The sequence below is a fragment of the Triturus cristatus genome, chromosome 3_2 (genome assembly GCF_964204655.1).
Source record: "Triturus cristatus chromosome 3_2, aTriCri1.1, whole genome shotgun sequence".
Classification (NCBI taxonomy): domain Eukaryota; kingdom Metazoa; phylum Chordata; class Amphibia; order Caudata; family Salamandridae; genus Triturus; species Triturus cristatus.
This window is the reverse complement of record NC_140584.1, coordinates 1,156,278,991-1,156,567,348: the sequence shown is the minus strand read 5'-3', so window position 1 is coordinate 1,156,567,348 and position 288,358 is coordinate 1,156,278,991. Positions and strand designations below refer to the sequence as shown.

Genomic DNA, 288,358 nt, shown 5'->3' with positions numbered 1-288,358 from the left:
CAAAGAAGATACAACAGGTCTCGAAAGCTTGACCGAAAAAGAATACAAATTATGTCCCTTTGTCTGGGCCATCAAGCAGTAAATGGCAAAAGACCCCTCTCAATCCAACGACTTATCTTCCCCTATGCCCTATACGATCCCTATGTTCTGAGGGTCAAGACTTTCTTTTGGTACCCAGGATTAAAAAGGCAAGGAGAGGTGGAAGCTCTTACAGATTCCTAGCTCACAACATTAGATGTGAGGAATAAGAAACTTCCTTTTGAAAACTATTGAAAACCCATCTATTCTAGGGACAGAGCAAGGGTCTTACCAGCGCTCGGAGGCCTGTTCGGTAGCCATGAGCTACATATATATTTTTTTATTGAATTGAAGTGTGAACCAATGATGTAAACAAGCCGAGCCTAGGCTGGTGACTGCCGGTCCATCACATCTACAACCACCGCTCCTTGACCTTGGGCCCAGCTCTGACAGACTGCCTCGGGCATCAGGAAACTGCAGCAGACCTCATGCTGCTTATACCCACATGCTGAGCGAGCACTGCAGATAGCACCTCGAGAAATGCACAGACCAGCTATGATAATGCGTGATGTAACTTTTTAATGCAGGGATGCAGGGACAGTCATTAGATGACTTACTCCAACTCTCAATGTGTGATACTTGTCAGGGATGACAGCCTGTGCTGCAGGTGCCAGTAAATATAGGGGCGGTTCCTCCTAAAGGGTGGATGAGTGTCGCCCTGCGTGCTGCATGCACAGTAGGTAAAAACAAATAAATAAAATGGCATTGCCATGCCATTTCAATTGCCGCCGGCTCACGCTGTGTTCAACGCAAGTGTAAGGGCGGGGTTAAATCCTGCAATTGCAGGATGACTGATGAACCCTGCAATGGGCATGTCGGATTGACCAGGTGCTTTTCGACAGCCAGCCCGACATGCTCACTGCAGAGCCAGCAATCCCAGAGCTGTGAAAAAGCCAGGGGATTGCTGGCACAGACCCCCAGCCTCAAAATGAGCACTGAGTTAGCCTGCTCCAACCTCTTTTTTCAGCATGAGAGCAGCTCCAGGATTGGTTGGATTCACATCCACTAGGCAAGAAGGAAGTTCTTTCCTTTCCTGCTTGTCGTCACCAGGATCCCGCCAGAGACACACTGGATGGGACCCACCATATTTTCAAGTTGCCAGCCAACACAGAGTAAATGCCTTATGTGGGAGTCTGCACCAGAGAACTCCACCCTTGCCCCACAGGACAACATGCCCCAGGCCAGTAAACGTAGAGTGTGGGATGGCCCAGCACACGCTCTCTGTGAGGCAGAGCAGTGATGCGGGCAATGCTGGGTGGGCCAAGTCTAGGGTTGCTGCCTGACAGGTTTTCTACCAGCACCACCAGTACTTTGATGTCCCAGCAGGTATGAAAATTAGGAAAATCACCAAAACCCAGAATTTGTAGCCTTTGTCTGTGCATACTTCAAACAGCCAATATAAACAGAAAGCACTTTTGAATGTGTTCTAGAGCAACGTTAATGACTCATGACTAGTAATAAAAGTGAACAAAGGCAAAAAAAATGCCTTTCAGAATCTGTTAACAAGAACAAACAACTGGTATTTTTCCCTTGGGAAGGTGGTAACCCAAGCCCCGTCAGCAGCAGGCAGTGACCATGGAAGATGCTATCCAATAGTGACGCGGATACAGACTCTGCAGCAATTTCTCTTCTCAATGGTTCTGCTCGATCAGGACCACTCTTGAGTAGTGACTTTAACTCTGTCTGTCATCTGGTGACATCACTCCCAATAGAGTGGCGTAAGAGGATGTACTTTGGCCCTCCTGTTCTTCTCTGTGGGGAGAGTTGTGGCTGCCAATGGTTTACTTGTGCTCGATGGAGGGGAGGGTTGGTCTTGGATGCAGGATGGGCCACACTAGTTTGAGGTGCCCCCATGCGGGACAAGCCCCCTTCCAACCAATAAGAGGAAGAATGTCGGCTTCCTGAAGCAGGGCTGGGCTGCATGCCATGATGTCATTGGTGGTCCACTGATCTGAGCCAGTTTCACCAAAAACAGGGCGACAAGCTGGGGTTCAGCTACCCTGATACCACTCAAGTGTTGTGGACATCGACTACCAATGACACAGACAGAACTGGCAGTAACTGGAGTGAGGGCATGTCGCCTGACCAGCTTTGAGGGATGGGTGTGTGCAAATGTAGGGACAATCATGTAGCAGAAGGGACTGCACTGCAACGCGTCCTCAGGACACTTCAAATATGTCACCTATTTTAGAGAGCGCCATACCTACTTTTACCACTTACCACTATTCCCACCAAAGGATTATTGGGTACAAAGTATATTGTAAAGTGGTGTACGAGTGTTGTGTGATTTTTTTAATGTAAATTCATGAACCACGCCTTTCATGTGTCACAGCCAGCCCCCAGTTAATGTGTTGCAACAGATATTATTTCTTTCAAACTCTGGTGTGAACCAGCCTTGAACTTCCACTGCACCGGGCAGCAATTCAGCCTCAGTACCTTACAAGAACAGAGGAAGGAGGCGGTTCATTTAATCTTAAAATAACCCTGTCTGGTAGACATACAGACAACCACCGCTGCTCAGACAGACAACTGCACTTCAAACCACTGATTCGTCAGCAGCGGTGTGAAATGGCACTGAGAACGTTCTCTGTGGCCGTGGTTTGCACAGTGGTTGCCGGTTGCTGTAACATCGTGTCAGGCGCGGTCACTGCCACATGCGACATCTACGAGTGGGACAAGCTTGGGTTCCAACGAGTGTTAGCCCCAACCTGCTTTGGATTCCCCTTGGAGGGGTTCAGGGTCTTCAGCAAATGCAGCACAGTGAGGACCCTGGAGGTGGATCTAAGAGCATGGTGCCTGGTGTTAGACGTGCCAACCGTCCTTATAGACTCGTTCTCCCGGTAGCAGAACCTGACCCGACTCTATCTGTACGGATCATTTTATGTTTCGGCAAGAGCCTTCCTTGGTGCTGCCAACCTGAGACATCTGGGAATCAAAGGAGATTACACTAATCACACTCCAACCATATACATGAATGATCAGGTGTTTGGTGGATTAGAGAACCTAACAAGCTTGGACCTCAGAAATGTGAAAATTGATGCAGCTTTTCAAGAAAACCTTTTTAAACCCTTACATAGAATACAGATGATAGCTTTATCTGATAATGAGGTTCATAGGCTGTACAGCCTGACCACTATGCTTCAGTCACTGGCCTCTCTGAAGGTCCTAGCAATAAAGAGGAATTAAATTGTTGCAGTCTGGGAGGCGGACTGCATTGCCACAAGCAACCTGATGAAGAGCACAGTTTTCTCTCCAAAGAGTTCCACCCTCGATTTGACAAGCAATGATCTAAAAAGTGTGGAGGAAAATGCATTTTGCAACTTTCCTCATCTTACTGTCCTCAAGGTAGACGCGACTGGTCTCAAGGTCATCGAACTTCTCCGGTCAAGAATAAAGAGCATTGAAATGCTGTCCCTAAATGCCATGAAAAATCAGGACTATCTGAAAATTAAAGATGTCTGCACTGTGGTGTCTCAGCTGGGGGTCAGGAACTTGACAGTCGCCTACAACTTTATTCCAGGTCTTCCCACTGAGACTTTTGAAGGATGCTCCATGCTGTGGTCTCTCAACATGTCTGGCAACCTCCTTAGAAATTTCACAAATGACATGGCAAAGAAACTGCTGAACCTGAGATCCCTCGTTCTCTCTGTAAATAAGTTGAAAAGCCTAGACCTGTGCACATCGGGGACCCACAATTTTCTTTCCAGCCTCACACACCTGGTCTGTCTTTCAACCACATCACCAATATTGGCTCTGGGCGCCTCTTCTGTCTGGCTAATCTGGAGACACTGGCTCTCAGCAGTAATTATCTTGTGTCCCTGGAAAAGGATGCCTTTTTTAGTCTTGACAGGCTGCATTCTCTACAGCTGGACTACAATAACATCTTTCTGCTATAGAACTTCTATTTTGATCACTTGAGTAGTGTCAGGGTGCTGGGCCTTAGGGGTAACATAATCAAGAACGAACATAGCTCCCTGATCGCGATGAGTGAGCTTCAGGAGCTATCCATCACATTTGAGATAAATGCTCAAATTGCAATCAAATCGGGAGAACTCAATTCTCTCACTTTGAAAGCAAACTCTAGAATAACTCTGGTATGTAGAAATAACTGCAGCTCACTTGAAGTCCTTCACATTAGTGCTCCAATGGTTTTTATTTACTCGTGCGATCCCTCACCCTTCAGATTTGTGAAAGAACTTTACCTTCGGGAAAACCACATGGTGGAATGTCAACCACTTGAGCTCACAAAGACTGAATGCTTGGGGCTCCCATCTTTTACTAACGTTGAATATTTGTACTACAGTTCTTCTGCAGATATGCCTATCTATAAATCCGTTAGTCCCTTGAAAAACAGCCTGTATTATCTTCATAATTTACGTCATCTCCATCTAAGAAACCTAAAGTTGGACATAAAGAGGAGTTTCCTGATTCCTCAGCAGCTGTTCTGGAACTTGACACACCTTAGAACCCTGATCCTGGAGGATTCTGGGATAGAGCACTTCACGGCCACCATGTTTAGAGACCTTGTCTCTATAGAGCTCCTAATCTTGAAGTTCCAGCCTGTGAAAACCCTGCAGGAAGGTCTGCTCGACCATGTGGAAAGTATGCGCTACATCTACCTGGAGAATGTATCTCTGGATTGTTTGTGGGAACAAGCCTGGATCCGAATATGGGTGACCACTCACCCCCAAGTGAGCGTCCCACAGCTGGAGATTCAGACATGCTCTTTTGGGCAACAGGAGAGGAATTATCTTAATTTCTTGGAGAAAGACTGCAGCATGCTGAAAGGCTACCCACTCTTCATTGGGACTTTCTCTTTCAACATGCTGTTCCTGATCACTGTCCTGCTGTATCACAAGGTGCGCTGGTACCTCCCATATCTCTTCTACATGCTCAAGACCTGGTGGAACTATCGTGGGAGACACGGCAAAAAGAGACAATATGACTTTGACGCCTTTGTCTCTTACAGCAGCTGCGATGAGGCTTGGGTTGTCCGCGAGTTCCTCCCTAACTTGGAAGAGAGGGGACTGCCATTCTTCAAAGTGTGTCTGCATGGCAGGGACTTTGAGGTCGGCAAAGACATCTTGGATAACATCATGGACAGCATTTATAGGAGCCGCTGGGTGGTGTGTCTGATCAGCCGCCATTACCTGTGCAGCCACTTGTGCTCCTTGGAAGTGCGGATGGCCACATACCGCCTTCTAGCAGAAAGAAAGGATTCCTTGATGATGGTGTTCCTGGAGAAAGTGTCCATGAGGAGCCTCTCCCGCTACCACCAACTGGCCAAGCTGGTGAAGAAGAAAACCTACTTGGAGTGGGAAGGGACTTGGGCCAGCGGCCTCTTTTCTGGGCCCGATTGCGCAAAGCCATTGGAGGGGATGGAGCTGAGCAATATCCTTGGGAAATGAATGTAATGTCTTGAAATTTCATGGTGTTTCGCATTATCTTCTGTGGTTAAGGGTGGGGTGTCATGGAATGCAGTATTTTATTAAGGTAGGTTCTGCTTTGGATGTAGATGTGTTTTGGGATGTTGGCAGGATGTGGCAATATCTCCTTGGAATAGTGATGTCGTGCCTTTGAATATCGTCATTGTGTTTCACATTATCTTATGTGGTTAAGGATGCAGTGACATGTGATGAAGTATTGTGTTATGGAATTATCACCTTGGGGTTTAGATGGGATGTTTTGCTTTGTTAGCAGGATGTAGTAGTATTATGTTCTTGGGATGAGGATGTGGTATCTTGATATGTCTGCATGGTATTTCACATTATCTTTTATGTTTAAGGGTGCTGTGCCATGCGACGGTGCCTTGTATTAATCAGGGTCTGTTTTGGATATAGATCTGGTGTTTTGGGATGTCAGCAGAGCGTGTTGGCATTATCTCCTTGGGATATGGATGTGGTGCCTTTGAAAGTCGTCAGTGTTTCTGTGGTTAGCAGTGCAGTGTCATAAGTTGGAATGTTGCATTATGTTTTTTTCTGCTTTGGTTGTAGATGTGCTGTTTTAGGATGTGGTTAGTGTGGTGGTGGCAATATCTCCTAGTGATATTGACGTGATGCCTTGGCATGTGGGTGAAATGTTTTTCCGTTTTGGGATCTGTATGTGATCTCTTGAGAAGTAGGGAGGGCATTTTGATGTTATTTTCCTGGGCCATGTGTTCAGTGTCTTTGTGTGATGTTATGGCATCATCATCTTAGGATGTGTATGTGGAGTTTTGGGTGTGGAGTTATGTTGCATCATTATTGGTGGAGTAATGTTCTGATGTGGGTGGGGTGTTGTAGAATTATTTATTAATGCATATTGTGGTGTCACAGGATGCAGGCACATTATGGCATTATCTTCTCTGTTATTGGATGGGCAAATCTTGGGATGTGGTATTCTTGCAGCATTAATTCCTCTCAGTATGTACATTGAAGCTTGGATGGTTGGTGTGTAGCTGTGGAATCACTTTCATGTGTTACAGATGTTTTGTCTTAGGATGTGGGCATAGTGTTTTGCGATTGGCTTCTTGGGATATGAACTGGTGTCTTGAAACATAGGTGGGGTTGTGCGATAATCTTTTTGGAGTGTGACGCAGTTCTGGGGATGTGGACCACTGTTTAACATCACAAGACGCCATAGCTTCACAATGGTATGTTATGGTATGTTATGTTATGAGTATTTGTGTAGCGCACAACTCACACCAGGGGTATCCAGGGGTATGCTGGTGCTGAAGCAGAAGCTGTGTGGACCAAGGCTGGGCAAGGCTTGGTGAAGAGCCAGGTCTTCACAGGCCTACAAAGGCTTCCTGGCGCTAAAAGGAGAAACTGCACATTGAGTATGTCAAATAAAGATGGGCACAATGTAAAATAAATACTATAGAGTATATAACAAGTTTTTACAGCTTTCATAAAAAACAGAAGATGATCCATTGCAAAGAAAGTGGGACCCATTCCAGAGGGGAGCCGCCTGAGCACAGAACGCGCGGCCACTGACTCGAGTCTTTGATTTCAGTTACAGTGAGTATGTTGGCATTAGGAGAGCGCAAGCAGCGCACAGGGCAGTAACGCGCAGGCGTCTGCTGTGGGGAGCGCAGGCCTTTCTGATGGATAGCCTGTGAACAATACACAAGGATGTAACTGTCTTTTCATGGCAAGGCAATCAACGAAAAGAATACAGCGCTTCAGAAGCAGGTGACTAGGTCACTCGATCACGTGGTCCATGCTTCACGTATTCTATTGCTGATCCAGCATGTGAATGGAAATCAACCAATAGATAAAGAGGGCTGACCCAAAGCAACCAATGACTGCTCTCTGTAGGTGTTTTACTGTTCATAACATGAGCTCGAGCAGACACCTGCCTCTAGACAGACCTAAAAATGACTGCATTGAAAAGAGCCATTCATGGCTCTCCCTGTTAACAGTGAAATGTAGAGAAGAGGAATACTGTCCACAGAGAAGAGCTGGGACGGCTGGACAAATAACAAAGCAAGATCACTGCCAGGCAGCTTTCCTAGCTGAAGCAATGGCAGCGGGGCAAGTCTCCTTTCAAGACATTGTCTCTTTTTTAGCTGAAAATGTCACCCACTTCTAATAATGAAAGTTGAAGTTGTTCTGGGAGGCAATTCTAGAAGGTCAGGAGAAAGAGTCCTTATGTAAGCCTAAAACAGCAAGTGTGTCTGGGATCTTAGAAAAGTATTGGGCTTGCAAAGAGAAGTGAGTGCTACAGAGTGACACGAAGCAAGCCGATTCGGTCTAGCGCTGTCCGAGCAGCACCCCTCCAAGCGCTACTTCTCTCACCCACATGTGCAGAGTGCCAGTCTGGCTGGGATCTGAGCCATGACCCAACTAGGGCTTGTTTGCCTTTGAGAGCCAGTGGTTGCTTGAGAGTGGTTAGGGACGTGAATCCTGCTCCAATCATTTTGCCTCCTTCAGCCTAGAAGTAGAGGAAATCTGCTCCTTTTAAAGATTCTGCAGTTTATGCTCAGGTTGCAGCCACTTTACGCCATAGCCAAAGTAAAGAGCTTGAGGCCCAGAATGCCTTGAATTCGAAGATAAGCAGCAGCCGCAGGTCTTCGTTAGGAAGGAAGGAAGAGAAAGAGAAGCTGAGACTCAGTGGTGAGAAATCAGAGAGCACAAGAGAACCAGGATCCAGGCCACACTGAAGAGCAGGACACGTGTGCTGCGCATGCGCGGTACTGGCCGCACGTGGCGTTGGTTGAACCACGATAAGAAGCGTCTCCACTAGGTGGCAGTGTAACCCCATGTTGGGAATAGAAGAGAACCATAAGTCTGACCTATTTGCATTTGTTAAACGTGAGTGCCAAGGGAGTAGCCGAGGACAGGCAGTGGAAAGGACAGCACACACCCAGAACCTTCCTGTTATCCACAAACATTAGAGAGGTGCAGTGCCACAACCGTACTAATATCGTCAGAAACTGCATCAATTGTGAGCAAGCCATAGTAAACGTGTTAAAGACACAACAGTGGTTTGGATAGATCTGAAGGCAGTGCCGTCTTAAGTATTTTTAGGGCCCTTGTTTATTTCATTCTCTTTGCCTAAGAACCCCACGTTTTACACTTCAGGTAAATTCACAAATGGACACAAGCACTGGCAAAGCCTATAGGTGTGGCTTTGGCAAGGCGGTGCGATGGTTAATTTGACTAACTTGTTTGTTTTGCAAGCATACATCACAAAAACGAAAAGAAGGAAAAAATAACATGCCTTCACCTAAACATGGTGGCCAAATGCATGCTATACAACTTCTACTTAAAAATCACCAATGTGTAGCAGGGATTTCCTGACAGGCAGGTATTCTTAGAACAGGTATAGAGGCCTTTGTAATGGCCATGACAGAATAATATGGCTGTTTTTTGGTGCAGAAAATAGGTTTTGAATTACTGTAACCCGAAGATAAAGTTTAAACACAAGGATGAGAAAAAAAGGTAAATAATGAATAAAGAATAGCATTGGCAAAGTAATGTAGTGGTCTACCAGCCGTGGCAAGGAAGTGCACTTATTTTTCGGTGGATGTGCATTCGTGATTGTCACACCTGGCCGCTTCTGGTTGGCTAGGGCAATCACCTCAGCCAGGCAGACCTGACCACCTGTGCCACGGTAAGGAAGTCACACATGAAACATAACCTATGCTCACCTTTTGGTAGCTTGGCACAGAACAGAGAAGCTTATCATCGAGGTGACTTTTGAACATTAGTATGTCACCCGCACACACGCAGCGCCACACTGAGGGGCATATTACCAACGAGTTGCGATAATTATCGCAAAGCGCGCTTCGCGCTGTTTCTCTTATCGCCGGCTATCGCTGTATTTCATCGCCGTGATAGCGCGGTATTATCAACGTTCATCTCAAAGGCGATAAGAAATCCAGCGATAGCGGCGAAAACACCCATTATCGCGAGGAATCTAGAGATAACTGAGCAGCGATAATAGAAAAGCTCGCTGATACGACAGTGTTTTCTTAACCATACAATCCACCTCCCATAGGCAATAAGGCTAAGTCAGGTTTTTTGCAAGCCTTGGAATCATGCGATAATGGGGGCTCAGCACGCCTTTTGTTATCGCTTCGCTGTTCAGGGGCCGCGTTGTTAATACCGCGATGTTGGTTTGTGATCATTTCTCATATTTGTCTTAGGAGGGAACGCCTACTTTGCATCTCATTAGCGATATCTATCGCTGTCATGAGATGCGTTACAAAATCGGCTGCTAACATGCGCTAATGCATGTTAGCGATGCCTTGATAATATTGAGATAAAAAAAAATCGCCGTTTTTTCGGCGCTATGTGCCGAAAAGGCAGCGATATATCTCTTGATAATATGCCCCTGAATGCGCTGCAAGAAAAGTCGAAATTATAAACGTTATATTAAATACACATTAGGATAAGAACGTCATGAGTATGACGCATGCATTGTCAGATATCACCATTTGAATATCCTGGTATGGTGAGCAAAACAAATCACACCCGCATGAAGATTGCATGTACTTTGGCATGTATCACGCATGTGAATGAACCCATCAGCATTAGGGATGCGTCCACATAACCCACAGCTGATCCATCACTGTAATGCTAAGTAACACTGATCGGGCAAACCTCCGCATGCGTCACACGAGGTTTCACACAGTTCTATGGAGCATCACTGATCAAAGACGGCATCAATATTGTGTCTACTTTAGCGTGTAACCCCCTCTGATTAGCAGAGTTGTACAGACCAACATTGATCAAACACGGCATTGACACTATGCCCACTTTGGCATCGATCACACTGGGATTATCACAGTAATACAGAGCATCATTGATCAAAACAACGTTACGATTACATATGCCTTGGCATCACCACAGCTGGAGTCTGCAGAGCACCGGCAAGACCCGGCTCACTTAAAGCCTTGGTGTCGCCACACCTGGAGTACTACAGTGTGCGGAGCAAAACCAGAGCTGCTGGGAGAGTACAGTGATGCCACAGTGCTCGGGGCACCCTCCTGCCAAATGGGGGACAATGGCCTTTGCCCCCACACGAACACTATGAAAAAATTTCTTTAGGTTCCGTTCCAAGAAGCCTGTGTGCTTCCCGGTACGGCGGAGGGGGCCCATGGAGGCGGTACTATATCCGCTGTAAAGAGCACCGAGATGTGCTGCTGAGACCGCTAACTCCGGATGCGGCCCGCGGAGACAGCACTATATCCGCTGTAAAGAGCGCCGAGCTGTGCTGTTGAGACCGCTAACTCTGGATGTGGCCCGCGGAGACAGCTCTATATCCGCTGTAAAGAGTGTTGCGTTGTGCTGTTGGGACTGTTTGGCCAAGATATGGCCTGCAGAGGCGTTGCTATATCTGCTGTAAGGAACGCAGAGCTGTGCTGTTGGTAACGCTCGCTCCAGATGCTGCGCTATATCCGCTGTAAGGAGCGCCAAGCTGTGCTGCTGGGACCGCTCGGCCCGGAGGCGGCATTATATCCACTGTAAGAATCTCCGAGCTGTGCTGTTGAGACCGCTCAGCCCAGATGCGGTCCGCTGAGGCGGCACTATATCTTCTCTGGCAATGTGCAGCGCTTGGTTCAGCTGATGATAATTCTAGCCCAAAACTATCTCTGCCCTTCTAAGGGGCAGCTCCAGTACTTATAACCTGAAATGCCTTTGAAGGGAGGATAGATCAAAGAGTCCTCTTTGGAATGCATATGTCCCCTCCAATCCAGTCCTGTCTGCCTGATGACCCCAGGAGTTCGGTTAGTATCTTTAGTGGGAGCGGGACCATGGCTATTCAAGCCCAGGGGTCAGCTCCACACCCCCTCCTCTGCCTAGGAAGACCCACCAGACTGCAGAGGCCTGCAACTGTAATTGAGTGCCCCGTGTTTTATGGCTGTCTATGGGGAATGCACAGATGTGTATTGGAGACAGGCTGTCAGTCACAACAAAAGTGAAGAGCAGCAGAGTGCCCACTTTTAGAAGTACCACTTCTGTATTAGTAATGCCAAATCCAACCACTAGCAGGGAAGAGGATTTATCATTACTAATCCAAAGATGTGAAACATCATGTGTCTACCCCTCTGCAATCAGAAACTGCAGCTGGAAAGTATTTCAATGAATCCCCCATGTTACTCTATGAGAGGGGCAGGCCACTGTAGTGCAAATGAAAGGCAGTGTTAGTCACTACCAGGGCATGTACACACGTGGATTCCCCTTCTATCTTTTACCTACTTAGCACCCCACCCTCAGGAACCCTTAGGGCCTACCTTGGGGGGACTTAGCTGTAGTAATTAGAGAACAATAGACCTTGGCAAGCATATTTAAATGCCAAGTGAAATGGCAGTGAGCTGCGTGCACAGGTCCTGCATTTGCAAGCCTGAGACACGTTTGAAAGGCTACTTTTGTGGGTGGCACAATCTGTGCTGCATGCAGCTAATAGCATTTGAAATACAGGCCCTGGGTATATTAGACCACTGTACAAGGGACGTACAGGTATTTCAAAATAAGCCAATCAGGGATACACCAACTATTAACATGTTTGGAAAACGCACACACGCTTTAGCAATGAATGACAGTGGGAAAGCACCCAGAGTCCTAAGGTCAACAAATAGAGAGTCAGAAAACTAGGAGGTAAAAGCAGAAATTTGGGGGAAAACCCAAAGCAGGGATATTTTCCAACAGTAATCACAAAAACCTTGCTAGTCACAGTGCACAAGAACCAGAGGCTGAAGTGACTGACTCACTCTCCCAGGCTTTGGCACCACATTTATTCTAAACAAGGCGGTCTTCTTAAACTGATACAGCAATGGTGCAGTCTGCACAATACCGCTTGAGTGGGACCTTCCAGTTTAGAAGCAGCGGCCATGCAGGCTGGGGCGCACTGCAATGAGTGGCCTGAGCACTCACTGGGAGGCTGCTGGGAGCTCTAAAAGTGAAACAAGGGACCTGGTAAGAGGAACCGCCTTGTGCTCTCTAAACAAAAGGAATGGCCTGAGGAGTGGCTGGTGGTGAGAACAGTAAAGTGGTGCCCACCAGCCCTGCTAGAACAGCACACTCATTGAATATGAACATGGTTAGGCAAAACAGCTCAAACTAAAGAAAATAGCACCTAGGGCTGAAGTGGAATGTCCAAGTGGCCCGCACTGAATGCTCTCCTTTGGGTGGATTTAAAACTGAATGAAACTCGACCAGACCAGAGGCTGAAGAGTGTTGACCCAAAGTCCCAGTATACTTAGATTACTTTTAATATTTCTTTGATTTTATTATGAACCTGGCAGACACCTAAAGCTAGACCGACGAGGACACATTGGAGTGCAAGAGGGCATGACGTGGCCTGCAGAGCTGTGTCTTAGGACTTTAGCTCCACAATATAGAGTAGAGTGATGCTCCTCACAGCAGCATAGTCGCCAACCTGGAGCATCCACAGCAGAGGCACAACGAGGTGTGAGCTTTCAAAAGTCACACTGAGCAGTGATCAGAGAAGAGACAAAAAGCTGGACTCAGTGAAAGCGGTCCCTTTCACCTAAACAACAGAGACCACAACCCACCACCAAAGGGCAGGCTACAGGTAGACAAATCAGCAGCTCCTCACAGCAAAAGGCCTAAATTAATTTACAAAGGGGTCTTGTCCCCTCTGTTCCACTTCAGTGTCTAGGTCTCCTCCTCTAGCTTCAGGAATGTCAGCAAAACACTTCCACTGTCTGGGAAAACAACTGCCCCTCTGTCTTATGCACAGGGACAGGCGAGAGGCTTCCACATGGGACCCAGAGGCCTCCAATAATCTGTCTTGTGCACAGGGACAGGCGAGAGGCTTCCACATGGGACCCAGAGGCCTCCATTAATCTGTCTTGTGCACAGAGACCAGAGAGAGGCCTCCATTACTCTGGCTCACTCATACAATGCATGTACTACCCAGGCCACATTCACAAACATGCACAACATACACTTGGGATGTTAGCACTAGGATCTGGGTTAGCGCATAGAAATTGAACTTTACACGATTGGGCCAATAGGCGTCCACTTTAGTGACACAGTGAACTTCAAAAGTAGCTGGAGTAACAAACAACTGCATGGCCTGTTTGATTAGACCTGGAACCATGGGAAGCATAGATCTAGCAGCATTTTGCTCATGCAAAACATCAAACATGATGGACGTAGTCACAACTTCACCTCTGCTCAATGCCAATCAGGAGTGTCAAGATTCGCCTTCAGGTTCTTCCTCATCAGGGACAGTCCTCAGGGGCCGCTGGCGCAGCTAAGATACAGAGAGTCCCTCCTCCTCGCGGGCGGTCCTCAGAGGCCATTGCACAGCTAAGGTGCAGAGAGTCCTTACTCCTCACCTCCTTGACATCTCTGATGCCATTTCCAGTTGTGTTTTGTTCTCCATGCCATAGAGTCTGATCTTTGCATGATGGACGTAGTCACATCTTCACCTCTTCTCAATGTCGATCAGGAGCGTCGAGATCCATCTCTAGTTTCATCCTCCTCAGGGGCAGTTCTCAGGGGCCACTGGTGCAGCTAAGATACTGTGTGTCCCTCCTCCCCAGGGGTCTCTGGCACAGCTAAATTACAGTGAGTCCCTTCCTCCTCAGGGGCCGCTGGCGCAGTTAAGGTACAGTGAGGCTTTCCTCCTCCGGGGTAGTCCTCACGGGCTGCTGGCACAGTTAAGGTACAGTGATTCCCTTCCTCCTTAGGGGCAGTCCTCAGGGGCCGCTGGTGCAGTTAAGGTACAGTGAGTCTTTCCTCCTCAGGGGTAGTACTCAAGGGCAGCTTGCGGCAGTTAAAGTACTGAGAGTCCCTCCTCAGGGGATGTCCTCAGGGGCTGCTGGTGCAGTTAAGGTACAGTGAGTCTTTCCTCCTCAGGTGTAGTCCTCATGTCGAGGCCTCAGGCGGCAGGAACAGAGTGTTGCCAAAATCCACAGGAGCGAAGAACAGGCCTTTCCTCTCCTCCGAGATAGCACCCTCCTTGATATTTTGAACACCAAAAAGGGGGCAGTATCTCTAGGGAGGGGAGAGACAGGAAGTCGGCACCAAGGGGAGTTAACCAGGAGCTCTCAGCAGGACAGTGAATGGCAGAGAATGAAAGAACCTGCAGCGATACAAAACAAAGGCAGAAAAGGACAGGTCACTTAACAATGCCAAAGGTATATTTAACAGGTAATCTTTGTATAATCTTATGCCTTTGTGTGCCCACACAAACTTACTCAGGGACCAGCAACACCTTTCCTTAAGTCAGGAATATAAATCAGACAGGGGTAACAGCCCCTCTTGAGGGGATAACAAGTGTAGAGTTTCAGACTGTTAGGTGCCGATTCGATGGAAAGCAGATGCTAGCTGGCAGTGTCAGGATTATCAGAACACGAAACAAAAAGGCTCCTCAAAGTCGTTAGTTCCCAAAATAGCGTTTCCCAATCCACTTACTTCTGTGGGTGTAGGCAATAACGGTAAAAGAAAACCCAGTACTTAGCTTTCCCTTCACTCACGTTCTGCAGGAAGGAGGGAACAATCCACAAGGTTAGGTACGTCCCGTATCCTTGATTAACAGCTGGTCGCTGCTCGAGAAGTGTGCTCTCTGAAATTGTTCTCCGTTGGAAGCACGAATAAAAAAATATAAAAAATAAAGAATGCTCTGAAGTCTCTTACGCGCTCTCTGCGCGTCTTAAAGGTACAGTGTACCTTTCAAACATTAACGTCTCTCAGGATTCCCGAAGGTTAGTAAAGCAGTGGCTGGAAGTTCTGGATATGCAAATGGAGACAGGGAAGAACTTTAAAGAAATCAATGCGGTATTGCGCGGCTTCTCTGGGGTAAATCCATGACAATGGAAAACGCGATCTCTCTCGCGTCCGATATCCGTGATTCTTGATAGCGGGAAAACACACAGTCTTACACTAGCACCTAGCATGTCCTTGCGTGGATTCCCTGGGGGAGTCTCAGAGGCCCGTAATAGTATCAGAGTTCGAGAGTCTATTGCCAGAGTTCGAGAGTCAATTCTCAAAGGAAAATAACACACACAACGGTGCGCGACAAGCAGGAGCTTCAAAACGTAGGTATTGCAATTAGGACCAGGCATCAGGTATTGCAATCAGGAGCAGGGCGGGGCTTCAACAGGAAACAAAGCCAAGCTCAGAGAGGCGGGTGTCCCTTGCTTATAACCCATCCTCCACAGCTGTGTTCGCCAGGAAGTCTGGGAAGGCACACAAGAGACCGCTACTCTGATGCATTGTGGGATACGTAGTTGAGTTAGGGCCTGCAGTGAATGTCTACCTGTAACAGTTCTCCCCCCTAAGGGTCCCTCTTAGGTCGTGGCTTGGAGGGATGTCTAGCATGAAACCTTCGTATCAATGTGGGGGCATGTATGTTTTCGACGGGTTCCCATGTTCAGTCCTCTGGGGGATAACCCACCCAATCAATGAGGTAGTGTACCTTGCCTCTCATCTTTCTTGAATCTAGGATCTCTTTGACTTCATATTCTGGTTCTCCTTCCACCACTATGGGAGGGGGTGGAGGTTCAGGGAATGAGGGAGGGCTATATGGTTTAAGAAGGGAAACATGAAAGACAGGATGAATCTGCATGTCGTGAGGGAGTTCCAACCTATAAGTGACAGGGTTGATAACTCGTGAAATTGAGAACGGCCCCATGAATCTAGGTTGTAATTTACGGGGACCTGGTAGTTGGATGTTTCTGGTGGAAAGCCAAACTTGTTCTCCTTCTTTATACTCCGGGGAAGGGCGTCTGTGTTTGTCAGCCTGTTTTTTCATGGACTGTTTAGCACGGAGTAGGTGGAGTTTAGCCTGTTCCCATAAGGACTTGAGGTGAGCAAAGCGATCTGTTACTGCAGGCACTTTACTGTGTGATAGAGCTAGGGGCAGGAATTTGGGATGATATCCGGTAGTAAAATAGAAGGGAGAAACTTTGGTAGCAGAGTTGGTGGCATTATTATACGCAGATTCCGCCAAAGGGAGAGCTTGGAGCCAATCAGACGAAGTAGTGCTGGTTAAACTGAGGTATTGTTCTAAAGTCTGATTGGTTCTCTCCGTTTGCCCGTCCGTTTGAGGATGGTATGCTGAAGAGAGACGGTGGTCTATTTGTAAAGCCTTACATAGCCCTTGCCAAAATTTAGATACAAATTGAGGGCCTCTGTCAGAAACGATAATAGAAGGCACCCCGTGTAATTTGACAATGTGATCAATAAACACATCAGAGAGCACTAGGGCCGTAGGGACTTTTTTAAGAGGGATGAAATGGGCCATTTTCGATAACATGTTCACTATGACTAAAATAGTGGTGAAACCTTGTACCGGTGGGAGGTCGGTGATAAAGTCCATGCTAATGGACGACCATGGTGTGTCGGGGATAGGCAAAGGATGTAACAGACCTGTCGGAACTTGGTGTGAGGATTTTTGACGTGCACACGTGGGACATGCTTTGATAAATGCATCAATATCTTGTGCCATGCCCAGCCACCAAAACCAACATTGGCATGTCAATAAGGTTTTATCACCTCCGGGATGACCCGCCATGGGCAGCGTATGGCACCATTTAATGATCACATCTTGGGTTTCTTTAGTGGGGAGAAAAAGACGGTTGTCATGATAGTACATATCACCCACTATGGTATTTGTCTTGTCTGTGAGCCATGCTTTTTTATCAAGAATGTGGTAAGCTGACATCAATTGACTAGTAAACGTATTGGTCTCAGAGTTAGCTGCAACTATCCTGTTGGAGGGGATTATGGGCACTGGAATGTCATCGGAAGACTTCTGTTCTTTACCAAGTCGTGATAGAGCATCTGCTTTGCCTTGTTTTGCGCCTAGACGAAAGGTGATTATGAAATCATATTCCGAGAAAAAAGATACCCATCGCATTTGTCTAGGAGTAAGCGCTCGGGCCGATCTATAAAACTGCAGGTTTCTATGGTCCGAGTATATGGTGATGGTGTGTGGGGATCCCAACAGGTAATGACGCCATTCTTGAAAGGCCATTTTGATGGCCAAGAGTTCGCGTTCACCTACAGTATAGTTTTGTTCGGCCTGAGAAAGGGTTTTAGAAAAATAGGCAACAGGATGAAGATTTCCAGTTTGAGCGTCTCTTTGTGACAGTACCCCTCCCACGGCATACTGCGAAGCATCAGCCTCGATGTAATAGGGCTGTGTTTCATCTGCATGTCGAATGATGGGAGCAGATGTAAAACTGTTCTTTAACCCCTTCGGTGCTCATGACGGAACGGTTCCGTCATGAGCCACGGTTGAGCTGTGCTCATGACGGAACCGTTCCGTCATGACCACGCCCGCGCAGGAAAAGATCAGCACAGCAGGGGAATCCGTCCAGCATGGAAGGGGTTAACTGTCTAAAAGCTTTTTCTGCTGCATCATCCCATTCAAATGCAACCCCCTTTTTTAACAATCTAGTGATGGGCGCTACTATGTCTGAGAAGTGATTTATGAATCGCCGATAGAAATTGGCAAACCCTAAAAAGGACTGTATTTCTTTGACTGTTGTAGGACTGTTCCAACTGGTAATAGCAGCGACCTTAGCAGGGTCCATATGTATCCCAGCAGCAGAGATTACAAACCCCAAAAAGTCCACTTTTTGGACATGGAAGAAGCATTTGTCTAGTTTGGCGAAGAGGTGATTATCCTGAAGGAGTTGCAGAATCAACTGAACATGCTTCACATGTTCTTGGGTAGTCTGAGAGTAGATTAGGATATCATCGATATAGACGATGACAAAGACATCCAGATGCTCTCTTAATATGTCATTCACAAAGAATTGAAACGCCGCCGGGGCGTTGCACAGGCCAAAGGGCATCACACAATATTCAAATAACCCGAATTTCGTGCGAAAAGCTGTCTTCCACTCATCTCCCTCTCTAACTCTGATTAAATGATAGGCTCCTCTCAGGTCCAATTTGGTGAAGATTTTAGCTTTTCGCACCTGATCTAAGAGAGAGGAGATGAGAGGAAGAGGGTATTTATTCGTTATGGTTACTTTGTTCAATGATCTATAATCTAGGCATGCTCGTAGGCCACCTTCATGTTTCGGGATGAAAAAGATTGGTGAAAACACAGGGGAAGTGGAGTGACGTATGAATCCTTTTTTTAGCATGTCTTGTAGATATTCAGACAGATATTGGGTTTCCGGTTCCGTTAGCGCATACACTCTACTGACTGGGAGTTGAGCACCTGGCACCAAATCTATCCTACAATCATAGGAGCGATGCGGAGGTAAGGCTACGGCTTTTACCTCATCGAAGGCACCTGCGAATTGCGCGTATTCTTCGGGCAGTACAGGGTCGGTAGACCTAGAGACTGCACAACACAACGGGGTATGCCAATGCGCGATATCTCGATAGCAATGCGTCAAACAGTATGAGGAACGCAGCGTGATTTTCCTAGCTGCCCAATCTATGAGAGGGTTATGTAACTGTAGCCCGGGAACACCCAAAATAGCACCAAAGGAGGGAGCGTCTATTAAATCAAAACTGATGGATTCTGTGTGCCTGTTATCACACGTCAATAGGAGGTCAGGAGTCTGATATGCAATCAACCCAGAAGATAATTCGGTCCCATCCACTGCTCTAACATTTTCGGGTTGATCCTTGAGAACAAACTCTATCCCTAATGACTTGGGCAAAGAAATGTCCAGAAAATTACCGGTTGCCCCTGAATCTATCAATATAGAGATAGGTTTCCTGATCTGGGAGGGCAACATCAGAATAACAGAAATGGTAAAATGTTTGGGTATTAATGCAACAGTGTTAGCCAAAAAGTGAGAGACCTGTATCTGGTGGAGACTTGGACGAGCGATCTCCAAACTGCCCAAGTCTTTTAGTTTTCCGACTGGACCACTGCTCCAGTTCTGGGGGCAGAAGTTTTTATGGCTGACTTGGGTTTAGCCGTACATTCTCTTGCGAAATGACCCCCTTTTCCGCAATACAAACAGAGATTTAATCTCTTCCTCTTTTCACGTTCTTCTGGAGAGTGGACCCCGTATTCCCCCAATCTGCATGGGTTCTCCCATATCCTTACTTTCTTTCTTCTCACTTTTAGCCAGGAAGAGACGGCTATAGTCTCCCTTAGATTTTTCTCCTTTTCTCTCGGATAATCTGAGGTCCAATTTAACCACCAAATCAATGAATGAAGGACAATCCTCGGATGGGTCAACTATTTGGGACAAAATGTCCTTTAGTTCATCCTTCAAACCCCTATAAAAGAGGGAAGTTCTTTTCTCTTCAGGCCATCTAGTTTCGGTCACTAATCTATTAAAGGTTGTGATATAAGTCAATAAGTCTTTTGACCCCTGTTTAAGATTCAACAGTTCATTATTGCTTGCTTGCATGTATGAATGTCGAGCGAAAAGATTGCTCAATTTTTCCTTGAATCTAGTGAGATCATACAATATGGGGTCATCGTTCTCTACTAGCGGTACCATCCACAGGGCGGCATTCCCACTAAGATATGAAATGATAAATGCGATTTTAGCTGCATCGTCAGGAAAGGACGCTGCTCTGCATAAAAACTGGAGGTGACATTGATTAATAAATACCCCATATTTGCTGCTGTCTCCACTAAATCTTTCGGGCATAGCTAAAGGGATATGGGGAGGAGTTACCACTGTCACATTAACTGGGGCAGGAGAAGATCCTACATCAATAGCAGTAGCGTCAGAAGCGGGAACATGGAAGCGAGCGGGCTGAATATAACTCCTCTTAGTTTTAGTGCTAGTGTCATGTACACGCACCTGAGCCGGTCTTTGAGTGTTGTGTCTGTCTAATTCTTGGACTAGCCTTTGATTTTCCCCTCTCACTGAGGCGAGTTCCGCTTGTAGAGCAGTCACAACAGCGACTAGCTCGCTCATGGAAGTTTGGGTTGAAACAAGGGAATCGGTACTATCCATCTTCGCTCGGGGGATAATATGTTCGTGGGCTTGGCTTTCTGTCGAGGCCTCAGGCGGCAGGAACAGAGTGTTGCCAAAATCCACAGGAGCGAAGAACAGGCCTTTCCTCTCCTCCGAGATAGCACCCTCCTTGATATTTTGAACACCAAAAAGGGGGCAGTATCTCTAGGGAGGGGAGAGACAGGAAGTCGGCACCAAGGGGAGTTAACCAGGACCTCTCAGCAGGACAGTGAATGGCAGAGAATGAAAGAACCTGCAGCGATACAAAACAAAGGCAGAAAAGGACAGGTCACTTAACAATGCCAAAGGTATATTAAACAGGTAATCTTTGTATAATCTTATGCCTTTGTGTGCCCACACAAACTTACTCAGGGACCAGCAACACCTTTCCTTAAGTCAGGAATATAAATCAGACAGGGGTAGCAGCCCATCTCGAGGGGATAACAAGTGTAGAGTTTCAAACTGTTAGGTGCTGATTCGATGGAAAGCAGATGCTAGCTGGCAGTGTCAGGATTATCAGAACACCAAACAAAAAGGCTCCTCAAAGTCGTTAGTTCCCAAAATAGCGTTTCCCAATCCACTTACTTCTGTGGGTGTAGGCAATAACGGTAAAAGAAAACCCAGTACTTAGCTTTCCCTTCACTCACGTTCTGCAGGTAGGAGGGAACAATCCACAAGGTTAGGTACGTCCCGTATCCTTGATTAACAGCTGGTCGCTGCTCGAGAAGTGTGCTCTCTGAAATTGTTCTCCGTTGGAAGCACGAATAAAAAAATATAAAAAATAAAGAATGCTCGGAAGTCTCTTACGCGCTCTCTGCGCGTCTTAAAGGTACAGCGTACCTTTCAAACATTAACGTCTCTCAGGATTCCCGAAGGTTAGTAAAGCAGTGGCTGGAAGTTCTGGATATGCAAATGGAGATAGGGAAGAACTTTAAAGAAACCAATGCGGTATTGCACGGCTTCTCTGGAGTAAATCAGGGGCGTAACAAACGCCCCCGCAGCCCCTGCGGTGCGGGGGGGCCCCCAGTCTTCGGTAGGTGAAGGGGGCCCCCTCAGCTCTGTGAGTGAAAATGCTTGCTCTAAAAAGCAGGTGCAGTCTGCAGCCTGCTCAGAGCTCCTCGCGCTGACCCAGGGCAGGACTGAAGAGAAACAAAGTAACAAGTTACATTGTTTCTCTTCAGTCAGAGCCCGGCAGGAAAAAGGATGGGGCCCTGCACTCTTCAGAAACACCGGGGCTTTCGGGGAGAGAGGTTAGACTTGTAAAGAGCAGGACAGATCACATTCTGCAGCGTTGTCGGTAAGTCTAGCAGTTTTAATTGTGAAGTTTTAATTGTGTGCTCCTTCAAAAACATGCTATGTTGTAGGTTGAGAACAAATGCCTAATATGTTTTAAAATGCAGCATTTACATTTCTACAGATAGGTTATCTGGGACTTTAATTAGTCCCAGCTGTAAATATCCTCCTGTCGCTGACCCTTTTCTTTGTCTCACACCACTAACAAGTGCAGGATATGTTACCTCCTGCCAGGCCCGGTTCTAGAGGGTGGGGTGGGCCGGGTGGGCCAGGCCCACCCAAACATGAGCCATGGCCCTCCCAGTGAATCTGCCACCGATGTACAACTACATAAAAACTGTGCAGATAACTGGTGATTTACGATCCTGCTGCAGAGTAACCATTTGTCTGTTGGTAGTTTTTAAATGCTGATAAACTGAATTTTATGGGAATAGCTCAGTGGGTTACTACCTCTGTCACAGATATCCTTGTGTTACTTGCAGTTCAGAAGTTACTATCCTAACATAGGACAGTGACCTATGAACTGTCTTTAAAGAGCTGCATACAAACTTCGCTTTTTTGTATTGTGATATAGTTAGAACTTCTCCATTCCTTCATTATTCTAATGTTGCCAAAAAGAGTTTGTTTGGGAAGTTATTACATTTTTATCAGTAAAGCCAACCCCCAACCACTGGAGTACTCTTTAAATCCTGAGTTTGTGCTTCTCCAGTCCAAACCCCCGTAAAATATATTGCCCACGAGTATGGATGACGTGATTTCTACACCTTGTAATCCTCATTGGCTTATGTGACATTCCCCATAGACTGATTTATTGTCTCTGTATAATGCGTGCTGTTATGTAAAGTACTGTGACACCCTAAACTCATATGAGTAGCGCTGTACAACAAATGGAATGGATATGAGGGGCAACGGAGAGATGAGGGGCACAAGTGGAGGGTGGCAGTGAGGGAATCCGAGGAAGAGGTCATGGGGTGGGGAGCTACGGAGAAATGAGGGGCGCTGGTGGAGGGTGGCAGTGAGGGAGTCAGAGGAGGTGGTCACGGGGTGGGGGGAACTACAGAGAGATGAGGGGCACTAGTGGAGAGTGGCAGTGAGGGAAGCCGAGGGGGAGGTCCTGGAGTGGGGGTGGAGCTGCGGAAAGATGAGGGGCACTAGTGGAGGGTGGCAGTGAGGGAAAACGAGGAAGAGGTAATGGGGTGGGGAGCTACAGTGAGATGAGGAGCACTGGTGGAGGGTGGCAGTGAGGGAGTCAGAGGAGGTGGTCACGGGGTGGGGGGAACAGCAGAGAGATGAGGGGCACTAGTGCAGGGTGGCAGTGAGGGAATCCGAGGAGGAGGTCACAGGGTGGAGGGGAACTACAGAGAGATGAGGGGTACTGGTGGAGGGCGGCAGTGAAGAAATCTGAGGAGGAGGTCATGGGGTGGGGGGGAACTACAGAGAGATGAGGGGCGCTGGTGGAGGGAGCAGTGAGGGAATCTGAGGAGGAGGTCATGGGGTGGGGGGCTATGTAGAAATGAGGGGCACTAGTGGAGGTTGGCAGTGAGGGAAGCGGAGGAGGAGGTCATGAGGTGGGGGAACTACAGAGACCTGAGGGGCACTAGTGGGGGGTGGCAGTGAGGGAATCCAAAGAGGAGGTCACGGGTGGGGGGATCTACGGAGAGATGAGGGGTGCTGGTGGAGGGTGGCAGTGAAGGAATCTGAGGAGGAGGTTATGGGGGTGGGGGGAATTATGGAGAAATGAGGGGCACTGGTGGAGGGTGGCAGTGAGGGAATCTGAGGAGGAGGTCAGGGGTGGGGGGGAACTACAGAGAGATGAGGGGCGCTGGTTGAGGGAGCAGTGAGGGAATCTGAGGAGCAGGTCATGGGGTGGGGGGGCTACAGAGAAATGAGAGGCACTAGTGAAGGATGGCAGCGAGGGAAGCCGAGGAGGAGGTCATGGGGTGGGGGGAACTATAGAGAGATGAGGGGCACTAGTGGAGGGTGGCAGTGAAGGAATCTGATGAGGGGGTCATGGGGGGGGAACTACAGAGAGATGAGGGGCACTGGTGGAGGGTGGCAGGGAATCTGAGGAGGAGGTCATGGGGTGGGGGGAAATACGAAGCTATGAGGGGCGCTGGTGGAGGGTGGCAGTGAGGGAATCTGAGGAGGAGGTCATGGGGTGTGGGGGAGCTACAGAAAGATGGGGGACACTGGTGGAGGGTGGTAGTTAGGGAGTCTGAGGTGGAGGCCATGAGGGGGAGTGGCTATGGCGAGATGAAGGGTACTGTTGGAGGGTGGTAGTTAAGCTATCTACAGAGAAAGAGGTCAAAAAAGAGGTCAAAAAGACGTTTGCACCAGCAATAAAGCCGGCCCTGTCATGGCCTTTCTGTTTTCATTTATTTAATTAACAGTCAGGTGATTAGGACAACTGTGGAGCATACTTTATCATGCATGCTAATTATTTTTACTGCTATATTCAATGTTTCAAGTTTGAAGGTGATTTTACTATTGTTTTTTACTGGGAATAGTGAAAGTGGAACTGAATGGTGGCTGATATGGGGCTAGGGCCCAAGGTCAGGTGTGAGATAAGGTGTGATGGAGAAGGGTGGTAGAAAAGTGGATAATCAAGCCTGTAAGAGAGTGCGCTGCAGAGTCAGAGGTCAGGTGGAGGTAGTAATGAAGAGGGGTTCTCCCTGAAGGCTCGCACAGAGGAAGCCCGGGTAGTGTCACTTGCTAGATACTCCCACCTTAGAAACTTCCTCTTCCCATCAAAGGGACATTGCATGGAAGAAAAGCACTTTTTGAGAGTGATAACATTTAGAAAGAGACTTTGAAAAGAGTGCGTTTTACTGTGCCTTGTAAGAGTAAGGAGAGATAAAGGAGGGCCCAGAAGCAGGCCTGGCTAGATATATAAGCGATAAATGGGGCCAGCAGTGGCCCACCCGAATGTACCCTTGGCCCACCCAAATAAAAATTCCCGGAGCCGGGCCTGCCTCCTGCCCCCAATTTTACCATTCCCCGTCCCACCCTTCGTGTTAGTTGGCACTAGCTTGGTTTTATTTTACCTTTGCCAATGCTTGATTACTTGCTTCACAAGCATTGGCTGCCGCTGCATGGCTCCCACGTGCTGGCCTCATACTTCGTAGCTGAGGAGACCCGTCCCCTGTTGCTGTAGACGCCTCGGTGCTGTTGCTCCACCCTGGTGTAGGCTGCCAGCTCCTCACCCTGCTCCTAAACCTCTTACTCATCAGCTCACAGCCTCACATCTACCGGGGCACATGAGCTGAGCTACCGGGAGCCGTTTGTGTTGGTCTTGGTGCTGTTCTGTGGTATTGCTTGCTGTGCTGGAAGGAGAGAGGGCTCCTTCCTGTCCACCTCTAAACAGGTGCCGGGGACTACAGAGAAAGGGGGCCGGGATTGACTACCCTTATTGCATGTGACAATAAATGACCTAGTATTACATTCTCTCTATAATGGTGAGTTCAAATCAGAACATGCCAAATGTGGCCCTCGGGGTAAACGCACTGCTACTGGGCGCCAGAGACACACAAAAATCACTATTCGGCTCCCGGGCATCGGCTAAGCTTTATCCAAACAGTTCTGAAGTGCTGCTCACGTGGTATTAAGAAGTCTTTTCTTGCACTTTTTCGTCGAACAGCACGTCACAGAGACCGGTCTGTGTGCAACCCATTAATAAAACAAATTGCACCTCTGCCAGTGGCATAGTGTTCACTTTTGTTGAAATAGTGCCAAGAAACACGCTTATGCTGTTTGTGAGCGCTATAAAACACATAAATTGTACCTATTCCAGCTGCACGCAAGTTACCAACTGAAGCGTGTTACAATAGCGCTTAATGGAAGGTCCTTGCTCTTCATCTGATGTGTGCATAAATTGAAAAGCATGTCACGCTTTGTTAGTACAGGAGTCGTAGAAGAATATGGAAGGATTTGCTGTCTTCGTCTTTCTTTTCTCATCTTGGTCTCTTTCAATCTTACTTTCATTAATCTTGCACTTAATTTACTAACTTTTCCTACTTATGCCTACTGCTGATTTTTGTTTCTACTCATAGGTTTCATACTTCCTCTTACTATGCTACGTAACCTCTTAATTTTACCTTTCTCTTACACCTCATATTTGTTCCCACTCTTACGTTTTATTATTCCAACATACTCTTGCTTCCACTTACAATTTATTACGCCTATTTCCTCCTGCTCTTACTCATTTCTCCTCTTACTCCTATTACGTCTTCTAACTGCTATTCTTACTTTTGCTACCGTATTTACCAATGCCCTTATTACCATTAACTTAGTCCTACCTACTCCTACTTGCACTCTTACTCCTGCATACTCCTACTTGAACCTACCTTCCGCTACTTTTACATCTACATACTTCAGCTCTTCTGCTTAGCCCTTCGAATGCCTATTCTTACTCATACTTGGGAGAGGAGTTGGCCTAACGGCTAGGGCGGTTGACCTCGAATCTGGGGAACTGGGTTCAAGTCTCAGCAATGACGCTGAACATCCTGTGATTCTGGGCAAATCTCTTAATCTCCCTGTGCCTAACAAATATGAATGTGTCCTCATGTAACGCAACTGGTGCTCATGTAAAGCGCTATGATACCCGATACGGGTCAAGTTCGAGCTATATAAAACTCCATAAAATAAATAAAAATAAAAAAAATGAACAGGATCTGCTCGGTCGCATTGGAAGGTAAACAAGCATTTGCAATGCAATTGGTCTCGCATTTGTGAGAGTTAGAGCTATTGACATTGTAAAGGACAGTGTATTTTACCTATGTGTTTTCTGCTTGGAGTGGAGTGAATGTGTGTGGTGTCAAGTGGACATATGTGGTTTGGATTGGAATTGTTAGTTGTGGAATTGTGTTGTGTGGATTGGATCTGTGTAGCGAAATAATGTAATTATGTGTATAGTAATTGTGTGGTATTGAGTGTACTGGAATTATGTGGAGTGGGATTGTGTGTCATGGAGTGGGATTGTGTGTCTTGGAGTGAGATTATCTGGAATGGTATTTTGCGTTGTGGAGTGGTATGTAGTGGAGTTTACTTATGTGGTGTGCTGTTAAATATTATAGCATGATGTGGAATTTTGTGGTGTAGATTGGATGTATGTGGTGTGTTATGTAATTCTGTTGTTGGTTTGAATTATGTAGTTTGTTGTTGAATTATGTGGTGTGGAATGGAAATGTGTAGAGTTGAAATGTGTGACGTGGAAGTGTTCGCTGCTGGGTGAAAATTATGTTGAGTGGTATTATGAGGCATGGTGTGAAGTGTAGTTATGTGGAATGTTGCTACGTGACAGACTGGATTTATGTGGAGTGTATTTATGCAATATGGATGAGAGCATAATTATGTGGAGGTTAATTATGTGGTGCTGAGTGGTATTATGTGGAGTAATTATTTGTGATGAATTGTGGAATTGTGATGTGTGGAATTATGTGGCATGGTGTGGTGTATAATTGTGCGGAGTGGAATTATGTAGCATTTTGCAGAGTTGTATTTTGTGGAGGGTAATTCTGTGTTTTGGAGTTGCGTGTAAATATGTTGTGTGACGTATAATTATATAGGTTGAAGAGGAATTATGTGTACTTGAATTGTGTAGTGTGGAGTGTAATTATGTGGTTTGGAGTGCTATTAAGTTGTGTGGAATGTTATTATGTGATGTGGAATTATGAGGTATGGAGTGAAGTAGAAATATATGTTTTTTTTCATATTTAGGATTGTAATTATGTGATATGGAATGTAGGGTTAAATTATTTATAGTTGAATAGTGTGGCATGGAATTATGAGAGGTTCAAATGTGCTGAGTTTGGTAGAATTAGGTAGCGTGGATTTGAGCAAGCTGTGCACGCTAAGGCTTTTATGTCATGGGGTATAAAGATGACGATTGTCTATTTTTCTTTGTAAAAATAATTTGGGCTGTTTCTTTACCTTGCGGTACATTTCTGAACAATTTGTTTAGCTAAATTGTAATGTTGCTTTGTGTGCGCATGCAGGGAAGAACAAGTGTATGCAAAAAATCATCCTATGTCTCAGTACTAACTTCCACACCTCTAAACAACAATCCCAATCCTAGAATGAGTTATCCGTTTGCTTTACAACAGTTAGTAAAACAAGGAAGTGCTTTGCGAGTCTGTAAGTAGCAAAGGTTTTAAAGGGACTTGTTTTTGTGCAAAGTATTGTTTTTCCCAGTTCAAGGAAGGGATAAAAAAATATCTTCAGATAATAATAGGGGTGACAGGATGGTGCGATAGCAGAATATTGATTTGTGTGGATCTGGCGAGGACTGCGGGCAGCAAGTGCTTGATACACTATTTGCATAAGAAAATACTATATATTTTTTTCGTTATCCTCCATTAGTTATTAGTAAGGAAGGGGGAAGAGAAGCGTTCACCGACAGCATTCGGTTAGTCTTAGGGAGACAAAGAATGCTGTGGTCTGTGGTAGATGGCGCCCAGAAGGCATACGTATATGTATCAGGAGCTGCCAAAGAAAGGAAGTGGAAATGCGCTTTAGACGTTGCTGGTATTGATGGCTACTGTGCGGTTGCAGACTTCGCTGGGCTGACAGTTGGTGGGGAAATGCTACGTTGTCATTGTAGGTTTAATTCATGAATCGCTCATTCTCTCTGGTGTTTGTCCTTGGGGTACTTGTTGACTGGTGCTACATATGGGATCTGGTTTGCCTTTGACAGCAGGTATGGTTTAGTGGGGTACATAGTGTAAATTAATGTTGGCGTGAGGAAACAAAAATCGGACACTTTGTACATTTGATATTATTGTGTGCATCATGCAGAGGATGAAAAGTAGCAGGAACGGCTTTGATGCCGTATAGGCTAGCAGGAAGAAATGTTTTGAGGTGGTCAGTTGCAGAGATTGTTCAACATTTTTAAAACTTCCATAGTGGCATTGGGGAGGCCAGCAGCTGAAAGGCTCTGTCTTTACAAGTAGGCAGTGGTTAGATGGTGACCGGTCATCAGTCTTTCTGTGGGTGATGGACAGGGGAGCAGTAGGCGGCGGTCACAGGTTTGCAGTGACATCCGAGGGGTGGTTTTAAAGGCGGGCAGAAAAGCATAATTGCGGGTTTCATAGGGGTGAGGGTAGAGTGTAATGGATGCGTTAGTAGCAGGCACGACGGAAGTGACCTGCGTTTGGAGGTGGTTAACTGAGCGGTCTTCACTTGAAGGTGGGTCAACAAGTTGGAGGATGTGTTTGGTGGGCCGGCTGGAGGCAGTGTTATGTAACTTTGCTGGAGGGCGCAGCAGCATTTACTGATGTATGTAAATCGCTCGATGAGAGGGCGGATGTGACCAATAGAGGAACCAGAATCCTTTTTTTATGGCTGGGGTGAGCCCCTGCAGTATGGCGGGTCGCTGGCCTGAGGGCTCTTGACTGGGGAGGAGAATGGGGGGCCCCCTCCATGTACTTTGCAGGGGGGCCCCCTCAAGTTTCGTTACGCCACTGGGGTAAATCCATGACAATGGAAAACGCGATCTCTCTCGCGTCCGATATCCGTGATTCTTGATGGCGGGAAAACACACAGTCTTACACTAGCACAGCATGTCCTTGCGTGGATTCCCTGGGGGAGTCTCAGAGGCCCGTAATAGTATCAGGGATATTGCCAGAGTTCGAGAGTCTATTGCCAGAGTTCGAGAGTCAATTCTCAAAGGAAAATAACACACACAACGGTGCGCGACAAGCAGGAGCTTCAAAACGTAGGTATTGCAATTAGGACCAGGCATCAGGTATTGCAATCAGGAACAGGGCGGGGCTTCAACAGGAAACAAAGCCAAGCTCAGAGAGGCGGGTGTCCCTTGCTTATAACCCATACTCCACAGCTGTGTTCGCCAGGAAGTCTGGGAAGGCACACAAGAGACCGCTACTCTGATGCATTGTGGGATACGTAGTTGAGTTAGGGCCTGCAGTGAATGTCTACCTGTAACAACTCAGGGGCAGCTGGCGGAAGTTAAGGTACAGAGAGTCCATACTCAGGGGATGTCCTCAGGGGCTGCTGGGGCAGCAAAGTACAGAAAGTCCCTTCTACTCAGGGGCCTCTGGCGAAGTTAAGGTACAGTGAGTCCCTCCCAGTCAGGGGGCGCTGGTGCAGTTAAGGTACAGTGAGTCCCTTCTCCTCACCTGCTTGGCATCTCTGACACCATATCCAAATGCGTTCTGTTCTCCTGGCCGTAGAGTCTGATCTTTGCTCGGCTGTTCAGGGTCCTTATGAAGAAGGTTAGCCAATGCTTTAGCTTGTCATTGATATGTGAACCCATCAAGTACAGGATGAAGGTTGTGTGGACCTGTGGAAGTCTTTTTTTTCCATAGGATGGATATCTCACAATTAGTGAAGAAATTTTGGAGAACAGATTCTGACATTTCTGTCAGAAATTGCATTGCTCCTTTGACTGCCCTATTGCAATATCCATATGTCATAAAAGGTTGTCTCCAGAATGCCTGTATGATGTGTATATATATTGCAATGGGCCCCACATAGAGAGTTTAAAAACAAGTATACCCCTAATGGGGGACAATATGCTAGTGGTGTTGGGGTGCTGCCATTCTGTGTTCCCACTCTTCTCCCTAGGGGTATGGAAGAGGTATTTTTCTTTATATAGGTGGAGCGTTGTGAGGAACTGTGGAAAAGCAAATCTTTTCTGTATTTGACACCTCGCCTTTTATTCTCTTTTATTCAGAATGTACTCTTTGTTCTATAGTGCAGAGAGGCCTACTACAAAGGTTTACTATTGTCATTAAATAGTTTCCCTTATGATAGATGAGTAGGCGTGGTGTCTTGGAAAGTGAGATTGGCTTTGCAACGTTCCCTACTTGGGTTATTGGTGCGGTATTCAGACAAAACTACAAAGTTAAAATATCTTCATACCAAAATATTGTGCTATAGAAATATCGTTGTCAAGAATATCGTTGCCAACAATATCGAGTTTAAGGTAAGTAATATCGCTTTTTTAAAATATCGAAGTCATTAATATTGTTGTTTATAATACAGTGTTTTAATTATTATGTATTTTAGTATATACTTTACATCTAGATGATGTGAATTTATTGTTTAATTATTGTTTATGTTTTTTAAGATAGTTGTTACATTTTTTGCAATTATGAAATGGATTTAAAGTATTTCTTCTGATTTTTAGGCCTGTAGTGGGTTGCGGGTTTGTAGGGGTACTGGGTGGGAAGTAATTTAATTATATTAAATTATAAATTTGTTTTTATTTAATATAAATATATATTATTTAATTGGGAATTAATTATGTTAATCGTGCAATTTTTGTTTTAATTTAAATTTTGGGTGCAAGTTGTGGGGTTTATAGGGATACAGGGTGGGAAATAATTTAAATTATATTCATTAATAATTAGTTGGTAATTCATATTATTTATTTAATTGACAATTAATTATATTGATTTTGTAAAACAAAAATCATTTTAAATGCGGGCTGTAGGGTTTATAAGGGTACAGGTTGGGAAGTAAATAATTCTAAATAATTAAAAACTAGTTAATTAATATTAATTGTTTAATTGATAATAATTTATGTTAATTGTGCAATTTAAATGTGTGATGTAACAGTTTTCCTACTGTTGTGTTGTGTGAAGTGGGAGTAGTAATGTTTATACATTTTTATGTTATGTTATGTTACTGCCATTTGTATAGCGCAACAGCTGCCCCAGCAAAGGGGCGTCCCGGCGCTGTCAGCAGAGCGACTAACACGGAAGAAGACAGGAGCTACACACTGGGAAATAGGTATGTTTTTATGGCCTTCCTAAACATCAGGTAGTTAGTGTGGCTACATATGTGAATGGGCAGTGAGTTCCAGAGGAGGGCTGCCCTATTACGGAAGGAACGACCTCCTGTCTGTACTCTCTGGAACCTAGGGACCCTCACCAGGTGTTGTCCAAGTGACCGTAACTGGCGTGTAGGAACATAGGAGGTGACCAGGTTGCCCAGAATACCCAGAGAGTTGCACTTCAGGGCCGTAAAAGTAATGCACAGGTCCTTAAATTCAATTCTCCTGGCCACCGGCAACCAGTGAAGCCTGTGGATTGTGGATGACAACCGGGCAGGACCTGCGCAAGCCAATCAGTAATCTGGCTGCTGCATTCTGAACCCGTTGAAGCCGAGCAATCTCGGCCTTATTAGCCTCTAAGTACAGGGAACAGGCATAGTCCAGTCTGGACATTATCGCTGCCTGGATAATAGTCTGGCGAGTCAGGGGTCAAAAAACCCCAATAGGGGTCTAAGCCCCCGCAGGAGCCCAAAACCCCAGGTTTCTGACAACTTGCTTAGGGGGAGGGGGACTCCCCAAGTTTTCTGGCAGCCAAAGCTCACTCCACAACCCATGGTCCTTTCCCACCAACAACACCTCAGATTTACTGGCTTCCAACTGGAGGCAGTTAGCCGTCATCCATTCCGCGACCACCGCCAGGTCTCCCCGAAACTTCAGGGCGTCCCTCTTGGTGTCGCTCGAGAGTGCTACCACCAGCTGAGTGTCGTTGGCGTAGGAGACCATGGTCAGTCCCCTATTTCTAGCTACCGCTGCCAGCGGTTGGACATAGAGATCGAATAACAGGGGACTGAGGGAGGAGCCCTGTGGGACACCTTGTTTGATGGGGTGAATGCCTGAGGCAAAAGGGGAGACAGAAACCCTAAAAGACCTCTCACTAAGGAACGAGGTGAACCACTGAAGGGTCGAGCCAATGCTCCAGCACCTACACAATGGCAAGGACTTCACGCTCGATAGTACTGTAGTTGCACACAGTAGCAGTTAGGGCACGTGAGGCGAAGGCAATAGTGTTTTCTTTACCATCAACCCATTGTCCAAACACTGCCCCAAATCCTCTTTGACTGGCATCTACCGATACAAAAGATTTAGCATTGGAAACAAAAAGGTGTATTGCAGGGGCATCGATGACCAGCAATTTAATTTTCTCAAATTTGTCGTTTAGATTGTCAGCCCACTCAAATTTAATGCCATTCTTGAGAAGACACCTTAATGGTTGAACCAGTTGAGCATAGCCTGGAACGTGGAGAGCGGGCAGGTAAGCGACTTTTAAAAGTGGCTCTCTCGCGTCTCGTGCTTGCGCATCAACGTATTGTAGAAATAATAGAGTTTGAAGCTTTATCCCACCAGCCCAACCTGAAGCGATGAGGAGGTGGGCACGTCCGCTTGAAGGTCCCAAAACTTCAACGGTATTAGTCCGGTGGGCTCCAACAAGGAAACAACCAAGTTATGCAGAAAATCGCCGAATACCCCACTCCTGGTAACAATTGTAGTATGGTGGTGGGAGACGCCAATAAATCAAAGAGGCTGTCCACATGAAATCCACTATTTTATTTAGTACAGAGATAGTGGTAGAGAAAGAGAAGGAGCCCACGGCAACAGCAGACGATGGGACAGGAACGCAACAGCAACTGATTGCTGGATAGAATATCATGACATAGGAAGAATCCTAAGTAAAGATTCTAAATGTTTAAAGAAACAGTGAAATGATAACAACACAGTATACCACACCTGCCCTCTGGGGGTGGGAGCTTTCTGATGAAGATAATGGACCTTTCACCCGAAGCTCCGGGACTCACACGAGGCTAGTACTAGTTTGGTTATCCTGCCTTTTGCATTTTTTTTTTTTAGGTATTCCTATTGCCATTTGCATATGTGCCACTGGACTATGGCTCAGTTACATTCTTGTGCATTTATCTGAAATGGAGCTCTTTTTATGTCTCGGCTGGCGCTGCTCTCGGCATTCAAGAGCTTCTTGAAATCAATACAGTTGAGGAAGGGGACTTGAAGCCCCGCCCCCTCTTCCCATTGGTGCGCGTCATAACTTAGGCTAAACGCTGGCATTCTATTGTAAAGGAGGCTTCTTAGTCCCTCCTAGTTACCACCCTGTCCACGTTTGGCCCCGCCCACCGGGATTGGATTGTTTACTGGCGGCTGACACTCTCTCCTTCATTAGTCGGTACGTACTTTTTTCTTCTCATTTGGCTTTGGCAAAGTCAGCCGTGTGTATATTTTCGCATCGCGCTTTTTGCGAAAATAAACACCAGGCTGCCTTTGCGGTACCGAGCTTGTTTTAATTGTTTTTGCTGTCTCTCTTGTCTGTTGCTAAATATTGCGGGTAAGTTTTTTTCATGTAACACACCCTACTGTTGTAAAGTTACTCTACTCCAGATTATGTCATTGATTGTTGCCTGTGCTAATTAGATACCCATTTACTTTTTATTACGACGTGTGCCATTGTATGGTTACTTCACTGTCCTCACGCAGTTTTAGTTTATTCTAAATAAATGAAATAAAAATCGACTTCTATGAACTAGTACACAGGAGCACTAAATGGGTATAAGTAGAGGTCACAATGAGAGAACACTGCGTGCTTTAGGGACAAGTGGCGGCAGTTAACAGTGACATTTTAGACCCCTCTGCTGCGATGTTCATGCCCACGCGCCCCTCCTTCTAATATAGCCGCCTGCTGCCATCGCTCTTGTGCCTGTAAGAGGGAGCTGGTCTGGAAGTCAGACACCCAAGGACGTGAGTAAAGGGTGCACATTTGTCGCTGAAGGGAGACGTCAGGCAGTTCCATCCGGGCGCTGACCCGCCTACGAACTTTAAAGCCACGTCATCTGTCTGTTTCATCTGAGGTGGTGTAGTGTATGCCTTTAAGGCATTGGTTATTGTTCAATGTTGTATGTGTTGAGCGTGCATGGAATCCCTGTGGGGTTCTAGACGGTTTCCAATCTAGAACATCAGATGTTGGCTGATGTCCTGGAGAAGAGATCGTGTAGCCTGGCGCTCGCCTGTTTTTCCTTTTTTCAATAAATACTTGGAATCGATACTGCTCATCTTGCATCATTTCAATTGGCGACGAGATGGATTTAACCCAAAAAGAGACCTCGTAATTGTCAGGAAAAAAAAAAAAGGAAGGCAGAAATAGATAAACGAAGGGAAGAACCTCCGTCGAGGGACAGTTCAATATTCAAGTTTTTTTTTATCTCGAGTTTGCTTGCCGCGATCGGACCAACGCTGGAACGTAGTGCTGACCAGGTAAAGTAAGGATTATAACTTACTTAGTCAGCAAGCAGTTGTGAGTTGCGAGTGCATCGTTTGACTGGCACCGACGTTCTACCCTGCGCGGACTCTACTGACTGCTCGCGCTGTCATTATCGGATGAGTGCGGGCGGGGCATATGCAGAAGGTTTAACTCAACGTAGGGTCACGCAACGTGACCTCGTAGCGGCCATTTTGAAACAGGCACAAATGAAAGGAGGAAGAAGATCGTATCCTTGACAGCGCTGAGCAAGATACGAGGTAACGAGTAAACAAGTCATGGGCAGTAAACGGATCTGAATTTAAATTGGATACGTGGAGATTGTAGGAAGACAACAGAAGTAAGGAAGAACAGGTGAGAGAGTTGGGGGAGTTTTTTTTGTTTTTATATACATTGTGGAAATAAAAATGGAACTTAAGTGAACAATAAGGGGAAAGAACCTTGGTATCTGACAAGAAAACAAAGTCAATCTCTACAAGGTCTACAAATTTAGTTTGCGTATGGATCAGGGGGACCAGGCGTCCCAAACTGAAGTACAAGCTATGGCTCAACAAAATTTCACCATTAGCGCCCCACATGCATTTTGGGTAAGCGAACTACAACCTATCATTAAGTGGATAGAATGGAAAGAGTACTTCGTGAACTATATTGAGGCCATTGATAAGGAAGGCAAGATGAAACCAGAGCAAAAAAAGAGACTACTACTTCACTCCTTAGGTCCTGTGGGATTAAAGACTTATTTGCGGATGCAAAAAAATGCTGTTAACGATGGGAATGTGTTTGCAGCTGCGCTTAAAGACCTTGACAGATATTTCGCTCCAAAGGTGTGCATTGGGGTAGTAAGGCATAGATTCTTTCAAAGGAAGCAGAATAAAGAGGAACCCGTGAATGAAAGGCTAGATGACTTAAAAAGACTAGCAATAGATTGCAATTTTGGTAATTTACATGACGACCTCATCAGGGACCAACTAGTCATGCATAATAATAATTCTTCGTTGCAAGACAGATTATGGGTCAATGGGGATGCACCTTTAGAAGATGTACTGGCAATAGTAAGGAAATCGGAGATGTCTGGAAGATGTGCCAATGTAGTTAAAGAATTGGGGAAACATCCGGGGGGTGTTTTTAAATTACAGAACACAAACAAAAACCCAGGAGTACGCTGGCCTATCCAGGTTCAACGGTCTGCGCAGAAGGAATGGAGACAAGAAGAGAGGAGATGTTACCGCTGCGATAGCAAGGAACATTTAGCTTTCAGCAAATATTGCCCAGCGTTGAAGAAGAAATGTGGTATCTGTGGTTTAATGGGCCATTTCAGCAAAATGTGCCGTAGAAGAGGGAATGTGAAATATGTGTGGGATGGTGAGGAGGATCAAGGAGTGACAGGGGACAATAATGACAATTGTGTCAAAAGCTTACAGGGGAACTACGTCATAAATGTATCGGATGAATCAGTCAAGGGAAAACCTATTTGCGAAGTGTCCCTGGGGGGTATCAAGATTAATGTATATGTGGATTCTGGTTCACCTTATACTATTGTAAGTCAGTTGGTTTGGAAAGAGAAGTTCATAGACAAAATGGGGCAGGAATTATATCCTACTGATGTGAACCCAATAAGTTTTACTGGGGAAAGAATTAACATGCTAGGGTTCAGATGGCTCACGGTTTGTTTCAAGGGAAGATCGGCAAGAGGGAAATTATATGTGGCAGAACAGGGACCATCTGTTTTAGGTTGGTTCGATCAGAAAAACTTGCACATCGTTTTAGACCCCAACAGTGAAGAGAAAGTTTTGATTATGGATGAAACTTACAAAATGGGGGATTCATTGGCTGGAAAATATCCAGGTGTCTTTGGGAAGAGATTAGGAGCTCTTAAAGGGTTTGAACATAAAATAGTGCTTAAAGAAGCAGCTGAACCCAGAGTTCATAAGGTGAGACCAGTTCCTATTATGATAAGAGATGAGGTAAATAAAGAGCTACAGGAGCTGTTAGCTAAAGATGTAAATGAGGAAGTAGAAAGCTCGGAATGGATTTCTCCGGTTGTCGTCGCGAGGGAAGGCAACGGAAATATCCGTCTGTGCATTGACCTACGCCATTTAAATAATAACATCGTGATAGATAAGTTTCCGCTGCCAAAAATAAATGAGATGGTTTCCTCACTCAGAGGGGCAAGTTGGTTCTCAACTATTGACCTATCGGCAGCCTACCATCAAATTATTTTAGCACCTGAATCTCGGAAGCTCACTGCTTTTATCACGCCCTTCGGGTGTTATCAGTTTAAGAGAATGCCTTTTGGACTCGCCTCAGCTGCGGCGGTGTTCCAGCGACTGATGCACAAGCTCATGGGGGGTGAAAAAGGTGTGAGTTTCTTTCAGGATGACATTCTGATAGCTGCCACTAGTAAGGGAGAACATGATGGTTTGCTTAACAAGATTTTGGGAATTTTACAGAATGCTGGATTAAGTGTAGAGCTAAGCAAATGCAAATTTGGCGAGAGGGAAGTATCGTATTTGGGACACATTATTAGTGGCGAGGGCGTGAAACCAAAACCCTCACTCATTAATGCAATCATGAGATCGCCAGCTCCATGCACCAAGGAAGAGGTTAGATAATTTTTGGGAATGAGTGAATATTGTGCGAAGTTCATACCCAATTTTGCTAGTGTGTTATACAACATACGTTCACTTTTAAAGAAAAATGTGAAGTTTGAATGGAGAAAGGAATGTGAGAAAGAGTTCTCAACGATTAAGACATATTTGGATAATGTGAATGTGTTAAGTAGTTTCGATCTAAACTTAGAGTGTTTTTTGACCACGGATGCAAGCGACAAAGGATTAGGTGCAGTTTTGTCACAAAAGGGTAAGGATGGTCGTGAAAGTATCATTTTATTTGCCTCAATGGCTTAATCTCCTGCTGAGACCAGGTACCCCATTATCGAAAGGGAAGCTTTAGCCTGTGCTTGGTCGTTAGAACATTTTAGAGCTTTTGTTTGGGGCAAACCGATTGTCATCCGCACTGACCACCGACCTCTGGTTAAAATTTTGACTAGCGAAGGTAGTGTAGGGGCTTCTGCTAGGCTGGCAAGGATTTCTATGAGGATGAAAGAGTACATTTATAGTATCACTTATGGACCTGGGAAAGACAACGTAATCGCAGATTGTCTTTCTAGATTGCCTGCACTTTTAGAGAAGTGTGAGGATGACCCGTGGGGAAATTTCAGTATTGCCCTTATTCAGGACTCAGGCACCCTAGTCATTACTAAGATGGAATGGGTAGAGGAACAATCCAAAGATGAGGTTTTGGTGGCAGTCCTAATTATGTTTGCAGAGGGTGGCCAAAGAAACTAAATATTACTTCAGAGGAAAAAGCCTATTGGGATGTCAGAAAAGAACTGTCTTTGGATAAAGATTTATTACTTAGAGGTGATAGAGTTATTCATCCTAGAAGTCTGAGGGGTAGGATTTTGAAGTTGTGTCATGAGGGACATTTTGGAGTAGTCAGGACCAAGATAGTTGTTAAAGGTGTATTTTGGTGGCCGGGAGTTGACATGGAGGTGGAGAAGTTTGTTAGAGTATGCACGGTCTGTTCCTCTGCAGATAAATCTTTAAAAACCTTGAGACCCCCTATGAGTGAAGGGCTGATTCCTAGCCTTCCTTGGGAAGTGATTGCAGTTGATATTTTTGGGCCAGTGGGGGACTTGAGAGAGTATGGCATCGTAGTGGTTGATTTATTCTCTAAGTGGCCGATGGTCAGGATTGTAAACAAGGTGGACACACACACAGTTTTGGAATTTTTGGATGAAATATTCACCTTGGAAGGTCTACCAGTGTGTGTTTTAAGTGACAATGGGGTACAATTTACTTCCAATTCTGCGAAGGAATATTTTCAGAAATGTGGCATCCAACATAAAACAACTTCGCTTTAAAATCCTAGTGGGAATGGTACTGTGGAACGATTTAATCGTGTTCTCAAAGGTGTAATCCAATTTGCAATGAGTAAAAAGTTGGAGTGGAAGTTGGAATTGCAAAAAGCGGTTTGGGCATATAGGGTGACTAAACATCCTACAACAGGGTTAGCACCTTTCATTATGATGAGAGGTAGGAGGCCTAGATCTAAGTTCTGTCCCAACTGGATGATGGAAGGTGGGATTGAACAATGGTCACCAGATGAAGTAAAGAATAGTTTAGAGTTAGCTCATGGCAAGAGCAAGGAGTACTATGACGTACAACATGGTTCAAAGGAGGCAACAGTAAGAGCGGACGACTGGGTAAAAATTAAAAGGCCGGTTAAAGTTCCTAAATGTGAGAGTAGGTTTGAAGCAGCACAGCAAGTAGTGGAGGTTCTCCGAAATGCTGTTAGGCTTGAGGATGGAAGGGTGTAGAACCTGAAAAGTGTAGCATTAGATTCTGATCAAGTGCATTCTGAGGATACACCTCATTCTGGGCAGACACCTGATTTTGAATGGGTGGAAGATTATTTTAATTGCAGTGAAGTTCAGGCTGACTTGGGTAGTAAAGAGGGTAGTGATGAGGGTGTGGCAAAACAAGATGGGACATCCACGGAGCCCCACCACAGGGCGTGTTTACACACATATCACCTCAGGCCCCGCCCCCTACCTTCACTACTGTGCAAATGCGCCCCGTGGCGCATTTTAAGTTGGGGAATTAATTCCCCTTCAATCTTGAGGGTCCCTGGGGGCCAACTAGCCCACCAGGTACCTCCATTAAGTGCCACAGAGCTGCGTTGCAGAGAGGTGTAAAAAGGGGCGTGGCCTCAGAACACCTCTCTGCAACGCAGCCCCCTGGCACATACTGGAGATTCCTGGTGGGCTAGTTGGCCCCCAGGGACCCCCAGTATTGAAGGGGAATGCGTTCCCCCTCTGCAAACGCGCCAGTGGGCGCGTTTGCAGAGTGATGAAAGGAGGGGGCATGGCCTCCTCCTTGATCCCGTTGTTTTTAAAAAAAAATCTTTTTAAGAAGGGGGGCTATGTAGCCCCCCTTCTTTTTCTTATTTTCTGGCCCCGGGGGACCCCATCCCCCAGGGCCTGCTCCCTAATTTTTTTTTTATGTTAAAACTGTGGAGTGGGGCCCCCCTCCCGAGGCCTTAATCTGCCCCGGGGACCCCATCCCCCTTTTTTTAAAATAATTTGTATTTGGAGGGGGCTGCCTTGCCCCCCTCCTATGGCCATTGATGGCCCCGGGGACCCCATCCCCGGGGCCAGCCCTTTTTTTAATTTCTTTTTTTTTTTTTTTAAACATTTTGGGGAAGGGTGCCGCGTGGCCCCCCTCCCGGGCCACTTATGGCCTTGGGGACCCCATCCCCGGGGCCTGGCCTCTCAGGGACCGTGGGGGGGGTACCAATCCCCCCATGGTCCCAGCCGGCTCCCGCTTCCTGCGCGGGCCGGCATTGCTTTTCCACATGGGGAGCAGCTAACATGCTGCTCCCCATGTGGAAAAGCAATCTGCTTTGCTTCATTGAAGCGAGAGCAGGTTTCCCGCGAGGCTCCCGCCCTGTCATTGCAAACAGCAGTGTCCCAGGGGTGGCGACCCCGGGATACTCCAGGAGCCGGCCCTGGGGCTGGCGGTCCCCAGGGCCATCATTGGCTCCCACTTAATTTAAAGCCCCGGGGGGTGGTGGTCCCCGGGGCTTGGGGGTCTGTAACGGACCCCCTATTTTAAATATTTAGTGCCCCGGGGAGGTGGCGGTCCCCGGGGCGTGTGGGGGGCTCGAGCCCCCCCACACAGGTATTTTATTTATCAAATAAGCCGCGGGGTTGGCGGTCCCCGGGGCTGGGGTGGGGCTGTGAGCCCCCCGCAAATATGTAAATAAAGCCCTGGGGGGTGGCGGTCCCCAGGGCTTGGGGGGCCTTTGAGCCCTCCCACCCATTTCTTGCAAAGCCCCTTTGGATGGCAGTCCCCGGGGCTGGGGGGGCTAAGAGCACCCCCCACATATTTCACAAAAGCCCCGGGGGGTGGCGGTCCCCGGGGCTGGGGGCCCCTTTGGGCCCCCCATTACTATAAAATATTGCCCCCGGTACTTGGCCACCCGGGGGCTAATCTTCATTTTTCTTTTCGTGAGCGGGATGCGCGGATCCTAAGCGCATCCCGTGATTTAAAAAAAAAAAAACTATATTTTTTTCCTTGGGGGTCCTTGTGAGGCCCCCTGAGCAGGCCTAGGGGGTCAGGGTGTTTCTACCCTGCCCCCTTTTTGCGTTTTTTGTGTGCTTTCTTGTGCCTCGGTTCTACTGAGGCACAAGATAGCTGCCAACACTTCCTGATTCGTAGTGTTGGCAGCCAATTAGCATAAAGCTCGTGCTCGGGAGGATCCGCGGCCCTAGATATATCTATTTTTTTACTTTTGAATATCTCAGGAACTACTGAACGGATTTACATCATTTAAACAAAAGGCACGAGTCTGAACTGAGGACTACCACTTTTCCAAATTTGGTGTAATTCCGTTCAGCAGTTCGGGCTGAAGCTGCGTCAACCGGTCCTATGGAAAATTGCATGGGGAAAACGTGTTTTGGTACCCCCCTTTTTTCTCAGCCCCCGCTTGACGAATCACCACGAAACTTTCAGGATTGGAGCGGACAGAGCTGGCCAAAAGTTTGGAAAATTTCGCAAAGATTCGTCAACCGGCGCCAGACTTATTGGGAATAGAATGTTGCGGATTTCCTGTGGAAAATAGGTCCTAACTATAACTGTCTACAAGCAACCGCCAGTAGATAATATAAATATAAATATATATATATAAATATATATTTTTCCAAAACGATGCTGTCGTCGGGGACCCCCAACCCTGCAGGGCAGCTCTGACTGAGACGGGAGACAGCGCTTCCCGCCAAGACACATGCCAACAAAGAAATGCGCCAGAGCCCGGATCCGGATATACCAGCTTTATTTAAATCAGCGCAGGCAGCCGCAGGTACGATGCACCTGACGCGTTTCAGCAAATAGCTTTTTTCAAAGGTTTAGGCATCGTGAAGTGCAGTGTCCCAGGTATGAATAAAGTTCGTGGAATCATATACTTATGTAAAGGAAATGGAATTCGGAAGGTTAATGTTTTACGAAGTGTCCAAGGAGTTTAGGACTACTTTTCTTTGTGTTAATTACCTTCTACCATTTTTTCTTTCTAGATTACATTATGGCATGAATGAGTAAACAATCAATTAAGCCCTGGATATATAAAGAAAAAGACAATTTATTTCAGATAAAACATTTTTGATAATACTTTCAAATTATAGTCTGCAAAGTAGAGGGCAAGTAACACAATAAGAGAGAGAGTGGTTGAAATATAACAGTACACAAAGGTACAACTGGCAGCAAGACGTTTAGATTTGTATATTCCCTGATAAATGCAACTTTTTGGTTTGATAAAAATGCAGTTGAATGCCCACTATCGGGATATTATCTTTGGTGTGATTATTTCAGCCATCTTCTCACCCTGCCACTTAGCATAACACTGATACTGTATGGCTGTGCACCCATAAAGCATTAATTCTTTATATTAGGATGCGGCAGTGCCCAACATCTTATTTTCATGAGAGAAATTGTTATTATGTAGGCGGGGTCTAGCTGAATGTTCACAGAATAGCGAAATCCAAACAGAAATACATAATTTATTCTAAAAATGGGTGGCAGTTAATTAACTCATCAAAAAAAGTATTCTTAAACTCTAAAACTCCCCCAAAAGTCCTACAAAATGAATCATTTGGATCCCGTTTCTGAACACTGAAGGACTTTGAAATGGCCACGATTACATGTGCCGCAGCTGCCCACTGACGAGGAACTCAGGAGGTTTACTGTTCGATTTAGAGGTGTTCTCCGGCGAAAGCTTCTCATGGATGCGAAGGAAGGAAGCGCAGCTGCACATTTGCTTCCACACTTAGGGGCAGATTTACAAGCCCCTTGCGCCACTTTTGCGTCACTTTTCCCATGTTACAAATGACGCAAAAGTGGCGCAAGGGCCTTGTAAATCTGCCCCTTAGGGTTCAATGGGATGGAGGGAATGCGCCTCATGCACTTCATGCGGACGTTCACCTTGAGAATTCTTTCTGGTTGCTTCCAGAGCTCCGCTTCGTCCGGCAATGATTCCTGGCCTAACCACCCCAGCTGCATTGGGCCCTGGCCTGTGGCTTCTGTGCTCAGGTATCTGGACGTCTGCATTGAACGCGTCCAAGTGCTGTAGAGGCAACAAGAGTTAGAGAGGGACCTACCCTGCCTTCCTTAGGCCAGAACTTCCCATGAGGAAAAAGAACAAAGGAAGCAGAGGGCTGGGGAGAGTGCACACCACAAGAAGCAGCATGCCCATGAGATGAGACTCAGAAATGAGAGTTCCATCCTCAGAATGCACCTTCCACAGTGCTAGCTAGTAAGAACCTAGGTCCAGCATAACTTTGGCCTCACCTGCCCAGAGATCCTGGGTAGCGACTGTGAGAAGTTGGCCTGATATGTAGTGCTCACTATTCTAGTGATCACTGTGTATCATTCCAAACGACCCTTATTGATGATTGGCTGTAAGTCAACCTTATAGACCAGCTATCCTAGTAGCGTGGATACGAGCAGTCTTAGGCTAAACTCTAGAGGGCGTGTTAAGCCAGCTGTTTACCATCACATATACCCCTTGAACACCAAGCGAAAGGACACCACACAAGTTGTTATGAAAATAAAAGGATATTTATTTATAACAAGACTAACCTGGCTCTTTATGAGTCAGGGAGCTAAGCACACTACAAAACTCTTAGGAGAATACTTCAGTTGCACAATTTACACAAACGCCCGAGGGGCACGAGAAGCCATCTACACTAACAGTGAAATGCGAATGGTTAGAGTCTGGAGGTACTGATTCCGGAGTATTCCGATCAGTGGGACTAAACGAAAAAGGAACTGGACACTTGTAGAGCGAACCTGCGATGGAGCACCGAAATGCTCGAGTTACCTAGCCCAGAGGCTGCGGCTGCGTGAAGTTCGGCAAGATGTCGGGAGTCCTCGTTGTAGTCTCAGGAGCCTGAAAGAAGAAGTTGCTGGCAGGCGACCAGTGACGATGTTCAGCAAGATCCAAGCCTGGATCGGTGATGAAGGAAACCTGAAAGCAGAGGGGACTCAGTTCTCAACCGCTAGCCAGCGATCGTGTGGGTACCAGGAGGGTACCGGCTGAAGTCACCTCGACCAGGTGAGTGGATGACGTCGGACTCGGCTGTTCCTCGGACCAGGAGGCGCGGCGGCGACCAGGATGGAGGGCGAGCTGTCCCACGAAGGTGTCTGCTGTCGATGATGCTGGGCCCAGGGGTGGGGCAGCGGATCTTGGCAGTGGCAACCCAAGCGGGGGAGCCACGATGGCGTCTGGAGTGGACCAGGAGGGTCCGTGGTACTCCTCTGTTGAAGGGGAGCAAGAGCCAGTCTGGAGCAACCAGACCGGTGATGAAAATCTTGGTGCGTCGTGAAGAGGGCCACAAGCCGGTCGGCAAGTGGTCGGACAACGCGGTGAACAGCAAGGAGCGGAAGGGCCCCCACGCAGATCTCGTGGATGCTGGGGAGGCAGACTTCGATGCTGGAGCTGCTCAGGGTTAGGGCTTCTCAAACCCTAGGTGCACTCACTCGAGGGTCCCTCGGTGGGCGTGCTAGATAAGCGTCGTGCAGGTTCTGAAGATAGCCGGTCCCGCAGGTCTCGTCACACCTACGACTCTCAGCTGGGCTGATGAGGTAGGTAAAAGGTCAGAGATGGCAGGGAACTCGGGTCTCGTCGAGCTGGGCAGTCTTGATCCGTAGGAGAGACTTACAGCAAACCGCAAGCGCTTAGGTGGTGCCTGTTGGTGCAGGGTGGCTACTCCTTAGCCACAAGGGAGAGTCTTCAGAAATAGTCAAGAGTTCCTTTCGTGGAAAGTAGTTCAAGATTCAGAATTATCCAATTTGGGAAGGGGACTCGCTCCTACCATTATTCTAAGAAAAGGGGCTGGCCCGTGACTAGGTTCTACCATGGGTGGAGCCAGGAGGGGGGTGGTTACACCCCTCTCCTTTGTCCGGCTTCGCCCCAGCTCAGGGGCTGGTGTGCCCCCGAAACTGGTTTGAGCCGGGCTATGCACAGTGAGCACCGGGGTGCCACTGGCAATCACCTTCCTTTCAGCCCTGCCTACCTGGGATACACAAACCCTGTCTGGGATGGTGCCAACGCCGCCCTCGACAGGAAACCCTTTGTCCAGGCTCCCCTCGCTGGAAGGTCTCCCAGCAGCAGGAGGTCACACTTGTGTCTGGTGGCAGCATCCATTTTGTGATGCTGAGGCTTGAGTCAACTTTAACCGGGGTTCAAGGTTACTTCCATGTCGTGCCCCTCTAAAAGGGGGGAATGCTAACCCCGTCGCCAGAACTGGCGAGGGGTTCGTATTCCAATTCGTATGACACCTTACTCGACATGTGTAGGTGATGCGATGCCAAAGTTAGCAAATAACCGGGAGGATTATAATGCATTTAAAAGTAGTTGGCCCGCGTCCCCATGGAACGGCTATTAGGACTTGGTTCCGCAAGCCGTCGACGGGCTCAGCTCGCGCCAGAGCACCGTCCCACATGATTCCCTGCACTCTGCCTTCAGGATTGATAAGGCCTGCCATAGGAGTGACTGATAGGAATCCATGTGTCCATGTTAGGGTTAGGTGTAGGAATACTACACCTACAGCAACGGGTGACTACACCACGTTGCCCCAGCTGTCGTGCAGCCAGTTGTGTCAGATTTGGGCGGCCATTCCAGGGGTGGCATAATACATGCTGCAGCCCCTGGTAGGCCCTGGGTACACCGATGCCCTGGATACCTGTGGTATGCTGAGACAGGGACTGACAAGGCGGCCCAGTTCCAATTGGTGGATGCACCTAATGTACATGTGTTTAATTTCGAGAGAGAACAGCTAGGCTGTGGGTCTGATTGGCAGGCCCACAGCCGGGGAAAGTCATAAACCAATGAAGCAAAAGCAAAAAATCTGGGTGATCATAGGATTGCAGACCCTACTCTCCTACATGACCCCCCCCCCCCCCAAACTTTGGGACAATAAGCTAACCTTGACCAGGTGAGTCTTCTTGCTCTAAGTGGAAATACCTGGAGAGCCCATCTGCATTGCCATGATCAGTGCCAGGTCTATGCTCCACTGTGAAGTCCATCCCCTGTAGGGAAATGGACCACCTAAGTAGTTTGGGGTTTTCACCCTTCATTTTATTTAGCCACAAGAGGGGCTTATGGTCGGTCTGAATCTTGAAGTGAGTGCCAAACAAGTATGGCCTCAACTTCTTCAGGGCCCAAACCACAGCAAAGGCCTCCCTCTCAATGGCTGACCAATTCTTCTCTCTAGGGGTCAGCCTCCTGCTAATAAAAGCTATGGGCTGGTCATGACCATCAAAATTCAGTTGAGATAGAACAGCTCCCACACCCAGTTCCGAAGCGTCTGTTTGGACAATGAATGGTTTGGAGTAGTCTGTACTCTTTAGGATAGGTGCTGTGCACATGGCCTGCTTTAGGTCATCGAATGCCTTCTGACAGCTTGCTGTCCACTGAACTTTTTTTGGCATCTTTTTACTTGTCAGGTCGTTTAGCGGGGTCACAATGGATCCATAATTTCTGACAAATTTCCGGTAATAACCAGTCAGGCCCAAGAAAGCTCGAACCTGAGTCTGGGTGGTTGGAGGAGCCCAGTCCTGGATGGCCTGTATTTTGCTCTCCAATGGTTGAACCTGGCCTCCACCTACAAGGTGGCCCAGGTATACAACCTGTGTCTGCCCTATCTGGCACTTGGTGGCCTTGATAGTGAGGCCTGCCTTTTGCAGGGCCTCTAACACTTTCCTCAGGTGGACCAGGTGATCCTCCCAGGTGGAGCTAAAGACAGCGATATCGTCCAGATACGCCGCACAGAAGTCGTCCAGCCCAGTGAGAACTCGATTCACCAGCCTTTGGAAGGTGGCAGGTGCATTTTTCAAACCAAAGGGCATTACCACGAACTGATAATGCCCACCCGGGGTAGAAAATGCTGTTTTGGGCTTGGCCTCCTCAGCTAACCTGATTTGCCAATACCCAGCTGTCAGGTCAAACGTACTTAAGTAGTTGGCCGAGGCCAACCGGTCGATAAGTTCGTCTGCTCTTGGTATCGGGTGGGCGTCAGTCTTAGTGACTGCATTGAGACCTCTGTAGTCCACGCAAAACCTCATCTCTTTCTTACCGCCCTGGGTGTGAGGTTTCGGCACGAGCACTACGGGACTAGCCCAGGGGCTGTCCGAGGGTTCAATGACTCCCAGCTCCAACATTTTCTGCACCTCTGTCTTGATGCAGTCTCTGACATGATCAGGTTGCCGATAGATTTTACTCTTTACGGGCAGACTGTCCCCAGTGTCGACCTCATGGGTACACCACTTGGTCTGACTGGGTGTCAGAGAGAACATATGTCGAAAGGATTGAAGAACCTGTTTACAATCCTTTTGTTGATGTCCAGAGAGGCTGCCACAAAAGACAACACCATCTACTGACCCATCGTCAGGGTTCTGAGAGAGCAGGTCCGGGAGAGGGTCACTCTCCTCCTCCTGTCCCTCATCTGTGGCCATGAGCAAGCCCATGCCCTCCCTGTCGACATATGCCTTGAGCCTGTTTACATGGAGCACCCGGTGGGGGCTCCGGGGAGTTCCCAGGTCGACCAGGTAGGTGACCTCTCCCTTTTGCTCAATGATCGTGTGGGGCCCAGACCATTTGTCTTTGAGTGCTGCCGGGGCCACTGGCTCCAGCACCCACACCTTCTGTCCAGGCTGGTACACAGTCAGGACAGCCTTTTGGTCGTGCCAAGCTTTCTGTAATTCTTGGCTCGCCTCAAGATTTTTAGATGCCTTTTCCATGTACTCTGCCGTCCGCGAGCGGAGACCGAGTACATAGTCCACAATGTTCGATGCCGGCTTTCTGAGAGGTCTCTCCCATCCTTCCTTTACCAAACAAAGGGGTCCCCTTACAGGATGTCCGAACAGAAGCTCAAAAGGGCTGTAGCCAACCCCCTTCTGCGGGACCTCTCTGTAGGCGAACAAGAGGCAGGGTATCAGGACATCCCATCTCCGCCGAAGCTTTTCAGGTAGTCCGTGAATCATCCCTTTTAGGGTCCTGTTGAATCTCTCAACAAGCCCATTGCATTGTGGGTGATAGGGTGTGGTGAACTTGTAGTTGACACCACACTCCTTCCACATTGCAGTCAGATATCCCGACATGAAGTTTGCACCTCTGTCTGAGACGACCTCCTTAGGGAAGCCCACTCTGGAGAACACTCCAAGTAGGGCCCGTGCCACCACAGGTGCTGTAGTGGTCCTAAGTGGAATAGCTTCAGGATACCTGGTGGCGTGGTCCACCACCACCAGTATAAACTTGTGCCCTGATGCTGTCTGGGGTTCCATTGGTCCGACAATGTCGATCCCCACTCGTTCAAAGGGTACCCCCACCACCGGTAGTGGTATGAGGGGTGCCTTTGTCGTGCCACCTGACTTACCACTGGCTTGGCAAGTGACACAGGAGCGGCAAAACTCCTTCGTATCTTCGGACATGCGGGGCCAGTGAAAGTGTGGAACAATTCTGTCCCAAGTCTTATTCTGGCCTAAGTGACCTGCAAGGGGAATCTCGTGGGCCAAGGTAAGAAGGAAACCTCTCAGAGACAAGGGGATGACCAGCCTCCTGGTCGCGCCAGGTTTGGGGTCTCTTGCCTCGGAGTACAGGAGTCCATCGTCCCAGTACACTTTGTGGGTACCTGTGGCGTTCCCTGCAGCCTCAGCAGCAGCCTGCTGTCTGAGGGGTTCAAGTGAGGGGCAGTCTAACTGTGCCTTCCCCAGGTCTTCCCTGGAGGGTCCCCCTGAGCCCAGAAACTCAACCTGACCAGGTTCAAGCTCTTGCGGCTCAGTTTCCCTCAGTTCTTTAAGGTCAGCCTCCTCGGAGACTTGATGCACGACCTGGGGCAAGGGGGAAGGCGAAGCCTTACCCTTACTGCTCCTTTTCTTGGAAGGTGTCTGGTCCGTTCTTCCAGGATCCAGCACCTGTTCAGTGGGGCATCTTTTGGCCTGTGACCTGGTCACAGCAAGGACATGTGCTGGCAAGCCTAACATCTCCATGTGAGTCCTCTGCTCCACTTCTGACCATTGTGACGTTTCCAAATCATTGCCCAACAGACATTCTACGGGGAGGTCTGAACTAACCACAACCTTTTTCGGGCCACTTACCCCTCCCCAGGAGAAATCAACAACTGCCATACTGTGATTGGTAGTGACGTTGCTGGCATTGGTCACTAGGTAACTGGTACCTAGCATGATCTGTCCAGGGTCCACAAAGTTAGGCGTCACCATGGTGACACTGGCACAAGTGTCCCTGTAGGCCTGAGCCACTTTTCCATTGATCAAAGGTGTCTGTCTGTATTTGCCCAAAGTATTGGGACTGGCATCAGGGGACATATCCATATCCCCTGTACAGACAAGGACGGCCTGAGTGAGCGTGCCGACTAAGACGTCACTCTCCTCGGTTCCCAAGGTTAACCCAACTAATGCCTTGGGAGGCGCACTACCACTGCTGACTGTACTAGGGGGTGCAGGTGCCATAGGGGCTGCAGTGGTAGGAGTTTGCCCTCCTTTCTTGGTGCACTCACTAAACCAGTGAGTCTTACTTTTACAGTATTGGCACCACCTTTTTGACTGGCCTTCTTGAGTCTTCTTCTTCTGTGAAGCCTGACCCCCACCCTCTTTGGTTTGTTGGGGACCTGTCGAAGACTTCTGGTCATTTTGTTCATTCTTGTTACTACCCTTCTGGTCTGCTTTCTTCTGACCACCCTGGTTCTGGTTCTGGTTCTGCTTGACCCTTGTTCTGACCCATCTGTCTGCCTTCTTTCCCAATTCTTGGGGAGAGGTCAGATCCGAGTCGACAAGGTGCTGATGCAACAATTGGTTCTGACAGTTGTTTAAAATCTGTTCTCGCATGATAAGATTGTACAATCCTGTGTAATCAGTAACCTTGCTACCCAGCAACCAGCCTTCCAAAGCCTTAGTGGCACAATCGACAAAGTCAGCCCAATCCTGAGACTGAATTTTCTGGGTGTCCCGGAACAGCACCCGGTACTGTTCCGTGGTTAAGCCGAACCCATCAATCAGTCTGTTCTTCAGGACTTGGTAGTTGTTAGCATCCTCAGCTCTTGTAGTGAGGAGCTTGTCCCTTCCTTTACCTTCAAAGGAAAGCCACAGTATAGCTGCCCACTGACTTGGGGGGACGCACTGGACAGTGCAGGCCCTCTCCAAGGCAGTTATCCACTTGTGGATGTCGTCCCCTTGTTTAAAGGGGGGCACTATTTTACTCAGGTGTCTAGTGTCTATACCCCTGTCTTTCTCTCTATTGAGAATGCTGCCACAAGTGGGATCTAACCCACTTAATTTCTGCTCTCGGGCCAGGGCAAGTCTTTCTTTGGCGAGGGCAAGTTCTTCCCGCTCGATCCTCAGATTGACTTCCCGCATCTTCGCTTCATGCTCCCTTCTCTGAGGGGACGTCATTCCTCTCTGAGAAGATGCCTGAGAGACATGTGTATGAACCGATCTGCCAGAGCCTCTGGAGAGAGACCTAGCTCGTCCGTTCCCAAGGTTAGGCCTGCTTGAGCGTGGGCCCGGGGCTCCCCCAGTTCCATTCTCATGCCTGCTTAAGTTGGTCCTTGTAAGCCTGCCGACTACCACTGGACCTTTGTCTGCCTCGTCTCCTGATAACTCGTCCTCGTCCTCCTCCTCTGTGTGGAGGTCGAGGTCTGGGTCACCGAGGGTTCCCTCTAAGGGAGGCATGTTCCCATCAGCACTGGGGGGACCTGTGTTAGAGGACCTCCTAGCATCGTACGCCTCTAAGAGACCTATCAGTATTGCGATGGTAGGGTTAGAACCCTGGTTTAGCTTCCTGGAGGCACACAGTTGTCTCATCTCCTTGAAGCTAAGAGTTGCATATCGTGACACGACCTGTGGAGGGTCACTGACCACTAAGGGAGTCCCTGCAGACTCTCCGTGGACCGACATGCTTTTCTAGTGAGGTGTAAGTGTTGCACCTACCTACACTATGGGTTTACCTACTGATCCCTTGCTAAGAGTTGTAGTCAGGGTGTGCTAAGCCCTGTTACACTACAACAGCCGGTTCAGTAGAACTCGGAGTATTTTAAGTTAAGTTATATGTACCTGGGTACTTATGTGATCTTTCACTTCGATATTCTTAGGATACGTGTGTGGTAAAACAACAGCAAGCTCAAATCCGCACCGCTGCTCACCAATGTGAGAAGTTGGCCTGATATGTAGTGCTCACTATTCTAGTGATCACTGTGTATCATTCCAAACGACCCTTATTGATGATTGGTTGTAAGTCAACCTTATAGACCAGCTATCCTAGTAGCGTGGATACGAGCAGTCTTAGGCTAAACTCTAGAGGGCGTGTTAAGCCAGCTGTTTACCATCACAAATACCCCTTGAACACCAAGCGAAAGGACACCACACAAGTTGTTATGAAAATAAAAGGATATTTATTTATAACAAGACTACCCTGGCTCTTTATGAGTCAGGGAGCTAAGCACACTACAAAACTCTTAGGAGAATACTTCAGTTGCACAATTTACACAAACGCCCGAGGGGCACGAGAAGCCATCTACACTAACAGTGAAATGCGAATGGTTAGAGTCTGGAGGTACTGATTCCGGAGTATTCCGATCAGTGGGACTAAACGAAAAAGGAACTGGACACTTGTAGAGCGAACCTGCGATGGAGCACCGAAATGCTCGAGTTACCTAGCCCAGAGGCTGCGGCTGCGTGAAGTTCGGCAAGATGTCGGGAGTCCTCGTTGTAGTCTCAGGAGCCTGAAAGAAGAAGTTGCTGGCAGGCGACCAGTGACGATGTTCAGCAAGATCCAAGCCTGGATCGGTGATGAAGGAAACCTGAAAGCAGAGGGGACTCAGTTCTCAACCGCTAGCCAGCGATCGTGTGGGTACCAGGAGGGTACCGGCTGAAGTCACCTCGACCAGGTGAGTGGATGACGTCGGACTCGGCTGTTCCTCGGACCAGGAGGCGCGGCGGCGACCAGGATGGAGGGCGAGCTGTCCCACGAAGGTGTCTGCTGTCGATGATGCTGGGCCCAGGGGTGGGGCAGCGGATCTTGGCAGTGGCAACCCAAGCGGGGGAGTCACGATGGCGTCTGGAGTGGACCAGGAGGGTCCGTGGTACTCCTCTGTTGAAGGGGAGCAAGAGCCAGTCTGGAGCAACCAGACCGGTGATGAAAATCTTGGTGCGTCGTGAAGAGGGCCACAAGCCGGTCGGCAAGTGGTCGGACAACGCGGTGAACAGCAAGGAGCGGAAGGGCCCCCACGCAGATCTCGTGGATGCTGGGGAGGCAGACTTCGATGCTGGAGCTGCTCCGGGTTAGGGCTTCTCAAACCCTAGGTGCACTCACTCGAGGGTCCCTCGGTGGGCGTGCTAGATAAGCGTCGTGCAGGTTCTGAAGATAGCCGGTCCCGCAGGTCTCGTCACACCTACGACTCTCAGCTGGGCTGATGAGGTAGGTAAAAGGTCAGAGATGGCAGGGAACTCGGGTCTCGTCGAGCTGGGCAGTCTTGATCCGTAGGAGAGACTTACAGCAAACCGCAAGCGCTTAGGTGGTGCCTGCTGGTGCAGGGTGGCTACTCCTTAGCCACAAGGGAGAGTCTTCAGAAATAGTCAAGAGTTCCTTTCGTGGAAAGTAGTTCAAGATTCAGAATTATCCAATTTGGGAAGGGGACTCGCTCCTACCTTTATTCTAAGAAAAGGGGCTGGCCCGTGACTAGGTTCTACCTATGGGTGGAGCCAGGAGGGGGGTGGTTACACCCCTCTCCTTTGTCCGGCTTCGCCCCAGCTCAGGGGCTGGTGTGCCCCCGAAACTGGTTTGAGCCGGGCTATGCACAGTGAGCACCGGGGTGCCACTGGCAATCACCTTCCTTTCAGCCCTGCCTACCTGGGATACACAAACCCTGTCTGGGATGGTGCCAACGCCGCCCTGACAGGAAACCCTTTGACCAGGCTCCCCTCGCTGGAAGGTCTCCCAGCAGCAGGAGGTCAGACTTGTGTCTGGTGGCAGCATCCATTTTGTGATGCTGAGGCTTGAGTCAACTTTAACCGGGGTTCAAGGTTACTTCCATGTCGTGCCCCTCTAAAAGGGGGGAATGCTAACCCCGTCGCCAGAACTGGCGAGGGGTTCGTATTCCAATTCGTATGACACCTTACTCGACATGTGTAGGTGATGCGATGCCAAAGTTAGCAAATAACCGCGTGGATTATAATGCATTTAAAAGTAGTTGGCCCGCGTCACCATGGAACGGCTATTAGGACTTGGTTCCGCAAGCCGTCGACGGGCTCAGCTCGCGCCAGAGCACCGTCCCACATGATTCCCTGCACTCTGCCTTCAGGATTGATAAGGCCTGCCATAGGAGTGACTGATAGGAATCCATGTGTCCATGTTAGGGTTAGGTGTAGGAATACTACACCTACAGCAACGGGTGACTACACCACGTTGCCCCAGCTGTCGTGCAGCCAGTTGTGTCAGATTTGGGCGGCCATTCCAGGGGTGGCATAATCAGTGGCGGCTCCCCCATTAGGGCGTTGGGGCGTTGCCCCACTGCTTTCTCGCGGTGCGAGAAAGGCAGAAACATAAATGGTAAAAAAACGACCATTTATGTTTCTGCCTTCTCGCATTGCGAGAAAGCAGAAGTGCCTCTGTGCTTGGTTGGGGGCGGGAGCGTGGGCGGGTCCTGCTCGAGGGCAGGGGGGAGTGGCTTACCCACTGTTGTAGATACTGACTGTTTGGCCGTCGGCCCTGAGCCTACCAAACAGTCAATACCCACAACAGTGGGTAAGCCACTCCCCCCCTGCCCTCTAGCACGACCGCCCACTCTCCCGTTTTCCCTATGCGGGAGAAAATGGCGCGGCTGGGGCGCTCTCCCCAGCGCCTCACCAGCATTGAGATTGGTGGAGGGAGGCGGCCTTTCCGGTTGACGAGGAGCGAGGCGGCCTTTCCAGTTGACGAGGAGCTGCAGGAATTAGCGCAGGACCGGACGGCGGGAGTCTGAAGTCGTCGGACCCATCCAGAAGCTCAGTAAGTTAAAAGTTTTATTTATATTTTGAACTGAAGTAAGTTAATAATTATTAAACCCCTCCCGCCTCCCCCCATACCCCACCTGACGACCCCATTTCCACCCCCCCGCCCGTAATGCTGGCCGCGACTGCTAATCTGTAATTAAAAGTCAGTATGTGAATTCATCAATTTATGCAAATAAATACCACTTCGTTACTCGCAGTGCTGGAGAAATGTCCTCTCTGTTGTAAGTCTGGGTCACATTATATCTTTTCAAGATAACATGTGCTCTCCAAAGATGCGCCACAGCCCCCGGCAGGGTGAGAGCGATGATTTTCTCAAGATGGGTTTAGAAAGTGATCATGTGTGTTGGATAAAACCCCTCTCGTGATTTCCTGACCTTCTCACATCTAGTCCAGTTCAGCCTGAACGAAGCAGGGAGTTACATGAAGCACAGAGATTAAGATGAAGGCTGCATAATTGCTTAAATTCCTCACGAGCAAGAATTCTCTGCCAAGCAAGCTTCGGATTGTTTGGAATTGTGCACTGACCCCCATCCTCGGCATCTGAAAGTGCAGCAGTCATGTCTCCGAGTTTAGGCGTAATGCATGCTGGCTGCAATCGACAGTGCCCAGAAAAACATTATGTACGAGAATCGTGTTTCAAGCCTCTGTCACTGCGCATGGTATGTTATCCTGACGATTGGTTTTGAAGCTTGGGGGTCTGGTTAGGCTGCAAAAATGAAGCACTTTACAGGTTCGCAGCATCACAGTGAAACGTTGCCGTTTTTCAAAGAGAAACAGGCACATTTTCATTTTTTCCACGTGCCTTGCCCTTTTCTGTTCACACTTTCTTAACTTTCTACCAATTCCATGGTATTCCTAAATAAAGCCTCCCGCCTCCCCCGTGACTCAATATGCTGTGGCCATTTGTCGCGGGTAGATATTTCACACAAACGCTACAAGTTTGACATGGAAACCCTGGTAACAGAAATGTACAGTCTGGGGAAGTGGGCCTGTGCTGAACCATGTATTCATGTGTGAGTTGGCCTTCTGTTTTAGTGGTTGGCATGCGGCGGTTACGCTGCGAAACATGAAAGACTCAGCTCTGTTGAGAAAAATACTGTCACCCTGTGACCCTAAACAGAAGTGATTAAAACGTGATTTTCCCATGTGCCTCTCTTCTCTGGGTATAAGGGTGTTTGCAGGGGGTGGAGGAGGGAGGAAGCTGACGGATAATCATTCCCTTGTAGTGGGATCAGCAAATTAGTGAGGGGGGTGGGGTTGTATGGATTCCTTTCGCCACAAAGGGAATCCCTGAGATGAAAGCCTAGCCAAACACAAAAAACACAAAGAGATCGCATACGGCAAACTTGTACTCCCCTGGCAACGAGTGGGTTAATTAGTTGTGCTTGTGGGAGGAAAAGAAAAGAAAAGTGACTGTAAAAGATTTGTTTTTATTATTATTCAAGCGTCTTGAAAAGTGGTTGTTAATGAAGACTTGCTGGGTTCTACGCTGCATTTGTAATAACGCATAGGCCTACACGTCTGTGCACACACACAATGGCGCCTTTCTGCACTCGCCACTGTGCACTACGAGACCTGACTTACGAAGTGCAGACTTATGGCTGATGTCAAAACTTTACTGCTTTTTAAAAGGTCACCACAGTTTTTAAAACCCATTCTTACCTGGCCCCCCAAAAGAAACTGCTGTGTAGGTGTTAAATTGTACCTGAACTTGATACCCAGTCTGGCATGTTGTGCATTTTGGTCAGTCGCTGTGTTGTGTCCTAGCGGATCTCTTGTTCAAAATATTTATTTTACATAGTTCACAGCATAACTAGGCAGGTTCAAGGGTCTGGAGCAGAGATCTGGGAGAAAAGGAGAGATGGAAGGAAGGACGGGAGAGATGAAAAGATGGATGGGTGATGGAGAGAGATGGACGGATGGCAAGAAAGGTGAATAGATGGAGACAAAAGATAGTGATGGTACTGGGAATGTATGAGACTATATGTGGGCAAGTTAACAAATAAAAGGAAGAACTCTACCACAGCTGAGCCATTCACTGTCTTTGTTAGAACAGATTCACAATTGCTTTATTAACCTTCCTGCTATCTCAAATTGGCTTTACAATGCACCATTTTCCCACTCTTTTTTCAAATTTTTCACGGGGAGAACCCCCAGAACCCCCGTAGGTGGTTTGCGCTCGGTTTACAGTAGGCCCATTGTTTTACGCCTCACCACTTTCAAATGTCACCAGCCGCCACTGGGCATAATACATGCTGCAGCCCCTGGTAGGCCCTGGGTACACCGATGCCCTGGATACCTGTGGTATGCTGAGACAGGGACTGACAAGGCGGCCCAGTTCCAATTGGTGGATGCACCTAATGTACATGTGTTTAATTTCGAGAGAGAACAGCTAAGCTGTGGGTCTGATTGGCAGGCCCACAGCCGGGGAAAGTCATAAACCAATGAAGCAAAAGCAAAAAATCTGGGTGATCATAGGATTGCAGACCCTACTCGCCTACAGCGACTTAGTAGGGGCTGATGTAACGGGCTGGGTGACAGCCTTTGAGTCGCCCACAGATTGCACGAGACTGAAGCGAAGGATACGGCTGCTGGGATGGTCCATTGGACGCCTGTGGCTGGCAGCAAAGTCATAATGAAGTTAGGTGAGACTGCGCCCAGGGGTTACAGAGGCTGACAGTCTATACTTATCAATGTTGAGTGGACATCTGCACGATATCTTGCAAGCTTTAAAGAGGCTACTAAAAAGCAACATGTATTTGGGGAAGTTAGGCTGGAGAATACAAATTAGAACAAGCATTGGCATAGCCAATAGGTCTCGCTTTTGGGACCTTATGAGTATTTAGTTATGCAGCACAATATCCTTGGTGCAACAACATCAACTGTTGCATCGCTAAACACTTATAAGGTCCCAAAGGCGAGACCTATTGGCTATGCCAATGCTTGTTTGCCATCTAATTCACTACTGGAGGCCACTTTTTTTTGGTGCACTGGTCTATTTTCTATCCTAGACCGGCCTGAAAAGCAAATCTTAGGGTATTATTTAAATATCACTCTTTCTGGGACAAGTAAGCACTTATTCAGTAACTGCTGAAATTATGGTATTATAAGATCACAGACTTTAAGAACCTTTCCCAAAACTATCTCTTGCTAACATGCCCTAAATTCCTTAAAACAATGTTCATCCCATCTGAATTCTGTTCTTTTAAGCAATAAATCTGTTATTACCAGATTTACACATTGTTCCCTTTAAAGGTCCTTGAGCAAAGCACTGGCCCGCTTGTTTCCGAGCTTCTAAAGGATAGCTGGCATTGCTATTTAAAAGCCTCCAGGAGGCCGAAGCTTTTTATGAGTTATGCAGAGAGTACTAAAGATGCCTTAGGAAGTGCTGCCACTGTCCTGTTCAGGGCTGGCAATGAAGTATTAGTGTTACCTTGGACAATGTTTGCAGTGAGGTCGATGAAGGGCAGGCACTGCTCTTTAAAGTTCCTACAAGTGCAGCCTCTGCACTTTACTTTTCGTGCAATTATGTCACTAAACTGCCCTTCAAACGTCACATCTGGCACTGCCTTTATAACATTCCTTCAATGGAGGAACTGCCCTTTAAAGAGTTTACGTTGAAGTGCTGGCACTTTCTAAAAGAGACTCTGGAGAGGATTTCTAGTGATACTCTTTAAAAGCCCCCCAGAACTATACCGACATTGGCTCTTCAAGAATGGGGTAGGAGTGGGGAGGGAGGCACACCTCTCCTCATGACGTCAATTATCTAGCGAAAGAGGCAAATGTGTTTATTTAAACTAATCGCGCAAGACCAATTATTTCAAACCAGCCATACAAGGAGGCAAAAAAGAAGAGGAAAAAAATGTAAGTTAGAATCACAGAAAATAAACACATGAAATTAAAAATTGAATCGGATATGGTGCAGTATCGAGTATGAAAATAAGAAATAGCATAATTAAAACACATTTCAAAACCTTTTGCGTAAACAGAGTGCCAGAGAAAATGTTGCATGTTTTGTGTGTGTTTTGGGGGAAACCCATAATTTTCTTTATGGTGCACTTTCACCGGTGGCTTCAATGGAGAAAACCAACAGCCCTATTTAGAGGCATAAAAATGCAAAAGGGCTTGTAAATTTCTAAAATGAGTTCCTCGCGCAAGTATGTGAAGTGCTGTTTGACGGCGGCGGTGACCGCGGAGATGTCAGCATAATCCCAGGCATCGGAGGTGTGCTGGACTGAACCACCGAAGACGGAGGGAGGGTGGCAACGCGTCATATATGGCTTCAAAGGGCGTGCGAGTGGCTGATGGTGGGAAGGGAAGCAAAGCTTTGACGTGCCCCCGCAATCGCTTAGAAAGTAGAAAGGGACCTGTGAAGAGAAGCAGGAGAGGGACACTAACGAAAGGAGCTATTTATTCACTACGTACATCAATGAGGCGAGCTGAGGGGCTCAACTTTACTAACATTTGACATTTCAGCGAGCGACCACTGCTTATGTTCTGGGAAGCTGTAAAATGGGACGATCACTCAGGGGCCTAGGCGAGACCTAAAAATGAGTATGGGTGGATTCGAGAGACAAGTCTGAAATCTACTAAATATATCCTTGTGACAGACTTCAGACAATTTAGAATTCATTGAATTTAAACAGAATGCCTTTCCTGTTGAAAGGTTGCCAGCTAACAGAGCTAACCAAAAAGGACGGGAAAGTCAGCCTAAAAGAAAACAAATACCCAAATATCTGTAAACATAAAACCGGCCTAAATCTGGCAGCAGAATCCACAAACGCGACCTGCAGAATGGACTAGGTGTAGGCCGTCAGACCTTGGGATTGTCGATAAAGCTACAAGTAAGAGAGGAAGGAAAAAAGAGAGGTACTAGCAGGTAGGTGGAGAGCTTCCAGTAGCTCACGAGCTACTCGTCGTAGAAGCTTGGCATAAATAAACCTGGCTATAACGGCTATATAGGAGGCATACCCTGAAGCAGAGATCAGACCCGGGACCTGGGTTCGATTCCCGACGCGGCAGGGTCCAGAGCCCAATTGTCCACGGGCTCGATAATTCTCGCTTCGGTGCCCACTCTAAGCACGAGTTCACACTATGCAGCTCTGGGCAACAAGCCTGCTTAATCTCCACAACGGCCCCCCGCGGCGGGATGCCTGGCTTTCACCTTGGGGATGCCCAGTACGGGTTATCTTACAGGGAAAAACCAGGACGGGTTCCCAATGCAAGCGCCAAGATGCCCGTAGGGTGATAGCTGCGCTCTATAAGTACATCAATCAATCAATCAATAACGCAATGCAGCACTTACGGAGCGGAGCGTGCACATTTCATCCTTGGGGTACAGGTGACAGTGGGGGGAGCGGCGGTGGGTCTTTCTTGGCATTGTGTCTGGTGCTTCAAATGCATGCGATGTTCTTTCCTGCGACCAAGGGATTCATTTAAGGCATGGCTCTTCATTTCCTTCTTGAAACCAAAATGTTATGTTGAAATGCTGTTCCACCCTCTTAGGGCACGACAACAGAATGCTCACCTTCTGATGTTCTCCATGTTACATTTAATGGTCTCTAGTCTAATTGACCGTCAAGACTACATGTCTTGCAACAGGCACCTGAGATCTTACTTGTCTGGTTGGCCGATGTGTTCATGAGCACCTTTGAATGCTGAAGCGCGTCTGGGGTTGCTTGTGCTCCCTTCCAGAGGGAATGTGGCTATGAGGTGGTCGCCCAGGTGATTACAGACACGGTCTCCAGTTCTGAACTTCTCACCTACAAATCATTCATTTAAGGGCTAAGTCCAATTAGTTCAATGGAAGCAACAAAGGACTACAGCACCCAGCATACCTTATGCTGCCAAAATACCAACACTGGAAACACTGGGGCAGATTTGTGAGGCCCTTGCACCTCATTTACGCCGCCGTTGCGTCACTTTTGTGACGCAGCAGCGGCACAAATCCTGCGCCATAGTGCGGGGTATTTACAACGCGACGCATCTGGGAGATGCGTCACGTTGAAAAGCCCTGCGCCACATGTAGGCGTTCCAGGGCAGGTGGGGGCGTTCCGGCGCAGGAACGCCTCCTAAAAGTGGCTGAGTGAAATCTACAAGATTTCACTCAGTCACTTTTAGGCCCATGCTGCGTCAAAACCCTGCGCCTGCTTGAAGCAGGCGTAAGGATTGACGCAGCATTGTACAGATAGGGCCCCCCAGAACATTGCTGGAGCTGCATCGCGCTTGCAACGCAACTCCAGCAATGCGCCACTTTTACGGCACAGATGCGTCACGCATCTGTGACGTTTTTGCCCCATGGTGCGCTGCATTATAAATGCGGTACAAAAGGGGGTGGTGATGGACGGAGCATCAGAACCAATCAAACACTCACACCCAGTCAAGAGATCTGGGTTTGATCCATCACCGTTCTTTAGCCCACTCTGCCACCCCAGTTCAGACATGGCCATATGCAAATCAGTCTGACCCTGTGCCTCATGGGAACAGTCCAGCCCGAACTGCCAAGCCATGCCTTCCCTGGACCGGAAACAAGCTTCCTAGGACCGGTTTCTGGCATTTCAGCCGTCTTCAGCCAGGCTTGCTTGAATCCAGTGGCAAAGTGAGCAAGGGACTCACGTCTGAGCATACCCTGCCAACTTATGGCGAACAAAGCGGTACAAAAGGGGGGTGGTGATGGACGGAGCATCAGAACCAATCAAACACTCACACCCAGTCAACAGATCTGGGTTTGATCCATCACCGTTCTTTAGCCCACTCTGCCACCCCAGTTCAGACATGGCCATATGCAAATCAGTCTGACCCTGTGCCTCATGGGAACAGTCCAGCCCGAACTGCCAAGCCATGCCTTCCCTGGACCGGAAACAAGCTTCCTAGGACCGGTTTCTGGCATTTCAGCCGTCTTCAGCCAGGCTTGCTTGAATCCAGTGGCAAAGTGAGCAAGGGACTCACGTCTGAGCATACCCTGCCAACTTATGGCGAACAAAGCGGTACAAAAGGGGGTGGTGATGGACGGAGCATCAGAACCAATCAAACACTCACACCCAGTCAACAGATCTGGGTTTGATCCATCACCGTTCTTTAGCCCACTCTGCCACCCCAGTTCAGACATGGCCATATGCAAATCAGTCTGACCCTGTGCCTCATGGGAACAGTCCAGCCCGAACTGCCAAGCCATGCCTTCCCTGGACCGGAAACAAGCTTCCTAGGACCGGTTTCTGGCATTTCAGCCGTCTTCAGCCAGGCTTGCTTGAATCCAGTGGCAAAGTGAGCAAGGGACTCACGTCTGAGCATACCCTGCCAACTTATGGCGAACAAAGCGGTACAAAAGGGGGTGGTGATGGACGGAGCATCAGAACCAATCCAACACTCACACCCAGTCAACAGATCTGGGTTTGATCCATCACCGTTCTTTAGCCCACTCTGCCACCCCAGTTCAGACATGGCCATATGCAAATCAGTCTGACCCTGTGCCTCATGGGAACAGTCCAGCCCGACTGGCTGATGACGGCTGATAGCCAGAAACCGGTCCTAGGATGCTTGATTCCGGTCCAGGGAAGACATGGCTTGGCAGTTCGGGCTGGACTGTTCCCATGAGGCACAGGGTCAAGACTGATTTGCATATGGCCATGTCTGAACTGGGGTGGCGTAGTGGGCAAAAGAACGATGGATTTAACCCAGATCTCTTGACTGGGGGAGAATGTCTGCATTGTCAGCATTCCGTCCATCATTTGTTTGTTGTAACGCTTTTCGCCCTAAGTGGGATGGGTATTCCCAGACGTGGGGCCCTTGCTCACTACGCCACTGGAGTCATGCTATCCTGGCTGATGACGGCTGATAGCCAGAAACCGGTCCTAGGATGCTTGATTCCGGTCCAGGGAAGACATGGCTTGGCAGTTCGGGCTGGACTGTTCCCATGAGGCACAGGGTCAAGACTGATTTGCATATGGACATGTCTGAACTGGGGTGGCGTAGTGGGCAAAAGAACGATGGATTTAACCCAGATCTCTTGACTGGGGGAGAATGTCTGCATTGTCAGCATTCCGTCCATCATTTTTTGTTGTAACGCTTTTCGCCCTAAGTGGGATGGGTATTCCCAGACGTGGGACCCTTGCTCACTACGCCACTGGAGTCAAGCTATCCTGGCTGATGACGGCTGATAGCCAGAAACCGGTCCTAGGATGCTTGATTCCGGTCCAGGGAAGACATGGCTTGGCAGTTCGGGCTGGACTGTTCCCATGAGGCACAGGGTCAAGACTGATTTGCATATGGCCATGTCTGAACTGGGGTGGCGTAGTGGGCAAAAGAACGATGGATTTAACCCAGATCTCTTGACTGGGGGAGAATGTCTGCATTGTCAGCATTCCGTCCATCATTTGTTTGTTGTAACGCTTTTCGCCCTAAGTGGGATGGGTATTCCCAGACGTGGGACCCTTGCTCACTACGCCACTGGAGTCAAGCTATCCTGGCTGATGACGGCTGATAGCCAGAAACCGGTCCTAGGATGCTTGATTCCGGTCCAGGGAAGACATGGCTTGGCAGTTCGGGCTGGACTGTTCCCATGAGGCACAGGGTCAAGACTGATTTGCATATGGCCATGTCTGAACTGGGGTGGCGTAGTGGTCAAAAGAACGATGGATTTAACCCAGATCTCTTGACTGGGGGAGAATGTCTGCATTGTCAGCATTCCGTCCATCATTTGTTTGTTGTAACGCTTTTCGCCCTAAGTGGGATGGGTATTCCCAGACGTGGGACCCTTGCTCACTACGCCACTGGAGTCAAGCTATCCTGGCTGATGACGGCTGATAGCCAGAAACCGGTCCTAGGATGCTTGATTCCGGTCCAGGGAAGACATGGCTTGGCAGTTCGGGCTGGACTGTTCCCATGAGGCACAGGGTCAAGACTGATTTGCATATGGCCATGTCTGAACTGGGGTGGCGTAGTGGGCAAAAGAACGATGGATTTAACCCAGATCTCTTGACTGGGGGAGAATGTCTGCATTGTCAGCATTCCGTCCATCATTTGTTTGTTGTAACGCTTTTTGCCCTAAGTGGGATGGGTATTCCCAGACGTGGGACCCTTGCTCACTACGCCACTGGAGTCAAGCTATCCTGGCTGATGACGGCTGATAGCCAGAAACCGGTCCTAGGATGCTTGATTCCGGTCCAGGGAAGACATGGCTTGGCAGTTCGGGCTGGACTGTTCCGATGAGGCACAGGGTCAAGACTGATTTGCATATGGCCATGTCTGAACTGGGGTGGCGTAGTGGGCAAAAGAACGATGGATTTAACCCAGATCTCTTGACTGGGGGAGAATGTCTGCATTGTCAGCATTCCGTCCATCATTTGTTTGTTGTAACGCTTTTCGCCCTAAGTGGGATGGGTATTCCCAGACGTGGGACCCTTGCTCACTACGCCACTGGAGTCAAGCTATCCTGGCTGATGACGGCTGATAGCCAGAAACCGGTCCTAGGATGCTTGATTCCGGTCCAGGGAAGACATGGCTTGGCAGTTCGGGCTGGACTGTTCCCATGAGGCACAGGGTCAAGACTGATTTGCATATGGCCATGTCTGAACTGGGGTGGCGTAGTGGGCAAAAGAACGATGGATTTAACCCAGATCTCTTGACTGGGGGAGAATGTCTGCATTGTCAGCATTCCGTCCATCATTTGTTTGTTGTAACGCATTATAAATGCGGCGCATCCATGGTGGCGCAGCTGTGGTGCATAGTAACTGGCGCATCCCTGCTGATATGCAGGGATGCGCCAGTTATCATAAATCTGCCCCACTGTCTTTAAAGACATAATAGAAGGTGATTGCTGAATATCTCCTGACAGTTTGGGCTGGAGTGTACTTACTGGAGCCTGATCAAGACCCATTAGCACCACCATGCTTCCATCTGGAGTGGCACAGTGGTCAATACAATGATGAACTGCATTGTGGCTCACAGTGGCTCAGCCTTTGCAAGCATCTCACCCATCACCTTTCGTTAATTTGAAAATGACTCTGGAAGTGCTGATATCTCAGAGGATAAGATTAGCCCATATTTTCATGTGAGAGGTATTCGTGTCGAAAGTGAACTGTTGAACAGTGCACTGAAGTGGTCCACAAATAGTGTAAAACGGACGCAGCCTAAAAGTTATAACTTGAAGTGTGTTATGAAATGTTAGGAACTGAAACTAGAAGAGAAAGAGCTTGGGGGAAATGTATCAGATGGAAGATACAGTGAGAGAAAAGTGAAATAGAGGAACAAGCAAAGGTAGTGAAATAGAGAGAGAGAGCGCGAGAGATAGAGAGCGAGAGAGATAGAGAAGGGATAGACGAGAAAGAGGAAAAGCTTTAAAGAGGAAAATTATAAATGGATAAAAAGAAGCTAATTAAATAGCAGGAGCTCCAAAAAGAGACAGTGAGAGAAGAGAGAGACAAAAGGTGCGAGGTGGCAAAGAGACAAAATAAAATGAGGAGAGAAAGGGAAGAAAGAGATGAGAGACAGTCTTTGACAAGAGGCAGTGGAGAGAAAAGATGGGGAGAGGGATATTGAGAATGAGAGGAAAGAGTAAACTGAAACAAGCAGGGAGTTAAAAAGTCACAGCGTTTAACTTCAGAAGCAAAGAGACATAAAGAAAACCATTCGGGTTGGAGAGCATTTTAACGGTATAGAGACTTTTAGGCACGATAGAAAGGAAAAAGGCAGACAATGACGGAGAGGCACAAAAGAGAGGCACTGAAAGAGGGAAGATAAAGAGTCAAAATAAGATACCTTGAGAATTAGAAAAAATAAACTAAGCAGAGAAAAAGAAAATGAGAGACACAACAGAAATAGGAAGAGGTAAGAAATACTGAAGGAGAGTAAATGAATGAAAGACGTAGTAGAGAGGAAAGACCGTGTGAGGGAAAAAATGTGTTTCAGCGGCAAGGCATTGTGAAACAAAAGAAAGCGGAAACGTGTTGGTGGGAAGAGACAAGGGCGAAAATTCTTCTCACTTGCAGGTAAAGCCAGAAGGACGCACCGTGCCGCTGCATATCCTGTCCAGCCATACCTCAGTGAAAACAGCGCCCATGCCCGCCAGCCAATTGTTTGTTAATCTTACTTGTTAAGAAAACAGAAGCCAATTAAGTCCCAGAATGCACTGGGCCGTTGGTCGGGCCTCTTGTCACAGAGTTGGCAGGGCGGAGGCAACAATAGGCGTCTCTCCCGCCAAATTACGAGTCTTAAAAAGAGGTTATCCTTGAGTGGGCACCAAGGGCCTCCCGCCGGCCTCGCCCCGCTACTGTGCCCCGGCATCTGACCCAGCTGTCAGCGTGCCCACTGGGATCCTAAATCCATCTCCTTATGTCACCGGTGCAGCTGTCCCCTACCCCCGGACTGTGATGGACCCTTGAACGGGCCCTGAACAGGGCCCAGATGCAACCTTAGACACCGGCTCTCCTTACCCGGCGGCTGTCCCACTGCCAAGAGCCGCTGGTGACCAGGGCTGTTCACGCAATAACCACTCCACGCTGAATGTTAGCGTAAAAGGCCATGTTATTAGGACAAGGTTGACAACAATATTTAACCAAACATCAATAAACTTATTAACCTCAGGTCTTTCATTCATCATCCATTCCCACACTCCTGTTACTCTCTCCCGATTCACTCAGCGACCTCCTCCCTTATTCCATCCACTTCCTCACTTATCTTTCAACCTCCTCCGGCATCTTCAGCCATCACACTCTTGCAGCCCGCACCCCCATCATGCACCTGTATCCCATGCCTGTCATAGACTCCCCACCCCTCCAAAGTACTGCCAACCAGAGAACCCCCATTACCAGTGCACCTTTCGCCCTCAAACCCGTCGACACAAAATGGACTCGTTTCACAGTTTACTAATGACATCTCTCATTTCAATCATGTAGTGCGCATTACCCATGTGCGAAAGGTGCACCCCGTCATCGCGAAAAAGCAATGGCTCTTCCAGCCGCAAACCCACATGAGCAATCACCTTGATACCGTTGTTCCCACAAAAAACTCTCATTGCGCGGTTCAATTTCCTTCGCGCTTTCTCAGCTGCAGCTGGCTTCAGAGCCCCCCTCCAAATTCTCCTCGGTACAAACTCAGTCCAAACAATACATGTGCCTGCAAGATTGCTCTTCATGGCCTCCAAATCACGTTGCATCAAATGTAATTGGGACACGCCAGACTGCTTTATTAAGTCATTTTCTACCAGATGTATAGCCAACATGTTCAGGCAGCCTCTTTGAGACACCTTTTTCGTCAGCCAGGGCAACAACGCTCCCCAGCACTTCCCACTCTTCCCCCACCAATGCACCTCATGGTGGCTGCTGCGCAGGCTCAGGCTACGGCCGTAAACCTGCCTGTCTGCATACTTTGATGCCCAATGCACAAACGAGTGTCCGACAATCCAGGTAACCGTCTTGGCTCCCGGGCCCCCAATGCAACCTACGAAGAGAAACAAATGTTAATACAACTGAACAAAAACACCACAACTGTCCCTCCTGCACCCCTGCTGCCCCCCCATCCTTCTCCTGACTCGTTTATGCTCATAGTGTGTGCAGCAGCGGGACCTCCACCGCCCAATCCGTCGGATCTTGTCCCAGGACCAGCCCAAGCGCGCCGCAGCCGCCACGCTAATGCGAAAGGAATGCATCCCATACCTAGAGGGGTCCCTGTCCAAACACCTCAACGTCATTCATAATACCACCAGTAACTGAAAAGCCGTCACTCGCTTCTGGGAAACATGACAAAAAATTTCACCTGACACCCTCTGCGTCTGCTGACAAAAACCGCACCAGGCATGCCCCCACACAGCCGCTTTCACCAAGCCACACCCACTTGCCCCTGCCAGCCTGGTCCGTCTTAGAACGACCCAACCAAATACCCAAACGCGTCCCATCCAGGCGCATGTCCTCATACACTCTACCTGCCCTGCCCCTCGAACCCACCAATTCTGAAACCCGGAAAGCCGCAAAGAGCATCCATATCATACACAAACAAAACAGAACAGGAACATAAGGGCAATAACAGTGCAGTCTTCCCTCACATGCAGAACAGGTACATCAGGGCATCAGCGGTTCAAGCACCCTCACATGCAGAACAGTATCAGCACATGCACAGATGTGCAAGCATCCCTCACTCACAGAACAGGTACCTCAAGCCATCAGCAGTGCAAGCTTACCTCATAGAATAGGTACATCAGGGCATCAGCAATGCAAGCTTCGCTCACATGCACAACAGTATCATCACATGCAACAGCTGTGCAAGCTTCCCTTCCACAGAAAATGTATATCAGGGCATTAGCAGTGCAAGCTTCTCTCACTTGCAGAACAGTTACCTCGGGACATCAGAAGTAAGGTTCCCTCGCTCTCAGAATAGATACATCAACACATCAGCACTCCCAGCTTCTCTCACACAGAACAAGGACATCGGGGAATCAATGATGCAGGCTTCCCTTATTCACAGAATAGGTACATCAGGGCATCAGCAGTGCAACCTTCCCTCTTACAGAACAGGTACATCAGTGCATCAACAGTGGAAGCTTCTCAAGCAAAACAGTTATATAATGGTAGCAGTACTACAAGCTTACTGCACTCACAGACCAGGTACCTCAGGGCATTAACAGTGCAAGCTTCCCTCACTTACAAAACAGGTACATTATGATATCAGCGGTGCAAGATTCTCTCTCACAGAACAGGTACATCAGGGCATCAACAATGCAGGCTTCACTCACTCACAGAATAGTTACATCAGGTTTTCAGCAATGCAAGCTTCCCTCATACGCACAACAAGTGCTTTCCTCACTCAAAGAACAGGTACATTAGGACATCACTAGTCTAAGCTTACCACTTACAGAGCAGGTACAACAGGGCATCTGCAGTGCAGGCTTCCCTTACTCACAGAAAAGGTACATCAGGGAATCAGTGTCTCAGCTTGTCTCACAGAACTGGTGAATCAGGGCATCAACAGTGCAGGCTTTCCACACTCATCACCAGTGCAAGCTTCCCTCACCCACAGACCAGGTACATAATGGCATCATCAGTCACTCAAAGAACAGGTGCACCAGGGCACCAACAGTGCAGGCTTCCATCTCACAGAACAGGTAAAACAAGGAGGCAGCAGTACAAACTTCTTTCAAACACAGAACAGGTGCATCAGGGCATCAGCAGTGCCAGCTTTCCTCTCACAGAATACGTACATCATGGTAGCAGCAGTACATGCTTCCTTCTATGGGAACAGGTACAGCAGAGCAAGATTCCCTTGCTCACCAAATTGGTACATCAGGGCGTCAGCAGTCTGAGCTTGCCTCTCATGGAACAGGTACGTCAGAACATCAGCAGTGAAGGCTTCCCTCACTCACAGAATTAGTACATCTGGGCATCAGCAATCTAAGCTTGCCTCTCATGGAACAGGTACGTCAGGGCATCAACAGTGCAGGCTTCCCTTCCTCATAGAATAGGTAGATCAGGGTATCAGCACTGCAAGCTTTCCTCATATGCAGAACAGGTACATCAGGGCATCAACAATGCAAGCTTCCCTCACTCACAGGACAGGTACATCAGGGCAGCATCAGTGCAAGCGTCCCTCACTCACAGAACAGGTACATCAGGGCAAATTCAGTGCAAGCTTCAGTCACTCACAGAAGCGGTACATCAGGTCATCAGCAGTGCAAGCGTTTCCTCTCTCAGACCAGGTACATCAGAACATCATCAGTGCAGGCTTCCCTCACTCACAGAATTAGTACATCTGGGCATCAGCAGTCTAAGCTTGCCTCTCATGGAACAGGTACATCAGGGCATCAGCAGTGCAAGCTTCAGTCACTCACAGAAGTGGTACATCAGGTCATCAGCAGTGCAGGCTTTCTTCTCTCAGAATAGGTACATCAGGGAATCAGTGTCTAAGCTTGTCTTTCACAGAACTGGTTAATCAGGGCATCAACAGTGCAGGCATCCCTCACCCACAGACCAGGTACATAATGGCATAATCAGTACAAGCTTCCCTCACTCAAAGAACAGGTGCACCAGGGCACCAACAGTGCAGGCTTTCCTCTCACATAACAGGTAAAACAAGAAGCCAGCAGTACAAGCGTCTTTCATACACAGAACAGGTACATCAGGGCATCAGCAGTGCCAGCTTTCCTCTCACAGAATAGGTACATCATGGTAGCAGCAGTACATGCTTCCTTCTATGGGAACAGGTACAGCAGAGCAAGATTCCCTTACTCACAAAATTGGTACATCAGGGCGTCAGCAGTCTGAGCTTGCCTCTCATGGAACAGGTACGTCAGAACTTCAGCAGTGCAGGCTTCCCTCACTCACAGAATTAGTACATCTGGGCATCAGCAGTCTAAGCTTGCCTCTCATGGAACAGGTGCATCAGGGCATCAACAGTGCAGGCTTCCCTTCTTCATAGAATAGGTAGATCAGGGTATCAGCACTGCAAGCTTTCCTCATATGCAGAACAGGTACATCAGGGCATCAACAGTGCAAGCTTCCCTCACTCACAGGACAGGTACATCAGGGCAAATTCAGTGCAAGCTTCAGTCACTCACAGAAGCGGTACATCAGGTCATCAGCAGTGCAAGCTTTCCTCTCTCAGACCAGGTACATCAGAACATCATCAGTGCAGGCATCCCTCACTCACAGAATTAGTACATCTGGGCATCAGCAGTCTGAGCTTGCCTCTCATGGAACAGGTACGTCAGAACTTCAGCAGTGCAGGCTTCCCTCACTCACAGAATTAGTACATCTGGGCATCAGCAGTCTAAGCTTGCCTCTCATGGAACAGGTACATCAGGGCATCAGCAGTGCAGGTTTCCCTTCCTCATAGAAGAGGTTGATCGGGGTATCAGCACTGCAAGCTTTCCTCATATGCTGAACAGGTACATCAGGGCAACATCAGTGCAAGCTTCAGTCACTCACAGAAGTGGTACATCAGGTCATCAGCAGTGCAAGCTTTCTTCTCTCAGAATAGGTACATCAGGGAATCAGTGTCTAAGCTTGTCTCTCACAGAACTGGTAAATCAGGGCATCAACAGTGCAGGCTTCCCTCACTCATCACCAGTGCAAGCTTCCCTCATCCACAGACCAGGTACATAATGGCGACATCAGTACAAGCTTCCCTCACTCAAAGAACTGGTGCACCAGGGCACCAACAGTGCAGGCTTTCCTCTCACAGAACAGGTAAAACAAGAAGGCAGCAGTACAAGCTTCTTTCAAACACAGAACAGGTACATCAGGGCATCAGCAGGGCAAGCTTCCCTCTCACAGAATAGGTACATCATGGTAGCAGCAGTACATGCTTCCTTCTATGGGAACAGGTGCAGCATTGCAAGACAGTGGCGTAACGAAAGTTGAAGGGGCCCCCCTGCAAGGTACACAGAGGGGCCCTGCTCCGGATTTAATCCGGAGCTCTCCGGCGTGTGTACAGTGCTGAGGGGGCCCCTGCAGCTCGGGGCCCCCCGCACAGCGGGGAATGTGGGGGCCTGTGTTACACCCCTGGTGCAAGATTCCCTTACTCACAAAACAAAATTGAATAGAATAGGTAGATCAGGGTATCAGCACTGCAAGCTTTCTTCATATACAGAACAGGTACATCAGGGCATCAGCAGTGCAAGCTTCCCTCACTCACAGGACAGGTACATCAGGGCAACATCAGTGCAAGCGTTCCTCACTCACAGGTACCTCAGGGCAACATCAATGCAAGCTTCAGTCACTCACAGACGCGGTACATCAGGTCATCAGCAGTGCAAGCTTTCCTCTCTCAGAATAGGTACATCAGAACATCAGCAGTACAAGCCTACCTCACAGGACAGGTTCATCAGGGTATCCGCAGTGCAAGCTTTCCTCACACAAAGAACAGGTACATCAGGACATCATCAATGCAAGCTTCCCTCGTTCACGGAACAGGTACATTTGGGCAATCAGCAGTGCAAGCTTCCCTCACACACAAAACAGGGACATCAGCAGTTCAATGTTCCCTCACTCACAGAACAGATACATCAGGGCATCAACAGTGCAGGCTTCCCTCACTCACAGAAGAGGTACATCACGGCATCATTAGTAGAAGCTTCCCTCAGTCAAGGAACATGTACATCAGGGCGCCAGCAGTGAAAGCTTCCCTCTCACAGAACAGGTAAATCATGGTAACAACAGAGCAAACTTCCAATCTCTCAGAACAGCTGCATCAGGGCATCAGCAGTGCAAGCTTCCCTCAAACACAGAACAGGGACATCAGGACATAAGCAGTGCAAGCTTACCTCACTCACAGAACAGGTACATCAGCGGATCAGCAGTGCAAGCCTCCCTCTTACAGAAAAGCTACATCATGGTATCAGCAGTAAAAGCTCTCTCAGACCAGGTACAGAAGGGCATCAACAGTACAAGGTTCCCTTACTCACAAAATAGGTACATCAGGCCATCAGCAGTCTAAGCTTGCCTCTCACGAAAAAGCAGTCTCAGCTTGCCTCTCACAGAGGGCATGAACAGTGCAGGCTTCCCTTACTAAAAGAATAGGTACATTAGGGTATCAGCACTGGTAGCTTTCCTCATTCGCAGAACAGGTACATCAGGGCACCAGCAGTGCATCTTTCCCTCACTCACAGAATAGGTACACCAGGGAATCAGCAGTTCAAACTTGCCCTCCCCATAGAGCAGGTACACCAGGGCATCACCACTGCAGGCTTCCCTCACTCACAGGTTAGGTACATCAGGGCATCAGCAGTCTAAGCTTGCCTCTCAAAGAACAGGTACCTCAATGCATCTATAGTGAAGGCTTTCCTCACTCATAGTATAAAAGCTAAGGAACTCCAAAACCACAGCAGACCTCGGCAACTTCAAAGCAGCCACCACCGCCCACCACAAACTCATCCGATACGCAAGGTAGAAAGCACTCCAGGACAGAATCTCCACCCACGCACACAACAGCAAGGAACTCTTCGGCATGAATGAATGAGGGATTTGTAGAGCGCTGGACTCACACCGGCAGGGGTATCTCCACGCTAACAGCAGATAGAAGCGAGGAGATAGTAAGGGCAATCATTCTTTAAAAAGTTCTGTTTTTAATAGTTTCCTGAACTTAAGCAAGTTAGATCACATACGTAAGGCACTGGGGAGCGTGTTCCAGAGACGCAGGGCTACATAGGCAAAAGATTTGCCCCCTATTCGGAGTTTGTTGACCCAAGGCACTACTAAAAGAGCCTTCCCACTTGAATGCCACCCGCAAACACCACCAGCTGATCCGCACCACCAAAAGGACATAATTCAGAGACCGACTGGACAACAACACCCACAACAGCAAAGAACTCTTCAGCATTGTCAAAGAGCTCTCCAACCCCAGCGCCAGCAACAACGACATCACACCATCGCAAGAACTCTGCGACTCACTCACCACGTTCTTCCACCGCAAGATCACCGACATACACAACAGCTTTGGCGCTCAGACTGCATACCCAGCCACCGAACCAACGCCCCCCACCACCACCCTGTGCACCTGGAACCCCGTCAGCATGGAAGACACCACCCTCATGATGAACACCATCCACTCCGGCTCCCCAGCCGACCCCTGCCCACACCACATCTTCAACAAAGCCGACTCCATCATCACACCCCATCTCCGGGACATCATCAACAACTCCTTCACATCCGCCACATTCCCGGAGAGCTGGAAGCATGCAGAGATCAGCGCCCTCCTGAAGAAACCCACCGCGGACCCCACAGACCTCAAGATTCCGTCCCATCTCGCTCCTCCCCTTCCCCGCTAAAGTCATCGAGAAAACCGTCAACAAACAGCTGATCACCTTCCTTGAGACGCACGGCTCCCTCGACCCATCTCAGTCCGGATTCCGAGTGAACCACAGCACCGAGACCGCCCTCATCGCAGCCACCGACGACATCAGGACCCTGCTCAACAACGGTGAGACTGCCGCCCTCATCCTCCTCGACTTGTCGGCCGCATTCGACACTGTCTGCCATTGCACCCTGACCACCTGCCTCTACCATGCCAGGATCCAAGGGAAGGCCCTGGGTTGGATCACCTCCTTCCTCTCCGACAGAACTCAGAGAGTTCGTCTCCCGCCCTTCCGCGCAGCGGCCACCAAGATCATCTGCGGCGTACCCCAAGGTTCCTCGCTCAGCCCCACCCTCTTCAATGTCTACATGAGCCCCCTCGTAGCCATCGCACGCAAACACAACCTCAACATCATCTCCTACGCCGACGACACCCAACTGATCCTCTCCCTCACCAACGACCCCACCACCGCCAGATCCAGCTTCCAGGAAGGTATGAAAGACGTCGCGGAATGGATGAAGCTCAGCTGTCTGAAACTGAACTCAGACAAAACGGAAGTCCTGATCCTCGGACCATCTCCCTCTGCCTGAGACGACTCCTGGTGGCCCCCTGCTCTGGGCACCGCTCCCAAGCCCACGGACCACGCACGCAACCTGGGTTTCATCCTTGACTCCTCCCTCACGATGACCAAGCAAGTCAACGCCGTAACATCTTCCTGCTTCAACACCCTCCGCATGCTCCGAAAGATCTTCCGGTGGATCTCCACTGGAACCAGGAAGACAGTCACCCAGGCCCTCGTCACCAGCCGACTGGACTACGGGAACGCCCTCTATGCTGGGACCACCGCCAAGCTACTGCAAATACTCCAGCGCATTCAGAACGCAGCTGCTCAACTCATCCTGGACCTTCCCCGACACAGCCACATCTCTGCTCACCTGAGAGACCTGCACTGGCTCCCCATCAGCAAGAGGATCACCTTCAGACTCCTCACCCATGCACACAAGACTCTCCACGATGCGGGCCCCGAATACCTCAATACCCGCCTCACGTTCTACGCCCCTACCCGCCAGCTCCGCTCCGCCAGCCTCGCCCTCGCCACCGTCCCACGGATTCGCAGAACCACCACCGGAGGAAGATCTTTCTCCTACCTGGCGGCCAAGACGTGGAACTCCCTCCCCACCCCCCTTCGACTGACCCAGGGCAATCTCTCCTTCAGGAAGCACCTCAAGACCTGGTTCTTCGAGCAGTAGCAGCACCCTCCTCCCAGCGCCTTGAGACCCTAGCGGGTGAGTAGCGCGCTCTACAAATGTCCTGATTGATTGATTGAACGCAGGGATCTAGGAGGTCGATAGGGGACAAGACTTTCAGTCATAAGCTTGGGCCCACTATAGTTGATGGTTTTGTGAATCAGACGGCATATTTTAAACTTGATTCGGTCACAGATGGGAAGCCAGTGAAGGCCTTTTAGTAATGGCTGGGAGGGAGCCCTGAATGGTTGATTCAGAGCCAACCGAGCTGCAGTATTCTGAACCACTTGCAACCTGTTTAGCATTGTCTCATTTGCCGCTCCCAGTAGTGCCTTACAGTAGTGCAGACAACTGACTACCAGAGCTTGGAGCAGGGTCTTGTGCACCGATAGGTGGAGAAGATAAAACACTCCCTGGAGAAGCTACTAGCCTCAATGTCCGCTCATCATCAAAGAGTTCGCCCAACCCAACAGTGAGACCACCAACATCCCACCCTCCCAGGACCTCTGCAACAGACTCAGCGCCTTCTTCCATCACAAAATCAAGACCATCTATGACAACTTTGACGACGACAACCTACATGCGGATCCCACACCCACCATTCCCCACACCACGCAGCCGACAATTGACAGCTGGGGCGCCCTCAGCATTGAAGACACCATGAAGACTATGAAGTCGACCCACTCCTGGGCCCCCATGGACTCCTGCCCCACCTCATCTACCACAGAGCCGCAAACGTTATCGCCCGAGCTTCGACGAATCATCAACCGCTCCTTTGAGACCGCCTCCTTCCCAGAGAACTGAAAATACGCCGAGATCAACCCTCTCCTGAAAAAACCCTTGGCGGACCCCAACGACCTCAAGAACTTCAGACCGATCTTCTTACTCCCGTATCCGGCGAAAGTCATTGAAAAAGCTGTCAAAAGTCAACTCGCCTCCTTCATAGAAGAAAACAACATACTCGATCAGACTTCAGGAGGAATCACAGCACCGAAACCTCCCCTCTCGCTGAGACAGACGAAAAACCGCTTCCTCCTCAACAGAGGAGAGGTGCTGTGGCCCTCATTCTCCTGGACCTCTCCGCTGCCTTCGACACAGTCTCACACTGCACCCTAGTCCTCAGACTCCACGATGCAGAAATCCGGAACAAGGCCCTCGACTGGATCCGCTCGTTCCTCTCCGGCAGAACGCAGTGGGTCAGACTCCCTTCTTTCCTCTCGGAACCCACACCGACCACCTGTGGAGTCCCCCAAGGATCCTCTATCAAGCCCACCCTGTTCAACGTCTACATGGCCCCGCTCACATCCATCGTCCGATCGCACGGACTCAACTTCGTATCGTACGCAGACGACACCTAATTCATCCTCTCCCTATCCAACGAACCCAACATCTCCAAACACAACTTTCAAGAAGAAATGGAAGCAGTCGCCAGGTGGATGAAGAACAGCTGCCTACAACTCAAAATTGACAAAACCGAAGTACTCATCATGGGCCCACACCTCAATGCTGGAACGACATCTGGTGGCCCCTGCCTCTGGGAACCCTCCCTCCCCCATGGACCACGCATGCAACCTCAGGATCATCCTGAACTCCGAACTCAAAATGGACCGCCAGATCAACGCTGTCACCTCTTCCTGCCTCCGCCTCCTCCGAAAGACCTTCAACTGGATTTCTCTTGAACACACAAAAACCGTCAGCCATACCCTGATCAGCAGCAGACTGGACTAAGGCAACGCCGGGATCAACAAGAACCTCACCCGCAAACTCCAGAATGTTAAGAGCGTCACCGCCCGACTAGTCCTCAACCTACTGCGCCACTGCCAACATCAGCCAACACCTGCAGACAGTACACTGGCTCCCCGTCAAGAAGAGAATCACCTTCAAGTATCTCACCCACCCCTACAAAGCTCCCCACAACACTGGACCCGCCTACCTGAACCACTGCCTCCCGTTCCACGCACCCCAAAGATCCCTCCGCTCAGCCCAGCTCTCCCTCGCGACAGTACATCGCATCAAGAAGACCAGAACAGGAGGTCACTCCTTCTCCTTCCTCACGGCCAAGGCATGGAACACCCTCCCTCTCCACTTCCGACAGACATCCACACTCTCCAAGTTCCTGAAGGACCTCAAGACCTGGCCCTTTGACGAATCACCGTGAACTTCCGGAAGCTCAACCCCCCCGCCCCCAGCACCTTGAAACCCTTTCAGGTGAGTAGTTGTACTTTACAAACCCCTGTTTGATTAATTGATTGATAGTATAGGTACATCGCGGTATCAGTAGTGTAAGCTTTCCTCACTGACAGAACAGGTATATCACGTCATCAGCAATGCAAGCTTCCCTCACTCACGGAACAGGTACATCAGGGCATCAACAGTGCACGCTTCCCTATGACAGAACAGGTATATCACAGTAGCAGCTGTAAAAGCTTCCCTCTCACAGAACAGGTAAATCAGGGGATCAGCAGTGCAAGCTTCCCTCAATGACAGAACAAGTACATCACATCATCAGTAATGCAAGCTTCCCTCATTCACAGAACAGGTTCATCAGGGTATAAGCAGTGTAATCTTCCCTCAGTGACAGAACAGGTACATCCGATCATTAGCAGTGAAAGCTTCACTCACTCTCAGAGCAGGTACATCAAGGTATAAGCACTGCAAGCTTCCCTTACACACACAACTGGTACATCAGGGCATCAGCAGATTCCTCACTCACAGAGCAGGGACATCAGGGCTTCAGCATTGCAGGCTTCTCTCACACACAGAACAGGTACATCAGGGTATCAGCAGTGCAAGCGCCACTCCATCACAGAACAGGTACATCAAGACATCAGCAGTCTACACTTGCCCCTTACTTAGCAGGTACATTAGTGCATGAGCAGTGCAGGCTTCTCTCACTCACAGAATAGGTACCAGGGATCAGCATCTTAGCTTGTCTCTTACAGAACAGGTAACTTAGGGCATTAACGGTGCAGGCTTCCCTTACTCATGGATAGGTGCATCAGGTTATCAGCAGTAGATGGTTCCATCACAAGCAGAACAGGTTCATCAGGGCATCAGCAGTGCAAGCTTTCCTCACACACAGAACTGGTGCATCCAGTCATCATCAGACCAAGCTTCTCTCACTTACGGAAGAGGTACATATCACCATCATCAGTGCAAGCTTTCCTCACTCAAAGACCAGGTACATCAGGGCACCAGCAGAGTAAGCTTCCCGCTCACAGAACAGGCAAATCATAGTAGCAGCAGTTGAAGCTTCCCTCTCTTAGAACAGGTACATCAGTGCATCAGCAGTACAAGCTTCCCTCAAACATAGAACAGGGACATCAGGGCATCAGCAGTGCAAGCTTCCCCTCAAACACAGGACAGGGACTTCAGGGCATCAGCAGTGCAAGCTTCCCTCACTTACAGAGCAGGTATATCAGGGCATCAGCAGTGCAAGCTTCCCTCTCACAGAACAGGTCCATCATGGTAGCAGCACTACATGCTTCCCTCTTTTGGAACAGGTACAGCAGGGCATCAGAAGGGCACGCTTCCCTTACTCACAAAATAGGTACATCAGGGTATCAGCAGTGCAAGCTGCACTCATACGCACAACTGGGAAATCAGGGCATTAAACACCGCAAGCTTTCCTCATACGCAGAACAGGCGCATTAGGGCATCAGCCGCATTAGGGCATCAGCAGTGCAAGCTTCCTTCACTAAGATTAGGTACATCAGGGCATCAGCAGTGCAGGCTACCCTCATATACAGAACAGGTACAGCAGGGCATCAGCAGTGCAAGCTTTCCTCTCAGAATAGTTACATCAGGGCATCAGCAGTACAAGTTTCCCTCACTCACAGAATAGGTACATCAGAGCATCAGCAGTGTTAGCTTTCTTCACACACAGAACAGGTACATCAGAATATCATCAGTGCAAGCATACCTCATAGAATAGGAACATCAGGACATCAGCAGTGCAAGCTTCCCTCACTCATGGAACAGGTACATTGGGGCATCAGCAGTGCGATCTTTCCATACACATACAACAGGTATATCAGCAGTGAAAGCTTCCCTCAATCACAAAACAGGTGCATCAGGGCATCAGCAGTGCTAGCTTACATTTCGGAGAACAGGTACATCATGATAGAAGCTGTACAAGCTTCCCTCTCACAGAGCAGGTACATCAGGGCATCAGCAGTGCAGGCTTCCCTTACTCATAGGATAGGTACATCAGGGGACCAGCACTCTAAGCTTGCCTCTCACAGAACAGGTACTTCATGGTAGTAGCTGTACAAGCTTCCCTCTCTCAGAACAGGTACAGCAGGGCATCACCAGTGTAAGCTTCCCTCACTCACAGAACAGGTATATCAGGGTATCAGCAATGCAAGCTTCCCTCATCTCAGAACAGGTACACAAGGCCATCAGTAGCGCAAGCTCCTCTCTCACAGAACAAGTACATCAGGGCATCAGCGGTGCAAGATTTCCTCACACACATAGTAGGTAGAACAGGGCATCAGCATTGCAAGCTTCTCTAACTCACAAAAAAGGTTCATCAGGGCATGAGCAGAGCACGCTTCCCTCTCACAGAACAGGTACATCATGATAAGAGCAGTTCAAGCTTTCCTTTCTCATAACAGGTACATAAGGGCATCATCAGTGCATCTTCCCTCACTCACTGAATAGGTACATCAGGGACTCCGTCTTCCAAGCTTGTCCCCAACCCCCTCAGAGCATGTACACCAAGACATCATTGCAGGTTTCCCTCACTAACACAATGTATAGGGCATCAGCAGTCTAAGCTTGCCTCTCCAAGAACAGGTACCTCACAGCATGAATAGTGCAGGCTTCCCTCGCTCATAGTATAGGTGCACCAGGTCAGCAGCAGTGCAAGTTTTCCTCATACACAGAACAGGTGCATCAAGGCAACATCAGTGCAAGCTTTGGTTACTCAGAAAACAGGTACATCAGGGCATTAGCAGAAGAAGCTTTCTTCTCTAAGAATAGGTACATCAGGGCATCAGAAGTACAGGCTTCCCTCATATACAGAGCAGGTACAGCAGGGCACCAGCAGTGCAAGCTTTCCTCACTCACGGAACAGGTACATTGAGGCATCAGCAGTGCAAGTTTCCCTCACACAGAGAACAGGTGCATCAGCAGTGCAAGCTTCCCTCACTCGCAGTACAGGGGCGTCAGGGCATCAGCAGTGCAAGCTTCCCTGTCACAGAACAGGTACATCATGGTAGTAGCTGTACACACTTCCCTCTCTCAGAACAGGTACAGCAGGGCATCAGCAGTGCAAGCTTATCTCACTCACAGAACAAGTATATCAGGGTATCACCAGTGCAAGCTTCCCTCTCCCAGAATAGGTATGCAAGGGCATCAGCAGTGCAAGCTCCCCTTTCACAGAACAAGTACATCAGGGCATCAGCATTGAAAGCTTCCCTCACTCATAGAACATGTACATCAGGGCATCAGCAGTGCACGCATCCCTCTCACAGAACAGGTAGATCATGATAACAGCAGTACAAGCTTCCCTCTCATAACAGGGACATAAGGGCATCAGCAGTGCAACTTCCCTAACTCACTGTAGAGGTACATCTGGGCATCAGTGGTCCAAGGTTGCCCACCCCATAGAGCAGGTACATCAGGACATCAGCAGTGCAGGCTTCCCTCACTAACAAAATATATACATCAGGTCATCAGCAGTCTAAGCTTGCCTCTCAAAGACCGGGTACCTCACAGCATCAATAGTGCAGGCTTCTACTCTCCCTCATAGTAGAGGTACATCGGGGTATCAGCAGTGCAAGCTTTCCTCATTTGCAGAACAGGCACATTAGGGCATCAGCAGTTCAAGCGTCCCTTAGTGACAGAACAGGTGCATCTGTTCAGCAGCAGTGCAAGCTTCCCTCACTCACAGAACAGGTCCATCAGGGCATCAGCAATGCAAGATTCACTCACTCACAGAACAGGTACATCAGATCATCAGCAGTCTAAGCCTGCCCCTCTCAGGGCAGGCATATTAGAGCATCAGCAGTGCAGGCTTCCCTCCCTCACAGAATAGTTACATCAGGGTATCAGCAATAAAAGCTTTTCCTCAAAACTAGAACATGTACTCAGGGCACCAACAGTGCAAGCTTCCCTCACACACAGAACAGGTACATCAGGATATTAGCAGTGCACGATTCCCTCTCGCAGAACAGGTACTTCACGGTAGCAGCAGTAGAAGCTTCCCTCTCTCAGTACAGGTACAGCAGGTCATCAGCAGTGCACGCTTCCCTCACTCACAAAATAGTTACATCAGCAGTCTAAGCTTGACTCTTACGGAGCAGGTACATTTGGGCATCACAATTGCAGGCTTCCCTCACTCATAGAGTAGGTACATCAGGGTATCAGCAGTAAAAGCTTTTCTCATACCTAGAACGTGTACATCAGGGCATCAACAGTGCAAGCGTCCCTCACAAGCAGAACAGGTACATTTGGTCATCAGCAGTGCAAGCTTCCCTCTCACAGAAAAGTTGCATCAAGGTAGCAGTAATACAAGCTTTCCTCTCACAGAACAGCTACAGCAGGGCATCAGCATTGCAAGCTTCCCTCACTCACAGAATAGGTACATCGGGGTGTCAGCAGTGCAAGCTTCCCTTAGTCACTGAACAGGTACAGCGGGTAGGAGCAGTGCAAGATTCCTTCTCACAGAACAGGTATATCATGAGAACAGCAGTGCAAGCATCCCTCTAACAGGACAGGTATATCATGAGAACAGCAGTGCAAGCATCCCTCTAACAGGACAGGTATATCATGGTAGCAGCGAACAGGTATATCATGGTAGCAGCAGTGCAAACGTCCCTCACTCATAGAATAGGTAGATCAGGGAATCTGCGCTGCAAGCTTACCTGGCTCTCAGAACAAATACAGCGCAGGCAATAGTATTGTAAGCGTCCTTTACATACAGAACAGACAATATAGGTAGCAATATATTATTTACTTACACAAAAAACTACTAGTTTACCGGCCTGACCAGCAATTTCATGGTAAGGGCAGTAAAAACATTGAGAAACGAGCCAAAGTTGGTATTTTTCAGCCTTTGAGACAAACATTGAAATACAAATACAGGAAGAAAACACAGTAGAAAGTATTTTAGAAATGTTTATGAGATTCCTAAAAGATTTAAAAAAGCGAACTTGCAGAATTGGAATGTAAAAAACATAACACAGAGGATTTTCCAGAAACCCATATACAAGCTCCAGCTCTTCACTTACAGATTCTCGAAATATAACCACATGGTGCGTAAATGGTATCACCCCAGAGGTAAATCACATGCAGCAGAGGAGTCAGTTCTCTGCTCTGTGACTGTAACATGAACCCGGAAGTCCCAGTGCAGCCAGAGAGGGGCAGACGCACAGACACACCCACTTCACACACAGAGAGAAATGAAACTTAAGTTTACTTCCTGCATCTCTGAATCATGGCGGCAGCAGCTCAGCTCGGGAACCTAAAGGAAGAGGCCACTTGTTCCATCTGTTTGGAATATTTTACTGATCCGGTGACTATTGATTGTGGACACAACTTCTGCCGCTCCTGCATCACTCAGAGCTGGGAGGGAAGAGATGGAAACTTCCCCTGTCCACAGTGCAGGGAAATATCTTCTGGGAAAAGCCTCCGACCCAACAGGCAACTGGGGAACATGGTGGAAATGTTAAAACAGTTTCAACTGCCCCCCGTGAGGGCCCCGGAGGAGAATCTGTGTGAGAAGCATGAAGAGAAACTGAGGCTGTTCTGTGCAGAGGATCAGAGGATGATATGTTTGGTGTGCCGGGAGTCCAAGGAACATAAAACTCACTCAGCAAGTCCTGTAGAGGAGGCTGCAGAGGAGTACAAGGTATGTCTGTGGACATTCAAGGATTGCAAAGTCCCAGTGTGAGCCCCATTGAGGAACCTGCTAAGGAGCACAAGGTGTGTGTGTGGCTGTTCTGGAACGACAAGTGAAGGTCACAGGGTTTGTCTGGAAATTCAGGGATCACAAAGTCCCTTTGTGAGCCCCATCAGGAAGGCATCCTGAGAGCGGGAGCTATGTGTGCATGTGTTCAGAGGTGACAAGTCATTCAGTGCACCCCATATAGGAAGCTGCAGAAGAGCACAAGGTATGTGTGTGGTTGTTCAAGATTCACAAGTGAATACATTACTGGAGTCTCTAAAAAGATGCAATATCTGGGTGTGCAGGGATAAAGGACACCCTGCGGGTCCCACATAAATGGTTGTCCAAGAGCACAAGGTATGTGAGTGGGAGTTCAGGATTCACAAGTGAATACACTTATGGAGGCTCATAGAAGATGCAGTGTGTCTGGGTGTTCAGGGATCAAAGGCACACTGTGGGTCCGATATAGATGGTTGTACAAGATCACAAGGTATGTGAGTGGGAGTTCAGAGTTCACCAAACAAAGACACACAATGATTCCAACAAACAAATACACGGCATTTAAATCAGATTTTAGGGCTCACAGGTTAGTCGCACCTCCTAGAAGAGGACAAGGGACATCGGTGATCATTCAGGGATCACAGTTCACTATGTGGGTCTCCGCGGGTCCCTGGAGAAGGGACCTCTGTGGTCATTCAGGGATCACAGTTCACCCTATGGGTCTCTGCAGGTCCCTGGAGAAGGGACCTCTGTGGTCATTCAGGGATCACCGTTCACCCTGTGGGTCTCTGCAGTTCCCTGGAGAAGGGACCTTTGTGGTCATTCAGGGATCACCGTTTACTCTGTGGGTCTCTGCAGGTCCCTGGAGAAGGGACCTCTGTGGTCATTCAGGGATCACCGTTCACCCTGTGGGTCTCTGCAGGTCCCTGGAGAAGGGACATCTGTGATCATTCAGGGATCACCGTTCACTCTGTGGGTCTCCATGGGTCCCTGGAGAAGGGACCTCTGTGGTCATTCAGGGATCACAGTTCACTCTGTGGGTCTCCATGGGTCCCTGGAGAAGGGACCTCTGTGATCATTCAGGGATCACAGTTCACTCTGTGGGTCTCCGCGGGTCCCTGGAGAAGGTTGCCTATATGCATTAGGTAAGTTTGTTAGTTGTAAGTGAGTTTCAAAGTGAGACCCATGTAAGAAACTGCAGACGATCGCACTCGGTGTCTGTCAGAGCCCCGAGGTTTTTACCTCGCACCACATAAGCAGCTGCAGATAATCAGAAGTCCTATGTATGTGGGTGTTTTGGGATACGAAGACATACTGAAATGGTTTAATGTGTAGAGAAGTGTGTAGCGCCTGGACTCTCACTTGGGGGCATATTTACAAGGGCATTGCACCACAGAAATGTCACTTTTAATGACGTTCCTGTGGCGCAATGCCCTGCTCCATATTTACGAGGTGGCCCTAAGCCACTTAACGTGGCTTAACGTCACCTTGTAAATATGACCCTTACCGCGGCAGTCCGCTGCAGCGAAGGGGGCGGACAATGGGTGTTGCTGTGGGTGTTGCACCACAAAACCAGTTTGTTTTTTTACGCTGACCCTTATTTACAAGGGGATGTAAATATGGGACAGAACCAAAAATAAGACCAGGGAAAACCTGGTCTTAAACAGGTGCAATGAGGAGAAATGATTAATTTCTCTTAGTTTTTACTGTTTCTATATGTGCTGCATTCTGAAGCAGACACAGACACAGCAATTCACCATTAGTGATTGTTCATGTGCAGAAGGGGTCCCTTCCTGCACATAAACAATCATAAAAAAATGACGTATTCCAACTTCTATATGTGCTGCATTCGTAAGCACACATAGAAATTAGAAATCGCCATTAGTGATTGTTTATGTGCAAATGAACAATCATTCCCTGCAACGCAGGCACCCTTGCGGCGCTAGGCAGCTAAATTTAGTGCCATCACTAGGGAAAATGCAGGAGTGCGCCACATTCTTGCAAATAAGGCGCATCACTGCGTTTTGAAACCGTTGAAGCGTGGCGTTAGCAATTTTGGCTTAACACTGCTCTCCGAATGTTTCTTGTAAATATGCCCCATGATGTGGCAATGCAGGGTTATCTTAGGAGCTCCTGTGGTCATGGTGCACAGCAGAAGCGGTGCAGTAATGCAGGGTTATCTTAGGAGCTCCTGTGGTTATGGTGCACAGCAGAAGAGGTGCAGCAACGCAGGGTTATCTTAGGAGCTCCTGTGGTTATGGTGCACAGCAGAAGCGGTGCAGTAATGCAGGGTCATCTTCGGAGCTCCTGTGGTTATGGTGCGCAGCAGAAGCGGTGCAGTAATGCAGGGTTATCTTAGGAGCTCATGAGGTTATGGTGCACAGCAGAAGCGGTGCAGTAATGCAGGGTTATCTTCGGAGCTCCTGTGGTTATGGTGCACAGCAGAAGCAGTGCAGCAATGCAGGGTTATCTTAGGAGCTCATGTGGTTATGGAGCGGTGCAGTAATGCAGGGTTATCTTAGGAGCTCCTGTGGTTATGGTGCACAGCAGACGCAGTGCAGTAATGCAGGGTTATCTTAGGAGCTCCTATGGTTATGGTGCACAGCAGAAGCGGTGCAGTAACGCAGGGTTATCTTAGGAGCTCCTGTGGTTATGGAACACAGCAGAAGCAGTGCAGTAATTCAGGGTTATTTTAGGAGCTCATGTGGTTATGGTGCACAGCAGAAGCGGTGCAGCAATGCAGGGTTATCTGAGGAGCTCCTGTGGTTATGGTGCACAGCAGAAGCTGTGCAGTAATGCAGGGTTATCTTAGGAGCTCCTGTGGTTATGGTGCACACCAGAAGCAGTGCAGTAATGCAGGGTTATCTTAGGAGCTCCTGTGGTTATGGTGCACAGCAGAAGCGGTGCAGTAATGCAGGGTTATCTTAGGAGCTCCTGTGGTTATGTTGCACAGCAGAAGCGGTGCAGTAATGCAGGGCTATCTTAGGAGCTCATGTGGTTATGGTGCAAAGCAGAAGCCGTGCAGTAATGCAGGGTTATCTTAGGAGCTCCTGTGGTTATGGTGCGCAGCAGAAGCGGTGCAGTAACGCAGGGTTATCTTAGGAGCTCCTGTGGTTATGGTACACAGCAGAAGCGGTGCAGCAATGCAGGGTTATTTTAGGAGCTCATGTGGTTATGGTGCACAGCAGAAGCGGTACAGTAGCGCAGGGTTATCTTCGGAGCTTCTGTGGTTATGGTGCACAGCAGAAGCGGTGCAGCAATGCAGGGTTATCTTAGGAGCTCATGTGGTTATGGTGCGCAGCAGAAGCGGTGCAGTAACGCAGGGTTATCTTAAGAGCTACTGTGGTTATGGAGCGCAGCAGAAGCGGTGCAGTAACGCAGGGTTATCTAAGGAGCTCCTGTGGTTATGGTGCACAGCAGAAGCGGTGCAGCAATGCAGGGTGTGGCAGACGCTGGCACATGGTCATGGTATACAGCAGAAGATGTTTAGTAATGCAGGGTGTGGCACACACGGTCTCATGGTCATGGTACATAGCAGAAGAAGTGCAGTAATGCAGGGCATACCATAGTGGCTCACATGGTCATAAGACACAGCAGATGAGGTGCAGCACACACGGTCTCATGGTCCTGGTTGACGGCAGAAGAGGTGCAGATACAGTGGTGCAGTCATGCAGGGTGCAGCACACACGGTCTTATAGTCATGATAGACAGCAGAAGAGGTGCAGATACTAGTATTATTGGCTTTAGTCCAAATGTCCAATCAGATTCCTTGTTCACCCCAAACCTTTGAAGGGGGCCTGAGAAGTTGTGAGTGAACCACAAGCTATCTCCCCTCCATTCAGGATGGATATTCAACAAGACAGACAGTGGTGGTACGCGGCCTTGAAACCTTCTAATGGAGAACAGGAGTTTGAGGAGCTGTGAGGGGGCTGGGGTGAGACAAAGAGAAGGGGGACTGTAGACACTGACTACAACCAAGACTTTGATACTCCTTACTCCTAAACAGAAAGCCTTTTACACACACGCTGAGGCCCCCACTGCAGCACATAGGAACCTCACCTCACATGTCCACAAGCACTGCAACCTATGGCCCTGAATGTATCTGAGCCTGACAGCACCGGGAGGCCCTGCTCATGGTAATACAGCGCTATACACATCTGTGTATAACATGCTTCCTGCACATACATACAGATGGAGCCCAGATATGACATACTACACAGAGTCAGAAGGTAGTGCCAGTAGGCGCTCTCTTCTCTGAGTTTGAGTCGACATCCACCCCACTACTCTACTCGTCCACCACAAGCCTTTAGTAGTGTCATGGGCAGGCCATGGGAGGGGGTTACACTTAGGTTAAAAGCAGGACCTCTCTGGGTGGACCTCAACCTCGTACTCTGCTGGAGAGCAACACGCCAGATGTAAATCACTGATCAGGGGACTCGTGGTCCGGGTCTCCTGCACAAGAAGATATTCCGGGCCAGGATAGTAAAACGGAAATAGTTTGTCACATGGACTCTGCGCCAAAACCTTTGACCCTACTGTTCACGCTCTCCATCTGTCTGCTGCCATCCTGCCGTACACCCTGCTTGGATTCAGTGCCTGCTCTCCTGACTGCCTCTGCTGTTTGCAGACTCTGCATCAGAATGTTGCCTGCTCTCTCACTAATCCTGCCTGTTATCAGCTGCGGTCCTTTATGAGGTCAGTGCCTGCTCCGTCTTGCAGACCCTGTAAGAGGCTGATGTCTGCGCTCTTTTTCTGGCAGGTTGCTTGTCACAGACCCCTTTATGAGTGTGTTGCCTGTTTTCTGTTGCAGACCCTGTAAGAGGCTGGAGTCTGATTCCTGCTTCAGACCCTGTAAGAGGCCGGTGTCTGAATCCTGCATCAGACCCTGTAAGAGGCCGGTGTCTGATTCCTGCTTCAGACCCTGTAAGAGGATAGTGTCTGATTCTTGCTTCAGACCTTGTAAAGGGCTGGGACCTGCTCCATTGCAGACTCTCTCTGCGGGCAACTGCCTGACTCCTGTCCTAGACCATGAAAGCATGTGACGTCTACGTTCACTCTCTCTCTGTCTGCCTGTTTCTTGTCTTCTATTCTGCCTGGTGCCTGCTGCCTGTTCTCAGTCACAGACCCTGTATGAGGCTGGCACCTGCCGTCTTCCTGTGACTGTCTGTTCTCTGTGGAAGATCCTGTAGGAGTCTGATACATGCTCTCAGTATGTCTATTCTCAGTCACAGACCCTGTATGAGACCGTTACTTGCTCCCCTCCTGTGACTATTCACTGTTACAGACCATGTACACGTTTAATGCACGCTCTCTCATTTTGGTTGTCTGTTTTCTGTTGCAGAACCTGCCTGGGGTTTCTGACTGCACTCTTCCCGTGTCTGTACTCTGCCACAGACCCTGCCTGGGGTTGTTACCTGCACTCTTCTTGTGTCTGTCTCTTCTCTGTCACAGACCCTGCCTGGGGTTGGTCCGGCACCCTTCCTGTGTCTGTTCTCTGTCACAGACCCTGCCTGGGGTTGGTACCTGCACTCTTCTTGTGTTTGTCTCTTCTATGTCACAGACCCTGCCTGGGGTTGGTGCCTGCAGTCTTCCTGTGTCTCTTCTCTGTCACAGACTGTTAGAACTCGGTGTCTCTAGTTGGCAATGGTATACACCTTTGTCCAAATAGGGACCCTTGCGTCTAAGTCAGGGAAAGGGGATTACACTACTGGATAACCCCTGCTCATTCCCTTGGTAGCTTGGCACGAGCAGGCAGGCTTATCTCAGAGGCAGTGTGTTAAGCATTTGTGAACACATACAATAATACAGTGAAAAGACTACAGATGGACACCACACCGGGTTGTATAAAAATAAGTATACTTTATATCTTTATATAGACTTATCACAAGACTACAAACGACAAAATTCCACAATACTGTAATAACAATTAATACTTCACGATGGTAGAAGCATTTCAAAATAGGTTCTTCACTTAAAGCAGTCTTTAGCAACAGATAAATCCAACGGGAGTTATCACGACTGTTGGACTTGGCCCTTTTTACAGGGTCATCCCTGCACTTTTTGCCTTTCTCCTGTATCTTTTTTGACCTGTTGTTGGCTGTTTTATGACTTTGGGCACTTTACCACTACTGATCAGTGCTAAAGTGCAAGTGCTCCATATTGTAAATTGTTGTAATGGATTAGTTACTCCATGATTGGCTGGTTCGGTTAACTTGTCAGACCCTAGTACAGTGCACTGATTGTGCCCAGGGCTTGTAAACCAAATGCTGCTTGTGGGCATGCAGCATTGGTTGTGCCACCCACAGAAGCAACCTGTAAAAGTGTGTCTCAGGTCTGCCATTGCAGAGCCTATGTGCAGTCTGGTACTGCAATGTTGACTGGCCAAGTGCATCCACTTGCCAGTCCCTAAACCTTCCCTTTTCTGCATATTAGTCACCCCTATGGTAGGCCCAAGGGCAGGGTGCATTGTAGGTAAAAAGTAGGACAATCCTGGTGTGTGTGACATGTCCTAATAGTGAATTACAGCCATTTTCGTTTTTCACTATTGCAAGACTACCTGTTCCCCATAGGCCAGAATGGGCAGTTTGATTATTACATCTTATAATCCTAACTGACTCAGGGAACTAGGTAGAAATTCGAGTTTAGGATGCCTGAATTCAGAATGATAAAATACATCTTTTAGTGAAGTTGGTTTTAACATTCTGTTTTTGAAAATACCACTTTTAGAAAGTAGGTATTTTCTTGTCTAACCATGCAAGCCTGCCTCTGCTAGATTGTGTATTCCTTGTCTGGAGTTTTAGTGACAGGGGCTGGGGGATTCCAGGAGACAGGGTGAGTCAGCACAGGGCTCAATAGAGAGATCTCCATGTAGATGGGTGGGAGGAGTTGCACCTGGGACCTGAATAGGGCTGTGCCTTCCCTCCACAATGCTGGCTCCACCTTCTGTGGTGCGTCTGATGTCCCTGCCCTGCACTGTGAAAGAAAATGAGTCATGTAAACAGAGTGCTCTAGGTCTGACCAGAACTGGTTTGGACTAGGCAAAGGCCTCTCTGCCTTCAGAGAAGAAAGAGAAACTGTGTATAAAAAGGGGGACCCAGACCCCAGAACTTTAGATCACTTTTGGGAAACAAGAGTAAACCTTTGCTGAGGAGAGGAACCAGAGAAACTGAGGAAGAGACTATCCCTAAGCTGAGTGCTGTTTGGGGGATTGGCCTGCAGTGGTTGCCTGACTGCCAAAGAAAGGAGAGAGGAACTTTGTGTGTACTTTCATAAACTTGTGAAGGATCTCCAAGGGCTTTAGAGAGAGCTTGCCTGCTGCTGAAGTCTCAGGGACAACAGACTTCACCAACCAGCTCCCCAAGAGTCTTTTGTAAGTGCCTGCTGCTGTGCTGGGCTTTCTGAGGGACTGCGTGTCGCAAGGAGCTGGAAGCGCGACTCACGAAGAAGAAGCGTGTCGCCGCCGCAGGCGCTGTCGTCGCATTGCCGGAGAAGAGGATCGACGTCGCATCAGACGCCGCTGCATCAACGGAGAAGCGTGTCGCCGCCACTGCAGCTGTCGCATCATCGCTAAAGCGCCTCGCATTGCAGAGGAAGAGTGTCGCCATCGCATCAGATGCTGTCGCATCACCGGAAAGCGTGTCGCAGGGCCTGTCGCAGCTCAGAAGAATTATTGAGTTGCCGCACGGCCGTCAGGCGTGCCCGCCACATGTCGCATCAAGAAGAAGACGCCATCTTTGTCGCATTGCACCGGATCTTTACCGCATCATGGCGTTGCAGGTCGCATCACCACGAAAGCGCAGTAAGAAACTGTCGCATCACCTCCTCTCGCAGAGAAGAACCAACGCATTCCCTATGCATCAGTAGGGACCCGACGCATCACCGTTCTTGCGTGTAAGGAACCGATGCATCACCTTCCCTGCAACACTTTCGTTGTATGCGTTACGCATCCTAAGGTACATTGAACTCAAAGTGTCGCATTTGCCATCTTGATAGAATTAAGCTATTTCTACCAGTACAGTATTGTGGATTTTTGTCGTTAGTGGTCTTGTGTTAAGTCTATATAAAAATACCTATTTTTATACTACAGCTTGTGTGGTGTCCCTCTGTAGTGTTGTCACAGGGTTACTGTATGTGTTCACAAATGCTTTACACACTGCCTCTGGGATAAGCCTGTCTGCTCGTGCCAAGCTACCAAGGGGGTGAGCAGGGATTATTTTTGGAGTGTACCCCCTTACCTTGACTAGAAACTAGGGTCCCTATTTGGTCAAAGTTACATACCTCTGCCAACTGGAGACCCCCAGTTCTAACAACGACTTTGGGGTTAAAGTGTTCCCAAAGTACAGCGCCGACCGCGAGGTGCGCAGCGTCGGGCCTGGAGTCATAACAGACCCCCACAGAACAGTACCTTGGAAAGCGAAAACAAAGACAGCTCACGGCGTCGGGGAGATGCGATGTCGTTGGTGCGTTGCAGCGTCGGTTCCTTGCTTCGTGGGAGATGATGTGTCGGTGTCCTGGATGCTTGCGCAGGCTTTAGTCTTTAGGCTTTAGTCCAAATGTCCAATCAGATTCCTTGTTCACCCCAAACCTTTGAAGGGGGCCTGAGAAGTTGTGAGTGAACCACAAGCTATCTCCCCTCCATTCAGGATGGATATTCAACAAGACAGACAGTGGTGGTACGCGGCCTTGAAACCTTCTAATGGAGAACAGGAGTTTGAGGAGCTGTGAGGGGGCTGGGGTGAGACAAAGAGAAGGGGGACTGTAGACACTGACTACAACCAAGACTTTGATACTCCTTACTCCTAAACAGAAAGCCTTTTACACACACGCTGAGGCCCCCACTGCAGCACATAGGAACCTCACCTCAAATGTCCACAAGCACTGCAACCTATGGCCCTGAATGTATCTGAGCCTGACAGCACCGGGAGGCCCTGCTCATGGTAATACAGCGCTATACACATCTGTGCCAAACATGCTTCCTGCACATACATACAGATGGAGCCCAGATATGACATACTACACAGAGTCAGAAGGTAGTGTCAGTAGGCGCTCTCTTCTCTGAGTTTGAGTCGACATCCACCCCACTACTCTACTTGTCCACCACAAGCCTTTAGTAGTGTCATGGGCAGGCCATGGGAGGGGGTTACACTTAGGTTAAAAGCAGGACCTCTCTGGGTGGACCTCAACCTCGTACTCTGCTGGAGAGCAACACGCCAGATGTAAAGCACTGGTCAGGGGACTCGTGGTCCGGGTCTCCTGCACAAGAAGATATTCCGGGCCAGGATAGTAAAACGGAAATAGTTTGTCACATGGACTCTGCGCCAAAACCTTTGACCCTACTGTTCACGCTCTCCATCTGTCTGCTGCCATCCTGCCGTACACCCTGCTTGGATTCAGTGCCTGCTCTCCTGACTGCCTCTGCTGTTTGCAGACTCTGCATCAGAATGTTGCCTGCTCTCTCACTAATCCTGCCTGTTATCAGCTGCGGTCCTTTATGAGGTCAGTGCCTGCTCCGTCTTGCAGACCCTGTAAGAGGCTGATGTCTGCGCTCTTTTTCTGGCAGGTTGCTTGTCACAGACCCCTTTATGAGTGTGTTGCCTGTTTTCTGTTGCAGACCCTGTAAGAGGCTGGAGTCTGATTCCTGCTTCAGACCCTGTAAGAGGCCGGTGTCTGATTCCTGCATCAGACCCTGTAAGAGGCCGGTGTCTGATTCCTGCTTCAGACCCTGTAAGAGGATAGTGTCTGATTCTTGCTTCAGACCTTGTAAAGGGCTGGGACCTGCTCCATTGCAGACTCTCTCTGCGGGCAACTGCCTGACTCCTGTCCTAGACCATGAAAGCACGTGACGTCTACGTTCACTCTCTCTCTGTCTGCCTGTTTCTTGTCTTCTATTCTGCCTGGTGCCTGCTGCCTGTTCTCAGTCACAGACCCTGTATGAGGCTGGCACCTGCCGTCTTCCTGTGACTGTCTGTTCTCTGTGGAAGATCCTGTAGGAGTCTGATACATGCTCTCAGTATGTCTATTCTCAGTCACAGACCCTGTATGAGACCGTTACCTGCTCCCCTCCTGTGACTATTCACTGTTACAGACCATGTACACGTTTAATGCACGCTCTCTCATTTTGGTTGTCTGTTTTCTGTTGCAGAACCTGCCTGGGGTTTCTGACTGCACTCTTCCCGTGTCTGTACTCTGCCACAGACCCTGCCTGGGGTTGTTACCTGCACTCTTCTTGTGTCTGTCTCTTCTCTGTCACAGACCCTGCCTGGGGTTGGTCCGGCACCCTTCCTGTGTCTGTTCTCTGTCACAGACCCTGCCTGGGGTTGGTACCTGCACTCTTCTTGTGTTTGTCTCTTCTATGTCACAGACCCTGCCTGGGGTTGGTGCCTGCAGTCTTCCTGTGTCTCTTCTCTGTCACAGACTGTTAGAACTCGGTGTCTCTAGTTGGCAATGGTATACACCTTTGTCCAAATAGGGACCCTTGCGTCTAAGTCAGGGAAAGGGGATTACACTACTGGATAACCCCTGCTCATTCCCTTGGTAGCTTGGCACGAGCAGGCAGGCTTATCTCAGAGGCAGTGTGTTAAGCATTTGTGAACACATACAATAATACAGTGAAAACACTACAGATGGACACCACACCGGGTTGTATAAAAATAAGTATACTTTATATCTTTATATAGACTTATCACAAGACTACAAACGACAAAATTCCACAATACTGTAATAACAAATAATACTTCACGATGGTAGAAGCATTTCAAAATAGGTTCTTCACTTAAAGCAGTCTTTAGCAACAGATAAATCCAACGGGAGTTATCACGACTGGTGGACTTGGCCCTTTTTACAGGGTCATCCCTGAACTTTTTGCCTTTCTCCTGTATCTTTTTTGACCTGTTGTTGGCTGTTTTATGACTTTGGGCACTTTACCACTACTGATCAGTGCTAAAGTGCAAGTGCTCCATATTGTAAATTGTTGTAATGGATTAGTTACTCCATGATTGGCTGGTTTGGTTAACTTGTCAGACCCTAGTACAGTGCACTGATTGTGCCCAGGGCTTGTAAACCAAATGCTGCTTGTGGGCATGCAGCATTGGTTGTGCCACCCACAGAAGCAGCCTGTAAAAGTGTGTCTCAGGTCTGCCATTGCAGAGCCTATGTGCAGTCTGGCACTGCAATGTTGACTGGCCAAGTGCATCCACTTGCCAGTCCCTAAACCTTCCCTTTTCTGCATATTAGTCACCCCTATGGTAGGCCCAAGGGCAGGGTGCATTGTAGGTAAAAAGTAGGACAATCCTGGTGTGTGTGACATGTCCTAATAGTGAATTACAGCCATTTTCGTTTTTCACTATTGCAAGACTACCTGTTCCCCATAGGCCAGAATGGGCAGTTTGATTATTACATCTTATAATCCTAACTGACTCAGGGAACTAGGTAGAAATTCGAGTTTAGGATGCCTGAATTCAGAATGATAAAATACATCTTTTAGTGAAGTTGGTTTTAACATTCTGTTTTTGAAAATACCACTTTTAGAAAGTAGGTATTTTCTTGTCTAACCATGCAAGCCTGCCTCTGCTAGATTGTGTATTCCTTGTCTGGAGTTTTAGTGACAGGGGCTGGGGGATTCCAGGAGACAGGGTGAGTCAGCACAGGGCTCAATAGAGAGATCTCCATGTAGATGGGTGGGAGGAGTTGCACCTGGGACCTGAATAGGGCTGTGCCTTCCCTCCACAATGCTGGCTCCACCTTCTGTGGTGCGTCTGATGTCCCTGCCCTGCACTGTGAAAGAAAATGAGTCATGTAAACAGAGTGCTCTAGGTCTGACCAGAACTGGTTTGGACTAGGCAAAGGCCTCTCTGCCTTCAGAGAAGAAAGAGAAACTGTGTATAAAAAGGGGGACCCAGACCCCAGAACTTTAGATCACTTTTGGGAAACAAGATTAAACCTTTGCTGAGGAGAGGAACCAGAGAAACTGAGGAAGAGACTATCCCTAAGCTGAGTGCTGTTTGGGGGATTGGCCTGCAGTGGTTGCCTGACTGCCAAAGAAAGGAGAGAGGAACTTTGTGTGTACTTTCATAAACTTGTGAAGGATCTCCAAGGGCTTTAGAGAGAGCTTGCCTGCTGCTGAAGTCTCAGGGACAACAGACTTCACCAACCAGCTCCCCAAGAGTCTTTTGTAAGTGCCTGCTGCTGTGCTGGGCTTTCTGAGGGACTGCGTGTCGCAAGGAGCTGGAAGCGCGACTCACGAAGAAGAAGCGTGTCGCCGCCGCAGGCGCTGTCGTCGCATTGCCGGAGAAGAGGATCAGACGCCGCTGCATCAACGGAGAAGCGTGTCGCCGCCACTGCAGCTGTCGCATCATCGCTAAAGCACCTCGCATTGCAGAGGAAGAGTGTCGCCATCGCATCAGATGCTGTCGCATCACCGGAAAGCGTGTCGCAGGGCCTGTCGCAGCTCAGAAGAATTATTGAGTTGCCGCACGGCCGTCAGGCGTGCCCGCCACATGTCGCATCAAGAAGAAGACGCCATCTTTGTCGCATTGCACCGGATCTTCACCGCATCATGGCGTTGCAGGTCGCATCACCACGAAAGCGCAGTAAGAAACTGTCGCATCACCTCCTCTCGCAGAGAAGAACCAACACATTCCCTATGCATCAGTAGGGACCCGACGCATCACCGTTCTTGCGTGTAAGGAACCGATGCATCACCTTCCCTGCAACACTTTCGTTGTATGCGTTACGCATCCTAAGGTACATTGAACTCAAAGTGTCGCATTTGCCATCTTAATAGAATTAAGCTATTTCTACCAGTACAGTATTGTGGATTTTTGTCGTTAGTGGTCTTGTGTTAAGTCTATATAAAAATACTTATTTTTATACTACAGCTTGTGTGGTGTCCCTCTGTAGTGTTGTCACAGGGTTACTGTATGTGTTCACAAATGCTTTACACACTGCCTCTGGGATAAGCCTGTCTGCTCGTGCCAAGCTACCAAGGGGGTGAGCAGGGATTATTTTAGGAGTGTACCCCCTTACCTTGACTAGAAACTAGGGTCCCTATTTGGTCAAAGGTACATACCTCTGCCAACTGGAGACCCCCAGTTCTAACAACGACTTTGGGGTTAAAGTGTTCCCAAAGTACAGCGCCGACCGCGAGGTGCGCAGCGTCGGGCCCGGAGTCATAACAGACCCCCACAGAACAGTACCTTGGAAAGCGAAAACAAAGACAGCTCACGGCGTCGGGGAGATGCGATGTCGTTGGTGCGTTGCAGCGTCGGTTCCTTGCTTCGTGGGAGATGATGTGTCGGTGTCCTGGATGCTTGCGCAGGCAGGGGAGGCATCGGTTCCTGACCGGAGAGGAGGTGACGTTACGATGGCGCCAACACCACGGTTCTTTACGATGTCACGATGTCGATCAGTTCTTGGCCACCTTCGTTGAGGGTCGTCTCCGCGATGATGTCAGTTTCGAAGTCGATACGGCACAGCAGCAGGTGTCGGTCTACATGTACCAGTCAGGGCAGCGCTCACGACTTCGATGCAGATTGCGGCGACGTTCGTTGGCGTTCGTGTTGTAGATTCCTTCTGTAGCAACTGAAACAGCAAGTTCCAGAAGCAAGCAAACAGAAAGGGTGAAGTCTTTTGTATCCCTGAGACTTCGGACAGGAGGCAAGCTCAGTTCAAGCCCTTGGAGAAATATTCTGCAAGATGATGAAGTTCGTAAAAGTTCCTTCTCCTTTCCTTGGCAATGAAAACACCACTGCAGACTAACCCACAACAGCACACTGGCAGAGGGGTAGTACAACTCCTGCATCTTCCTTTGGTTCTTCTCCTCGGCAAAGGTTTGTCTTGTGTACCCAGAAGTGATCTAACTTCTTGGGGTCTGGGACCCAATATTTATACTAGCAACTCCTTTGTCCTCTGAAGGCAGAGGGTCCTGTACCCAGTCCAAACCAGTTTGGGGTGCATTCTGCCAGTGCACAACTACTTTCTTTGTCTGAGTAGGCCAGGGTCTTCAGACGCACCTCAGGAGGTGGAGCCAGCATTGTGGAAGGCAGGCACAGTCCTATTCAGCCCCAGGTGCTACTCCTCCCTCCACTTCTCAGGTAGATCGGCCTATTTAGCCTAGTGCTGACTCACCCTTTCTCCGGAAGCACCCAGACCCTGTCACTCACAAAACCAGACACACAATACACATGCTAGCAGAGGCAGGCTGGATGGTCAGGTAAGAAAATACCGAAGTGGTATTTTCAAACACAGAATGTTAAAACCAACTTCACTAAAAGATGCATTTTATCATTCTGAGTTCAGGCATATTAGACTTGATTCTCTACCTCGTCCCCCGGGTCAGTTAGGATTATAAGATGTTATAATCAAACCGCCCGTTCTGGCCTATGGGGACAGGTAGCCTTTCAAAAGTGAAAAACGAAATAGGTTGTAATTCACTATCAGGACATGCCACACACCCCAGGGCATGTCCTACCTTTTACATACAACAAACCCTGCCCAAAGGCCTGCTATAGGGGTGACTGATATGTAGAAAAGGGAAGGTTCAAGGACTGGTGAGTGGGTGCACTCGCCGAGTCGACACAGCAGTCCCAGACTGCGTACAGGCTCTGCAATGGCAGGCCCGAGTTACACTTTACGGGCTGTTTCGGTGGGTGGCACAATCGGTGCTGCAATCCTACCAGCAGCATTTGATGTACAAGCCCCGGGCACATGCGGGGCACGATACTAGGGTCCGACAGTAACTCAAATAAGTCAATAATATGAAATAATATATGAAATACCAGCATTTGTAAAGCGCACAGCTACCTCCGGAGAGGTGTCCCGGCACTGGGGTCCCTCGGGAAGATTAAGCGAGCTATTTACCAGAGTCACATGGTGCTGGGTTAACCTGCCGCCGGCAACGGGGATCGAACCATGAACCCCGTGGTCCAGACTCCGGCACCCTGGTCGCTGCGCCACACCTCTTCCACTCATCATCATCACTTCCAATCATGGAGTCACTAATCAAAACATCAATTTAACGCAGGGAGCACTTGCACTGTGTCTCTGAATACCAGTGGCACAGTGCCCAAAGCATCTAAACCAGCAAAACATATCAAAAACAGAGGAGGCAATCAGTACAAAATGGAAGGGAGACTCACGTCAATGGTACCAGGTCTAACACAGACCCTGCCTGGAGTTGGTGCCTGCACTCTTCGTGTCTCTGTCTGTTCTGTGTCACAGACCCTGCCTGCGGTTGGTGCCTGCACTCTTCCTGTGTCTGTCTGTTCTTTGTCACAGACCCTACCTGGGGTTGGTGCCTGCATCTTCCTGTGTCTCTCTTTTCTCTGTCACAGCCCCTGCCTGGGGTTGGTGCCGACACTCTTCCTGTGTCTGTTCTCAGTCACAGACCCTGCCTGGGGTTGGTGCCTGCACTCTCCCTGTGTCTGTCTGTTCTCTCTCACAGACAGTGCCTGGGGTTGGTGCCTGCACTCTTCCTGTGCCTGTCTGTTCACTGTCACAGACCCTGCCTGGGGTTGGTGCCTGTACTCTTCCTGTGTCTGTCTGTTCTCTGTCACAGACCCTGCCTAGGGTTGGTGCCTGCACTATTCCTGTGTCTGTATGTTCTCTGTCACAGACCCTGCCTAGGGTTGGTGCCTGCACTCTTCCTGTGTCTGTCTGTTCTCTGTCACAGACCCTGTCTGGGGTTGGTACCTGCTCTCTTCCTGTGTCTGTTCTCTGTCACAGACCCTGCCTGGGGTTAGTGCCTGCACTCTTCCAGTGTCTATCTGTTCTCCGTTACATACCCTTCATGGGGTTGGTGCCTGCACTTTTCCTGTATCTGTCTGTTCTCTGTCACAGACCCTGCCTGGGGTTGGTGCCTGCACTCTTCCTGTTTCTGTCTGTTCTCTGTCCCAGACCCTGCCTGGAGTTGGTACCTGCTCTCTTCCTGTGTCTGTCTGTTCTCAGTCACAGACCCTGCCTGGGGTTGGTACCTGCACTCCTCCTATGTCTGTTCTCTGTCACAGACCCTGCCTGGGGTTGGTGTCTGCACTCTTCCTGTGTCTGCCTGTTCTCTGTCACAGACCCTGCCTAGGGTTGATGCCTGCACGCTTACTGTGTCTGTCTGTTCTCTGTCACAGACCCTCCCTGGGGTTGGTACCTGCTCTCTTCCTGTGTCTGTTCTCTGTCACATACCCTGCCTGGGGTTAGTGCCTGCACTCTTCCAGTGTCTATCTGTTCTCCGTTACATACCCTGCCTGGGGTTGGTGCCTGCACTCTTCCTGTATCTGTCTGTTCTCTGTCACAGACCCTGCCTTGGGTTGGTACCTGCTCTCTTCCTGTGTCTGTTCTCTGTCACAGACCCTGCATGTGGCTGACACCTGTATAAAACAAGGTCCTGATATGGTTATTCAGTCAATGAGATATAGATGTAATCCGTTCCAGAACGGGGCCAAAACAGTGTCTGTGTCCTTCTCTGTGATACTTAGGGCTGGTGCTCACAATCCTGATATGTGGGACTGATACTTACAATCTGGAAATGTGTGGCTGATACTTACATTATTAATGTATGACTGGTACGTACAGTCTGGGCACGTGTCGCAGGTACTCTTGAGCTGGAGGCTATCCTGGTCGCCCCGCCCTCCCGTTAGCAGGCACACTGGAGACAATATGGGTAGGGTTTGGTCTCTTTTATTAAGACTCCCTTTTTCGTTTATCCCAATAGTTCTTGGGTACTTATGTTTTTTCACAGACTTGAACAATGTTGGTGTAAAACAAAACAAATAAGTCCACATCCAGAGGAAGCTATTTTCTTCTTGCTAGGGTACCATCCCAGCCTAGTTTTCTCTCCTCAGGTGGAAATACCGGAAAAGGAACATTAAAAAAACAAAAGAAAGAAGGACACAGTCAGATCACTTTGGTCTGGTGCCGTTTTTGGGAAAAAGTGCTCCCGTCACCCATGCTTCCTAATGTGTCGTGCCTAGGTGCCAGGGGGATTTCAGTGTTTTAGGGTAGAGTGACCCATAACCCCCGCCCACCAGCCCTTAAGAGAAATAAGTCGTGCTCAGGGAACTTACCTGGACCCACGACCCTCCTTGGCCGCGGGGTTGGGAGTCCCAGCCTCCTCTTCTCCGGTTGGAGAGCTGGTCCTAAGCGCGTTACTCCTGGAGCGGTCTCTTCTCAGCTGCTACTCCTCCTGGGTCGAGGTTGATTCTTCGGTCCTCTCTTCCAGGTCTCCTTTCTCCTCTGCGTCCCTCCTCTGGTCGATTCCGGGTGTCTCCTTGACCTCGCTGGCTCTGCCCCCCTGCTCTTTAGTTGGTGGTCCGTCGATTCCCTGCTGGGTAACTAGACTGCTCACCCTGCTTCCAGTCCGGAACACGGCAGCCGCCATGTTGGAAATATCGCGAAGATCCGCTGTCGTGGGAGCGAAACCCTCACAGTACTGTAATGACAATTTGTTTTGTAAGTAAGACTGCACTCCATTGGGGCGTGGCTTAGACAGCCATCATGCTGGACGCAGCCTAGTGAAGCTCCGACCGCCCAAGCCATAATCCGCAATAATCCGCCGATGTCCCTCTCCTGAGGGAGCCAAATCCACTGCTCCTGCACTTGGAGCCAAGAGGCGTCCTTGATCCTGACGTCGTGGCTGATCTGACGCCGAGGGCAGACACTTCAGGCGACGGAGGAGTCGCCCGGGCCGGTTCCATAGGACAAGTTTGTGTTGTCGTGGGCGCCCGGCGCGGTGAGTGTGGCCCAAGAAGAAGCGGGAGTGCTGCCCATGCGGGACTCGCTGACGACATGGGTGCCGGGGCCGCGGTGTGCCAGGGCCAGTGCAGCCGGGGCCAGATCTGGGGCCTGGTTGTGGGTGCCCGGGAGATCCTGAAGGCCCTGCCGGGCTCGTGGAGGTCCTTGTGTGTGTTGCGCAGTGGCGCTCTGAGCATTCGGGCCCCCTGGCAGCTGGGGCATAGCCATCGGCCCGCACACAGAAGACTCACCCACATCTGAGAGCCTGAGATGGTAGAGGTAGCGAGGCGTCCTCGAGGTCGACCCTGTCCAGCTCAAAGGGGTCCGGTGGGCTCCTTGAGGCGTGGGTGTGCCCTGCGGGGCCAGGTGCCACCCAGGGGATTCCCGTCAGCCCAGGAGCGCCAGAGAAGACGGTGACAATGACTGTGCCTGGGCCGACCCCGTTGACCCACCTTGGTGGCAGGCTGGGCCTCAGGGCCCGGAGAGGAGACCTGCTTGTGGCCAGGGCTGCGCCTGCAGAGTTGCTCGGGCCAGCCCGCGCCTCCCATCCTGCTAGGGGCACTCGTGTGGCCCAAGACGGCCAAGACACAGCAGTGGAGGCAGGCATTGGGGCCCGCTGGCTGGGACCCGCACCACCCGGAAGACAACTCTGCAGCTGATCGACAACCTTGGGACCCGTGCTGAGGGTCTCGCGGCCCGGCTGGTGGTACAGCAGAGGTGGCCCTTAACATAAAGGGTCTGCTAAGGAGACGTGTCACTATTCCCCATGGCTGCTGGACGGGGCCAACTGCGCCCGCTGAACACGTGGAATGCAGCAAGTAGGCCCGCAGTGCGGAGCTTATACTTTTATCCTTCCCTCCGAGGAACCGGGCCTACTGGGGATCTCCCCTGATGTAGCGTGGCGGCCCGCCCCGGAGTGGATACTGAAGCCGCCCCATCGAGGGCTGGTGGAGTGGGCCACCCACACTTGAAGGTTGTGGGCCCAGCTCCAGCCGTTTTGCAACATCCTGGAGGGACTGCGGCCTAGGGCCCTGTGGGACAGAGCTGGCCGAGAAGACTGTGGGCTAGGGGTCCGGTGAATCTGATCCTGGTAGGGGGTCTACTTGGCTGGCTGACCCTGGGCTGCGGAGGCAGCTGAGCTAGGCTTAGTGCGGCTTGTGGCCCAGGGGGGCCAGATTTCATGAGGCCCGGCCCGCTGTAGTATACACGAGTGTCCCCAACACGGCACCTAGGTGGCGGGTCGCCTAGCAGAGATACCTGCCAGAATCCTCAACGGAAGGAAATACAATGAGGAGCGGGGTAGACACTGCACTATGGGTCCCCCTCCCCACCTCCCTTTTCCATCATGGCCAAGGATAAACCAGCAGGCCCCACCTCCAAGCAAAGCACACTGGACCAGTTTGCCACAGCCCCTGGTGGCGCGAGCAACACCGAGAGTGCTGTCCTCGACTCTGGTCCGCGATACCCTAGACACAACGATCGGTGCTGTGGGTTTGGAGTTCTCCTTTCTGCGTCAAGATCTTAGAAAGTCTGTGGATCGCATCACGTAGGCTTAGACCTGTGTTTTCGACGGTGGAGGACACAGTGGCAACGATGCAAAAAAAGATGAACAAACTCACCGTCATAACTCAATAGCTGGAGTCCCGCATTGAAGATGCAGAGGTCTGCTCCCGTCGCAATAACCTGAGCTTCATTGGCTTTCCGGTGGGGTGCGAGGGCTCCTCCATGGAATGCTTTCTCAGTGGTTGAGATCCCTCCTGCCTAAAGACTCCTTATCCTCCTGTTTCGTGGTGGATGAGAGCCCACAGGGCATTGACTAGGAAGCCCCCTTCAGGGAAACACCCCAGGCCAGTAATTGCCAAGCTGCTGAATTATGTAGACCCGGACACCATCCTTCAATATGCAAGAACCCACAGGGATAAACTGCTCTACGTTTCGCAGAACATAATGATCTTCTCAGACTACACCCGCTTGGTGCAGCAACAGCGCTAGTCATTTACAGCCGCTAAACGCAGACTTGGTGAACTCAATGTGCAGTATATGCTGTTGTACCCAGCCTGAATGAGAATAACATATAATTCTAAATCTCTCCTCTTTGATACGCCGGAAGCAATCTTTTCTTGGACCGGCGAGACAGTACATCAAGAACCACACACCCAGCCGCCTCTGGAGTCTGACTCCTCACAGGGTACTCATAGGAATCGTCCGAAGAGGTCAACTCCAAGAGGCGACACAGGTCGAGGTCCAACTGGCGCTCCCAGACACAGGGCAACGAGTCGTGAATGTAGTGGGGCCGCCCCTGCCTCTTCTGCCCATAGCTTCAACTGGGGATATTGATCACCCCGAAGACTATGGCTCACCTACAGAGCAAATATGGCTTGGGGGCCTAGGCCTGTAGCCACTAACAACCCCTGAACAATTATGTTTACGTTTTGTGGTAAGTTTGGATACTATTGGCAGAGGTACCCTGAGAACCCCTGTTGGGGCCTCAGGCTCTCTCTACCCGTGACAGATACTCCTTGTTGGTGGAGGTATTGGGGTTGGGGGTGGGTGGTGGGGGATGTTTAGATTTCCTGGACTAATGTTATTTCAATTCACACATAGGCACAGGGAACCCACTACATTTTCACGTGCTCACCCTAGCTGGCAACCTCCCTAGATGACAGATGACCTTGCACACAAGTAATTCCCAGCCTGGGGGTCTGAACTTTATAACGTGGAATGTAAGAGGGATACTCAATAAAATAAAGAGAAGTGTTGTCCTTCAGCAAGCCAATCGCTGGGAAGCAGATATACTCCTACTGCAAGAGACCCATCTACTGGGCAATAAAGCCCCATGTCTTGCCCGGTTTGGTTATGACACAGTATACCACCCAGGGTTCACATGCGGCTCTCGCGGAACAGCCATACTTGGGCACCGCCGGATCCCCTTCACTCAGTCCAAACTCTGGTCAGATGCAGGGAAACAATACACCATAGCGACAGGTACATTATACAGCGAAACAATAACCATTGGCAATGTTTACGCCCCTCCGTCCTTTGGACACACTTTATTGACAAAATCAGACAAGTCTGGGGAGAACTCCCGGATGGTCTAATAATACTGGACGGCGACTGGAATGACGCTGTGTCACCCTTTTACCACCGGCGTGAGTCAGGTCATGGGCCCCAATCGGGAGATTCCAATCTCCACAAGCTAGCCGCCACGCTGCAGTGGTCAGATGCATGGCAGGCATATCACCCCACGGAACTGGGCTTCACGTTCCTTTAAGCTGTACACGGCTCCCTATCCAGAATAGACTACTTCTTCTTACCACGCAGCCACAAACATAGGGCCTCACATGTCTCTATCCTGTCCAGACGCCTCTCCGACCACCCCCGGTTCTACTTAGACTACACACTGGGCAAACAAACCCCCCTTCGGATGGCGCATGTCACCCTGGCACCTCCGCGACCCGGGTTACCAAGACGTTTTCCGACAGGCAGTTACAGACTATCTAACGTCCAATGTGGCACTGCCCCCTCCAGTGTTATACTGTGGGAAGCTTTTAAACCCACTATCCGCGGGGTGGACATCAGCTTTCACGCTGGGGAAAAACGCAAGCTCCTCGCTCAAATAGTAGACCTAGAAAATTGCCAGAGGACTCTTGAAGCTGAACCTGCAGAGACCTCAAGCCCAATACTCGGTGCGGCTTTATCCAACATGCACGCCAGCGCGCGCCTGGCCCCAACGGTTTCCTTAGTGACTTCCTACGACCAGAAATGGCGCAGCTCAGCCACATCTGTTGGATGCACTACATGAGGCTCTGGAGCAGCACATCTTACTTCCTGATTGGTGCCATGCCTAGATAGTGGTGTTCCTTAAACCAGACCATGCCCCAGAAGAACCATCTTCTTACCGCCCCATCTTCCTTCTAAATTTTCAACCCAAACTGTTGAGTAAGGTCCTTGCTAACCGTCTCCGCACGTGTGTCCACAAACTGATCCACCCAGACCAGGCCAGCTTCATGCCGTACCGGTCTGCCCAGCACAATATTAGTTGGGTTCACAATGCCATTGCGAAGGCCACGGATCTGGGCTGCCCTGCGGCCATTCTTTTGGCCGACATAGATAAGGCGTTCGATTCCCTAAGTTGGAATTATTTATTTCAGCTCCTTCGATCTCTCAAGTTTTGTCCACGCTTTTTGTCTTACATACAATTATTACACACAGAGCTCTCGGCCCCTGTGCGGGTAGCAGGTTTCCGGTCAGCACACTTCCCAATACGTCGGGGTACAAGGCAGGGTTGCCTCCTGTATCCATTGCTATTTGCGCTCGCCACAGAGCCCTTAGGTACATGGGTGCGGTGGGACCCATTAATTTGTGGGTATGAATGGTCACAGGATCGGTCTGACAGAATTGCACTATATGCAGACAACGTATTATTCTTTGTAACCAATCTTGATTTTCCGGCCCCCGGATTTTCCAGATTCTTCGGGTGTTTGGGGAGACCTCCGGCCTTGGAGCCAATCCAGCGAAGTCAGTGTTATTTCCAGTATGTGGATACCATGGGCGCAGCTCCTGGGCTTCACAGTTATCCCACACAACCGAGGGCTTCAAACATCTGGGGGTCTTCATCTCGCCTTGTCCCACGATATCTTGGGAACATGATATTAATCCACGCACGTGGTTCGCCCAGGTTAATGCTCTCCTTAACATTTTCCTATGGGGAGGGGGCGTCATCAATGTTGCGCTACAAACCTGCACACAGTCGACGTACTGTGGTGGGATTGCGGTGGCCAATATATATGCCTACTATGCGGCATCTCATATGTTGAATATCAACGAGTGGTGGTACAGCCCATACACCGATCCAGCGTTTGCTGTGGAGTGACTTACTGTTAGATGTGGGGGTCTATAGTTGGCAATGGTTTGCACCTTTGTCCAAATAGGGACCCTTGCGTCTAGTCAGGATAAGAGGTTACACTCCTAAAATAACGCCTTCTCACCACCTTGGTAGCTTGGCACGAGCAGGCAGGCTTATCTCAGAGGCAGTGTGTAAAGCATTTGTGAACACATACAGTAATACAGTGAAAACACTACAAATGTTTAGAAAAATAAGTAATCTTTACTAGACTTATCACAAGGCCAAATGACAAAAATCCACAATACCGTGATCAAAAATAGACTTTAAAATGGTAGGAAATAGCTCAGTTCACTTAAGATTGCAAATGCAACACTTTACTCTCAAAGTACCGCAACGCAAAACAAACAAAAGGGTCTCAGGGAAGGTGATGTGTTGGTTCCTTACACTCAGGGGAGTGGATGTGTCGGTTCCTTACTGCTGCGCAGGGGAGTTGAGGCTTGCTTCCTTACTTTGTGGGGAGTTGATGTGCAGATTTCTTACTGCAATCTGATGCGATGACGCTACGGTGCGATGCAACAAAATGGCATCTTGGTTGCAATGCAACAATGTAGATGCCATGCGTGCACGCCCAATGGCCGTGCGGCGACTCGGTGATCTTCTGAGCCGCGACAAGCCCTGCGACACGCTTCTCCGGTGATGCGACGGCGATCTCTGCGGCGGCGGCACGCTTCTCTGATGAGGCGACGCGCTTCGGTGATGCGATGGTGACAGCGGCGCCACGCTTCCTTGGTGATACGACGGCACCTGCTGCTGCAGCGACACGCTTCTTCTTCGTTGAGTCACGCTTCCAGCTCCCAGTGACACGCAGTCTTTCAGAAGGCCCAGCACAACAGCAGGCACTTCAGTTCCCTCAAGGGAGCTGGTGCTGAAGTCTTGTATCCCTGAGACTTTAGGCAGGAGGCAAGCTCAAAGTTCAAGCCCTTGGAGATCTTCTTCAAGATGATGAAAGCACACTCAGTCCTCTTCTCCTTTCTTTGGCAATGCAGCAACCACTGAAGGCCAACCCCCAAGCAGCACTCAGTACAGGGACAGTCTCCTCCTTCAGTTATTGGGTTCTTCTCCTCATCAGAGGTTCGTCTTGATTCCCAGATGTGATCTAAAGTTCTGGGGTCTGGGTCCCCCTTTTCATACACACAAATCCTTTGTCTCTGAAGGCAGAGAGAGTCTGTACCTAGTCCAAACCAGTTCTGGGTGCATTCTGCCAGTGCACAACTTCTTCCTTTGTCAGTGTGGGCCAGGGTCATCAGACGCACCACAGGAGGATGAGACAGCATTGTGGAAGGCAGGCACAGCCCTATTCAGGCCCAGGTGCTACTCCTCCCACCACTCCCAATGCAGATAGGTCTATTCAGCCTAGTGCTGACTCACTCTGTCTCCTGGAGCCCCCCAGCCCCTGACACTCACAAACCAGACATGCAATACATAACCTAGCAGAGGCAGTCTGGATGGTTAGGCAAGAAAATACCTACTTACTAAAAATTGTAATTTCAAACCCAGAATGTTAAAACTAACTTCACTAAAAGATGTATTTTATAATTCTGAGTTCAGGCATACTAAATTTGTTTTTCTACCTTGTTCCCTGGGTCAGTTTTGATTATAAGATGTTATAATCAAAACTGCCCATTCTGACCCATGGGGACAGGTAGCCTTGCAATAGTGAATAACGAAATTGGCTGTAATTCACTATCAGGACATGCCACACACATCAGGGCATGCCCTACCTGTGACATACTATGCACCCTGCCCTTGGGCCTACCTTAGGGGTGTCTGATATGTAGAAAAGGAAAGGTTTAGGGATTGACTTGTGGGTGCACTTACCAAGTCAACATGGCAGCACTAGGCTGCACACAGGCTCTGCAATGGCAGGCCTGAGCCACAGTTTACAAGCTGCTCCGGTGGGTGGCACAATCAGTGTTGCAAGTCCACCAGCAGAATTTGATTTACAAGCCCTGGGCATACAAGGTGCACTGTACTAGGGTCTGATAACTAAACCAAATAAGCCAATCATGGAGTCACTAATCCATTACAACAATTTACAATAGGGAGCACTTGCACTGAATAGCAGTGGCAAAGTGCCCTGAGCATCTAGACCAGAAAACCAGAGCAAAAACACAGGAGGCAACAGCAAAAAAATGGAAAGGAGACCCATGCCAATGGTGCCAGGTCTAACATGTGTCCCCTCCAGCTGAAATGTGGTGAGAACTACCCTACCTCTTGGGAGTTCTCATAACTAAGGCGGAAAAAGCTGGACAGACCATCGGCATTGGCATGTTCTGTACCAGGGCGGTGTTCCACTGTGAAATTCATCCCCTGTAGGAAAATGGACCACCTCAACAGCTTTGGATTCTCACCCCTCATCTGCATAAACCATCTGAGGGGCCTGTGGTCTGTCTGAACCTGGAAGTGAGTCCCAAACAAGTATGGTCTCAACTTCTTCAGTGCCCAGACCACAGCAAATGCCTCACGTTCAATTGCACTCCACCTCTGTTCCCGTGGAAGTAACCTCCTACTAATGAAGGCTACAGGTTGGTCTAGGCCCTCCTCATTTATCTGTGAAAAAACAGTCCCTCACCATGCTCTGAAGCGTCTGTTTGGACAATAAACTCTTTTGAAAAGTTGGATACCAGGAGCACGAGCGCCGTGCACATGGCAGTCTTCAGGGCATCAAAAGCTTTCTGACAGGTGTCAGTCCAGTTCACTTTCTTGGAATGCTTCCTGGAAGTCAGCTCTGTCAAGGGTGCAACGATGCTGCCATACCCCTTAACAAACCTCCTGTAATACCCAGTGAGTCCTAACAAAACTCTCACCTCTGTCTGGTTCTTGGGGGTTTCTCAAGCCAGGATGGTCTCAATCTTGGGCTGTAGTGCCACCTGGCCGCTCCCTACCTGGTGTCCCAAGTACACCACAGAACCCTGCCTGATCTGGCACTTACTCGCCTTGATCGTGAGGCCTGCCCTCTGCAGCACCATCAACACTTCCCAGAGGTGGCGCAGCTGTTCTTCCCAACTGGCGCTGAACATTGCAATGTCACCCAGGTAGGCGACACTGAACTCTTCTAGTCCAGCCAACACCTGGTTAATCAACCTCTGAAAGGTAGCAGGGGCATTCTTCATCCTAAATGGCATACCCCAGAACTGGTAGTGCCCATCTGGTGTGGAGAATGCTGACCTTTCTCTTGGCCCATCAGTCAAGGCATTCTGCCAGTACCCAGACGTTAAGTCAAACGTGCTGAGGTACCGGGCAGCCCCTAACCGATCAATGAGCTCATCTGCTCCGGGGATGGGGTGTGCGTCAGTCCTGGTGACTGAATTGAGCCCTCGGTAGTCCACACAGAACCTGAGTTCTGGCGTGGCACCCGGTGTGGCAGCCATTGGGACCAAGGCCACTGGGCTGGCCCAAGGACTGTTAGAGGACTCAATCACCCCCAACGCAAGCATCTTGGAGACCTCCTCCTTGATGCAAGCTCTCACCCTGTCAGTCACTCTGTAAGTTTTGTGCTTAACAGGAGGACTGTCCCCAGTGTTTTCATCATGGACACACCAATCAGTGACACTGGGAGTCAGGGAGAAAGATCAGAAAAATGTCCCAGCAACTGGTGACAGTCATTCTGCTGCTCGGGGGTCAGAGTGGATGAGAAGTTTACACAATCCACTGACCCATCTTGGTTTGTTTCAGACTTGAGGTCCATTCCATCTTCTGTCGCTAGGAGCATGCCCACTTTGGACCTCTCTAAGTGGGGCTTCAGGCAGTTGACATGCAGGACCCGCAAAGTAGGTGACATCACTCTTGCGCTCCACCACCTCAAATGGCCCGGTCCACTTATCCTACAGCACACAGGGCTCCACTGGGGCCATGACCCACACTTTCTGACCAGACTCAAGCTCAACCAGAGTGGCATTGTTGTCGTACCACCGCTTCATCTCCTCCTGGCTGGCTTCCAGATTCGCCTGAGCGAGTTGTCTGAATCACCTAGTCTGGTTCCTGAAGGCCAGCATGTAGCTATATACATCCTGGGGAGGTTTCCTGGGAGCTTGCTCCCAGCCTTCCTTGACCAAACTCAGAGGTCCTCTTACTGGGTGTCCATAGAGAATTTCAAAGGGGCTGAAACCTAGAGACTTCTGTGGCACCTCACGGTAAGCAAAGAGAAGGCATGGTAAGAGGACGTCCCATTTATGCCTCATATGTTCCTCAAGACCCATAATCATGCCTATGAGGGTCCAGTTGAATCTCTCAACCAGCCCATTACCTTAGGGGTGATTAGGAGTGGTGAACTTATAGGTTACACCACACTCCTGCCACAGGGACTTCCTATACTTGGAAATTAAGTTTGTATCACGGTCTGACACCACCTCTCTGGGGAACCCCACGTGAGAGAAAATCCCCATCAGTGCACGTCCCACCATGAGGGCCGTCACAGTCCGGAAAGGGGTGGCTTCCGGGTACCAGGTGGCATGGTCCACCAAGACCAGGATGAACCTAGCAGAGGCAGTCTGGATGGTTAGGCAAGAAAATACCTACTTACTAAAAATTGTAATTTCAAACCCAGAATGTTAAAACTAACTTCACTAAAAGATGTATTTTATAATTCTGAGTTCAGGCATACTAAATTTGTTTTTCTACCTTGTTCCCTGGGTCAGTTATGATTATAAGATGTTATAATCAAAACTGCCCATTCTGGCCTATGGGGACAGGTAGCCTTGCTATAGTGAAAAACGAAATTGGCTGTAATTCACTATCAGTACATGCCACACACATCAGGGCATGTCCTACCTCTTACATACAATGCACCCTGCCCTTGGGCATACCTTAGGGGTTTCTGATATGTAGAAAAGGGAAGGTTTAGGGACTGGCAAGTGGGTGCACTTACCAAGTCAACATGGCAGCACTAGGCTGCACACAGGCTCTGCAATGACAGTCCTGAGGCACAGTTTACAAGCTGCTCCAGTGGGTGGCACAATCAGTTCTGCAAGTCCACCAGCAGCATTTGATTTACAAGCCAAGGGCATACAAGGTACACTGTACAAGGGTCTGATAAGTAAACCAAATAAGCCAATCATGGAGTCACTACTACATTACAACCATTTACAATAGGGAGCACTTGCACTTCGGCAATGAATAGCAGTGGCAAAGTGCCCAAACATCTAGACCAGCAAAAACATGTCAAAAACACAGGAGGCAACAGCCAAAAAATGGAAGGGAGACCCACGCCAATGGTGCCAGGTCTAACACTTGCGATAAAGGGTACCCCCCTCGTGAGCCTCCTCCAGTCGCAAAAACCTTGACCACTCAACCCCAGCTGCAGAACCGTCATCCAGCTCTGGCGTTATATTGTGAAGAAAATGGGCTGGGACGGGCGCCTGACACAGACAACCTCTCTGTGGCAGGGTACCTACCTGCGACCTGTCGCAGAGCTTCCAGGCTTCCGAGCATGGAACCTCATTGGAATCTCTACCCTGAGTGGCATTCTGCTGGGACCCACTCTCAAATCTTTTCAGCAACTGCAAATAGAATACCACTTGCACCGGACACAGTTTTACTAATATCAGCAGCTGAGACACGCCCTGACTCCCCTCATCTGCTCGCTTGGAGGTCTACCAGAATTTCACCCCCTAGAGGGACGTTTACTAATAGGGGATCTTGTCACGCATAAGATCCGGCAAATCTACAAGACACTGACTACCGATACCCAAACCACACTACACAAACCCCGGGAAGTGTGGGAAGTCGACATCCCCGACCCTACAGACGATGACTGGACTGAGACTCTAGCTAGTTCTGAGATGTCACTATAGCCACACGAAACCGCCTAATTCAGTTAAAACACCTCCACCGAGCATACTAAACCCTCTCCCGCCTCTGGAGGATCGGCGTTATCCCCCATATGTCTGAGATGCGGAGAATCGGAGGGGACTTTCCTACACATGGTCTGGAGCTGTGGGGCACTGCAACCATGTTGGCATAAAATATCTTCTTGTCTGGGTTGGGTCCTGTCCTGGCATCTTCCATTCGATCCCAAGCTTTTCTTACTTCACAGCACCGATGGGATAGGAAGAAATCGCTATTAACCACATCTATTACTTTTGGGCCTCACACTTGCCAAGCGGGGCATTGCCCAAATGTGGCAGGGTACCTCCCTGCCATCAATGGAGGGGTGGAGAAAGGCCATGGACTGATGCATGGAGGCTGAAATCGCGGTGTACCAGGCACGTGGTTGTCCACAAAAACATAGAAAAATATGGTCTCACTGGGCAACATACCGTGGCACAGACCTGCCTCCTCTGCCGCCATCAGACCCTCACTATACCAGGCAATCAAATCAAACTTGACCATATTTAGGTAAGATGAGTCGCTCTGTCATCCAAACATGTACACCTGGACATTGTACTTATAGTGAAAGATGCAGTAACCTGTGCCAAGTTTAGTTATTGGGCCTGTATGTTCACAGGCAATGTTGTTGTTTGAATATAATTGGTACCATCTCATATAAACTATATCCGAAATATATGCTTCGAGCACCGCCCGCTATGTACCATTAAAGTCAATAAAATGTGTTAATAATAAAAAAAGACTGCACTCCATATATCTACACTTATTTCTTGCACTCTCATCTCTGCAGGTAAAACTTCAAGAATGGCTGCGTCTTCTGAAGAAAGAGGAAATAAATATTCAGGAATCTACAGTCAAGGAAGAGGAACAATATAAAACCATGAGGGTGAGTGGCTGCAGTGAGTGCTGTGTCTCTGTGTGTCCATGCCCATGTCTTTTTGTGGCCTCTTGGAGTTCAAGAACACAGAGGCTGATGAGTCACCCTACCAACTGGGTCATGGTACCCACCAAATAAATATACGGATGGGAGTCACTGCACTTGGTTATTGGGGATGAAATCGGCCAAGGACTCATACTAAAAAAATCATAAAATCAAGAATTACTCTTCTGATCCTAAGGTAGTACTTACATACTCACACGGTGTGTGTTAGAGTATGTTTACACAGGAGTGGCATTATCTGGCTGTGAGTACATACCAGTGTGTGTGTGTCTGTGTGTGTGTGTGTGCGCGTGCATATGTGTGTGCGTGTATGTTCACACTTAGGTGTACATGTCTAAGTATTTGTTCAAATATGGATGGCCCTGGAGTTATCTGTGGGAGTGCATGCATGCTGAGCATCCCTATATCTGTCTGTTTTTTGGGCTTTGATTAGGGCTTGTGTGTGTCTGCATATGCATATATAGTTTTTGAGACACAGAGTATGCAAATATATGTGCGTGTCTATGTGCATGTGTGGTTGAGGGTTGTGTATGCTTTAGTCTGTATTTATTGGCTGTGGGTTTGTACTTGCGTATGTGGATTCCTCTCTATGGGTTTGTGTATTGCAAGGTCTGATATATGGATAAGTCTTGAGTTACACATTTTATATGCATCTGTGTGTGAGTATATATGTATGCATGGATGTGTGAGTCTGTGCATGCATGGACTGAAGATATCCATCTGTGAGTTTGTACAAGATTTGTGTGTGTGTGCACATTAATGTGTGCATCTGCATGAGTGTGTTCCTCTGGGTGTATGTAAACAGGGGTAGGAGAGTAGGATCTGCTCTTATGTTGCCCCCACTTTTTTTCTGATGTATACACTGGTTTCTGGCTATAGTCTGGCTGGGACCCTGCCAATCAGGGCCCCAGCCTCTCTGTTCTCTCTAAATGACTTGGAGTGCATATTAGATGCACTAGTGATTGGATACTGTGGTACCTTATGAGCCCATAGTATATGGTACCTTAGATACGTAGGGCATAGGTACTTCACAGGCCTACCAGGGGCTGAAGCATGTATTATGCCACCCCTGGGAAGCAGACTAAATACGACACCACAAGCCTGCTACTGCAGCCTGGGTGAGATAGTGTTAGCACTCCTCACTGAGGTATAGGTGCCCTATATCTCACGATACACACACATATAACCCTATCAGTCACCCCTAAGGCAGGCCCTATCAATCCTGAGGGAAGGGTGCTTGGTTTACATGTGAGGGGGTGCCTCTTCCTGAGCAGGGCCCCTCTGCAGCTCTCAGAGTCTATTCTCTGTGGCTGTTTGTGGATGTGGTTAAACCATATACTCTTAAGTGCATTATAAATGCTAACTTTGGAATGACTGCATCAAAACATGTCGTGTTTGGTGTCAAACATCTTGGAATCTTACCCCCACATCAGTCCATGATGTGGGAGCATGATCCCACCCTTCTAGAGGGGACGACATGTACCTACTGTGGTAACACGGTAGAAATCTGAAAGAGCCCTGGCATCACAAAATGGATGCCACCAGCACAGACACTGGGCTGCCCTCCTGCTGCTGACTGAAACTCGCAGTGGAGGAGGCCCAACAATAGGCATCCTGTCACAGGGAGGTGTCACCACCTCCCAGACAGGATTTAGTGTATTGGGGCTGGGTGGGTGCACTTCTAGAGTACTTTGAAGTCCTGCACTGGGGGAGCAGTAGGCTCCTCTGTGCATATGCCAGCTCAAACCGGTTCAGGGGCTACCTGTCCCTGCTCTGGCATGAAACTGGACAAAGGGAAGTGGTTGTAACCACCCCCTACCCTGACCCTCCCAGAGGAGTGGTCTTAGAGCTAGTCCAACCCCAATCTTCAGTATAAGATAGCAAACCTTGCCATTGCAAAACATATAACCCTGGACGATGCTCTACAAAGAAGAATCCTGGCCCTTCAACGTTCCACTACCTTTGGAAGACTGGAGAATCTCCCTTGGAGTCAAGGAGTGACTCCCCTGCTTGGCAGGCACCAAAAACTCTAATCAACGGTCGCAAACTTTCCCGCTCCCGCCGGAGTCTGAAGTCCCTGCAGCCCTAGAAGTGGATTTCCTGACTTCTCGACGGCCATTGTGAGTCAATCAATCAATCAATGACATAAGTTGTAAAGCGCACTACATACCCGTGAGGGTTTCAAGGCGCTGGGGGGAGGGCGGTTGGGGGGAAGCTGCGGCTATTGGTCAAAGAGCCAGGTCTTGAGTTGTCTCCTGAAGGTCAGCAGGTCTTCGGTTTGTTGCAGGTAGAGGGGGAGGGTGTTCCAGTCCCCAGCAAAGCTGAGGCGAGTGGACCCCACGAGTGACGAGGAACAGCAATACCCGGGTACAGTGCACTATTGCCGAGTGCAACCCCTTCACGACGTTCTATGAACTTGTGCATTGGACCATTTGTGCCCCAAGCCTCCAGCAGGTTTTGCAGCGAAAATCAGAGACCTACCTCGTCCCGAGTGACCGTGGGCTCCTGTGAAGCATTTCCTCAAGAGGCGTCTTTGCGATCCCTTTCCCGTTGGCTTGTGGGTCCCCCGAAGACTTTCTTATCAACTCAAAGTGTTCCCCTGGTTGCTCCAGGCCTGCCCTCAGTCACCCTCACTGGGTGAGTCCCTCAGACCTCGCTGGTCTGCAGCGCTGACCTTCTTAGACTTCCACGAGACTTGCTGTTGCCAAGGCTTGTTGGCTCCAATCCGGCTGCCGACACCTGAGTCAGCTGCAGACGTCATGGGACACAAAGAATCCAGCTGCTGGTCATCGTCAATCTCTCCTGGACCTCGCGAGCGAAGACTCAAAACTACATCGACGACCTGAAATCACCCGACATCCGTGGTCAGCCATTTTCCTGGCCACCGGTCACTGGCAAGTGACTTTGAACACTGTCTCTTCAATTTTCAGGTCATCTGCATCTTGAATCCACCCTTGGATTCCACCGGACACTTCTCCAGTCGACGCAAGCAGCAAATCTTCATTGGTCTCCATTGAAAACGACGACGCGACCCAACACCAAAAGACACCTATGCACCTGGCTTCCCTGGGTGAGGTAACTCGTGCACTCCAGTGCCCTAGTGTGTTTTGGCCCTCGAAATACTTACCTTGCAAGTGGCTTGCTTGTAGACTTCCTCGAAGTACCCTAAAACTTTAAAAATCAAACCGTGACTTGCTCCATTATAATCAATAGGGAACCCGCGGTTGTGTTCACTCACTGCATGCGTCTCCCGTGGGTCATTTACTTACCTGCTTTCACTGCAGTAGTGAAGCCCCAGCGATTCTACAGGCGCTAGGCCTTGTCATTTTGCAAGTCGACTTTCTTATACCATTTTTTTAGTATGTGGTCTATTACGCCCCTAGGGCCCCAGCCATATTTGTGCTTAACTTATTGTGAAACGTTGATATTTGAATGTGTTCCTGGCTTCTAATCTCATAAAGAGATTAGTAGAGTGTGTCTAGAAATAAATACATATATATTTGATATATATACCTGTGTGGTGTCCTTTCATTTGGTAATTCAAGATATTATAAGGTAAAACAAGCTGCTTTACATTCCTCAAGGACTTAGCCTGAAGGCTGCTCTCCACAGCTACCACTAGGATAGCTTTCTTTAACCTCTTCAGTGCCCATGACGAGATAGTCTCGTCATGGAGCACGGTTGCGCTGTGCCCATGACGAGACTATCTCGTCATGAACCCCACCCACTAGTGCAACGCCCGGCACAGGAGGGGGAAAGGGCGTGGCACTGAAGGGGTTAAAAGGTTGTCTTAAACCTATCTACCATGAGTCGAATTGGACTGGTGCAAGTTGGCCACTATGACTAGTGACCAGCATATGCCAGGCCAACTTCTCAGAACAATAATCTGGAGTTATACATCTGTGAGAATATATATGCATCTGTGTGTGAGTATATGTATGCATGAATGTGTGCCTCTGTGAGTCTGTGCATGCATGGCCTGAAGATATCCATATGTGAGTCTTTACAAGGTTTGTGTGTGAGTGTGCACATTCATGTGTGCATCTGTATGAGTGTGTACCTGTGTAAGCGTGGATTGGTAGTGATCTATACATCCATCAGGCTAAGCAATCCTGGTTTAAGCCCCTTCCTAAACAAAGGTTTTATCAATGTAATCATGCTATGGTATCGTAAATACATCAACAAATCAGAGAGCATCCCACACAGTTCACCAAAGTAATAAAGCGAACATGGAAGCTCCATCATTGTGTGCATGAGTTTTAACCCTAAAATAGTTCATCTACCCAAATGCCCTCTAAACTTAGCACGTTTCGGGACATTTACCTTCCCTTCTTCAGGACAAATGCATTTCTAATTTTAGAAATTAAATGGGCTCAGCTCAGCTTCAGCCTCTGACCTTGGGCATTCTCTGTTCCACTAAATCCCCATTGCAAGATTTTCCTGCAACAGTCTTATTAATCGGTCTTAGTTTGACGTGTCAGTTTTTATGCCTTCATTAGACCTTTCTTACAGGGATAGGCCACAGCTGACTGGAATGTCCCAGGATAACTGGTGCACCTAGCCCTGCATCAGGATGGGAGAAGGGGCAGGCCTGTAACGTGGAAGCCCCTTCAGCAGTGGTGCACATTTATTACCACTCTGACACTACCATTGGTTGTGATATTTAATTACTCAACAGGGGGTGTCTGTAGTGATAAAGTTAACAAGGGTGTCATTGCCATAAACCTTTCATGGTTTTCATGAAGTGTTTCTCCTAATGTACACTCTTCATTCTGTAGTGGTTGTTACCTCACTTGCCGCTATAACCCCTGATAGTATTGACAGCTGAGTGCCCGTTCATCACTGTAAAACACTGTGCACCAGATCCTAGCCCTGCGCACGAGGCTAAGGGTTTGAGCACGGCCAGACCACGTTCAGGAACAGGAGGGACGAAGGATCAGAGAGGGGCTGATGATCTTGTTGGTTGAGGTTGTTTGCCTCTGGTGTCCTGAGGTCTGTCCTACAGTGGCTATGAAACAGACCACGGACATCCCTTTCTGCACTGGACTCCCTGAATAGCGGGGTCGACTAGTCAAAGGCTTCTGATGGAGGTAAAGGGTGCGGCAGGCACTCAGAACCCAACAGTCAATCAACAGACACAATAATGTTATGTCTAGCCCAGTACTTCTTTTTAGTAAGCAAAAAATATTTTAAGGTCACAACAAAAAAATCCCACCCAGTTCAATAAAGGTGCAATTACACGTTTGCACTGTACGATCCCCAGAATAGCGCAGCAGACCTCTGGTAGCCTCTACCCTCTGTAAGAGTTCTAGATACTATAGTCCCCTGTATGTCATATGAGCATAGGTATTAATCAAGCACAGACTCTGGGTTACCGCACTGACTACTGTGTACTTCAGTTCAGCGACTTTTGCCTCAAAGAGTTCACCAAGGCAAAAACGATATTCTTCAGACTGCACATTTCTCTGCCCTACTATACCTACTTGGTGGTGATGTGCTCGGAGTACCCGTTCCTATAGCACAGGATTTAATTGTACGGAGCTGTAGGGCAGCCTCATTTGAGCCAAGGAATGATAGCGTAAATCAGTTTGTCAGGTCTCTATCGCGCCACTTGTCTTTGACAGTGTGGGCTTCAAGGACAGTTGCACACAGATGCTCTAAATAAAAGTTGCAACCGCAGGGTCGAGTCTTCAGCAAATGATCGTCATTGGCAGTTGCGACTAAAGCACTAAAGCTTTGAAACTGATTGCGTTAGATTTTGTGGCATGACCCGCACGCTTACTTTATGCAAATCTCCTTTATTGCCAGCTCACAGCAGCAACAATTGAAGAATATAGAACTTCAAAAACATTTTAATCATCTATAAAGTCCCGCCGCATGCAGTGTTCTAACCTTTCGTTGTTGCTTCTGCTCACACGATAAGTACAGCCTTTAGAATACAAATACTTACGGCTGATTTCGATGTCGGAGGTCCCGACTGCCTCATTAGGAAGCGACCGAACACTGTTCTGTCTCATGCCTATATTCCACTATGGGAGCATGCATTCCAGCTGTAAACCGACCGTAATGCATGCTCCCATAGTGAAATTGGAGGTGCGGTTCATCCCTGCACACCATGCAGGTGCAGGGATCAACAGGGCTCGGCCTTCAACCAGAGGCCGTGCATCAAAGGGGGCCCTGCTGGGGGCCTCCAAACATGTTTGGACATGGTTTCCATGTCGGACAGACCGGCCCTTGAGATTACAGGCCGGCTGATGACTGGCGGATGGGCTCTCCGAGGTCGTCGGATGCCAGCCGTAATGACAGGCCGGTTTACTTTCCGACCGCCTATATCTTATATCTCATCTTAATTAGGTGGTCGGAAAGTAAACTGACCGGCCCATTACGATGTGGCCCTAGGTCGGAGCTTTTACAGGCCGCATCATAATCGGCATCTTACTGTGTTATTTTACCTTACCAAGATAACAGATTACATGTGTAATAATTTTCTTAATAAAATAAGAGCTAATTCAACATTACTGTCAAGGTAATTCATTTTTTATATTTTGTGTATATTCTTTCTTCTCTTCTATCATTTTCATCGCAAAGTTTAATAAATAACACCAAAGTTATTCTGGGGCACAACAATAAAGAAAGGACCACACAATTCGAGGAAAGACCCTTAACAGATGGTCAGCCACACCCTGTACGTGCCAGAGCCATTTTAGAAGATTGGGACACCTTAGTAAAGACACTACAGTGGCCATTTTAACTGATTGAATTCTGGCAGTTGCAGTCCAATGAACTGCCAGAGCAGCTGTTTCCTTACACTGAGCCCAGTAATCTTAAATAATATTTACCTTCTGCCATGTCCCTTGCACCTTCAGAGAATACTATGGAGGATAGACTGGAAGAACTTATGAATAAGGCACTGGATAAGGTAAGGGGACACTGGATGACACAATTAATAAAAAAGTGGAGGTTCTCTCCAAGAAGGGTTGGCCAGTTGCTGTCCCAGGACACCCTGAAGGGGGAGATGGGGCGATTAAGGCCCAGAGGAAAGGGGCTGCAGGGGAAATACCTGCCTACGGGTGTAAAAAAGCCCAAACGTTCAAAACAAATTACTTTACGCTTTGGCGGTGACAAGGATGATGCCTCGGGCACTGCAGATTGGCCAGAAAATGGGCCAGAAGTACCTATTCCCGTAGATTGCGATGAAACATTGGAGGAAGAAATTAACCTATCCTGTTCCTCCAACTTTGATATGGATATTGAGGAGATGGACATGAGGAATATGAGTACAACTGACGAGTCATCAAAGGCCTCCGGGTCAACAATGGCCATTGTTGACCCATTCGGAGAGAGTATATTTGACCCGCTCCTCATCAAACACCCCTTGTCTCCAGAGTTGGTTCCATCGCTGCATTTTGCCGAGTACCTCACCTTTTGGCTTAGGAAAGAAATCCCAAAAGAGGTCAGGTCCCGTCTTATATCCGAATGCCCACGCCCCTCCCTCCCGGATAAAGTTTGGTCTACCTCAGAGTTAGGCGCAAAGGTGGTGGCTCTTAGCGCCAAGGGAGGAAAAGGCCCTAGGAAAGGTATTGATAAAGGCCTCAAGTCCTGCCTAGACTGTCTACTTGATAAATGGCCCACTCACTAAGACGTTTGAGATGGGTGAAGTGACTTATCTTGAAGACACCCTCATTGACCCCAAGGATTTGCGCCAATGGGCACAAAGAGCCATCTGCCTCCTGGGGAACGTAAATACTGCACTCTCAAATGAGTGAAGAAGAAGCATATTGCTAAAAATAGATCCCAAATTGGTCAAACTGGCTACTAGAGGAGTAGCTGCCTCCCACGGTCTACTTTTTGGGGACAATTTTATCAGGGACATGGCTAAGTACATGGGAGCATTTAGCTCGATTCAGAAGTCCTAGAAAGACATCAAGAAAGTGTTCCAGGATAGGGTTTTTGGCAGGGCCGGGAGAACGAGGGGATGGTTCCTTGGCCGTGGCCAAAACTCTTCAAGACCCTATCTGGGACATGGCGCAAGATGTGCGCAACCATACTTTGCTCCACATTCGTCATTTATACCCACAGAAACAAATACCTCACGGGAGAGGCTTCAGAAGTGAGCGGAGACAAAGAGGCTTTTCAGCGGGTAAGAGCTATGAAAGACCTTTCAGATACCCCCATAAAGGTGGGAGGCAGACTAGCCCAACTTTGTTGAAACAGGAATTTGGTGAAACAGGACTCTTTGGTCCTAGATACAGTGAAGGGTTACAAGATCGAATTAACAGATACACCTTTACAAAGGAAAATTCCCCCAGAATCTAAATTCTTACTAGAAGATTCTATCTTAGTAACACAAGAGGTAGAGGATTTATTGACCAAAGGGGCAATACAAGAGGGAACAGAGTCAGGTTTTATCAGCAATATCTTTCTAGTGGAGAAGAAGGACAAGGTGATGAGACCAGTGATAAATCTAAAAGAGTTGAACGAATGGGTGGTCTACCACAATTTCAAAATGGAAGGGGTGCATCACCGTAGAGATGTGCTAAAGAAAGGGAATTGGATAACTCGGTTAGATCTAAAGGATGCATACCTGACCATCCCAATTCGGACTCCACACCAAATTCTCCAAAGGTTTCTCCAATTCACCTGAATGGGCAGACTATGGCAATTGTGCAGTCTCCCTTTCGGACTTTCCTCATACCCTGGTTCAAAGAAGGAACTATTTTGGTGGCTGAGGAATGAAGGAGCATGGAATGGCAGACCCGGAGATAGTGATAGAATCAGACGCGAGTTTAGCGGGATGGGGTGCAAGATGTGGCGACTCATCAGCAGGGGGACGCTGGACAGATCAGGTGAAGGAGTTGCACATCAACTGCTTGGAATTACTGGCAGGTTCATTTGCAATTCGCTGCTTCACCAAAGACTCACTGTCTTGCTCTGCCTGGTATCTTTTAGATGGACTTCAGACGTAAAAGCCTTAGACAGCACTATCAGGGCCTACCAATCAGAAAGGGTTAGCTTTTATTTAAAAGGTGAACAGAGACCATGTCAACTTCTGTTTTCTACCCCTTCTTGTCACAGAATGAAAGACTTTGTGTAGTGAAATGCTTGACAGAATATGAGAGAAGGACTTTGAGTATGAGAGGAAATAAAGAACAATTGCTTATATTCTATAAATTACCTCATGGAGCAGTTTCCTCCCCAACCATAGCAAGATGGGTGAAGGAAGTAATGAAAGAAGCGGGTGTAGACATTACTATGCTTGGTGTACACTCCCTTAAGCCTCCAAACCTCTCTTCCGTGAGATTTCCTTGGGGCTGCGGATTGGTCCAATAAAAGTATGTTTAGAAGTTGCTATTTTAGACCTGTTACAAGCGCTATTGACAATGTATTAAATGCACTTTAAACTTGCATAATATTAGCCTCTGTGGCATCCCATAAAATTTAGATTTTTCACAGCCTGGTGGGCAGAAAATCTGGATTTTATTAAAGACACGGAGGCTAAGATCATCCCTCCACATTGGAACCCTCCCTATTGGAGAAAAGTTATTGATTTTATATTTGGTTTTTCTTTTCCAGAGTAAGAAGTTTTCACTGATGACGTTTTTCGTTTGAAAGTTATGGATCTTAGAAACTATCTTGTTCACAACGCCAAAAAAGGGAGAACACTGCGTGCGGGGGAACTTTATAGCCTATTAGAATGTTATTGAAGTTCTATATTCTTCGATTGTTGCTGCTGTGAGCTGGCGATAAAGGAGATTTGCATAATCTTAGCCGTCTGGTCTTTAATAAAATACAGATTTTCTGACCACCAGGCTGTGAAAAATCTAATTTCTCTTTAAAATGTCATTTTTTGAATGTCTCTCAGACAAACCCTTTGTGCAAGGTGATGACAATCACAATAGGCAGCCCCTCCACCCTCCTCCTGGACCCCCACTCTCAGGACGGCCTATAGGAAGCTTTATAATATCTAACCAGCTTTTCTTTGCTTCTGACAGAACAAGCTAAGAACTGAGAAGAAAAAACTTGAATCTGAAATTGCAAAACTGCGGCAACTCCTGAAGGAAAATGAGCAAACACTGCTGGGGAGACTGAAGGAGATGGAGAAGAAAATTACCATGGTAGAAAATGCAAATATCACCAAACTGTCCAATCAAATCACCTCTCTCAATGCCGTGATATCAGAGCTAGAAAAGAAGTGTGAGGCACCAGCGTGGGAACTCCTGAAGGTGAGATGCTGTTTGGGAAATAAAACAAAAGAAGGAAGTGAAATATTCATAATTAGTGTACATTATGAAATGTATGACTGAGGGTGACAGAGATCATCCCTCTCAGGGGAACAGAGAGCATCCTTCCAAGGGTGACAGAGGGCATCCCTTTTAGGGTGACACAGAGCATCTGAGGGCAAAAAAGAGCATCCCTCCGAGGGTGCCAGAGAGCATCCCTCTGAGGGTAACAGGGAGCATCCCTCCAAGGGTAACTGGGAGCATCCCTCCCTGGGTGACAGAGAGCATCCCTCCGAGGGTAACAGGGAGCATCCCTCCCTGGGTGACAGAGAGCATTCCTCAGAGGGAGACAGAGAGTATCCCTCTGAGGGAGACAGAGAGCATCCCTTGCAGGGTGCCGCAGACCTTCAAGGGTGACAGTGAGCATCCTTCTGAGGGTGACAGAGAGCATCCCTTTGAGGGTGACAGGGAGCATCCCTCTGAGGGTGACAGAGAGCATCTCTCTGAGATCAAAAGAGAGCATCCCTCCGATGGTGGCAGAGAGCATCCCTCGTAGCTTGTCAGGGACCATCCCTCGTGGGGCGACAGAGAGCATCCCTCCGAGGGTGATGGACAGCATCCCTCCGAGGGTGACATAGAGCATCCCTCGTAGGGCGACAGAGAGCATCCCTCCGAGGGTGACATAGAGCATCCCTATAAGAGTGATGCAGAGCATCCTTCCAAGAGTGACGGAGAGCCCATGACCTGTTAATGAACCTCAAAGGGTCCTATGCGTTTGGTTTATCTGATAATAGTGGTGCCCTGCTTGCTACCACCCCTTACTTCAGTAACTCTACTGGCTTATAATTTAAATAGACCAGGCTTCTCCAACGAGTAGCTTGTGAGATACTGGTATCTCTCCAGATACCTGCAAGTAGCTCTCTGTGTAGCCAGCCTACTAAATTAGACGTTTTTGCTTGGTTGAATTAATATGTGTACTAACATTCTGAAGTGTGTATTTGAGATGAATATGTATTTAGTTTCAGAACTCATAAACTGATGTTTAGAGGAAAAATGGATTTCCAAAATATATTTAAAGCTGTTATTTGAGTGATAAATCCTGCAGCTTTGGAGAGACATATTATTAATATTATTACCATGGGCCGGGGGCATCGAACCTATGGCCGTCATGTATTACTCATGCAGCTTTGGAGAGACGTATTATTAATATTATTACCATGGGGGGCATTGCACCTGTGGCCGTCATGTATTACTCATGCAGCTTTGGAGAGACGTATTATTAATATTATTACCATGGCCAGGGGCATTGCACATATGGCCGTCATGTATTACTCATGCTGCTTTGGAGAGACGTATTATTAAAATTATTACCATGGCCAGGGGCATTGCACCTGTGGCCGTCATGTGTTACTCATGCAGCTGTGGAGAGACTTATTATTAATATTATTACCATGGCCAGGGGCATTGCAGCTGTGGCCGTCATGTATTACTCATGCAGCTGTGGAGAGACGTATTATTAATATTATTTCCATGGCCAGGGGCATTGCAGCTGTGGCCGTCATGTATTACTCATGCTGCTGTGGAGAGACGTATTATTAATATTATTACCATGGCCCGGAGGCATTGCAGCTGTGGCCGTCATGTATTACTCATGCAGCTGTGGAGAGACGTATTATTAATATTATTACCATGGGCCGGGGGCATTGCACCTGTGGCTGTCATGTATTACTCATGCAGCTTTGGAGAGACGTATTATTAATATTATTACCATGGCCAGGGGCATTGTACCTGTGGCCGTCATGTGTTACTCATGCTCCTTTGGAGAGACGTATTATTAATATTATTACCATGGGCCGGGGGCATTGCACCTGTGGCCATCATGTATTACTCATGCAGCTTTGGAGAGACGTATAATTAATATTCTTACCATGGGCCGGGAGCATTGCACATATGGCCGTCATGTATTACTCATGCAGATTGGAGAGACTTATAATTAATATTACCATGGGCCTGGAACATCGCACCTATGGCTGTCATGTATTACTCATGTAGCTTTGGAGATACGTATTATAGATATTATTACCATGGGCCAGGGACATTGCACCTGTGACCGTTATGTATTCCTCATGCAGCTTTGAAGAGATGTATTATTAGGCTGTACAGAAATTGGTTAAAACTGACTGTGCCCGACAGTACCTTACCGGATGAAAATCAGCTGACCTGGTTGAAACCGACTGTCACTGATTTTTCATAGTTGCTGCACCATTTGGCGACCTGATGGAGCCAAAGCACTACAAACCAAACTGCAATTTATTAATTTAGGCCCGAGAAGGAAGCAGCTCTGAACGTGAGTCACCCCCATTAAGTTTTGGGGAGACACATTGGTTGGCAGGCATGTCAATAGATAGTAGAGAGACTTACGCTCGTTCCCGCAAGTAACACCAGCAACGGCAGTTAGGTCTTTGATGTGCGCGCGGTAGACATTTCACTTGTTTTACTTCTGTGATACTTCTGTTTAAGCAAAACAAAGAAGCACGAGTATAAATAAAAATGCAAAGTGTGTACAGTAACTACAAAAAGACGACAGAAGGTGCAAAGATAGGAAATGAAAAGACGTTTAAACAAAAACAAAATTGATCCAGTAGGAACGTGGGACCTGACTTCATGGTTGCCCCCATTTTTTTCCTGGTGTTTTACTGGTTTTCGACTTAGTTTGGCTGGGATCCTACTATTCAGGACCCCAGCCTATCTGCTTCCCCCTTTAAATTGATTACACGTACTTTAGGTACACTCCAGATTGGATTCTGGGGTACCCTTGTGAGTCTCTAGTATATGGTATACTATGTACCCAGGGCAAAGGTACCCCAGAGGCCTCCCAGGGGCTGCAGCATGTATTATGCCACCCCTGGGAAGCCTTTTAAAATGACACAACAGGTCTACCACAGCAGCCTGTGTAAGGTGGTGGATGCACCCCTTACTGAGATATAGGTTACCTGTATCTCCCCATATCACTGCACATGTAAACCTATCAGTCACCCCTATGGCAGGCCTTAACAATCCTGAAGGTAGGGTGCTTGGTTTCATGTGAGAGGGTGCCCGTGCATGAGCAGAGCCCCTCAGCAGCTTTTGGAATCTTTATTACAGGGTTGTTTGTGATGCAGCCAAACCATATATTCTTAAGTGCATTGTAACATCACGGTAAATGCTACCTTTGGAATGGCTGCATGGAAACATGTCATGTTTGGTGTCAAACACCTTGGAATCATACCTCCACACCAGTAAATGGGGCCCATTGTATATTGTGCTGTTTACTATCGTTTTAGAATTGTAATATTGTGTGCCTTGCTCTCTAATCTCATATAGAGGTTAGTAGAGAGTGTTTAGTAATAAATACAATTAATTTTACATATATACATTGTGTGGTTCTCCTTTCATTTGGTCATTCAAGAGGTTATCATCTGGTAAACCAAGCTGCTTTACACTGCTTCAAGACTTAGCCTGAAGGCTGCTCTCCATAGCTACCACTAGGATAGCTTTCAATAAAGGTTGTCTTTAAACCTATCATCAATAAGGGTTGTTTGGACTGGTGCAAGGTGCCCACTATAACTAGTGGACAGCATATACCAGGCCAACTTCTCACATTGGTGTGCAGCGGTTGGATTCAAGCGTGCTATTGCTTTACCAGATAATCTATTTGAGTGACTAACTGAAGTATCGTTGCTAACCCTGCCAGCTACCACAATCCTTTAATTGTGAACTTTTGCTCCCCCATTCGGAAATCTCAGCCCGCAGACCATGTGATAAAATATAATAAAAACCGGGGGGTCACGATCAGGTGGGATAAGGTAAATGCGGGGCAATTGGAGGCAGATATTTTTAAGGTAAATAAGAAAGGGATTGAAATATGTTTAACGTCCATGTCTGATCCTTTCCTCATTATTGATAATTTTAAGGCCCTTTTGGGTAATATAGCTTCTCACCTGATAAAAACAATAGGTGGGGGCCAAAAAAGGGGCCTCAAATGGTTTGATGCAGAATGTTCTGCTGCCCAAACAAGCTTAACGAAGGCCTTACAACAAGTGCCGCTTGATAGAGTCTTGGTTAGAGCGGCCAGGACGAAATATAAAGTTGTAATCAAGAAGCGGAAAAACGAATTAAAGACCAAGGCTTGGGAGGACCTTATTAAAGCTGTGGAGCTGAGGGATACTAGCCTTTTCTGGAAGGTAATAAATCGACCTTTTTAAAATCTGATGATGAGATAATACAAGTGCAAATAATTGAAGACTCCTGGGTAGCACATTATAGCAAAATTTTTAATCCAAAGGAGGTAAAATGATCTAATATGGTGGATGTTGGTAATTTTAATAAGGAGACAGCCAAAGAGCTTAGTGCCTCATTGACCCTTGATGAGGTAAGGAGTGCTCTATGCAAGGGTTCCGCTTTAAAGGCCCCAGGGCCAGATGCAGTGCCCTTAGACTTCTTTAAATATAATTTGGATGTATGGGTGCCACTCCTACTAAACGTATTTACAGCAATAGTGGTTGGATTCATTCCAGCCTCTTGGAAAGATGCTGTAGTAGTTCCGATTTTTAAAAAGGACAATAAATCAGACACGTGCTGCTACAGGCCGATTTCACTACTAGATACGACTTGTAAATTAATGGGCAGGGTGATATTGACACGTCTTGAAACCTGGGCGGATACAGCTGGTCTCATTGTAGACTCCCAATATGGGTTTAGAAGGGGCAAGGGAACCACCGAACAGTGCCTAAACTTGGCACTAATTATGGGCAAGTACATGGGTGCCAAGCATAGTTCCATCCACTTGGCATTCATGGACTTGTCTAGCGCCTTCGATACGGTATGTAGGGCCAAGTTGTGGCAGATGATGGAGACTATGGGGTTTGAAGAGGCATTGGTGTCTCTGCTCCGTAGACTACACGCTGCGACTACAGTTAGTATTCGTTATGGCCCGGGTGGGGAAAAAACTAAACCCATTCCATCGACCGAGGGTGTGCACCAGGGATGCATCTTGCCTCCCTTTTTATTTCTGGTCTATACTAACGGGCTGGAAAGTTTTATGCTGGAGTCTGGTGCTGATTTCCCACAGGCCAATGGTAAAAGGTTACCAATGCTGTCATATGCAGATGACATGGTTTTAATGACACTTACTGCTAATGGCATGCAGCTCTGCTTGGATGCCTTTGAGAAGTTTATGGGGAGTTTAGACCTTAAAGTCAACTTTACTAAATCCTTCGCCATGACCTGCGGTCCGAAAAGTGTTAAAACACGTAGATATAGGTTGAGGGACTCTATTATACTGAAGGTTGACAATTTCAATTATTTGGGCAATATATTTAATAAGAAATTGAATTGGGACACTCTGATAATAGCTCGGGCCCAAAAACTTTCACAATCTGCTGAAGCTCTTTTTCGATTTGCCAGTAAATTAGGACAAAAACCAGTACCTACCCTAATATCCTTATATAAAGCCAAGTGTGTCTCGGTTGCAACCTACGGTGCTGGAGTGTCTCATAATACTGGAAAGTTAGAGGTTATGGAGAATACTTTTATTAAGCGTCTCCTAGCTGTTCCATTGGGAACCTCGAATAATTTTTGTCATGGGGAGGTAGGCATTGAGTATCTCAGCGACATCATACATGTGTCTCCCCTATTGTTATGGGGTAAAGTTTGGCAGTCTGAAGATTTAAAATTATCACAGGAAATTTTGCAGGACTGTCTTAAACTTGACCATTGTATGAAGATTCCTTGGCTTTCGTATGTCAGGGATACTTTTTATAAGATTGGGCTAAATGATATATTTGATAGTCCAGACCAGATTGGTAAGGACTTTAAGCCCCTGATAAAAGATGCCAACCGTCATAACCTTGGCACCTTACATTCTAGCAAGCATCAACTGTACTTGAGGGGTAAGCTGTCTTGTCCATTTATTTATCTTACATTACTCACTCGCAATGGCGTTTCTATCTGACAAGGTTTCGTATTAGCACTTTTCATTTTCTACTTGCATTTCCAAAGCAAGGGGGGTGGTTCAAGAGTTTGCCTTTCTGCCCTTGTAATAACAGAGTTTCGCAAAGCACCATTCATTGTATTTTATTCTGTCCATTGTATAATGCCCCAAGAAATAGATTTCTTAAACCAGTCCTGGTATCTTTTGGTTCCAGTTTTTACAGAGAGGCCTATGAACATTTATTATCCTTGTCCACCCCAAGTATTTGTAATGCTGTATTGAGTTTTATTAGATCGGCCCTTGCCATTAGAAACCGTTACTGAAGTTAGCGAGTGATAATATTTTATAATGGATTTACCTGTTAAATGTTATTTCTAACACACTGTTTTAAATTTTTTTATTGTATTTTGGATCTTTGGGTATCTCTTTTAATATGTGTGTACTGTTTTTATTATATGTGTATACTTTTATGATTCCTTTCTGGATTCGAAATAAAGTTATTTGATGATGATGATGATGATGACTAACTGAAAACCACTATAGGTACTATAGGTACAAATGAATCAAGTCTAGAATATAGGAAGTTCTACTGAACTTAGAGTTGTGTGTCAAATGCTTAGCACACCCTTTCTACAACTCAAGAGAGTTTAGTAGGCCCCATTAGAGTAGGTAGGTGCACACACCACACCACACTAGTTCTGTCTTCAAGGGCAGAAGCCAGTAGGCCCCTACCAACTAGATATGACCATCTCCCATTCCAAAAATTTAGAGCTATTGAAGACAGGGGAAAGTGCAAACACCCAACGCCTCATAGAGGCTTTGCTTTTAGATCCCTTAGAAAGTGCCCAGGGTCTGATGAGGCAGGCAAGATGGGTGGGGCAGCAGGAGAGGAAAGGCCAGGTAGTGAACACCAGTATGAGCCAGACTCTGATTCTGGCCAGGAGGATCAAAATGATTCTAACCTGGACAATCCAACTGTTCCTGAAGGTGAGGGAGAAGGCCTCAGTGGCCTTCATTTTACCCCGCCCCCGGAAGAGTTAAACGTTTACCCAGAAGATCAAGGGTCTCCTTCCCTGTAATCTAATCATTCTGGCACTTCTGTAGGGTCCTCTGCTTCTCATAAAAGGGACACCTCTTATGAGAAGAAATTCCAACTGCTTGAGTTTGAGAGAGCTAAGCTGAGGATAAAAAAAAGAGCAATTGGCCTTAGATAGGGAATCCCTAGAGCTCCAGAGAGCTTCCAGAAGGTGGGGGCTAGAGCCTCGTGGTGGCAGCAACAATATCGCGGAGGTGTCAGCGGAAAACACTGCTTCTGGGCTGGTCCGGCACATGGGGAGCCAAGGTGTGAATGGACCAAGGGCCAGAGCAACACCAGGCCCCCTGCCTGGCTCTCGTTTCTTGCTTATTTTTTATTGTGCCGTATATTTGCTATTATCTCCTAATTATGAGCCTGACACATTGAACGTGAATTTAGAGGTGACCCATTCCCCGAATGCACACATATCTTGGGAATTAAAATAACGTACGTAGCCGAATACCCATTAAATTTAACTTAAGTTAGGATTTTCTCTTAAGACCAACTCTTAAAACAAACTTAAGACAAAATCCTAACTTTACTACTCCTAAATGCCATTTGTGAATACCGAAAGTCGTAAAGTTAGGATTTTGTCTCAGATTACTTTTGTGAATCGGGCCCTTTATTTATTAGCACATACTGGTCAGGTTAAAGTCTTTGTCACTCAATCTTGGCAGGAAGAGAGAGTGGAACTGTGTGTGCCGTGACTGAGGAATCTGACACAACGGCTCAGAAGAGAGGCCTTCCCACTTGACTGCTACACAGAACTGTATTAACTCTTCTGGGGTTGAAGGATGCAGGAAGTGGGCTGCAAATTCCCTCCAAGCATCATTTGTCTCCCGCATTCCTTTCCTTTCACAGAAGTCTGGTCCACTTCAAAGACCTGAAGAAGGTTTCCACAATCTACCTCCCTATCTGGCGGGCTCCCTCCATCCTCCGTCATATGTACTAATCAGACATACGGGATCCAAAATGGACTCCTGTCCCCATACATTAAATAACAATAGACACACTCCGTGCTCACCCAAAACTCCATATGTAGCACAAATGTAACATCCACTCTCTCCGTTACAGTCTAGGCGCTATAGATTACAGCATGTAGCTAAACTGTAACAAAGATCATAGTGTATGAGACCCCATTAGGATGACTCGCATTTCTGCAGAGGTCCAAATACCTATTTTCAAAGCGTGACAAACAGAGTGTTCATGGGTAGAAACCAACTCTCGCTGTGCTCTCAGTGTTTGTGATTTCATTTGTAGGTCTTGTAAAATGTCTGCTCTACGGGTGGAAATCATTCATGATGTATAATATTATGTGAAGTTCTCCATGTGCTCGGTCATGTGACACAGATTAGAATATAACAGACAATGCAGTGTCATGTGACCCCATTCAAAATATCACAGACTGTGTCATGTGGCCTTATTCAGTAAATCCTACACTGCACTGCTTCATGTGATAACATTCAGAATATCACAGATTGTGTCATGTGACTTGTTTTAGACTAGCAGACTGTGTCATGTAAACTCATTCATATCACCCACTGCTGTATCATGTGACCAGGGGTGTTGATTCTAGGAGTGGGCGGAAAACTCTGCTTCTTTGGCACAGTTTTGCCACATTCTGTGCTCTGCTTGGAGCATGGAGTTTGGCAAAAACTCTGCCTGCTGCCAGCAGAGCAGAGTTTGGCGCCCACACTACCAACACTGCTCAGAAATCAATTTGCTCCCAAGAATTTGTGTGGGAAAACTAGCTGCTTACATGGGCATTGTGGGCTTTGTGCATCTCTGAAAAGCCCGAAAGCTGCAAAATGCCTGCACACATCCGTGCCCACACTTTCCAGTTAGAGTCTGAAAACTAAGCCCTTCATCGCCCTTTAATGTCTCTTTAATGACCCGTTTCATTCTGGTGACACAGCTGAATTCAAAATATAAAACTTCTGCTTCCACCAGTAACACTGAAGACGGTGCGGAAGTACGGCAGGATTTGCTGTTGCTGTTGTTACAGTGTTGCAGAGTTGTTACAGAGTGCCATAGCTGTTGGCCTGAGACTGGTTCACCTTCTCTTAATGAATAGGTAAGTGGTCTCCGCTTCCTCCTGATACAATGCCCCCATAGGCCAATACTTGCTCACATTGGATACTTCGTATTTGTTGTTATGATCTGCTGGTAAATAATATGCGTAGTTCACACAGCATGTCACAACTTGGACCATAACATCAGAACATTGGAATTCTCTATAGGAGGGTGACACAGGCAGCGGACGTGTGCGGAATAGGTGCACGACTGTCCCTCTTGCAAATCCTGCTCGTTCTACAGTTGTAACTTTTTACTGCATGAAACCGTTGGTGCTACCAGTAATCCGTGTATACCAGGGGTCTCCAACCTTTTCTGTAGAGAGAGCTACTTCTGATCAGTAAAATCATTGTGAGCTACTAAAGGCCGAGCAACTGGTGCATTGTTCCCAGAGTCCCCCCTATTGCCCCCTAAGAAAGTACAGCTTGCAAGTGGTCCCTAGGCACAAACCGGAGCCAGGAACCTATTTTACATCTCTCTCATTATTTTATTACAATTTATAATGTGCCGAGACTCGAACCTGGATCCCTAGCTTCGAAGTCAGCAGCTCTGGTCCTTACACCACACCCTCTAAGTCATTCAAATTCAATGAAAAGAAATGTAAAATAATGTTCCTGGCTCCAGTTTGTGGCCAGGAATGACTCCAATCACTTTATGTATTTAAAAATGAAACATCCCTGTGAAAAGCTGCTTTAATTTACATGATCAGGCCTCGAAAAATTTAAAAAATGCAGGTCTAGTGACTTGAATACTCTACTGAGAGTCTAGAGTGCAGCTAATAATTCAACAACACACACACACCGCAGCTGGCGCGTTGGGGTTTCCGAGATGGGATCTTGCGAGAGGGGTGGGATACGAACACCCAAAACAACACTCTAAGCTCACGTTTCCAGTTATCTCCGGACACGTGAACATGCACCACCCGCTTCCCACCAGTCAGCCTGCACTGCCAAAAGAACAAGGGCCTCATTTATGAAAAGTGACGCATTGCTGTGTGAAAGCAGCGATGCGTCACTTCTCAGTGCGCCCTCCTTGCGACACCAATGATGCGTCATATTTATAATATGACGCATCATGTCGCAAGGAAGGACAGATACGTCAGTATAACTGACGTATCGGTCGGTGCAAAAAGTGGCGCATTGCTGGAGTTCTGTCGGAAGCCTGACGCAACTCCAGCAATGTTCCTTTCACATGGGGTAACCCCCATGTGAAAGGGCCTGCGTCACCCTTACGCCTGCCATGAGGCAGGCGTAAGGTTTTGACGCATTGGCGTCCTAGTAGTGGCGCAGCGAAATCTCATAGATTTCACTGTGCCACTCCTACGACACTTTCTTGCGGGGGTACGCCCACCCTGCATACATTATACCTGGCGCAGGTATAATGTAGCGCAGGGGTTTACGAAGTGACGCATCTACCTAGATGCGTCACTTCGTAAACATGGCGCGACATGGCACATGTTTTACGCCACTGGTGCGTCACAAAAAGTGACGCATCGGTGGCGCAAAAGTGACGCAGGGGCTCATAAATGAGCCCCCAAGTATTTAAGTGACCTTTCCTGAGATAACAGTATAATTTTTCTTTTAGTTTTATATAGCGCAAACTTGACCCGAAGGTCTCAGAGCTCTTTTCATGAGCACCAGTTGCGTTACAGAAAAACACATTCATTTTGTTAGGCATTGAGAGATTAACTGAGTTGCCCAGAAACCCAGGATGTTGAGCATCCCTGTTGAGACACAAACCCGGTTCCCCAGCTTCGAAGTTGACCGCTCTAGCTGTTAGGCCACATCCTGTCCCCTAATTATATCACACACTGGAATTGTGAACCTGCCTCTATTGTTTAAGATGTGGGAGCTGGAGCGGATTCCAGGGTTGTGCAAGTGCCATCTCATATAAAAGCTATTAGTTAACGGGTGCTGTTGTTGGTTCTTCATTTTGGATAGCACCCAGATGGTCATGCTGCAGGGTGCTGGAAAGGAGCCCCCCATCATGTCACTTGACTCTGAAGAGAAGGGCACACTGCACTGACGGAAACTCACCAGCACAAACATGCACACAAAAGGGCTTTTTTAAGTGTAATAATGTTTACATTAGACTTTTAGTTACCTGAATTCAACAATGAGCAACACGCTGTGGTAAATAAAATATTACGCTCTATGTATTTCAGAATATCAATAGGATCATGCATAAAGCAAGAGGCTGAGTCTGTGGTATCAGGTTCTAAAAGGGCTTTATTCCAATAACTCGAGTCAAAGGGAGAATATTACCATCACCAAAAAAGGATCTGGAAAGGGACTCAAAAGTATTCTCAATATTCTCTAAACATTATTCACAGAGTACAGTATATATACATTTCTCAATTGTACGTAAGCAAAAGAGCAAGAGAGAATGAGATAAGAGCATGTGGGCGTGTAAGTAGGCGTGAAGGTGGGCGTCCATGTGGGCGTCCACTTGATGATAATGGGTAATTTGTCATGTGTGGGTGGATACCTGGAGGGGGTTGCGTGATCTGCTGGAATTGTACTGGAACTTTGCCTTACTTGTGCTCAACTCGAGCATGACGTGTAACTGACGTGGGGAGGGTTGCTATGCAACCGGACAAGTCTGGAAGTGAGGCCTTCAGTGAGCGAGGCCTTCAGTGTCAAGACGACCAGCACATCTTGTATTATCTGATATCCGATGTCTGGAGCAGGGACTGATTTGTGACATAGGTTGCTCATCACCAAGAGCCGATGTGGCATCTATTTCTTCATTTACTTCATTTACTGCAGAAGCCTTACATGGGGGCTATGGGCTTTTTACTGACGTGAGCTTTGCAATCTCACAAAGAGAGACAGTAGGGCTGGGCTCCCTCCTTGCAGATGGGTCGCGTTCATTCCTCCTTCACCAGGCAAGAATGTGGTTTCAGTAAGAGTAAGCAGATAACCGTGCTCAATACTGTCTCGACACCTCGGTCGGGGCCCCTTTGGCTGAGGCCCAAGTGTGCAAGGCCAAGGATACGTAGTTGTAGCTTTCAGAGCGTTCTGAGGCATGAAACCTCTTTTTGGCTCTGGCTGAGCCATAAACATGGGCTTCATGAAAATGCAGGAAAACATGATGAAAAACGTGTAGGCCTCAATACAGATTTGTCGTTTCTCTCATGGGAGACTGGATGATGGCAGGCCACGTTATAGCATAAGCATCATGATAGAAAGGCCATGGAGGGGAAATACATAGGTTACATGTATGTGCACATAAGCGTTCGGGGGGGGCACATGGGGACACATAGGCCTCATAGATTTTTATTTTCCTCATTCCCTCCTTGTACCTTAGTGAACCCCCTATGTAACGTCTATTTTCATGAGACAGTCGATCTGTTCTTGCAGCATTATTTTTCCATTTTCAATGCTTTGTAAATAGGGATGTGGAACACATGCAGTAGCACACAGGCCACAAATGGCCGGGCCACACTGCAGAAATAGGCAACAACTGAATATCATTAATAGTATCAACCCACAGACGGTCAACACTTTCCATCCCCAAGCCGATATTAATCCCCAGAGCCAACCGGACCATGTCCACGTGCCTGGGTCTTGATGTATGTTTTGGGCAATCTTGTGGAGCCTTGTTATTGCTTTGTATTCTTTGGCATCACCGTTGATGGATGTCATTAAGGCAAACCATGCTCCGCAAGAACCATTATGGGAGAACGGAAAAGGAAAAAGAGGCAACACTCCCTTTACTTTCTGATACGGGGGAAATCGGCCACAGACCCAGCAGTCTGTAGCATTGCTAGTCTGATGTGAATGGTGCAGCATCTGAATAAAGGTATTGTTGCGTAAGGCAAGTCGATATGATAGCTCATAGGATGGCAGATCACTAAATGTGTGCTTGATGGTATCATTAGTGGAGGAGTATAAGAGTGAGGCAATAGGAGGAAAAATAGCATGTAGTATTAAGCTGATACATATTATCGTGATGCACATCTTGCTCTTTTTATCAATGTTATTGTCCAAGATCTTATGCAAGCCAGAATACATGTTCAACCGCTTCACCACCTAGTGGACTTAATTGATCAAACGGGTTCTGACTTTTTAGATCTAAGTTTAGCTTTGTGGAAACTGCTGGGGAGTCTCCTCTAGAAAATGGTGTTCAAAGTCTTTCCTTTGTAAAAGAGTGGTGAAGGTGCAACCATCCTTTCCGCCCTTTGACTTTAACGGCCGTCCCCGTGGTCCAGAGCACTGACTTTGGCGCCTTCCATCCAGGAGCGATGGAGTATTCTTTGACCTGGGTGTTGTCAGGGAAGGCGGCAGCAACCTGCGAACAACAAGAGAGTAGTGCAGACATCAAGGAAGCCAGGTAATCTGTCAGCATCAGTAATCTTTTAGGCATTGGAGTGCCCCACATATTTGGTGGTCTACCAAAGACCACTTCATAGGGAGATAAGCCTGTTCTAGAATGAGCTACCATTCGCATGTAAAAGAGAACCATATATTCTGTAAGCTGTCTAGCATTGCTTTCTCTCCTAAGTGTGCAGGACTATGTGCGGTATTTATGATTATTTGTACCATTGAATCAGGAAGAAACCATGTGGATTTGCCCTTTGTCATCCAACCCTGATCAGTCAGTACCCCTCCTTGTTCCGATCATTTCTTTAATTCGTCTACAGTAGCATGTGTCTGTATGTCTTGTACATCCTTGGAAGGATCCCTAACTGTCATGGCTTTGGACAGTGATAGTATCTGTGATTTTGTCATGTCTAGTGGGGTCTGAGCTGTCTGTTTAGCTGTTCGGTCTGCCAGATCATTGCCTTGGGAAATGGTATCTGTGGCTCTAGTATGTGCTTTACATTTTAGGATAGCTATGGCTGTTGGTAAATGTATTGCTTCCAGTAGGGCTTGAATAAGGGGGCCATGCTGTATCTTGACCCCATGAGAGGTCAAGAAACCTCTTTCTCGCCACAGAATCGGTGTAAATGTTTACTCTCAGGTGCTTAGCTCTTATGCACGCTTGTGTCAGGGCGATGAGCTCTGCTGCTTGTGCTGACAATATGTCTATTCTTTTAGTCTCTATTATTACAGTATCAGTAGTCACTGCATATGCTGCCACTAATTCTCCCGCCCCTGTCCTCATGCATGAGCCGTCAACTTATAGTGTTAGGTCGGGGTCTGGGAGTGCAACGTCTGTCAAGTCTTGTCTTGGTTTAGTCACGGTATGTATTACTTCAACACAGTCGTGTGGTGAAACGCTTTCTGTACTGGAGGGCAAAAGGGTAGCAGGATTCAGTATGTTGCATCGTCTGATCTCTATGTGTGGTTGAAATAACGTTGGCTCATAGCCTGTCAGTCTAGCTACAGTCAGGTGTTGTGTTTGTGTCCGGTTCAAGAGAACCTCTACTGCGTGTGGTACTTGTACTGTCAGAGGGTGGCCCAGCACTATCGAGTCACTTTGTCTTATGGCTAAGGCCGTTGCTGCAACTAATTTTAGGCACGCAGGCAAAGCCTGTGCTACTGGGTCTAATGTACTAGAAAAATAAGCACAGGGCTCGTGTTTTCCTGCATGATCTTGTGTTAGGACAGATAGTGCTGTTCCATCCCGCTCTGTCACAAAAAGCATAAACGATTTGTTGTAATCAGGGTTTGCTAAAACTGGTGCTTGACATAAAGCTCTCTTTAATTCTTCAAATGCCACAGTGTGTTCTTGTGTCCAAGGGAGGACTTTAGTAGAAGCTGTATTAGGGGCTTGGACTAATTCCCCTGAAAGATCACAATAAAACATGAGAAAAAGGGGAAAGCACCATACCTATTTCCTCGGCTTAATTTCTAAGGGGGCTAATTTCTAAGGGGCTTAATTTCTTAAGGGGCTAGCGGGAAGCGAACCTCCTCAGGGGCCAGCAGAAAGCCAATATTCTCCTCCTTCCCCCCCTTTTTGACAGGAGGAAATCTGAAACAGATTTCACTGCTGTCAAACACTATCAAACCCTGTGTCTTGTCAACACTATTAATCCCTGTGTGTAGCTACTGGGCGTAAGCAAAATTATAGGAGATACACAGCCTAATAGGAATGCTAAATTACCTAAATATTCGGAAAACCAAGTTTGAGAACAGTTGTTAATGTTGATAATTAATAATTCATCTGCTAAAGAAATCCGTCATTTTGCAATAATTTCCACCTACACAATAAACAGCCTAATTTAAAAACAAGTCAACTTTTGGGGCCACCACTTACAAGAATGAGCTAACTAAAGCAAACTTTAAAAAGGAAATCCTGTCAGATATTTTCTCATTACCCTAAATACCGAGCCTCATTTGTCACTCTGGGGTGGCAGTCCTTATTTAAAACAGGCCTTTCAAGAGGTAAGATGCGAGTGCACAGATCATAATGGTTCCTTAATGTCCAATCTGGAAACATATGACCGAGGCTGCCTGTCTATAAGAGAAAGGCAGTCATGTGATACATATTTAAGTCTTGCATAACTATTTTCTTCTTTTATTCATCACCAATACCAATTAGACATACACTGATAACGTGTTGTCCGCTATTTTGACAGCATGATAAAGGTAATATCATGTCTGTGAAATTTAGTAATTGTGAACAAGTTCCAGCCAAGCGCTGCGCAAAGATTTACGTCGTCACGTCCATCTCCGTAACGCCCAGGAGAACTTGTATTAATGCCAAACATACTGGTCAATACAACACAAAAACAAAACATATATAAAATACATATGCCAAGCCATCAGTATACCAAGCACAGAAAGCATAGACAATTACACTAACATATATAAATGAGCAGCGATGCGCAATTATAGTACCTATAGCTCAGAGGCGAACATTCTGGCCTGCTTAATTTGTCAGGCTTATAATCAATAACTGATTTACCTGCCCTATACACCCCCATCTGAAATCACTGTGTTAAGTCTGACACACAGAATCAGCAAGAATAATCAAAAACGAAGAACACACGAACCTGTTTGTTTTTTTTTTTTCATAAAAATGAGCTATGCATCTTCGTCAACACAATGTACCCTAATGTCCCAGACGAAGACGCACCTCTCATCTCTCTTCACAGACTTTTAACCACTGGATCATTTATCCAATGCAACTGGTGGCAGCTTGTGGCCACAATTAAAAAATGTCTGAATTTGAAAATCGTTTTTATATAGGCATATAGCCCTTAAAATTCCAAGCAAGAGCAACATTTTACTTTCTGGCCAGAAGCAATATAACATTTGCTAAAAAATAAAACAAATCTTCTCCATAGACATTTCCCCGGGGCACTGGTTTAGCACAGAATAGACCAAGGGAATCTTTCTCGACTTACATTTCTCAGCTGCCCTGTCTTATCAGAGAAGCTAAAAATAGCCCCTCAGCGCGGCCTGAGCCTGGGCTGCCAGCCAACTTTTTTGTTGTTCCGGCTGCAGGCATTACACAGATGCGATGTCAGAGAAGCTTTCTAAGCAGTGCCTCTGTTCTGCTCCTCTCACCGGCCCCCACCTACACTGGCTACAAGGTCAGAATCTGTCTCCGATTTCTGTATCACATACTGCTCTACACAGCCCCCACCTTCTCCTCACTCTGAAGCTGTCAAAGACAAAAAGACTACTCAATTCCATAAAAACTGCAATAATTCGCCCAATTGAAAAATTATTTTTATATACAATTTGCTCTCAGGGGGTCATAATCTTACCGTCTTGACCCAGCACATTGGCTCACTGGACCACCAAGAACACAAACCTGGATTCTGGAACAATTTTGCAAATTCGAAATACCCACAATTTTTCTCAAGCTAAACTTTTCACTAATTATTTTTCATTAACACTTTGTACATTAGGGGTGTCATCAAATCACAGGTGTTGCTCCTTCTCTAGCTACACCCCTCTCAATTTCCTATTGACAACGTAGTCAAATGTTGGACCATGTAAACACCGGCTATGCGCTGTTCGTTTGGTGGGAGGCTCAAGAACCTTTGGGCTACTATATCATTATTATATGTATCGTGGTACTTGCGGTGGCACTCTAACTGGTCTTTCTACTGGGGCCACTCTTGCTAGGTCCTCTGAAAGGACGGGATAAATACCAGCAACGTCAGTATTTCTTCCTCTGTCAGCCTGCACTCATTTCACCTGCTCCACTTCCTCCTGTAACATCTCTTCCTTGGCTTTTCCAGACTCCAGTCTACTTCTCTCTGCTTCGTGAAACACTTACTCTGTCCTCCTATGTGACTCCTTGCGCCAAAACTCAATGGCATCTTTCTGTTACTGTCTGGCTTTCTTTTTCCATAATTCTTCTTCTACTCTCATGATGCAATCTGTATCCCATGTCCCAACTGCGGGCCACCTCTGACTTTCGGCTAGATCCTTGGTGTAGTCCACCCATAAATCAAGAAATAATACGGCATCTAGGCCATGCTTATGATACATAAAGTACCCTGGAGTGTCCCTAGGTGGAATGGGAACAGCTTCCTCGAGTACCCCTTTTCTAGTTTTGATCTGTCTTAATTTTGAAAAGAACGGCATCTTTAAACTTTGCTACTTGATTTTGAACACAATAAATTACAATAAACACAATAATGAACACTCATTCATACCACAATTTTTAAAACATATTAAAACATTTAACATTTAACATTTAACGAACGATGATAACTAATAGGAAACTAGTTACTGACATAATACTAACACTAGAGAATACTGAATTATATGCAAGACATACTAGATATACTGCTAAACAGTACAGATACACTGCTGAAACAGTGCAGACCGGATTTGTGTACCCAAACCCGTCTTGACCGGCACAACCTAATGTGCACGTCTAACTGCCTCCCCAGCAACGGTACTCACCGGGTAGCACGGAACGGAAGGCCTCGGAACTGAACTGGACTAGACCAAACTGGACTGGACTGGACTCGACTCGTGACTTGGATACTTCGGAACTTCGGAATCTGGTGGGCCTCTGTATACCTCGGACACAGCTCTCTCGCAGGTGGGCTCTGGGTAGGACAATCTGCGTTCCTCACTGCCTCGTCTGGATGCCTGGTCGCAGTCCGTCCCCTTCGTTGGCCTGAGGGAGTTGGCGGGAATACCCGCGACGTGCGCGCTTGAAGTCCGTCACGGCTATGGAAGGGGGCAAAACTGGACCTTCATCTCCGGCGTGTGGGGAAAGAGATGTCCCTGTTCGGGCGCCATTATGTGGTAAATAAAATATTACGCTCTATGTATTTCAGAATATCAATAGGATCATGCATAAAGCAAGAGGCTGAGTCTGTGGTATCAGGTTCTAAAAGGGCTTTATTCCAATAACTCGAGTCAAAGGGAGAATATTACCATCACCAAAAAAGGATCTGGAAAGGGACTCAAAAGTATTCTCAATATTCTCTAAACATTATTCACAGAGTACAGTATATATACATTTCTCAATTGTACGTAAGCAAAAGAGCAAGAGAGAATGAGATAAGAGCATGTGGGCGTGTAAGTAGGCGTGAAGGTGGGCGTCCATGTGGGCGTCCACTTGATGATAATGGGTAATTTGTCATGTGTGGGTGGATACCTGGAGGGGGTTGCGTGATCTGCTGGAATTGTACTGGAACTTTGCCTTACTTGTGCTCAACTCGAGCATGACGTGTAACTGACGTGGGGAGGGTTGCTATGCAACCGGACAAGTCTGGAAGTGAGGCCTTCAGTGAGTGAGGCCTTCAGTGTCAAGACGACCAGCACATCTTGTATTATCTGATATCCGATGTCTGGAGCAGGGACTGATTTGTGACATAGGTTGCTCATCACCAAGAGCCGATGTGGCATCTATTTCTTCATTTACTTCATTTACTGCAGAAGCCTTACATGGGGGCTATGGGCTTTTTACTGACGTGAGCTTTGCAATCTCACAAAGAGAGACAGTAGGGCTGGGCTCCCTCCTTGCAGATGGGTCGCGTTCATTCCTCCTTCACCAGGCAAGAATGTGGTTTCAGTAAGAGTAAGCAGATAACCGTGCTCAATACTGTCTCGACACCTCGGTCGGGGCCCCTTTGGCTGAGGCCCAAGTGTGCAAGGCCAAGGATACGTAGCTGTAGCTTTCAGAGCGTTCTGAGGCATGAAACCTCTTTTTGGCTCTGGCTGAGCCATAAACATGGGCTTCATGAAAATGCAGGAAAACATGATGAAAAACGTGTAGGCCTCAATACAGATTTGTCGTTTCTCTCATGGGAGACTGGATGATGGCAGGCCACGTTATAGCATAAGCATCATGATAGAAAGGCCATGGAGGGGAAATACATAGGTTACATGTATGTGCACATAAGCGTTCGGGGGGGGCACATGGGGACACATAGGCCTCATAGATTTTTATTTTCCTCAACGCGGAGGGGCTGCATGCATGTCAAGCTATACCATTCCATAGAATGGCTTGGTGGAGCGGGGGCTCAGCCAGGTTCTGAAGCAGCTGATGAACTTCTGTTTCTAGAGAAAGCTTCACATCCACAGGTGCCGCACTAGCAAAGCAGCTGATGCACTTCTGTTTCTAGAGAAAGTTTCAAATCCACTGGCGCCGTACTAGCAAAGCAGCTGCTGCACTTCTGTTTCTAGAGCAAGCTTCCCATCTACAGACACCGCACTAGCAAAGCAGCTGATGCACTTCTGTTTCTAGAGAAAGCTTCACATCCACAGGCGCCGCACTAGCAAAGCAGCTGATGCACTTCTGTTTCTAGAGAAAGTTTCAAATCCAGAGGCGCCGTGCTAGCAAAGCAGCTGATGCACTTCTATTTCTAGAGAAAGCTTCACATCCACAGGTGCCGCACTAGCAAAGCAGCTGATGCACTTCTGTTTCCAGAGAAAGTTTCACATCCAGAGGCGCCACACTAGCAAAGCAGCAGATGTACTTCTGTTTCTAGAGAAAGCTTCACATCCACAGGTGCCGCACTAGCAAAGCAGCTGATGCACTTCTGTTTCCAGAGAAAGTTTCACATCCAGAGGCGCCACACTAGCAAAGCAGCAGATGTACTTCTGTTTCTAGAGAAAGCTTCACATCCACAGGCGCCGCACTAGCAAAGCAGCTGATGCACTTCTGTTTCTAGAGAAAGCTTCAAATCCGCAGGTGCCGCACTAGCAATGCAGCTGATGCACTTCTGTTTCTAGAGAAAGCTTCACATCCACAGGCGCCGCACTAGCAAAGCAGCTGATGCACTTCTGTTTCTAGAGAAAGCTTCACACCCACAGGCGCCGGACTAGCAAAGCAGCTGATGCACTTCTGTTTCTAGAGAAAGTTTCGAATCCACAGGCGCCGTACTAGCAAAGCAGCTGATGCACTTCTGTTTCTAGAGAAAGCTTCACACCCACAGGCGCCCCACTAGCAAAGCAGCTGATGCACTTCTGTTTCTAGAGAAAGTTTCACATCCACAGGCGCCGCACTAGCAAAGCAGCAGATGTACTTCTGTTTCTAGAGAAAGCTTCACATCCACAGGCGCCGCACTAGCAAAGCAGCTGATGCACTTCTGTTTCTAGAGAAAGCTTCAAATCCGCAGGTGCCGCACTAGCAATGCAGCTGATGCACTTCTATTTCTAGAGAAAGCTTCACACCCACAGGCGCCGCACTAGCAAAGCAGCTGATGCACTTCTGTTTCTAGAGAAAGCTTCACACCCACAGGCGCCGGACTAGCAAAGCAGCTGATGCACTTCTGTTTCTAGAGAAAGTTTCGAATCCACAGGCGCCGTACTAGCAAAACAGCTGATGCACTTCTGTTTCTAGAGAAAGCTTCACAACCACAGGCGCCAAACTAGCTAAGCAGCTGATGCACTTCTGTTTCTAGAGAAAGCTTCTCATCCACAGGCGCTGCTCTAGTAAAGCAGCTGATGCACCTCTGTTTCTAGAGAAAGCTTCACAGGCGCCGCTCTAGCAAACCTACATTTTTCAAGTGCTGCAGACAGAGTCACTGAAGGCGGGGATGGCAGAGGCAGTGTACGCACATCCCGCCTTGTATATCAGCCAATGGGAACCAGCCAACATGGACTGGAAGCGCACCAGTTACTGACGGTGGGCAGTCTAACACTGTTCTTGCAGGACTGACGACATTCGCTTTGCCCCACCCCTCTCCAGTGAAGCTTAGTAGCCAATGGGAGCAGTTGGTGTGTGCGAACGCGGGCCGGAATGGATAAGAGGCCAAAAAGGCCTGAAAATAAACAAAATTGCTATGACAGGATACAAAAGTGGGGGTCAGGCTGCAAGGTTCTCACAAGTTGTCGGCGAGCTATCAGTAGCTCGTAACCTACTGGTTGCAGACTCCTGCTTCAAATGTTTCTGGATTTTCTCCCCATAATTCTAGACAGTAATTTCATTGAAAATTAGCCAATGTATGACCACAGGACGCTTGCTTATTATTAAACATATATCATCCTGAAGTCCTACTGTAATGACACACTGGAATTGTGAACCTGCCTCTATTGTTTAAGATGTGGGAGCTGGAGCGGATTCCAGGGTTGTGCAAGTGCCATCTCATATAAAAGCTATTAGTTAACGGGTGCTGTTGTTGGTTCTTCATTTTGGATAGCACCCAGAAGGTCATGCTGCAGGGTGCTGGAAAGGAGCCCCCCATCATGTCACTTGACTCTGAAGAGAAGGGCACACTGCACTGACGGAAACTCACCAGCACAAACAGGCACACAAAAGGGCTTTTTTAAGTGTAATAATGTTTACATTAGACTTTTAGTTACCTGAATTCAACAATGAGCAACACGCGGAGGGGCTGCATGCATGTCAAGCTATACCATTTCCATAGAATGGCTTGGTGGAGCGGGGGCTCAGCCAGGTTCTGAAGCAGCTGATGAACTTCTGTTTCTAGAGAAAGCTTCACATCCACAGGTGCCGCACTAGCAAAGCAGCTGATGCACTTCTGTTTCTAGAGAAAGTTTCAAATCCACTGGCGCCGTACTAGCAAAGCAGCTGCTGCACTTCTGTTTCTAGAGAAAGCTTCCCATCTACAGACACCGCACTAGCAAAGCAGCTGATGCACTTCTGTTTCCAGAGAAAGTTTCACATCCAGAGGCGCCACACTAGCAAAGCAGCTGATGCACTTCTGTTTCTAGAGAAAGCTTCACATCCACAGGTGCCGCACTAGCAAAGCAGCTGATGCACTTCTGTTTCCAGAGAAAGTTTCACATCCAGAGGCGCCACACTAGCAAAGCAGCAGATATACTTCTGTTTCTAGAGAAAGCTTCACATCCACAGGCGCCGCACTAGCAAAGCAGCTGATGCACTTCTGTTTCTAGAGAAAGCTTCAAATCCGCAGGTGCCGCACTAGCAATGCAGCTGATGCACTTCTGTTTCTAGAGAAAGCTTCACATCCACAGGCGCCGCACTAGCAAAGCAGCTGATGCACTTCTGTTTCTAGAGAAAGCTTCACACCCACAGGCGCCGGACTAGCAAAGCAGCTGATGCACTTCTGTTTCTAGAGAAAGTTTCGAATCCACAGGCGCCGTACTAGCAAAGCAGCTGCTGCACTTCTGTTTCTAGAGAAAGCTTCCCATCTACAGACACCGCACTAGCAAAGCAGCTGATGCACTTCTGTTTCCAGAGAAAGTTTCACATCCAGAGGCGCCACACTAGCAAAGCAGCTGATGCACTTCTGTTTCTAGAGAAAGCTTCACATCCACAGGTGCCGCACTAGCAAAGCAGCTGATGCACTTCTGTTTCCAGAGAAAGTTTCACATCCAGAGGCGCCACACTAGCAAAGCAGCAGATATACTTCTGTTTCTAGAGAAAGCTTCACATCCACAGGCGCCGCACTAGCAAAGCAGCTGATGCACTTCTGTTTCTAGAGAAAGCTTCAAATCCGCAGGTGCCGCACTAGCAATGCAGCTGATGCACTTCTGTTTCTAGAGAAAGCTTCACATCCACAGGCGCCGCACTAGCAAAGCAGCTGATGCACTTCTGTTTCTAGAGAAAGCTTCACACCCACAGGCGCCGGACTAGCAAAGCAGCTGATGCACTTCTGTTTCTAGAGAAAGTTTCGAATCCACAGGCGCCGTACTAGCAAAGCAGCTGATGCACTTCTGTTTCTAGAGAAAGCTTCACACCCACAGGCGCCGCACTAGCAAAGCAGCTGATGCACTTCTGTTTCTAGAGAAAGTTTCACATCCACAGGCGCCGCACTAGCAAAGCAGCAGATGTACTTCTGTTTCTAGAGAAAGCTTCACATCCACAGGCGCCGCACTAGCAAAGCAGCTGATGCACTTCTGTTTCTAGAGAAAGCTTCAAATCCGCAGGTGCCGCACTAGCAATGCAGCTGATGCACTTCTATTTCTAGAGAAAGCTTCACACCCACAGGCGCCGCACTAGCAAAGCAGCTGATGCACTTCTGTTTCTAGAGAAAGCTTCACACCCACAGGCGCCGGACTAGCAAAGCAGCTGATGCACTTCTGTTTCTAGAGAAATTTTCGAATCCACAGGCGCCGTACTAGCAAAACAGCTGATGCACTTCTGTTTCTAGAGAAAGCTTCACAACCACAGGCGCCAAACTAGCTAAACAGCTGATGCACTTCTGTTTCTAGAGAAAGCTTCTCACCCACAGGCGCTGCTCTAGTAAAGCAGCTGATGCACCTCTGTTTCTAGAGAAAGCTTCACAGGCGCCGCTCTAGCAAACCTACATTTTTCAAGTGCTGCAGACAGAGTCACTGAAGGCGGGGATGGCAGAGGCAGTGTACGCACATCCCGCCTTGTATATCAGCCAATGGGAACCAGCCAACATGGACTGGAAGCGCACCAGTTACTGACGGTGGGCAGTCTAACACTGTTCTTGCAGGACTGACGACACTCGCTTTGCCCCCCCCTGTCCAGTGAAGCTTAGTAGCCAATGGGAGCAGTTGGTGTGTGCGAACGCGGGCAGGAATGGATAAGAGGCCAAAAAGGCCTGAAAATAAACAAAATTGCTATGACAGGATACAAAAGTGGGGGTCAGGCTGCAAGGTTCTCACAAGTTGTCGGCGAGCTATCAGTAGCTCGTAACCTACTGGTTGCAGACTCCTGCTTCAAATGTTTCTGGATTTTCTCCCCATAATTCTAGACAGTAATTTCATTGAAAATTAGCCAATGTATGACCACAGGACGCTTTCTTATTATTAAACATATATCATCCTGAAGTCCTACTGTAATGAACCAACATACGGCTATGGGACGCTTGCTTATTATTCTGAAATGTTATCATCCTGAAGTCATACTGTATTTCCGTTTTAGTGCCGCTTGGCCTTCTAAGATCGTCTCCGAGGTAGCATGGTAACACTTAAGTGATGAAGTCTACATTTTACCAATCAGAAAATGTATATTTTTGTGCCTCACTCATCTGGCTTCCCCTTGTGATTTTATTTCTCACTCCTCTGTTGTTTAGCTCTCTACACCTCTAAATTTCATGGCCCATTTTCATGTTATTTTTTCTATAGTCTGATAATTTTCTCAGGCATCTCTTATGTCTGTTTACCAGGTTAATTTTCTGTCTTGTAAAACATCTTGAGAAAACATTAATCCTGTAAAATAGTTTATTACCATATCTGTTACTTACTCGAATCGCTTCTCGCCCTCGTCTTTGCTACTTCCTGGGCTAGGCATGAAGATGAGGTGGTAACAGTAGAGCGACTGAAGGAAAGGCAGCAAGGGATAGAAAATGACCCATCACTGCGTGACTTCGTAATAAAGGCATACTGTGATAGGCCATGTCCTTCTGTAAAGCCAAACCTGCTGCCTCCGAGACTAGGCCTACTCTTCGCCTCTTTAGCCAATCCAGAAGCTGCTTCACAGCATAAGAGCAGCGTCGGGATTAGTTGGAGCAGGCAAAGTCAGCTCTCCTTTGGAGACCGGGGTCGCTGCGGATATGATCCCTGATTTACTAACGTTGTGCGGGTAGGAGAGGCCTTATGTGCGCATGCCGGGTTGGTCATATAAAGACATCCATCAATCCTGACATGCGCACTTACACATCTTTAGACCCAGATACTCTTCTAGTGCTGTCTATAATGATGCCACGCCCCCGCCCACTCATAAATTGAAAATCTACTGCTTGCAATATGCAGCCAGCCCACCGCTGTAATATAAGCACCGCGACCGGGAATATAAACTGTCTAAATGCATATTAGGGTCCAGGGGGGCAGCAAATACAGGGGGGCAATGCCCCCATGGAGAATTCGCACCTGGGTGGAATTACATCTAGTACATCAGGACTAGAATTTTGTGATTGTTGCCCACTGTTGGACTTGGCCCTTTTCCCTGAGTTTTTTTCGTTTTTTTACTTATCCCAAGATGGCTGCCACAGGCCCCTGCTACTGCAGAGTGGCCTGTTCTAGTAGCACCCTAGCTGCCAGGAGCTGGCTGGGACCCCACAACAATGTTGCGACACCAGCCCGCCTTTTTGTCCCATAGGTAGAATGGGGAAGCTCCTGGAATGTGCTCGAACCTTCTAGAAGGGAGGTGTGGTTTTTACTTTTGCCGCCTTGGCTAGAGGTCACCTGACCTAGGGCTACTTAAGTAAGGGAGGGAACTTTTTGTAGTTAGTTGGCCAGTGGGGTAAAGCAGAGCTGGAGAATCCATGCAGGAGTGTAGGCGGTAGGGCCTAGCCAGGGACTTATGCCTCTGAGAGTGACAGGATTTAGGTGCTGCCTCTTAAGTGAGTGAGGGATCCTGTGAAACCCATTGATCTTGCCCAGCAGTAGGAGGACCCAGGGAACCTCTGCCCAGCCTGACTAGGAAGGACCTAGTCGCCAACTCACTCCCTACCCCCCTGTAACAGAACCCCTTAAGGGTGCCAGAGACATCTGCGCCATCAAGACTTCCTATAGCAACTGAGTACAGAAACTGAGCGCTGAGACTGCGTGTCCAGACTGAACGCTGAAACCATATGCCAAGCACTGAGACTGCGTGTCCAGACTGAACACTGAAACCCTATGCCAAGCAGATTGTGAAATCGCTGGGGATCGACCAGGTATTAGCGCTGTGACCCCTGCGCTTCCTGACCTGACTTGGGACCCCGGCAGCGTGCTCCGTTGAGCGCGGAGCTCCCCTGCTTAACTTGAGCCCCCCCCCCCCGTAGCGCGAAGACCAGTGCGCTCACCGCGGCGGCCCGGAAGCCGGGAGAGTGCCCCCTCATTGTGGCGAGGCCCGCGGAGAAGCCCGGGGCCCCGGCGCTGGAGAAGGTGCGCCACGCCGTGGACGACTTCCCCCGTCGCAGCCGGAGCAACCGCGAAGTCCGGAGCCGGAGCGGACGCCTTCCGACGTCGAGAGCAAGGTAAGCCCGGAGGCTGGGACTGAGCCCGGTGCGCCCCCTGCAGGCTGGGAGCCACACTGCACCCTGGGCCCAGGTTCCCTCTCCGTGGGAGTCCCCCGTTCACCACTACGTGGACACCCCTCCGAGGGATTTGCCCCCTTTTCCCCCCAGACTGTTCGGAAGCTTGGTGCCCCACGAACTGCACCGACGGAACACTTGAAGCTTGCTCGCTCCGAGTAGCGTGGTCACCTCGAACAGCACTGAAACAGTCCCTGCTCCGTGATTACGAGTAATGCTATATTTGCAGGTTCTGCACCGAAGGTTATACCTTTTGCTGATTACGAGTAACGCTATGTTCGCAGGTTCTGCTTTTGAATTGCTACATGCTTCATTATTACGAGTACCTCTATGGTGATAGGCTCCGCTAAGAGGAGTTCCCTATGCCCTTACCACGAGTAGCGCTTTATTCCAAATGCTCCGTTGTGAAGTGTTCAGTGCTATTGGTTACGAGTAGCGCTTTATTCCAAATGCTCCGTTGTGAAGTGTTCAGTGCTATTGATTACAAGTAGCGCTTTATTCCAAATGCTCCGTTGTGAAGTGTTCAGTGCTATTGATTACGAGTAGCGCTTTATTCTAGATGCTCCGTTCTGAGGAATTCACCGCTTAGCGCGTATAACGCGGTAATCGCCACTGAGGCGCTACAGGTAAAGCGGCAGGCCCGCGAGTTCTGCCCTGGGTCCCTGCACGCCCCCAGGAGTGGCGCTACTTCCCCGAGCCCTACCAAGGGGAGTCAGACACACGAGGGTGGTCTAGAGCCTTCAGGAAACATCCTGGTAAATAACGTGTTGGTGAATAGGGTGCTGGCTAATCCAACGCCAGAATAAGTGAAGCTTGCATGTACCTCTCATTGAATTGCAGTTATATCTCCTGTAGTGCATTGATATCTCATGAATTGCATTGATAGTCCATGAATTGCATGTATATCTCATGACTTGCAGGTACATCTCAATGAATTGCATTTATAGCTCATGAATTGCACCTATGTCTCATGAACTGCATCTATCTTGAACTGCTTGGATAAACTTGAATTATTTGCCTAAAATATACAGTGTGGTGTCCCTTATTGTGTGTGTTCCCCGTTCCATGAGAGGTGCGTGTTGTATGGTTGCTTTACACACAGGCCTTTGGGTGCCCAGCCGCTCGTGTCACGTTACCGCCATAGGGACTGGTGACCCCGGTTTCCTACATTGGTGGCAGCGGTGGGATTTTAGGACCTGTGACCATCCAGCACCGCCCCGTGAAGCGGAGGGCGCCACAATTAAACGCCTATTGATTGTTCTAAAGCTCTGAAACCAGTAATTGCTGCATTTATTAATTCCACTGTCCAGGCAGAGAGTGCAAGAATCCTGGTTAGCTGGTACCTGTCACCCATATCCTAGGAATTTCTCCTTAGTATCTGGGTCCCCACCTGCCAGAATGGAATTCCGGTTAGCTGACCTCGAGGGGTACACTGTAAAGCAACTGAGAGAGTTCGGGCAGGGGATGGGGGTGCCTGGGGTGCGGAAGGCCAAAGGACCGGAACTCCGCACCGCCATTAGGGCATGGGTAGAGGCCCACCCAGAAGGGAGAGAGGATGAGGGACAGGAGGCGCCAGATGCACCTCAGGAGGAGAGCGCCCAGGAAGTACTAGACATACCAAATGTGGATGGGTCTGAAAATGTGCCCCCAGGGAGACGTTCTGGGGCCAGTAGTAGGACAGGGTCTAGGAGGAGCGCGTCTCCAGAGGAGTACGAGGACAGGAGGGAGGAGAGGCAGTTAAAGTGGGAGCTAGCGAAATTGGAACATGAAAGAGAAAGGGAAAGAGAAAATAAGAGATGGGCAATGGAGGAAAAGAAGATGGCGCACAAGCTGCAGCTGAAAGAGTTGGAGCTACGCGCCCTCCAATTAAGTGCGTCCAATAGGGACGATGGTGGCAGCATACCGAGAGATCCCCAAGACCCAACATTCTATTTACCCAGGGTGTTTGAGGAGGCATTGGGGTGTGACCCTGAAGGGGGTGGTGCAGGGATCTTCCAACCCAGCGAGGTGGGAGAGGTTGCAGATAACCCAGCTAGGTCCCAGGAAAGTGAGAGGGTTGTAGGGCCTCACGACCTATCCATAGGAAGGAGTGAGACGGGGAGGTGTCCCGAGGTGCCCCAACCGCAGTCTCAGGGCCTGGAGAGTTCCGTAAGTGAGCCCCAGGTTGGGAGCCTAGGCTGTCCGGATGTGCCGTCCAGGGAAGGGGAGCCCCTAGTGTCAGGAGGACCCGGAGCATCTGTCATCAGAGCTCCTGAGGTTCTGGGGACGTCCCAGTCGCAGGGTTTAGATCCTGGGCTGGGGTGCCAGGGTCAGGGGTTGCCTGACCTGGTGGGTGGGACGTCTGCTAACAGTGTCCCCCCAGGATTGACTTCCAGGGGTACTTTTCCCGTTGGGAGGGTGCGGAACTCTGGAAGGGGGTGCAGAGGGAGGAAGGTCTCGCCTCGGGCACCGGCTCAGCCTAAGGGTTTAGACCCTAGGTTGGGGAACCAGTTGAAGGATCAAGGCCCTGGACTGGGGAGGTTGTGGTGGTCTGAGGGTGCCTCGCATGGTAGGGTGAGGAACCCCAGAAGGAGAGTTAGGGGGAGGAGAGCCTCGCCCCTGAAGGCTGGTCAGCCTAAGGGTGTGAACCCCAGGAGGAAGGACCAGAGGCAGTTTAGGACTGCAAGGAGGAGGACCGGAGTGGTCAACAGGCACTACAGGCCTGGGGCTACTGCCCCCCACTCCGCGAGATCACCCGGGCCAGAGACATCTGGACGGCCCAGGGGCTGGTCCTGGCCACAACTAGCTAGGGAGCCCCAGTGGGGTGGTTTCGTTGGTCCAGGAAGGATTGAGAGGGAACCATTGGGTTCCAGCGTGGAAGAGAATCTGCAGTTGCGGGCCTGCTTCCACCTTTTCTCGCCCCAAGCAGGGAAGACCATCAAGGCATTGATCGGTCTACCCTGGCTTTTGGCTGGAAGGGGGTTGTGATGGACTTGGCCCTTTTCCCTGAGTTTTTTTCGTTTTTTATTTCTCCCAAGATGGCTGCCACAGGCCCCTGCTACTGCAGAGTGGCCTGTTCTAGTAGCACCCTAGCTGCCAGGAGCTGGCTGGGACCCCACAACAATGTTGCGACACCAGCCCGCCTTTTTGTCCCATAGGTAGAATGGGGAAGCTCCTGGAATGTGCTGGAACCTTCTAGAAGGGAGGTGTGGTTTTTACTTTTGCCGCCTTGGCTAGAGGTCACCTGACCTAGGGCTACTTAAGTGAGGGAGGGATCTTTTTGTAGTTAGTTGGCCAGTGGGGTAAAGCAGAGCTGGAGAATCCACGCAGGAGTGTAGGCGGTAGGGCCTAGCCAGGGACTTATGCCTCTGAGAGTGACAGGATTTAGGTGCTGCCTCTTAAGTGAGTGAGGGATCCTGTGAAACCCACTGATCTTGCCCAGCAGTAGGAGGACCCAGGGAACCTCTGCCCAGCCTGACTAGGAAGGACCTAGTCGCCAACTCACTCCCTACCCCCCTGTAACAGAACCCCTTAAGGGCGCCAGAGACATCTGCGCCATCAAGACTTCCTATAGCAACTGAGTACAGAAACTGAGCGCTGAGACTGCGTGTCCAGACTGAACGCTGAAACCATATGCCAAGCACTGAGACTGCGTGTCCAGACTGAACACTGAAACCCTATGCCAAGCAGATTGTGAAATCGCTGGGGATCGACCAGGTATTAGCGCTGTGACCCCTGCGCTCCTTGACCTGGCCTGGGACCCCCGGCAGCGTGCTCCGTTGAGAGCGGAGCTCCCCTGCTTAACTTGAGCCCCCCCCCGTGGCGCGAAGACCAGTGCGCGCTCACCGCGGCGGCCCGGAAGCCGGGAGAGTGCCCCCTCATCGTGGCGAGGCCCGCGGAGAAGCCCGGGGTCCCGGCGCTGCCGTCGCAGCTGTTGGAGAAGGTGCGCGAGGCCGTGGACGACTTCCCCCGTCGCAGCCGGAGCAACCGCGAAGTCCGGAGCCGGAGCGGACGCCTTCCGACGTCGAGAGCAAGGTACACTATATAATGCTATATTTGCAGGTTCTGCACCGAAGGTTATACGCTTTGCTGATTACGAGTAACGCTAAGTTCGCAGGTTCTGCTTTTGAATTGTTACATGCTTCATTATTACGAGTACCGCTATGGTGATAGGCTCCGCTCACAGGAGTTCCCTACGCCCTTACCACGAGTAGTGCTTTATTCCAAATGCTCCGTCGTGAAGTGTTCAGTGCTATTGGTTACGAGTAGCGCTTTATTCCAAATGCTCCGTTGTGAAGTGTTCAGTGCTATTGGTTACGAGTAGCGCTTTATTCCAAATGCTCCGTTGTGAAGTGTTCAGTGCTATTGATTACGAGTAGCGCTTTATTCTAGATGCTCCGTTCTGAGGTATTCACCGCTTAGCGCGTATAACGCGGTAATCGCCACTGAGGCGCTACAGGTAAAGCGGCAGGCCCGCGAGGTCTGCCCTGGGTTCCTGCACGCCCCCAGGAGTGGCGCTACGTTCCCCCGAGCCCTACCAAGGGGAGTCAGACACATGAGGGTGGCCTAGAGCCTTCAGGAAACATCCTGGTAAATAACGTGTTGGTGAATAGGGTGCTGGCTAATCCAACGCCAGAATATGTGAAGCTTGCATGTACCTCTCATTGAATTGCAGTTATATCTCCTGTAGTGCATTGATATCTCATGATTTGCATTGATAGTCCATGAATTGCATGTAAATCTCATGACTTGCAGGTACATCTCAATGAATTGCATTTATAGCTCATGAATTGCACCTATGTCTCATGAACTGCATCTATCTTGAACTGCTTGGATAAACTTGAATTATTTGCCTAAAATATACAGTATGGTGTCCCTTTTTGTGTGTGTTCCACGTTCCATGAGAGGTGCGTGTTGTATGGTTGCTTTACACACAGGCCTTTGGGTGCCCAGCTGCTCGTGTCACGTTACCGCCATAGGGACTGGTGACCCCGGTTTCCTACACCCACCATATGTCATGGTTTTCCTCCCTTATGCCAAGAAGCATCTCCAATGAGCTAGTGCCAGTATCTTGCCACAGTTACCCCCTATGCCAAACATTGCCTCCAGTCTGCCAGTAGCAGTGGTTTTCACAGGTGCCTGTCCATGCCAGCAATTGCCTCCAGTATTCCAGCAGTAGAATTTTTCCATAGGTCCCTTTATAAGCCACAAATTACCTTCAGTATGTAAGGGCCAATGGCAGACTAGCAAGCATTACATCATATTCTCACTCACATTTACTCAACCACACTCAATCATTCATTCTCACACAGTTTACCTCACTCTCACTCATTCTTACTCTGACTCCAACATACTTACTTGCTCTAACTCTGTCATTCTCACACGCTCTGTATCACTCATTCTCTCTCCTTCATTCACACTCACACTCACTCCAACAAACTACTTTTCACTCGAGCACTCTGACTCACTCATACTCACTGACACTCATCTTCACTTATTCACACTCCCTTTTAGTGGCTCTCACACACTACCTGTCACTGACACTCGCTGTTACTTACACACACTCATGCTCACACGTACAAACATATTCACAAACACACAACCACACTCCGATCCCCAAGTTGTACCCCACGTACATTTAAAAGCATTTTTTATTTGTCATCTGCCACACAAGTACTCATTCTAGATCCTCGTGCCCCATTTTTTATTACACTAACAGTGAATAATAATCTATTATTCACTATTAGTTTAATATAAAATTGTTTGAAATACAAAGGTGGAGTACGGCTCCCATAAGGGCGAGCTTCCGCTGTGTTCTCGGTACTCATTTTGCTACCTCTGAATCCAGAAGTCACACAAGCAGTGCCAGGGGTCACAAGGGGCAAGACAGGAGTCACAGCTGCAACCCCTGGCAATCCCTAAATGATGCCCATGCATGTGACCCTGTTACGAACATCATACAATGTGCCAAGTGACTCATTCAGAATATCAGAATGTGCTGTGTTTTGTGACTCCATTCAGAATGACACTGTGCTGTGTCATTACCATTCAGAATATCACATTTTATTCTTAGTCATGCAATACCCCAGAATGTACTCTGTCATGTGACCCCACTCACTATTTTCTAACCATAGGTAGTTAAGTGTTTCACTCCCAAAAATACTGCCATAACTTTAACATCTACTGTGGAAACTGATTTCACTGTGTTTGTTTCTCTGTTTTGCAGGATGTCAGAAGCACCCTAAGCAGGTAAGACCGGTTTATTATCCTCCTGTCAGTGTGTAAGGAGCAGATCTCAATGCTGCGGTGTGTAAACACCACTACTGAGCTCACACAAAGTGTTAGGGAACTTTTCAGACCCTCATAAAATCACTTTACATTCTCAAAACAAATCTTAAGTCCTCAGAAACCTTCCCTGAGTCATCAGGAAACTCTCTTAAATTTTCAGAAATCCCTGCAAGTTTTCAGCAAACTCTTTTGAGTCTTGATATAATTACCACAGAAATGAGCTTCTGTCCTCACAAAACATATTTGTATCTATAAAGCTTATCTGAAGTCGTACGAAAAGTACCCTCAACATACAGAAAAAGCAAGCCCATTCTGGAAAAGTCCCCCCAGGATTTCCTAAATTCAGAGTTGTGCAAAAACTAAGTCATAATTTCCTAACTATACAGACACATATGGTGGCTATGCTCACAACAATTGCAGATCCAATTTTCAGCTCTATTGTTAAGGATTTTAAAACATAAATATATTTCTTCATGTGGGGTAGAGGTGCTACCATGGTACTACAGACACCCTGCCACCTAGGGTGTTCACCTGCTTAGGACAATGTCCTTGGCACCAAATATACACAATAATAAGTACTAGAGCACACATAGAAATTCCATTTAACCCCTTCTGTGCCCATGACGAGCTGGACTCGTCATGGAGCGCGGTTGCGCTGTGCCCATGACGAGTCCAGCTCGTCATGAACCCCGCCCGCTAATGCAACGCCCGGCACAGGGCGGGGAAAGGGCGTGGCACACAAGGGGTTAATAAATAAAGTAGTCCTAATATGAAGTCCATCAAATATTTTGTTCTTTTTCGTGAAGTTATTTCATTCCATTTGTAGTTTCCACAATGTTCGGTTTATATATAAGCAGGAATGGCCAATATCTGGTCTATACGAGCAAAAGCAGCTGACACGTGTTTCGTCCATTGGGCTTTGTCAAGGCTGCAGACAAAATACATACATTGGAATGGAACATCATCTCTCATGCGATCTTTTACGTAAAATTCATATGTGTCAACCTCATATAGCAGTGATGAGGCGAAGGAAAATAGTGTCATGAAATGATATATGCCGGTCACAACGCAATGAGGATATTGTGTAAAAATGCATTGTAGCATCAGCTCCCTCAAAGCCATAAAAAGTGTTACCCATGATAGGCGATGTTGACCGAAACATAAGAACCCAAGGAAGGGGGCCATAGAGAATGCCTGTATATATTATAATACAAGCGAAAAACTAGATTTTGCATGCATTGTGCTCTCTAAGATACGAAGAAATATGCATGTTTAGTGTTCCATTATGCATGCAAGGAAAGAATAAACATTAGTAGTGAGATTTAATAAGAATATAGAATACCTGAGCGCCCTGTAGTAAGGACAATGTCCAAAAGTAGTCCGAGAGATACAGAGAAGATCTTGTCAGAATCTATTTAAAATATATATAAAATTGTATGTATATGCGACCATCCTGAGGAAAAAATAATAGTGTGCGGAAAAGTAAACATTAGTACACCACAAGGAGAGCGAAGTCTCCTTAGTAGTAGAAAGGGAAGTGAAAATAACAACATATAAAAGTAGACCATTTCAGAATGGAAACTGATCACCCAGGTGAAACAAGGGGAAGTGATTCCATGTGTAGTGCAATACAATTAAAAGGGCCAATTTATGAATAGTTGTCTTGTGAATTTCCTAGTGGAGTGGGAAATAAGCAAGAAGCATTTTATGACTGACTGGTGGTGATCGGTCAGTATAATACCAAAAGAGGCCATCTGGGGTAACCTACCAAACCCACACATTTCTGAAAACTAGAGACCCGGGAGAGTCCAGGGAGGTATGGCTTGCGTGGATCCCCCAACGTTTCCCTAGCCAGAATCCCCTACAAACCTCACATTTTGCTGAAAATATCATAATTTTCTCAAATGTCTGTGTGAGAAATTTGTAGGATCACCGGACTGACAAAAAAGTCCAGACACTCAGCGCTCCCCCAGGTCTCCCAATAAAAATGATACCTCACTCATGTGGGTGGGTTAAGTACCCATGACAGGCAAGGGCCCAAAACATATTGTGGAGACTTCAAAATCACCCATCATAAAACTACCTGGTTTTGTAGGAAGGGGGCACTGGCGTTTTTTGCCCCCAGGATCGCGGCCATCTAGGGGAACCTACCAATCCCACTCATTTCTGAAGACTAGACAACTCGGGGAGTCCAGTGAGACCCCTCAACGTTTTCTTACCCAGAATCGCCTGCAAACCTCAAATGTAAGTAAAAAAATCACTTTCTCCATATTTTTTGGCGTGGGATCACCGTGCCGGCACAAATGTACTACCCCCCAATGTTCTCTTTGTTCTCCCGAGCAAAATGATACCTCACCTAGGTGCCGGCAGAGCTAGCGTTCAAAATCTACAGGTAAGCACTTTGCATTAAAAGGGGTCCGTTTTCACTGTAAAAATGTGGTATGTCCATATTGCGTTTTGCACCGTTTCCTGTCGCGTGGCCTATGCCTACCCACACAAGTGAGGTAACATTTTTATCGGAAGACATTGGGGAATGCAGGGTGGTTGGAATTTTGTGGATCCACACAGATTCCACAACTTTCCATCACAGAAATATGAGGAAAATGGTTTAGTTTTTTTACAAAGTTTGAGGTTTGCAAGGGATTCTGGGAAGAGAACCTGGTGAAAGCCACACAAGTCACCCCATCCTGGATTCCCCTGGATGTCTTGTTTTCAAACTTTTATAGGTTTGCTAGGTTTACATCGGTGCCAGCAGAGCTAGAGTTCAAAGTCTACAGCTAGGCACTTTGCAAAACAAGGGTTGGTTTTCACTGTAAAAATGTGGTGTATCCATGTTGTGTTTTGCACCGTTTCCTGTCACGGGCACCAGGCCTACCAACACAAGTGAGGTATCTTTTTTATCGGAAGACTTTGGGAATGCAGGGTGGGTGGAATTTTGTGGATCCACGCAGATTCCAGAACTTTCCATTACAGAAATGTGAAGAAAATGTGTTTTTAAAAAAATAAAGTTTGAGGTCGGCAAGGAATTCTGGGTAAGAGAACCTGGTAAAAGCCACACTAGTCACCCCATCCTGGATTCCACTGGGTGTCTAGTTTTCAAAAATGTATAGGTTTGCTAGGTTTCCCTAGGTGCCGGCAGAGCTAGGGTTCAGAATCTACAGCTAGGCACTTCACAAAGAAAGGGTCAGTTTTCACTGTAAAAATATGGTGTGTTCACGTTGCGTTTTGGGCTGTTTCCTGTCGCTGGCACTAGGCCTACCCACACAAGTGAGGTACCATTTTTTCTGGGAGACTTTGGGAAACATAGAATAGTAGAAGAAGTGTTTTTGCCAATTGACTTTATATGCATTTATCCCTTCCAAATGTAGGACTGTGTGTAAAAAAGTATAATTTTCAAAAAAGCCCTCTAATTCACTTGCTGGTATAGGTACCAACATATATGGAGTTGTGCAAATAACCACTGCTTCAAAATACCCTTTTGTTGTTCCCATTTCAGAAATACATAGTTTTCCACGATACCTATTTTTCACTCTTTATATTTTACCAAGTGAATTGCTGTACACCCGGTACACAATGAAAAACCATAGCAAGGTGCAGCTCAGTTATTGGCTCTGGGCACATCGGATTCTTAGTGAACCTACAAGTCCTATTTATCCCCACAACCAGAAGGGTCCTGTGGATGTTACTGAATATTGCTTTAAAAAATCTGTCATACTTAAAAGAAGTTACCGGTGACAACGTTGGCACAAATGGCTGAATTTTCAACTAATTTTCAATTTTTCCTGTTTGGTTCTATAAGAAAACCTCGAAGAATCTACACAAATGACCCCTTACTGAACTCAGAGTTTTGTCTAATTTTCAGAAATGTATATCTTTCCAGGATCATTATTGCTTTCATACCCATTTTTACCATTAACTGAAAGGAGGTTGAAAGCACAACAAATAGCAACAAACATTTGCAATGCAATCGGTCTCGCCTTTATTTAGCTATGCAGCACATTAGCCTGAGTGCTGAAACAACTACTGTTCTTTAACATGGACGGGAAGTAGGCACCAAACTGCGTGACATGCCAGATATGGGAACACATGGAGAGAAATATTGCCTTTCAGCAGAAAATGGTATAGTCCAAAGGTCTGTTTTTAATATAAAAGCAGGGGCTTCAGTGGTCATATCACTGAAAATACAAGATTTGAAAAAAATATTATTGTCTACAGATGCTCGTGGAAGACTATTTCTATAAACTGGAATCTAGAGAATGCTAAAGTGATTCTGGTATTTTACTAACATCTGCTGGTCGTTTTCTATCAAGAAAGTTAAATAGAAGTAGTTGCCATAAAAATTAAAAAAAGAAAGTCCCTCAGCAGAAAGCAAATCTGGTCTTTTACTGACCTCTGCTGGTATTAAAAAATATTATATCCGCACTGACATTGCGCCCGGGCTTCAATAACTGCAGGGCCGAGGCCAGCTTATACAGGACTGACCATTCATGTAGCACACGCCACCGACTGAGCGGCTTCCAAGCACTTTAACAACAGATGTTTCTGTTAGCCAAATCAAAGATGCTCATGTTATCAACCATTCAAGAATAAAAGGATGAGGTGGCCCTTCTGTTACTCCAAACCAGGTGACACAGAGATCTATGCAGGGGGCGCATTACCTACCTAGGCTATCTCTCCATCTTGTCCAGGAGCAGATGGTCATGGAAATGCAAATGTCAGCGATTGCTGAAAATATGCAGCAGAATCAAGACAAGCAACTTATCCTCAGTTTCGATTAAAAATAGGTTAATTTCCAAAACAAACCTGGTAGTCGTCTGCTGTATGATTCCTTCAAAGCTAAGGGGAGGGGGTGGGGGGATCTGTAGGTCGGTGGTTCCTGAAGCGCTCGGTAAATAAACTTGGAAAAAGTAAGGCACGATGCTTGGGGACAAAGCTGCTTCAGTGCTCCGGGGCGGGTTGACTTTCTGTCTGTTTCCTGCGGATGTATGACGTTACAATGCATGCTTTTACAACGCATGCTGTTACAACGAAACATTTACAACGCAAATGCATTTACAACGCATGCTTTTACAACGCAAGTCTTTACATCGACTTGCACTAGATGGCGTGCTAACATTAGAAAAGTGTAATTCCAACTCCAGTCCACGTAACAGTAGGGAAGGTGTTGGGATAGTAAACTACACTATTTGTAATGTTAGCACGCTATCTAGTGCAAGTCGATGTAAAGACTTGCGTTGTAATGGCATGCGTTGTAAATGCATTTGCGTTGTAAAAGTTTCGTTGTAATGGTAGTGCGTTGTAAAAGTTGCGTTGTAAAGGTTGTTCCCCGTTTCCTGCTTGTCTTAGCCCCGCCTCCGCGATCACATGACCTAAACTGTGGCTAAGGCGAACTGAGAGTGCAAAAAAGTGAAGAACTAGCAGGGGGCTTCGGGGAAACATCGTTGCCTCTTGTGACAGTGCTCAGTCATTCGGAAATCCTGCCTCTGCCATCGGGCGTGCTTTCTGTCTCGATTAGCGGCGTGCTTCTCTTCCGGCTCTCCTGATAAACACCTTCCTCTTCATGAGCAGGAGCGTGTGTTTAGCGGCTGCTGGACGACGCATGCACAACATAGCCGTCTGGACAGGTCAGGCAAAAGAAAGTGCGAATGTTGGCAACAAGTGATATGAAAAACAAGCATTGGCATAGCCAATAGGTCTCGCTTTTGGGACCTCATAAGTATTTAGTTATGCAGCATAATATCCTTGGTGCAACAACATCAACTGTTGCCTGGCTAAACACTTACAAGGTCCAGAAGGCGAGACCTATTGGCTATGCCAATGCTTGTTCTTCCAGCTTACATTAAGGGGTATTGTATCAGCCCACTTCAGCCATTGGCTGACTTCACTATGAGTTATGCCATGCAGCCCTTTCACAAGGAACACATGCAAAGTAGTTCCCTTCAGTGTAGATTCACTGGTGCAGCCCCGCATATTTTAAGACCAAAAAATCTTTCAGCACAAAAGCATACATGAAAATAAAACTGCCTAAGAGAGAGGGTGAGAAGGGAGGGGGGAGTGAATTGAATTTAAATTATTTTTAAAGCGCACATACACCAGCGGTTTCTTGGCGCTACAACTAACAGAGGACCGGTAGAGCAAGCTACAGGAAGGTTAATTAAAGGACTTTATAAACAAATGAGCCTTAAGATGTTTCCGAAATTCCGAGTACAAAGTGAGGGTTCGGAGTTCAAAAGGAAGAGAATTCCAGAGGAGCGGGGCAAGGGTCGCAAATTTCGAGCCTCACCATTTCTTTCTCCGATAATGTGGGATAGTGAGAAGGGACTGGGTGGATGAGCGAAGTTCCCTGGCGGGAACGTAAGGGGTAATCTCAGAAGAGATAAAAGCCGGTGCCGAGCTCAGTCGAGCCTGAAAGATGATGGAAGCGAGCTTAAACTGGACCCGGGCACGAACAGGAAGCCAGTGTAGGGATTTCAGGAGGGGGGTAGTGTGGTGAAATTTCGGGAGATTAAAGACCAGGCGGGCCGTCTGGTTTTGAATCTGTTGCAAACGCCGTAGACTATATGCAGGAATACCTGCATATAGGGCGTTGCCATAATCCAGGCGGGAAACCACCATGGCCAAGATGATCAGTTTGAGGGCAGTAAAGGAAAAAAAACGGGACACCTTGAGTATAGTGCGCAGTGATAGAAAAGAGGAAGAAACCACAGAGCTGACCTGAGAGTGAAGAGTGAGTTGAGAGTTGAGTTTTATGCCTAGTGTTTTGACTGAGGTAGAGGGGATAGGTGAGAGGCCAAGAAAAGGGGGCCAGTATAGGGAGGACCAGGGGCTGGATGAACCACCTGTCAACACCAGCTCAGTCTTGTCTGGGTTGAGCTTCAAGTGGTTGTGGTTCATCCAGTCCCGGATATGGAGCAAAATAGATTGGAAATTTAGAACAGAAGAGGAGGAAGAAGACAGATTGAAGACTAGCTGGAGGTCATCCGCATAATTAAATACGGCAACCTCCATTTGTTGCAGAGAAAAGATAAGAGGGGCAATATAAAGATTAAACAAAAGAGGGGAAAGGGAGGAACCTTGTGGAACCCCGCATTGAACTCTCCGGGCGTCCGCAGTGAAGTCGCCCAGGCGGACAGCCTGGGTGCGGTCACTCAGGAAGGAGGATAGCCAGACCAGAGCGGTGCCCCCGATCCCCGCCGCCTTGACACGGGAAAGCAAGATGGTATGATCCACCGTGTCAAAAGCGGCTGAGAGGTCAAGGAGCACCAAGGCCTGGGGCTGGTTAGTATCCATGCCCTCCCTGAGGTTGTCCAGGACCGAAAGGACTACGGACTCCGTAGAGTGTGCCGGGCGGAACCCGGCCTGGCGAGGGGCGAGGGCTCCGTGCTTTTCCACAAAAGAGCTCAGAGCACTGGTGACATGGCGCTCGAGCACCTTTGCCAGAAATGGCAGGAGGGAGATGGGGCGGAAGTTGGCAGGAATTGAAGGGTCCGCGCCTGGCTTTTTAAGGATGGGTACAATGACCGCAGATTTTAGTGGGTTCGGTACTACGCCTTGCGAGAGGGAGCTATTGAGGAGTTGCAGGGGAGGGTCTGGGCATGTGATAAAGATGTGACGGAGAATATGGGCCGGACAGGGGTCTAGTGGGGAGCTGGATTTGACAAGGGGAATTATGGATGTCAAGGTTTCCTTAGTAAGAGGGGGAAGGGTAGTGAGTTCTCCCTTGGGAGGGGGACACTGGGGGTCCACAAAGGTGGGGGAAGGGGGAGGGATGTTGGCTTTGATGGTAGCTATTTTCTGAATGAAATAGTTATTGAGGGAGTGACAGAGTACTTTGGAAGGGGCGGGCTTTAGAGTTGTTCTGTCTGAAAACGCCAAATTGTGCACGATCGAAAAAATTTCCTTCGACTGGTTTTCTGCTGCAAGGATTTTGGCGGAGAAATAGGTGGTTTTAGCCCTCAAGATGTCTTTTTTATATTGGGTCAAGATGTTAATGAACTCTAATCGTAAAAGGGGACAATAATGTCTCCTCCAAGCCCGCTCCGCGCGACGTACCGCTTGTTTGGTGGTCTTGAGCTCTGCGGTGAACCATCGATTGGCATCCTTCTCTCGCTTAGAGGTGATTTGTTTTAGCGGGGCAACTGAATCGCAGCCTGAGGAGAGCCACTGTTCAATGGCCTTGACCTGGGAGAGGGTGGGTAGGCCATGCAGAGAAGGGAGGGAAGAGGTGAGTAGGGACGATAAGTTTTCCAGATCAACTCTACCCCAAGCACGAACCCAAATGTTTTTGGGACGAGGGGGCTTGGTCGGAGGGAGAATAGGGAGGGCAAATGAGATCAAGTAGTGGTCAGACCATGTACAGGGCGAGATAGAGAGGGACTCCACAGGACAGTTCAGGGACCAGATCTGGTCTAATGTGTGACCTTTGATATGAGTAGGGGAGTGAATATGAGGTGTAAAGTTGAGGGATTGGAGAGTTTCTGAAAATGCTTTCGACGATAAGCATTCCGCTGGATCAGAGGGCCAGAAATTAAAGTCACCAAGAAGTAGAATAGAGGAGTTATTAACGGTGATTGTGGCTAGGACTTCCAGGAAGTCAGGGAGAAACGATGAAGTAGATCGGGGAGGACGGTAAGTGAGAAAACAGGTAAGAGGGGGCGAAGTGGATGTGGTGCGGATTGCCAGGTACTCGGTATTTGCGATGTCTGGCAGGGACAGGGTTTGGAAAGGAAGGTCGGTACGTGCGATGACCGCCACGCCGCCCCCGGCTCTGCCAATAGGGCGATCTGCTCGAAGGGCGGAATATGAAGCTGGAAGGGTGGCCAATAGGGCAGGGAGGGAGTCATCGCAGAACCAAGTTTCCGTAAGAAAAAGAAGATCTGGGGCATGAAGGTCAAGCAGTACCGAGAGTTCGTGTGCATGGGCTACAGCAGAACGGGTGTTGAGGTAAAAAGCCGCAAGGGTTTTGGAAGTAGCAGGGAGAGCATTGTCACTAGGAGAGTGGGGGGGGATAGCTAGAGGAGGGGGGATGTCGGGAGGAGCAACGGGCGACAGGCCGAGGGACGAAATGCGGGAGCAGGTGGAGGACGGTAGGGGCCATGATCCCTGGAGGCTGCGTAAATGGTCGGGGGCATAGGTGGTAGGTGAGGCAGAGTGGGGTGCCCCTAGCCCCGGACAGTCGCGGACGGGCGCAGACGGGCTTGCCTTAGGCGCGCCTTCGGCGCGCCATCGTCGCGCCCGCTGCGCCCGTCCGCTGCGCCTCCGACCCATACACATCCTTTTATGAGGGAATTGAAAGGAAAGAGGGAATGGGAGGGGGCGTGGCCGGTAGAGCGGCAGCGCGGGAGGATTCCCCAAGGCAGCACCCAAATCGGCTGTCTGGGACCTCTGAGGGCAGGCGAAAAGATCGTGGCAAGGTGCAGGTAAGAAACAACCACAATAATACAGTACAAATTTAAAAGCAAGTAAAAAGAGCAGCGCTCCCGGCTTTCCGCCTCAGGAGTTAGTTAGAAGGACGCGCTAGTAATCAGCGCGCCCTTTATACCAGATGGAAGGGGGCGTGGCCGGTAGAGTGGGCGGAGCTTACTCGCTCGCGGTCGATGGCGGCAGCGAGGGAGGATTCCCCAAGGCAGCACCCAAATCGGCTGTCTGGGACCTCTGAGGGCAGGCGAAAAGATCGTGGCAAGGTGCAAGTAAGAAACAACCACAATAATACAGTACAAATTTAAAAGCAAGTAAAAAGAGCAGCACTCCCGGCTTTCCGCCTCAGGAGTTAGTTAGAAGGGGGAGTGAAAGCAGAGAGAGAGGGGGTGATTGCAAAATGCGCACACTCTATTTATTTAACAAGAACAAAACGGAACACTTTCAGCTTAAAAAAAAAGAAAGAAAATGGAGCTGACTAGTAGGGAGGAGGAGAAGGGAGGGGGTAGTTGAAGCAGAGAGAGAGGGTGTAATTGCAAAATGCGCACACTTTATTGATTTAACAATAACAAAACGTAAGCAAAATGAGCGCACTCTATTTATTTTCCAAGAACAAAACGGAGCACTTTCAGCAAAAAAAAAAAAGATGGCAAATGAAACTGACTAAGAGGGAACAAAACGGAACACTTTCAGCTAAAAAAAAAAAGGAAAATGGAGCTGAAGGGGAGAAGGGAGGGGGGAGTGGAAGCGCACTCTATTTAACAATAACAAAACGTAAGCACAATGCGCGCACTCTCAGCAAATAAAAAAAAAAGATGCAAATGAAACTGACTAAGAGCGACGGGGAGAAGGGAGGGGGGAGTGAGAGCATAGAGGGAGAGGGGGGGTGGAGAAGCATTGTAAGACTTAATGAGCCATTACAAAAGCCAGATGACTCATGTGCACGTTCACGCGCGCGTTCCCTCACGCTGAAGGCCGAGAAAAGCCTTTGGTTGCACTTTTAAAAGCCAGTTACTAAATTCTCTCCGCACGACGTATGCGCTGGCTCAAGCGAGACCTAAAAAGCATTTACAAATGCAATAGGACTTGTATTTACGGGAGTCCTATTGCATTGTAAACAAAAATGCGGGCACCGAAGAAGGCAGGAATGGGAGTGGGTGGGTGGGTGGTGGTGGCCAGAGAAGTCTCAAACTGCGGGAGGGAACAGGGGGAGGCAGGGGAACAAAAGAGTTGCTGAAGTAAAGGGGCTGATAGCCATGGAAGGATAAACATGACGTCATGGCAGTAAGGAGGCGAGACTAATACGCCGGCAACCAATCAGAATGCAGCATTTCAGTTTTGAGCCAATCAAAAGCATGGGCAGAAAGTGGGCGGAGCTTCCCCCACAATACTGTATACAGCACCTCTCAACGAGACAGCGCATGCGCTACCTAGCCGAGACCTAAAAATTGGCTATGGCCCAGTAAAATGCCAGAACTGTGTAAAACATTTTGGTTTTCCAACAAAAGTCTGTCAGTCCCTGAAAGTCGGGAAGATGGTGATATCAGCACCACAAACCCTTTGTTGATATTATTTGCAGGGAAAAAAACAGACGCTTTCATCGGCAGCACTTTTTCCCCATTTTTCCCCCAAAATTCAAAATGTTGCTGTATTTTGGCTAATTTCTGGATCCCCTCCAGGGGAATCCACAAACCCTGGATACCTTTAGAATCCTCAAGATGTTGGAATAGAAGGACGCAAATTTGACATGGATACCTTATATGGCTAAAAAGTTACAGGGGCCTAAGCACGAACTACCCCAAATATCCAAAAAAGGGCTCAGCACTGGGGGAGGAGGGGGGTTGGAGGGTAGGCCCAGCAGTTAAGGGGTTAAAAGTGAAAAAACATATCAACAAACATACGTTCTTCATGTCTTGTGTTGTTAACATCCACAGCCATGCTAAGATCATCTAGCACTGCGAGGAGAACAGTTCTAGTATTTCTGTTTGGGTGAAATCTGTCCTTTGATCTAAAGCCCTGTCTTGGTTATACTCCCCTGTAGTCTGGCCAGGCTTGTCTCAGGTGCACCCGACTCTGGTCTTACAAGGTATGGCCCTGTGTTACCTTCCTGTGGTCTCATGAGTCCTGTCTCTGGTGTACCCCCTTTTGTAGTCTCATGCCCTTGTCTCTGTTGTACCCTCCTCTGGCCTTGTGGCCGGGCTACGCTCTCGTATCCTGTGGTGTTGTAAGGCCTGGTTGTGGATTTACTGGTCTGCCTCCATCGTATTCTTCCTGGTGTCTCTTGAGTCCTGGCTCTGCTGTCCTTTCCTGTGATCTCAAGTCCTCTCTTGGTTATACTCCCCTGTAGTCTGACCAGGCTTGTCTCAGGTGCGCCCGACTCTGGTCTTACAAGGTATGGCCCTGTTTACCCTCCTGTGGTCTCATGACTCCTGTCTCTGTTGTACCCCTCTTGTAGTCGCATGCCCTTGTCTCTGTTGTACCCTCCTCTATGCTCTCCCCTCCTGTGGTGTTGTAAGCCCTGGTTATGGATTTACTGGTCTCCCTCCAACGTATTCCTCCTGGTGTCGTTTGAGACCTGGCTCTGCTGTCCTTTCCTGTGATCTCCCAAGTCCTGTCTTGGTTATTCTCTACAGGTTTGTCTCAGGTGCACTCTTCTCTGGTCTTACAGGGTATGGCCCTGTTTTACCCTCCTGTGGTCTTACAAGGCCTAGCTCTATTTTCCACTCATGTCCTCTCGCAAGGACTGGATCTGTTGTACTCCTCCTAAAATTCCTATCAGCCCTGACTCTGTTGTTCCCTCCTGTGCTCTCATCAGGCCTGGCTCTGCTGTCCCCCTCCTGTGGCCTCACAATGATTGGCTCTGTTATACCTCCTCCAGTGGTCTCACTAGGTCTCACTCAGTCATACCCCCTCTTGTGGCCTCACAAGGCCTGGCTCTGTTGTACCTCCTCCAGTGGTCTCAGTAGGTCTCGCTCAGTTAAATCCCCCTCCTGTGGCCTCACAAGGCCTGTTTCTGTTGTACCTTCTCCAGTCATCTCACTAGGCCTCGCTGAGTTATGCTGCCTGTGGTCTCTCAAGGTCTCTCTCTGTTATACCGCCTCCTGTGGTTTTACCAAGTCTTGTGCTTTTACACCTCCTCCTGTGGTCTCACTAGGTCTCACTCTGAAAGATATTGGGATATTAGTTGATGGGGTGAGAACCCCACTCAAGCAACAACCACAATCTATATGAGGGTGAACTATAAAAGTCCCAAAGCACTTTAGAAACATAGAGTTTATTTTAATAAGTAAAATGATACCAAAACAATATGAATCCAATAAATAGTACCAAATTTATACATTTTTAAAGTTTTTAGTAGAAATAGCGCCAAGAAACACAAAGCGCCAATTTCAGGTATCTGGTCACGAGGAAGTGAGATAAAGTTTTAAGGTCCGGACAATAGCAATGGAGTGAGGATTGGACACAAGGACTATGGTAGTCCCACTAGGAAGTTAGGGCCAGATGTAAGACCATTTGCTTTTGCGACTCGCAAATTGCGAAAACTTGTGAGCCGCAATTTGCAAGTCGCAAGAGAAAATGTATAACAGTGTCAGAGACACTGTTAGCGATTCCCAATGGGGTCGCATAATGCGAGGCTCATGAATATTAATGAGCCACTCTCAATTTGCGACCCCATTGGGAATGGCTGGCCAACCAAAAGAGGGTGGTAAACTGCAAATGTTTTGCGACCACAATTGCAGTTGCAAAACAGTCATACATGGCATTTGGGGTCGCTATTAGGAAGGGAACGCCCCTTCCTAATAGCGACTCGCAATTCCTAATTAGAGAGTTGCAAATAAATTGCATCTCGCTATTTAGGAATTGTACATGGCCCTGTAGGTTTTTGCATGTGCAAATGGGTCGCAAACCCGTTTGCGCATGCAAAAACGGGTCGTACATCTGGCCCTTACTTTCTCAAGTCCTCGCAATGAGCACTATTCTAGGTGGCAGAGGCCTCCCATTGGCAGTCATCGTGAACGGTTGTTGTCGTAGCGAAGATCAAGTCCCACTGGAGCTTTGCATTGCTGGTCCATATTTGGCACAAATAAATGACTTTGCAGCCAAGAGGAGCCCAAAACATCTGTTTCTTCACCTTTTCTGCAGGAGGAGCTTCCACTGAGGCCAACCAACTATCCAGGACCTGAGGTCACCTGTTGTGAATCAGGACTCACTTCAGACAGAGGTCAACAGCAGGCTCAGGCAGGTCCAGGCTGGTCTCGTTGGTACTGGTCAGCAGGGCAATTGCAGGGGGTCTCTGGACGTTTGTGGTGTCACTGTAGCTCACACAGGGCATCGGCTGACTAACCCTTGTGATCCAGGCCAGCGGGATCCAGTCCTTTTTTTCCAGGCAGCAATGGTGTCCTTCCCGCAGCAGGGCAGTCCTTCTGAATCAGGCCTGGCTCTGCTGTCCCCCTCCTGTGGCCTCACAATGATTGGCTCTGTTATACCTCCTCCAGTGGTCTCACTAGGTCTCACTCAGTCATACCCCCTCTTGTGGCCTCACAAGGCCTGGCTCTGTTGTACCTCCTCCAGTGGTCTCAGTAGGTCTCGCTCAGTTAAATCCCCCTCCTGTGGCCTCACAAGGCCTGTTTCTGTTGTACCTTCTCCAGTCATCTCACTAGGCCTCGCTGAGTTATGCTGCCTGTGGTCTCTCAAGGTCTCTCTCTGTTATACCGCCTCCTGTGGTTTTACCAAGTCTTGTGCTTTTACACCTCCTCCTGTGGTCTCACTAGGTCTCACTCTGAAAGATATTGGGATATTAGTTGATGGGGTGAGAACCCCACTCAAGCAACAACCACAATCTATATGAGGGTGAACTATAAAAGTCCCAAAGCACTTTAGAAACATAGAGTTTATTTTAATAAGTAAAATGATACCAAAACAATATGAATCCAATAAATAGTACCAAATTTATACATTTTTAAAGTTTTTAGTAGAAATAGCGCCAAGAAACACAAAGCGCCAATTTCAGGTATCTGGTCACGAGGAAGTGAGATAAAGTTTTAAGGTCCGGACAATAGCAATGGAGTGAGGATTGGACACAAGGACTATGGTAGTCCCACTAGGAAGTTAGGGCCAGATGTAAGACCATTTGCTTTTGCGACTCGCAAATTGCGAAAACTTGTGAGCCGCAATTTGCAAGTCGCAAGAGAAAATGTATAACAGTGTCAGAGACACTGTTAGCGATTCCCAATGGGGTCGCATAATGCGAGGCTCATGAATATTAATGAGCCACTCTCAATTTGCGACCCCATTGGGAATGGCTGGCCAACCAAAAGAGGGTGGTAAACTGCAAATGTTTTGCGACCACAATTGCAGTTGCAAAACAGTCATACATGGCATTTGGGGTCGCTATTAGGAAGGGAACGCCCCTTCCTAATAGCGACTCGCAATTCCTAATTAGAGAGTTGCAAATAAATTGCATCTCGCTATTTAGGAATTGTACATGGCCCTGTAGGTTTTTGCATGTGCAAATGGGTCGCAAACCCGTTTGCGCATGCAAAAACGGGTCGTACATCTGGCCCTTACTTTCTCAAGTCCTCGCAATGAGCACTATTCTAGGTGGCAGAGGCCTCCCATTGGCAGTCATCGTGAACGGTTGTTGTCGTAGCGAAGATCAAGTCCCACTGGAGCTTTGCATTGCTGGTCCATATTTGGCACAAATAAATGACTTTGCAGCCAAGAGGAGCCCAAAACATCTGTTTCTTCACCTTTTCTGCAGGAGGAGCTTCCACTGAGGCCAACCAACTATCCAGGACCTGAGGTCACCTGTTGTGAATCAGGACTCACTTCAGACAGAGGTCAACAGCAGGCTCAGGCAGGTCCAGGCTGGTCTCGTTGGTACTGGTCAGCAGGGCAATTGCAGGGGGTCTCTGGACGTTTGTGGTGTCACTGTAGCTCACACAGGGCATCGGCTGACTAACCCTTGTGATCCAGGCCAGCGGGATCCAGTCCTTTTTTTCCAGGCAGCAATGGTGTCCTTCCCGCAGCAGGGCAGTCCTTCTGAATCTTCCAAACGACTAGGAGTGTTCTGATGGTATGCTATGAAGGTCCCATTTTCATACTAGTGTCAGCTTTGTGTGGGGAAATTCCCCGACTAACACTAAAACTGGTTCTGGTCAGTTCTTCCCCATCCCCTGGTCTTGTCTCAGAACTGTCCAGTGCGACAAAGGCAAGGACAGGCCTGATGTTAGGTTCCCTTGTGTGTGCTGCAAGCAGAGTCTTTAGAAATGTAGTTAAGGTAGGGTCCAGCTTCTCCCCAGCCATTCTATCAGGAAGGTCCTTTCCCCTCACATGCTTTGCTCAGTGTCCGGTAGGAATACACAACCCACAATAGGTGGGCCAATCACAGTCATGTAACTGAGGACACTGGCAAAAAGGCACAAATAATTTGAGCAGAAAAATGCCAATTTTCTATAAACCTGAACAATAACTTTCTAAAGATGGCGTTTTCAAAATTGTCATTTTAAATTCAACTTCACCACTACAGAGGATTTTCAATTAAACTGTATTTGAGTGTAAACACTATTTCCCTATTTGTTCCCAAACTGAAGTTATCACGTATTAAGTTTAATAGGTTTAGCCTATGGGAAAGATAGGCCAGCTCAGTGAAAAATGAGTTTTTCACTACTAGAACATGTACAACGGAAACACATGTCCTATGTTTTCAATTCAATGCACCCTGTCCTTGTAAGTATTAACAAGCATTTGCAATGCAATAGGTCTCGCATTTGCGAGAGTACAAGCTATTGGCGGTGTAAATGACAACATAATTTACCCATGTGCTTTGCCTCACAGGGCTGTGGCCTTTGGTACCTTATAAGTGTCTAGCAATGCAGTTTATTATCCTTGGTGCTGTGCCGCCAGGGACTAAATAACTATACAATTACTATACACTGGGTCATGCAGTCTGATTCAAGAATATAAGCGTGCCCCTGGAAATATTTATGGATGCATCCCAAGGCTTGAGGACCTGTGATGTCTAACTGAACTGTGACTCCTGTGACTGACCCCCAACTGCAGAGGCCATAAAACAATAAAATATACATTTGCCTTTTCCTGTCCTGTCTGGCAAACGCCATGAAAGGAGGCCATCTTCTGATTGCTGGTAGCTGTAAAAACCTGTCTCTTCATCTGTTTGAAGAATAAACAAAAGGCGTGTAATACAGGGTTTTATCTCTGTCTCAGGTTATATTTATTTATTTGAATAGTTTTATAAACATGACCCAAACGGGTAGCAGTGCGCTGTACAAAGTGGCGTAAGTATGAGTACAACAACAAAATGGATCAGAAGAGATAACTTAACAATCAAAAGGTCAAGGGGGCAAAACACAAGGTCAAAGAGGGGCATGGGGAGTCAGCCAGAGTAGTGGGACCAGAATGGTTTCATCAGAGAAAAAACATAAACCCAATTGAAACAGCACGTTACAAGAGAGTATCCAGACCGGAGTAAGAAGTAGATTGAGATAATATCCGTGTTAATGCTTTTGGAGGTCATTCAGGAGTAGCCAGTTGGCATGTTTTTTGAAAGAGGCAGTAGATAAGTTGGTTATGATCTCTGGGGAAAGAGCGTTCTATATTCTTGGAGCAAGAACAGAGAAAGCATGATTGTAAATTCCTTTCTTATTGAATTTGTGAGGATTCAATAATAGGGTTTTAGAGCTTCTGAAGTTCTGACTCGAGCCTGATAGCTCAGGTTTTTATGCCAGGTAAGCAGGGGTGTTGTAATGAATCGCTTTGTGCGTCAAGGAAAGCTATCTTGAGCCTGATCCTCGCTCCAATGGTCAGCCAGTTTAGTTGAATTAGGTCTGGCGTGATGTGGTCAAGTTTTCTAGAGCCAGTGATGAGTCTGGCCGAAGCGTTCCGTGTGGCTCTAAGCAGAGCCAAACTAGTTTTAGGTAGCCCAGCAAGGGTCACCAAACCATATTCCAAGCGTGAGATAACTAGGGATTGTACACCTGGCTTGATTTTCCTACGGGTGTTGAGCTGAATATTGGCTCCCCTAATAGTAGCACTGATGTGATCTTGCATATTCAGGTATTTGTCCAAGGCTATACCTAAAGATTTAGCCGAGTCAACAACATGTGGTGTGCAGTTAAGAGCAGTAAGTTGTTTGAGCCAGTCATGGGTAAGTGCAGAGTGGTTGTGGGGGGGGGGGCAATCAGAAGGAATTCAGTTCTGACAGTATTTAACAATAGATGGTTATGAGTTAACCATTGTTGAGTTTTTAGGAGTGCCTCATTTAGAGTGTTTTTGTCATATGGAGAGGCGATCTTCAAATATAGTTGAGTGTCATCTGCATACGTATGGTAATGGATGTTAGAGCGGTCCAGAATATCGGAGAGAGGTTCCATAAAAAGGTTGAAAAGAGTGGGCGAACATGCGGAGCCTTGAGGTACTCCAATGGTGACCGGGGTACTGATTGCAAGGGATTGGTTAACATTGATTCTTTGGATGCAGTTCTGTAAGAAAGAGGCAAACCAGTTTAAGAGGGGGACCAAAAATCCCATCCTATATTGAAGAAGAGGTTTTCATGTTTAATAGTGTCAAATGCTGAGGACAGGTCAAGAAGGATCAGAAGACAAGGGACATTTTGATCAAGGGATCTCAAGGTGTCCCCAACAATGTGAGTTGATGCTGTTTCAATACTGTGCCCCGCTCTGAAACCCTACTGGTAGAGGTCAAGGAGCTGAAATTTCTCAATATGGTTGCAGAGCTGTGTGTGTCCGATTTCTCGAGCAGTTTAGCTAGAGTCCTGATACTGGTGATTGGATGGAAGTTGTTAGGATGAGCTAAATCGGCATTGGGCTTCTTTGGGATGGGAGTGACTTGACCCGACTTGAGGCAATCTGGAATCATCCTGTGTAAGAGTGATTCTTGGATGATCCGGGACCACAGTGGGAGGATGGCGGAATTGAATAAGGGTACCCAAGCACACGCAGAAATAAAGTTTACAAAAATTATTATGTAAAGTGAGCATGTAACACAATAAGTGAATCTCCGTTTCTTTCTTGTGAATTCCTTCAATTTAATATTCTTGTTTCCATAGTAATTTCACAGTCATCACAGTGGTTCCCAAGCCAACACGTGTTTCGTCGCCTCTAGTAATATTGTACATGCGACTTGTTCACGGCTGAACACTGTCTTGTTAACATTATTTTAGGTATGACGATAATTCCGGGTCATCCAGTCTAGCGACGGGGGGGGGGTGGGCAGGTCCCTGAAAGGTATTCGCTTTCGATTGGTGTCTGTGCTCTGTATTTAAAGATCAAATCCCATCTCCGAGTCGTGGAGATTATATCCGTGATACGTAGCTGCCCCCATCCGCGTCTGGCTCAAAATCCGGATGGAGGAATTGAGATCTTTAAAAAACTTGGCTGGTAGTGGATCACTGAAGTGATTAGAAGGTTTTAAGGACGCCATAGATTGGAGCAGCTCTGTGTCATCTGGAAGAAGAAAAGTATTCCATTATGCGTTGTTTTTGGGAGCTCAGATTTTGTGGAAGGAAGGTGCACTCGCTGCAGTAGGTTCCGTAGGTTCCTCTGAGGATGCGAGGGTGTTCACAGGGAGCAAATTTGGAGTGGTAGGTTGCAGCTCAAGTTAAATTTTCCTCGCCTTTTCAGAGAGGTATGCTGAGAAGTCCTCTCCACTAGGAAAGGAGATTACATGTGTCGAGCTATGGTTGGTAGAGTGGTTAGCTCGCTGTTTGATGATTTCGAACTGAGCCCTGAAGTGATCGGTTTTAGCACTGCGAATACGTTTGTTGTATGCGCGTCTCATCTTCCTTAACTGATTGAGGCTGGAAGTGGAGGGAGAGTTTCTCCAAAGTCTCTCTGAAAGCCCACGTTTGCGGCGTTCATCATTTAGAGAGCTATTAAACCAGGGTCTGGATTGTTTGATCGGACTCCTTTTGAGTTGCTTAGGTGCAATAGAGTCGAAAATACTCGTCATAGAGTTAATGTAATGATCAGTAAGGTCGCCCAGATTGGTCATGTTAGCGGGTGGCTTACGACTATTCTTGCTAATGGATGTTAGATCACTAATGTTGATGTCTCTCAGGTTACGAGACAGTTGATTGATTTTATGTGGTTGGCCCTGTCTGCACATGACCTTTTCCAGGATGCAGAAGGATATTTGATGATGACCAGTCACAGGGTAAAATGTGATCAAGTTGAATGATGTTGTCTTTAGCTGTGATAAGGTCGATATATAGAGGTAGAAATAAAGGGCCCGATTCACAAAGATAAACTGAGGTGAAAGCCTAACTTTACACGTTTTGGTATTCACAAAGGGCATTTACACACAGTAAAGTTAGACTTTTCTCTCAGTTAAACTTAAGTTTTGGTCTTAAGTTTAACTGAGACTAAAACTGAGACAGAAGTCTAACTTTACTATTCGTAAATGCTCTTTGTAAATACCGAAAGTCGTAAGTTTAACTGAGACTAAAACTGAGACAGAAGTATAACTTTACCATTCGTAAAGGCTCTTTGTGAATACCGAAAGTCCTAAAGTTAGACTTTTGTCTCAGTTAAACTTAGGTTTTGGTCTTAAATTTAACGGAGACTAAAACTGAGACAAAAGTCTAACTTTACCATTCGTCAATGCTCTTTGTGAATACCGAAAGTCCTAAAGTTAGACTTTTGTCTCCGTTAAACTTAGGTTTTGGTCTCAAGTTTAACTGAGACTAAAACTGAGACAAAAGTCTAACTTTACTACTCGTAAATGCCCATTGTAAATACCGAAAGTCGTAAAGTAAGACATTTGTCTCAGTTTACCTTTGTGAATCGGGCCCAAAGTGTCCAGCAAATCCCAATGAATGTATAAGTCAACGCTGATATGTTTGAGTCAACCCTAATTCAAAAAGGCTCAAGATCAGTAATTTGGAAACCATGAAGGTTTATTAAAATATTAAAGTGCAATACTGAAGGTAAAACAATAGATGGTCTCAATTGCGTAAAATATGAGTCATTGGGAATAAACAGTATGAACAAAATAAAAAGAAAGGTCCACGTCCAGAATATGCAGCAAATCAATAGAATATCAGGCAGCATCCCTAGCGGCTCGCGAAAGAGTCTAAAATATCTATCTGGCTCACCCGCAAACACGCATCCTTATATAACAAAATGAACCATAATGGCAACTTAAATCGTGCAGTTAGCATAGGGTGTGCCAATGTACTGCATATTGTCATATCAGAATACAAATGTGATGTGTCATTCAATGCCACCATCCTAGCACTATCTCTCTAAGACGATAATAATTAGCTCTACTTTGCCCTGAAGTCATCGGACGGTTTAGCACAAACCTGGCTATGTAACCAATATCAGCTATAGAAATGGATAGGAAGACAGCGAGTGAGCAGGAAGAGGCAGTGAAAAGCAACATTTCAACTACAAAGCAGCGTATCCACACAAAGCATCAGGGTACATTTTGCTTTGAGCAGTGTCATTGAGATATAAAAACATGGCTATTTCCCAATCCAAGATGGAGTCAGAGCCTATTTGAGGCCTAATTCGCCTATGTCAAGAAAACACAGTTCTGTACTTCACTGCATTGTCATTTCAAATGAATAATGCTAATTTTACTAAGCGACCATTATTTAAACTGAAAATAACACCAACAAGGTAATACATCTGCCAAGCGACACCTCAACAATTTTAAGTATAAACAAGCTGCCTGAAGTGTGCCCTATCATGCTTCTCACATACCCTTTAAACATGAGCGTGCAGACTAGCAGTGTCAGATTTGCTGTGATGTGATTATACCTGGAGTCAGCACCACTCCAAACTCTGCCTATAAAAGGTATAGAAACATTAATACTCTTCTCCAAACCATAATATGGCTCCTTCTATAATCCATACAGAGAGTAACAAGGGCCACACTAATGGCAGATAACATAACATGTCAATTTTGAAGACTTCTATATTGCGTTGCCTTTCTCTTCCTGCTTATATTCTGAATCAACAAGGAGAGGCGATCCCTTCGACAGACTGAACGTAACTGGAAACAACACCCTTCAGCAGCACATATAAAACTTCTCTGCCAGGCCAAAAATGCCTACAATAAGAAAGTCCTCAACTCAAAAAAAGAATTCTTCAGAACTGAACTGGAGAACGCCAAAAATTGACCTCGCAAGCTGTTCGACTTGGTCAAACACCAATCCAACAAACTAGCGAAAACCTCCAAAGAAACACCAAAACCCCTAATAACAAGCGAGGAATTCTCTTCCTTCTTCTGCGACAAAATCTCTGCCCTAGGAAATTAACTTAAATCCGCAACTCACCACCAAAATCAAAACCTGCCAGCTCTACCTCTTCTCTCCGCGTTGTCCTCCCAAACATCACCCAAAAACCTAGCGCACTGGTCCAATTTTAAAATCTACGACGAACACTGTATCTCGAAAATTCTTTCCTCCTTAAACCCGAACAATCACTTCAATGATCCTCTCCTGTCTAACTGCCTAACTGCCGCCTCTCAGGCTATCATCCCTTCCTGGACCTCAATAATCAACGCCTCCCTCCTACAGGGCTCAATTCCTGATTCGCTCAAGGCTGGCTAAGTTGTCCCCATCCTAAAAAAAAGCACGCTGGACCCTGCTTCCGCTGAGAACTATAGACCAATATCTTACATCCCACTCCTAGCCAAAGTTCTGGGAAAATGTGTGCAACAGCAGCTGAGCCTACACATCAACACATTTCACCTGTTAGATGACTTCCAATCCGGGTTCAGATCGGGACACAGCATGGAAACCACCCTCCTCCACAATGTAGATGACGCTCTCCAAGCCCTCGACCATGGCAAAACCTGTCTCCTAATCCTCCTAGACCTTTCCTCTGCCTTTGACACGGTTAACCACCAATTTCTCCTTGAACGCCTCAAACTCAGGATGGGGTTGGATGGCAGTGTCCTTAAATGGTTTAGATAGGTCTACATAAAAATCTCTTCCCCTGAGGACATTTTCTCCCTGAACGAGGCCCTGAAGCTGACAGTCCACTGGCTCACCGCCAACCAGCTTAAACTCAACGCAAATAAAACTGAATTTCTTCTGATCTCCCCACCCAAACCCAATCCAGACATCCAGGAATGGATCAAGACCATCACAGCACTAAACTGCCCTCCTACCATTGTTGACTCGGCGAAATCCCTTGGAATAACCCTTGACGGCATCCTGAGCATGCGTGGGCATATAAACTCGATGGCCAAAATTGCTAGATTCCACCTGAGTTACCTAAGAAACCTAAAACCCTTCCTCGATGTGTCCGACCTTAAAACAGCAATCCAGCCGCTAGTCATTTCCAGACTAGAATATGGATGCTCTACTCTTGTAGGGCTACCCAAGAAATCTCTGGCCCCATTGACAGCCTGCCTCAACACCGCCGCCAGAATCCTAACTGGCTCAAAGAAATTCGACCACACCTCTCCCCACCTCAAAGCTCTGAACTGGCTTCCCCTGGAGGCCAGAATACAATTTAAACTTGCCTGCATTACTCACAAAGCTTTTTATAACAACTCCCCTACATTTCTCGAACACAAACTCGTGATATCAGGAGGAGCCAGAAACTCCCGATCCGCCAAAGACCAGCACACTTCTGGAAGAAAAAAATCTACAATCGGGCCTTCTCTGGGGCAGCGGCAAGGATTTGGAACTCTCTCCCACCCGCCATCAGAAGACTTCCGTCCTTGGCACACTTTAAGAAGGAGACCAAAACCTTCCTAATGGGTAAATACCTCGTCTAATAAACACGTTACTTTATTATCATTCTATGGATGATACCTATTCCTGCACTCCTGGGCATCCCCCCAAGAGTTGAGACTACGTGCCTTCTTGTATAATGTATTTACCTGTTTTAATTTCTTTCCCACATGTAGCCGGGACTTTAGACTGCGTGTTTTTCTTGCATTATGTAGCCCCTATTTTACCCAATTGATCCCTCCCTTCCCAACGCTTTGTATACCACCCTTAATCCTGTAAAGCGCTCTGATACCCTCACGGGTCTGGTTTGTGCTCTATAAAACAATAAAATTAATAAATTAATGTCTTCAAGACAAGCGTAACATCACCCAGTTATGATTTTTACTAAGCAGCACTTTGCACTCGTCCACTTTTTATTTATTTTTTCCTTTTAATATTTAAGTAGTAAGTTTAGGTATGTACTGTGAAATAAAGTCGCCATGTAAAATGATGTTGGTTAGTATTCAATGCGCGACTTAAGGTGTATCACTCAAACCAGGATACTTCTTAGCTATCACTTTACAACGTGTTTTGTATATTTTCAATTACTTCAATACCATACATATATTCTTCCTACCTGCTCTCATCATAAATTTACAGGTTCTCTGATCACAATTATGAAAAGGTACCAAAAGTGATCATTTATTTGTTTTGTGGATATTTACAGTGTTGTGTTGTAGCAAAGGTGCTTTGGGTCTTAATGCGTGAAGTCCCCTGCATGGCTATTGCGGGACGTCCGGGACTGGGGTAGACATATTGGTAGTAGGCAGGTCAACGGGCTAGGCTTTCATGCCCCTGACGATACTTGAATGTCCGCTGGCGTGAACGCGCGCTGTGAAGTCCTCCTGAGGCTTGAGCCAGGAGAAACCAACGCTGCACTCCCAATTATTGCTTTTTGCACATAGTCCTGGCATTTGCTCCATATTTTTAAATCTGGACCCATAGGTGCTGGCGGGAAGCGTCAGGCCCCCTCCCCACCCCGATTAGGAAGGTGAAGAACTTAGAGGAGTGTGGATAGACAACAAACAGCTTCAGGGATCAGGTGAACACAGTGGTTTCATCAACATCATACATTCTCAGATCATGCAAAAAAGAGGCACAACAAACAGTGGTCACCGCGCTAATAATGTCGGGATTAGATTATTGCAATAGTCTTTATCTCCAGATCCACAAAGGGTCGCTGAACAAATAACAAATCCTTCAAAATGCTGCAGCCAGGCTTCTCACAGGCACACCAAAGTTTGAATCGATCTCAGCCAAAATAAAAAAACTTCTCGCGGGGGTGCCGCTGGTGAAAAAGGCTAACTGGGGAGGCAGAAGCTTTGTTGCCAATGCGGCCAAAGCATGGAATGCCCTCCCACCTCACCTGAGAAACATGAACAATCTCCTAGCCTTTCGGAAGGCACTAAAAATATGGCTTTTCTCAAAGTAAACCTGTTAAGAACTACACCGATGTTGTCTTCAGTCAGGACTTCACACAGCGCCAGGACACCTTCGGGTAACAGTTAGCGCTATATAAGTTCCAATAACATTAACATTAACATCAAATTGGGACCCTTTCCCCTGGATTTTAATAAAAAAATATATAACGTATGTGGCATCTGACTTTATGGTGTTTTTGGAGCGCGCGTACCCCCTCCAACCATGCGCACTTTATTGGGGCCAAACTCCCTTAACCACTGTACTCTCTCTTCACCAATCTGTGGGATTGATCTTGGATTTCCCGTCCATGCATTTGTCTGCCGGCTATGTGCCACCGCACCTGTGGCCTTGTAGTGGGTTCGGGGCACAGAGACGTCACACAAGGCGGTTTAAGTCTGATAGACGTATGTTTATTTGTCAGATGGTACACAGTCTTTATCACACCAGGAACTGTAGTGGTCTGAGGTAGCCAGGAAGGTTGTCACGCCGTAAGTCGTCTGCGGGCTTGGGACTCGTCGTCCCGGTCAGGGCTCTCGGTTCGGTCTGGTCTCTCGTCACCGTTGTTCCGAAAAGAATGAAAGGAAAGCAAGTATTAGGCATGCTGCCTCGCTTCCGCGAATGAAGGGGCCAGGAGTGAGGGACACCGTGAAACAAGGGGGCTGATAAGTGCTTTAGTGCTCGAGGGATGAGGTGCTACGACAGGAGTGATGCCGGTTGAATTTAGCTGTGACGGTTTACAGGGATTTTCCCTTCCCCACCCAGCCTGCGACTTTCCCCCGTACCTGCTCCAGCCACGCTCCTCCCCCGGGAACGTGGCAGGGCGCTTCGCCGGACCGTTGGCCTCCTGGCTTGTCGGGTGCAACTCCTGCAGCTTCTTCGATGTCCGCTCTTGGTCCTTCCGTCTGCTCCGGTCGCCACTCCTTCCGCCAGTCCGGTACGCTCTCCTCCGCTTTCCCGCAATCCTCCTCTCTCACCGCCGCTCTTCTCCTCCACTCCAACTCGTACTCCAACTCCGAGGAAACGCCGTCCGTCAACTTCCTGATGCGGCTCACCTTTGAAGTCCCGCCGCAGGAAACGTCATGTAGGGGAGGAGTCTCGTCCCACGGGATTCCCCTCTTAAAGGCACCGTGTCCCTCTTCAGGCATCCAGTCTCGTGAAGGGTAGGCAGTCCAGTCCTTGGGGTTATCGGTTACCTCGTCAGCCTGTGTGAGGACACAAAGGGGTACAGTGGGGTCTTTTGACCAACAGGGCCAAACAGGTGAGTCCCTCTCCGCCACCACCCCTGCCCCGTCACAGGCCTGTCAATCAGTAACCTTGGGCCTTGGTCTCAGTGCTTGCCAGGCTACGTATTTGCGAGTCGGGTTGATGTGGCGTTCATAACGGGTGAATTTGTTAATAAGGACGAGATCTTGTTCACATGAATGAATGTATTATTTGTCATATCAGCATCGATTTTTTCCTAATTAACAGTGGGATAACTTAGTTAAGTTTACATCCGGTATTTCCTTCAAACTCTGAGTTACGATGATCTCAGGATTCCTAATCTGGTTTCTGGTTTGAAATCCAACCTCCTCTTTAGCCCAAGTCATAATCGCTGTCTTCCCCTTATTGATTAGATATCCTGACAGACTCCCAAAATCTCTGGCATGCGTCTCAAGCTGTGGAACAGAGAGCTCTGGGTTCGGTGTATATAGAACTATGTCATCAACATGCAGTGCTATTCTGGTTGGTAACCCTGCAGCTTCAAAGGGAAGAATGGTCTAATCCTGCCGAATCATCTGGGAAAAGGGATCAATATATACACGGAACAGAATTGGTAACAAAGGACACCGCTGCCTGAAATGAAGCTGGAAGTTTGCCATCCAAAATCTTAGCTTCTGGCACCTTATATAGCATTTGCACAACTTCAGTAACATTGCTGCTGAAACCATAATCCTGCAATACCTCCCAAAGATAGACGCAATTAACCCTAGCAAATGCTTTAGCAGCATCAATTCTTGTGATTGTCAACAGGAGATTAGAGGCCTTGGCCATATCATTCGCACCGATAAGTCAATGGGTTAATTCATACAACTTCCATCCAGGCACAAACCCCTTATGATCGAAATGGATCAACTTTTGAAGGACATCTGATAACCTCTTAGCCAAGATTCCTGGAATAATTTTGTAATCACAGTTCAACTGAGATATAGGTCTGTAGGAATCCACTAACCTAGCATCTTTACCCGGCCTAAGGATCATAACTACAGGTGCCTCATATTAGGAAAGTGGAATTTAACAGCCTTCCAGAGAGATCTCATTAAAATAAGATACCCAGAAAGAGAACAAAGAGTTACATTTTTTTATAGAATTCAGTTGGGATCCCGTCTGAGCCTGCTGCTTTCCCTGTACTGACCTCCTAACCTGTTCCCTTATCTCTCCCTGTGTGAACCTGCCTGGGCCTGCTGCTTCCCCTTCACTGAGCCTCCTAACCTGTTCCCTTATCTCTCCCTGTGTGAACCTGCCTGGGACTGCTGCTTTCCCTTTACTGAGCCTCCTAACCTGTTCCCTTATCTCTCCCTCTGAGATCCCGTCTGGCTCTGCTGCTTTCCCTTTACTGAGCCTCTTAACCTGTCCCCATATCTCTCCCTCTGTGATCCTTCCGATACGGCCTAAAATCTGCTGTTCCATACGACGTGGGCATTTTTGTTTTGCAACCAGTTTTTCATTACTATGCGGTCTGGGTTCATATCTTCCTTATATATCCCACTAAGGCTCTTCAATATCTTAGTTGTAGAGAATGGTGACAAGGTTTACACTGGCAGGGATTGGATGTGACAATGTTGTGTTGTGGGCGCTGTCGGGAATTCACGTGGACCTCAGATAGGAAGGTATTTATTAACTATATACACAAGACTCCGCCAGGAGCAGATGTAACCTGTTACTCAACCCCCCTCTCACTGAGCAACTGCCACTCCTAGAAGACCCACGCTGAAGCACTTCATAGCATCACATAAAACACGCTGGTCTCACTGAGCTATCTGCCTTAGAACACCCACATCCTGTCATAAGATGTTAAAGGTACTTTTGGATATCGTTAGAGGTTTGACTCTAGTGTATGAACAGTAACTCACACTGAGCTCTAGTCCGCAGGCGCTGCTCTTAATACTGAATCTTATTTCAAATACAGGTCTTGTGTGATGTTCATCCTTTGTTCCTGTAGCTGTCATTGTTCTTTAATACAAAGATGATGTTTATTATTACAGATGTAATAATGTGAAGATTCAGAGCCCAGAGGTGGTGGTGAAGAGTTATAAAGGTAAATATCATTGCGATGATTAGCTCTGAATATTACTGTTCATGAAAATGATATGGTGTGGTGTTGTATGCTATGGTAAGGTGTGGTATGGTATGGTGTGGTGTGGTAAGAAATGCTATGGTAAGGTGTGGTGTGCTATGGTATGGTGTGGTATGGTGTGCTATGGTATGGTATGCTATGGTAAGGTGTGGTGGGCTATGGTATGGTATGGTGTGGTGTGCTATGGTATGGTATGGTGTGGTGGGCTATGGTATGGTGTGGTAGAATGTATGACGTTACAATGCTTACATTTACAACGCATGCCTTTACAACGCATTCTTTTACATTACATGCCATTACATCGCATTTTCGGAAATTACCTTTACAACACATAACATTACATCACATTATACCTTTACAACGCATACCATTACAATGCATAACATTACATCGCATTTAAGGTAAGTGTTGGATAAAATAGGGGTAATAATTACTATTCTAACTCCAGTGAGTGCAACAGTTGGGTAAGTGTTGGATAGTGTAAGGGTACTATTCGTTTTAACGGTATGCATTGTAATGACTTGTGATGTAATGCCTGCGTTGTAGCGACATGCGTTGTAATGCCTGCGTTGTAGTGACATGCGATGTAATAGCTGCGTTGTAATGACATGCGATGTAAAGGATGTTGCGATGTAATGACTGCCATGTAAAGGTAGTGCGATGTAATGACTGCGTTGTAAAGGAGGTTTCCCAGTGTGGTATGGTATACTATGGTATGGTGGGCCTTGGTATGGTGTGGTGTGGTATGCTATGGTATGGTGTGGTATGCTACAAAAGGGTATGGTGTGTATCTTGAAGATACTTTATTTGATTTAAAAAAATATAATCATAAAAGCAGAACATACACACCACACATGTACAAATAAGATAATTAAACTTGCAAGAATTAAAAAAATGTATAGCGGCAGAGTGTTAATAATGTGACAAAGAAATGAGTGTTATTGTTAGAGACTAGGAAGGGTGCCCGAAGTTATGAGAGAACCCAGAGGATGTAAGCGTTTCATTAAATCAAGTAACAGTGTCGAGAAAATTCATCGGGGTCACATACCCTGGTATTGCAGGTGTTGAGAGCACAGGGTAGACCAGAATGAAGTCTTATGGGTCTACAGTTTTTGTTTTAGACACCTGTGACTCTTTTTAAAGTTGATGCCGGGCCAGCAATTTGCTGATTAAATTTACGATATGCATGATGAATAAAAATAGTAAAACTTATGTTTAAAACTGTATTCTCTGGGTTCAAAGCCACAATGATTGCCTGCCTGCAGGTCCGAGCTCCCAGTCTGTTCCATTCTGGCCTCAATTTTAGTCTACGCTGAGTCAGGAGAGCGGGACAGTAGCATGTAACATGCTTCATAGATTCCACCGCCCCACAACCCCTGCACTGTTGGTAAATTGACAAGCAACGCCAGGTAGGTAGATGTTTCAGCAGGTGCCATTCCCCCAGTCTAAGTGTCATAAATCGCAATTTTAAATATAAAGAGTATGTGCAGGGCAGATATAATGACGGTGAAGCCAACTGATAAGAATTAATGACTGCCCATGCATGCTTGCGTTTGGCAAAAGAAGCTTTGTCGATGGTGTTGGACAGAATGCGAATACGCTTCTTAATGCTCGTTTTAAAAGCTGTTTGACTGGGGTTTAGGTTCCAGAGGTCGACTGCTGAAAGTTGCTGAAGACATTCATTAAAGAGTTTACTATAGGACTCACTTGGATTATTAGTGCCAATATCAAACCACAGCAAAGACTAAAGAGAACCAGCTTCAGCCCTCCTTAGCTTATGACACAGATTTAAATAGGCACCTGCGCTGGAAATTTCATAATTTTGGAGGCCCAGTTCTAATCTAATCTGTGCAGCGGAGGCAGATTTCGGCATGTGAAAAACGCTTTTATAGATCTTAGTCACATGTTGATTTAATGTTGTGCTGATTTTACCCCTGATGGTTTCAAGACCATATGACAAGGTGGGGAAGACTTTAGCTTTCATAACTTCCATCATTGGGGCCAAACTCGGACCCATCAGTTTTTTTGAAAGTTTTGAAAAATTCAATCGGAGGGCTGTGGCTTTCAATGAAATGTCACTACGATGCTTGGCAAAGGTACCCCTAGAGTCAAAATTAACCCCCAGGTATTTATAGGTTTTTCCTACGACCAGGCTGGAGTTGTTGTATGACCAGCCACCACCTCCATAGCGTTTTCTACCGAATATAACCACTTGGGTTTTCTTTAGATTAACCTCTAAGTTATTCTTAATGGTGTAACTGTATAGTTTGTTTAACAAACGTTGCAGCCCTACTCGGGTAAGGCTGAAGAGGACAAGATCATCGGCATACAGAAGGTAACTTAACTGCACCCCGCCGATCTTGGGGGGATGACTATTTGTCTCGTCCAGGTCAGCTGAGAGGTCGGCAATAAACAGGTTGAAAAGCAATGGGGCTAGCACACACCCCTGTTTCACTCCTCGTGTTGTTGGAATTTTTCGAGACAGATGTGTGCCAGTGCCAAGGTTAACTTGAATCCAGGTGCTGGAATATAGTTGAACGTTGACCGCCAGTAGTTTGACCGGGATGCCCCATTTCATTAGTTTTGACCAAAGTGCCTCCCTAGGGACCAGGTCAAAGGCAGCTTTAAAATCAACGAAACAACCGAAGATCAGCTTTGATGAAATAAGCGATTTGTCGATAAGTACTGATAACGCCAATAAATTAGACGAAGTGCCAGAGTTTGCAGTAAAGCCCGTTTGGTTTTTTGGAATCAGTCCTTTTTGGTTCGCCCAGGCACTCAGTTCTTCAAGCAAAACGCTTGCGAAGAACTTTGCCTCATTGTCCAGTAAGGCTATCAACCTATAGTTGTTAGGGGACGAATGGGCGCCGGACTTATATACTGGGTGAATTACTGCCCCTCGCCATGAGTCTGGTATGATTGAACAACTCAACACAGATCTAAAGTGGGTTGCTAATAGTTGTGCCCAATAGGGAACATTTGCTTTGAACAGGGCCTGTGGCAGGCCATTTGGGCCTGGTGCTCCATCTGCTCTCGCTTTTGATAATATTTTGACCAGCCTTGCCTGGGTAACGGGAATCAACTCACATTGGGGCTGCGTCAGCTCTTGGGTGTTATCCTGGTTCTCCAAAGACCCGTCTTTAGACGTGAAGGAGGTGTTTGTTACTGAAAAGTCTGCACCTTCATTGGCCTTAAAGTGGTCGGTCAGAAAGTTAACCCATTCTGCCTCAGCAATGTTTGCACTCCCCTGTCTGATAGTTCCGTTGAGTTGTTTGTTCAATAAAGCCCAAAATTTTCTTGAATTACGGTTTTTACTTTCCCAAAGAAGTTTGCCCCAAAATTGATCAAGATGAAGTCGTTTATCTTGTTTAGATGCCTGTCTATAGTTTTTCTGAGCGATTTTATAGTTAATCAGACAGTCATTGGATTCTGGATGCCTCCTAATTGCCCTCAGGGCAGTATTTCTGGTCTTTTTTAATTTCATGGTCTGACTTGATATAAAAAACTGAGAGCTGCGAGTAGTTATATGAGAATGCGAATGTGATGGAAAGAGGTTTAACAGATGATAGCAAAAATAGGACCAATCAGTGATATGAGAAGCTATGGGATGGAGGCCTCCTAATGTAAAAGACAAGCATTCCTTCTTGATGTTAATACTAATTTCATCGTTCCATCGTAAGCGTTTCACATTTTCTGAGTGTACTCCTTTATGAGTTATTGAGGCAGTATTGTGGTAAACTGGGTTAATATTAATGGTGACAACTTGTGGTCGATGGTCGCTCTCTGATCGTGCTTTAATACTGTAGTTGTCCAAGTGAGAAAACATGGCTACGTTGCAAATAGTGTAGTCTAAAAATGAAAACTTACGTCCATTTGTCCATGACCAAATTGGGGGGGTATCCTGAGTGAACCTGCCGTTCATTGCAATGAAACCTGCACTAAGGAGTTGCAACACACAGAATTCCCCCAAAGCACAGTATGACTGATTTGAAGGTTTGGACTGGAATTTCAATGCCGACAAAGACAAGGAGGGGAGATCTTCCAGGTCCGATGGGTCTCCCTGAAACAAGTTGGTATTGAAATCCCCGGTCAGCAGACAGTCAGCGTCGGGAGAACTCACAGCCAAGTCGGTCAAAATGTTAAGGAGGCGATTTAGATGAGGTCTTTTTGTCTGGGCGCTTGGATTGATGTAAACGTTAAGCAACAATAGAGGTCGCTGTTGTCTCCACGAGCTAACTTTAACTCCAAGCAGCCAATCCTCGTCGATGTTTAATAGCTCTGTTGGGCCCTTTAGGCTGCATGAGATGTAAGTAGACAGACCTCCCTTGGGGCGACCATAGTTGCTGACTCTGACAGCTGGTTTCCAAAATTCGATGAATCCATCAATAGGACAACTACAAGTGGCCCATGTTTCCTGAACCGCAATTAGATCATGGCTAAGAATGAAGTTTCGGGTCTCTAGTGAGGACATTTTAATGTGAAGGCCACTAATGTTCCATGAGCACAGGGAGAGGCACGGCTCCGATTGATGTTTTATACAATTTATGGAGTGAGGCTGGGGGATGTTAGCTTTTACAGCCTCCAAAGGATTAAATTCTAACAAGTTTTTTCCAAATGGTCAGGCTAAGTTTTTACACGATAAAGCTGCTGATAACCATCCCCAATCTTGAGTTTCATTGCAATTCGGGAGCGTGGACCAATTAGTTTCCTATTGGGGATGTGACTCCTACAGCATTTTGTAGAATTGAATATGGTTTACTTCTGTCACTAATCAGGGTCCGACACAGGCTTATCTGAGTGGGCGACTGCTTAGCTAATGCCGTAGGGTAGCCTGGATTGAGGTGGGGGTAGATTTTAATTCCCCAGGACCGGAAAATATCTTTACAGGCTAGAAGTGCTCGAGTCCAAGTAGGAGATTTAAAAGTCACCGAGGTAGCTTCGGAGGGTTGCGACCCTCTTGGCGGAAGGAATTCTATATATTCAATGTCTTCTGAAGCCAATTTGTCAAGGCCCTGAACTCCTTTTGATAGTTTGATAATATTTGCTCTATTGAGGACATCATGGGGACCTTTTGATTTGTATTCAGGGACAAGGAGAATTTTAGAACACTGTGGGGCGCTGGCAGTAGTTGATTGACAGTGACCCTTGTCATATAGAATATTTTTCTCAATAAAAGGATCGGGTGCTATTCCAGAATGAAACAAAGAGTCAACCCGAGGCCCTTCCGATATTGTCAAGGAGTCCTTAGGTAACATTGAAGTGCTTTTGAAGGTTACTTTTGGTTGGCTACCTCCAGTGCTAGATGGAACAGTTTGAGTACGAAAGTAGAGAGTGGGTTGGTCGATCGTTTCAGATTGCGAGTTTATGTTTTCTGCTTGTGTTTGGGCAATTGCTTGATCCGTACCAGATGAAAGCTCTTTTGGTTTATCAGCGGCCGCTAGTTCATAAAGATTTGGCACAGAGCTTCTTCGGCCAGAAGGAGAGTTAGTTTGAGCCTGGATCTGTGGCAGAGTGAATTGCTGAACATTTGGCATTGAAAGAGCTATTGTAGGCAACTGGACCTGCTTTATTGGAGAAGGATTCAAAACTTGTTTGTTATCCAAGTTCTTGAACAGTGGAAACAGTTTAGGAGGTACCTCCACAGGTTTAGTTGTCAGTTTATTTCTTTGTTTGCGTTGACGTTTTGTCTCTCTCTTACTAAGAGGATTGAGCGATTGAGAGAGAACCTTAGGAAGGGGCGAGGCCGAGGTGATTAGTTTAGGGTCCAAGACTGGCTTGGGGGCGTCGACCACTTTAGTTGAGCAACTCGCAGTTAGAGGGCTCAGCGACAATGATGGTGACTGCTTGACCGGCGTTGTCAACCCTTGGACTATGTGGTGCAAATTAAGTGCTTCAGGGGGTTTTACCTCTTTGTCCTCTAAGGTCCTGTCATCCCTTGATGTCAATGACTTGTCATTAGTTTTGATGGGGTCTGTACCCTGTTCTTGTGCCCGAGCTTGGCTCTTGCTGGCACTGCCTCCTGATAGTTGTTTAACTTCATCTAGGACGCAGGTTAAAAAGGCTGGAAGTGCTGAAAGGCTGTCAATGATGGGTGAACAACAACAGACTGACTGGGCCAAATTTGAAGATGACTGAGCCCTTATTATTAAATTGTTTAAGTTCTCTAACTTATTATCAATGCCTGCTGTAAACAAGGCTAAGGTGTTCAACCTGCAAGTCCAATTTGTCAGAATGGTAATTTAATACTGTAACTGTAGATTGAAAGGTTTGCAGCAATTGTGGCCAGATGGTTGACATGGATGTCGGGGGGGGCGGCCTGAAAATCAGAATCTATTTTCGGATCAGATGGATTATGTGAGTCTTTAAGAAAGAAGGATAGGTCCAATAACGACTGATCGTTTGGGTCTATTTTAGCAGATCCTTGTTCGGGCTTTGTAGAAGCTGAGATTGTGGCTGCAACTGTAGCTGTAAGTGCTGCTGGGGATGCTGCTACGTTTAAAAGCGTTTGTGGTTGTAGCAGTGCAGCATTCTCGTTTGGTGACCTTTCACGTTGGATTGCGGGACTAGATAGCCTGAAGCTTGAAAGTTGATTGTTTTGAGCAAGCAAAGGGCTTGAACACAATTGTTGTAAAGGCTTGGACGTCAGAATGTCTGACTGATGTAAAACAACATTAGATTTTAATTTAGTTGTATCAGGCCATGTATGGTTTTTTAAAACAAGGGACATACGGCTTTCCTGTGGAGAAAGTGGATGACAAAATAAGGGCTGCTGGGTGACCGAAAGGATTGCCGTTGGGGTCATTTTCAAATCCTCCTCTGGTGACCTGGCACTAGGATTGGTGCTGGAGGTTGTCAATAACGGTAAGGTTTTCCTGAATAAGGGTGTGTGGACGGTTACCTCTGTTATTTGTTGAAAGTTGCCAGCCTTGGGCTCCTCCGTTGTTTGCGAGGAGATTGGGGGCTTAAGTGGTCGAGGTGATTTTTTGAAAAATTCCAAGATCGAAGTAGGTTGAATGGTCTTGTGGCGTGACGAAGAATTAAGGACTCTGTTACTGACCTATGTATGGTATGTTATGGGATGTTATGGTGGGATGGGGTTGGATCGGATGGGATGGTATGGACTGGTATGGTATGGAATGTTATGATGGTATGTATGGTGTGTTATGATGGTATGTATGATGTGGTGTACTATAGGGTGAAATTATGGTATAATATGGGATGGTTTGGTATGGTGGTAATGGATGGAATGGGATGGCGGTATGGTATGGTATGGTATTGTATGACATTTAGTGGTAACGTGCACTCACATCAGGGTACAGTTACTTGATTTGTCTCTAAACTGTCTATTCTAGATTTTTCTAGATTTCTACTTATCTCTATTCTGTATACATGCTGCTGCATTTCCTTTCTTTAAATCATTCTTCCCCTTGGACATTCATGCTAAGTGTATCGGAAATTCAGATGCAGTAATTTCACACCTCACATTTATTTATTTATTTATGGGTTTTATATAGTGCCTGAATCACCCCCAAAGGGGTATCTCTGCGCTTCGGACCTTGCTGTTGGACAGGCTGACGAGCATTATCAGAACAGAGCAGTCTTAAGAAGCTTTCTAAATCGGAGATAGTCAGGACATTGTCTCAGGTAAATGGGAAGGTGGTTCCAATAAAGGGGAACAAGGTAGGAAAAGGATTTCCCACCTAACCTTGATTTCCTGATCCGTGGGACCAAGAGAAGCGATTTGGTTCCTGACCGGAGGGTACTAGAAGGGACATAATGATTAAGTTTCTCGCCGATGTAGAGGGGCCATTGTTATACAAGGCCTTGTGGACGGTGCAGCAGTATTGAATTTAACCCGCTTGCGCACTGGATGCCAATGAAGCTGTTGAAGGAGAGTAAGGGAGGCAGTTTTCGGGGGGGGCATTCGAGACAAGGCGCACTGCGGTGTACTAAACCACCTGCAATCTGCTCAGTGAGGACTCATTGGCCGAGACCAGGAAAGCGTTGCAGTAGTCTAAGCGGCTTACTACCATTGTCTGAATGAGGGATTTGCAAGTGGAATCTGGGAGGAAAAGAAAACCTTTCCGTAACAAACCCAGCACGTAGAAGCAGGAGCCAGCAGTATAAGCGGCATGCTCCTTCATGGTCAAGGCCGGTCTAGGCGAATGCCCAGGTTTTTAACAAGGGACTGAGGGGCGGGGGGGTGCCAAGGACTACTGGCCACCAGTCTGGTGTCCACAGCAAAGATGCCTCTCTGCAAAGCATAATCTCCGTCTTCCCTGAACAAAGGGGGTGGATTTATTAAATGAGAAGAGGAGCTGAGTGTCGTCAGCAATGCATATGAAATCGGCATTCAGCCACAGGTCCTGAGGAGGTTGGCCAAGGGAGCAACATAGATGTTGAATAAGGTAGGGTTTAAACTTGAGCCCTGGGGAACTTCCTTGGTCAGTTCCATCGTCTTTGACTGAAAAGGGCCTAAATTAATGGTCTGAGAACGGGAGGACAGGAAGCTTGTCATCCACTAAAGAGCAGGTCCTGAGTCCAATCTCCTGAGCAAGACCTGGTGGGAGACAGTGTCGAACGATGATACTGTTATGATACTGCTAGGCTTGACAACTGCGAGTAACTCAGTTACTGCAGTATTCTGGGACTATTGAATGGAAAATTACCTCAGAATTTGGGTGCCGATTCCGATCCGTGAAAAATATTCCCCATACGAATCGTATCCGGATTTTTTTCCGTACGAATCGTACAAGTCCCGTACAAACTGGCAAGTACGATTCGTATGTGAAAAAGTCCATACGAATCGCATTGGGAAAATTCCCCCACAGGTCCTCGGGTCGGGAAAAGTGTCAAACACGTCCCCGGACAGTTTTACGTACGAAACGGAAAACTGAAGTCCGAGCGCGCAAGTACGATCCGTCCCGTCCGTCCGAATGTCCATCCGTATGGAAAAAACACCGTACGGAGCGAACATCAATAGCAACCATGGAGACGTCCAAACATGTGCCCGCATACGCGCCGAACACCCACCCAGCACCCCACCGTATGTACGCGCCGTACCCCCAGCACATACCCCCACCCCCATATGTACGGAGCGTACCCCCACCACCGTGTATGTACGGAGCGTTACCCCACCCCGTGTATGTACGGAGCATACCCCCACCCCCGTGTATGTACAGAGCGTACCCACACCCCCGTATGGACGGTGCAGACCCCCTGCACTACGCGCTGGGGGTCCGCACCGTCCATACGGGGTGGGGGTACGCACCGTCCATATGGGGGTGGGGGTATGCTTCGTACATACACGGGGGTGGGGGTACGCACCGTACATACGGGGGTGGGGGTACGCTCCGTACATACACGGGGGTGGGGGTACGCTCCGTACATACACAGGGTGGGGGTACGCTTCCTACATACGGGGGTGGGGGTATGTGGTGGGGGTATGGTGCGTACATATGGGGAGGGCTGGGGGTACCACACGTACATACGGGGGGCTGGGGGTATGTGCTGGCGGACGGCACATACATACGGGAGCTGGGGGTACGGTGTGGACATACGGGGGCTGGGGGTACGCACCGTCCATACGGAGGTGGTGGTACGCACCGTCCATATGGGGGTGGGGGTACACACCGTACCCCCAGCACCCCGTATATACGCGCCGTACCCCCGCTTCCTGTGTGTACGGCATGTACCCCCAGGCCCCTACACCCTGCCCGTGCCTGTACGCACCCTACCCCAGGCCCCTACACCAGCACCCTCTCCCAGCATCGCGCATGTACGAGTCGTACCAATCCATAGCAAATGTGAGCACAGTACAACAACATGGCCGATGTACGCACCTTACAGACGCGAAAAACACTCGTACTGAACCAGGACACTGCAAAACACCACAAGGAGAGTCAATTTGAATCGCACAACACCACAAAACACGTCCAACAAGCCCAAATACATCCAATACACTGACCTGCAACAGCCAAACAGGTAAACAGAGGCCCAAAACACAACCACTACTTATAACACACCCACCCAAAGTTCAAACACAGCCACACCCACAAATGAACCAATAAAAAGGGCCCACACACACAAACCATGAGCCTTTGCAACAGACCCACTGCTGCCAGACCCCACAGACAAACCACTGCACCATACTTGAACCTTAACTACACCTTACACTTGCACACCTTCACACAACCACCTTCACAAACACCCCCTCATCACATTAACACACACACCTTCACAACCACACCCACACACCCACACCTATCCACACCCACACCCCACACCCTGCCCACAGACAAGAATCCAAAGTTCACAAGGGAGGAGCTGGAGATCCTTGTCGACGAAATCATCAGAGTCGAGCCACAGCTCTTTGGAACATTGGTCAGACAGACCAGCGTAGCAGCAAAATCAGCCATGTGTCAGAGGATTGTCGAGAGGGTGAATGCTGTTGCGCCCATCAGAAGGACCAGGCATGAATGCCAAGCCAGGTGGTACGATCTGCGGAGGACGGTCCGCTGCAAAATGACTGACGAATATAACCAAGGGAACATCACTGGAGGTGGGCCGCCCCGCAGACCGGTACACTACCATCCCTGGGAGGAGAAGGTGATGCGCACGCTGCCGCCGGTGGGAGTACACGGAGTAGAAGGAGTTGCCGAGCCTGGTGAGTACACAAACAACTCACCTCACATGGGGGGAACCGCATCTACAACCCAACTACCAATAATGCATGCAACTACCCCAAAGCCATCACCGGACACAACCACACTCAAAAAACACGCACATGCCACTAGCGGCTCCATGCCCCATGCACCAAGCAAGGCCATGCCAAGTCACAGGCCACACAAAACACCAACACAAGACAGGATGTCCGTGACGCTGGGAGGGTGGGCCTCCAAAAAAACATTGTGCAACTCAGAAGACACCAATGCCCTCAGCCCATATGGCCTAGGGCAGAGATATACAAACAGTGTGTCCCGACACTGTACTGTGTCGCTTGCAAATGGTGTCCGCGTCGCAGGATGACATGGGTATGAAGGCCCAATTTTCACATAACAGCAGCTAATGAAGAGGCATCACTGTGAAAGAGTGTCAGCACACACCGCCGCAGCAGCGTAGACTCAGAGACACTCCGCCCAATGGTGGCCGGGAGAATCTAAACAAAGCCACATGAACAAGACAATGGCCTTTGAAAGACCTGCAAAGTGTGTGTGCCCAGGAAGCTGGGCTGAGGTGAGAGAGGGTGACAGACAGACGGAGGGAGAGGGAGAGAGAGGGAGGGAGACAGAGGGCGACAGAGGGAGACAGACAGAGGGAGGGAGAGAGGGAGACAGAGAGAGACAAAATCACCCTTGGGTGGTGTGGGCATGTCCGCTCGTCAGCAGGTGGACTGTGTGCATGTTGACAAGGTTTGGCAGTGCGTGAACCACCCCTTTTTCGCTTGGAAATCACTGGGCCATGTGTCAAACTGTGCACGAGTAGATCCTTGCTGCAGGCACAAACCTAACCTTACACCCGGTATACCCACTCACTGTGTTTGTTAGAACCCAGTCCAAATGCATAAGTTACCTACCTGCATTCTCCAATAGATATGAAAATGCACCATTTGCCCACGTACAGTGCAACACGTAAGCCGGTTCTGCATCGCTCGCTACGCACGCTCGCTACACTGATTACTGCGTTCCAAAATGATGCAACAACAAAGAGTGTGTCACACATAGGAAAAGTGTTGAAAGCTGTGGCCAAGGGACATACCCATGCACCATACACAATGCACAGGGACTTGCCAAGTACAGACAAGGTAGATGACACTTGGCCCTGCTGCAGACAGCACAAGGCAATCCTGTGACCACTGTACACTCAAACACCAACTCCACATGCCACCTACCTCGCACAGGAACTCACATTCACTCTCATGCCAGCATGCACCATGAGGGGATAGACACATCACCTGGTAGACACAATGACAAATCACACCACACCCAACAGAATGCCCGGTCACAACCCCCCCTTACACAAGCACACACCCCTGGGGCAGCCAACGCAAATTGCCACTCCCACAATGGACATGTGACACAACAAGACCAATCCATAGCCAAATAAGCATCCCAACACTCATTAGACAGGCCAAATAACCAGGAGTACATATCAATCTGTCCCCCGCAACATACCCATCCAAAAGTGCACTGTGAGAGGAATGCTAGACATATCCAACTACCCAGAGGAACTGTGCCAACTTGAATATGTATGAAACATGGATGTCGCATGAAACACCATTAACATTGTCTCTCTCTCACACACAGGGCAACGTCGTCGATCTCCCCCCAACACTGGGGGGTAAGAATCAGAGGACCAGGCTCGGCGTCACGATGATCCCACCGGCAGCGACGACTCTCACCACTCCGTGGATGACCCCGACCAACCTGGCCCCTCTGGTGCCCAAGCACCTGCAGCACCTGCGTCAGGTACAACTGTGCCAACCACCACCCCCATTCCTGCCACATCCCAGGATACACCCAGGAGCCCTGCTCGCACACAACAACGCAGCCAGTCTGACCAGGAGGGACAAGGTACTCCGGGCACCCAGGAGGAGGCAGGCGATCCCGCAAATGCCATCCCTCAGGGGTCCCGGAGACCCGATGTGCCCACAACGGCAGGCCAGGCTCAAGTGGGCAGGGGTGGTGGGAGTGGAGGATGGCGGAGGCGCGAACCTGAACAGACAGCTGAGGAACCCGTTATGTCACACGTCTGCAACATCCTGGACACATACCGGCTTGACACCAGGGGCATCAGCCAGGTAGTGGAGACCCTCAACGAGATTAAGAACCTGCAGGCCGAGCAATATGCCAGTCAACAGCAACACCAAGGATGGATGGAGGACAGACTGGCTGAGATCGTGGCGGTGCAAACGGACATTAGCCGTTCACTCTGTCGGATTGCCGAAAACATGGGCAACCCTCCCTGTGCCACCAGGCGAAGACCACCACCATCCACAGGGAGGGAGGAGGAGGAGGATTCGTCCGACGGAGTATCTCAGACATCGTCACGGCCTGCATCTGAGGGTCCCCCCAGGAAGGTGGGTCGTCCACGCAAAAGACCGTGAGAGTCAGCGGACCATCACCATCTCCCAGGTCACCTGGCCTGGCACCTGGCCCTCTGGCGCAACAGCAGCACCTCATCCAATGACATTCTCTGCCACATGGACTTGCTGGTCACTGTCTGACCAATGTTGACAAAGACTGTGGCATGGACTCTGATGACTTACAATGGCAAGGATACCAACTCCCCCTGTGAACTTTGGATTCTAGACTCCGCAGAGCACCTCTTTTCATCCCCCAAACACGTACCCCACCACTAATTAAGATCATCAAAATCACCAGATGATGCCGTCATTTTGCATTATTCCATAACATGTGTGTGTTGTGATGTCAAACCATGCCTGAGTTTTGAAGTAACTCCAACCATCCATACCCTGGGGTCTGAGTCTGGCACAGGACACACATGGGTCACAATGTATCATCCAATACAGACATGGAGCACCATACTCACCTGTGATGGGCCCAACCAGCTGAGGGGGTGCCTGCACAACTGTGCGGACAGACCTATTTCGAACAGCAACAGTCATGCGCAGAGGTCAGGGATTGTTTGGAGTGTCCTGGGGTGGGAGTCCCAGGTATGTGTAGCCAGGTGGGAGAACTATGTCCTGCATGCTGGAGTCAGGTGGATGTGGAGAATGGTGGCCAGGCCAAGGTTGGACGCATGGAGATGGCACAATGGGGTCTTGGATGACAGTGCCACAAGGTTGTGTTGGGGTCGTGGTCGTGGGCTGCATCATGAGTGTGGGCGTGGATTGTGAAGGTCAACCTGCAGCTGACAGTGATCCATTGCAGCTATCTCTGTTGGACAGTGATGTGGCTGGGTCGCCGGATGTTGAAGCACAGCTGTGCAGATGCACCCTGGATGTGGACAAGTATCATGGGAGTTGTAACGTACTTGTCCGTAGAGTGCAGGGTATGATTAGACACGGATGTTGTAGTTGACCTGGGGGATGGTCTGTCTTGCCTTGAGGTGGATCGATCTGTGGATCTTGTGCATAATGCTGAGTGTGCTGAAGCCTGAGGTACAGATGCTGGTGATCAGCATAGCACATGTGAGAAAGCAATCCATGATGCACACCAGCTCGTGTGCGTGGACACTGGGTGCCTGTGCAGGGCCCTTGCGGGTGGGACACAAGCAGTTGAGCCACCTGTAAGGGGACAATCCGCAGATGAACACCTCAGTCGTGTACAAGTCCAGCATCAGGTGGCCGATGTTCAGCCATCTGCCAATGGATACCATGCATTATTCAATATGAGAACTGGCAAGGACTGCGTCTTTGGGGAGGGTGAGGAGCACCTGGCTGTCAATGGGACACCAGATGATGGTGAGACGCAGTGCGCATGTCATGGTGTAGAGGGGGATCCTGGACACATTGTAGACTGACACGCTGAGACATGATACCTGTGCCATGTGTCCCACAACAACACCATACTACATGCAGAGGCCTGGAGTACCACTCCCATGGCCTTGTTGGGGTGCAGAGCCAGTGGGGAGTAGGAGGGACATGACCTGGTTGGTGTGACAGGGCCTGGAAGGCGTGCCAGCGCTGTGTAGGCAGTCGGAGTTGCACACTCATTATGCAAAGGTGTTGTGTGGGCAATGAGTGCATGCCTGAGTGCATGCAACAGATGTATTGGATGGACATTGCTTGGTGGGTGGCCTCAACATCATGTTGTAGCGTGATGTGGCACATACAAGGACATGAGGCACGTGCAATGTGCACGTAGCATGTGCAGACGGTCCAGCCTTTGCCACCGCAACTGTGTCACACACAAGCAGATTACACCCAAATGAATGGGTGGAAGGAGGAAGGGGGGTGCGTCTTAGAGGCATGTGTGTGAGGCAAAATATAGAAACTCTGTGTGCCCTTGCTGCAGGGCCCGCAGCAGCAGGCGCCATGTCCTGAAAACCATGCCACAAGTTACACACAAAGCCAAGGATGTCAGAAAGGACTACTGCCAAAGGTGTATGTTAAGGAAGGAGTGTCTGGTTCAACATGGCACACACACAGACAATGGATGCACAGGCAGCAAAGTGGCCATTGTGGGGACTGAGATGCCAAAATACCTACACAGCCATGTACAGCATGCACAATACATATTATAATCCCTGACAAACTGCTTGCATCTTGCTACTCTACACATAGACTCATATGCACCATCTGTGACAACTATGCCAGACATACCGCATGCACAGTGGCAAGAGACCTGCATTGACAGAGATGAGGCACCTTGGAGGCTGAGGGACACCTTTATTAGTCATGTTCGCCGGAAGGCAAATGCATCTCTATTAACAGATGCACAGGTCATGTGGATGAACATGTGGGACCTACACTGGCCCCCTCCTTTGCACCACAGATGCTGGAAATCCATAGAACTGGCACGCAAGTGATGTGTTTGAGCTAAACACCCCCTGCTGCTCACGGAGCGGCTGCTATTCACCATTGAGCCTCTAATGGGGATGTCCCACACTATGTCAACCCGGTGCATCCCGTATGTTTCCAAGGGCAGTGTTACACACATTCATGCCTTCATCACAATCCACAATCCCATTACAGATGACTGTCACCAAGTGTGACTATCAATTCATGTGAATCCAGCTCCATGTCATGTGCCCCATGGTGATTCTACATGTATGCAAAGTAACCAAACATGCACAGGAGCAGTGCACACACATTCAAAACAAATACCACACCCAAAAAGCCGTGCTGCATCCCTTACCCTAAGGAGATTTTTCAACATGTCCGTGCATGTAACGCTGATTCAGCACACGTTGCTGTATTCATGAGGAATAGCAGGAGCACAACGATGCCACGAGCAGACAGCATGCGCAAATACCTGGGGATGAGAGGCACACAAGAAGTCAGCCAAAAGAAACTCGTCGGCATGCATGGGTATGTACTCGACACGTATAAGGTTGTCAAAATGCTAGGTGAAAATAGTGTCACAGCTACAATTTTTTTAAATGACATCATCACTCGAGTGACACATCCAAACACACCTCTGACTCACTTGGCATACATGCAGATGGACCCACACATTGCAACACATGCCACACAAGGCTCAATGCGTGCACACTCAGACACTGGAACTCACCACTAAGCAAAGAAGTTGTGTATGAGCCGACTCCGGATGTCCTCTTCCTCCTCCTCCTCCACATCACTTGCCTCGTCACCAAGCCACTCATCCTCCACGGGTGGATGTTCCTGCTCATCCGGATCCAGGATGAGTGGCACAGCTTTCTCCACTGCCATGTTGTGCAGCATGCAGCACACGAGGAAGATTTTGCAGACCTTCACCGGTGCATATGGGAGTGCGCCGCCGGTCTTGTGGAGGCACCGGAATCGGCTCTTCAGGAGGCCAAAAGTCCTCTCAATCACTTACCTGGTCTGCCCATGGGCGTTGTTGTACCGGTGATCGGCAGCCGTTCTGGGGTTGTGGAGAGGCGTGATCAGCCATGGCATGTTGAGATAGCCAGAGTCCCCTACATGGAAACATCATGGACAGAAGTGAGTCAGGAGAAGCAGTAAGACATAAAGATGACGCTAAATACAGGACTAACAGAGTCTACCCACCAACAAGACATGCTCGTTCATTGAGCAGCTGCAGCATCATTTCAGGCACCCTGCTACGCCTCATGATGTAGGCATCGTGTGCTGATCCTGGAAAACGAGCACAGACATGGGAAATCACCATGTTAGCAAGAAACACCACAAGGGCATTAATGGAGTGGTAATGTTTACGGTTGCGAAAGGCTACCTGCTGTGCCTGTGGTGGTACCAAAGCCACATGTGTCCCATCAATAGACCCAATGACATGGGGCATCCCTCCCAGGGCATAGAACTCACCCTTGACACCTGTCAACTGCTCACGAGTTGGGAACGGAATAAACTCATCCAGGTGAACCAACATGGCCTCTAAAAAATCATGCAGGACACGGCTGAACATGGTCTGGGACATGCCACCAACATCAGCTATGGTATATTGAAACGTACCCGTGTCAAAGAAATGTAGGGCTGCCATCACCTTCATCTTGGGTATCAGTGCAGTAGGATACCTGTGTAGCGGTTGGAGGTGTGGTGCCAGCCTTGCGGTCAAGTTCTCAATCAACCGTTGGGTGAAGCGGTAGTGGCGTATACAGTCACGTTCCCTTAGGGCAGCCAAGTCTGGCATTGGTCGGGGGAGAGGCGGAGCCCTGCAGTAATTTGGAAGGGACAACGAAGAGTGAGTACAGTACAACAACAATGTCAATGTACTGAGCACATGTTCTACAGCCAATACACATATGCTACATACAGAGTCAGGTCTGTGCAATATATCCTGGACACGTATACCAGGCAGGTGACACTCCTACCAAGATCCAGCTACAAACGTGGATTCTCAAGCTCAACATGACATGGCATGAAAGTAGCTGTGGGCCAGTGTAAGTGAACAAGCAGATGCATTACAGGAGTGACAGACATCCACATATGTGCAGAAGAAGGATGTTTATCATACAGACAGGTTGCGGAACACTAGAGGCACAGGTCACATGTCCTTTCAAAAAAGGACACACCACACACCTTGCCATGAAGAGGTACATGTCAAGACTGATCACACGTACATTGAGACTACGCAGATATGTCCTTGCTCGCAAGTCCATGTTTGATGCATACATACACACGTTACGTCTGATTCCACATGTGGCCTGGTGTGCATAATAGTGTACCATGGCCATCTACACACAGACACATGTTGGATGCAGCAACTGCAGATGCATTCGACGGAACACCAACAGCAAGCTAATGGGAACACATGACACACACATGACATAGTCACATCGTGCAATGCCGGTAGTCACATGTCAGGTGTAATTATCCGTGTACCTGGCATCAGGGGACAGTTGCGGGTGTTGGTGACTGTGCCATGCCAGTGACGCATTGCTCAACAAGTCTGTACTACATGCACACATGTCAAAGATGTGAAGGGGATGTGTGGCACATAGTGCACCATCACACATGACATGTGTACACAGCTCATCACACATCTATTTGGTTGAAACATGAGGAGATATGTGCCACATCACAGCCTGACACACCTAGGCCCGAGACATGTAGGACTGCACTGACAATGACTTGATGCCCAGCCTTGGCCAAGTATGACAGCTCCATTCCTTTCTGTGTGCCGCCTGTCACCAGTGTAAGGTGTGAAACGCACCGTACACACGCTCTGAGGGCGTGTGTAGGGTCCGTATCACTATGGGAGTGTTGCCGTAGGCGTACACCATAGGGATACGGTCCGTACACACGTGTGTAGGGTCCGTATCACCATGGCCTACGCCTACGGCCACACTAGCATAGGGATACGGTCCGTACACGCATGTGTAGGGTCCGTATCACTATGGGAGTGTTGCCGTAGGCATACGCCATAGGGATACGGTCCGTACACGCGTGTGTAGGGTCCGTATCACTATGGTTGTGTTGCTGTAGGCATACGCCATAGGGATACAGTCCGTACACGCGTGTGTAGGGTCCGTATCACCATGGCGTACGCCTACGGCCACACTAGCATTGTGATACGGTCTGTACACGCGTGTGTAGGGTCCGTATCACTATGGGAGTGTTGCCGTAGGCGTACGCCATAGGGATACAGTCCGTACACACGTGTGTAGGGTCCGTATCACCATGACGTACGCCTACGGCCACACTAGCATAGTGATACGGTCCATACACGCGTGTGTAGGGACTGTATCACCATGGTGTACGCCTACGGCCACACTAGCATTGTGATACGGTCTGTACACGCGTGTGTAGGGTCCGTATCACTATGGGAGTGTTGCCGTAGGCGTACGCCATAGGGATACGGTTCGTACACACGTGTGTAGGGTCCGTATCACCATGGTGTACGCCTACGGCCACACTAGCATTGTGATACGGTCCGTACACGCATGTGTAGGGTCCGTATCACTGTGGGAGTGTTGCTGTAGGCATACGCCATATGGATACGGTCCGTACACGCGTGTGTAGGGTCCGTATCACCATGGCGTACGCCTACGGCCACACTAGCATAGAGATACGGTCCGTACACGCGTGTGTAGGGTCCGTATCACCATGGCGTACGCCTACGGCCACACTAGCATTGTGATACGGTCCGTACACGCGTGTGTAGGGTCCATATCACTATGGGAGTGTTGCCGTAGGCGTACGCCATCGGGATACGGTTCGTACACGCGTGTGTAGGGTCCGTATCACCATGGCGTACGCCTACGGCAACACTAGCATAGTAATACAGACCCTACACACGCGTGTACGGACCGTATCCCTATGCTAATGTGGCCGTAGATGTACGCCATGGTGATACGGACCCTACACACACGTGTACGGACCGTATCACTGGAGTAGTGGTGCCCTAGGGGCGTAGAACGCACCGTACCTGTGTGTGTATAGTGAAATTACATAGGGGACACATGTGGGACAAGTATAAGGGCCTAAATGCATGCTGGTTGTCATGGAGACCGAGTTTCAAGTTCAAATTTCTTCATCAGGTGGCCAGCAAAAGTCGGTTGGAGACAATATACTTTGTTGCAAAGTGGTTGTTGACTTGACAACATGCTCAATTTTTCAACCATGCAAAGGCACACACTGGGGTATGTTTAAAGGGATTGGAGGAAACGTAGGATGCAAATGAGATTGACCAATCACTCTGTACTCCTGTAAATGAAACAGGCCAGCAAGGCAGATATAAGGCAGCCAGGCCCCATGAGAGAGCACTTGCCTGCACAACCTTTCATTCCACACCACTGCTGCTGCTCCTGATTCCTCTGGCACCATGTCCAGGTCTGTGGAGAGTGCCCAGCCATTCACGATGGAGGAGAATGTGGCGTTGCTGGACGTCATCCTCCCACAGTACCCCAGCCTGTATGGGAGACCAGGGGAGCAGGTGAGTGCTGACTCCACTAGCTTAGACTGTGCCTCTTTTTTGTGACTGTCACTTCTGGCATTGTGTCCAGGTGTGACAGACATGCAATGTTCTTTAGAGTGGGTCCCAGGGGGGGAATGCCTCATGTTTCCCATGCATAGCATGCTGTAGTGCATGTCTGCACTCCTCACTTGCATAGTGCTTACTGTGACAATCACTGCATGGTGCATGCCACATTCAGCCTGGCTAATCCTCTTGGGAATGTTGTTTCTACAGTCCTGATGTGATTCTGTGGTCCGCCCAGTGTGACAGGTGACTGTACACACAGATGTGTCTGAGTTGAGTGTACCTGTGGTGAGAGTGTCCACATGATGTGTTCGTCCCCTGGACATTGGTGTGTGTGTAAGTCCCCTGTCATGTGGGTGAGTGTCTATGTGGAGTGTTGCAGGCCAGATGCATGAGGGATGCATATACCCTACCCATCTGATGTGAGCAGGTAGCAGTGCTGTGTGTCTGACGTGCTGGGCTAGCCCAACACCTGTGACACCCCCCAGTCAAGTGGCACATGTGCAGAGTGAGGTTTGTACCCGCTGTTGCCAATGGCAGGTGATTGTCCTGTGCGTGTGTGTGTCTGTGTACTCTGCTGAGGTTGTGTCAGTGGCCTGGGGCATGTGACTGCTTTGAGGTGCTGCACATAATCCAGGTGTAGCTTGTGATGCACAGTGTGAGCCTGGATAATTGATTTTGTCGCACCCCTCATTCCACCTGTGTACTTTCAATGCCACGTAGTGCATTTGGCCTTCCCCAGAGGATAATGTCCCTATGACAAAGGTGCAATGAGTTTGCTGCATACTATGCCCTGTTCACACCAGCCAAATTGTTCTAATGTGTGTCTCTGTGACATGTAGCAGGTGTATTTAAGTATTCTCACTTTCTGATCCTCACAGGTAGGCGCCTATGCCAAGCGGGAGATTTGGAGGCAAGCCGTCAGTGCCGTGAGGTCGGTGGGGGGTCGGAAGCGGCACCTGGCCCAGGTGAGGAAACGCTGGCAGGATATCCGGTGCTGGACCAGGAGGATCGCCTGGGTCCTGCTGGGGGACTCACCTGAAGGACATAAGAACCGTGGGCGCCGGCGCCTGACCCACATCATGAAGCGTGTACTGGCGGTGGTCTTCCCAGAGATGGATAGGCGCTTACAGGAGAAGCAACAGCAGGAAGGGGGTAGGTACATGTGTGTTTGTTGTGTGTCACCAGCTTTTGGAAGTGCGCAGTCGCATGGATACACTGCCAGGGTTTATATGTGCAGTGCATATCCTGTTCCCCAAAGTTAACCGGTGCAGTTCTTCCTCCCTTCCCCTCCTTGACATGTGTTCCCTGGTCTGTATGTAGTCACTCTTGCACAAGGTTATCTAGGCTGGCAGTTAATCCAAGTGCCCAATGCTTGCAGCATCATGTTTGGGGGTGGTGTGTGACATGTGCTGGGACCGTGCCTGTGCCCTGGCCAGTTCAGTCATTGTGGGGTCCATGTTAGTTGGCACTGATGCTGAGTCCCGACATAGGAGTGTGTCTTAAAAGTGTACTGCCTTACTGCATGCATGACCAATGTAGTGCCCTCAGACATGATGTGCATGAGTGTGAGAAATGCATAGTGCAGGGATGGTCGCTTCAGTTACAGTCATATCCATCCAGGACCATGGAGTAGTGTGGCCACTACAGTCCCCTGGGGCACCTTTTCCTAGGTATCATGTGTGTCATCCAACAATGTGGACATTCTCTGTGTCTGCAGCATAGGTTGGGCTCTGTGGCATTGTACCCTGGCCTAATTTGTGTTTACGTAAAGTGTGCTACATGTGTCCACTGTACAGGGTGACCCAATTTGGCTTGTGCATACTCACAGTGGCCAGTGCCTGTGTGTCTCGGTACAACTATCTGATGATGGTTGTTTGTCAATAATATGTGTGGTCATGCGCACAAGGGGTAGTACGTGTACAATCAGGATTTCTTGAAGGGCATTTTTGTAATCCCTGAGTGAGAGGTGTAAGTACTTACTCTATCTCATTCACATTGTCTCAGGTAGGGAGGGGTTTGTGCGGGCAAGGCCTACATGTCCAAACCGTATGTCTCCTTGCCAGGTCTGGCCTGTGTGTGATGATTGTCTGGACATACACCCAACATGCAGTGACCCAGTCATGTTGGGCATGGTTTAATGTATTTGCTAAGCAGCATGTGCCAAAAGTTAAAAGACATGGTTCCTGCTCATCCCAATTTTGGCAAGGGTGTGTGTTCCAGATGCTGTGCTCGACTGTCCCCTGAGACTGGCTCCTCTGTCTACTTTGATATCAACTTATTTTCTGTTGTGTCATGCTCTCCATTGTTTCTCAGTGGCATGGTGAGTCAACCAACTGTGTGGTGCAGGGCCTACATATGTGCCTAGTATTGTAGATGTTACTCATGTTGCTTTTCATGCTATGCACTGTGACCTATGTAGTTTTGAATCATGTGTCATATGTATACAGGTGTCTGATTATTTCCTGTCTCTTCAACTTGCCCACAGCATCGTCGGGGGAAACCGAGGGAGACACTGGCATGGAGCTTGAGGAGGGATGCAGCAGCGGTGCCACCAGTGCTGGCGAGTCTGGCCAAGCGAGTGGCACGGAGGCCGAGGGGAGTGAGGCGGAGGACCTGTCCAGTCCCACCACCGACTATGACGCTGACGGGTCCGAGGCTGAGCTCCCAGAGGGGGCAGAGGCTGCTCCCAGAGCTGAAAGCAGCACTCCATCTCTCCCCGCCCCCTCCATTCCCATCACCGGCCTCCCACTTGCTTGGGTCCCTTCCGTCCGTGCTAGGCGACAACATGTCTCCTTCGTGCCAGGCACCGCACCCCCTGCCCCTGTCTCCCCTGCTGCCGTCAATGCCGAGTCTTTGGACATCCTGCGGCAGTGGCAGGTTGGTCAGACATCACAGCTTAATGTCCTCCATGGCCACACCAGACTGCTGACACAGATGGTGTCGTACATGGAGGGCATGTCAGCAGCGATGTCTGACCAACGGATGTTGCTGAGGTCCATAGACTCGTCAATGACTGCAGCAGTGGGTCTCCTGCAGCGCTCCGTCCCCCCCTACCCCTGCACCATCCACACTTCCCACTCCCATGCCTGTCCCAAGCACACCCAGACGTACCCATGCATGCACCCCACCAGACACAGGCAGCACACCACCAGGGAAGCGCAGACCTCCTGTCACGCACACACAGGGGGAAGTAGGCACAGCCACTGGGTCGGGGGGCAAACAGCAGCCACGCAGCCACAGTGGGAGTCCGCAGTCCTCATGACCCACATCCTCCAAAACCACTCCCCTTAGCTCTCCTGCCCAACTGTCGGGTGAGGAGTCCCCCATGGCCAGTGTGTCCCTCAGCCCCAGTGTGGCACCACCCCGCAAGCGGTGGAGGCAGTACCCGTCCAGGGGAGTTGAGTCCCCTCCCTGTCCACACCCTCCCCCAGTAGCACTGCAACCCATCCCTCCGACCCCCCCCCCCTCCTTGGGGCCTGTGGTTCCTTCGGGTGCAGGGGAGACGCTTGAACACCTTGCGACCATGTGCAGCACCATCCTAACCACCACCTTTGGCGCTGTCCCACCCCCTGTGGTGAAGTCGTCCGTCCCTGCAACCACAACATCTACCCTTGCCCCTCCTGTCCCTGCGGTGCCTGGTCCTTCCCCCCACATGATGCCTACCCTTCTGTGGATGAAATGGACATGTGAACTGTGCAGGCAAGTTAGGGGACACACGTCCCAATGTGTACCCACCCAGAACTTCACACATGGCCTGGCCTATAAGCCTTGTAAATAGTGGACATTTAAAAACTTTGTTTTGAATGCTGAATAAAGCATTTTGTTTTTCTTTTGCACACTAATGCTTTTCTGGTATTGCTGTTGGTGGTGCTGCTCCATGATTTGGGGTGGTGATAATGTGTTAGGTGTCTGGGAAATGTTGTAGTGTGCCGCTCATGGGGTGGACCCTGGTATCTGCGTGCCATCACAGGATTTCTGCAAATCATCTTTAGTCATGTAAGCTCTTACTGTATGGTGACATTGTCCCAAGGAGTGATCCTTCCTCTGTGGCACCTGACATCTTCCCTGCAGGGTGTTTCCCAATTGTTTTGCTGAGCTGTGTCTACATTTCCTTGGTGTGTGACGGATCCCTTCAACTTTGGCCATGCATGCTCAGCAATGTCTCCGCCGACATCTTTTGTGGCATTCTTGGTGGTCACTGTACTTGTGTATGGAGTATATTGACATGACTTCATGTGGACATGTTCCCTTTTATGCACTATGCATGTGTGTACTCCCAGCCTCGCACACATGTGTTACGTGTTCTGCAGGGTCTTTGGGCACCTGACTGACAATTGTGGGCATTGTATCTGTGTGTACTCCACCCTTTTCCTTCCATGGGAGTCAACAACTTGTTGGCTGCCCCAGCACCTGTCCATTCCTATCAGTCCTGGAATGTGCGTGACAGTGTGTGTTCCCTTTGGCTCTCTTAGTTTAGTAGGGTGGAACATGAGTATACAGTCTTGTTGCATGATCTCAGTGTGTGTATTGTGCTGCCAGCGCCAGGGGTGGGTATGCATGTGTAATTTGTCATCACACCCACATGTGGTGTGTCATGCAGTGGGGGAAGGACATCCACCCTCATGGGAGTGGGACACTGCTGTCAGTGATGTGTTGTCATGCCACTCTCAATGTAGTTGCACATTGTGGATGCCTTCATGTACCCATGGAGTTTTGCTCATTGCAGGATGGAGTACACACCCCTCGTGTCTCTGTCCACTGCTGGGAGGCCTCTGCACCCACCCCTCCTATGTCTGGGCACTGCTGGGAGTGATAGGCACCCACCCCTCCTATGTCTGGGCACTGCTGGGAGTAATAGGCACCCACACCTCCTATGTCTGGGCACTGCTGTGAGGACTCTGCACCCACCCCTCCTACGTCTGGGCACTGCTGGGAGGACTCTGCACCCACCCCTCCTATGTTTGGGCACTGCTGTGAGGACTCTGCACCCACCCCTCCTATGTCTGGGCACTGCTGGGAGGACTCTGCACCCACCCCTCCTATGTCTGGGCACTGCTGGGAGTGATAGGCACCCACCCCTCCTATGTCTGGGCACTGCTGGGAGGACTCTGCACCCACCCCTCCTATGTCTGGGCACTGCTGTGAGGACTCTGCACCCACCCCTCCTATGTCTGGGCACTGCTGGGAGGACTCTGCGCCCACCCATCCTATGTCTGGGCACTGCTGGGAGGACTCTGCACCCACCCCTCCTATGTCTGGGCACTGCTGGGAGTGATAGGCACCCACCCCTCCTATGTCTGGGCACTGCTGGGAGTGATAGGCACCCACACCTCCTATGTCTGGGCACTGCTGTGAGGACTCTGCACCCACCCCTCCTAGGTCTGGGCACTGCTGGGAGGACTCTGCACCCACCCCTCCTATGTCTGGGCACTGCTGTGAGGACTCTGCACCCACCCCTCCTATGTCTGGGCACTGCTGGGAGGACTCTGCACCCACCCCTCCTATGTCTGGGCACTGCTGGGAGTGATAGGCACCCACCCCTCCTATGTCTGGGCACTGCTGGGAGGACTCTGCACCCACCCCTCCTATGTCTGGGCACTGCTGTGAGGACTCTGCACCCACCCCTCCTATGTCTGGGCACTGCTGGGAGGACTCTGCACCCACCCCTCCTATGTCTGGGCACTGCTGGGAGTGATAGGCACCTACCCCTCCTATGTCTGGGCACTGCTGGGAGGACTCTGCACCCACCCCTCCTATGTCTGGGCACTGCTGTGAGGACTCTGCACTCACCCCTCCTATGTCTGGGCACTGCTGGGAGGACTCTGCACCCACCCCTCCTATGTCTGGGCACTGCTGGGAGGACTATGCACCCACCCCTCCTATGTCTGGGCACTGCTGGGAGTGATAGGCACCCACCCCTCCTATGTCTGGGCACTGCTGTGAGGACTCTGCATCCACCCCTCCCATGTCTGGGCACTGCTGTGAGGACTCTGCACCCACCCCTCCTATGTCTGGGCACTGCTGGGAGGACTCTGCACCCACCCCTCCTATGTCTGGGCACTGCTGTGAGGACTCTGCACCCACCCCTCCTATGTCTGGGCACTGCTGGGAGGACTCTGCACCCACCCCTCCTATGTCTGGGCACTGCTGGGAGTGATAGGCACCCACCCCTCCTATGTCTGGCCACTGCTGGGAGTGATAGGCACCCACCCCTCCTATGTCTGGGCACTGCTGGGAGTGATAGGCACCCACCCCTCCTATGTCTGGACACTTCTGGGAGGACTCTGCACCCACCCCTCCTATGTCTGGGCACTGCTGGGAGGACTCTGCACCCACCCCTCCTATGTCTGGGCACTGCTGGGAGTGATAGGCACCCACCCCTCCTATGTCTGGGCACTGCTGTGAGGACTCTGCACTCACCCCTCCTATGTCTGGGCACTGCTGTGAGGACTCTGCACCCACCCCTCCTATGTCTGGGCACTGCTGGGAGGACTCTGTACCCACCCCTCCTATGTCTTTGCACTGCTGGGAGGACTCTGCACCCACCCCTCCTATGTCTCGGCACTGCTGGGAGTGATAGGCACCCACCCCTCCTATATCTGGGCACTGCTGGGAGTGATAGGCACCCACACCTCCTATGTCTGGGCACTGCTGTGAGGACTCTGCACCCACCCCTTCTATGTCTGGACACTGCTGGGAGGACTCTGCACCCACCCCTCCTATGTCTGGGCACTGCTGGGAGGACTCTGCACCCACCCCTCCTATGTATGGGCACTGCTGGGAGGACTCTGCACCCACCCCTCCTATGTCTGGTCACTGCTGGGAGGACTCTGCACCCACTCCTCCTATGTCTAGGCACTGCTGGGAGTGATAGGCACCCACCCCTCCTATGTCTGGCCACTGCTGGGAGTGATAGGCACCCACCCCTCCTATGTCTGGGCACTGCTGGGAGGACTCTGCACCCACCCCTCCTATGTCTGGGCACTGCTGGGAGGACTCTGCACCCACCCCTCCTATGTCTGGGCACTGCTGGGGCTGATGTCCACACACCCCTATGTGTCTGTCCACTTTCGTGGTACGGGCCGTACCCACGTCCCAAAGGCATGGGTACGGGCCGTACCGCTATTGTTTTTGTGACGTAGGGGTACGGACCGTACCCATGCCTTTGGGATGTGGGTACGGGCCGTACCGTCATTGTTGGGGTGCCGTAGGGGTACTGCCCGTACCCATGCCTTTGGGACGTGGGTATGGGCCGTACCGTCATTGTTGGGGTGCCGTAGGGGTAGGCGTGGTACGACCCGTACCCATGTCCTAGAGGCATGGGTACGGTCCGTACCCCCTACGTCACCCCAACAATAGCGGTACGGCCCGTACCCATGCCTTTGGGATGTGGATACGGGCCGTACCGTCATTGTTGGGGTGCCGTAGGGGTACTGCCCGTACCCATGCCTTTGGGACGTGGATACGGGCTGTACCGTCATTGTTGGGGTACCGTAGGGGTAGGCGTAGTACGACCCGTACCCACGTCCTAGAGGCATGGGTACGGTCCGTACCCCTACGTCACCCCAACAATGGCGGTACGGCCCATACCCACGTCCCAAAGGCATGGGTACGGGCCGTACTGCTATTGTTGGGGTGCCGTGGTGGTACGGACCGTACCCATGCCACTTGGACGTGGGTACGGGTCGTACCACGCCTACCCCTACGGCACCCCAACAATTGCGGTATGACCCGTACCCATGCCTTTGGGACGTGGGTATGGGCCGTACCGCCATTGTTGGGGTGACGTAGGGGTGGGCGTGGTACGACCCGTACCCACGCTCTTAAGGCGTGGGTACGGTGCATACCACGTTTGTTGTGTTGACTGTTCACGTCAACGTCCACTTCCGTTGTGGCGGATGCAGGCCTTGGTGGACACGCCCCCACCCCCGAAGTGACCAGGCCCTGGGTGTCAGGTATGTACAGGGCATGTATGATTTGTAACATGGGTGGGGGTTATGTTTCCTGCCCCTGCCTCCCCCCTTTGCCCCTGGGTGTTGTTCTGACCTTCTGCGGCGTCTGCGTCGGTTCCTGTACACCAGGTGGACTGCTATGAGGGCCGGGATGACACGTAGGTTGGGGTCCATGGCTGTCCGTCGCGTACAGGTGCTCCTTCTGCGCGTCGTCCTGATTTCCCGGCAGTTTTTGGCTGCCATAAAAAAAAATCTGTGCGGAGTGACGTGGGCACGGATCGTACTTGCTGGTTGGTGAAACGCTGCCTGACTCCATCCGGACGTCACGTCCGCGGTGTCCCGGATCAGAATTGTGGGTAATGATTGTGCCGGTCGGTGATTTTTGCGAATCGTACGGAAATGGTGTTTTCTCTGTCCGACTCGTACCCGGGGAAAAACCTTCCAAACATGCAAGTACGATTCGTACGGAGAAAACACTCCGTCCGACGATTCGTACCCGGTTTCTCCAGGATCGGAATCTACACCCAAGGTGTTTACCACATAACACATTGGGGTATATTCTCAAGAACGTGTAATAACCATCACAAATTTAGCTTAACGCAACTTTGCATATCGCAGTCCATCGCGAGAAAACACCGTCTTAGCGTCCAATGAATGAATGAATGAAAATGAATGAAAAGAGTTTTTATAGAGTGCGATGGCTACCCTGAGGCGTCCCAGCGCTAAAAAGACCTGCGTATGCGTGAGTGGATAGAGGGACCTAGTCTGTGGTGGTAAACAGCAGTGTTTTTAGCCCCTTTCGAAAAGAAAGATGATTAGATTCTGAGCGTAGATGGAGAGGGAGAGAGTTCCAGAGTTTTGATGAATTATAAGAGAACAGTCGTCCGCCAGCTCTGGTTCTCTTAATTTTTGGCACTGTGGTCAGGAAGGGTTCAGTGACTTAATATCGAGAGACAAAATATCGACTACACAAAATTTCGACGCCAAAATATAGAAGGACAGAATATCGACTCCCTATCTACAAACAGGTAAGTACTAAAATATCGGTAAAATATAGTTAGCTAAAATATCAAATTTTTTAAATGTATTAAAAATAATATAAAAGTAATTAAATATTAAAACATTTAAATAAAACATACATAATATAATATGAAAAAGCTTAAAATGTAAACATAATAAAAGTAATGTAAAAAAGTAGAGATTTTGTTGGATAGTGAGAGCGTAAAAATTACTATTCCCACTCCAGTGAGTGAAACAGTAGGGAAAACGTTGGATAGCGTAGGGGTAAAAATTACTATTCCCACTCCAAAGAGTGCAACAGTAGGGAAAGCGTTGGATAGCGGGAAGGTAAAAATTACTATTCCCACTCCAGAGACTGCAACCGTAGGGAAAGCGTTGGATAGCGTAGGAGTAAAAATGACTATTCCCACTCCAGTGAGTGCAACAGTAGGGAAAGCGTTGGATAGCGTAGGGGTAAAAATTACTATGCCCACTCCAGTGAGTGCAACAGTAGGGAAAACGTTGGATAGCGTAGGGGTAAAAAGTACTATTCCCACTCCAAAGAGTGCAACAGTAGGGAAAGCGCTGGATAGCGTAGGGGTAAAAATTACTATTCCCACTCCAATGAGTGCAACAGTAGGGAAAACGTTGGATAGCGTAGGGGTCAAAATTATTATTCCCACTCCAAAGAGTGTAACAGTAGGGAAAGCATTGGATAGCAGGAGGGTAAAAATTACTATTCCCACTCCAGTGAGTGCAACAGTAGGGAAAGAGTTGGATAGCGGGAGGGTAAAAAATACTATTCCCACTCCTGAGAGTGCAAAAGTTGGGAAAGTAAGGATTTATTTTTAAAATAAGATTACATTAATTATCAATACCAATAAAACGTTAATTAAAAATAATTACCAATGAATAACAATTAATTAACATTGAAAAAATTAATTAGCAATTAATAAAAATTAATTACCAATTAATACAAATTATTTACCAATTAATAATTAATTATCAATTATCAATACACATAAATAAAAAAAATAATTATTTACTTTATTACAATTAAATTACTTCCCACCCAATTCCCCTATAAACCCACAACCCGCTCCTAATAATAAAAAATACAATTAACATAATTAACAATTAGTCAATTAATATAAATTAATTACCAATTAATATAAATTAATTAATAATTAATTATCAATCAATTAATTATCAAAACATATAAATATAATTAATATTTAATTAACCATAATTAAATTACTTCCCACCCTATTCCCCTATAAACCCACAACCCGCTACGGAATAAAATTATGCAATAATTAAATTACATTCATTAGTTTAAATAAATTAAACATACATTACAAAAATAATACATAATTTTAACACATATACTACCATACATAACACTAAAAAAAAATCGATATTATAGATATCTATATTTTTTAATTCGATATTATGGAATTCTATATTTTAAAATTCTATATTATGGAAATTGATATTTTGTACCCCAATTTCGATATTCTGACCTATCTATATTTTGATAATTCGATATTCTGTCCACTCTATATTTTAACTTCGATATTCTGGGCAGTCGATATTTTGGAATCGATATTTAGGGTGTTCACCGTCAGGAACAAGGACGCTGACATGAGATGTCTGGTGGGAAGGTAGGGGGAAATCAGGGAGTGATTTATGGTGGCGCCAGTTTTCCAAAATGCGCGATGAGCAATGCATAAACTCTTAAAGGAGATTCTTTCCCTGATTGGAAGCCAGTGCAGTTTCTTTAGGACAGATTTTATTGAAGCGTGGCGGGGAGCTTGCAGGAGCATTCGTGCTGCACAGTTCTGAATGACCTGAAGCTTGTTGATAGTGGACTGGGGGGCCCCCAGATAGAGGGCGTTTCCATAGTCCAAACAAGAGAGTATTAGGCCTTGGGTCATAATTTGTCTGGCTTTAAAGGGGAGTCGGGAAAGGATTTTTCTGATGAGCCTAAGCATACCAACTCAGGTGGCTGAGAGCTTAGCTGCCTGGTAGGAGAAGTTAAGAGACTTGTCCAGCCAGATACCCAAACTCTTAATTGAGTCCTTGGGAATAGGAGTAGGACCAAGGCCGGATGGCCAGAGGAAGTTATTGATGGTGTTGGAGGAGTTGCCCAAGAGCATCATCTCTGTCTTATCTCCATTTAATTTAAGGCAGGAGGAGGTCATCCAAGAAGCAACTGCTTTTAGGCAGTCCCTCAGGTTATCATTAGTCTGTGTCTGGGTTTGATTTAGAGCGACTACTAACTGTGTATCGTCCGCGTAGGCTACAATTTTTATCCCAAAAGGGCGGACGATCGCAGCCAGCGGGGTCATATAAATATTGAAAAGCGCGGGACTTAATGAAGAGCCCTGCGGTACTCCACATCCTAGAGGTTTACGAGGAGAGGTGGCATCACTCTCGAAAACCTGGAAGGAGCGATTAGACTGGAAAGAATTGAACCAACTGAGAACATGCGTGGAAACTCCCAGATTGGAGAGTCTCTGGAGAAGGATGCTGTGGTTTACAGTGTCAAAAGCAGCGCTAAGATCAAGGAGGAGGATAGCGACGGTGCCTCCTTGATCGATAATCCTCCTAGCCTCTTCCGTCACTGCAACCAGAGCAGTCTCAGTCCCATGCAGGGGCCGAAACCCAGTCTGGGAAGGATCCAGCAGATGGTGGGTCTCGAGAAACTCCATCAATGACTTATTGACATGTTTCTCTAGAATCTTGCTGAGCCAGGGTAAGAGAGAGATTGGTTGATAGTTTGTCGGATTATTACTATCTAGGTTAGGTTTTTTAAGCAGGGCTTTTACCATAGCCTGTTTCCAAGGGAGCGGGACTATGCCGGTGGTTAGGGAGGCATTAAGCAAATCCATGATAATCGGCAATAAGTGGGCTGACCGAAATCAGAGATCGCGGGGGCGCGGGGTCGTTGGGGGAGCCGGACTTGATCTGGAGCATCAAGGACTGTAAGATGAACTGATTCAGAGGGGGGAGTTTTTTCAGTGTTGCTCGGGGCGACACCTCTGTCTCAGCATCTTTAACAGTCGTTAGGAGAGTCTGGGTAGTAGGGAAGGCGGTGTAAATAGCTTGGATTTTTCCATGGAAAGCTCTGCCAGATCGTTGCAACGAAGTTGAGCATCAGCAGAGTTGGGAGTTTTTTCTGGGAGTTTAAGAAGGGTTTTTGCAATGTTGTAAATTTCTTTAGGCTTAGAGGCAGCTGCATTGATTTTAGTTTCGAAAAAAGCAGCTTGTGCAGTTATAATTTTTTTCTTGTAGGATTTTATAGCAGCTCTATAAGCAATTTTTCTGGAGAGTGAAAAATCTAGACGCCATTTCCTCTCTAGTTTTTTACAATAGCGCTTGCTTTCTCGCAGGTCTTGGGAATACCAAGGGGCAGTTTTAGTGCCACGCTTGGGTTTGATGCATTCTAAAGGGAGTGTAGCATCTAAAGAATTCAGGATCCAATTATTAAAATTTCGATTGGCCAGGGTGGGGTCAGGATTGAAAGATGGTCTTGATGACTCGAGGGCCAGAGCCCAGTCCGCTCGGGAAAGTTTAGACCAATTCCGTTCTTTCCGAATGACTTTAGGTGGAGGAGGAGGACTGTGTACAATAGACAGATTGAAAGGGATCAGAAGATGATCTGTCCAGGGTAGAAGGGCGGGATTTTCCACCAGAAGATCAGTGCAATTACTAAAGATAGGATCCAACAGACGAACCTTACAATGGGTGGGTTTCGTTACTAGTTGATGAAGTTGTAATGCAGCAAGGTTCTCGGACAGATCTAGGGCATTATGGTCAATAGTGTTATCAAGGCGAATGTTGAAATCTCCTAATAGAGTGTAATTTGCTGAATTACATACCGAATCGGCTAATGAGGGGGAGAGGGCATGGAGAAATTGCCCTCTAGGCCCCGGTGGGCGGTATATAAGTGTCCCTGAAAAGGTGTTGGTGGCTGAGAGATCAAGAGCGAAGGTTAAGCTTTCGCAATCAGGTAGAGAGTTGGGCAGGCTCCGACAATTATAGCAATCCCTAAAAATAATGGCCAGTCCGCCTCCTCCCCTGGTGGGGCGATCTGCCCGTAAGATCAAATAACCCTTGGGAAGTGCATTGATAATGTCAGGGTCAGACTCAGAATGGAGCCAGGTTTCCGTTAAAAATAAGGCATCTGGTTTGTTTTCCTCTAGGAACAGTGAAACCTCAGTGCAATGTTTAGGGAGTGACCTACAGTTCAATAGGTACATGCGAACTAAGGTATTTTTAACCGTGGGATCACTAAGGAGTGGAAAGCCGCAGTGTGGACAGGCTGCTCCTTGATCTAAAGGATTGCAGGAAGGGACACAAAGAGGAGAGACCCTCATTCTAAGTAAGTTGAAAGAGGGCCTGAGAACTGTACCTCCATATGGTGGAGGTCAGCGGAGCAGGGATCCTGGCCCCGTGCCTCGGTCGGCCGCGGACGGGCGCAGATGGTCTTGCCTTTGGCGCGCCGCCGGGGCGCGCCACCGGCGCGCCCGCTGCGCGCTTGCACCATGCCCCTCTTTGTAGCGTGTGGGAAGCAGACGCTAGACTGCTCCCCGCGCTACTTCCAAGATGGCGGCCAGGCGTGAAATGGAGTAATTCGATTTTACTAAGGAGCGAGGTATTGACGTGTCACAAAGGGTAAGTACAAGTTAAAATAACAATGTATTTTAAAACTCCTTTAAAATCACCAAGATCGTCAATGAATAGAATAAAATTCAGGATTAAAAGACTACCTTAAACACAGTGCTGGTATCGCTCCAGCCCCTCACGCAAAACGGTACACGCTACAGCCACTGTCTCCCGGCTCAAGCCTCAGGAGATTTCGCCGCTGCGCGCTTGCACCATGCCCCTCTTTGTAGCGTGTGGGAAGCAGACGCTAGACTGCTCCCCGCGCTACTTCCAAGATGGCGATAGCAGCATGATAACATGCCAAATGACAGCGTAAAAACCAATGCTTCAAACAAAGCGCGATACCAAAATCAGCGAAAACCAGCGACAGGCCTGTAATTCCCATGCGTCATGTGGGAAAATGCACTATAAAAGCAAAAAATAAACCACCAAAACCTATTCAAACTGCGTAGCACCATGGATGCACCCGGACCGAGTGCAGAGGACAAGATGAATCCCACAAGTCCTGTAGGAAGGTGGAATGTGACTATATGGTTGCCCCCACTTTTTTCCTGGTGTTTTGCTGGTTTTTGACTTAGTTGGACTGGGATCCTGCTATTCAGGGCCCCAGTCTATCTGCTTTCTCTGTAAAATGGTTTCCATGTACATTAGGTACATATCTAATTGGATTCTGGAGTGCCTTATAAGCCCCTAGTATATGGTATACTATGTACCTAGGGCATAGGTACCTCAGAGGCCTACCAGGGGCTGCAGCATGTATTATGAAACCCCTGGGAAGCACTCCAATATGACACCACAGGTCTGCTACTGCAGCCTGGGTAAGGGTGTGATTGCACCCCTTACTGTGGTATAGGCTACCTAAATCACTACCTTATACACCTATAAGCCACTCCTATGGCAGGCCCATGGGCGTCCGCAGGGGGGGGGGGGGCAAGGAGGGGCACTTGCCCCCCCTGGAGTGCCCCTCCTTGCCCCCCCCTGTAGACGCCCTTGCTTTTACTGACGCTGTTTGTCTGTAATTCCGGGCCCTGCAGGGAGCAGAGCTGTTCCCTGCCAGAGGCCTCAACTCCCTGATGGGGGGGCGCCTCGCACTCCTCCTCGCAGCCCCTCCCGCCCATTGTCATTCTGTCTGTGGCTCATTATCACATACAGAATGACAATGGCCAGTTTGGGCTGCTAAGGCCTACTTCCCACCCTGGAACCTCTATAGCCCTTAGCTTAAAACAGAGGTATTCAAACGGTGGGGCGCGCCCCCCTGGGAGTCCATGGCTGCATTCCCAGGGGGGCGCAAATGCATCTTCAACTAGTTGTTATTTTTCACAAAGTGTGTGGAGCGCTTTGCTTGGCAGAACCTGATTTCAAGTTAGCACGACAGCGTCAGCGTATCCCCCCCTATAAACGGAATGGCAGTGTGTGTGTCCTTCAGTGCGCCCCCCAGGCAGTCCTAGAGTATGCAAAATTGCCATCAGCCACTAAAGAATCCCCCCTTGCAAGGCCGCTCCTAAACGAAGCTGCCTTGCTAACAACCTGCTCTATGTCAAAGTGTGTGGCCGATCCAGCCGATCGGGACGAGGCTTGAAAGCTCGCACTCCTGCATGCACGATACTGGTGTTTGAGCGCCGAAACTCGGGGCACGAAGGACATCAACTAGGTTAACCTTGAAGGTAGTGCCAAGGAGGAGCAGCGCAATCTCTACTGCCGTCCTGCAACCTCGTAAGGCTGCATTACAATACCGCAGTCGAGCACCAGAGTCCCTGAGAAACACTGCCAATCTCATCTCCAAGGTCCCGGGTGTGCTATGGGCCCAGAGGGTGATTGTGGCACGTTCAATACAGCTGAAGCCCTTAATTTTATGAGACGCAACACGAGCGGTCTTCACTGTATTGTGCAGCGCCTCATGTTTTGTGCTCTGTTCACCTGGATTGGGATTGGAAAGGTGAGCAGTAGGGGATGTGAAAGAACAGTAGTGTGCACGTGTGCGCTGTCCGCGGGGTTTCCCACCCTTCACACCACCAATTATGAAAGATAGATCAGTAAAAGGATGGATTGATGAGTGAAAGGGTGGATGATGGGCGAGTGAATGGGTGGATAGATGAGAGAAATGATGGATGGATTGATAAATTAATAAGTGAAAGGGTCAATGAATGGATGGATGGATGACTGGATGGATGGGTGAAAGAGTGGATGGATGAGTGAAAGGGTGGCTTGGGTGAAAAGGTAAATGGCTGGATGGATGAGTGGGTGGATGAGTGAGAGGATGGATTGGGTGAAAGGGTGGATGGGTGATGGATGAGTGAAAGGATGGATTGGGTGAAAGGGTGGATGGTTGATGGATGGATAAGTGAAATGGTGGCCGGAGGGGTGAAAGGGTAAGTGGTTGGATGGAGGAGTGGATGGATGGGTGGAACAGTGGATGGATGAGTGAAAGGATGGCTTGGGTGAAAGGGTAAATGGTTGGATGGATGAGTGAGTGAATGGATGGATTGGTGGAAGAGTGGATAGATGAGTGAAAGGATGGATTCGGTGAAAGGGTGGATGGATGATGGATGGATTGGGTGAAAGGGTGGATGGATGAGTGAAATGATGGATGGAAAAATAGACGTTGGATAGGTTTGCAAATGGTTGAAAAGGTTTGGATATGGATGGGAACACAGTTGGAAGGACAGAATGTATGGTGAAAGACTGAATGGTAGATGAAAACACTAATAGATAACAGAAAGTACATTTGAAATGGTAGCTGTCAGGGGATGGAAGGATGAATGACTAGATTCCTGGACAATATACCTCTTCTGGGGAGGGTTGTGATGACTTACTTTGCTTTCTTGGTGCCATAAGAGCTTTAGTTCAAAGTGGGAGGTATTTCAATTTTATGGCTACTCCCTTGCCTATGTATTACTATTCTGTATTTGCTGTGTGCTTCTGTGTGGGATCCATACATACGACATTTTGAGTGACACCCAACTATTACTTGAATGTTACACTAGTAATTGTAAATGTTTGCTTGCTTTGTTTTAGGTGTAAGGTTTTAGGGAGAGCCTCATAGTGCCATAAGCTGTGCTTGAGATGTATATTGTGTTTGTAACAATAGGCAAGGTGATAGTGTATCGAGAGTGCCTTCTTTAAGAAAGCTGCAGGGAAAAGCACCTTTGTGACTTCCGTCAGCTAGTGCAACTCTCTGCGAAGCCCCCATTGGCAAAGTCAGATTCCATATTTTAAGTTTCACTTGCTGAAACACCCATAATGCATTCCCTATAGTGGGTTCATCACAGTAATCCTCCCTTTAGTTCACCTATGCGTGCCGCTTTACATCTCACAATGGCACTCAGATATGAGATGCTGGTAACAAAGTCTATCCGAGCAGATCTTCCCGACCACTTCTCTAACCAAACATGCCTGCTCAGGACCTTGACTGCTCAACCCAGTGCAGTAACCATATAAATAGATTATTATCATATGAAATACCTCAAAAAGACCTGCACGGTTGCTCAATGCTGTGCGCATACCAAAAAACCGTGAAGTGCACGATTGCCTCAACTTGATATAAACTTATTTTGACTTGTACTTAAGTGGTTGTCTATTTACTTACTTTTATACTATCGCGCAATTTCCTCTGATGTTTCTGTAAAACGTACCTTTTGTCCTGAATTTTGACCCTTTGTCCTGAATTTTTACACTTACCATCCTGAATTTGCAGCCACGTCAGTTGGTCACCCTACATTAACTGGTGAGTTCACTTCGGGGCGCAGCGTTCACACATGACGTCACCAAAAGTACAGAGTTCACCCAAACGTGTCTGCAAAGCATTCACCAACGCATCCATGGTACTTACAGTGTGAAACGCTGGGATGCGCAGATCTGGACAGGACTGAAGCCCAGAAGCTTGACTGAAGCACGCACCTCCACTAGCAGGGAAAAGACACGCTACAAGCCGCACAGGAACCATGAGCCTCCTTCCCCGCCACAAACGTCCTGCTCAGCCCCATTCCAGAACAGGGATTTCTCAAGAAAAATTCTGCATGTGGGGGCCCTTTTGTTGCCGATCTTCATCTCACATTGAAGTGACCGCTCAGCCAGGGCTTTAAATGGGCCGGGTCCCCCGGGGTGCAGAGGACGTTGTAACGGGTCCTTATCGGGCTCTAACGTCATGCCCTTTATTCTGAATTAAACACTGATCGATTTCTAAATAATGAATGTAAAAAGGCAATGCATGTAAGCTATTTAGTTCCTGTTTGTGTTTGACGTTTTACTTAATATTTAATTCCCTTAGAGCGTTAAGGATTTCACGGAGGTTGTGTTTCTGTATTTTTTCCATGTAGCATATTACGCTTGTAAAGCGTCTACTTTGATCTGAGCAACCACCAGGTGCAAAGAACAAGCCATGGTTGAATGCTAAGCATCCGAGAATGTGATTTTTATGACCCCATCTGAGAGGCCCAGACCCAGCCCGAGCCGGCCCGTCTCTGAACGGTTTCAGCGACCCTCCCTGCCCCACCCTTTGTTTTCTTTTAGACTGCTGCCACCGAGGTGATATTCTTGCCTGAAGGCAGGGATTTCACCTAAGCACTTGATGTGTTGTGAATGTGAGCATGGGGTGGGAGTGGGAAGATGTGCACAGCAGGGGGAAAGGGATGGCCAGTGCAGTTGACGCTTTTCTTTTGTATAGGAATTTCTGCTGGCGTCATAGACCAGGGCTTGCTGTCTGTGTACTTGTATTGATGTGTATTCCATACAAGTGCACAGACAGCAAACCCTGGGCTATGACGCCAGCAGGAATTACTTTACAAAGGAAAAGCGTCACCTACACTGGCCATCCCTTTCCCCCTGCTGTCTGTGCACTTGTATGGAATACACCTCCACGGCGCTGCTCACCAGATGAATGATGAACAGGGCCATGGATCTGTCTCTTTTGGCATCCAAGGGCACCGACGAAGAAGTAGAGGAGGCCCAGGCAAGAAGAAACCAGGAGACATTTGACCTACATCTATCTACACAGTGAGACCTTCTGGAGGGGCTGGATGCTAGGACGACAGTGCTGCTGATCAGCCCGACTCCACTGAATAGTATCAGAAGAGTAGGCAGCAGTTTTTAAGTAAGTTCCAGTAACTTTAATGCATTCTACAGCATCAGCATTACCTACTGGCTGCATATCTAGGTTACTCTAAGTGAACGGCGTTCTAGACTTACATGCATGGAAACGTCAAGGACAGTCCCCTCCGAATATGCAAATGTAGTGTAAGCTCGTAGTGTTCAGCTTTTGGGGTGCCAGGGGGTAACTTAAGGGTTTAGGTTGGGTGTGTGTTTTAGGGTGCCAGGAAGTAATTTTAGGGTTCAGGGTGGGTTAGGGATTGGGGTGCCAGGGGGTAATTTTAGGGTTCCGGGTGGGTATGGGTTTTGGGGTGCCAGGGGGTAATTTTAGGGTTCCAGGCAGGTATGGGTGTTGGTGTGCCAGGGGGTAATTTTAGGGTGCAGTGTGGGTATGGGTTTTGGGGTGCCAGGGGATAATTTTAGGGTTCAGGGTGGGTATGGGTTTTAGGGTACCAGGGGGGTAATTTTAGGGTTCAGGGCGGGTATGGGTTTTAAGGGGTAAGGGGGGTAATTTTAGGGTTCAGGGCGGGTATGGGTTTTGAGGGGCAGGGGTAATTTTAGGGTTCAGGGTGGGTATGGGTTTTGGGGTGCCAGGGGGATAATTTTAGGGTTCATGGGGGGTATGGGTTTTGGGGTACCAGGGGGTAATTTTAGGGTCCTGGTGGATATGGGTTTTGGGGTGCCAGGGGGTAATTGTAGGGTTCCTGGGGGTTATGGGTGTTGGTGTGCCGGGGGTAATTTTAGGGTTAGTGTGGGTATGTGTTTTGGGGTACCAGGGATGTAATTTTAGGGTTCAGGGTGGGTATGGGTTTTGGGATGCAAGGGGGGGACATTTTAGGGTTCAGGGCAGGTATGGGTTTTGGAGTGCCAGGGGGGTAATTTTAGGGTTCAGGGTGGGTATGGGTTTTGGGGTGCAAGGGGGGGACATTTTAGGGTTCAGGGCGGGTATTGGTTTTGGGGTGCCAGGGGGACAATTTTAGGGGTGAGGGCGGGTATGGGTTATGGGTTTTGGGGTGCCAGGGGACAATTTTAGGGATCAGGGAATGTATGAGTTTTAAGTGGCCAGGGGGTAATTTTAGGGTTCATGTGTGCTCTAATTGTTGTCCAGTTTCAAATGCAGAATTCACTACTTTTTTTTCTCAGCTTGGCCTGAGCATTACCCGAACCTGATTGTTTGCCATTTTAGCCCCGCCCCTATTGATTAACATTAGCCACACCCCTTCAATTGCCAGGTTAGCCCCCCCTGGAAAAATTTCTGCGGACGCCCATGGGCAGGCCTTGACAATCCTGAAGGCAGAGTGGAGTGCTTGGTTTTATGTGAGAGGGTACCCAAGCATGAGCTGAGCCCCTCTGCAACATTCGGAAATACTTCCTTATGGCTGATCTGTGATACAGCCATACCATGTACTCTTAAGTGCATTATACCCTTGCGGTAAATGCTAACTTTGGAATGGCTGCATCAAAACATGTTGTGTTTGGTGTCAAACGCTTTGGAATACTACCCCCCCTGGCGGCGGGGGTAGCATTCCACCCTTCTAGAGGGAGAGACATGTTCACACTGGCTTAACCCGGTTAAATCCTTTCAAAGCCCTGGCATCACAAAATGGATGCCTCTGCCACAGACACGGGTCTGGCCTCCTGCTGCTGACCGAAACTCCGGCAGGGGAGTATTGACAAAAGGTTTCCTGTCACAGGGAGGTGTGACCACCTCCCCAGACAGGCAGATGTGTATTGGGGCAGGGTGGGTGCATTCAGAGAATGCTTTTGAGACACTGCCTGGGGGCACACAAGGTGTCTCTGTGCATAGCCCGGTTCAAACCGGTTGCAGGGGCACTCAGCCCCTGCTCTGGCGCGAAACTGGACAAAGGGGAAGGGGTGTAACCACCCCCACCCCAGGCCCACCCATAGGTGGAGCCTTAGAGTTAGTCCATCCCCTAAACTTACTATAAATATAGGAATCCAGTCCCTAGGACTTTAGATTACCCTTGACGAACCTCTGAAACATATATCCTGGACCTTCGACTTTCTATCACGACTAGAAGATGGAAGAAATCTCCCTTGGGGTCAAGGAGGCACCAAAGAAGCAACTGACCGGTCTGCATTACTGAAGCTCCCGCCGGACGCCGAAGTCTCTGCATCCCCAGAGGTGGATTTCCAGACATCTCCGAGGCTCCCCTGAGTCCACATCAAAGCTGAGGCCCGTGGCTATTGTGAGTAACGTGGAACCATGACCCCTGGACACCGTGAACTTTTGCAACAACAACACCTTCCTGGTCATCCTCAAAGTTGTGCTTTGGGCTCCGAGTAGCCCCAGCCTTGAGCACCTCCTGCACCGAACATTGTTGGCCTCCACTCCACGAGTGACCCGTGGGCCAGCTTCCAGTGCGACCGCTTGAGGCTCCTTCGCGACCACCAGCCTGTTGGCTAGCAGGTCCCCACGAAGGCAACTCCATTTCTGCTGAGGCTTTTCTGGTTGCTCCAGACTTGCTCTTAATCACCCTTGCTGGGTGAGTCCATCAGACCTTGCTGGTCTGTACCGCAGTCCTTTCTCTGATTTCCTGTGACTTGCCGTTGCCAAGGCTTGTTGGGTCCTTTCTGGTTGCCGATACCGCAGCACTCGACAGACTTTGTGGGACAGCTCGAATCTGGCTCGTGGACTTCGTCGACACCTCCTGGACCTCGTGGCTGAAGAGTCAAGACACCCATCAACTCACCTGAAGCACCCGACATCTGTGGGCATTGGTCCATCCTGCCCTAGGTCACTGGCAAGTGACCCTGACTCTGTCCCCTCTGCTTTCAGGTTCCTTACATCCTAGATCCAGGCTTCGATCTCTCCGGACACTTCTCCTCTTCACGGCAGCAGCAGTTCTTTTCAGGCTTCCATTGAAATCGACGACGTGACCCGACACCAAAAGACACCTATGCACCCGGCTTCCCTGGGTGAGGTAACGCGAGTACTCCGGTACTCTCGTGGGTGCTAGCCCTTGAATTTCTTAAGTCCAAGAGGGTTTGGTCCTGACTCGATTAGAAGTGTCCCTAATCTTTAAATTTCCAACCCCGACATTCCCCATAGAAAGTAATAGGAACCCGCGGTTGTGTTTCCACACTGCATACAGTTCCCGTGGGTCCTCTGTGTTCCTACCTTGGGTGGTTCCTTGGGGTCCCAGCGATTCTAGAGGCAATAGGCCTAGTGCCTATTCCAGTCGTGGTTCTTATACCACTTTTTTAGAATATGGTTTGGTACACCCCTAGGGCTCAAATGTGTATTTGTGCTTTTACTGATGCTTAATCACTTGTAACTTTAGTACTTCGAACTCCAGTCTCATAAAGAGACTAGAGGTGTGTGTTTAACCTTAAATACATATATTTTGAATATATACCTGGTGTGGTTGTCTTTTCATTTGATCATTCAAGAGATTATAGACTGGTAAAACAAGCTGCTTTACATTCCTTCAAGACTTAGCCTGAAGGCTGTTCTCCATAGCTACCACTAGGATAGCTTTCATATAAGGTTGTCTTTAACCATTCACCATAAGGGGTTGTTTGGACTGATACAAGGTGCCCACTAGAACTAGTGGCCAGCATATATCAGGCCACCTTCTCACAAGTCCCACGGACGAACAGCCATCAACCCCGTGTTCGGGGAAGGGCAAGGAGAAGGAGAAGAGGAAGAGGTTGGTTCAGTGCTCAGGACGACTGGATCATCCTCAAAGAGGTGATAGAACACCATCAACAACTGTTCGTCACCTCCACTGCAGCACTGGCAACCCAAACGGAAATAAGGCAGTCCATCGTCACCAACGTCAATGCAGTCGGAGTGTCGAGGAGGTCAATGGAGGAGGTCAAGAGGCGCTGGCATGAAGTGCACAGCCAAACCAAGGAGAAGCTCACCACCAACAGGAAGGCAGCAACGGCGACTGGAGGTGGGCCTCCTGCACCACAGGAGGAGCTGGGTGAGCTGGAGCACATGGTGGCCACAGTCATCAGTGTGGAGACGGTTGCAGGAGTTGGGGGCCTGGACACAGCTCAAAATGACCTGACCCAACAGCAACAGGGTGAGTAACCACCAGGGATGGGGACGGGAGGAGATGGGCGCAATGGCACACATGCACAATTATGTGTAGCACACTGCACACCCACAATGACTGTGGAACATGTCCCTAATACCCTTGGCACACTGCAGCACACATAGGAACACCAAGTAGGCCCCCGTCCACTATGTGCACATATTGGCCTCCTCCAAATAACCAACGACACAACCCAGCCATGCACATGTGATGAATACAGAAAAGCAGTGGCTGTGTGAGCCACACTGACTATGCAAGTGACACCGCATGACCAATAGCATGGCTGCAGCCAATATACATGACATGGTGCACAATTCGACATGGAGGTGGCCCAGTGCGGATCACATCCGTAAAGGAGCAGGTCACACTCTGGCATATCCACGTTCACCCACAACCCATGCCTTCCAATACACGCAGCAGACGAACAATGCACAAGACCAAAAAATCTGTCCAAGAGCACATATGACCCAAGTCGCAAACATTTCCGTCCCCGAAAAGCATACAATTCAAAGGCACACCGCCTCAAAGGGATAAGGGTACACGAAATACGAGCTGCAGGGGAAATTCCCCCACAATGCATCACACACACATAGCAATCACAGAACATCAGCAATGACGGCAATGTGGTTTAAAGTGCAACACCTACACCACAGGACAGAGCACACAACAGGTTCCGCTTGTGCGTAGAAACTGGCCACTCACATCTGACATTGACTGACATTGTGAGATGATAATGTACGGGTACTACCATACATCCGTCATGTTGTCGAAAATCCCACTATCTGCCATCAAATAGCCAGCTCCACCAAAACAGTCACAATGTGCATTGTCATGCAGTCTGTATGTAAACATCTGCAAAGCGTCAACATACAGGGGAAACTCAGTTAACCTGCATCTCCCCTTAACATTGCAGAGAGACAATCAACACTTACTGCAGAGCAGACCACAAACCCCATCATTGATGATGTAGAGGACAACCTGCACATATGTCAAGAAACACTCCAACGGATAATGGACAGCCTCCGCCGCCCACCCCCAGGAGCAGGGCAGGCCAGCTGCCTTGAGGTGACCCCCCCACCTGCGCACACCACACAGCAGGAAAAACACACAACCACGGCTGTCTCCCAGGACCCCCACGAACAATACATGAAATTTCCACGCTGTGTGTTGGGTTGCCAGGTGGAGTTGGCAGATCAGCTGCGGGTGGGTTTCGAGCTTGTGGGAGCCAAACTCAAGGCCATATATGGGTGTCTGAGTCCCATCAGGGACCACGTACAGTCCCTTACGGACACCCCCTGTCCGCACCATGCTCACCGACAATCCTTGGCTGACCTCGCTGGGGCCATTACTCGGATACAGGAACTGTCCAGTCAGACAGGCACCAGCGATGACAGCACAGAGTTGGCACAGATGCAGAGGACAATGGAGACCATGGAGCAGAAGCAGGCTGGAAGTATGGCTGTCACGTCTGAACACCAGCGAGATGTAGCTGGGATCTTCCATGCCCTGCAGTTCATCATCTTGCCATTGCTGTCACTGAGCCAGTCCCAGATAACTGCAGCGGGAACTTTGACACACACATCTCCGACCCCTGATGTGTCAGTGGCACACAGTGATGCAGCCCCATCACCTTTGCACCCTATTGTGTCAGTGGCACCCAGTGATGCAGCCCCTTCACCTTCGCACCCTGATGTGTCAGTAGCACCCAGTTATGCAGCCATTACACCGCCATGAAGTACTGGGTTTTCCAGAACCCAGCGGTGCCAGGGAACACACCCTAAGACTTCGAGTTCTTCCTGTTTCAGACCACAGAAACACAGAGTCTTCTTGGTGAATTCAAAGATCGTATTTATTGGCTGCAGCCAGTAACCGGTATCCTAGAAGTACAACACGGTGTATATTCTCAGGAGACTGCTCAACCTTACAAAGCCAGCCTTCTCTTTTTATACAAAATATTCTGCTTTAGGCAAACATTCCTTAGTGTACAGTTAACCATTCACATATGTTCACTACAAAGAAAAAGCAAAGTCATGATGACAAGCCCATTGTCCAGCCCTTAATCAATTACCCGGCAAGGCCCAGTACTTTCATCAGATATCGACAGACCCCCAATAAAAACGGGCACCTCCTCCTCGTAAAGCAAGTCATAAAGAAGGAAACAGGGACAGGTGTGTAGAAGATTAACAATGGTTTGTGTGTGATCAAAGGGTTTTACGATATGTTGGGCCTTGATAGTAATCTCTTTCGGCCACTGGGAAAGGAACTGGCCGAACAGGTTTGGCTTCAGGCGGTGGAGTCAGCTTGCCCAGGTCACCGAAGAGTCAACGAAGGTGTGCGTGTCCTTCAGACCCATGCTTGGCTTTAGTTCTGGGCCTATGTGAGGGCAATCACAAAATGGCTGTCGTTTGTAAAATGGAACCCGAGTTTCGGGACAGAAACCCTGATTTCAGGAGATCTCGTCACTCGAATATGACGCAAATGCTTGTGCATAGTATCCTAACCATTCTTGGTTCGCTGATACCAAATTCGACATGGTAGAACCATGTTAAATACGTGGTTCCGAAATTTACAGTACCACAGACCCTCCTTTTGCCCTTACTTAGGCAAATAACCTATACTCACGCTAATCTGAGTCCAGGTCTATATCCCTAAAGTCGTTGAGATGTTGCTGTAGCATCATCCTATTACTTAGCTCGTCTCTTGATACAGGTTTCCTTACACACGATGTAGCACAGAGGCCACATATTGCAGGAGCACACTGTACACATAAACAGAACAGGAAAAGAATGGCTAAGATCATCCCAATGACTATTAGAATCTTCCAACCCCAGGCGGATATCAGTTCCCAGAACCACCCCATCAATGACCAATCTCCTTTATCCACGTGAATAGATTCAGAGATCTTATGCAGTTTGGAAATGGCCTGGTAGACTGTCGGAGCGTTATCTGGAATGAAAACACAGCAGCTTGATTGGATCACTTTACATACCCCACCTCGGTCTGCAAGTATGACGTCTAACGCAACCCTGTTCTGAAGAGTCATAAGGCGATCCGACTGGAGCTCAGCTGTCAAATTACTAAGGGCACCGGCGGTTTCAACTACTGTGGATTCAACCACCCTTGTCAATTGCCTTATGTTCCTGCTGTTAACCATAGGACCCCAAAACGGCAGAGAACCCTTCACGAAATCTCCAAATTCTTGTCCTGCAGTGTCATCTTGACTGATGACACCTCTAACTATCCTTGTCTTATGGTAATCTGCCGTGGTCGTGTAGGTGGGAGGCAACAGGAACGAAACGAAACATGTGCCCGAGAAATCAGGGGGCAACCATGTATACGCTCTGTCATGGCAAATGAAGTAGCTACCCTTAGCTGCCAGGAACGAAGGGGAAGTATGAGATGCAAAAACATATGTTTCAGTGCAGATACTTCTCCCTAACTGAGCTCTGGGATTCTTGCCATTACCTTGTAGACATAGGTGACCCTGATGGGGTACAATCCAAATCGGGGAGGATCTCTTTGCTCGCTGGTTCCCACTCAGAGTAGCTCCATATCCTGTTATGTTCCATCCAATATATGCTAGTGTCTCATCTCTCGGGATAGTCTCATAGGAAATATCTTCCTTAATCATATCTACTATACCCTTAACTAGAGCACTATGTTTAGGATTATCCTTCACAGAATGTAGGGGATTGGCTTCATGAGCATGTATGAACATCGCTCTATATGCCCACACAGAACCATTATGGCTGAAGGGCAGGACCAGATAAGGGATACCTTTTTCAGTAGTATGAGGCATAAGACCACACACCCAACAGTTAGTTGTGTTTACTACTAGTTGGTGTTGGTGTAGAAGCTGAATGAATGAATTATTAACAAATTCTAATCTTCTAGCGGATTCGTGTTCAGGCAGAGGGTGAAAAGAATGCGAGGAAACAGTAGAAGGAGGTGTGGGCTGCGCAGTGGGTGCAAATGTCACTTGAAAAGAGAATAACACATATCCTATTAAAAACGTTATTACGCTAAGCAACATGAAAGTACATAATATTAAAAATCGTTTCCTTGTCATCATTATACACATTCTGGCTTTAAAGTTCATCTGTTTGGCAGGTCTCTCATTCTCGAAAAACTCCATCCTCTCTAATTGCTGCTCGTGGTGGTAGGGTGTTCTATGCTAAGGAATGCTTCTGTCAGTCCAGGGCAACTCCCTTAGACCGACCAGAACTGTCGACCTAACGTCTTCAGCTGCACTCCGAAGACTTGGGCAACCACGACCCTGCAGCTGAACCCGGATGGCGGTTCGAAAAACAAAAATTAGCAAGTTTCTCAGAAGAGAGAGCTGCACTAATCAAAAATAGCAAAAGGAAAAAAACATTTTTTTATTTGTCCATAGTTCTCGGCCTCAAATTATAACGGTTTTTTCCAGGTACTGTCTGGTCCTGGAACAAGAGTTCAGGCTCTGTAGTGTCTAATCGAATTGATGGTGGCACAGCTTCTTGCAGAACGTTGTCGCTTTCTTTCTCAGAAATTGTTCCTTTTACACGTGCATCGCTAAAAGGCAGAAAACGAGGCACAGTCTCAGTCTCACAGTCGGCTATCCCCTCCTGGACCCACTGGTCGTACGGTAGAGGCAAAGGGACCCTCTTGCAATGAACGCTGTGGATCCAGTTCTTTTTCCCTTTCACTCGAACAGCTGATCTCGTTGAGAGAAGGACGAGGTGGGGGCCGGTCCAACGGGGCTCATCATCCTTGGTCCTCTTGAAGTTTTTGACCAGCACCCATGATCCAGGATCGATAGGATGTCCTGGAGCTTCAGAGACCTGAGGCAGAGTATCATGCACCTGTTGGTGTAAAACACGCAATTTAGCCGTCAATTCATACAAATAATCAAGTAGTACGGGGTGTTCGATTTCACTGAATTTTGTCGGCCTTGGCACTCCCCATATGTTGGCCGGGCGGCCGAACACAATCTCATAGGGACTAAGTCCCACTCGTGAATGCGCAGTCATTCTTGTTGATAGGAGTGCTAAAGGCAGAGCATCAGGCCATTTAAGACCAGAACTTGCTTGTATCTTTGCTAATTTTAGTTTTAAGGTGCCATTATAGCACTCTACTAGTCCAGCTGATTGGGGGTGATTTGCAGCGTGAAATTTTTGCTGGATACCTAGCCCTTCACATACAGTTTTCATCACTCGGCCCACAAATTCACTCCCATTATCACTCCAGACCATTCTCGGCATTCCAAACCTAGGGAAGAATTATTTTACAAGGGCTTTAGCTGTGGACAAGGCAGTGTTGTCTTTTAAGGGATATGCTTCTACCCACCTTGAAAAGGCACAAACAACAACGAGTACATATTTCAACTTGTTGCACCTTTCCATGTGGATGAAATCTAGCTGCAAAACCTCGAACAGATACGTTGGAGGCGCAAAATGACCAGCTGGAGTTGGGGTTCCCCTACCAGGATTGTATTTCAGACACACCATGCAATTCTTAACTACATTCTCTGCACATTTAGGAATTCCAGCATTTTGCCATACCGGGGCCAACAACTTACAAATCCCTTTCACACTGATATGGGCCATCCCATGGGCCATTGTCACCACTGCAAGCACATATGCATCGGGTAACAACCATCGCTGGTGTTCTGATCCAGGTGGCGGAAGCTGGAATCCAACAACCATTTTCATCCAATTTACCCGTACTTTCTCTCCACATACTCAATTCTTTCTCTGAAGCTTCGGCTTGAAGGGACTTCACACTCTCTATCGTGTCTTCACACATTCCAACATCACCAACCCATCTTGCAGGGCCTGCACCATACATTCGATTCATCACATCCTTCGCTGTTTCTTTTGCGGTTTCGTCAGCAAATGCATTACCACGACCAACATCATCAGTGACCTTCTTATGTGCACTGCATTTCACAATCGCAACTTGTAACGGCAAGGTCAGCAACTCAAGAAGCTCATTCACCAGCTGACCATGCTGAATCTTAGCTCCATGCGAAGTCAGGAACCCACGTTCTTTCCACAGTCGTCCAAAACTATGGGCCACACCAAAAGCATACTGACTGTCGGTATATATGGTCACTTTCATTCCTTTCGATAACACACACGCTCTCGTAAGTGCAATCAACTCTGCTGCTTGAGCTGAATTATGTGGTATACGTGCAGCTTCAACAATCGTATGCAAAGTCGTGACAGCATATGCTGCAGTCGTATCACCATTCGGAAGCTTAAAACATGAACCATCCACCCATAAGGTACCATCACACTCTACAAGAGGAGTATCTTTAAGATCCACTCTCCCTTTCGTTTCTTCTTCTGTCCTGAGAAGACAATCATGCTGTTCAACATCCTCTGTCTCTACTGGAATCGGCAATAACGTGGCTGGATTCAACGCACTGCACCTCTTTATGTGCACATGACTCGCTAATAGTGTCAACTCGTAACCTGACAATCAAGCACTAGTTAAGTGCTGTGTCTTGGTCCTGTTTAACAACGTGTCCACTGCTTGTGGAACCATCACAATCAACGTGTTATTCATTACTAACCCAGCAGACTGTCGAATAGAAACAGCTGCTGCCGCTGTGGCTCTCAAGCAACTCGGCAATGCTTTAGCTACCGGATCCAAAGTCGAAGAAAAATACGCGCATGGACGCTGTTTGTCTCCAAAAGACTGTGTCAACACTGACAATGCACAACCTTCTTTCTCATGAACATACAGTGTAAAAGGCTTATTGTAGTCGGGGGTACCCAACACAGGAGCCGAACACAATGCATTACGCAATTCGGAAAAACTTTTCTGACAATCTTCAGACCATGGAACGGGATTCGGTGTGTCTTTACAGGTTAATGCTACCAAAGGTTTGGCCAGCAATGAGAAATTCGGTATCCACTGCCTACAGTATGATGTAATGCCCAAGAAAGCACGTACTTCTCTCTGTGTCCTTGGCACACTCAACTTTGCAATTGCCTGAATTCTTTCTGGGGTCAGTTTCCTTCCCTCCTTCGATAAGAGATGACCTAAGTAGGTCACTTCTTGTCGAAAATATTGTAGTTTTGAAAGAGACACTTTGTGATGCAAATCAGACAAATGACGTAACAACGACAATGTAGCTTCTTTACAAATTTCTTCAGTATCTGCGGCGATTAGTAAATCATCGACGCACTGAATAAGCGTTGCGCCATCAGGTAAAACAATCGCATCAAGCTGTGTTTTTAAAGCCAGACTATATATTGATGGACTTTCACAGTAGCCTTGAGGAGCGCGTTTAAAGCAGAAGCTTCGACCTCCTAAACTGAAACCAAAAATATCCCTACTCTCCTCGGCAATTGGGATGCTGAAGAAAGCATTCTTCAAGTCAATCACCGAGAACCAGGTGGCGGAAGCTGGAATCATAGTCAATAGGGCAGTGATATCAGGAACAACTGGAAACTGTGGCACAACTATTTTATTGACCTCTCTAAGATCAATCACAAACCTGTGAACAGGTGGCTGAGAAGGGTCGGTACGTTTCAAAACAGGCAGAACAGGACTATTACAAACATTGCCTCTTGTCTCTTCAATCACATCTTTTTCAATCAAATCATAAATGATCGCTAGCAACGCTTTTTCACCTTCACTAGAGATCTTGTATTGGGGAATGCGTGGCAATTTAACATTGGCTTTCAATGTCACAACATATGGCGGTATTTCCAAAAGGCCCACATCATTAGGACCAGTAGCCCAAAGAACATCAGGAAGAGACGACAATTCGGTCGGAAGTTTATCCTTCGACAAATACATTGGAGAGATCACTTTCCTACCCAGTGTAAGTTGTACTCCCGAGGGAGAACAATATAGTGTTGCATACAATCTTTTCAACAAATTTAATACCAACAGGTTTTCACCACAACCTGTCGTTATGATAAGGGGTGCTTCCAATTCACAAGGTCCAACAGAAAGGGAAATAGGGCTAGAAATCAGGTTCCTAACCGGGGCGCCAGAAAAACCTACTGAAACATTCATCTTGCCAGACAAAGGCGCGCCAGGGAGTTTTGAGTGCATGATAGAACTCTTTGCAGCACCAGTATCCAACAGAAAAGGCTCTGACACACCTGATGTAGTCACCTTAACATACGGTCCACTTTGATCTACTGGAACTGAAACAACTCCCTCTCTTTGTCTATGGCTGTCCTAGCAATCATTAACTTCCATATTCTCATCTTCCGCATAATAATCGTCATTATAGTACTGAGCCGTCCTACCAGACCCGTTATTTTGCTGGTCAAAGCTGTTCATTGAATTCTGAGGTGGAAGGGGACGCGAGTTCTGGTGGAAACTTCCTCGTCCTCTACCTCTAGGAGCTTGTTGAGCACCTCGACCTCTTGCGCCAGAAACACCATTCGTACGCTGTGACAAAATAGGACAACTATACTTGAAATGACCCTCTTCTTTACAATATGAACACTGATTGGGACCTACAGGAACTCGGGGTCGAGTAAACTCGAGCCTTTGCGAGTTTCTTTGAAACTGTTGAGGTTGCTGATAGTTACTCTGACCACCACGTGGCGGGTAAGCCTGTTGTAAAAGAACCTTCGTTTTTAATTCTTTCGTTTTCTTTTCTGCTTTATCCTTCTCATCTTTATCCCTATTTTCATAGTACTGTGCAGTAGCCAGTATTTGCGCTGAAGAGGAAACAGTCCAAGAACTTTCTGAATCTTTCAATTTCTTACACAACTCGGGAAGTAAATTATGCACAAATTTGTCAACAAACAACCGTTGACCACCTTCAGTACTCATATCTTGACCACTGTGGTCGATAAACGTTTCCTCAAACCTGGTGAAGAAATCAGACACTGTTTCATCTTTCTTCTGCTTACACGCAGACAATTTATCCCAATTAACACGCATCGCAGGCATTAAAGTCTTCATGTAAGTGATAATTCTAGCAGGGAGTTCTGCTTCCAAGGGCTCAGGCGTGGCACCACTAACTTGTCTATCATTAGCAGCACTAATATTAGCCCATGTGTCGCCTAGCTCTTGCGCGTGATCTGTATTGCGAATCAATCCCCACAAAGGCTGTGGAACAACATTCCCAAATAACATGTCTATGCCAGCCAAATTCATAACACATGATTCTGCAGTCTGTGCTAATTCCTTATAATATCCTGCAGGGTTTTTACGGGGGTCAGGCAAAGTCTGCTTAAGGGCTAAAACTTCAGATCGCTTCCAAGGAACATGTACCCAAACACGCTGGAAATGAGCTGGCATAGCAGCAATACCTTGAGCGGCATCAGCCACAACGGCGTCTTTCCATACCGAAGGGACTTCTCTCATAGGGTATTGTCTCACCTTTTTATCAGAGGAGTCATGTTCAAACAGTGACTGAGAAGGACCCTCAATCCTAAAAGACAACAATGTCGCAACTGCTTTCTCAACTTCGGGACCCACAATCGTACCCTTTTCAAATTCAAATCGTACACGGCACAATTCCTGCGGATTCGCTTCCAAATCATTATCCTCCAATTCCTCACAAAGGAAAATACACATTTTTCAAAAACGTATCTCTGTTTCGGTGCTTCCCATTGACGGAAGACATCCATAACTGACTCTACATTATACCTTGATGGGTAGATAACCCATTTACGCGCCATACGATCAAACATTTCTTTCTCTCGAGAATCAGGCAGTTGACTACGCGTCTGCTTACGCTTTGAAGCAGGGGTCACACCAGATGACCCGGAGATAGGAAGCATAAGGCTAGCAACGGCATCATTCATTCTCTATCTGGCAGAAGGAGAAGTTGACAAAAGAACAGGGGAAAACACAGAGGGAAGCAAGGCAGGCGCAGATGCAGATGCAGGGAGAGTATCTGGAAAAACGCCAAGAGAGGCAGCCGATGTAGTAGGCAAAGTCGCAGGAAGTACAGAGGGAGCAGGTAGCGAAGTCGGCGGCCCTTGAGGGGGCTGCACCATAGGAGTAGGAGCCAACTGACGAGGAGCTGGCGGTTGTGGAGGAACTTGAGGCACAATAACCGGAGGTTGCACCACTAAAGGTTGCGGAGGTGCTGTAGCACTCTGCGCATAAGGGGGTGGCGAACTCAACAAGTGTGACATTAAAGGGTCTTTCTCAAGTTCTTTTGGTGCATCTTGCTGTAGAAGCGGCAAAACTGGATAACATTTATCGATCACCATTTTGGGTTGCCTGTGCAACTGCTCACTCATCTGCTCTTCTTCATTATCTTTAAACTGCATAGCAGCTTGCATTATCGAGATACCCTTTTCTCTCTTATTTCTTTTCGCTAATTTAATTTCCTTCTGTTTGGCTTCCTTACGCCATAGGCGAAAAGAGTCAAGCATCGCCGGCCGGGCTTTCTTCTTAAAGAGTTTAACCTCTAGATTATCTAGAATCTCTGTGTCGAAACTACCATATTGGGGCCACTTTAAGTCACCATCTTTCCTGGTGTATCGGATCCATATTTCATTATATGTAAGGGGGCCTATGCCATGTTTCACATATAGTTCATAGGTTGGAGCTCCAATCGGAGGAACCGGACACGAGTCCTCTAATCTGGAATCCTTATTACAACCAAGACAAATTTCCAAGTATACTAGAACCAGGCATCTTCGCTCTCTAGTCTAGTTCCAAACTTCAAAGGATTATCGAATACGATAGTCTCGTGAATACACGAGTCCCTCGGCTTTGGTACTTGCAAGTTCCAAATCAAAGCGATCCCAAAGGGATACCAAACCAAAAACCAAACTAAGAACTGGGAGACGCTCCACTTATACTTAACTGAGGTATCGATGACATCACCAGAAGACTCGTCTATCGTTTCGCTCTACCAAATCATCAAGGGTCCAAAACAGGGCGATAGTCAGGGCAGCAGTCCTTCGTAGCCGTCGGGAAGCGGGGAACCTCGCAGCAAAGACTTTCGGACCACGTCGACATGCAGGGGTCGATGAAGTGGTGGCCTTCCTCCAGAATTTTCACACGAAGCTCCTCACGAACCTCTGGTTTGGACCGGTACCGCTGAAATCGCCCCACGTTGGGCTCCAACTGAAGTACTGGGTTTTTCAGAACCCAGCGGTGCCAGGGAACACACCCTAAGACTTCGAGTTCTTCCTGTTTTAGACCACAGAAACACAGAGTCTTCTTGGTGAAGTCAAAGATCGTATTTATTGGCTGCAGCCAGTAACAGGTATGCTAGAAGTACAACACGGTGTATATTCTCAGGAGACTGCTCAACCTTACAAAGCCAGCCTTCTCTTTTTATACAAAATATTCTGCTTTAGGCAAACATTCCTTAGTGTACAGTTAACCATTCACATATGTTCACTACAAAGAAAAAGCAAAGTCATGATGACAAGCCCATTGTCCAGCCCTTAATCAATTACCCGGCAAGGCCCAGTACTTTCATTAGATATCGACAGACCCCCAATAAAAACGGGCACCTCCTCCTCGTAAAGCAAGTCATAAAGAAGGAAACAGGGACAGGTGTGTAGAAGATTAACAATGGTTTGTGTGTGATCAAAGGGTTTTACGATATGTTGGGCCTTGATAGTAATCTCTTTCGGCCACTGGGAAAGGAACTGGCCGAACAGGTTTGGCTTCAGGCGGTGGAGTCAGCTTGCCCAGGTCACCGAAGAGTCAACGAAGGTGTGCGTGTCCTTCAGACCCATGCTTGGCTTTAGTTCTGGGCCTATGTGAGGGCAATCACAAAATGGCTGTCGTTTGTAAAATGGAACCCGAGTTTCGGGACAGAAACCCTGATTTCAGGAGATCTCGTCACTCGAATATGACGCAAATGCTTGTGCATAGTATCCTAACCATTCTTGGTTCGCTGATACCAAATTCGACATGGTAGAACCATGTTAAATACGTGGTTCCGAAATTTACAGTACCACAGACACACACACCGGACACAGAAGAAGTATCAGAGGAGTAAGATGTGGATGGTAATTACTGTGTGAGGAAGGAGGTAGTAGCATCCATCACCGCCAGATGGCCTGTCCCTGCCTGGTTCAGCCCTATGCATCATGCCCTGGGACAACACCTCCCACTGTCCCCCGGAATACTCTGCGACATCCACCCGGACCCGGACATGGACTGCCACATCTTCACTGCTTGACAATTACACAGCAATCCTGCTGCGGACTGCACTCTCCCTCTTTCCAATCACTGTGCAATCCCCAAAGGACTCTGGTTGGCCCACCACTGGGCTTCCATGTTATGAGGGCTTGGATGGCCATGTACAGCCCCAGCTCCATCAATCACCAGCATGTGAATAAAACATTCTAAGTCACACAGATGTGTCTTCACTATGTACAATCACGCATGGAAGTATGGCTGGATGTAGGGACAATGTTTGCATGAAGGTACACCCTGGTAACTGACATCTATGCACATGTCTATCCCTGAGACACATGGCCAATTGGATGGCTGTGAGGTGAGAACTAACTGTGTCCCCATTGCACATTAACAGCAATCTCACAACCCCCCAACGTAGGCACGCGTCCATGTATTGAATATGGCTGTGTGTAGGAATGACTAAATCGGTAGCAGGCCAGGAGTGGTGTCCTACATCACGTGACAACAGAACTTCATGTCGCATACCTCCTCACACACATCTGTGTGGACACATTCTGTTATGATTTATGACATTGCTCCACATGGTCAGAGGTTGGACACCATACTCACATTGCTGAAGACACGTAAGTGCAGAGGTCTGCCAGCAACTATCCCGAGACAATATCTGGCTCACAGAGGTGGAGCTGTCAAAAGGGACCCACCCCCATTGTACATGCGTCAGTCAGACCCTCCCTGCGTAGGGACAATGCTCATTGTGGCACGCGAGTGGTCATTCTAATAAACACTCATCACAGTTAGACACTAGTGAAATTGCGTAGACTTTATTGGTATGTGCGTGTCAGTATAGACAAAGCAACGGCCACAATAGGCAGGAACATGCTTAAGACACTTGCACGCAGCATGGGAACCATTCGAGCTGCAGGAAATGGAGAGGCAGAGCTTAACACCAATCATTACGGATGGCAGTGGTCTCAGCCCACCTTGCCTTGCTGGACGAGTGATGTGTTGTTTGGCGTCTGCCCATTGCCCCGTGTGAGGGGCACGACATACAGCCCATGGTGTCTGCATAGTGCTCTGCCACCGGACTGCGCCGACTGTCTGCTCTGCTGACAGTGATCAGGTGAAAGGGTCTGACAAGGTCACATGTCGTGCTACATTGCCATGTGTGTACTCTTCCCCCAGCAGTGTGTTCAAATTGGTAACGTTGTCAAACGACGCTGTGCTGCTCTGACCATGGAACTGCATCACCTTGCACAAGGTAGTTCCACACACATGCATTCAGAGTCCAGACAAAGGCAGACATGTCCTCTGTTGTGGTGGGATATGTGAGCATTGTCCACGATGCAACAAGGTTTTGGGATCTGTGCTCTGGGTGACAATCCGATGTGGCTGCAGGAACGTAGTTACGCGTCCATGAATGCCAGCGCAGCCTCATTTGCAATGTGTTCCAATAGTACGTCGTTGTCTGGTTCAAGGAACACCAGGGTGAGCCAATCCATTAACTGGTCCTGGCAGATGTGCTTAGTCCACGCCGTTTCCCCAATCCGCAACACAGCCCAATAGGGGAACGCCTCGATGTGGTCACTGCACACGAGCAGTTGTGCAATCTCCCATGCACAACTGCCAGCACATACGCCAAAGATCAGTGCATCCCATGCATGGCTATCCCGGTGACACTCCTGTTTGTGGGCCAACAGGGGGCGCACTGTCAGGTCACAATTCAATTCAGCTACCGTTGCGTTGGATAGGCGGACCTCCATGGGCCACTCGAATGTGCATGATCGACAGTGGAACCAGGGCTGGAGGCAGGTGACGTAGGCAAGACGGAAACTCAGACGGAAACTGATTCGCAACACTGCCATTGGCAGGGATCCCAACAGATGCAGCATTCGTGCATGGTACAGTTCCACGTGATAGGCGTTGTGCATGTGCCCGGGAATGCCTGCCATTGCATTTTTTGGGCTCGTGGCACCGGCACTCCTCAGACCGGTGGAAGTTCGGTAGACGATATGCCACAGCTCTGGGCAATGAGTCATATGTGTGTGCGACGTTTGGACATATGGGTAGTTTTTAACTTATGTGTTAAGGGCATCCCTTGCAGGTATGGGTTGCGCAAGGACAAGTGTGTGTGGGGTGTGGGCACGTTGGTGTTTCATTAGCGCACTTCGTGGTGTGGGAGTCGTCGGAGGCTGGCATGGTATCTCACGCAGGGTGTGCCAGCCGCATTCAGGACCAAGGTTGGGGGTTCGGTTGGCCTTCAGCCTTGTGTGTTGAGACAAAGGGGCTTTCATTCCTGATATGAATCTGACTACTGCTTGTATTTCTTGAATGTGATGTGGACTTCGTGCTGACTTTGATGCCAGGCCTGTGATTTGGGGTGCACAGATTTTGAGACACACGCAGCTGTTGGCTTGTTTGCATGAGCCAAGGGCCCGATTGGCCTAGCGCTCCTTGTTCTGTCTTTCTCTTTCTCTCTCTTTCTCTCTCTCCCTGTCCTTTGATGAGTGCCTGACACACCTTCTTATCTTGGATATTGTCTTGCAGGCTGTGAGTCACAGATTGTCCAGGGATACCCCGCCATGACTCTTCAAAATAGTTGTTCGGTGACAATTTTGGATGTGACATTTAGTTTGGTCTTTTAATGGTGGATGTATGAATCAGGATTTCAGTGCTCACATGTATGTTGATTGTTGCAAATGTGTGACATCAGGCGGGTGCTTTTGTTCATGTTTTCGTGCCGTCGATGTGCAGTGTATTGGTCAGGGGGAGCTGGGGGGTATCCAGGGAGAGTCCCGGGGGAGAGGGGGGGAGGTGGTCCTGGTGGTGGTCCTGGGGGTGGTGGCGGTGGGTGTTGTGGCCCTCTTGGGTGTCCGGCACGCATGTTCTGTGGCTCCATGGCATCTTTGTTCTTCAGGTGTGGCTCTGGCCTGGGCTCTCTTTTCTGGTGCAGGTTGTAGTCTGACTTTGCAACAGGTCGTAGCAGGTGTTAGTCTCCTGGTGCTAACACGTCTTATCGCATGTTTTGTGATCTTATCGCAGATCTGGCTGGTCGTTGAGAATGTTGCGGTGTGGTGTTGTTGCGGCTTTGTGCACGGGAACGCCTACTCTTCATCTCATTAGCGATAGTTGCCAGGGTCATCTGTGGCGATGTTTTTTGAGGATGCTATCGCCGGAAAACTGGTGATATCGGCTGTTTGCACCAGCTTGTGAATGGGGCGGTAAATTTATCGCGACTTTCGCTGCGATAAAGTGCTGATAACTCGGCGATAGCTCCTTGAGAATATGCACCTCTGTTTTCCAGATTTTTAGCACCAACAGGGACCAAGCACATGCATCTACACGGACCCAACGCATGCATCTACACTGAGCTAGTGCATCCACCTGCACTTACCTAATGCATGCCTCTACACTGACCTAGCGCATGCACCTACTCTGGCCTAGTGCATAAACCTACACTGACCTAGTGCATACATCTACACTAACCTAGTGCATGCACCTGCAGTTACCTAGCACATGCACCTACACTGACCTAGCACATGGACGTACACAGACCTAGCGCATGCACCTACCCTCACCTAGCATATGCACCTACACTGACCTACCGCATGCACCTACACTGACCTAGCACATGCACCTAAACTGACCTAGCATATGCACCTACACTAACCTAGCGCACTCACCTACACTGACCCACCGCATGCACCTACACTGACCTAATACATGTACCTACACTGATGTAACTGATTTGGTAATACTGCAAATGACAACCCTGTATGTGGTAATACTGCACGTGGTTATGCTACACATGGCAATACTGCATGTGGTAATACTGCATGTGTTAATCCTGTACATGGTAATACTGCATGTGGTAATCCTGCATGTGGCTAAACTGCATGTGGTAATACTGCATGTGGTTATGCTGCATGTGGTTATACTGCATGTGGTTATGCTGTACTGTATGTGGTAATACTGCACGTGGTAATACTGCATGTGGCTGAACTGCATGTGGTAATACTGCATGTGGTAATACTGCATATGGTTATGCTGCATGTGGCTAAACTGCATGTGGTAATACTGCATGTGGCTAAACTGCATGTGGTTATACTGCATGTGGTAATACTGCATGTGGTTATGTTGGATGTGGCTAAACTGCATGTGGCAATCCTGCATGTGGTAATCCTGCATGTGGTAATACTGCATGTGGTAATACTACATGTGGTAATCCTGCATGTGGTAATACTGCATGTGGTAATACTGCATGTGGTAATCCTGCATGTGGCTATACTGTATGTGGTAATACTATATGTGGTAATACTGCATGTGGTAATACTGCATGTGGTAATACTGCATGTGGCAATACTACATGTGGTTATGTTGCATGTGGTAATACTGCATGTGGCAATCCTGCAAGTGGCTAAACCGCATGTGGTTATGCTGCATGTGGTAATACTGCATGTGGTAATACTGCATGTGGTAATACTGCATGTGGTAATACTGCATGTGGTAATCCTGCATGTGGCTATACTGTATGTGGCAATACTGCATGTGGTTATGCTGCATGTTGGATGTGGCTAAACTGCATGTGGTAATACCATATGTGGTTATGTTGGATGTGGCTAAACTGCGTGTGGTAATCCTGCATGTGGTAATCCTGCATGTGGTAATCCTGCATGTGGAAATACTGCATGTGGAAATACTGCATGTGGTTATGCTGCATGTGGTAATATTGCATGTGATGATCCTGCATGTGGCTATACTGTATGTGGTAATACTACATGTGGTAATACTGCATGTGGCTAAACTGCATTTGGTAATACTGTATGTGGTAATACAGTATGTGGTAATACTGCATGTGTTAATACTGCATGTGGTAATCCTACAGGGCGGTGGAGTTCAGTGAGATATTCTGGCTCAGCCCCTGTAGTGCTTCTGACAGGGCGGTGGAGTTCAGTGAGATATTCTGGCTCAGCCCCTGTAGTGCTTCTGACAGGGCGGTGGAGTTCAGTGAGATATTCTTGCTCAGCCGCAGTAGTGTTTCTGACAGGGCGGTGGAGTTTAGTGAGATATTCTGGCTCAGCCCCTGTAGTGTTTCTGACAGGGCGGTGGAGTTCAGTGAGATGTTCTGGCTCAGCCCCAATAGTGTTCCTACAGGGTGGTGGAGTCCAGTGAGATATTCTGGCTCAGCCCCTGTAGTATTACTTCAGGGCGGTGGAGTTCAGTGAGATATTCTGGCTCAGCCCCTGTAGTGTTTCTGACAGGGCGGTGGAGTTCAGTGAGATGTTCTGGCTCACCCCCAATAGTGTTCCTACAGGGCGGTGGAGTTCAGTGAGATATTCTGGCTCAGCCCCTGTAGTGTTTCTACAGGACGGTGGAGTTCAGGAATATATTCTGGCTCAGCCCCTGTAGTGTTTCTACAGGACGGTGGAGTTCAGGAATATATTCTGGCTCAGCCCCTGTAGTGTTTCTACAGGGCGGTGGAGTCCAGTGAGATATTCTGGCTCAGCCCCTGTAGTGTTTCTACAGGGCGGTGGAGTTCAGTGAGATATTCAGGCTCAGCCCCTGTAGTGTTGCTACAAGATACCTGGGTCTCGAATATGTCTGTAAAAAATCAGACACCCAAACTGTAATCTTGCTTTGTTCCCACTGTAACCTTCTGACCCACAAATGATGTGCGGTGGTTTATTTCCCTAAATACTTGGAGATTTATATAAATGTATTGGGGAAAAGTTAAAACCCTCCCACACAACCCTGTAGTCACTGACCTGAGGTAGAAATGTTTATTCCCTCTCAGACATTCCTAATGCTAGACAGGGGCCTTGCGAACATGGACCTGAGATTGGACATCTCAAGAGATGGACCTCGGCTTTCCGGCCTTTACGTCACAACCAAATGTCTTTCGTCTACAGCACTTCTGATCAGAACCTTAACTCTGACCCCCAAAATCTGGCTGAGGTCTAGTAGGAATAGGGAGGCGGCTTCTGTGGACAGCTAAAGCCAAAGGCAGTGTCTGCAAAGTCTGTGGGAGTCTAAAAGACACGGGAACTCCAGCAAGATGTGCAGAGTGGTATCTGTGCATGAGTTTACCTGCTGTGGCCTTACACCTGGAATAACATCTGTATCTACACTCATTAATTCTACTAATGCCAACCAATCGAAGCATCTCTAAAGGGTGGTGTCTACCTGGGTCACTAAACTAGTACAGTATACCTTCTAGTAGCTCTGTCACTCTGTAATCTCTGATACCGTGTGCTCACTAGTACAGTATACATTGAAGTAGCTAATTTACTCTGTACCATCTAATGCAGTGTACTGACTAGTACAGTATACCTTGGGGTAGCTCTACCACTCTGTACCATCTAATATAGTGTACTGACTAGTAATGTATACCTTCTAGAAGCTCTTTCATTCTGTACCATCTGATACTGTGTGCTCTCTAGTGCAGTAGACCTTGGGGTAGCTCTGACACTCTGTACCATCCAATGCTCTGTGCCGTCTGATGCAGTGCACTGACTAGTGCAGCATACCACGGAGTAGCTAGTACAGTGCCCTACCTGCTGTCCTCTCTATGTAGTGCGGTTTGGTGTAGTGTGTGCTGTAGATGAATGCGCGCTTTAGTGTAGTGATCAGTCTACTGCCGCGCGCTTTAGTGTAGTGAGCAGTCTAGTGCCGCACGCTCTCTAGCGCCGCGTACTCCTTCCAGGTGTGGTGTACATTAATCATATGTAAATGTAAATGTAAATGTAAATGTATGTGTCTTGTAAAGCGCACTGCTGCCCTGAGGCGTCCTGGCGCTGTAGACCGCTGGGGAACCCATCCTGGCTATCCCTGTGAGATGGTCCCTCCAGGGTATCTCCAAGGTGAAACCAGGCATCCCCGGCGAATGTGGGGGGCCGTTGTGGAGATGAGGCAAGCTAATGCCCAGAGTTGCCGAGTGTGTTCCTGGTTAGAGTAGGTACCGAGGCGAGAATTATCGAGTCCGTTTTGACCCTGGTCCACGACCCTGCCGCGTCGGGAATTGAACCCTGGTCCCTGGCCGATTCTCTGCTTACGGATCTGCCGCCTCTAACCAGTGAGCCACACCTCTCCACGTATGTAAAACAGAAGCAGTAATTACAGCCTTGTCGTTAAATCTCTAATTGTGATTCTCTTCTCTGCAGTGATGGTGACTCTGGATCCTGACACGGCTCATCCTGAGCTCCTCCTGTCTGAGGGGGGGAGACGTGTGAAAGACACGGGCAAAGCGCAGCCCCTGCCGGACACCCCCAAGAGATTCACCCTCTGGCTCTGTGTGCTGGGGAGCGAGGGGTTCACCTCCGGCAGACATTACTGGGAGGTGCAGCTGCTGCGGGAGGGGGACGGGTGGGATTTGGGGGTCGCAGCAGAGTCTGTGGACAGGAAGGGAGGGATCACATGGTCACCTGAGGGGGGAGTCTGGGCTGTGCAGGGGTGGAGGGGTCAGTACTCGGCTCTCACCTCCCCTCCGACCCCTCTGTCCCTTCGTGAGAAGCCCCTGAAGCTGGGGGTGTATCTGGACTACGAGGGGGGGCGGCTGTCCCTGTACAATGCTGACTCCATGGAGCTTCTCTACTCCTTCCCGCGGGCGCCCTTCACACAGAGGCTCTTCCCATGCTTCGAACTCAGCCGAGGAGCAGAGCTGAGGATGGTGTGAGCCCCCCCTCCACCATCCCAACTGCCATCCACGGTTTAAACACCAACATTCCAAGGGACCTTCAAACACCAACATTCCAAAGAACCTTCTTCACAATGACCCTCTCACCTGTTTCCATGACAACCAGAAGCCTCACGTGAAACTATGTATCTCTTTTCCTTGTACATTTTTAAAACAAGGGCAGACAATGTTTGCCGTGTGAATCATGCACCAAACTGCATGTAACATATGATAAAGTCTCAGCAGAATTAAACAAGCATTGGCATAGCCAATAGGTCTCGCTTTTGAGACTTTTGCCAGAGCTATTGGCTTTGGCAATGTTTCTAAAGTATGTGGTAGAGCAGTGTGGCTGCTGTGCTCCATGCTGCAAACTTGGTGTCTAGTGCAGTGACATGGGGCAGTGGCATGGTGTGTTGTTATAAGGTGTGTGTTGGTGGGATGCATGTGGGTAGTGTGCTGGGGTGTATGTGGGTGGCATATCCAACTTTACAACAAAAGTCCCCAATTGTAATTAGATTAATAATGCTTGTCTACAAACTATTGAAGGGCAATAAGGGTAAATGTAATATGCATGGCGCCATGGACCAATCTAACATGTTTATAATAGTAAAATATCGATTGAAAACAACGAAACTACCGGCCTGTCGTTAACTCTTACTTTACTGTTTGTGTTTCCAAATTGTTAAATCCCTATCCACATCGATTGGCGGCAATTTCCCAAAACACACAGTCACTCATTGCAATGATCTAGCAATATTTTTTTTTAAATCTCCGAAATTTACTGTTCCCTATAAAGTACAATAAATACACCAAATTCTACCCCAAAGAGAAAGAATCTGGACTCACCCACCGTTTGCCTCACAAACGCACCATTACCAGATAAACTCTTTCAACACTTTTTATTAAAGTGAAATCTAGTTCCGCTGTAGACCCCACACCTCCCCACATACTCCTTCAAAGATACAGCCACTAGATACAACTTCCTTCTCTCTCCCGCAGGAACCATAATCGCCAAAGTTACATTTACATTTTTATTGTCGCCTGAACACCTCTGAACACACAAGGAAATGCTCTTTGCAGCAGGCATCTTAATCCTCTGCGAAACTTTAGCATAACTGGAAACAGCCATTGGATTAAACTCCGATCTGTCTCCTGCAGGAACATTAATTTCCAAAGTGAACTTTACATTTTTATTGTTGCCTGAAAACCTCAGAACAGACAAGGACATGTTCTTTGCAGCAGGCATTTTAATCCTCTGTGCTACTTTAGCATGAGTGGAAACAGCCACAAGATAAAACTTCCTATTTCTCTCCCACAGAAACATTAATAGCAAAGGTTACTTTAAAATTTTTATTGTTGCCTGAAAACCTCTGGACACACAAAGACATGTTCTTTGCAGTAGGGCTCTTAATCCTCTGTGTCACTTTAACATTAGTCGGAATAGCCACTAGATAAAACTCTAATGTCTCTCTCCAGCAGGGACCTTAATTGCCAAAGTTACCTTTACATTTGTATTGTTGCCTGGAAACCTCTGAAAACACGGAGACTTGTTCTTTGCAGCAGGGATCTTAATCCTCTGCGCTACTTTATCATGAGTGGAAACAGCCGCTACATAAAACTTCCCTTTCCGTCCTGCAGGAACCTTAATCGCCAAAGTTACCTTTACATTTTTATTGTTGCCTGAAACCTCTGAACACACAAGGACATGTTCTTTGCAGCAGGCATCTTAATCCTCTACGCTACTTTAGCATCACTGGAAACAGCCACTAAAATAAACTCCCATCTCTCTCCAGCAGGAACATTAATCGCCAAAGTTACCTTTACATTTTTATTGTTGCCTGAAACCTCTGAACACACAAGGACATGTTCTTTGCAGCAGGCATCTTAATCCTCTGCACTACTTTAGCATGAGTGGAAACAGCTACTAGATAAAACTCCGATCTCTCTACCATAGACACATTATTTGCCAAGGTTAACTTTACATTTTTAATGTTGCCTCAAAATCTCAGGACACACAAGAACATGTTCTTTGCAGCAGGCATCTTAATCCTCTGCACTACTTTACCATGAGTGGAAACAGCCACTAGATAAAACTCTGATATCTCTTCAGCAGGAATATTAATCGCCAAAGTTACCTTTACATTTTTATTGCTGCCTGAAACCTCTGAACACACAAGGACATGTTCTTTGCAGCAGACATGCATCTTAATCCTCTGCGCTACTTTAGCATCATTGGAAACAGCCACTAAATTAAACTGGCATTTCAGCCGTCTTCAGCCAGGCTTGCTTGAATCCAGTGGCAAAGTGAGCAAGGGACTCACGTCTGAGCATACCCTGCCAACTTATGGCGAACAAAGCGGTACAAAAGGGGGTGGTGATGGACGGAGCATCAGAACCAATCAAACACTCACACCCAGTCAACAGATCTGGGTTTGATCCATCACCGTTCTTTAGCCCACTCTGCCACCCCAGTTCAGACATGGCCATATGCAAATCAGTCTGACCCTGTGCCTCATGGGAACAGTCCAGCCCGAACTGCCAAGCCATGCCTTCCCTGGACCGGAAACAAGCTTCCTAGGACCGGTTTCTGGCATTTCAGCCGTCTTCAGCCAGGCTTGCTTGAATCCAGTGGCAAAGTGAGCAAGGGACTCACGTCTGAGCATACCCTGCCAACTTATGGCGAACAAAGCGGTACAAAAGGGGGTGGTGATGGACGGAGCATCAGAACCAATCAAACACTCACACCCAGTCAACAGATCTGGGTTTGATCCATCACCGTTCTTTAGCCCACTCTGCCACCCCAGTTCAGACATGGCCATATGCAAATCAGTCTGACCCTGTGCCTCATGGGAACAGTCCAGCCCGAACTGCCAAGCCATGCCTTCCCTGGACCGGAAACAAGCTTCCTAGGACCGGTTTCTGGCATTTCAGCCGTCTTCAGCCAGGCTTGCTTGAATCCAGTGGCAAAGTGAGCAAGGGACTCACGTCTGAGCATACCCTGCCAACTTATGGCAAACAAAGCGGTACAAAAGGGGGTGGTGATGGACGGAGCATCAGAACCAATCAAACACTCACACCCAGTCAACAGATCTGGGTTTGAGTGTTTGAGTGTTTGGCAGCAGGCATCTTAATCCTGGGTGAAACTTTAGCTTGAGTGGAAACAGTCACTGGATAAAAGTCTGAACTATCTCCTGCAGGACATTAATCGCCAAAGTTACCTTTACATTTTTATTGTTGCCTAAAAATTTACAGACACACAAGGACATGGTCTTTGCAGCAGGCATCTTAATCCTCTGCGCTATTTTAGTATCAATGGAAACAGCCACTAGATAAAAGTCCGATCTCTCTCCCAGAGAAACATTAATTGCCGAGGTTACCTTTACATTTTTATTGTCACCTGAAAACCTCACGATACACAAGGACATGTTCTTTGGAGCAGGCATCTGAATCCTCTGTGATCCTTTAGCATCAGTGGAAACAGCCACTAGATAAAACTTCCATTTCCGTCCTGCAGGAACCTTAATCGCCAAAGTTACCTTTACATTTTTATTGTTGCCTAAACACGTACAGACACACAAGGACATGTTCTTAGCAGCAAGCATCTTTATCCTCTGCGCTACTTTAGCATGAGTGTAAACAGCCACTGGATAAAACTCTGATCTCTCTTCAGCAGGAATATTGATCGCCAAACTTACCTTTACATTTTTATTGTTGCCTGGAAACCTCTGAACACACAAGGGCATGTTCTTTGCAGCAGGCATCTTAATCCTCTGCACTACTTTAGCATAAGTAGAAACAGCCACTAGATAAAACTTCCATCTCTCTCCAGCAGGAACATTAATAACCAAAGTTACCTTTACATTTTTGTTGCCTAAAAACTTACAGACACACAAGGTTCTTTGCAGCAGGCACCTTAATCATCTGTGCTATTTTAACATGAGTGGAAACAGCCACTAGATAAAACTCCCATCTCTCTCCAGCAGAAACATTAATGTCCAAAGTTACCTTTGTATTTTTATTGTTGCCTGAAAACCTCTGAACACACAAGGACATGTTCTTTGCAGCAGGCATCTTAATCCTCTGTGCTACTTTAGCATGAGCAGAAACAGCCACTAGATAAACCTTCCGATCTTTCTCCCACATAAACATTAATTGCCGTGGTTACCTTTACATTTTTATTGTCGCCTGAAAACCTCACGATACACAAGGACATGTTGTTTGCAGTAGGCATCTGAATCCTCTGTGATCCTTTAGCATCAGTGGAAACATCCACTAGATAAAACTTCCATTTCCGTCCTGCAGGAACCGTAATCGGAAAAGTTACCTTTACATTTTTATTGTTTCCTGAAAAGCTCTGAACACACAAGATCATGTTCTTTGCAGCAGGTATTGTAATCCTCTGTGCTACTTCAGCATGAGTGGAAAAAGCCACTAGATAAAATTTCCATCTCTTTCCCGCATGAACTTTAATCGCCAAAGTTACCTTTACATTTTTATTGTTGCCTGAAAACCTCTGAACACACAACAACATGTTCTTTGCAGCAGGCATCTTAATCCTCTGCACTACTTTAGCATAATTGGAAACAGCCACTAGATAAAACTTCCATCTCTCTCCAGCAGGAACATTAATCGCCAAAGTTACCTTTACATTTTTATTGTTGCCTAGAAACCTCTGAACACACAAGGACATGTTCTTTGCAGCAGGCATCTTAATCCTCTGTGCTACTTTAACACAAGTGGAAACAGCCACTAGATAAAACTTCCGATCTCTCTCCAGCAGGAACATTAATCGCCAAAGTTACCTTTACATTTTTATTGTTGCCTAGAAACCTCTGAGCACACAAGGACATGTTCTTTGCAGTAGGCACCTTAATCCTCTGCACTACTTTAACAGGAGTGGAAACAGCAACTAAATAAAACTTCCATCTCTCTGGAGCAGGACATTAATCGCCAAACTTACCTTTACATTTTTATTGTTGCCTGAAAACCTCTGAACACACAAGGACATGTTCTTTGCAGCAGGCATCTTAATCCTCTGCGCTACTTTAGCATGAGTGGAAACAACCACTAGATAAAACTTCCGATCTCTCTCCCACAGAAACATTAATCGCCGAGGTTAACTTTACATTTTTATTGTCGCCTGAAAGCCTCACGATACACGAGGACATGTTATTTGCAGCAGGTTTGTTAATCCTCTGCGCTTCTTTAGCATGAGTGGAAACAGCCACTAGATAAAACTTCAATCTCTTTCCCGCAGAAACTTTAATCGCCAAAGTCACCTTTACATTTTTATTGTTGCCTGAAAACCTCTGAACACACAAGGACATGTTCTTGCAGCAGGCATCTTAATCCTCTGCGCTACTTTAGCATGAGTGGAAACAACCCTCAGACACATTATTTGCCAAGGTTAACTCTACATTTTTATTGTTGCCTAAAAACATACAGACATACAAGGACATGTTCTTTGCAGCAGGCACCTTAATCCTCTGCGCTACTTTAACAGGAGTGGAAACAGCCACTAAATAAAACTTCCATCTCTCTGGAGCAGGACATTAATCGCCAAACTTACCTTTACATTTTTATTGAAAACCTCTGAACACACAAGGACATGTTCTTTGCAGCAGGCATCTTAATCCTCTGCGCTACTTTGGCATGAGTGGAAACAGCCTTTAGATAAAACTTCCGATCTCTCTCCCACAGAAACATTAATTGTCAAGGTTACCTTTACATTTTTATTGTCGCCTGAAAACCTCTTCATACACAAGGACATGTTCTTTGCAGTAGGCATCTGAATCCTCTGTGATCCTTTAGCATCAGTGGAAAGAGCCACGAGATAAGACTTCCATTTCCGTCCTGCAGGAACCTTAATCGCCAATGTTACCTTTACATTTTTACTGTTGGCTGAAAACCTCTGAACACACAAGAGCATGTTCTTTGCAGCAGGCATCTTAATCCTCTGCGCTACTTCACCATGAGTGGAAACAGCCACTAAATTAAACTCCCATCTCTCTCCAGCAGGAACATCAATCGCCAAATTTCCCTTTACATTTTTATTGTCGCCTGAAAACCTCTCGATACACAAGGACATGTTCTTTGCAGCAGCCATCTTAATCCTCTGCGCTACTTCAGCATGAGTGGAAACAGCCACTAGATAAAACGTCGATTTCCGTCCTGTAGGAACATTAATCTCCAAAAATTACCTTTACATTTTTATTGTCGCCTGCAAACCTCTCGATACACAAGGACATGCTCTTTGCAGTAAGCAGCTGAATCCTCTGTGATCCTTTAGCATCAGTGGAAACATCCACTAGCAAAAACTTCCATTTCCGTCCTGCAGGAACTAGGGGTGGGCGGAATTTGCGAAATCCACTTTGCAAATTATCGCGAAAATGTTAAAAATCTCCGCAAACACGCGGAAATATCGCGAAGATGCGGAGGTTTTTTTCCCGCCCGTTCGTGGTATTTTCTGCATGGTCGCGGCTCGCCAACTTACCCATGTGGTTGCTCGCGGGCGCGGCCATCTTGTTTTCAGTTGTCTCGCGGTGCAGGATAGCGAGAAGAAAGACGTGATCGCGCGACGCATGACGTCACTGCGGGCGCGATCTGTCGCGAGACAGCACAAATGGCTACTGTGAGAAGTTGGCCTGGCATATGCTGTTCCTAGTTATAGGGACACCTTGCACCAGTCCAATTCGACTCCTATTGATGATAGGTTTAAGACAACCTTTAAAGAAAGCTATCCTAGTGGTAGCTGTGGAGAGCAGCCTTCAGGCTAAGTCTTGAAGGAGTGTTAAGCTTATTGTTTTACCATAATAACCTCTTGAATAACCAAATGAAAGAGTAGCCCACACAGGTATATATATAAAATATATGTATTTATTCTAGACAGAATCCCACAGTCACTTTATGTGGCTAGTGGCAAAGTTACAATTCAAACAAGCATTTATAAACACAATAAATAGCACAGAAATCAATGGGCCCCAGGGGGGGACCAAACCATATACTAAAATAGTGGTATAAGAACCACGACAATTCTACAGGCAATGCCTAGGGCATTCAGGATCGCTTGCCCCTTCAGAATCCACCCACAGTTAAGAGGAAGGGGACCCACGGGAGACGCGTGCAGTGCAAAGAGCTGCTATCGGGATCGCAATGTTAGCCTATGGAGAATGTCGCGGTTGAATATTTAAAGTTTAAGGACACTTCTAGCAACAGTACAAAGTTAAGGCTTGAGACTTAAGGCTTTGGAGAGCCCACCACCACTGGAGTACCGAAGTACCACTGTTACCTGCCCCAGGGAAGCCGGGTGCATAGGTCGATTCTGGTGTCGGGTCGCGGGCTGATTTTCTATGGAAAAGTAGTCCAAACTGCTGCTAGCTGGAAGCGTCGTTGAAGTCGTGAAGATTGAAGGAGGAGAGAAGGTAAAGGTGAACCTGAAAACAGAGGGGACAGAGTCTGGGTCACAGCAAAGTGACCAGGGAGCTCACAGGAAGGAGCTCGTGGATGTCGGGTGCTTCAGGTGTCGAAGGTACAGCTGGGCTCTGCAGTCACGGGCTCCGGGAGACTTCAAGGAAGGCCAGCTTCTGGAGGGCGACTGTCCCACGTCGGCTGAGGGTCGCTGCGGTGTTAGTGTCCCGATTGGATCCACTAAGCATTGGCAACCGCAACCCACGCAAGATGAACAAAGCAGCTGCTGGTGCAGACCCACGAGGTCTGAGGGTGCTCACCTTTGCAGGGAGCGCAGAGCAGGCCTGGAGCAACCAGGGGAACTCTTGGAAAGATAGGTTTTCCTCCGTCAGGGCCCACAAGTCGAGAGACAAGGGACCGCGGAGGGCAGCAAAATGGAGTGCGTAAAAGGGCTCCCACGGGCCACCGGAGCGGACTAGGGAGCTGAGCTTTGGCACGGATGCTGCTTGAAGGTTGGCTCAGAAATGGGCCAAAGCACCACTTCCCCACTGGTCGGGGTCGGGTGCTATGCAAGAGATGGTTGGGGTCTCGGGGTATGCAGGGATCTCGGCACCCACGTGGTCCAGGGTGCTCAGGCTTGCTGGGCACGCTCACAGGACTCTGGGATGCACTGGAGACCCACCTCAAGGTTGATGGAAGGCGTCGAAGTTCGTGAGAGCAGCGAAACTCCAACCGGGTATCTTGCAGTCTTTTAGGTGCCTGCCAAGCAGGGGGATAACTCCTCTATCCCAAGGGAGATTTCTTCAGTCAGCTGGGCAGCAGCTCGTCGAAGGTCAGTTCTGTGAAGTTCTGGACGAATCTAAGGCTCTAGGGCAAAGTTATTCCCATATATCCCCAAGATTAGGGGATGGTCCAAAATAGAGCCTACCAATCAGAGTAGAGGCGGGAAAGGGTGGCTACACCCACTCCCCTTTGTGTGTTTCCCGCCTGGGAGAGGGGCAGGATGCCCCTGAACCGGTTCCAGGCGGTGTATGCAGAATTGGGGCTCTGCAGCTGCCTACGTGCAACTCTGAAAGGACATTTGGTGCACCCACCCTGTTCCAATCCACATATCCTGTCTGGGGAGGTGCTGGCACCTCCCTGCCACAGGAGCCCTATTGTCCAGATGGCGAAGCTGGGGTTTTCCCCAGCAACAGCCAGCCAGAGTCGTGTAGGTGGCGGACAGTAGCCATTTTGTGGTACATGTGCACTTTTAAATTGGTGTCTAAATTCTACCGCTTTTCCCATATCACCCTCCTAGCAAGGGGGAATCGTGCCCCCATGCCCATGGCTGGACTGGGGGTATGATTCCTTCATGTTTGACACCAAACACAATATGGTTCTGTGTAGCCATTCTCAAGTTATCGCGATGACGCGATTCACTTATAATGCGGTTAAGAGTATATGGTATGGCTACACTACAAACAACCCAGTAACGGTTTTACGAAGGTTGCAGAGAGGTCCTACTCACGTAGGTGTCCCCCTCACACATACCTCAGCACCCAGCCCTGTAGGATTACCAGGGCCTGCCATAGGGGTGACCTATGAGAGTATATGTGTTGTAATGGTATGGGACATAGGGTACCTACATCCCTGTAAGGGGTGCTAGCACCACCTTACCCAGACTACAGTAGTGGTCTGGTGGTGTCAGTTTGGGTGGCTGTCCCAGGGTGGCACAATAAGTGCTGCAGCCCTGGTAGGCCTACTGGGGGACCCATGCCCTGGGTACCTAGGGTACCATCTACAAGGGACTGGTAGGGCATGCCCAGCCTCCAATTATGTTTGTACCTAGAGTACTCACAACAGTTTTAGGGAGAAAGCAGATAGGCTGGGGTCCTGGATAGCAGGATCCCAGCCAGACTAGTCAAAAACCACTTAAATACCAGGCAAAAAGTTGGGGGCAACCATTAGTCAGATTCCACTCTCCTACAGCTACCAACAATCCAACATCTCATGGAGAATGCGACGGGATCGGGAAAACTTGTCGGCGAACGCGGGGATTCAGGTAAGGCGATCGCGCGCATGCGAGAATGTATTATTTTACAGCGCGAGCAAGAAACAAATTATCGCTAAGCTACGGAATGCAGAAATTTTGACATTTTCGCGGAATGCGAAAATGTCAAATTATCGCAATTTCCGCGACCGGAATGAAATTTTAGCCCAGGCCTAGCAGGAACCTTAATCGCCAAAGTTACCTTGACATTTTTATTGTTGCCTGAAAACGTATGAACACACAAGGCCATGTTCTTTGCAGCAGGCATCTTAATCCTCTGCACTACTTTAGCATGAGTGGAAACAGCCACTAGAAAAAACTCCGATCTCTTTCCCGCAGACACATTATTTGCCACGGTTAACTTTAAATTTTTATTGTCGCCTGAAATCCTATGAACACACAAGGAAGTGTTCTTTGCAGCAGGCATCTTAATCCTCTGCGCTACTTTAGCATCAATGGAAACAGCCACTAGATAAAAGTCCGATCTATCTCCAGCTGGAACATTGATAGCCAAAATTACCTTTAAATTTTTAGGTCTCGGCTAGGCAGCGCATGCGCTATCTCGTCGAGCGATGCTGTATACAGTATAGTGGGGGAAGCTCCGCCCACTTTCCAGCAGCTAGGCAGAGCATGCACTGTCTCGTCGAGAGATGCTTTATACAGTATAGTGGGGGAAGCTCCGCCCACTTTCCAGGCTTATTTGTGATTGGCTTGCATCATATTTTCAGCATTGTGATTGGTGCTTGGCTTGGTAATCCTGCCTCCTGACGGGCATGTCGTCATTTTTTCCCTTCCTCGGCAATCAGCTCCTTTACTTTCTAAACAGTTTTGCTCCCCTGCCTCTCCGTTCCCTCCTGTACTCTGTGAATTCTTCGACCACCAACACCTTCCCAACCCCTCCTGTTCGTGTCTTCTTTTACAATATGTGGTTTGCAAACTCGCCCCTGTCTGTCACATGCTCGGAAAAGGGTTTGTTTCTTCCTGTTCGTGAGTGATGGATAAGCGGCCCTAAGTTTCACTTTTGCATCTTTATCATTTCCTTCACCATCTTCAAGAAGAAAGTGTCTCGGAAAGTAAATTGTTTGCCATTTGCAGCTAGTGTGTGGACGAAACATGGGCTACTGTCCGATACCTGCATTGACTGGATGGGAGTAAGCGTTGCTTAATGGAGGCTGATATTGTAGCTGTAAGTTGTGAGGGAGGGAATTCGCAGTATGGACAAGTAACACACAGTAGTACATACCAGCACAGTTTAAATAAAAAAGTGGCACTGCCACCTAACTTCACCTTTAGGCGTAACGTAATTAAGTGCACAAATTAAGTAGGGAGCATTGCCAAGGTTAGGATTAAATACATGGTTTAAACTAAGATTAGCTCTGCCAGTCTGGTAATACCTTCATAATGTAGACTACCTGCACTTGTAGTCGGTCAACGGATAACATAGAAGGACAGCCTTGGATGTCGAGGCTTTGAAAATCTTATCCACAAGATACAGGTATCAGTCTCGGAGAGCAATCACTGTCATTTGTTTTGATGTCTTTTATATGTGCCTGATGCAGGCGTTGGCTTTCGCCGATACGTTTAACATTAACTGCATACACTATATAAACAATACAGAGTTTCTGATTTGTGGTGACCTGGGTGTTTGCATCCAAAGAACCAAGCTGTTGCCAACATTCATCTGTTTTAGAGTAGAAAAAAGGTCTTTTGTTGACTGAGTGACTGAATTCTCTTGCCATTCTGTCATTTTGTTTGCCGTCCAAGTTACTTAGGTGTCCAGTACGTCACATTTGTAAGGAGCCATCACAAACGTGGAGGTTTCATGTTTCATGATCAATTCTAAGTTCCTAAATCTGCAGATAGTTGCAGCTTCTGCATGACAGTCCTTACTTAGTACTGGCATGTAAAGGAACTATACAGAATGCGCTTCTGTTCACCAGTTTAAAGCCTCCACCGCAGTATTCATCAGTAATCCTCGCACTGGTTCCCAGAATACCGCGTGACTTCATTTGAGCTTTTTAAGGTGGTCCCTGGTGGCAATATGCATGTTTAAAGGGTTCCTAGGAGAACTGGGGGTTGATCCATGTCAGGCTAACGTTTTACAGCCGTAACCATCTTTAGGCGCTTAGTCCAATGTAAAGAGATGTCTGGTTCTGACATGCCCCGGCAGTACCTCTCCCACTAGTGGCGATCCAGAGCCAGTTTATTTTTGCTTCTACTTAAAAGTTCTTATAAGTGACGGGACAGTACACATGCAGGCCTCGCAGTTGCTTTGGCAGTCCATTATTCCCATCCTTCTGGCAACAGTCAGACTGCACTTGGTTCTAGAGGGTTAACGGACCGCCAGATATTCACAAAATGGAAGGGAAGCGGGGTACAGCTCTCTGTGTGCCGACAACCCCCCTCCAAAGGGAGATTCCTGACATAAAGCTTGAGAGTAGTGAAACAATCCTCAATCAATGGATAAGTAACTTACACCAGAGAGTAGGTTTTTGCAACACTATCAAATGCAGAGTGAAATTGTCAAACCTGGTTCACCCTTTTATGGGATTATAAACAAAGCCTGGAAATCACACTTGTGGATTTCCAGGGTGCATTCAAGAGAGCAAGGCAGTCACTCTGTGTCCTACCACCTGCCCCCAGCTCTACCTGTACCAGGCTATGAGGGACAAAAATATTTGGCAGAGATTATCCATGACATGTCTATCAGCAAAGGCCAGTCCTTTTGGTACCCTGCTTTAATGTGACCACAGCTATTGCCTAGTCACAATTGTTGTCTTTATCATAGATTAGATTGGTAAATTAATTTGTGAATTCTCAAGGTGACCCTATGCTGTCTTTTCTCCAGTTTTGTCATCCAGCAAGCAGGATCTGACATTACTCATGTGCTGTAGCTAATACAAGGCGAGAACTTTAGGGTGGGAGAGATAGCCCACATCATTTGAAAGACTGATAGTAACTTTTATGAGAACATTGAATTGTTATGAAAGGCCCTCGCAACGCTGGAGCGGGCTTTTAATAGCCAGTAAAGCCCACTACGGCGGGCTCTAATGCTGTATTAGCACATTGGAATGTTGGAGCTCCCTTGAAGACCATGAAGTAGGTATGGGTTGATAATGGCTGGCTTTATAATGGCAGGTATAAGCCTTCTGCTCCAACAATCCAATGTTTTTCTTCATGTTTCTTACTTTTTAGGTCTCGGCTAGCCAGCGCATGCGCTGTCTCGTCGAGAGATGCTGTATACAGTATTGTGGGGGAAGCTCTGCCCATGCTATTGATTGGCTCAAATCTGAAATGCTGCATTCTGATTGGTTGCCAGCGTATTAGTCCTGCCTCCTTACTGCCATGACGTCATGTTTATCCTTCCATGGCTATCAGCCCCTTTACTTCAGCAACTCTTTTGTTCCCCTGCCTCGCCCTGTTCACTCCTGCAGTCTGTGGCTTCTCTGGCCACCACCACCCCCCACCCACTTCCGTTCCTGCCCTCATTTTTGTTTACAAAGCAATAGGACTCGCGTAAATACGAGTCCTATTGCATTTGTAAATGCTTATTTTCATATGATTGTTTGCCTGTATCCGCACTATCTTTTGCCTAACCTGTCCAGACTCTCGCATACGCGCGATGCTTTACATCGTGTGCATGCACGCCAAAAGTCTTACTCTGTAGGCAGAAGAGCACCGCCTAAGTACGGGTTCCTTGCACTTTCATTTTTTCATTTTTGAATAGTTGGTTGGCAGAACCTTTTTTTTTATTGTTGCTTTCTGCTCGATGTTGCTTGCCATCCGCTGCTTTACTACACAACGCCAGCCTGCTCCGGAGCCGCCCGTAGCACAATTCGCGCCTGGTATTGCACTTCCCCGGGGCATGCACGACTGAACCCAACCTTGCCTGTTGGTCACACCCGCGGGGACTTCGGGCCGTCGCTGTGACTTCTTCCCTGAGCCGCACTTGGTCGAGGAACATATCCTAGCTGAGGCGTTCGGCCGCGGACTGGCGGATTATCTGTGGGGCCTGCGGAGCTGTACCTGGGACGGCTGGCTGGGAGTGCGGTGCGGCGGCGAACAGACGGCCCGGGCCTGCCTGACTGAAGCCCGTGTCGGATGCGACTCTCTGCTGTGGAGCCGGGGCCTAACAAGGGAGTTCGCGCTGTGGCCCACCCAGCTTCCCGCTCTGCGTGGCGACTTGCCCCAGGAGGCCGCAGTGGTCTTCCATCGCCGCTCCCGCAGTTGTAATTATGAACCAGGTGGGCACATCTTTCATTGTGCACCATTAACTGCTCGCCCTGGATGGAGCCAGACGATGTGCTGAATGAACCCGACTAACTGCATCCCATTCACTACTATTGATGGCGAGTAGGCATGGTGGACCGGCCTGCTGCTCCAACGCTGATTACCTGCATTGACTCCACGAGATGACCGGGTGCACTACAGAGGAGCACTGCCGCTGCCTGAACCATCATGACGGTGCGTGGGCCTGTAACAGTGAGTACCCCTTTGGCTCTGCAGCCCTGCGTGTGTGTGCACTGGCCTGTAGGCCCCCCCGGCAGGCATGTTTGTGCACTACTATCACTGCTGTTTTACTAACACTACTATTAATACTCTCTTGCTAACTTTTATCACTGCTCTCCTGGTAACTTAACTGATATCACTACTCTATTGGTCATACTGTAACTACTTTACTAGTAAAACTGCTGCATTACTATTCTGCTACTTCTAAAGTCATTGCTAACCTGCTAACTTATTCATCTGATACTAAACACAGTATATTAATATATTAATAATTGCAACTACTCGACTAAACTCATTAATATGCAGAGACCAATTGGCATTACCCATGCTTGTTTGATTGAGCTATGCATCATCCATTTTTACCCCTGCCCTATTTCCAGCCCCGGCTCTCTCCGTGACACCGCACCTGCATAAACATTGGTAAAGAATCTAGATTGGGGTATTGTAGGCTGTGCATACATGCAGAGTCAGCGCAAAAGAACAGCTGGCGTCTGCTTGGGGTTTCTAGACAATGACAAAGCCTTAAGTAAAGTTTACTTAGATAGCTTGTCTTGTTGTACAGCCTCAGGATGCGACAATTGTGCAAGACACTAAAGTTGTCGATTCTTACCGTTACTTCATTTGTGTGTTCTTCCCAAAGCTCTATTTACCCCTGGGCATCCCTTGTTTGTGATCTTTTGCTATAAAAACCGATGTAACCGTCATTCAGTGTGCTTCCTCCTTGAGTATCTCTATGGTGCTTGTCGGACGAGGCCCCATTCATGAATGCTAATAAATGATCTTTGGTTTGTACTTCACTCCAGTGTCGATTCCTCCTTACTTGTTTAGATTCCGTGGACGAAGGGTGACCCTGCACCAGTGGGTTTTTAATAAATCCGCTTCCACAGATGATGCACACTGAATGAGGAACTGGTTCAATCCCTACCAACCATTGTTTAGGTTTTCTCTTTTGCAATACTTTTGAAGTCAGGATTGCATTCTCTGCGATGGGCTACTATGTGTAGAACAAATTATTATCTTAAGGGTCTTGTCCACTGTTTCATCAATAAATCTAATCGTCTTATCTGACCATAATGTCACAATAAAGATGTTTGGAAAATGAAATTCACAGCGCTGGCCCATAGTCAGGTCAAGTTTTATAATATCGTGTTCCGTGCAAGAGAAATATCAAATTATAGTGATGAGGATTGACAGTTTCCATCTTTAACTATATAACAAAAACCTATCTCACGAGTTGTCAACTTTCTCTGGTTGGATCCACATGGCTGCCAACACATTGGCAGATACTAGAACTAGTAGTTGTTTCTCTCTCAGAACTCTAGTCTGCATATTTGGCTCAATCACTGAGAACCGCATATGTTGTTGCCACAGTGACGGGATTCACTGAAACGTTCTGTGTACAACCAAACAATTTGGTGGTTCAACTGTGTTCATAATATTCAAGGAAGTGCAGAGTGTACCAACTTAGAATGATGAGAAGCAGAAATGAAATCTAGAGTAACCTTGAATTTGCAGAAGTCAGAAAGGAATCTTTATTAATCAGGTTTACAGGAAAGAAAACAAGCCCTTTGATAAAAATTACAGTGGCACCTTCAAAGAACCTTATTTAAGAAACATATGAAATTGTAAGGAAAAAACTGTGAACAGAACCTTTGAATGAGACTGTATGCTGTGTCCCTCGGACCTTCAAAAGAGCATTGCTGATGTAGCCCACTCTACAACTGCACAACAATAACATATTCAAAGGCCTATATCAGCTCACGTTAGCTCTTGAATGAGACTGTATGCTGCGTCCCTCTGACCTTCAAAAGAGCATTGCTGATGTAGCCCACTCTATAACTGCACAACAATAACATATTCAAAGGCCTATATAAGCTTGTGGCTGTACTCACTTTAGCTCGTAATCAGCCCCGTGCTCCAATATCCATCTCTCCACTTATTTTAAGGCAAATATCTGTGTTCTGATAGTCAGTGAAGAGTGAGGTGATGAGCGTACATCATGTATCCACCTTAGCAACAGGATACAGTACAGGAAAGTGTTAATACAAATCAGACAATGTGATGGGGACATTGTTTATGCAGTAAAAAGCATCATGAGACATTTTTATCTAATCTAGCAATGACAGCATGACTATAAAACATCACTCAATACTAAACTGAGCAGTGAAGACATCAAAAGGCCTTTTAACTTTGTGAGTTGGGATCAACAGAGGTTCCCAAGGACAACTGGTTCCATAAAATGGCGGCTGGCCTGAAGTTGGTCTTTTGAGTTACATTTAATTGGTCAAGTTAAAGAGCAAACTTTACAGTCTTTTCATTACTTAGTAGTTAACGATTTCTATTTTCTGTAGCATAAAGATTCCAGTCCAGGCTCACAGGTTGGAAGTTGTGCTGACTGTGTTCAGAATCTTCGTTCTGAGGATGACACCACCTTGCCATCAACCTCCTCGGTCACGATGGTTCGGACCTGAGTGGTAGATGTGCTTGTTTTTTTGCTGGAGCTGGCAGAGGAGCTAGATCCTCCTAGGATACAAAGAAAAAACATATATTACCGATAACACCTGTGAATTTACTATTTAGATTAAATCTGACCCTTGTAGCAAGAAACATATAGGAATTTAGAAGGGCGACATATAATCACATACATTTATAGGAATAATATTGTGATGAAAATCACCCATTTTTTACAAGTTCATTATATTTGCCGTCCAATTGTTGAAAGAGAACAGATCCAGGTGGTGTGCTTATCTGAATCCTATGCCTATATTAGGTAAAACGTAAAAGTCAATTACATGCTAATAAGAATGGCACGGCCACGAGAAGGAAAATGTAAGTTCTAATGTGCATGGACACACCAGTGTTTCTTATGTCCTTCAATGTATAGAACAATCTGCCCGATGTTAAGAGACCAGTTAGATTAAATTAAGGATAACAGTGTGCAAGCATTGAGGTGGGCAATAGATAGAAAAACAAGCGGTAGATTTGCCATTCAGGACTCTGCGATATGTCTTTAAAAACTGTGGGTTGAAATCAGGTGCATTAGCTTGTGAAAAACTGACCTATAATTATTATCAGTCATTTTTATTTCAAAATCAGTGGGAAGAACCTCATTAACTCCTCATCCATTGCAGGTGAGCATGGCAATATGTTTATTTCCTTGGCTTTTATGATTGGATGGAAGTAATTTGCATCGTCATGAAGGCCACGCCTTTGATCCATCCTACTTCTGTTTGCATCACTACAGCTTCTGAGGACATTAGTGCCAGCTCCTTTAGTTAATAATGAGTGCAATCACACTGTGGTGCCGGCCACTGGTACCAAAACAGGAAGCAGAGATAAGCATGGGCAAATTCACAGTCTGGCTCGAGTAATGCAGAGCATTCTTTAATTATGATTTCTGTTTTGTTCTTCTTGCTACACTTAGCTAAAACTTTTAATAAAATCTATACATTCTCTCCTTAATAAGACCGTTCCCCCACGTTATCTAAGGTGGGATGAGCTGACTACGTTGGGTGTCACCTAATTTGCACGTTCCTCCTAAATTCCAGGAGGGACACAGTCACATGGCAGGCAATTCAAATAAATGATCGCCCTTTCATAAACCTATTTGGTGCATGTGTAGGAATTTTAATTTCCCTCTGGGGCTGTCTTTAATGTCATCTGTTATGCTACCGTTTTGTGGATCTGTTCTATAAGAAGAAAAGCTACTCACCGCCTTTTACAGCTGCAGATGTCCAAGCAGCAGATCTGTGAAAAAGACCTCTTTGTTAACCATGCGGCAGATAAAAAAACATTTATACAATTCAAAACCATAGATTGTATAGGATGAACTATAGAGTCTACCGACCTACTAAGAATGCAATAGAAGATAAACATTGGTTTTACATTATACAGCTATTTTTAAATTTATTAAGGCCCTCTTCGTATTCTCCATCATATTATGGTTTTGTAACAAACACACACAAGCCAGCATGCACCCATACTCCCAGAAGAACTGAAGCCCTCATCATACCTCACAAAGCACCCTGTTCAGTCTAGATTCTGTTGGCATCAATACTTGGATTTATTTAGTTACGTCCACACGCAAGACGTACAACGTAGTGGTTGCCATGGACGAGGACGGCGAGGATGAGGAAGGAGAGAGAGACCATGGCAAGGAGGAGGCAGCCACAGTAGGTAAGTGTCTTTTTGATTATATTTAAATTAGGGAGGGTGGAGGGGAGCGGAGTTTTTTTCCAACTCTGTGGAACTCCGCGCAGTGGCACTGCGCCATCTCCGCCCGGGGATAGATAGGTACCAATTGGTGCAATGAGTTTCATCTGTGGGGACTCTAAATCATAGCTTCTTTTCAGTATTAAACTAAATGTCAATTATTATGCATGAATTTCTGACACAAGTTACACCGGAATTAGTAAACCTGCCATTGCGCCTGGTATAAATCAAACACTACATTTTTTTAATAAGTCCGGAATAGCATGATCCCAAGATCTTCAGTTAACATGCTATGCTATGCAATGTAGTTTTTAATAGAGTGACAATCACCAGTGAGGGTATCCAGGTGCTTGCCGGTAGGTAGGTGTGGACTTCCCTGGAGTTAATCAAAGAGCCAAGTCTTCAGCTTCTTGTGGAATTTGAGGACCTGATTTGGTGGGGGAGGTTGTTCTAAGTCTTTGGGGTGGTGTGTGAGTAAGTGCAACCCCCACTCTGTTCTTCTGTATGCAGGGGATGTGTGCGAATGAGGGACTGACTGAGTGGCGGTGCTTTGATGATTGGTGGAGGTGGATGCATGTGTTGAGGTAAGTGGGGCCTCTGTTGTGCACTCTACACAATTGTGACAGAGGGAAAATGTGAATTGATGCATAAAGTTTTCGAAGTGATTGCATTTATTGGGAGCCACAACAAATAAGAGATGGTAAAGTGAAACATATTGACTTTCGAAAAAGCTTTTTCCATGTTTGACAACAGCATGAATGCAATACATCTGTGGTTGCCATCTTGGAACAGGATTTGTTAAACTATTACAAATTAATTTGTAGATGTCTGTGATGGATATAAGTGCATCCAAGGCAGCCATCATTTAATGCATTTGTAACATTTTAACAACCCATTTGAAGATGGCCACCGTGGATGCCCACATCTGCAGTGGTCACCTCTGAATGAATGTATTAAAATAAAACAATCCCATTCGTAAGTGCCTGCTGTGCATGCCTAGACAGGCACCCAAGTAGGCGGCCATCTTGACATGGTCCTAAAACCATTTTAGGGTGAACACTCTGTGATAGGGTCACTTGAGTGAAAAAGTAGAAAAGAAAATGGACTGGGAGAAGTGCACAAAGAGATGGAGGGGAGCAATTGATGAGCTGTGCTAGGGTAAATTTCAGTTTAGAGAAAGCTATCTTCACAAATTGTGCAGATGAGCTATGCATCACAGTGAATCTGAGTTAAAATTGTATGGGCAGCCACCGGAGGTTCACGAGGTACACTATTCATCAGCCATAACCAGTCGTTATATTGGACAATAGAATGGCGCTCAATGCGGATCCTATTTCATGCCTGATGAAGAATGGGCTTTATTGATGCTGTCTGTGAAGCTGTGATGTGAAGGTATCTTATGCCACTTACTTGGCATCCTGACCCTCTAGCAGCTGTCGGTACATGTCGGTTTCCATTTCCAGGCGGTTCTTCACATCCAGGAGCCTCTTGTACTCCATGTTCTGGTTCTCCATGTCGCCTCTTAGGTTTACGAGCTGCGCTTCCAAACCGCGGATGATATTTTGGATTTGGAGGAGCTGGGCTCCGTAGCGACCTTCTGTTTCGGAAAGGAAGGCTTCCAGGCCGGCTTTCTGATGGTTTAGGAAAAGAAGATTTAGGTAAAAAGGGGATCAGATCTTAACACAAGGTGGCTTAACATGACATCAAACAGTCTACGGCAGAGTCTTGTATAGGTACAGTTAAGTATATCTTCTTGATCTACTCTATACCCCAAGGACAGAATCTACTGTCCTTGGGGTATAGAGTAGATCAAGAAGATATACTTAACTGTACCTTTACAAGATGTGTTTGTTTTGATAGTAAAAGTTAACGGAAACACTGTTAGAGCACAGAGATTCTAGAATTTATCACCTGGCCTTGCGAGGAATTAGTTTTGGCCACGGGCAATGGAACTTCATTTTTAGACCTCTATTTCATTTGTAAATTGTTATTCAAACGAGGAATAGAGTCAAACTAGTTTCAGATGCCTTGACATATGCAATCCAGTTATAATGTGCTGAATTGTATTATAAGTATTTTATTTAGGCATGTTAACATTGGTGAAGGTGGACTTCACTAGTTTTGCAACGTTTTTTCAAATGTTCATCAACCTCAACAAAATAGAAACGGAGACAGAAAAACACACAAAATCTATTTTTCAAGAAAAAAGTAGATGCTAGTGTGAAAGTTGCCTCCTGAGGCAATTGTAAAAGTGGCTAACTTACATAAACTTTGTCTGAAGAATTATAGTTTCACCCAACCATTGTATATAGAAGAGAATCCGCACCAAACAGTTATTTTAATAGGAATGGCAAAGACAGGGAAAAAGCCTCCTCGCACCCTAAAGTCAAACTGTAAATGAGAACACTGTGGTCGCGCCTGCATGATAAAAGCAACAGCATTTTCGAATACCTGGGGCGAGCGAGTAGTATATTAGGGGCATATAAGTGGTTGCCATTTGAGGATAAATTCTAAGACCAAAAAGGCGAAATGGTACATGGTAGGTCTTAAAATTGACAGATTATAGTCAACACATTTAAAAGCGATCATGTAAACCAGTTCCTAAATTTGGAATTAGTGGTATGATAGTTTATGATGGATTCAGTTGACGCAGAAGGTTAAAACTATCTAACCACATCACACAACAGATTATCTGCCACCCAACATGTCTGCTCCTCATCATAACTCAGCTGCATTAGTTCTTATTTTTCATTTACAAGGGATAAACCATATTACCACAATCCTGCATCTTCTCCAACACCTTTTCCCTAATTTTGTGCTGTAGTTATTTCAGTGGCTTTTTTGTGGTTACCCAAATGTACCTAAGCAAATGAATGCTATTGCGGGCGTGGAGCATACCGACAAACTCAACTCATTTAGTTAAACATACTGTAGAATTGTTTTATTCTGATTGGATATGGTCTGAACTATAACGTTAACATACCATGCTGAGTTGTGACTGCAGTTCGATTTCCAAGCCCTGCAAACTGTGTCTTATTTCGGTAATTTCGCTCTTCCCGGAGTGCACCTGCTCCACGTTGGCCACCACCTCCTTCAGCAGCTGTTCACTCATATATGTCAAAGGGGAGGAGGCAATATAATATATATTTTTTTTAGCAAGTAGCATTTAGTAACGACGCTTTGTGAAAGTTAGGTATGCAGATGTTAAGTTGGCCAACGTACAGCGGCAAGGAACCTGCCCTCGGCTTCTCTACGGTTCTTGTCGGCCATGAACTCGTACTGCTCTCTCATCTCTGCAAGAACCGTGGTCAAGTCATTCCCTGGAGCGGCGTCCATCTCCACGCTGACCTTCCCGGCCGCATGGGTGCGAATTTCACCCATCTCCTATACAGAAAGAACACAAAGAGTCACTCTTAGTAACAGCATGAATAATTTGTTTCCAACAAGAGTTTTGAGCTATTTATTTAAATAAAAACGAAGAGCTCAACTCACAAAACAAATTCTGTGAGCAAGTGTGACTTAATCCAAACATAGGCGTGACTAACACCCAACATAGGGCTGACATACACCGATCATAGGTGTGACTAACACCCAGCATAGGGCTGACATACACCGATCTTAGGTGTGACTAACACCCAGCATAGGGCTGACATACACCGATCATAGGTGTGACTAACACCCAACATAGGGCTGACATACACCGATCATAGGTGTGCCTAACTTACAACGTAGGGCTGACATACACCGATCATAGGTGTGACTAACACCCAGCATAGGGCTGACATACACCGATCTTAGGTGTGACTAACACCCAGCATAGGGCTGACATACACCGATCATAGGTGTGACTAACACCCAACATAGGGCTGACATACACCGATCATAGGTGTGTCTAACTTACAACGTAGGTGAGACTTACTTTTTTATTTCCAGAAGTAAGACGGCAATAAAGCATAAAGCTCATTCACAAAGCATTTTGTGAGTACGTGAAGTAGAACTACAAGACTACTACTTCACTGACTCACAAATGCCTTTGTGAATCAGCCCTGAAATACCCAACTCAAATTAGCAAAAGTGTAAAGACGGCACCGTCTTTTCTATTTGTAATAATTATATATGAGTAGTTCTTGAGTATTCAAATTGTATTTCCGTTTTACATATTTAGGGGATGTGATCTAGGACGTTGAGAAAGAGATAAAAGAGACCTCTGTACACAGAGAAGCCAACAATGTGGGATATGCCAATAGTAGGCAATGTGTTGGGCATGATATGATAAAGCACACTCTTATTAATAATATATTTGAGGTTACTGATTTGGAGAATAAGGGACTCATTAGGAGTTTGGCAGACAGACTACTCTTTCAGAATTTGCCGAATATCCTGTCCGCCATGTTTCAGGTGCCGTAGGGTAAAATACACTTGTAATACGGTGGATGGGAGATCCACCACGTTTGTGATGGAGTATTTTGTCCACCCAACCCTAAATAAGGCTCTAAGTAGCAAAGGTATCCCAGTGACCGGAGATCTGTAATCTTCTTAAAGAAATGGAACTATCTTGTATGCACAGAGAAACTGACAATCTGTCAGTGATCGGAAACATGAGCTGGACGATCTCAGTTTTTGATAATAAATTTGGGTTCCTAGATGGAGGGTGTTGGACCTGGCCCTTTTGACAGGTTCACTGCTAAACTTTTTGCATTTATCCCATATGACGTGTTAGTAGTTTTAGGCCTCTAGACACTTTAGCACTGTGTCCCAGTGTAAAGTGCGTGCTCTCTGTGTTACATTTAGTGAGACTGGCCTGCCCTCCCATAGGAATGCATGGGGGACATGTATGTCCATGGTAGTTCCTGATGCGAGAGGAGTGCAGGGGCGAGTTTGGTATGTGCGAACTCATGAGAATAAATGCTGTGCAATGGTGTGCGCCGATTTATTGTGACTGGTGGAGAAGTGCCACTTCTTGAAGTTGGCATGTCTGTGTGCTGTATGATGTGAATTGTCTGTCTGGCTTATGATTGACAGGAGCTGAGAGGGCTGGGGAATTCCAGGAGCCAGGGTGAGTCTGCCCGGTGGTGAATGGAGAGATCTGTCTGTGGATGGGAGGGAGGAGTTGCACCTGGGACCTGAATGGGGCTGGGCTTTCCCCACACAATGCTGGCTCCGCCCCCTGTGGTGCTTCTGATGTCCCTGGCCTGTCCTGTGAATAGAGAGGGGAGCTGGGCAAAACAAGGTGCTCCTGAACCAGTTGTATCTGGTTCTCCCCTTGCCCTACAGTTGCAGAACAAAGGAAAATGCTGTATAAAAGAAGGGGCTGTGACCCCATGAAAATGTTCTTGTTCTGGACTTGAATCTACCAGGGGCGTGCTGCTGATGGGGCTCAGGGTAAGGCTTGCCTCCCTGGGCCCTGCCCTGCCCCTGGATGCCTGGAGGACTTCTTTTTGGGGACCCTTCTGCCCTGCATCGCCGCCCTTGATGCCTTAAGGACTTTCTTTTGGGACCTTTTTGCTTGTGTTCATGTCTTGATCCCTAAGGACTTTAATACTAGCGCCTGGTGAACGCTTTATTTCTTGTTCTCCAGAGCGCTTTATTTCTTGTTCTCCAGAGCGCTTTATTCTCCCTAAGGAAGAGCGCTTCCATTCTCCCCCTGCAGTGCCAGTCTGCGATCGTCCTCGAGGGAATCCCGACGTAGGGGTTCCCCCGCTGTCACTGATTTCATCGCGGGTGCCCATCCCCGCGTCATGGCCGCATTGGATAGATTCCGTTTCATGGATGCGGGTGCCCACCCCGCATTGTCTGCCTGTAGCGGGAGCCCACCCCGCTTATTTGATTATTTTTTTTTGCGTGGGTTCCCACCCCGCGACTTTGCTTTCATTTGTATGCGCGGGTGCCCACCCCGCGACTTTGTCCTTGATGGACGCGGGTGCCCACCCCGCTGTATAGTTTTAATTTAGAGGGAGCCTACCCCTCATTGCCGCCAAAGAACGGAGTTCGCCGCCGCACGCAGCCTGCCTGGTTGTGGGCGGGGCCGGGGAAGCAGAAGTGCGGCCCACGAGAGCGGAGTCCGGTGTCAGGAAGATGCCTCGTGACCCAGCGGGGCTCCCTTGAGCGGCTGGGAACCTCGGGAGCCCCAGGGGAAGAGCGAGATGTACGGCGCTGACAAGAGCCCCGGTCCCAGAAGAGGGACCGGGTGAAGGGGAGACCTGAGAAGTCCCAGGTCCCAGGAGGGGGCCCGGGTGAAGCGGAGTCTGCTGCCTTTACCCCCAGAGTCGGTGAGTGAGGGCTGAGAGGGGGGCAGGCCACATTTTGCTCTTGCTCCAACGGAGGGAGCATATCTTGTTTTACGTGCCAGTGAAGGCATCGTGTTTAGGTTTCTTGGGCGACCCCGTCTGGCAACAGGCCGCCCCAATGGGGGCATAGTTATTTCCAGAGCCTACGTGGCTCCCATGTTTGGCCCCATAATCTTCAGAGCCCCGTGTGGCTCCAACGAAGGGGTCATATCTGTGTTAAGGGCCAGAGGGGCCCGTGTCCTTTCCCCAGTGCTTGGGGACATGCTGCTTTCCCAAGCCAGATGGCCCCAACGTTTGGCACCTTTGTTTCAAGGGCCATGGAGAGCCCATGCCGCATTTTAACTTTTCCAGCTGCCCAGCAAGTAGTGGCCAGCTGCGCCGTTTAGGTCTTTCTTTTGCTTTGGGGGGCCATGCCTGAGTTAGGAGTGAGATGCACTCCTTTACCCATGACACTCACAGCTGCGCAGTACATAGTGCCAGCTGCTACGTTTAGGCCTGCGCAGATTGCGCACCCTTGACTCTTGCTGCACAGGCAGCGCGCCCTGACTTTGGGACATGGGGCATTTGAGCCTAGACAAGGAGGGGGCAGGGAAGTGATGTGTCACTGTTTGATAGGACCAACAGAGACTTCCTGCCAGCCCCCTACTCAAATTTTAAAAAGTGCTTGCATAGGAAGAGAAGCTCTCTCTGGGGTGTGGTCTGCTGAGGCTGAAGGTGCTGGAGCCTGGCACAATGGGCAGTTAGAAGGAGAGACCCCCTGACTGCCCCCAGGAACCCATCGGCACCAGAAGAAGAGCCCAGGACCGGTGCGCAGAAGCAGGGGCCTCTGCGCAGGGATAAGGGAGGCCGAGGAGGAGAGCCAGGCGAAAGGCTGGCGCAGGGAGCCAGTGAAGACCGCTCCCTGCAGAATGCACCCTCTTGGAGACCCGGAGGGCGAAGGAGAGTGCTCCCGGTGGCTGGGGGGCGCCACCAGGAGCAATAGGATGCGAAAATGGAGATCGGACCCCTGGGGGCCGAGATATGCCCCCCCAAAAGGTACGCGACCTTTGATGGGACCAACGACGAGTCACAAGGGGCTCCGCCGCCGGTTTTGAAACTTCCCCCGGGGTGGGTCAGGTCCCGGGGGCTGTCCCCCAAGGAAGGAAAGTCGGGGTGCGCCATCACGCACCTCGTAAAGGTACCCCCGCGGGGTGCCAGGAGCCCACCCTGGCCCGCTGAAAAATAAAGACGGGGAGCGCCGTCACGCTCCCCGTGAAGGTGGCCCTAGGCGGGGTGCCAGGAGCCCACCCTGGCCCCCGCCGATGCGGAATGAGGGGGAGGGCCATAGCACCACCCCGAAGATGTTCAGGGGCCCGGGACACCATCCCCAGGCCCCGAGGGTGGAGGAGGTGGGGGGGAAGTGCCGTTGCACTCCCCCCGAAGAACCACTCCAGAGCGGACACTGCGTGTCTGCCCGCAGGCAGACGAGAAGGGACGTGCCGCCTCCCGCGGCAGTACGCGAGGGTGCTGGCCGGGCGGGGAGCCGGCAGGGACAGCCGGGGGTGGGTTGCCCTCCATCACGGAGGCATTCGGGGGTCCCGGGTGGGACCGGAACCCTGAACATGAAGAGGGAGGTGCGAGGGGCCCGGGTGGGGCCCCAGAAACCTGAAGTAGCGGCCGGGGGTGAGCCCCCCGAGCCGCCTACCATCACCTGGGGGTCCGGGTTGGACCGGGCACCCCATCGAAGGGGGAAGATGTGGCGAAGCCGGCGGCATCACCAGCGCGGCTCTCCCCCACACAGTGGGAGAGCCGCTCATCTATTATGCATAAGAAGGAGCCTGAAGCGCCCCATAATGTCTTGCAGAGCATAGGGAGAACATAGTTTTTGGTGCCTGGTGGCCCCCAGAGGAGGGGGTCACCCTCATGTGTGAAAAGAGGTGCAGGGGGGATGCAGGAACAACGCAGCCTCCCCAGCATAAAGAAGAACAGTCCACCCATAAGTTTCACGGGGCATCTGAAAGAATAACCCCTCATGGGCTCAGCCAGCATTTAACACCTTGTGGGCTGGAACTTATGTTCTACAGCTGAGGGTGTACTACGTAGTGCATAACGGAGTGAAGGGCTGAGTTGGGGATGTCTGAAGAAGGGCATCCCCTGGAGGTGAAGTGGTGTAATTGCACCGAAATGCATTTACTAATGGTTATTTCTTTTAGTGGGACTGAAGTTCATGTGTTTAATGTGATGTGCTGGTGTAAGGTGATGTTATAAGCCATGTGGGGTTATGTTGCCAGACTTTCCTGCTAGGGTGTCTGGCTGGATATGCATAATCCTGTGATTTCATCTGTGATGCCTTTAGGGGTTGTCATTGCAATGCATTCTAATGATCAACAACTGTGCTGAGTACTGTCATTCTAAAGTGTGCGTAAACATGGATTCTTGCTGCTGCACTTAGGTGAAGACACCAGACTGCTACCCTTAAGATATAGAGATGCATACTTTATGGTCAGTAGGACATGCTCAGTTAGGGTTATATGTCACCAAGGCAGGGTTACCTATTTTAAATGCTTGCAGAGATAATGGGGGGAGGGGTCGCCACTGGGATGGTGCTAGTGCGCCGGGCCCTCGCCCCAGGCTATGTTCAACCTACTGCATTGGGGGACAAGATGATGTGCATACAGGGGAGTGGTGGTACTAGACCCCACCCCCCTGAGGGAGGGGTGGAGAGGTTATGCAATGTCACAAAGTAATTCCAACAGCTTATGTATATTTGTAAATTGGTGCATAGTATTGAGTAGTGTGTGTGTTTAATAAATGTACTCTTACTTTTATAAAGCAAAGTACAGACTGGACAATCAATTATTGAGTGTTATTTTTGCGCACCTGCAAATGGCGATTACTAGCCCACACCACCTCCCTTGAGTAAGCCTCAGACTGCTCTGCAACGCTACCCCTCTGAGAGTCAGGCACTACAATTGGGTGTTTGGTTCCCAGGGAAGGACAAATGTAGTCATGTTATTTGTGCAGGCCTCACAGATGCTGCCTCGTTTACCAACAATATATATATATATGTGTATATATATATATATATATATATATATGATATCTGATGAATACTGTGTCCAAGGTATGGAACTTTTCCTCTTATAGCGTGTATTGCTCTTGGAACACTGTAGATTCAGTTAAAGTTTTACCAACATCGACATTGGGAACCAGAGAAATTATAAGGACGGTTATGAGGCATTGTGGGAGATTGAGTCTCGAAAATCAAGTTAATAACGAAATAAACTGTGCAACGAAGATTAACTAAGAAATAATGCCACTAAAGGTTTAAAGGATTAACCTGGAGAATATTGGAGTGACTGTACTTGTCTTCGTTACATATAACACTCGAACAACCAATGATACCTTGTTGAACATTGTAGAAAATGAACTGTTCCTTTAAACTGGTAAAATTGTCCTTTCTCAATGTCTTGCAAGTTACGTTTAAAAAGCTAACGAACCCACCGTTACTGATGTGATTGGCATATGATTAAGAGTCGCTAGACTCGAAACGCGTAATGCCTGTTTTATTGATTCCTCTTTCCTGGAATAAAAGAACTTTGTACAAGCATCGTTGGTGTGGCCCGTTTTGACGCTGCTGGAGAGAGCGCGCCGTGTGCTGTGGATATATATATATATATATATATATATATATATATAAACCTTAGAAATTCACAGAAAAAAACATAGGTTTCAGGGGTGTTATAGTTAGCTGGCCATTTCACTCGTACAAAACCATAGAAATTCCTCCGTTATAGTTTGTTCTGCTAACTATAACTCGCTCGCCCGCAATGCACTGCTGATGATGTCACATATTGCATCATTCATGACATGGTCAGTGACATCACTGATGATATCACTGATGTCATCTCAAATGACATCACTGATGACATCATTCAGTGAATGTAGTTTAGTTTGAAATTTAAATATACATTATATATATACCAATCTGTATTGAAGATTGAGTGGATATATAACTATCTGGATGGAGGATTTAGTAGCTGTCTGACTGTCTAAGTGAGTAATTAAAAGTGTCTCACTTAATACATTGATTAGTAACTAAACTATGTGAATGTTGTTGTTGTTGTAATAACTTTATTCGATATATAAAAATATCATAAAAGTATAAAACATTATAAAACAATCATATTTAAAAAAGAACCCAATACAACGAGAGGTTCCCCATATATACAGAATAACATTTTGACATATCTAGACCAACATAGATCATTGCCCCCAAAAGAAAAGAATGTTTTGTAATAGGGGTACCATGGGGGGGGAGGAATGGGACAGTAGATATATTAGCTTGAGAGCTGGAGACTAGGGCAGAGGTGAGAGAGACGAGGTTTTGCTCAGTAATTGGTGCTTCTCAAGAAGCCTCTGCCTTGTCCTCCAGGCCCCCCCAGAAATTAGCAGTCCCACAGATGAGACTGGGCACTGACGTCTCGTAGGTTAGGATACGCAGGGCCACCAGATACGACCTGCAGCCCAAATTAACGCATACGGGTTTCAGCCATCGAGATCTCAGTTGTTTATAGGCCCGACAGGCAAACAGGAAGTGGCCGATAGATTCCGTGGGGGAGGCACAACCTGGGCAGCCTTTAGCAGCCTCCACCCCACCTCTCCACCCTGTTTGGAGGTCATGTAATGGAAGTGTGCCATACCTTAATTTAAGGTAAAGTTACCTATCGCTGGGGGATTCAATGAGGTCCAGAAACGCCTCCCAGGACTCGCCCAAACCTAGCTCAATCACCGTTTTTTTTAGATTGGATATCCACGGAATCTTGTGGCATGCGCCAAGATGTAGTATGTCATTCAAGGCGGCGGCATACTGGCTTAGGTCCGGAGACCTTCTAAGCCTTACCCAGTACAATAGGGGGCACAACCTTGCCACATCATTAATAGGGTGTCTACCAAGGTCGCTGCGGAGAGGAACTAGTGGCGTAGACAGAGGGAGTGAAAGAATGTCTCTAAAAAACGTATTTTCAGATTTGGTCAGATATGATACATTTTCGAATCCCCATAGTTCCGCCCCGTAGAGAGAAGCTGATAGGGCCTTCCCCTGATAGACCTTGGTTGCTGCAGCTATTGGCCGGCTATGAGACAGCCTCTGATGTCTGGCTATTGCTCCTGCAGCTCGTTTGTGGCTCAGGAGCATTTTAGATAAGTGAGGTGCACAGTTCAGCTTGTTGTTAACCCTCACCCCAAGATAATCAAAGGCTGTCACAAGCTCCAGGTTACAATTGTCCACCCTGATATTGTTCCTAAATCTTTTAGAGGGGGACATGGCCATTAACTTGGTCTTAGATGTGTTAATCTTGAGGCCCCTAATATTGCAGAACTCGGTGAAACGGGACAGGAGTTTTTGGAGACCCATAGGGCTCTTAGAGATCAGCAGCGTATCATCTGCAAAAAGCAGAGAGGGTGATCTTTCCCCGCACAAGGTTGGAGCGTCGACCCCGTCGACTCTCAAATAGTCTGCCACCCCATTTATAAAGAGAGAGAACAAGGTCGGCGCAAGAACACAACCCTGGCGGACACCTTTCCTAACTGCTATTCTCTCTGTCATCTGGCCCTGATGCCCCCACCTGACTCTTGCGAAGTTGCCTTCATGAAGCCATTTAAGGAGGTCCAAAATCAGGGGGGGAATACCCAGATCGGCCAGGACTTGCCACAACTTTAACCGGGGTACCAAATCGAAAGCTGTTTTGAGGTCGATGAATGCCAAATAGAGGCTACCCCTTTCGATAATGACAGATTTCCAGTAAATTGTACAGAATCTGAAGACCTGATCAATGGTTCCAACCCCTTGCCTAAATCCCGCCTGGAAATGTGACAGGATGCCATCTTCATCAATCCAGGCCTTAATCCTGGTTAAGAGGACCCTGCCAAGCACTTTTTGAATCACATCAATTAAACTAATTGGTCTGTAGTTGGCAGGATCCTCTCTAACGCCTTTCTTAAAGATTGCCACCACCTCTGCCCCCTTCCAGGAATCTGGTACTGGGTGCCCTGTTATTATATTATTCAGAGATTGTAAAATAAACTCAGCCCAGAGTTCTTTGTCATGAAGAAGAAGGTCTCCGGGGAGGCCGTCTGGTCCAGCTGCCTTGCCCGGCACTATCGTTTTTATGGCTGAATGAATCTCTCTGAGGCTGAACTGCTCTCCCCCCCCCCTGGGGAAACTAAAGGCACAGGTGCTGGACCCGGATCCTCCGGAGGGGAATCTTCACCGGAGGAATATAGACCCGAAAAGTGGTCGAACCACTGGTGCCCAGTTATGTGATTTGGTATTGGGTCTGCCCCACCCCTTGTGCTGATGTTAATTAGGTCCCAAAACCGAGTTGAGTCTTTCAGTCGTGCTGCACACTTCAAATCCTGCCAGTGGTCTTCTTCCCATAAACGCTTAGCTTTATTTATAGAGCTATAATAAGATTTTCGAGCGTAGGCAATAGATGGCTGATCCCTTTGTTTTAAGGCCCTAACAAGATCCTGTCTCCTTTCCCTGCAATCGCTCGAAAACCACAGGTTTTCCGTGTTCGGTCGGGGTGGCTTACGGTCCCCTTTGATATTGGAGTCAAAGAACTTCCCCACCTTAGCAATGGTCTCAGAGTAAATCTGATTAAAACCCTTAGTTGGCGAAACATTGGGGGCACTCGCCAGAGCAACCTCCATTAGGCTTGTGCTTTCTTTCACAATGTTTTTAATACTACCCAGGTCCAGCTCTCATTTTGAGACTGTGGACCATTTGAGTCGTCTATTACAGTGAGACGGGACGACCTCTCTAGACCAGAGTATCTGGGCGCTAATAGGCTCAATAGATGTAGTGGGCAACTTGCGCTTGAATTGCATGGTTAGGGGGTTGTGGTCGCTCTCATGCCTAGAGATGACTTCCATGTCAATGAGATCCGACCACAGCTCGACATCCAGCAAGATGTAGTCTATGCGTGATGGGGCCCTGGTTCTGATAAATGTGGGTGCACCCCTAGTGTCCGAGCGGGTTCTACCATTTGTCGCCCTTAGATTAAACTCTAGGGTCAAGGCAGTAATTTGCACGGCCCTTTTTGACCACTTTTTTAGTGGTGGGAGGCTAAGTAGAGGAATACCTTGCTTAGAGTCAGCCTCATCCGTGCCCAAGATGTTATCGTCACTAAGGGGCTCAAAGGTGCAGTTGAAATCACCAGCGACTACAGCACCCGAGGCAGTGGGGATAGCTGAAAGTTCAGACTCTAGGGTTAGTAGCGTGGGGCATGCTTGTGCACCTGGCGACCCTCTGGCGTAAATATTAAAAATTTCTAAACAGGGATGAGATTCCATCCTGCTAATAGATAAGTGGAGAATATCTTGAGACATACTTGCGTTTTGCTTAACTGTCCAGTTCAGATCAATGCTTACCCAGATTAAAAGGCCCCCCGATGGGCGTCCTCTAGATGAACTAGACGCTAGTACAAAGTAAGTAGTAAACCCAGATCTATGGAGGGGAATCAAGCTCCAGGTTTCTTGGAAAAGGATGAAATCAAATTTATTGATAAAATCGTTCCACACAGGATCGGCAAGGTTTCTTTTTAAACCGGCGATGTTCCATGATAAGAACTGAATGACTCTCGGGGAGTGAAGAGTGGGTAGAGAAACCACTGGTGCTAAGCGCCCCCCATCTAAGACCTCCCCGGGAGCTACACCGTATGTCGCAAGATCAACTGATCCAGCCCCCATGGGTTCTAAGGGAAGGGCGGGAGTCGAGCCTATTCCCTCCGAAGAGGGACTATCAGGAGTTGATGAAGAAGAGATTGTATAGAGATTGGTTAGTCAGTCCACCTGTCTAAGACCAGAGTCCACCTGTTGGCTAGATTGTGACCAGACCGGGGAGCTGCGGATTTGGATAAGGGAGTGTGCGGGTGGTGTTGTCCTGTATTCTAACAGTATTAAATTTTCCGCCAGGGCTGGATCTATAAGCTCAATCTCCACACAATCCAATAACGAATCCACCTTAGACAGTCGTCGCACTCTCACTATGTCATCTCTAATGATTGATCTACAGCCTCTAGTATGCCTCAACCAGTGAATGACTTTGTTGTGTAGTGACTCTCTTTCTTCGAACCCCTCTCGATTAGTCGTTTTCAGGACATACGTCATAAAAACAAGGGGCTTTACGGGGAGATGGTGAGGCCAGAAGCCACCAACCACAGAGCGAGGAAAAGGGCAATGCTCACCCCTTCTCAAGGGAGGGGTAGCATGGATACTAGGCCTAATATGGGGATGTGTATTCGACAACCTGTTGGAAGCAAAGTTTCGCGTAACCTCGGCGAAGGACCTGGAGGCAGGAGCTGAATTATTATTGCCCTCCCCTGGTGCCCTGCCATGAGACAGACCTAAAGGGCCTTTTGACTGGGGGTGGGTAAGAGGAACCGGGTCGCTCAACTTCAGGGTAGCTATAGGCCCTGGAGATGGTAACGGGGCAGGCAGTGCCTGAGGCATGCCTTGACCTAAAACAAGGGTCTCCACCCTTCTGTTAAGTACCGCAACCAGCTCTTCCAGCCTTTTAATCCTGACCTGTAGTTCTTCTAGGGAACCAGCTGAAGACCCGTCGGGGCTGAGGGAAGTTAGAAGTGCCCTATCGGGAGATGAGCTGGGTTTGTCGGGATTAGGGTCTAGTGAAGAGAACCTGTTGGAACATAAAACAGGGGTAGGAGGAGGCTCATGATTATATGGATCTGGTGCAGGTGCATGCTCAGTTACCGTGGTCTGTTCTACAATGACTAGGGGGTCGTCAGCGGACTTTGGTGGAACTGAGGCTGAACCATGCGTAATATTTTTATGATGATGGTTAGAGAACATCGAAGGAATCATTTTCTTGGCGTTTTTTAGAGTGGGCTTAGCCGCTTTGCACCTCGCATGGGTTGTGACATCAGTAATCCCGCTCCCTAGCGACTCCTCGCATTCATTGACAATTTCCTCTATTCGAGACAAGACACAGTTCATAGCAGCATGAGTTGTCTTTTTTGCTTTTTTGTCTCTTTTGCTGCAAGCCACCAACCCCCCCTCAGTGCATTTCCTCTTGCCCATGGAAATAATCCCAGATAACAACACAGGTGGCGAGAGGCAAGTGTCAGTACAGTCAATGAACCCAACGAGAAGATGAAGATAAGCAAAAAGTAAGTAAATTACTTAGACACAATGTGCCCAGCCAGGGATCCACCAGAAGATTGTAACGGGGTTAGAACGGATCACAGTACCTTATGTTTATCAGCTGTGGCAGAAGTTAAATATTCCAGTCCTCAGGGGGATAGCCCTGCCCGGCCTCTTCCGGCCCTTAACGGCCACAAACGGCCCACCCTTTGCCTGGGCTTAGCCCGGCGCCTGCCCGCGCGCGTGGCGGTATTCTGTGTTCCTTGAAATACTCTCCATAGCCTGGGGGAGTGTCCGCTACTCGTGACAAAGCCCCGCTGTCTCCTGGGCGATAGAGTCCTTCGTGTGGTGCTCTCGGCAATCCGAGTGTCTGGCAACCCCTTGCGAAGCGTCTCCCGTGGAGTGGGAGGCGCAAGCTGTAGAAATAACCCCCGCTGGTTGGGGGAGTGTCCGCTACTCGTGGCAAAGCCCCGCTGTCTCCTGGGCGATAGAGTCCTTCGTGTGGTGCTCTTGGCAATCTGAGTGTCTGGCAACCCCTTACGAAGCGTCGCCCGCGGAGCGGGAGGCGCGAGCTGTAGAAATAACCCCCGCTGGTTGGGGGAGTGTCCGCTACTCGTGGCAAAGCCCCGCTGTCTCCTGGGCGATAGAGTCTTCGTGTGGTGCTCTCGGCAATCCGAGTGTCTGGCAACCCCTTGCGAAGTGTCTCCCGCGGAGCGGGAGGCGTGAGCTGTAGAAATAACCCCCGCTGGTTGGGGGAGTGTCCGCTACTCGTGGCAAAGCCCCGCTGTCTCCTGGGCAATAGAGTCCTTCGTATGGTGCTCTCGGCAATCCGAGTGTCTGGCAACCCCTTGCGAAGCATCTCCCGCGGAGCGGGAGGCGCAAGCTGTAGAAATAACCCCCGCTGGTTGGGGGAGTGTCCGCTACTCGTGGCAAAGCACCGCTGTCTCCTGGGCGATAGAGTCCTTTGTGTGGTGTTCTCGGCAAACCGAGTGTCTGGCAACCCCTAGCGAAGCGTCTCCCGCGGAGCGGGAGGCGCGAGCTGTAGAAATAACCCCCGCTGGTTGTGGGAGTGTCCGCTACTCGTGGCAAAGCCCCGCTGTCTCCTGGGCGATAGAGTCCTTCGTGTGGTGCTCTCGGCAATCCGAGTATCTGGCAACCCCATGCGAAGAGTCTCCCGCGGAGCGGGAGGCGCGAGCTGTAGAAATAACCCCCGCTGGTTGGGGGAGTGTCCGCTACTCGTGGCAAAGCCCCGCTGTCTCCTGGGCGATAGAGTCCTTTGTGTGGTGCTCTCGGCAATCCGAGTGTCTGGCAACCCCTTGCGAAGCATCTCCCGCGGAGCGGGAGGCGCGAGCTGTAGAAATAACCCCCGCTGGTTAGGAGAGTGTCCGCTACTCGTGGCAAAGCACCGCTGTCTCCTGGGCGATAGAGTCCTTCGTGTGGTGCTCTCGGCAATCCGAGTATCTGGCAACCCCATGCGAAGCATCTCCCGCCGAGCGGGAGGCGCGAGCTGTAGAAATAACCCCCGCTGGTTGGGGGAGTGTCCGCTACTCGTGGCAAAGCCCCGCTGTCTCCTGGGCGATAGAGTCCTTTGTTTGGTGCTCTCGGCAATCCGAGTGTCTGGCAACCCGTTGCGAAGCGTCTCCCGCGGAGCGGGAGGCGTGAGCTGTAGAAATAACCCCCGCTGGTTGGGGGAGAGTCCGCTACTCGTGGCAAAGCCCCGCTGTCTCCTGGGCGATAGAGTCCTTCGTGTGGTGTTCTCGGCAATCCGAGTGTCTGGCAACCCCTTGCGAAGCGTCTCCCGCGGAGCGGGAGGCGCGAGCTGTAGAAATAACCTCCGCTGGTTGGGGGAGTGTCCGCTACTCGTGGCAAAGCCCCGCTGTCTCCTGGGCGATAGAGTCCTTCGTGTGGTGCTCTCGGCAATCCGAGTGTCTGGCAACCCCTTGCGAAGCGTCTCCCGTGGGAGGCGCAAGATGTAGAAATAACCCCTGCTGGTTAGGGGAGTGTCCGCTACTCGTGGCAAAGCCCCGCTGTCTCCTGGGCGATAGAGTCCTTTGTGTGGTGCTCTCGGCAATCCGAGTGTCTGGCAACCCCTCGCGAAGCGTCTCCGCGGAGCGGGAGGCACGAGCTGTAGAAATAACCCCCGCTGGTTGGGGGAGTGTCCGCTACTTGTGGCAAAGCCCCGCTGTCTCCTGGGCGATAGAGTCCTTCGTGTGGTGCTCTCGGCAATCTGAGTGTCTGGCAACCCCTAGCGAAGCGTCTCCCGCGGAGCGGGAGGCGCGAGCTGTAGAAATAACCCCCGCTGGTTGGGGGAGTGCCCGCTACTCGTGGCATAGCCCCGCTGTCTCCTGGGCGATAGAGTCCTTCGTGTGGTGCTCTCGGCAATCCGAGTGGCTGGCAACCCCTTGCGAAGCGTCTCCCGCGGAGCGGGAGGCGCGAGCTGTAGAAATAACCCCCGCTGGTTGGGGGAGTGTACGCTACTCGTACCCCCACTGGTTGGGGGAGTGTCCGCTACTCGTGGCAAAGCCCCGCTGTCTCCTGGGCGATAGAGTCCTTCGTGTGGTGCTCTCGGCAATCCGAGTGTCTGGCAACCCCTTGAGAAGCGTCACCCGCGGAGCGGGAGGCGCGAGCTGTAGAAATAACCCCCGCTGGTTGGGGGAGTGTCCGCTACTCGTGGCAAAGCCCCGCTGTCTCCTGGGCGATAGAGTCCTTTGTGTGGTATATCGGCAATCCGAGTGTCTGGCAACCCCTTGCGAAGCGTCTCCCGCGGAGCGGGAGGCGCGAGCTGTAGAAATAACCCCCGCTGGTTGGGGGAGTGTCCGCTACTCGTGGCAAAGCCCCACTGTCTCCTGGACGAAAGAGTCCTTCGTGTGGTGCTCTCGGCAATCTGAGTGTCTGGCAACCCCTTGCGAAGCGTCTCCCACGGAGCGGGAGGCGCGTGCTGTAGAAATAACCCCCGCTGGTTGGGGGAGTGTCCGCTACTCGTGGCAAAGCCCCGCTGTCTCCTGGGCGATAGAGTCCTTCGTGTGGTGCTCTCGGCAATCCGAGTGTCTGGCAACCCCTTGTGAATGTGTGCATCACTGTCTCTGTTGTTGTATAACATGCTGCATCAGTTGGTCACTAACTGCATGAGTGTGTATATTAGTTATTGATTAGTTGGGTGAGTATTTGTTTGGGACACTGAGTTTGTGTGTGGTTGGATGGGGTGTGTGTAACTCTATGCATAGATGTGTGAATGCTTGATTGACTAGGTGTATAGTTTTAAGAGTGCATGTGAAAACAGTTGTTTGGGTGACTGAGTGTATTTATCTGTGTGTTGGTGAGCGAATATATGTTTTAGTTGTACATCTTCAACAAAGTAAAAAATAAAAAGGCATTGTATGTGAGAGTTGGTGTATATAAATAAGTATGTGTAAGAGTAAGTGATTGTGAGAGTAACTATATGAATGTGTGTATAATTGTAATGGTGATTTTTTTACATATTAACTATCATTTACTATGTGTTTGAATAAATGAGGTGTTGTTGGATAATTGTGTAAGTGAGTAAATGTAAGTGTGATTAATTTTTTTCATGAGTAGATGTGAGATGTGTCAATGTCTATATATGTGTATAAGTGCATTTGATAGTGTTCTATTAGTGACTGCATGTATAAATGATTCTGTTGTTGAATAGGTAGTTGTGTGTGTAGACTTAGGAATCAGTGAGTGGGTATGTAGTAACTGGTATTGGTGTGTCAATGGTTTCAAATATGCTACTCTGTATTTTACAGTGAGTGATAAAAGGTTATACTAGTGTATGATGAGGTGTATCAGATTGTCAGGTGGATGATGTCATCAGTGAGGTCATTTGAGATGTCATCAGTGATGTCATCAGTGATGTCACTGACCATGTCATGAATGATGCAATATGTGACTTCATCAGCAGTGCATTGCGGGCGCGCGAGTTATAGTTAGCAGAACTAACTATAACGGAGGAATTTCTATGGTTTTGTACGAGTGAAATGGCCAGCTAACTAGAACACCCCTGAAACCTATGTTTTTTTCTGTGAATTTCTAAGGTTTTTTAAATGCTAATTTCTAACTATAAGTTTTACCTATTTTTTTGTACTGATTTTCTACAGTTTTTTAACTGTTTATTTATAAATACTTTATCATTAAATATTATATATTTTTCTGAAAATTGCAAAAGTAAAAAAAATAATTAAAACTGAAATATTGATTAATTTTTTTGTTTTCATTTTTTATTTAAAATATTTCATACACATCACGGTGGGTGCGCGGATTCTAGCCGCTATTTTAGAAAAGTCGTGAAGGATCCGCGTACGTTGTGCGACGGCTGCGTGTTTTTCAGTTACATCATATACATTTAATATTACGTGATGTGCACGATTGGTATGTGACCAGTCCGCGACTCCTGCTCCCGTGCATTTGCGACACATGCGCATTACGGTACGAGATGCTTGCGTGGTGGCGGGTCCCGCGTGACGTCATATACGTGGTGGTGCGCGCTCGGGGTGCGCGAATTCCGCAAAATATTTTAATCTTCCAAAATGATATGTGTGTGTCTTTAATATACATATTAAGGCAAGAGATTATCTAAGATAGTCATAAAAATAAAATGTTTGTACTTATAATAAACATATTAGTTTTAAATATATTTTCACGAAGTCGGGTGCGTGCATCGTGAGTGCAGAGAACCAGGTCTGCAGAGGTGCTGTAGAGCCAGAGAAACCAGGTCAGCAGAGCCGTTGTAGAGCCAGAGAAACAGGCCAGCATAGCTGCTCTAGAGCCTAAGAAGCAGGTCAGCAGATCTAGAGCCAGAGACCCAGGTCAGCAGAGCTGCTGTAGAGCAAGAGAAACCAGGTCAGCAGAGTTGCTTTAGAGGGAGAGAACCAGGTCAGCAGAACTGCTTTATAGCCATAGAACCAGGTCAGCAGAGCTGCTCTAGAGCCATAGAACCGGGTCAGCAGAACTGCTTTAGAGCCAGAGAACCAGGTCAGCAGAGCTCTTTAGAGGAGGAGAACCAGGTCAGCAGAGCTGCTTTAGAGCCAGAGAACCAGGTCAGCAGAGCTGCTATAGAGCCAGAGAACCAGGTCAGCAGAGCTGCTTTAGAGCCATAGAACCAGGTCAGCTGCTCTAGAGGCAGAGAACCAGGTCAGCAGAGCTGCTCTAGAGGCAGAGAACCAGGTCAGCAGAGCTGCTCTAGAGCCAGAGAACCAGGTCAGCAGAGCTGCTTTAGAGCCATAGAACCAGGTCAGCAGAGCTGCTCTAGAACCAGAGAACCAGGCCAGCAGAAATGCTTTAGAGCCAGAGACCCAGGTCAGCAGAGCTGCTCTAGAGGCCGAGAACCAGGTCAGTAGAGCTGCTGTAGAGCCAGAGAAACCAGGTCAGCAGAGCTGCTCTAGAGCCAGAGAAACCAGGTCAGTAGAACTGTTTTAGAGCAAGAGAACCAGGTCAGCAGAGCTGCTTTAGAGCCAGAGAACCAGGTCAGCAGAGCTGTTGTAGAGCCAGAGAACCAGGTCAGCAGTGCTGCTCTAGAGTCTAAGAACTAGGTTCGCAGAGCTGCTCTACAGCCAGAGAACCAGGTCAGCAGAGCTGCTCTAGAGGGAGAGAACCAGGTCAGCAGAGCTGCTCTAGAGCCAGAGAACCAGATCAGCAGAGCTGCTTTGTAACCTAAGAACTAGGTCAGCAGAGCTGCTCTAGAGCCAGAGAACCAGGTCAGCAGACCTGCTGTAGAGCCAGAGAAACCAGGTCAGCAGAGCTGCTCTAGCTGACACTGACAGATTGACACTGATTGACACTGACGGACTGACACTGACTGACTGAAACTGACTGACTGTGACTGACTACTCTCTACTACTCTCTACTTCTCACTCTCTACTACTCACTCTCTACTACTTTCTGTCTACTACTCACTCTCTACTATTCGCTCTCTACTACTCTCCACTATTCACTCTCTACTAGTCTACTACTCTCTACCACTCACTCTCTACTACTCTACTACTCACTCTCTACTACTCTACTACTCTCTACTACTCGCTCTCTACTGCTCACTCTCCACTACTCTCTATTACTCACTCTCCACTACTCTCTCAACTTCTCACTCTCTACTACTCTCTTTACTACACACTCTCTACTACTCACTCTACTACTCTACTACTCCACTACACTCTACTAACTCTCTACTGCGCTCTCTCTCTACTATTCTCTCTCTACTACTCACTCTCTACTACTCACTCTCTACTACTCTCTACTATTCTCTCTGCTACTCACTCTCTACTACTCACTCTCTACTACTGTCTTCTATGCACTCTACTACTCACACTCTGCTACTCTCTAGTACTCACTCTCTACCTCACTCTACCTCTCTCTACTACTCTCTACCTCTCTCTACTACTCTCTACCTTTACACCTCTCTCTACACGCACACATATGCACATATATATATATGCATATATGTGCACTTATATATATGTGTATATATATACATATACATATATAAACATATATATAGACGATAGAGTCCTTCGTGTGGTGCTCTCGGCAATCCGAGTATCTGGCAACCCCATGCGAAGAGTCTCCCGCGGAGCGGGAGGCGCGAGCTGTAGAAATAACCCCCGCTGGTTGGGGGAGTGTCCGCTACTCGTGGCAAAGCCCCGCTGTCTCCTGGGCGATAGAGTCCTTTGTGTGGTGCTCTCGGCAATCCGAGTGTCTGGCAACCCCTTGCGAAGCATCTCCCGCGGAGCGGGAGGCGCGAGCTGTAGAAATAACCCCCGCTGGTTAGGAGAGTGTCCGCTACTCGTGGCAAAGCACCGCTGTCTCCTGGGCGATAGAGTCCTTCGTGTGGTGCTCTCGGCAATCCGAGTATCTGGCAACCCCATGCGAAGCATCTCCCGCCGAGCGGGAGGCGCGAGCTGTAGAAATAACCCCCGCTGGTTGGGGGAGTGTCCGCTACTCGTGGCAAAGCCCCGCTGTCTCCTGGGCGATAGAGTCCTTTGTTTGGTGCTCTCGGCAATCCGAGTGTCTGGCAACCCGTTGCGAAGCGTCTCCCGTGGGAGGCGCAAGATGTAGAAATAACCCCTGCTGGTTAGGGGAGTGTCCGCTACTCGTGGCAAAGCCCCGCTGTCTCCTGGGCGATAGAGTCCTTTGTGTGGTGCTCTCGGCAATCCGAGTGTCTGGCAACCCCTCGCGAAGCGTCTCCGCGGAGCGGGAGGCACGAGCTGTAGAAATAACCCCCGCTGGTTGGGGGAGTGTCCGCTACTTGTGGCAAAGCCCCGCTGTCTCCTGGGCGATAGAGTCCTTCGTGTGGTGCTCTCGGCAATCTGAGTGTCTGGCAACCCCTAGCGAAGCGTCTCCCGCGGAGCGGGAGGCGCGAGCTGTAGAAATAACCCCCGCTGGTTGGGGGAGTGCCCGCTACTCGTGGCATAGCCCCGCTGTCTCCTGGGCGATAGAGTCCTTCGTGTGGTGCTCTCGGCAATCCGAGTGGCTGGCAACCCCTTGCGAAGCGTCTCCCGCGGAGCGGGAGGCGCGAGCTGTAGAAATAACCCCCGCTGGTTGGGGGAGTGTACGCTACTCGTACCCCCACTGGTTGGGGGAGTGTCCGCTACTCGTGGCAAAGCCCCGCTGTCTCCTGGGCGATAGAGTCCTTCGTGTGGTGCTCTCGGCAATCCGAGTGTCTGGCAACCCCTTGAGAAGCGTCACCCGCGGAGCGGGAGGCGCGAGCTGTAGAAATAACCCCCGCTGGTTGGGGGAGTGTCCGCTACTCGTGGCAAAGCCCCGCTGTCTCCTGGGCGATAGAGTCCTTTGTGTGGTATATCGGCAATCCGAGTGTCTGGCAACCCCTTGCGAAGCGTCTCCCGCGGAGCGGGAGGCGCGAGCTGTAGAAATAACCCCCGCTGGTTGGGGGAGTGTCCGCTACTCGTGGCAAAGCCCCACTGTCTCCTGGACGAAAGAGTCCTTCGTGTGGTGCTCTCGGCAATCTGAGTGTCTGGCAACCCCTTGCGAAGCGTCTCCCACGGAGCGGGAGGCGCGTGCTGTAGAAATAACCCCCGCTGGTTGGGGGAGTGTCCGCTACTCGTGGCAAAGCCCCGCTGTCTCCTGGGCGATAGAGTCCTTCGTGTGGTGCTCTCGGCAATCCGAGTGTCTGGCAACCCCTTGTGAATGTGTGCATCACTGTCTCTGTTGTTGTATAACATGCTGCATCAGTTGGTCACTAACTGCATGAGTGTGTATATTAGTTATTGATTAGTTGGGTGAGTATTTGTTTGGGACACTGAGTTTGTGTGTGGTTGGATGGGGTGTGTGTAACTCTATGCATAGATGTGTGAATGCTTGATTGACTAGGTGTATAGTTTTAAGAGTGCATGTGAAAACAGTTGTTTGGGTGACTGAGTGTATTTATCTGTGTGTTGGTGAGCGAATATATGTTTTAGTTGTACATCTTCAACAAAGTAAAAAATAAAAAGGCATTGTATGTGAGAGTTGGTGTATATAAATAAGTATGTGTAAGAGTAAGTGATTGTGAGAGTAACTATATGAATGTGTGTATAATTGTAATGGTGATTTTTTTACATATTAACTATCATTTACTATGTGTTTGAATAAATGAGGTGTTGTTGGATAATTGTGTAAGTGAGTAAATGTAAGTGTGATTAATTTTTTTCATGAGTAGATGTGAGATGTGTCAATGTCTATATATGTGTATAAGTGCATTTGATAGTGTTCTATTAGTGACTGCATGTATAAATGATTCTGTTGTTGAATAGGTAGTTGTGTGTGTAGACTTAGGAATCAGTGAGTGGGTATGTAGTAACTGGTATTGGTGTGTCAATGGTTTCAAATATGCTACTCTGTATTTTACAGTGAGTGATAAAAGGTTATACTAGTGTATGATGAGGTGTATCAGATTGTCAGGTGGATGATGTCATCAGTGAGGTCATTTGAGATGTCATCAGTGATGTCATCAGTGATGTCACTGACCATGTCATGAATGATGCAATATGTGACTTCATCAGCAGTGCATTGCGGGCGCGCGAGTTATAGTTAGCAGAACTAACTATAACGGAGGAATTTCTATGGTTTTGTACGAGTGAAATGGCCAGCTAACTAGAACACCCCTGAAACCTATGTTTTTTTCTGTGAATTTCTAAGGTTTTTTAAATGCTAATTTCTAACTATAAGTTTTACCTATTTTTTTGTACTGATTTTCTACAGTTTTTTAACTGTTTATTTATAAATACTTTATCATTAAATATTATATATTTTTCTGAAAATTGCAAAAGTAAAAAAAATAATTAAAACTGAAATATTGATTAATTTTTTTGTTTTCATTTTTTATTTAAAATATTTCATACACATCACGGTGGGTGCGCGGATTCTAGCCGCTATTTTAGAAAAGTCGTGAAGGATCCGCGTACGTTGTGCGACGGCTGCGTGTTTTTCAGTTACATCATATACATTTAATATTACGTGATGTGCACGATTGGTATGTGACCAGTCCGCGACTCCTGCTCCCGTGCATTTGCGACACATGCGCATTACGGTACGAGATGCTTGCGTGGTGGCGGGTCCCGCGTGACGTCATATACGTGGTGGTGCGCGCTCGGGGTGCGCGAATTCCGCAAAATATTTTAATCTTCCAAAATGATATGTGTGTGTCTTTAATATACATATTAAGGCAAGAGATTATCTAAGATAGTCATAAAAATAAAATGTTTGTACTTATAATAAACATATTAGTTTTAAATATATTTTCACGAAGTCGGGTGCGTGCATCGTGAGTGCAGAGAACCAGGTCTGCAGAGGTGCTGTAGAGCCAGAGAAACCAGGTCAGCAGAGCCGTTGTAGAGCCAGAGAAACAGGCCAGCATAGCTGCTCTAGAGCCTAAGAAGCAGGTCAGCAGATCTAGAGCCAGAGACCCAGGTCAGCAGAGCTGCTGTAGAGCAAGAGAAACCAGGTCAGCAGAGTTGCTTTAGAGGGAGAGAACCAGGTCAGCAGAACTGCTTTATAGCCATAGAACCATGTCAGCAGAGCTGCTCTAGAGCCATAGAACCGGGTCAGCAGAACTGCTTTAGAGCCAGAGAACCAGGTCAGCAGAGCTCTTTAGAGGAGGAGAACCAGGTCAGCAGAGCTGCTTTAGAGC

The 288,358-nt window shown here is 48.1% G+C and overlaps 2 protein-coding genes and 1 pseudogene across 2 annotated transcripts; 2 read left to right on the top strand and 1 right to left on the bottom strand.

Annotated features, from left to right (window-relative positions):
• The first annotated feature begins 2,646 nt into the window (after positions 1-2,646).
• LOC146859314 (uncharacterized) lies at positions 2,647-5,500 on the top strand (annotated as a pseudogene).
• Positions 5,501-81,319: 75,819 nt separating this feature from the next.
• On the top strand, positions 81,320-247,028 carry LOC146859312 (E3 ubiquitin-protein ligase TRIM39-like). The gene is made up of 6 exons (XM_085649983.1): positions 81,320-81,776; positions 111,053-111,148; positions 121,195-121,425; positions 154,034-154,056; positions 181,951-182,003; positions 244,118-247,028. The coding sequence occupies exons 1-6, from the start codon at positions 81,363-81,365 to the stop codon at positions 244,627-244,629; spliced, it is 1,329 nt and encodes a 442-aa protein (XP_085506109.1). The 5' UTR covers positions 81,320-81,362; the 3' UTR covers positions 244,630-247,028.
• Positions 227,506-228,981, bottom strand: LOC146859313 (endogenous retrovirus group PABLB member 1 Env polyprotein-like). Its single transcript, XM_085649982.1, has one exon. The coding sequence runs from the start codon at positions 228,979-228,981 to the stop codon at positions 227,506-227,508; it is 1,476 nt and encodes a 491-aa protein (XP_085506108.1).
• Positions 247,029-288,358: the final 41,330 nt, after the last annotated feature.

What these genes read in the sequence shown, in the direction of transcription:
- LOC146859312 (XM_085649983.1), top strand. Translation starts at nt 81,363, where the DNA reads ATGGCGGCAGCAGCTCAGCTCGGGAACCTAAAGGAAGAGGCCACTTGT. An exon ending in GTCAGAAGCACCCTAAGCAG is followed by an intron (nt 154,057 to 181,950) that starts GTAAGACCGGTT and finishes TTATTATTACAG; the next exon opens with ATGTAATAATGTGAAGATTC. An exon ending in GGTGGTGAAGAGTTATAAAG is followed by an intron (nt 182,004 to 244,117) that starts GTAAATATCATT and finishes TCTTCTCTGCAG; the next exon opens with TGATGGTGACTCTGGATCCT.
- LOC146859313 (XM_085649982.1), bottom strand. Translation starts at nt 228,981, where the DNA reads ATGAACTTTAAAGCCAGAATGTGTATAATGATGACAAGGAAACGATTT.